This window comes from Molossus molossus, unplaced genomic scaffold, assembly GCF_014108415.1.
Source record: "Molossus molossus isolate mMolMol1 unplaced genomic scaffold, mMolMol1.p scaffold_m16_p_14, whole genome shotgun sequence".
Taxonomy (NCBI): domain Eukaryota; kingdom Metazoa; phylum Chordata; class Mammalia; order Chiroptera; family Molossidae; genus Molossus; species Molossus molossus.
Window position 1 is genome coordinate 74983133 of NW_023425349.1, and position 288358 is coordinate 75271490.

At 39.3% G+C, this 288358-nt stretch overlaps 1 protein-coding gene, 1 non-coding gene and 1 pseudogene across 24 annotated transcripts; 1 reads left to right on the plus strand and 2 right to left on the minus strand.

Moving 5' to 3' along the window:
• Positions 1-8369: 8369 nt before the first annotated feature.
• Positions 8370-167654, minus strand: ELAVL2 (ELAV like RNA binding protein 2). Of its 23 annotated transcripts, none has more exons than XM_036260464.1 (9): positions 167354-167654; positions 166984-167079; positions 83217-83307; positions 80179-80419; positions 47964-48067; positions 22859-23012; positions 19482-19707; positions 11725-11763; positions 8370-11144 (listed from the first exon to the last, which is right to left on the minus strand). In XM_036260464.1, exons 3-9 carry the CDS (start codon positions 83286-83288, stop codon positions 10817-10819), a joined length of 1164 nt encoding a protein of 387 aa, XP_036116357.1. In that variant the 5' UTR covers positions 83289-83307; positions 166984-167079; positions 167354-167654; the 3' UTR covers positions 8370-10816. The 23 variants fall into 23 exon arrangements, with proteins under 23 accessions (XP_036116357.1, XP_036116355.1, XP_036116352.1 ...); XM_036260462.1 differs by having other exon boundaries at positions 8370-11147; XM_036260459.1 differs by having other exon boundaries at positions 80179-80422.
• On the plus strand, positions 89120-89470 carry LOC118629720 (annotated as a pseudogene).
• Positions 167655-184513: 16859 nt separating the features above from the next.
• On the minus strand, positions 184514-184620 carry LOC118630406. Its single transcript, XR_004959628.1, has one exon. It is a non-coding gene; the product is annotated as a U6 spliceosomal RNA (small nuclear RNA).
• Between the last annotated feature and the right edge of the window lie 103738 nt (positions 184621-288358).

The following is a 288358-nucleotide window of genomic DNA, read 5'->3' on the forward strand; positions in this document are numbered from 1 at the left end:
CAGTGAACCACAATCTAGGGGTGAGCCTGGAGCATCTATACTAATAAGCGTCAAAAGTGAATATAACGCACACCTAAGTTTGAGAACCACTGTGGAAGACAGCACATTTGGCAAGACTGCAAGATCTGCTTGAGACATGATTCAGCTAAGATCTGATGCTTTACTTGAGGCAAATATACCTGCCTGGTCTTCAAAATCTCAGGATCACTGCTCCAAATCCCATCCAGAAGTCTTCTTAAGGTGGTTCTCCCTGATTTATCAGCATCCCTCGCTCCGGGTTGCCGTTCACTGTGACAGAAAGGAGAGCGTCCCACAGAGATGCCCGCACTCCCGTTCAGATATTCTGGCTAACCTATTTGAACTAATTTACCTAAGATTATGCTGCCACATTGCTTTCAAATGTATTTATAATCAAATTTGAGTATTAAAGAACGTTGTCTAATAGACATACTTCAGTTCTAATGTTTGTGGTACCCTAGTGTATATCGGTTAGGTTTCCAAAAGGTTTAAAAACATGAGAAGTTGTCTCACCGAGTTTGAAAAATAAGCTATCAACAATTCATATTATTATAAATATTTAATCTTCAGAAGGGAGGAGGAAACAAAGTCTTGCATTTTGATGATTTTTTTTGTGTTCAAATTATGATACATTTAGGAGACTATAGAATCACGTAAAGTAATCCAAACAGAAAATTTTCATTAAAATTACTGAATTCATTTTAAATTCACCAGTGTTCATACTCCTTCATTTATATGAAAATTTTTGTTGGAAGGGGGTGTGACTGAAGAACTAGGAAGAACTTGACTACGGAACAGATCTAAGCTGTCTGAACAAACAGACTGCCATCTGGTCAATCAATTGCCATTTGAAAGGCTGCTTTAAATATATCTTCATGTAAGTATGTAAATCTAATAAAAATGTAATGACTTCTATAAAATTCCATTGTATATTTTAGATTCCCACTTGTTTTGTTTTTGCTAATCCTCACCTGAGGATATATTTTTTCCACTGATTTTTAGAGAAGGTGAAAGGGAGGGAAGGAGGGAAAGAGGAGGGGATGAGGGAGGGGGGAGGGGGAGAGAGAAAGAGAAATATAGATGTGAGAGAGACACAGTGATTGGTTGTCTCCTGCACTCGCCTTGACCAGAGCCAGGGATTGAACCTGCAAGCCACGTATGTGCCCTTAACTGGGAATAGAACCCATGACCCTTCAGTCCACAGGCCGAGGTTCTAGCCACAGAGTCAAACTGGCAAACTGGCCAGGGCTAGAGTCCCACTTGTGAGACAGTTACCAAAATCCTCTAAGATTCCCAAATTATTTCTCTGAACATAGACAGAGTAACATATCCTTACTCCACTCTACTGGAGAACTGCTCTAAACTGGTCTTGTTCATTACAGCAAGCTCCAGCAGCCTTTAAAACAAAGCCAAGTTCATCAGCCTGCTGAAGCTCAATATACTAGCAGTAAAATCCACAAAGTGTGTATTTGATTATTTACCAAAGTAACCGGCTACAGTATGGAAAAGTAAGCAGGTGGCTGGCTACCCACCAACTCTGAGACTATCTACTTTTCTGCAAAATGGGGACAATTCCCTGCCTCACAGATTATTTGAGATCCAAAAGAGAAAATGTACAAAAAAGCACACTGTGAATTCTAAAGCATTATGATTATTTAAAGTATGTACGTGTGTACTTTCCTTTCAAAACTACTTCCAAAGGCAAAAGTGCAACACTATAAAAATAGTGAACCCATCCCTTCTTTGGAGCTGCTGTTTCTGGAGTGCTGGGCATTCCCCTGGGGCAATATTCTGTAAGGAGCCACGCTGTCCTAAACAAGTCAGTCAACAGGCAGCAGACTGTGTCTGTGAATCTCTGTCTCACACTGACACATGCAGATTGTCCCACAAAAGCCCCAACAAGTCAAGAGCAGTAACCAAGGAGTCAATACGAAAAGGACCAATTGCTGAGAAAAAAGGACAGCGTTTTGGGCCGAGCCACATCCAGGTTTGCACCGGGAAGATTCAGAGAGGACGGGAACAGGACCTTTCTGCACAAGGTGGCCACAGGCCCAGCCACCCCGGCTTCCACAAAGCAAGGTGTTTAAGTGACCCTGATCAACGCAGCATGCTGATGATCCCGCTGTACGTTGGGTTTGGCTCGGGATCACCCAACCGAATTTGCTAACACAGTAGACCCAGAAGCAGCACATTAAAAACAATCCAAAGACAGATTCTAAATGTGCAGAAGGCCTTTTGTGATCTCCGCTGGAGCGTACAGTATCTAACAGCTGCAACTGTGACTGTTCTGGCTAATTGCTCTCAGCAACGAAAATAAACAATCGCTCCAGGAAGAAGACTGTAGCCACCAAATATTAATAAAATTTTTAAGTCAGATATTGCAAATCTTTGTTAAAAAACAAAAGAAGTAAAAAACTCAATGAACAAAGAGGGTTGAGGAGGCCAGAATGAAAACCCTTATTTTATATCTAATACCCCCACCCCATTTTGCTACCACCCCCCTTCAAAAAAAAAAAAAAAAAAAAAGGAAAGTGCCTATTTCTGAAAGAATTTAAGCAATCTGAGCTATTTTAACTCATGTATAACTTTTTAACATATGGGGGGAAAGAGTCGCATTGATTGGAGCTATTTTTAAAATGCAGCTCTACAGTAAAAATAGACATTTACTCATAAGGATGCTTGAATAGAGAACAAGCCCAATCTACGTCTCATTGTTAAGAAAGGGGTGAAAAAGGCTGCCGTGCTTTCTGGAGAGCTGTTTACGCTCCGCCTGTGATGTCACGTCAGGGTCCAGGTGCACTCTAACGAGCATCTTTCAGCTTCATCAGTCGTTCTAAAAGGGCTCGTCTACCATCCACTACTTCTCTGAGCACATGCAGTAAGGAGGCCCCTGCAAGACAGATCACTGCAATCAGAGACCAAAGGAAAAGAGGACAAATTACTCACCCACAACTGGACTGGTGGTCTTCTCCTTGTCCCCCTGGCCTAGGAAGAGAGCATTTCCTTTGGCTAAAGAAAGGAGAGAGCAGCTGACTGAACAGTACTCTAAGACATCTACGTGTCCTGCACTGGCAAGGAGGAAGCAGAGCGTCATACTTCTTTCCACATCCAGACTTTTTGGCTGAAGCTTGCAAACCAAACTGCCCACCTCAGAGAGTGGCAAGTAAGCATTTAGGCACCTCCCCAAGCTGAGATTTGAAGACATCACCTCTAGGTTCTGGACTTTAATTTGTCTTCAGCCTTTAGAAAAGCCTGGAGGAATGAAGCTGTAATGGAAAACCATGCAGAATTTCTGATTTTTATGCCTCTCTGACAAAATGTCAGCAACAATCAATACAATAAAACCAGACAACAGCTTGCATGTGCCATGTCTTATACCACAATCAGAAATGCATTATTTTATGTCTGTTAAGAAATATTTTCCATACACTCATGTAAATAAATCAAAAAGAAGGAAAACATCTTTATGAAGAAAAAAAAAAAAACAGAAATTTGAATATTTAATAAAAAAAAAACATTAGCTATGTAATCACAACTTAAAACAAAATCTTATCAGAGAAAATAGGTATCCCTTTCTGGGAGGACTAAGTAAATTTTGACTTGTACATTTTGTACTTAATGACTTTTCTACAGTGACTGTATTATCATTGATTGAAATCATCCATAAGGATATAAGTTATATAGAATGTGTCAAATAAAATACTACATTCACTTACCGCTATTCAATTTCAAGGTGCCTTACAAGCAATCCGATCCCACAAAAGGGCCGTCAGTGTAAGTTGATTCCGCACTTTAATGACAACAGAGGGCAGAGTTCCAAGAGTTGGGAGAACGAGGTTCAAGGACCAGGTCTCATGTCAGCAAAGGAGCCTCAGAGAATCCGGACTTCCCTGGGCCTGACTCACGTCTGCCGGACAAGGTGCTGAGCAAGACCCCTGGGGTGTCTTCTAGCTCAAAACCAGAGTAAAAATAGAAATGAAATCTTCAGTCCAGAAAGACAGCACAGCAACTGGTTTAGAGCAGGTGCTCAGTGTACATCCAGTAAACAATCACCGAAAGGGAAGTTTGTAAAAAAATAAAGTATTTAAAACAGCTTCCCAACCTGAGAGCCCAAAGCGCTGCACCTGTCGCCGCGCAGTCCAAGGACCACGCCGCCTGGCCATCCGCACGCGTCATTCCACAGGGCGCGCCCTGAAGTGCCTGCCAGTTCCGGCCCGTCTTCGAGGTCCACAGCGGAGCTGGCTGCTTCTGAAACTGCACAGGGAGGCTTCCCAAAGGAGTGCACAATGGAAACCAGTTAGAGAGAGCACGTGGCTACGGACAATGCAGGTCAGAGGGCTCTTCAGAATAAAACCAAAGCAACGAGCCCTTTCCCCAAAGAGCTCCTTAAATGGGCTGCTTTCTTTCCTGTAGTTCTCCTAGCCTGTGTGTTGCTTCTAAAAGGAAATCAAAAAGCGATCACACCTCAACCTTATCTTAGAAATACCCCAGGCACATTTGGATTTTATAATTTTCTCCTCACCTTCTATGAAGGTGATACTGGAGTGATATGGGTAAGAAAAATATATGAAAACACAAGAGTGAGCCAGGCACTATGGCACTAGAAATACTAAGAAATGGTATCATCTCAAGTCATTGAGTTTGAAAGGTACACTCTGAGAAATACACTGGTCCAGTATCGTATTACTGGGGAGATTTTTTTTTGTTTTTTGCACACTCTGACTCACGTGCTCCAAATAAATGTCTCCTTTAAAAGACAATGTCCTTCGCCCTGGCCAGTTTGGCTCAGCGGTTAGAGCGTCGGCCTGCGGTCCGGAGAGACCCGGGTTTGGTTCCCGCTAAGGGCGCGTACTTCGGTTGCAGTTTGGCCCCGGCCCTGGTTGGTCATGTGGGTGGCAGCCACTCGATGTGTCCCTTCATGTCGATGTTTCTCTCTCTCTCTCTCCTTCCTCTCTCTCCCTCCCACTCTATCTGTACAAAAAATGGAAAAATATCCTCGGGTGAGGATAAAAAATAAAAAAAATAAAAATAAAAAATAAAAGACAATGTCCTTCCTAGCAAGTTCTATACAACTCCAAAATCACATATAAACTATCAGAGCAAATATTTTTAGTGTTACAGAGAAATGAGCAAGGGAACAAGAACCAAGTTTCAATACTCTGTATTTCATTATGGATTCAAATTCGTGACTAATCTGAGATTTAACTAGTCCAGGACAGAACGTTTAATGAGCACAGATCTATATTAAATGTTGACCTATGCTGACGTAAGGTTACCCCCTTGGGAACAAGTCTTTGACCAGTGTTCTCTTCTCTAATTCCCTCCCTCAATCTCTTACATCCCACCTACTCTTCACAGCTCAGTTCAAATATCACTCCTGTGTGGTTTCCAACACCCTCCCCACCACACACACACACACACACAACCTGCCCCCCCTCCCTTTCTCTTTTTGTGTTCAATGTACTTTGTACACAGCGCTCTTGACATTCTTTGCATGTATTGTTATTACCTGTGGACGTGGACAAGTGTGGAGCGTAAGATCAGCTGTGTGGGAACAGAGAGGTATATGCCTTCCACACATTCATGACTGCTCTCTTGAGACACTGTATACAGCGAGGGTTCGTGCTTGGTTGCTCTCACGTCTTTGAAAACTAACATCCGTGAGTATTTCTGGGGGTTAAAATCAACTACATCTTCATCTACTTCTTTATTTAAACTAAAAGGAATGTTAATATTGAATCTGAGACCCCAAGACTGTGGCATGTCTTAATTCAAAGTAGAATAAAGCCAGTCAGCATACTTTTAATATTCAGGGTATCTTACTATATGAGTGCTTTGCAAATTATCACTCCAGATATTGTATGTTCAGAGAAAGCGAGATCATCCAAATTCTTCCATCAACCCAACTATTCAGGTGGACAGTGCCTTCAGTTATGTAACTTTTCTTTTGCCTCAAAAAGGATCTGGACAACTTAACAAACATAAGAGCATTTTAAGATTGACTAAACTGAATGATACAGATGTCAGACTGAAACTTACACAAATGAGCTAACAATCAATCCAAGAAAGAAAAAGCAGAAACTGTAAGAAGGGCAGAGCAAGTTCATTTTTGCAAGTTGTAACTGGGTTTATTCATAAAAACTACAGTAAGTTAGTTTGATGCCTGCTTCTGGGAGCTCACAGCACTTATGACATTGCAGCATGGCCTGGTGGCTGGTCCGTCCTCCCTCCTAGGGACAGTTTCCAAGAAGATTAAGGGCCACGTTTTGCTCATTTACATAAACCCAGGGCACAGCACAGGAATAACCAATAAAACTGTGTTGAACCACCACAAAATATTTTTATTTATTTCTACGAACCAGAATTCTGGAAAGGTTAATACAGGTTGCCTGTATTAATGGTATAGATGTTTTAATCCTTCCAATTTGTAAGGAAATTGAGCTGACTTTGGGGGATTTTCAGAGAAAGAATATGAAGAATAGTAAAAAATAAACCATCTACTGCAATAATTGAAGCTGTAATATTCAAATTCAAACAGTAATAAAGCTACAATTTTAATAATATTTCTATTTTCTTCATTGTTTGAGGTTCCATTATGGAGACACAGGCACAAAAGATCAAAAGTACTGCCTCATTTTTGGTATCTTTTACTCAAGAAAAGATACATGCACACAATTTTAGAAGCATATTAAAATTTCAACATACTTACTGTGAAAAAACATCTATTTTCTTATTTCTAGTTAACCCTTTGAACAGGAAGTTACAAGTTTCCACTACATTTTTGATCCTCTTATAAAGTAAGGATAGGATTCTTGCAATCGGTTTATATTAAAAACAGGAATGCTAAATTGCTAACACTTTTCCTTGAATAATATTCAAGTAATATAAAATGAAGTTAAGATTTAAAAATTTATGCTGGCTACTCTAACACTGAACTGTGATACCACAGATGATTTGCAAGCATGAAGTAAAAAAAGATTCAAAGGAAAAAACATTTCTCAAGTCCGCAGTTTCACAAACCACCTTTACTTAGAAATTTCCTACTATCTGCTCAAATATGAGGGCTGCTGCCAGGCAAACGGGTCCCAATACTTATAAGCAAGAGGAGAGGTGAGGGAGGCAGTCCCAAGTTCACACAGTTAGAGTCTTAAATTCATATAAAAAAGGGGGGGTGGGGCCCTGGACAGTTTTTGCTCAGTGGTTAGACATCGGCCTGCGGTCCAGAGAGACCCAGGTTCGGTTCCCGCTAAGGGCATGTACTTTGGTTGCAGTTTGTCCCCGGCCCTGGTTGGGTCGTGCGGGTGGCAGCCACTTGATGTGTCCCTTTCACGTCGATGTTTCTCTCTCTCTCTGCCTCTCTCTCTCCTATCTAAATTTAAAAAAGGAAAAATGTCCTCGGGTGAGGATAAAAGGGGGGGGGGTGGAAGTATGAAGATTTGAGATTAATTGCATGTTGGAAGAAAAGGAATCGCCTTTGTCACTCAGCTAAGTTATGAATTCAGGACAATTACTTTTCAGAATGGCCTTTGACCTAAAAAAAAAAAAAAAGTTGACAGATACAATTAAGTGAAAAGAAGCCATTTAGTATACTTTGTAAAAAAAAAAAAAACAACACAGGAACTTCAATTTTCTATATTAAATTATCTGAGGTTCTATAGAAGTAGAATCTTTGCATAAAAGATCAGCAAGAAATAGTCTTCTCCCTCCACGGTCTGCTAGGGATATGTTACAAGAACTGAATATGTATGTGAAACCCGGGGTTGGGACAGTTCATAATTTGCACACATGTGCTACTTACATCAACCCTAAGCTAATGAAAACTGAGTTTCTGATTTCAGAGAGGAGTCTCCTGACAATCTGGCATTTGGACAACAAATATACATTTCACACACCAAGAGTCAATCCGCTGGGTGAATTAAATCTTGCCAGTGAAAGCAGAAGTTACCTTCCTTCTATTTGGTTTTTTTCTTTTGCTCAAATAAATATGTCAAGACAACTCCCACTTGTTAAAAAAAAGAAAAAGAAAAAAAGGTTGATGGTTATTAATTCAGAGCTATAGAATGATGTCAGTATCCAATAACCCAAACTTTACAACTAGCCGATGAAAGTGCGTATTCCTATAAAAATTATTCATCAAGTAATATTTGAAAGCTAACTAATCAGAGACATTCAAAAACATTTTTTTTGCACATTCTACTTCAATTAGCATGCCTTTAGGAATTCTTACTTTAGATAACACTGCTTTCAACTATAGCTCTGAGGGAATCTCTTTTAACTCAAGCGAGCAAGTTTATTAGACTGAGCACAGGAGCCCCCAAAATGTGTATAAAGACCTACTCACAACACTGTTCTTTCCCTTCAACTTTGTTTATTGATGTACTGAACATGGAAAAGTACAAAGAATCCAAACACAAAAGAAAACATGTACAGCCTCTTAAATACTCAACAGAATATATTTTCTATTCCAACAGATGTGAATTAAGTCATACTGTACAACTTCAAATAAATACCAGCCTTACATTTTACTAAGTGCTCTGATAAACACTGTAAAGTGAAGCACAATTTGCATGCCCTCTCATCAATGCCTCGGTTTGCTACAGTAGTATAGGAAAGAAGCACGTAGATGCTGTTTTCCCATCAGGGAAACCTTATTTTTTTTTTTAAGTATATACATATATTTTGTTTTTCAGTTTTTTTTTTTTAAACGCAGAAGGTTAACTCTGACAATCTAAATGCACCTAAGGATATGAGAAAGTGCTAAGCCAATTGATTTCTGAATAGCATTGAGTGGGTCAGCATGGAAACTCGCTTATTCACTTTAGCACGCGCCTCACAGTATATGTACTGTACTATACTGAAAGTTTTTATAACTACAATTTTAAATAATAAAAAATAAAACTCAACGCAACCGCAAAGATAATGTACAACTATGTTATGCATAGCACATTGCCTGTTCTAAGGGGAAGCTTGTGAGCATCTCAGTTTATACAAAAAGCAGGACGTAACTATAGAGTTCTCAGTGCATCCTGATGAAGGCGTTTTTGCCTTCAGGTTTTTTGAAAATTTATTATAAGCTAGATGCTAATCAGAAAATATTTTGTATTTTTTAAAATTTCTTTCATACATGGTAAAGACTTATTTTATTATTTCCCCAAATAGTGGTTTAAGCATCATACAAAGTTAAATTTCAATAGCATACAGATATTTATGATTTTTGTATGAAAAATGTAAGGAAATTTGTTCAAAACCTATGGTTATACTCATTTTTTTTTACCACAAACATATTTATAAACGAAAATGTAGCATCACCATAAACAGCTGAAGCTAGACTATCTACAGACAAAATTAGCAACAAATCTGATGCACTGTAAATTCAAGTCCTCAGGACAACAAAAGTGATTAAGCAAGACCTCAAGTAACAATGTTAATGCCATTTACAAAGGAAAAAACTGATACAAAAACATTCAAAACCTGAACATCACTTGGCATGTAAGGGGGGAAAAAAAATCAAATTAGCTGAAAGGGTCATAAACACAAGGTCTTATTTACATTACACAAAGCTCAGGTGTTAGCCTTGAACATAACTTTCAAAATACCTTCAAATATATCCAACTCAGATCACTTTTGCTGATTTGCTGCAGTACAAATCATGTGCAACATCTTTTTTCCTTAAGACAAAACAATTCTTCAAACAATACTGCAAGTACATCACTAAACACCATGAGCTCTATCTGAAGGGATTTCTTTAGGAAGAACAGATTTTTTCCCCCATCTCTTGGTAATTTAAATTTCTTGCCTGCTCTTATATATTCTTTTGTAAATTTTTTTTATTTGTTTCAAAATCACAAATCAATGTGAGCCACCTATCACATGATAACCAGGATGATCAGACACTCCACTGGTGATTACAAAAACGAAACCAGCAGTGTTTAATTTCCCCATTGATTCTATTCCTTTCATACAAAGATCTCAAAAGTATTTTCTACATCATAAATCTTTCTAAATTTTCCAGCCACTGCAAATTTCCTGGTAAATTTTAAAAGCTCACTAGGTGTCATATGAAGAGATTTCTCAAAGTATTCAAGTCAAAATATTTGTTCCAGGACCAGTAAAAAGTTTCTCCAAATTTTCTTTTTTATAAAAATAGATGCTTTTTTTAAACCCACATCAAAGAGGCTCTTATCTCTTTGGCAAGGTACTGCTTTACGAAAAGTTCTCCAGTATTCTTACAATAAGCGTTTATAATGTAGCCCCCCCCTTCCCCAACCCAAATCATAATTATAAAATAAATACTGTTTTTAACTTCATAAATAAAAATGTAAACTTCAAAATACTTTTCTTAGACGTAACAGCGATGCTTTAAATGTAAACAAAACACAAAGCTAATCAGAAAAAGAAGAAAAAGGGGGGAAAAAAGACACAACCAACTAAAGAATTACAACACAAAGCCTCAATATTTACTCACAGGTTCAAGGCAGTTATGTAAAAAGAAAAGAAATGTCATCCCTTAGCTGAAACACTTTAAAAGGTCCACCTTCTTCAAAGAAGGCAATAGAATGCAATGTGACAGGTAAAAACCCTGTACCTCTTGTCCATATTCAAACATAAAAGATATTTAAGAAGTTTTAATTCAAATACTAGCAATAAAAAATCTCACATATTTCTTAGGATGCTAAGTAGTCGTTTTATCCCCATCTCAACACTGACTTACAAAGACATTTACTAATGTATAAAGTTTCTCTTAACTTGCCTTTGTTGTATAGTTTTCATATATAAATGGACTGAGGACAAGAGCTCATTAGGCTTTGTGCGTTTTGTTGGTCTTAAAGGAGACCTGCAGTACTCTGTCTCCCAGACGGTATCCATTGAGGCTAGCTATTGCCATGGCGGCCTCATCATAGTTTGTCATAGTCACAAATCCAAAACCTTTGCATTTATTGGTGTTAAAGTCACGGATGACCTTCACATTGGTGACAGCTCCAAAAGGCCCAAACATTTGCCACAGGATACTCTCATCTGCATCAGGAGCCAGGTTGTACACAAAAATACACCACCCTGTTCCTGGGTGCCCAGGGATATTAATTCCAGCCAAACTGGTCATTCCATCAATGGTCATTGGAGAAAACCTACTAAACAAAATAGGAAACACAAACACACACACAAACACACACACAATAGACACAGGTTGGTTACAGCAATGGATTTACTTCTTTTCCCTTTCCCATCCCAGAGTGTTCGCAACTCCCCTCCCCCAACAGATACATACAACTATTTGATGTTTCGACCAAAGTCTGTGTGTGGCTTGCAGTGACATGCTATACTAGCAAAGTATTAATAAGTTATGAAATGGCCATTATATGCTGTATTGAATAATATTATCCATAATAGCAAAAAATATATATACGTATTTAGGACTGGCGTCATGAATTTAATTAAGCAGGGTTGGGGAGGGGCGCAACACATATGCAAACATGCTATAACGTCGCAATGCAGTATAAAATAAATAATGGGTTTTTAAAGACCAGGTGGCATCCAGTGATATAAAGATATTCCTTGAGTCAACCGTGCTTCAAAAAGCAGCTTTTCACTAGGTTGTACATGCAAAAGAAAATCCAACACAAACTTATGAAGAGAGTCACTCCCCAAATCAAAGAAACTAATCACTTAGGGGAAGGGATTATGAGCATCGTGAACCTCTATCATTACCTCTTCACTCCATAAGCCATATTGAGCAGATTGTCCAACCTGCAAAACACACATTTAGCAAATTTCAGTTTTTAATTTTCCCCCTTGATGTCCAAGAAAGCTGGGCTTGTTACTGCCATTTCAAGGGGATATTTGTATACTAATTGTATGTGACGTCAAAAACTGGGACTTTTCACAGAGAATGATAGGTACCCATTGCCGTAATGGGTACCCACTAACTCTTTCAATGGATACAGTGCATGTCTACAAGGGCCAGGGCAGTGCCGGGCACACACTGGTGGTCTCTGAAGAAACTCTTCAGAGGGCAAATGTGCAGGTCTGGAATAGCTAACATTTGGGTTCTCACCTTTTGCCAGGCAAGTTCTGTGTGTTCCACATACATATACTTTATACTACTTTCAAGTCTCGTAACTCTATTGGGTCCTGTGTATGCTAAGACACACAGTTTAAGTGACTTGCTGCAGACCACAGGACCAGTAAAGGGTGACACTGATATTAAAAGTGTACAATTTACAGAATTCCATAGATTTCCCATCAACCTCCCAACTTTGAAGGACTTTCATTTCTTAGAATCAAAGTGGTGTTATAACAGGTAGAAAGAACCTTATACACAACCTCAACTAAACTTCCCATTTCTCAACGTGCTCGGCTAAAATCCAGAGAAAAAAAGATCAGACTCCCCGCTCCAGTGAGCAATGAAGGGAGGAGGAGGTCAGACCCCTGAGCCTGATGCTTATTTTGCTACAAGGAGTACAGCCGTACTTAAAGTGTAAGAAGCCAGCTGGAAACCAACCAACCAACTCAAACTTCTCTTAAATGTTTTAAAAAGAATGTACTTGTGGTGGGTGACTCTTTCCCACATCCTTTTCCTACTTCAAAAATTAAATAGATTAAATAGCACTTATTTATCAGTTTCAAAGAGTTCCAAATACCAACAAATTACATATGTTTAGAGGAGGTGGGTACAACTTAATGCATTGCCCATATAACTACCTGTAACTGCCACAATGTTCAACACTCTCCAAGTAAGACCCTGGGTCAGGGAAACAATTTTTCTCTCTTTTAATCCTTATGTGAAAGGTAAGTTTGAAAATTCAACATTTTAGGCTTATAGTCTAATAACCTGTGGCCTCAAGTGACGCACACTTGAGAAAACACATCCTCCTAGTTTTATAAAAGCCAAAAAACATCTCTTTCTGGTCTTTCAGAACTGGAAAAAGAATCTCACACTTTCCTGTTCCCAATCACTCCTGGGAAATTTGTGTGCTTTGTAAAACCATAAAGAACTGGGCCGATGTAATGCAAAGTGTAAGGAAATGGCAAATCCCAAGGACTAAAGATCCTCATTTGTGTGTCTGTCTTGTCCCACCACCCTCTCAGGACCAGGGACAGCTCATCTTCATTGTACCACTGAGCACTGAGCGCAGGCCTGGATCTGCCAGGCTTACAGTAAGTATTATTGACTGAATAAAAATGCTGAGATTACCAACATTATCCTTAATTTCTTAATCCAGAATAAAAACTATCAGGAGAGCTGGCCAGGGAGCCTGCTTGCACATCCAAGTGAGAACGCACGTGTCTGCAGTCACTACACAGGTGGGAGGACTTTATTTTCTGCAGAGATGATAACTGTAATCAAAGAAGCCTTGTCTTGACACTCCAAAATAAAGGCCACAAATACCAGAAATAAAGATGCACATAAATTCTGTCACGAACCGTAAAGCAACAAGATACAGATAATTTCATAAAACTGCTGGCATGACCAATACAGAATGTATTTGACATGATACCTGTAGAACAGAACAGCATATTGAGATCATCTCCTTCCAAAGTGCTGAAAGGTCCAGAGGCAGAGCAAACTGCACTGATTCAATCAAAAGAGTTACATCGACTCTGCCCATTTATTGGGTCCAGGTAGGAGCTGTAACACTCAGCCACCACCAGCTTAGACACCAACCAAAAAGTACAGAGATAGAATCTCCTAAGCAAGTTTCCACTACTTTCAATACAGGATGGACCCAAAACTGCCCCAGAAGTGAATGACATGCATTAAGGGAGAGAGAATTCAGTCCTCATTGTCCATCCCAGGAATCCGCAGGCAGGAGGCCTAGGACTTTTATGCTAGGATCTCTAAGAGCCCTCTCAATGGGTCTCATATTTGTCCCACCTATACATTCCTTTGTGATACTATGATGCTCACTGATTTCTTTACTCAGTACCCATTTTAGGAGAAATTCAGTCCTTTGAAAATTAAGCCAATTTATCTCCCTCTACCTTCCCCACCCTCACGTCTTCCCCACCAACAAGGTGTGCAGGGAGGAGCACAGGACTTAAGCAGCAGGACTGAGGTGATGCTGGAAACTCCTGCCTGCATGCAGGTGGGACCAGCAGTTCTCTCTCCTCTCTCAGAACACACGCCCATGTTTCTCATGAGAACTGGAAGAAGGCAGGCATGCCCCATATGGGTATACGCACCCAAGTCTTACAGCGGCTGGAAAACTGTAAACTGAGTGGTTATGCGAGATCAGGGCGCATACTGCAGCATGTTCTCTGTAGCTGCCTTGTTTCCAGTCAGCTCAGGCACAAGGACCCTCTCACTCTCTAGAATTATACACCTTTTCTGGGTCTGTCGGGGCTTAGGGACAGCCATCTTTTATGTGTGCTCATTTAAAAATGGAAGCCAATTTTTAATGGAGACCAAGTTAATAGCTTCCAGAATGACCCATGGGGGTATGAGTGATGATGTAGTACAGTGTGGAAAGTAAATGCTAAAGTGTCTACTAAGTATGTATTTTTAAACTTTAAAAATATGGCATTCTTTACTCGAATTTCATTGGTGCACTGCACCCAGCACCCTCACGTACTGCCCATGTATCGTATTCTCTCCTGAGGGAAGACGAGCAGCCCTCAAAGGGAGAGCAACACTCTTCTCTGTCCTTCAGCTTGGATACAGCCTACTTTACAAATAACTCATTAAGTGGATATAGAGGATTTAGCTTTAATTAAAATAACCCTCAAAAAAGAGGTAGCTTAAAAAGTTTCCTGCAGAAATCATTATTATGGTCAGAATGCAGGCGACCACAGTAAGGGAAGCCCCAGTAATATTTCTTCTACTCCGAGTACACACTACATTATAAGGTTAGACACACAGTAATCCAACATGTCCCACATAAAGTGAGAAAAGAGGTTCAACATTATTAACTTTTATGACTCTTACTTTAGAGGTATATTATTTATTAAGATATTGGTAAACGGAATATAAAGCCAGTCAGCATAATTAGCAAGACATTTGATACGTTGTTTATTTCATCTTTAGCCTATCTTTATCTTCTAAGTCTGATCAGGGTTTATGAGTTAATGAATGCAATAGCACAAGCCCATGTGCTGGTAATTTATGAAAAAATATATGCTGGGGATACAAGTACAAACACTTTTCTGTTAATAAGAATACCACTCACTATAACTAGGCAATATTCCTAATGGAACCATGTATTAGGTACAGCACTCCCATTTCAAAGCTAGGTGTTTATAAGAAGAGAATAAAATGAAGGTACCTGCCTAGTTTCCAAGAAATTTAGCTGACACACTGTGGGAGTCGACACTAAAACACACAGTGACCCACATGCAAGAAAAAGAGGAAATGTAAAGTCAATTCAAGTCAAATGAAAATATAAAGAGAGCCCTGGCCAGTATAGCTCAGCGGTTAGAGTGTCAGCCTGTGGACTGAAGGGTCAAGAATTTGATTCCTGGTCAAGGGTTCAATTCCCGGTCAAGGGCCTGTACCTGGGTTGCAGGTTGGATCCCCTGCCGGTGCAGGAGGCAACCAATCGATGTGTCTCTTTCACATTGATGTTTCAGTATCTTTCTGCCCCTCCCTCACTTCTAAAAGTCAATGGAAAAATTATCCTCGGGTGAGGATTCAAAAATAAATAAGTAAAGAGAGATTACTTCAAATGGCTAAGAAAATAAAGCTCAGAACCCTGAAAATAACGGTTCTCAAAACTGCCCCAAAGCACTGGCCTAGATCTGCTCTGACGTTAAACCAGAGGATCACCAACTTACCCCCTTATCCAATTAAATGGTATCATCTGTCCTCTAAGAGAAAGAAAAAAAAAAATTATTCAGAAGAATTGATACCAGTTTCTTCCAAAAGGAAATTCTGATAGTGCAACCAGCAAATGCCTTAAATGCAACTCAAGTGCTGATTTAAAAGGCTCCTTGAAAAATGCATAAAGGCTTCTGGAAGGCGGGCACAGGCCATTAGACTAGATCACATTCAATAAAATTAAGCTGCTCCACAAGAAGAAAGATGAAAAAGTCTGGCTGAAAATCCAATTCAGATACTATGTCCCAAGAATATACTTAAGGGGCTAAATTATACTATCCATCCAAATAAATGAGAATGATTTTATTTGGAAAACTGTAGTCACTTAAATAATCATATTAGATCAGAAGAGCTCATGTTAATTATCTTTCTAATTATTCATGTGGGTTGACTGAGTCATAACCCACTTTAAACTTAACCCTTATTGCATAGATTTTAATGTTTGATTTTACAAGCTATGCATTTCATGAATATGAAAAGTACCCTAAATTAGTATAATACTTATAATTTGTATTGAACAATCTCTTTAAACTCCAAGGGTACTGTAACAAAATAAAAACCCAGTGAGAAATTTTCTAAGTGTCCACTGGAAAGTGATAAACTCATAGCTAAGAGCATTTGGACATAGGTATTAGGCTTCAAATATGTCTGTAATGTCCTAGACCTAAACCAAAGAAGTGCAACATACCAACAACTGGAGAGTCTTTATGTGGTGAAAGGAGATTCAACCGGAGGAGAGGGGGGGAATCAAGGTAATGACATCCAAGTTTTTAAAGGTATGTTTTTAAAAAGCAACCAAACACACATCCGGTAAAACCTGAACTCCAGGAACAAAGGCTCTCGATTTCTTCTAAGGTTAAATCTAGACCAATCACATTCGCTGAGCTCAGACTAGTTCATAACTTACCATCTGGGCAGAGGTTCGGGGAGGAACAGGAAGCAGTGATGGTGACAAGAGTTAGGGATCTGAAAGGACAGCAAGACTCTTCCCTACTTCTGAAGCCAAATTCCCCTCACAGCAGACAATCCTTACGCCCTGCCCCCACCCCAAATGTTTGTAAGAGTTAAGGAAAGGAAGAATTTCCAAGTTAATAACACATGGAGCTGAAAGATAAAAGCACAGAATGGGCACAAGGTATTTTAAAAGCTATTAAATTTGACCATCAAAACATCCTGTAACTTTACCCAGCTGCACATAAAAAGCACAGAGCATGCGGCGAGGGGGGCTGGATCAAGTTGAGAGCAGACACTGTAGTTATCAACAGCCTAACAGTTCCGCCAACATGCCCTGCCATTTCAGTAGTCAGAATTCTCCTAAGATCCTGTCATTTCAGTCCTTTTGCCACCCAGTCTTCCTCAGAATTCCATCTTGATTCTAAGAACACAGTGTTACTTAATAACTACCACAAAACAAAAACCAGAGCCTACCTTGGAAACACCAAAAATAACAATTTAAACGAATACAGCTTTCTACCAGCATCGACCATTTTATACTTCCACAGTATTAAAATCAGCAAGTTCTAAAGAACTCGCTCCCAGCCCCAAAGAGCTCTGACGCCGATTAGCCGGTCAGCCTGGAAACACCTCCAGAATTCCTTCAAGCTCCTCTGTGCTAAATTTGCAAAAAGCTGTTATTCACTTTAAGATGCCACAGAGGGAAACCTACAGGCGTAGCTAAAAAAGAAAGAAAAAAGGCTTTGTAGGCTCTCTCTCCTCAAGGACAAGAGCAGCCCCAGCAGCTCTCTTCAGCCACCACCCCGCCACCCCGCCACCCCGCCACCCCGCCACCCCACCACCTGCGGCCAACGGGGCGGCGTTCCCTTCCTGCCAGGTGCTCTCTACCTCACAAAGTTAACGCACACAGTGAACACGAGGCTCCGTCAGCTGGTACCCAGGCCCCCAGTTCCAAGCAGAGCCTTTTGAATGCATCGCCTCTTCTCCCAGAGCAGAGGCCATCCTACGTAGAAACTAAACATTGTGTTTATAAGCAAATGTCTTTCTCCTATCTCAGGTGACACATGGAGCGTTATTTTTAAAGGGAGATATCTGACTGACTTCTATCTCCACTTTTTTAGCACCTTAAATACCCCAATGAAAAAATGCATGTGACGTAAGCTTGAAAACACGTAACTCCGGATTAAGCTACCTTTGTGACTATATCTTTGATAATTAACTATTCTGCCCCAGCAAGGAGAAAAAGAATATTGATATGCACTTGTGATTTAAAAACAAACAAACAAAAAATTGCATGGGGTTGGATGGCATTATGCTGCAGTACACCATATGGCCAAAAAGGATATTAAAAAAAAAATGTTCTGGAAAATAAAAACTGAGCGATTGTGCTTTGTGCTCTGTTTAACATCTTAAAGTCACTGTTCTTCTCACATGCAAATCAGGGAGGTTTTTTAAATGACTCTTGATTTCCTTGTTATCTCAAGATTAGAATAGAACTTGAAAAGTCGGCATATTTATACTTATCTACAAAACAGAACACCTTCCTTGAGCTCAAGGTGCAGGAGCGTCCTGTGGACATACACAGGGGTCTGAAACTACCACCCACAGGCCAAATCCAGACTACCATCTGTTTCAGGATGCCCAGGAGCTAAGAATGGTTTTTACATTTTTAAAGAGTTGTTAAAAAGAAAGAGACATATATGCAACAGAGACCATGACCCACAAAGTCTAAAATATTTACTATCTGGCTCTTTACAGTGAAGGTTTGCCAACCCCTGTAAAAATTAAAAAATGGGCCCTGGCCAGTTTGGCTCAGCAGTTAAAAGTGTCGGCCTGCAGTCCAGAGAGACTCCGGGTTCGGTTCCCGCTAAGGGCACGTACCTCGGTTGCAGTTTGTCCCCGGCCCTGGTCGGTTGTGTGGGTGGCAGCCACTCGATGTGTCCCTTTCACGTCCATGTTTCTCTCTCTCTCTCTCTCCCTCCCACTCTATCTCAACAAAATATGGAAAAATGTCCTTGGGTGAGGATAAAAAAAAATTTTTTTAAATGGGAAAGGGACCCATTTGTGGAAACTTAATGTATTCAAATAGATTATATATCCTAGTGGCACACCTATTATAAACCAAAGTAATTGAAAGATCTTGACCTAAAAACGGAAACAGGAGAATAAAATGTTATCGACAAAAAAAAAAAAAAAAAAAAAACACCAAAGAAGGGGAACCAAAAGCACTGGAGACAGTTAAGAACCCTGTAGGTCAGAGTTTCTCAACCTTGGCACTGTGGATGTTTGTGGCTGGACAATTTGTTGTTGGGGGCTGTAAGTACATTATGAGATGTTTACCTGCATCCCTGGCCTCTACCCACTAGATGCCAGTAGCACCCTCCACCCAAGTCATGCCAACATAAATGTCTCCAAACACAGCCAAATGTCCCCTGATGGGCAAAATTACAACACCCACCCTCCTGTCCCTCTGCCCCACTGAGATTCACTGCTGTAGGTTATTGTCCTTTTGTCCTCACCTGCAATGTTAGCCAAAGACACTACTCCCCAAGCAGGTTTTCTCTGTGCCCATAAGAAAAAGACAGAAAACAGCAATAACAATAATAGCAAAGCAGAGACCCTGTTAATAAGAGTATTGGACAGTGAAGCTGAGAGTTCTGAGTTTAGAAGCTGGGCATAAGAACCAGACCAGACTTACCTAAAACGCTGTGCCTGCTGAGCTAATGGTCCTGGATACCTTCTGTTTGGAGACTGGTACAGCTGGGAAAGGATGGCCTGATTGGTTTTTTGGCTTGGATTATTAGCAAACTTTACAGTGATTGGCTCTGTGGCACCAGGAGGTTTCTGGCCGTTTAGGCCTTTGATAGCTTCTTCTGCCTCAATCCGCTTGTCAAATCGAATAAACCCTACACCCCTTGATATGCCTATGGTAGATTTGGGTAAGGATTTGGGAAAGAGAGAATAGAAAGAGAGGAGGAAAAGAAGAAAGGATAAATTAATTTTTCCTTCTCAAGAATGTGTTTTCACCCACACATTAACATCTGCCACATAAATCAGAGGAGGAGGAGAGTTTTACCTTAACTTAGTAGTAATTGAGTCTAGAATCACAATTTAGTATTGTTTAATGCATGAAGTCCCCTGTATAATCTGAACACCCATTATCACATACCTACCAATAAGCTAAGAAGAGAAAACACACCGGTATCTCCATGTTTTCTCTCCCCTGCCTTCTCTCCCTCCAACACACTCTCTGTAACAATGTCAACAGCATGCCTGGGCTTCACTTTTTAAATTACACGACTGGACAAACAGCTCAGAATTGACAGCCACAAGTAGCTCCATTTCTTGTAACAAGGAGAACAGAACCAGGCGTTTGCTAAAAATGCTTAAAAGCTATGCTATAAATACATGCACAGTGGTAGAAAGATTTATTTCGGCTACATTTTTAAATATAATTCAACTTAATAATATAATATAAAATACTGGTCCTTTAAGGAAAATGTCTGAAGAGGCTTTTCTGGTTCCCTGAAGCTTCGCCACTGCTTTAAAGCAGCTGTACTTTAGTAAAGGGGTAGAAGAGGATCCAGACTTTAAAAATAAATAAAACAGAAGTAACGCCTCAAAGCATTCTGGCTTTAGCAGCATTACTCCTGACCGTGGGATGCCATTCCCTGCCTCATGCTGTTCCCACGTTGAGAGACGAGAATGGGAAAGCAAAGGGGTGACCAAAAACCTGTCCAGCTTTTGAGAAATGGTAGAGGGAAACCCAACTCATTCCATTTAATTAGCTTAATCAGGCCAGTGGGGGTGGCTAGCGCTGGCCGTCCCGTCAGGAGATGAGCAGTGGCGGGAAACACTTCCTTGGCAAGCAAATCGGTGCCAGCAGTTCCAGCCCGGAATCGGCAGCTCGAAAAGTCTGGATGATTCAGAGTATGTCATTAAAGAAGAGAATGAGAGGCTATTGAGAAAGATGGGCTGAGAAAATGCCCTAGACCATCATGATTTACAGAAACTTTAAAAAAGGAATAAAGGCCTACTTACTTTTCAATTAATACCGTGTAAGGTCAATGGCTTAGAATTTTACTCGAAGGCAGGTAAGGAATTTTTTCTACATATCCTTACCTCGCACAGCCCCCATTACTTTACCTTCCCGATTTTAGCTATACCCGTTGCACAATGTTACCACCTGATGGGTGGGTAACAAAACTGCAGGGTTTTTCATTTCAGGTCAAGTGAGTAGCTTTGCCTTGAAAGCCCTAAGTATAAAGATGACATGTGAAATGGTGGAAAACATATTCTTTTAACTATCTACTAGCTCCTGTTAAGAATCAGTAACCCGTGAGATTTAACTATTCCCCGAGGAAAGTGTCAGAGCATCAATGAAATGGCCTCTACAAAGCCTGAGTCACCTAAACCAAGATGCATGCATCAGAATAACCTGAGGGTAGCACACATACCCTCCGAGTCTAACCCATGAGGTTCTGGTGGGTCCCAAGAATGTGTGTTTCTAGCAGTTCCGGGATCGGTGCTGCAAGTGCAGGGCCACACCTGAGAACCACTGACTGAACCAGGTGGCGACGTAGGGTCATCTGTGAGCCTAAGTACTCAGGATGGACTTGCAGGTCAGACAAGGGCTTTCTGGAACTCAGGTGACACCTACTCTCAATTCACCGCCTCCTCATTAGAAAGCATGACGGACATGAACAAAATCAAAGGGCATTTTTGTTGATTCAAACAAATGTATCGGGATTTCTAGGCCTGAACATCTCTTTTACCCCATTAGCAGTCTGTGTGACACAACACAATGACAGGATGTATAAGGAAGATTACAAAATGCAGCTGAGAAGACCACATTTTTACATACCCTCACTAAACTTTCTCCTGACAGCAAAATCTATATAGGCCATTCTCCCAAGCATGTATATGATGGTAGCTACCGCTCTACCCAGACCTCTTCAGTATGATGCTTAGCCACCTATGAGTCTAACAGGACAGGGGAGCATAACATGGGTGGCTTCTGATCAAATTCAGATCACCTAACTGACCTTCACCTGAAGAATTAAAAACTAGGCCTGATTTAATTCTGTGGTTAATCCATCTCTTTAGAAAAGAAAAAGAAAACTATGACACTCTAGTACACATGTATCTCTAGTGATACTATCATTATAAGAGAGAAAGAGAGAAGGAAAAGGAGAGATAAAAAGAATGGGGAGAATGAGGAGAGAACAAAGAGAGAAGGAAGAACCCCAAAGAAAGAAAAGAGGAAAACCTACCTATTTTCTTTTTAAAATCCCACAAAATCTTAAGTGACTACTTGAATGTATGGAACTACAGGTGATCTTTCCCCCGTCTTGCCATATTTCTCTATTTTCAATATGTTTTAAAAAGAAAAAGTATTTCATTTATAACAGAAAAATAGACCTGTACATGATTTTTAAAATCCATAATCAAATCTATATTGCTAGCTTTTCTTTGAACTAAAAGCTTTACAGAAGCAATCCCTGACGTACCAAAGTTTTAATAAACACACCAGTCTTCTCATTTCAGTTTGGTTAAAAGTTAACATTAGGCATAACATGAATGCTTAACAGTCAGAATCCCACACTCTCACGCATGCGGGACAATGCGGCCCGGACCTGGACAGCAGCTGAGCAGCAGTTACCAAGGTAGCTGCAGTGTAATCGCCCTTGGAAAGCTGGTTGTATGGTGCTGCATTCAACTACGCGTTTTACAAAAATAAAATTGTTTATTAGTACTTTATAAGGAGGATGGGGGCATTTTCCAAGCAGCAGCCTGGAAATGAAGATTATAGCATCTCTAAATTTATTACAAGCCATGAAACAGGCTTCAAACCTGCACCTTCAGGGTGGAAATGACTCAAGCTCGCTCACTCCACTCCACGATCTATTTTTATCCATGCATATTTATGAACAATTCCAGCAGAAAATTGCATTTTCTGGCCCACATATACCTTTGATGTGTTCTAGAGACAAGACTGCTGTATGGGAAGGCAGAATATTTCACAATCTGCCAGTCCAAAGCGTAAAAGATTCTCCAGAGCAGCTGCCTACTTACCAGTGACCTGGTCAACAAGAATACGAGAAGTAATAATGCGCCCATATTGTGAAAAAAGCTGTTCCAACTCCTTCTGAGTCATTGTTTTTGGGAGTCCACTGACGTACAAATTTGCATCTCTGATAGAAGCTGAACTTGGGCGAGCATAGGAAACCTAGAAAAGGGAAATAAAATTAGACATATATGCAAACTCAACTACCTCCCTTCAAAACCTCAAAGACTGCCTCAAGTTAGTGGCTTTTCCATAAAAAGCACACAATAAACACTGAAGTTAAAACAAGCCCAGTGTCGACTGTTTTACTAATTGATAGAGAAATTCAAAACAAATGGGAAATGCCACCCCCTCTGGGTGGAGAGAAGAGAGTATTTACCTCTAGATTTGTAAGTTTCAAAACAGACGAGTGATGCACACAGCACAGTGCAACTTGTGGTTAACAGACTGTCCTCAATGGGGCTGACCCCCTAAATGAGGGATGTAAACCCAATCGAATGATTACACTAAAGACTAATTTTTGTGACCTGTTTTCAAGACTCTATGAACGATTTACCTTATTATCATTAAGTATGCCTTTTTGATTACTCCAAAATAGCTTTCTATCACCTCTAAATTCCTATAGATTTAAATATGCGAATGAGCTATTACCCCCTATCATCCTGTTGTCTTCTTGTCCACATCTTTTTCATCTTGATTTCAAAAGATCTTAATTCCGTTTCCTGACTTCACCTGCCATTTTATGTACCCTTTCAAAAAGCTTCCTATCTTTGAGATATGGTATCCAAAGTCCTACAAGGATGGAAGACAAAATAAGTCCAACTGTATTTGTTTATATTCATCATTCTTTACATAAGCTCTATGCAGGAAGGAACTATAGCTGCCTCACTTCTCACTGTATCCTCAGTCTCTTGGCACATGATAGGGGCTAAAATACTTGCTGAGTGAAGCCACTCGAATACCCCATTGATCCTATGGGTCCACAGCAGCTTAGTAGACCACAGCATTTAAGGCACAGTTCATCAAGTCATCTAGATCTTGCCCAAATGGTAAGCAATTACTCCTTGCCTATAATCTATCTCTGCCAATTTTCAGATAGCTCTGAGCCTCATGTGCTATTCCTGATCACATTCTCTTTGGTTTTACTATAAGCTCTTTGGAGTACCTGCAAAGACAGAAATTTCACAATGTACCCCACCTTCCAGATCATTCATTAAAATGCAAATGGGTCTAATTCTAGGACTGACTTACTGGGTACCATGGTTTAAAAGATGCTCACAGTAACAAAAATAAATTAATTTATATAAAAAAAAAAAGATGCTCACAGCTGTTTGTGTAATGACTTTTTTTTTTTTTTTCACTGCACAGCTCTTTGTGTAATGACTTTTTTTTATTTTTATTTTTTTGCTTTTCCGGGGAAAAAAAAAGCAAGCGTGGCTCTATACTAATTCATAAAGGTCTTTCTATCTTTCACCCCTTCCCTGATAGTGTTAACATTTAATACGCATCCTTTATTCAATACATTTGTTTATTAACAAATATACCTGTTGTACCAAAGGTTATATCTGGAAGCATTAGCACTGTCCTGTCCTACAGACAAAAGGAATTTGGAATAATGGTGGAGACTGGACAGATAACTATTATTTTCTCTCTATGCCTAAACCCTTAAGAACAATGAACTTGGGGACCAATAATGTAAGTGAAAAATAAGAAATGAAGGAAAATTCCAAGTGATCAACAAAGCAACTGAAATGGACTCTAGTCTTGGGACAGCTATAAACTGACAGAAACACAAAGCCAATAAATTATTTATGCATTCAGTGAATGTGAATACATGAGTAGCCAATTTCTCTTCTAAGGAACAATTCCCAGTCGTCTGGGAATGAGTAAGCTGGAACCCACTGCCTGGACTCCCCTGGGCTCTGGTGGACTCCGGGCTTCCTGTCAGGGCAGGAGCGCTCAGCAAGTCCGCTGTTGTCTGCTCCAGACGACGTGAACGAAGTGTTGCTCCCTTACGAAGAGCCACTTCCCACGGGCCACAGAGTCAGCATCTACACACGGTCAGGGGTTGGAGGCTAACTACCAGCGACTGACGAAGCAGGCGGTTGAGGCAGGCAGCCTCTCCGTGAGCTCAAACATGGCCTGAAAATAGTGCAACCGCAGTTCACGGTGACAACTCTAACCAGCATCCTGGCCTCAAAACGAAACTCAGTTCATGAAAGGCTCTGTGAACTTGGACAGATTCCTTAAGTCTATTACCACATCACTGTACCATCTTTAGATGGCTATTAGGAATGATTAACAAAATAATCTCTAATGCACATAAAATGCTGAGCACAAAGCCTAAAAACCTAGGTGACTATATTATAAATATTATTTATCTCTACATGCATCTGAAAATGTAGGTAAGGACCCAGACTCTTAAACCTGAGAGTAACCTGAGTCCATTACTGTGTCCCAGAAAATTTACTCATGCAGTGACATTTACTGCTTTGTGCGTTTCAGAGGCGTGTGGGTGGAGTGTTTTAAAAGTTATCCTAAAATATATTTAGGAAAGCGGGTTTATATTCAGTGCTTACATAAAAGCTTTGAAAACATACTTGGGTCAGTTATGTTATCTGATTTTATTTTCCTCCAGTTTACAGTGCTTCTTTAATTCCCAGCCTGTACTGACTATATGTTCTGTATTCTTGATACATGCATCCTGAAAAGCCTGCTCCTCCCAGGGATAGCTAATTCCCAGAGATAGTAAATGACTCCCCTGTGAGAAAAACTTGGATATACAAACCAACCAATCCTGCACCCACGGGGCTCTCTCCTTTATCTAACTCACACCAAACCAGTATTTCCCCCGCCTTACATCACTCCAGAGCCAGGTATTAGACAACTAGGAGCCAGCCCTGTAGCCCAAAGCCCTGCAAAATTATTCCAACTATCTCATGCTAAATTTACTCACCATACTCTACCCTGCCTCACCCTTTCCTTCCCACTAGAACCCTAATAAAGACTCGGGGCCAGGCTCTGCCCTCTCCCCTCTGACGCCGGACTGTCCCTGCATGACATGTTGTGTCTGTTTCTAGGACCTTTGAGTATAAGTTTCTTCCTTCATAACAATCATTTCGGTGTCTGCATGTCTTTCTACACATGATAAAGACAAATCCTGGGTACAGTTTTAGCACACGACCATTATCCAAGGGCTTCAAGAACCAATAACAAATCTCAAAACAGTGTTTTTCAGTAACTTTGTCAACAAACTGGTTCCAATCACCACAGGCAGGACAGAGGTACTAAACTGTATGAAAACTCACAACAAATACCATTTCCATTTACCATGCACTCAGGGGCTTCAGAGACTTCATTTGCAACGCATTTCAAATACAACGCTTTGTACCTCACAACCACCCTGGGAGGTAGGCAGGGCACACATTAGTATTTTATTGCTGGGGAGATAGGTATAGACTAGGTAAATAACAGGCCTCAGGTCATACACAAGTGTTGAATTCTTAATTAAAATTATCTTCTGATCCCATGTTCTTGTCTACTTGTCCGGTTTCTTTGTCACAATACCCACTATAATAACCAGCTTGGTATACCTGTTCGGCGAGGTTAGAAAAATTAAGTACCTCTTGGTTGTTTCTCCTATTTATTTATTTTTTAATCCTCACCTGAGGATACTTTTTTTTTCCATTTTTATCTTCAGATAGAGTGGGGGAGAGAGAGAGAAGCACTGACGTGAAAGAGACACATCGATTGGCTGTCTGCCTCATGACCCGGCCAGGACTGGGAAGTGAATCGGAACCAAGGCATGCACTCTTGACCAGAATCGAACCCGCAACTCTTTGGTCCCAGGCTGATGCTCTACAGCTAAGACAAACCAGCCAGGGCACCTCTTGGTTGTTTCTTACACACACACACACACACACACACACACACACACAGAGTGAAACTGAGCACAGCAGAAAATGAGATGGTACTAAAAATTATAATTAAGACAAAAGTTACTTTATTTCATTTTCCATTAGCATTTTTTAAAAAGCCACTTTTTCCCAAAAAAGGATGCATGGCCACTAAATGCAATTAACTAGAGAAACTGCACATCATTATTAGAATTTTGAAATTAGTTTTATTACTTTCTAACTGTTAGAATGTAATTAAATGAGTAATGCACCACCCCACCCCACCCCTGCCCACTTCCTGAAATACTGTGAGGGTAACTGTCCCCCTCCCATACCAATATGCTAGGTCTCACCCCTGCAACTCAGTTGTTTCTGGGATCAAAGCAGCTCCCTTTCCCTTGCTCTATCAAGGAAATCACTGTCATCAACATCCTCCCTTCCAGGTAAACATGTCGTCTTCTCCTCCTTCCACCTTGAAGGATTATAAACAGCAAATACACTCAAACCGAAGTAGGAAGAAAACTTATGTAGGATAAGGACTTGCACCTTTGGACATTCAACCAAAGTTTGCGTCTGACAATTGTCAGCAACCTTCCCCATTCTGATCTCTGCTGTGGATTTGGAGTACATACTGGTGCCCTGCATTGCTACTCACCTAGCGAGAGACCCCCTTACTACTCACCTAGGGAGAGACCCCCTTACTACTCACCTAGCGAGAGACCCCCTTACTACTCGCCTAGCGAGAGACCCCCTACTACTCGCCTAGCGAGAGACCCCCTACTACTCGCCTAGCGAGAGACCCCCTACTACTCACCTAGCGAGAGACCCCCTTACTACTCACCTAGCGAGAGACCCCCTTACTACTCACCTAGCGAGAGAACCCCTTACTACTCACCTAGTGAGAGACCCCCTTACTACTCACGTAGCGAGAGACCCCCTTACTACTCACCTAGCGAGAGAACCCCTTACTACTCACCTAGCGAGAGACCCCCTTACTACTCACCTAGAGAGAGACCCCCTTACTACTCACCTAGTGAGAGAACCCCTTACTACTCACCTAGTGAGAGAACCCCTTACTACTCACCTAGAGAGAGACCCCCTTACTACTCACCTAGTGAGAGAACCCCTTACTACTCACCTAGCGAGAGAGCCCCGGACTACTCACCTAGCTTGAGACCCCCTTACTACTCACCTAGCGAGAGAACCCTGGACTACTCACCTAGTGAGAGAACCCCTACTACTCACCTAGCAAGAGAACCCCTTACTACACACCTAGAGAACTACTGGGCTTAATGCTCAAAATGTTAAGTCAATCTCTGTGGTTCTTCAAGACTAAAATCCCATTGAAGAAGACCCTAGAGACGGTTTTGTTTTATGGCAAATTCTGTATTGGAAATACTTTAGTACAGTGAATCTTCAGCATATGGCCCAGTGAGGTCAAAATAGCTACTCCTTCGCCAAGTGCAAGCTATTCTCCAATCAACATTCTCTGGATTTGGATTTTAAAATTTCACTGCCATTTAAACAGGTGAATATTTAATGCCTGAGAAGCAAGGTTATGAAATGTCAAAACTACTAAGTGAAGGATCTAATTTAAGAGGCAGCTACAGAGTCTGCAATTTAAATATTTAAAGATGATACAGGGAGTACAACACTGAGCACCAATCTACTCCAATGATAGCAATTTAAAACTCAGGTTTATACTGGAATTTCTAACAACCTTACAAGTGATATAATAAACAGAGATAAGCAACACTGAGATTACTTGAGGGAAAAAGAAGAGAGGCAGTTACAAATACCAGGCAAATAAGTACTCTAGCCAATGGCTTCTCAATTTGTTCTTCACAAATGAGATCAGACTGGACAAAATAAGATAAAATAGATTTATCAAAGTAATTAATTAGGTCTCAAAAATGGAATAGTTTGAAACACAGTATATTTCTTATAATTAAAATTTTATTTCTTCATCATCAACTAAAACTAATTACACATTAAACATTCAAGGACCAGTAACACATATGAAGAAGGCACTATCAAAACACAAGTTAATCGCCCTGTCTGGGTGGCTCAGCTGGTTGGAGTGTCATCCTGTACACCAAAAAGTTGTGGGTTCGATTCCTGGTCAGGTGTGTATGGGAGGCAACCAATTGATGTTTTTCTCTCTCTGAAAATCAGTAAAAACATATCCTTGGATAAGGATTTTTTTAAAAATTAATAAAAATATACAGAATTGAAAGGTATGGAAAGATCTTATGAATAACAGCAGGTACTTCACTAAATGTACGTAGTAAGGTTTAAAATCCCTATACATCACTTTCAATAACAAGTTCATTTAAATGCTTTTGTCCAAAAACACAACTGCTCTAATTTCTCTGATTCTTCAGTGAAAGTTATCAGTGACAGTGGACATTAATGCCAAGAGAGTAAGGTGATAAGGTCTATACATGAACAAAGCAATTCCTTCTTCATTAAACTAAGGGCATTTGAAAAGTCTCCCACTGGTGAGATCAACACTGAACAACTTCTATCACTTGTCAATTAATGACCTACGACTAGAAACATACTGAAAATTAGGTACTTGCCATTTCACACTCATTTGAAAAGCTCTGTTCAATCTCTCCAGCTGCAAGGAGTAGACAAGGTCATTGTTATGCCTATTTAAACTGAGAGTTAATTGCTATTCATATATAAAAAAAATGGAGTCTTGATGGGACTGTCTGAAAAATGACAGTTAGTTCTGACTCTGGTAGGCAGTAACAAAGGTCTGGCGACAACATCAGGGCTTTATAGACAGCTGACTCTACTGGATCCTCCAAAAAAGCTCAGACGTAAAATACACAGAAATGTGCTCTGTAACCTCAATCCAAGCCACTGACCTCGAATTTCACCCCAAAGAAGGAAGTGTACTTTGATCTTCTAACGAAAAATGTTAGCAAGAACAGGTTCAAGTTTTAGTGCAACATGTGAAATACACCACAAGGCAGCTGATTCTCATATTCACATTAAAGATGAAGCTAAGAGTAATGTCAAAGGGATCATAGATGGCATTGTTAAAAGCAACACTAAACCTACTGAATAGCCACAGAAAAATAAAGGTCTTCTGGTTGAAAGATTTGTACTAAGCAACTAATCATAAACTGGAGACTTGGCAAATTAGATTTCTTTTTTCACACATCTTAAACTCATCCTCGGAAAAGCTACACTGAGCAGAATTTATTAAATGCTACCGAAAACAGTTTCATCCATGTGTATCAATTAAATGAGGGTCCAAACAGGCCGTCTTGACAGACATCTTCATTTTTTTTTTTATTGAAGTATGGTAGTTGGCAGATCGGATCTGTCCCTTTATTGTTGCTTCTGCGTGGCTGCAGTATCGAGGCCAACAGGGAGTCCACGGTAGAGATATTCTCAAAATGCAACTTAGAGAAGCCACAAATGCCTTCCAAATTCCTAAAGACCTCTGCACGTAAAGAATTCAACAAAAGGTGAAACACAAGCAGGGCAACGGTATGAACACGGCATCTGAAGGCGTGGTGGCGGCTCAAGCCAAGCCACAGCCACACTGGTGGTGGACTCATGCCAAGGTCTAAGCAGAAATCTGTCAGTCAGAATGTTCCATATTCCACTTCCAAAGCCCAGACTCTCACTCAGCCCATGACAGTTTTAGAAAGTGATTACGCTGAAGCGGCGCGCACACAAAACAGACGCGCGCTTCGGCCACGAGCAGCTGAGTCCGTTCGTTCCCTCTCTGCCATAGGAAGTGTCAGCAGACTCCCTGACTTTTAACCTTAGACATGAGAAATGATCCTGTATTTGGGCACCTGATCTTTAAAAGTTTTTAAACAGCACGTGTAGGAGGCAATGAGACTGCACATTTACTGGTGAAGCTCTCGCTGCAACAGAGGGTACTGGGAGGCAGTGGCCAGAGAGATTCATGTTTATGCCCCAAAGTCGGGGAGTGAAGACAGGGCACAGAATCTCACGCGCACTAGGTCCAGGTCTTGGCTCTGTCGCTTACCAGTTATATAACCCTGGAATAATTCCCGTAGGTCCTTTGAGATCTTTGTTTATTTGTAATTTGACATTTGATAGTCCTTATCTCACAGGGACCTTACAAGGCTTAAATAGAGTAACAAAACTATTAACACAGAGCTGGAGAACCACAGTAATGTTTTAATCATCGTACGATGACTTCACGTATATAAAATCGTAACGACACAGATGGTGATAGCCCCTGACATTTATTAAGTGCTTCTTATGTACCAGGCACTGTTCTGGATACATTATATATACTAACTCAACTGATCCTCACAAGTGTGTGAATTGGGTATTATTACTAGTATCCCGATTTAGGAAGGAAAAAAACTCAAATATTGTTGTCTCTTAGATCTGATAAGAGGACACAGAAAGGGAGACCTTGACGCAAGGACGAGGCATCACTTAAACAGAAGAGCAGTTCAAAGATGAAATAAATAAGGCTTTATTCCACCCTGGCCGTTTTGGCTCAGCGGTTAGGGTGTCAGCCTGCAGACCAGAGAGTCCTGGGTTCAATTCCCGCTAAGGGCACATACCTTGGTTGCAGTTTGTCCCTGGCCCCTGTTGGGGTTGTATGGGTGGCAACCACTCAATGTGTCTCTCTCACATCGATGTTTCTCTCTCACTCCTGCTCTGTCTGAAGATATATGCAAAGATGTCCTCGGGTGAGGATAAAAAATAAGGCTTTTTTCCAAATCCATAGCAGTTATTGTCAAAATAAATTTATATGAATTATCACAATACAAATTTGTAATTACAATTTGCAATTATGATATTACCAAGTATTACAAGTATTTTGTAAGACAACGGCAGATGAGTGTATATGAAAGCCTGGAGCCTGGCTGAAGCATGGGGGAAAGGCTGTCTCCCCGCCAGACAGAGGTCCCCACCCAGCTTCTTTAAATGGGCTGAAACAAAAGGCCGACTTCATTTTATTTCCCCTAATTACCACATCTTAACTCCTCCCACTTCCTCATTCTCTCTCATAGAGATCTGCTAGAGCCCTACGTGCAGGATGAGAAACAGGATACGTTTTGGGGAGACTGGCAGAAACAACGAAGGGACTCCGGGAAATAGCACCTGACTTAAGGTTCAGGTTACATGTATGTTTCTGAACATGGAATGGGCTACAAGTCACCCTGTGATTGGTGCCTAATCACAACGTGATTTCACAGAGTGCAAAATAATACTAAGAAGACTACACTAGTGGGTAGTACTGTGAATTTTTCATTTGAGACGCTTTCATTAAATATACTCTGAGGACGCAAGGGAGACAGAAAGAAGACAATCTCAGTGCTCAGTCTCAACACTCGGATGGGTGTGGGGCTCCTTCTGCTCTGCCGGGGCAGCAGGCAACTCAGCGCCTCCTCCAGGGTGACAACACTGCAGTTCACTTACAAAGCTTTTCCATTATTAAGCTGTAGGCTCCTAGAGCGTTGTAACTAATTCTTATATGTTTGCTTTACACACACATCCCCCCCCCAGGTAGGTACTACTCCAATACCTGCAGTGTGAATATATTCCATGGCCTCCTGCAGGGGCTATTTCTGAAGTACCTCTCAGGCAAGATGATTAGAAGGTGTGGTGCTTGTCCAAACTACCTGGGGCTTTTTATGCTTCGCTGGAATCGATACACGTTAAATTGCTTACAGAAAAATAGATGTACTCATCCAGTTCTTCGAAAGCCATTCTCCAATAACAGCTTCTTAAGGGTTCTTTCAAGATTCTGAGGCTTGATCAGATGCAATCTCCAGCAAAAGCCACACTGTCAAGATACAGGCTTTACCTCCAAAAATAAACTTAAAATATAATTTATGTAGTACTTGAGCACCTCGCATACCTGAGGCACTGTACACAGAGTAAAATGCTGAGTTAGAAAGTTAAACTTAAGGATCCACACTAGCTGGTGAAAGTAGGCGGGGCTATTTAAGAACAAAAGCCAACTAGTACAGGTTGGTAATGTATTGGGGGGGAGGGGGGGTTCTCAATAAGCCGGTTTCAGTGGGTCACACATCCTAGGGCTTTTACACACTCCATCTAAGGTTTGACACAGAGAGAGAATATATGAAAGAGAGAGACTGATAGACAAAGAGAGGGGCAGATGTACATTATGTAGAAAATCTTCCATAAAGGGATAACAATGGTGAAGTCTTCATTTATTGTAGAAAAAAAAAAAAAGCAGGCAAGTCCTTCCCACATCCTTCATTTGAACACATCTTCAATGAACAGAAGTCCTACCAAGAAGTGACAGAGTTGCACTTTTAATTTCACTAAAATTGTGAATTTTTCCACCTTGGCGCATCTAGAGCAGGTCTCTACTATTTCTTATCAACAATACATAGAAGCTTCCTCGTTCAGAATTTATAGGTAAAAGCATCAGTGTTCCGTGGGGTGTTCTGTAGACAAAGCTGCCTGCCCTTGGAGAGCAGGCCACAGGCAGGAGACAAAGGCGATGTGCAGTGAAAAAGACATGCTCCTATGGCCAAACAGAACTTGGTAAACAATGACAATGGCATTGGCAGAGGATAACCCAAGGCAGGAGATAAGATTTAGATTCTGCATGTTCAAGGATGAAGAGAGCAGCTGAGGCAAGATAAAAGTTCTGCAGAACAATGGAAATGCTGGAATAGTGAGCTGGGCAGATTCTAGAGCGCTTAAATGTCAGGTGAAACTTTTACGAGCAAGGGAGTGACCGCCGTCTACAAAGATGTGGAAGTCATATACCAGTACAATATGGAGACAGTTTTCTCATCATAAACTAGGTGAGGAGAAGAGTCAAAATCAGGATGGCAATCAAAACGCTAATTTAAATACCATCTATGGTTAAGTTTCCTTTTATTCTGTAACTAGAAGAAAAATTGCTTGGCTACAATGTTCATTCAGATATCCAAGTCTTCTTTGACCTACTTATATATACGGTAATGAAAATATAAAGATCCTATCTCTGTGTAGACACTAAATACGCCATAGAAAAATGTCATCTTGGTGCCGTGTGTAAATATCTTAACTGAGTCTCATAGGTCACCATGGACCTTTGCAGAACAGGGCAAATATGTGTCCACAAACAAATGAATTCTTCTGCCCAAATTTCATCCCTGCAGTTCTTATAAATTAGGTCTTCACTTAAGAATGATAAATTACGAGGGGCCAGGTTTAATGACATTTTCCTACCAACCATTTTTTGTAGAAGGTTATTATTTGATAAAATAAGTACACTATAGTTTTCCGGTGGAAGTTTGTTTTCCCCCAAAAAGTACATGTCACTTAAAGGTCTGTCTGTGCCTTTGAATGAGACATTCCTTCGTGTGTTGATACCTTTCTTCTTCCTCTGCCTGATAAACCCTGTTTTGTAAAACTCTATCTCCTGTGAAAGCATTGCAGAGGCCTCGGGGCAGCCCGTGACATGTCTGTTTCTACTGCACTCTTCATTCACGAATCAGACACCCAGTGATGGTCACATCAGTCAGTGCCGTCTCCCCACTACACCACAGCATTAAGGACTGGGCTACGTTGTCATATTTTAGCACTGCTCCAACATTTAGCAAAGCTGCTTGGTACATGCCAGGCACTTAAAATACTTGATGAATTAAGTACTTAATTAATTACTTACAGTTACTCCCTATCCCAGATGGTACAACCATGATTGTAGAGACTTAAAAAGCAATTTGCAATTAAGTGTGTTTTTTTAACATTACCTTTCATTTCTTTGCCCCTTTGCAAGGGGAGAAGGGGAGAAGAAAAAAGCACATGTAAGATGGACATTAATAACTTTTAGAGCACGTGACCTTCCCTACAAACTTAAGAGGTCTTATTATGGTCCCATATAATGTAATAAGGGCCTAACTGTACGGGTGGGGAGCCTTTTTTCCTGCCAAGGGCCATTTGGATATTTATAACATAATTTGTGGGCCATACAAAATTATCAACTTAAAACTTAGCCTGCTATATTTGGTCAGGATGATTTGGCGAGGTGTGCAATGTTAGCTGGTACTGATTTCTAGAGCCCTATATGGGGCCAGACGTTCCCCACCCCTGCAACTAATGGGATGGGATTCTTGAAGATGATAATCAGTTTCACTAAACCTTTAATTGTACTTTAAAATATTATTCAAACTTTCAAAGGAAATTTCTAACAATCTCTTTTAAACAAATTATATTTTATTTCTACAATTCCCCTTTAAACACCTGTTGTAAATGTAAAACAGTATGCAACCCATATTTAATACAAGTAGACGTCATGGCTTATTGTGCTTCACAGATGTGTTTTTTTACAAATTGAAGGCTAGACCCTCCACTGGCGAAAAGATTAATTACTACTACCAATTATTTTGCAGTGGTCTGGAATCAAACCCACAACATCTCTGAAGTATGCCTGCATTACAAGTGAACCATAACAGCCAAGGTTTAGTGGGTACATGTGTATCTACACACACACACACACACACACTCACACACACACACAAGCACAGAAAATTTAAGAAACCAACTACTTTCTTTCAAGGGTAGCCTGTCTTTGGTAAGCCCGACCAGTACAAACCATACACCAAAAAAAAAAAAAAAAAATGAGGGGGGGGGGGTAACGGGAAATATTTTGGATTGTCTATGTCATGTCTCATCTCTCAAACAGACCTGTATGAAAATTTGTGTGATATATGATCTATATATGTATTGCATAGAAAAAATATATATATATATATATCATATGGTAAAGAGAAAAAGGATAATAAAAATGTTATTGTAAACCCTCCCCAGAGCCAAAGAAAGTTTTACCTACAGATATTTTGTGGCCCTGACATAAGTTATAAAACTATAAAAAATTTATTCAATAGATAATTGAAAAGAAATAACCCATGAAATATTACTAAATGTTTTATAACTTCAAACCTGCCAAGATATTTTTCTCTCAACATGATTAGACATTAGAGAATAATCACAGGAAAAGCTTTCTTAAATGAACTGACTTACAGGACTAATAGTCTTATTCAAAGACAATCCCTCATTCTCCAAATATCTATTAGACACTTGAGCTGTATATTCCCCCAAACAGCTTTAACGGAAAGTAATTTCTGTTCTCCTAAAGTCTTCTGTATGACAGTTGTAAAAATTTTACAAAAAAAGGTTTTAAGCGAAAACCTTAACAGAACACAATGAAGAGACTGTATCATTCATTCATTGCGATTCATAGAACTCCTCTAGAAATGTAAAAAGGGGCAGTAACCAGGGGATAACCACCTTTACCTTCGTTGCAAAACAAAGTGCTCCCCTGCTTCAGATGTGTGGAAGCACCTGCTTTACCTCCAGAAGCCAGCCCTTCGTTATTTAATTACACTGCCAGGAGCCCTGACTGGTCTGGCACCATGCCCTTTCCCTGGGTCTTGCTGATTGATAGCATCAATAACATTCACTGGCTGTAATTAAACTGCCAAACAGTAGCCCCTTTGCCACTTGGTAAATCAATGTTCTTTAATACTCAGAGAACAAAGTATGAAGGTGAGAGGGGTGGTTTTAGCCCTCACCTTCACAGTTCATTTGACTTTGTGCACCAGAGCAGTTTGCAGACAATGCACATTTCACAATTCCCCAAAGACACTGGTTAATGAAGAAGAACTAAAGAAAACCCTGCAAGTGGGTAAGGATTACTTATTAACCCATTTTTGCAAATCTGAGCAGAAGAGACCTTCCAAGCCATTTGGCAATGCTATACAGCTTTCATATAACTTTGGGAATACATCTAGTTTATAGGTCAAAAGATTTATAAATTAAGGCAGCATACAATAACTTTTTTTCTTTAAATTTTATAGTATGTTCTGTGGGGGAGTTCTTACAATAATAGAGCAAATTCTCATTTACTCAAACCCTGACTAGAAAGTTCAAATATCCAGATACTGGGGAGGGCTGGAAGAGGAGTGTGGTTAGGAGCCTATAAATGAATCAAATTTTAATTGCATTGTAAAAGGCAACTTCTGTAATCTAAGGATTCACAATCATCTTGGATCATATAATTTAACTCCCCATCTTCAGACTGCAAAATACCCATTTTAAATAAATAGGCCCCAGAAGAACTATACTGCAAATTCCCCATTCTCAGAATCAAATATTAAATGATGTTTATGTAGTTGTAATGCTAAAAGTATTTAATGACATTCAAATGCCCTGAAAATAAGCAAATTGTGTGTGTGTGTGTGTGTGTGTGTGTGAGAGAGAGACAGAGAGAGAGAGAGAGAGAGAGAGAATGAGAATGAGAATAAAGGTATATTTTAAAAGTAAATCCAGTACTATATTTATTAAAAGTACATCTGTCAATCATAAACATTCCAGATAGTTTATGACAGAACCCACAAACAAAAATCTTACTTACATAAAAATTTGTTTTGAAACAAGAACCACAGACTTATTCAAGCACAAATCATTAAGGTCCACTATGGTTCTGAGGTCAGACTACCACCTGTTAACATTCACCTGTGGTGGCTATTAAAACAAAATTTCCTTGGCTTTATTCCACAAATAATCAGATACAGTCATTCTTGATTGGGGTCCAGAAACCTGCATTTTGTCAACTACCCACATTCAGTGATCCAGATGAACATTCACGTTTTGGCAATCCTTTATGTAGAGGGATTTAAAACAGGTAATCCTCAAACTCTGGGATGAATTCAGGTTCCCTGGAGAGCGCATGAAAATTACAGGTGTCAAGCTCTCCTCATCATCCACCAATGTTGATTTCCTGGTTTCTAAATAAGGCAATTTCCCAGGTATATTGAAAGTAAAGTACGTGTGAATATAAATCATCAACAAATACAAAAATGTAAAAGTAAAAACAAAGCCCATAAAATAAATCCCAAGACATTTCCAAAAATCCGGCTGGTTGAGTGTGGCCCAGCTGGATTAGGGAGCCCATCATTTTGGCCAATCACTGCAAAGGGTTGCTGTGCTTGACTGATTCTAGGAGATCAGAGTTTTCTAGGGACAGGGACAGGGACTTCTGGGTAAACCAAGCAGGAACCTCTGGGTCATTTAATAAAATTTATGGAAACTGAGGCTTTTTCCGAATTGTCTGTTCCTAGGACCAGGCAGGTGTTCTGCTTTGCCTTGTCCTTCCTGCTGCTCATCTGAAGGTCACCTCAAGACTCATTTGCAACCCTGGAACCTATGTGGAAGGATTAAATTCTCATTCCTATGGGAGAAGGTAACCTTATACTAATGACCACAAAACAGATCGCATTACCATGATGTATTGATTTTTTTTTCAAAATCCACTTCTCTATAACACTAGGTAACTACTGTAATTTTTAAAATATCTAACTAAATATTGTGCCTACTTTCATCAGGGTAAAAGTAGCTTGTTAATTCCTCCCCAACTAGATTTCTAAACTACAACTTAATACAGAAAAGGAAGACTGAAAAACCACTATATATTCTTGATCTTCTCTCTCCGAAAGTAACAGGTCAGTAACTGTATAGCCTGGCACCATCTCTACCATTTTATAAATGAGAAAACGAGACCAAGAGAACCAAAGCAGAACTCAAATCTAGGACTTGTGACTCCAAATCCCGAGATGCAGTATTCAAAGGAGTTCTTCACAGGGGTGGGGGGGGGACCAGATTTCCTGTATTGTTTTAAAAAATGTAGAGCCCCCCCCCCCTCTTGCATGCCCATAAATAATATGTCAAGAAACTTCCAGAAGTAAAAACTCCACAAGTAATTCTGCTGCACTACCTGTGGCTGAGAACTGATGTTAAAGGCAACGCCAGGAAAATCTGGCAGAGGTAGGAGTGAGAGAAAAGTGGACCACATGTGCTTTTCTTTTTTTTTTATCCTCACCCGAGGACATTTTTTCATTTTCTGTTCAGATAGAGCGGGAGGGAGGGAGAGGAAGAGACATAGAGAGAAACATCGATGCGAAAGGGACATATCGAGTGGCCGCCACCCGCACGACTTAACCAGGGCCGGGGACAACCTGCAACCGAGGCACATGCCCATCGCGGAAAATGAACCCGGTCTCTCTGGACCGCAGGCCGACGCTCCAACCGCTGAGCCAAACCGGCCAGGGCCCACATGTGCTTTTCTAAAGAGTCCACACTAATTTAGAGACTAACACACGCTGCTGTATTTTTTAAACTAGCATCTATGGCCTGCAAGAACCTACCAGGGGGAAAAAATTCTTGAAGAATGGGTAGTCTCTGCCCAGCCAGTGTGGCTCAGTGGTTGAGCGTCGACCCATGCACAAAGAGGTCACCGGTTTGATTCCCAGTCAGGGCACATGACCAGGTTGTGGGCCAAATCCCTAATGAGGGACATGTAGGAGGCGGCCAATCAATGTTCTCTGTCACTGATGTTTCTCTCTCTCTCTCTCTCTCTCTCTCCCCCTCTCTAAAACCAATATAGGAAAAAAAAAGTATTTTTTAAAGAATAGGTAGTCTCCTATAAAACAGAGATTCAGAAAGTTACTCACTCTTTTACTGTCCAATTACCACTAAAATACTTTTTTCTTTAATGTATCTTTATGGTTGAAAGTATTCGATGTTAACTCACCGATCTGCTTAACATGACCTCCAGACACTTGTTTTCTTCTCATACTGGAGGTCTGGCTGTGTGAAGTGCTCAGCCTGGAAGACAGCAGAGTTTTCCACCACTAGGCACAGCTCCACACCCTCGTGCCAAACACAGATCGATTCAGAAAGTCTCACGACATGGAAAGCCCCAAACTCAGGTCCCCAAGAGCACATCTAGTTTGTTTACAGTGGTGGTATCTACAACCTGAATGGTGATAATGTGAGATGGAATCTAAAAACAGTAAAAGCTACAGGCGGGAGCCAGCGTTTTATTTCTGGTCCTGGTAGTAAGTACTATTAACTATGTCATTTTTTTTAAAAAGTCCCTTAACCGGAGCTTCATTTCACTGACCGAAGGGAGTATTTGCCTATGTACGAGAGATGATTGGTTTTGAATCCAGACAAGTAAAAGGATAAAAGCCCCACAAAAACACTACAAAAAGCAGACACAGTAAGGAATTAAGAGACCCTTCTTCAGAAGTTAGCACAACTATCTTATCCCCTCAAACTAGCTTTTGGACAGACTGAAGCCACCAACTGACCTAGTCCTGAATCATAACTAAAAGTCAAGCCCTGTTCTATCCTTAAAGAGCAGTAGGAAAACCAGGCAGACAAGCGCCAACAGTGCCTGACAGAAATGCCTCCGCTGATGCCCTTTTATGAAACAGGCAAGAAAGGTGGAGGCATGATTGGGTAAGAGAATGATCCATAAACTCACTCTTTAAAAAAAAAAGATGAGTTTAGTCAGCAGCCAAGACTCTCTCCCACCACCACACTCCATGGCTTGCAAGTGGGGATGGGCAGGAAACAAGCCAGGACAATGCCACCAGGAACTGCCCATCCTCAACCTTCCCTCTGTGCAGGCTCGGCCACTCCCACGACTGTGGGAAAACATCTACAGAAAAGCCATTCATAGAATGCCCAGTTACTGTCCTGAGAATTTTCAAGTGTCTGGTCCTCACTGTGGTGGGAGCTTCGGAGGAGCAGGAATAACACAACAAGCCAAAGTCGGAACCACCAAGGTCTGGGCCCCACTAGGCCCCTTACCCACACTCTCTAGACTGTCCCAGACGAGGAACCACCTCTGGGGCTTTGTATGTTTAAAACAAACAAACAACAACAACAAATCAAAGCTCACAATGGAGCTGTCTACAAAACACATGATGGGCCTTATCCAAATAACACATGATGCAAAACTCATCCGTTACCCCTCGTTTAAATAAGGACTGTGCAAACTGGACTCAGAATAGGTAAAGATTTTATTTAAATGCACTGAAGAGTTTTTGGTAATCAGATGTAGAAATAAATATACTGTTAAAACCTGGCACATGGCCCTAGAGAGCTCCAGACCATGGGTTAAAAATGAAGTTAGAAAAACATGCTCTCAGTCTGTATTTTTAAAAAGGAAAAGAAATTGCTTACTCAAGATGTTCATTTTTGCCTCCACTCCTGATACGTATTTTTTATACTTTTTGTCCCCCCCACAAACAGAGCTTTGACCAGCTAAACAATTTAGGCTAACATCTCAAAAGTTGTCAGCTAAGCCTGGCCAGTGTGGCTCAGTGGACTGAGTGTTGTCCCATGGACTGAGAGGTCCCAGTTTGATTCCCAATCAGGGCACATGCCGGGGTTGTGGGTTTGATCCCCAGTAGGGGGCGTGCAGGAGGCAGATGATCCATGTTTCTCATATCGCCGTTTCCATCTCTCTCCCTTCCTCTCTCTCTAAAAAAAAAAGAAAATTCAATAAAAACATTTTAAACAATTGTCAGTTAATGTGCAGCCTATCCTTCAGACTATTACTTCCAAATTTTCCAAATCTGGTCAAGGACAAAAGGTAAGACCTACGTTTTGAACTGAAGGGTACTTTACAGGAGATGCTTTGTGTGTGAAGCCCACACTTCCTCAGCAAGCGTCTACACTTTGTACCTTCATGGAAAATAACGTCAGCCTCACAAGCCAAAGGAACAGCAGGCAGCAGCTGGAGATGCTCAGAGACAGGGAGCTCGGATACAAAGCAGACCTTCCCCTCCTAATAAAGACTCAAGTCCAATCCCATCTTTGCTCTGCTCAGGACTCTTCAGCGCTTCTCTCTCACCTACAACATAAAACCACGACTCCTTGGCATGGCACGCCTACCTTCTGTGACCCCTAACTGCTCAGGCTCACAGCCGCGTGACTCCCCAGTCCGTGCTCTCTGCTCTAGCTAACTCCACGTGGTTCACATCTGCCTGCAAACTTCCCTACAAAAGCATGAACTCTCGGCATCGCTGCTACTAGAAAACCCATTTATCTCAGACACCCCAGAATGGTGCTGCACATACTCTGGCAGAGCATCTACCAGGTGGCCAGCGCAGAGCCGGTCTCACCTGCATTCCACCTCCAGGCAGCATCTACAGAATAGCTACCAATGGTCAAAACTAAATTTAATGAAAGGACAACTTACAAGGATCAATAATAACCAACCGCATCCCGATGACCCAGTACCAAAAAGAATGCTGGGCTGAAAAGTGTTCCCTAGCCCACACTTCACTGTGGCTGCTGAACTTCAACGGTGGCAGAAGGAGAGAATCGCCATGTCAAGTGAGAGTCCATTAACAATAGTCACATCTTTTCTTAACATGCAATTTGGCAGGCCTTGAAACGTTTTTTTGTTGTTTTTTTTAAGGTAAGAAATATTCTCAGTGATAAGTAAACTCATTCATTTTATAGATACAAATGGAAATTTAAAGACCAACATCTTGTCCAAGATCACAGAGCCAGTTAAATGACAGTAGCACTGTCAGGGAGGGTAGGATCTCAAAAAAAAGTAGTTCTATATTCCTCCCATATTAAGGATAAAGTCCATGCTAAAAAAAAAAAAAAAGATCTGCAAACATGACATTTACTAATTGAGAAAAGGATAAGCTAGTTAGGAAAAGGTATAAATTTAACCAAATTTAAAAGCAATCTAGTAGCCTAGAATGAAGGTTTCTGAGTTTTACTTACTCTCCAACTGAAGACTTTAAGAAACAGACCTGATTATAATGAATATCTCAAGTTTCTTATAACAGACTTTCTCCCTATGTAAAGTGGTTTAATTATTTTTATTTAAGAAATTTCACATTAATGTATATCAATTTTTAATTAAATTTACTGGTGTAACATGGGTTAACATTATATAACTTTAAGGTGTACAAGATCTGTGCACTCTCTATTGTGTGCTTACCACCTGAAGTCTAGTTTGCATCCGTTACCATATATTTGACCCCCTTTACCCACTCTGCCCTCCCACCACCCCCTTCCCCCTCTGGTAACCACCCTTCTGTTGTTTGTATCTGTGAGTTTGTTTCTGTTCACTTTATTAGCTTGTTTGTTACTTTTTGTTCTGTATTCCACATATGAGTAGAATCATTCCGTTTTGTCCTCTTCCATCTGACGTTATTTCACTTAGCATAATACTCTCAGGAGTTATCAATGGATTTTTAAGCAAAGGTAAAATTTAGCCTGGTCTGAATGATTAAGAAAAAGATGCATTTAATTAAAACCAAATTGAGGTACTTTTCCTATGCTGGGAGGATGACTTGCAGACAAGATTTTTTCTTTTGAAGGGCAGAGAGGAGATGAATTCCTAGGAGGTATCAGTAACAATGAAGAGTTCTAGTCCTTGATATAATAGCTCCTACTTTCCAGATAAAATAAGCCCATTTGGGGGAATAATGAAGCTTCCTAGGCCTGTTGCAGAAGAGGGAGGAGCCAGGAGAGATGCCTGAAAGACAAGGCATCTATTTCACTGTGGGTGACAATTACCTAGTCACAGTACTTAATGGAGAAAAAAGTCTGTAAGTAATTTTGGAAATAAACAGTTTTACTCTCCTAATCATGAATTTAAGTCTGATACCATTAACCTAGGAAAAAGTTCAAAAGTATTGGCTTTAAGCCATAAATGTTTCACAAGTATTTAGATTTTATCAATACTTAACTCTCCCTAAAACCAAAATAAGTAGAGAAATAACACGAAGACTTAACGCAGTAGTCACAATCACTGGTGCCCAACAGTCCACAAAATGAAAGAGTTCCTGCCAGGGACTAGGGGGCTCTGACCCTCGCCCCTCACTCCCACCCAGCAAACAATTTTTGCCATGGGCATGAGATTCCCCCACCTCCCAAATGTCTGAATTGTACATGTGGTACCTTTCCACTACCCTCCCTAATACTAACAGTTAAAAACATTGTAATAGTTCATTTCCATTGCCATCTCAATGTCAGGGACAACATGGGCAGGCTTTACCTGTCTTGACTGCCTCCCATCCAGTCCATAAATGGTCTGATGTCACCAGCAAGGTAAGCTGAGAAAAGAGTGGTCCTCAGGAGAAGAAAATAACCATCTTGAGGCTTTACTTACGAATTCCACTACTTAAAATACCTTTTTGAATTAGGTGAACATTTAGTATTTTCAATTTCTGAGCCGCCTTTTTAAAAAAGTGAAGACTGTATGAACTACTTTTTACTCTGAATGCTAGACTATCATTCAGCATGCTCAAGAAAAAGCATGGTTTTATTCTGGTTAAAAGAATTATCCACAAGAGGATTAAAAACATAAAAACTAAAGACAGACTAAACTTTGCATGCAAAATTGTTGAATATTTAGAAAATCTGCCTATTCAAAAAAGGGTACATTTTGGTGGTTCCTATGTGCTAGGTCTTAGACTTGCTGTCACAAATCACCTGGGAAGCATTTTAAAAGATTCCTGTGCCTCACCTCTGAACACTGACCTGATAGGTCTGAAGTGAGTCCCAGAACCTATATTACTAACTCACTCCCCTTGTGATTCTGATGCTACCAGGTTTGAAAGTGCCTGAGGGACTCTGCTTCCCTCACTGCAGAAATACTGAATATTTGTCACTTATTCAACACAGGATCCATCTGCACAAAACCCTACTGGGCTAATGCTATTAGGACGCCCCAAGAGAAACTGCTAAATAAACCACCCTTCATAGCACTTGATTCACTGTTTCAATATTCCAATAACTAGGAATTTTACCAAACACATCCTAAATGCTAGGTGGTAGCTTGGGAAACAACAGAAACCTCAACTCAAGGTGTACACAAACATCCGTATACCTGCGTATATCATGTATGTTCATTAGTCTACTGCAGCGCTCTACAGGAAAGCAACGGGTCACGACAAGAGTTTTGGTGTAGGTATCAGAAGACAACAATTTGAGTCGCATCTCTAACTGCCTGATCTTAGCTACACTATATGACCGCTCTCAACTTTTTCACTGGGGGCGGAGGGCAAGGCTTAAGTCTGAATTGTACATGGTGCTTTCAATCCCAAAACGTCTGTGGTTTCCCATGTGTAAAAAGACCAGAGTTTAAAGAAGGGGGAAACCCAACCCAAGCTGGAACCAAGCAAGGCCGCGGCTGAAGGGAGGACGAGATGAGCTCCAGGAGACGGAAGCTCAGGCGCTCGGGGCAAGATCAGCATGCCAGTGAGGGGCCGTCTGACTACCGGAGAACAGTACTAGCCCCGGGGCACTCCAGTTACACCAGTGCACCCTCCTTGGGGTATGCCCTCGGGAATCTCTTTGAGTGAATTTTCTTTCTCCTAAACAATAAGGGTCCCCATGAGACGTGCAACCAGGGGCGTCATAGGCAGCAGCCAGCTCCTCCCAGGCTAACACCCTGAACCTGCCTCCAAGGCCCTCTTGTGCTCTGACTTGCCAGTCAGTTGAAAGCAGCCCCACCCAGGTTTTCTCCTGCTGCTTCTTCTATCCGAGGCCCTTCCTTGTTCAGCCAAATGATATGGTGAAACAGGAAATACCAGAGAATGTTGAGTGAGAAGTAACATGAGGGAGGAGCTTTATAAGGTTATCCTGACACCTTCCCCCAGGGTGGACGGAAGGAAGGGAAAAGAAGGGTAATTTATTGAACAGTATCCCAGAGAACAAAAGGGCTTATCTGAAGCTTCCGAAAGGTAACTCTGAAGGCTAGCTAGAAAAGAACTGGCTCAAGATGCAGGATAAGAACACAAAATACATCTGATTGAAAAAAAATAAAAAATACACAGAAAGAACAAACAGACCAAAAAATGGTACTATGTAGTTTGGGAAAATGGTCTGCTTTGCCTCTCAGAGAAATCTGGGCCAAATCGAGGATACCAGCTGTTATCTGATATTTCTGAAGGAACTGAATGGGGGTGGGGAAAGGAGGAGCTGGCTGCTTACCCACCACCACCATCCCCATTTCAGAAAATCAACAGAGAAGTAGCAGATGCCACAGTGTAAAAGCCACAAGGCATTACTGTCCTTTCTTCCATGCATTGTGCCCCAGCAACCGGGCCCTGAAGAGAAGGCCAGTGATGGGCAGTGAGGAAGCAGCTGTCATCGAATGGCCTTCTCCTAGGCGATAGGAATTCATTCTATGGGACCCATTTCCCCCCACATTTCTGCTTTCTTGTAGACTTTATGGCAAAGAACTGACATACAGCAAAATAACCAGCTCACTAGAATAAAATAAGGATGGTTATTTCTGGAATGGAGAAAGGGTGCATGCTGAAATGAGACATCCCAACCATGTATTCCAACTTCTTAACCGCAACTCAGAAAATCAAAATTATGATCAATTAGCAGCAATCCTGGAAATGAAATTAAGTTGGGAGGCCCGTAAAAATGTGCAATGGGATGGAGAACACACAATCCGAAGGTAATCAGATATTGAATGTTTTTTTAAAATAAGAGCATTTTATTATTAATAGTACTATTAAAAAGTTAATCTCTGTGACACAAACAGTATGCAGAGAAGTATGAACAATTAGAAAAAGTAGTCCAGATTAGAAACCAACATCAAAGCAAACTTAAAAGTCTTTGTGAGCTTAGACTGTATTCGAAATCTAATTTTTTCCCTCGAATTTTGATAACATAGTAACCAATTCATTCTCTGACTCAAGGGTGAACTTTTTCATACATAGGACATTTTCTTGATCAAGAAACATGTAGAACTCTTTTTTTTTTTTTTAATCCTCACCCGAGGACATTTTTCCATTTTTTGTACAGATAGAGTGGGAGGGAGAGAGAGGAAGAGAAAGAGAGAGAGAAACACCAATGCGAAAGGGACACATCGAGTGGCTGCCACCGCACGACCAACCAGGGCCGGGGACAAACTGCAACCGAAGTACGTGCCCTTAGCGGGAACCGAACCTGGGTCTCTCCGGACCGCAGGCCGATGCTCTAACCGCTGAGCCAAACCGGCCAGGGCGAAACATGTAGAACTCTTGAATAGCTTGCATCCAGGTATATTTGGGGGCCACTTTGTGTACTTTTCTTTAGATGAGTCAGAGCTGGGGGGCATTTTTCTTATGGGCCAATAAATATAAAGAATGAGATGTCAAAACTACCCATGGTTAGTGAATTACTTTAACTGACAATTCTGAGAAAAGCAACTTTAAGTGCAAAGATGACACTGCATTTCCAGATGCCTGAAAAAATGAGCAGAAATCTCCCAGACAAGTCTCTAAGCAAGATGAATGCCACAGTCAGCCTTGACTAACTTCCCCTTGCCACTGCAGGCTACGGTCTGGGCAGACTTCTTAAATCAAGAGTGGAAAACAGGTTCCAACTTGAGTCAATTGATTGAGGTTGTCTGGAACACTATTTTGAAAAATATTTGGGAGCCACATCTAAACTCAGGGAGAAAGACTGTGGTGATTGATTGGCAATGTCTGCACTGGGCAAGAGAGGAAAAATTGATGCACGTGTACTAAGAGTTTGCCAGAGGCAACATCCCTTTTATTTTCTAAAGGGAAAGACATCTGTACCACAAATTGGATTAACATCTCATCCAGAGAGACTCTACACAGGAACTTCAAAAATTCACAAAAGCAGAAAAATATCCACAAAATTATTTACCCTGTGTCTTGAGAAGAAAACAGAACAGGAGAAATAACCTGTATGGCATGTCAGCTCTTCGGCCAGTCTCCTCAAAGCAAGCTGAATCTGCTAGGTCCGAGTTATAACCCCAGTCCAAGAACCCTAGCCAGCCTGCTACCTGTCCCCTTATGACCGGTGAACTAAGAGAGGGTTTTATATTTTTAAAGGATTGGGGTAAAATAAAAAGACTATTTTGTGACACAGGGACACTGCACAAAACTCAAGTTTTGGTGTCTATAAATAAAGCTGCACAGGACCTCAGCGATATCTGTTAGTTCCGTGGTGGCTATGGCTGCTTTCAAGCTACAAGAGCAGAGTTGAGAAGCTGGGAGAGACACGGTGTGGCCCATACACGTTAACATATTTACTACCTGGCCCTTTACAGAACAAGGTGCCTATCTTGTACGAGAAGAACTGGCCGAAGGTTTCCTCGAGCTCTATGGCGGGTGATTAACTATAAAGGAAGGAGGTGAAATCAGTAGGCTTCATGAAATACTTACTTTAAAAAGTGGCTGCTGTCCCTTTGTTAACACAGGAGTGAGTACATAAAGTGCTCCTAAATAAAGTTTCCCCCATCATGTAACAGAACAAAAAAAATCCCACTACCCCCCCCAGAACAGTGTCTACGCGGGCACAAAACAAACAAAGGAAAGAACAAAAGGAGGCCTTAATGTTTTTAAATCTCTGTTCTGCAAGGAGATATAAAAAAATGTCAACATACTTTTATTGTTTTGGTTTGAAGTCTCAATCCATTCAGGGTGTTGATAGCCTTCTCTGCGTCCTTAGGGTCAATGTAGTTCACAAAGCCGTATCCCAAGCTCTGCCCTAGTGGAAAGGAAGGGGAGAGGCACAGTTAGCGCCACACCGCGGATGCCGCGATCCACTTCATTCTGGCGTATGCTCCTGTCATGAACACCAGCACGTTTTCTCAACAGTAAAAAGAAGTCCGCATTAATTCTTCCAGAAATGTACACGTGATCTTTTTCATCTCCTGTCTACTACATTTGTAAGTTTAAACATCGCTTAGAACTCAGCATGCTGTGTCACTTGAAAAAACACGCATCCCCCAAGGGTTCCAGCCTACAGGTCCCGCAGGGCGAGCGGCAGCAAGACCTGGGCACCGTCTCCACCGAGCTGCGGGGTGGGCTCCGCGGGCGAGACTCTTTCAGCTTCAGTTTCCTTACAAAATGGGAAGGCGGTAAGCACCACACAAGAACCTGTCGGTGTTCCACACACTGCACCCTGGCAAATTTACAGCCTTTACCGAGTACAATTATTTCAGAGTCTAAAGTGGTGGAGAATTGTGTGTATGTGCGTGCGTGATGTTTGTGTGGGTATATACAGGGGTGGGCAAAAGTGGTTGTAGTTGTAACACAAAGAAATAATACAATAATTAATAAATCATACAAGAATAAACCGTTTGGTGTACGCACATCTGTAAACCTACTTTTGCCCACTGCTGTATGCAGAGACTCTTATTTGAGAGGACAGCTTCTCCAAATAAACTGAATTCAATTTTCTGAACGGGGTTTGGTGACCTAGCTGAGGAATATTGGGAAATAGGAACACAAAGATTTATATTATGGATGCCCAAACCCATGAGGACACGTGGGAAATTTAAAAAACAGTATAAACAAAAATAACAAAACAGGACATGTTTGGAGTAAGAGCCGCTTCTCCCTATCACATGAGCCCCCTCACCCCGGCTCATGAGGCCCTAACTCTAAAACAGAAACAACAAGGGGCTGGAATCAATGAAATGCACACATAAGGAAAACGAATCCTAGAGGTCTCAATTTTTCAACAAAGAGAAAGTTTCTCCATTTGAAAAAGTGAGAAACACTATAGAGCAGGTGACAAGAGCAGACATAAAAATGGTTTAGTCTACTAAAAGTCAAACCAAGCTTAATGGAGGGTTTGCTGGAAGATGCCCAGTAAGGTCCAAATGCTTCTCATTAAATAACATCTTTGTAATTTTGTTTTTTTTTAATCCTCATCAGAGGACACTTTTCCACCTTTTTGTTCAGGTAGACTGGAAGGGAGAGAGAGGGAAACATCGACGTGAAAGGGTCACATCAAGTGGTTGCCACCTGCATGACCCAACCAGGGCTGGGGACAAACTGCAACCGAGGTACGTGCCCTTAGTGGGAACCGAACCTGGGTCTCTCTGGACTGCAGGCCGACACTCTAACTGCGGAGCCAAACAATACCATCTTTGTATCAATTTTAAAACAAAGTGAGGGGATTTTTTTAAGGGGTACCTTATGTCCCCATGGTTATGAATACTGATATTGAAGATAGCCACTCTGGTCACCCTAATGTGGTTCCTTGTAACTATACCAAAAACAAAGAAAGACTAAGTGGGGGCAGAAGAGGTAGGGAGGGAGGCTAAATACAGTACCTAATAATCATGAAAACTTGTGATTGTATTTTGGAGATCACTATCATTATTTGGGATAATCATTGCTAATTTATACCCTCTTATCAAATTGTATTTTCCCTTTTTTTAAAAAAAAAAGAGGGGCGGGAGACAGCTAAAATTAACTCAGTTCATTTTTATTTTTTTTCTCACACTAATTGTAGAGATGTTGTTTTACTCACGGTTCTATTTTTTTTTTTTAAGTTTCAAGCGAAACCACTGTATTTTTAAGCATTCAGCTTTATACTAATTCAATAAGCATGTATCACATGCCTACTGCATGCAGAGTGAGTGCCTTCTTATGACATGTGCCTCAGTTCTACTTTTGCTGAAGAGGATTCGAACCAGCTGAACACAAAAATATCCGCTCAAGGAAGCAGTTTATGATGAAAACAATACGGGCTTTGGAGAGAGATACAGGAGTTCCAATTCTGGCTGTGCCATTTACCAGCTGTGTGGCTCTGAAAAAGCTACTTAACCTCCCTGAGTCATAACTTCCTTATTTCTAAAATGAGAAGAAAAAAAATCCCTATCCAATGATGTCTGTGCAATAGTGATGAGAACATCTGCTATGGATGCAAGTAGATCATTCTGTTCAAGAGATAAAGTGAGGCCCTGGCCGGTTTGGATCAGTGGTTAGAGCAGCAGCCCACAGACCAATGAGTCTCGGGTTTGATTCTGGTCAAGGGCACATACCTCAGTTGCAGTTCGTCCCCGGCCCTGGTCAGGGTCATGCGGGAGGCAGCCAGTTGATGTGTCCCTCTCACATTGATGTTTCTCTCTCTCTCCCCCTCCCTCCCACTCTATCTGAAGATAAAAAGAAAAATATCCTCAGGTGAGGATTAAAAAATAAATAAAAATGATTTTTAAAAGGAGAAAGTGAGGAAAAATTGTGTATTTGTACTCTATGTTAAGGAGTTTATAAAATTCAGTCACTTAAAATTAATCAGGAAGATGCTACAAATACAATGGGAAACAGAAAGGCAAGCCATGCCTAGCACTGTGTTGTTTTGTCACACTGCTATTCTGTGAAAAAATAAATCAAGTTACGAGTTGTACCAGCAATAAGAGTTCATTTCTCCCATCTTCTGGAACTACCCTCACACCTGCATTTCAACACCTTCTAATCACAGAGCTTTCTCACCCTCGTTTGCACAATGAAATAATCTACAAAGCTTTAAAAACAAAATAAAACAAAAAATCCTCATGTCTAAGACCCGGTCCCAAAGATGTTTATTTTATTGGCCTATTGCGAAGCACTGGTACCGGGTTTTTAAAATTCTGGTGACTAATACGAAGCCACCACCAAGAATCCAGTTCTAATGGTGAGAGAGAATCCAGGGCTACAAATGAGGCTCCTGGGAGCCTGAGAAGGGCCAGGTGCTGATGGTCTGGGCACGTGCAGGGACTCTGCAGGGAACAGTGCCTTTCACAGATATGTTTTAAAGATGGAAGTGGGCGTCTTCCTTCTTCAATCATCACATTACCCATCACTTCAGAGACACATTTTATTGGCCAGTGGACATCGTGCCTGCTGGAGGTGGGTCAATGGGTCAAGTGAAAGGCCTGTCCTGTCCATCCCCGCTTAGCTGTCTCCCATGCTGGCCTCTGAGTTCTTATTCCCAGCACACTGTGGGCACTCAAAATCTTGCTAATGGAATAAATGAGAAGCATTATGGTGTCGCATACTGAACTAAAGGTATTATCAACATCACCATCACATGGCCCATCCATTTAATGGATCTTTGACCTGACCCCCTCGAGCAATCATGGCTAGATATAATAACAATGAGTCAGCCAAACTGCTATTAGGATTAGCGTAAGCAAAATAATATGAAAGGGTATATCTTGCTGCTAAAAGGCTGCATTCCTAAATATACCTTCATGGATGCATTAAAATGTTGGCACTGAAACACAAAGGAGTTAGGAACCTCACAAACTTCCATTGTAAAGTGAGTTAGTCAAGTGAGCAAATACTTAGTAAATGTTTACAATAAATTAAAAATATCACAGATAATACCAAGATAGGCAAGACTCTCCCATTCTCACCTTCCAGCTGCATAATGCTTTACTGTTTAAATTTAGTCTCATATTAATCACGTGAGATACTCTTATTCTTATCCTGCAAGGTAGAAATGATATCTGAAGGTAGGCAAGGTCAATCAGCTTCTTCAAACTAAAACAGCAGGTAGGAAGCAGCGGTTAAGACTTGAATCTGTGACTCTCAAATGCTATACTCTTCTCCACTCAGTTCAAATTAGTTTATATCTGAACCCAGAATATCTTCAATATGCCTGAAGCATCTTGTAATCAGCAGACATTTTCTAGCAAGGTTCTATTATCAAAGAAAAAATTGTTTTGAGACAGTTGCCCAATGTTTCAAATCCCTATGTTTCTTATGCAAATAAGAGTTTCACTATATATTAATTTCTATGCTGGTATTAATTCCCATGATAAAGTAATTTACGTTCAGCACAGTGCCTATTTCTGTTTATTATAAGTATGTGCAGATGTTTTAAAAATAAAACTGTGTCATGTCAAACATCAATAAAAAACATGTAGCCTGGATATCCTTCCCCCTCTTCTGTTCATCAGCTAGTAGCAGTCATAAACCACCAGGAAGGCTGGAAACCAAGCTTCGTTCGTCCACATCATCCAAATCTACTATTCAAATCATTCTGAATTTAGAATGTGCATACTGACGATCCGAACACCAAGAATCACTTCTTTAAAAAAATTTATAAAGCTCTACATTTAAATTCCAAATATAACCATTATGGAAATCAACACGATTAAAAGAAAATTCTGAACAAAATGACAAAGCTAAGGCTCTCCAAAAAAAAAAAAAAAAAAAAAGCCTTCAAGACAAATCCTGTCATTAGAAACAAAAAAAATGCCTTCTGGTAATTGAATATCAATAATAAAATCAACACTACTTGTCCCCACAAACTACCTATAGTCGAAGGCAATTAGGGATTTTGGAACCATAAACCAAGCCTTGGTCCTCAGAGCCTGGCCAGGGATCCATCCCTTTTCCATGGAGCAGCCACACGCACACGGCCTAAGACCTTCGCCAGGTACTGAGAACTCCAGGTGGACACCACACTTCAGCACATGAGTTTTGTGTACCATGTGTGTGAGTGCCCTTTGTCTTGAATCTTTCTTTTTTAATCTAACACAGTGCCCCAGAAAAGGATCCCTTCTTTCCAAGAGACAGAAAAATCACTTGTACACTGCTCTTGGCATAAAGAAAACAGTTACAGACAGGTGGCTGAGAACCATGGTCAAGTGATCTACAGCCCGGCGCTGAGACTCTCCACGGGCCTCTGAATGGGACCAGTGAGAGCCACATGGGGCCAGAGCAGGAAGGACAAAGCAGGACGAGAATCCACGTAGTAACAAAGTGGCAAACACAGTAAACTCCAATTTATCCCAAACTGTGCATAATTCAAGCCAGCAGCATTCCCTTGCCACCTACATTGCTTTTAATAGCACACTTTAATTAAATTTTTAATTGCCTATTTTAATTAAAAATACACAATCTTCTGGACCCATTTAATCCAAAGGTCACTTTATTTAGTCTTTTCTATTTCAAATTACCACCAATGTACAGAATATCAAATTGTCCCCTCAGGTTTAAAGGTAAAGGCAGTAGACTGCCATAATTCTTGATTATAAACCTGGCACATTAATTTTATCCAACCAGTATTAAATGAGAACCCTTTCAATGTGGAATTGTAAAAAATAAAATTCTGTGTTTAAGAAAAGGTCATACTACATATTTCTCACCAACATTTAGCATTCATTTGCTCAACAATTATAGAAAGCCTACTTTTTGGTAGTCCCTGAGTTTACAGCAAAGAGACATAAAACTGCCTTTCATAAAACTTAGATCCTGGTAGAAGGGACAAAGAACTGGCTCTACAGTAAGAGCTAAGAGGGGAAAAAAGCAGCAGAGATGAGAATGGAGAGTGAGGGTTCAGGGCTGCTATTTAAATACGGTGGTGGGAGCGGGCCTCGTCCTGGTCACATTTGATCCAAGACTTGGAGGAAGCAGCTGCCCGTCTAGTAGGGAAGCTGTGCGAGTAGATGTATTTCAGTGCAAGTTCTACCACACAGGTATCCCCTCCTACCAGGGCTCCAGCTAACCCCACCCCTCCTCCCTCCCCTCTGCCTCAGCACAGGTCCTCAGGTGTTATTCTAAGTTGGGTTACTGCTACAATATCCCTCCTTCCCTAGCCTCCTGTCAGCTCTAAAACCAGTCATCCTCCGCCATAATGTTGTCAAGTGATCTTTCTAAAAGACAAACCTGAGCCCTGGCCGGTTTGGCTCAGCGGTTGGAGCGTCGGCCTGCGGTACAGAGAGACCCGGGTTCGGTTCCCGCTAAGGGCACATACCTCGGTTGCAGTTTGTCCCCGGCCCTGGTTGGCCGTGTGGGTGGCAGCCACTCGATGTGTCCCTTCACATCGATGTTTCTCTCTCTCTTCCTCCCGCTCTACCTGAACAAAAAATGGAAAAATGTCCTCGGGTGAGGATTAAAAAAAAAAAGAAAGAAAAGACAAACCTGATTGTGTTCTGGTTTCCAAGGTCATCAGCAGCAGCTTGCTTATGTCCACTACTCTTACGCATATACCCAAAACGCACCTTCGGTTTTCCTGTGCCTGTAACACATCTCAAACTGACCAACTCCCACATACCCTTTGAGACTTTCTCTGCGACCATTTCCTGCCCCAATTTCTCCCACTCCTAATGCACACTGTCCACTGTTCCTTCTAGTCCTTCCACAGCCCTTCTATTATACTTTTATCTATGGGTATTGAGTCAGTCTGGATGCCTACCCTTTAGACTGTTGAGCAATGGCAAACTGAGCATAACTCCTGATGCAATCTCTTCTCACAGATTATTAACCACATGGTCATTGAATGAATGAACGAAGGGACAAGAAAGCTAATGAACAATGAACAAATGAAGAAACTGCCATCTGCCTTCCAGGAGCTTATGGTTTAGAAAAGAGATGCCCTTATAAACATGCTCCCTGTGTCCCTACATTGCACCAGATGGATTGCAGAACAAAGGAAGACAAGATGCTCAAATGTTACAGTATTCTGTCTTTATAAGGGAGTGATGTGAGATATGAGATATATTTTTAAAATAGTTCCTGTAAAATTTTTCATATGAAAATTTTCTACAAATACCATGTAAATCAAATTCCAATTTAAAAAAAAAAAATGTCATCTAGAGTAATTTGATAGATTTACATAAATCTGTTTCACAAATCTGTAAGTATGAATTATGGGATGTCAGCATATAATTTTGTTGAAAGTACTTTCCCGCTAATATAATTAAGTCTGCCGAGACTATTCAAGTACAAGTCAAATAAAATGCAGAGCGAATTCTGTAAAAACCTGGTAGTTGAATCAACATTTAAAGGTGACTATGCTGATTGATGTGTATCTATTATTTCATTTAGAGCAGTAGTAATGTTTTATGAAATTGAAAAAGGACAAGAGCAGCATGAATCTTTTTTTAAATCCCACAGCTGGCAGGAATAGGTCGCTGTGGAATCGTCCTCTCTGACAAGTAGGAGCATTTGCAACCTAAGGTCTAATAATGTAACTACTGAGGTGGGGGTAGTAAACTGAAAACCTTCCCTGTCTCCAAACACAGCCCCCACATAAAACTGCATCCCTTAACAAAAAACAAACAGACAAAAGCAAGTAATTTGATTTAGAAAAGCAAATTTTCACTCCAAGGTTGGGGGTGAGGGGGACAGGATTTGTTTTTAATGACAGACCCAATGCTTTCCCTCATGTTACTGCCCTTCCTACCTCCTCCCCGAAACATACACACAGCTGCAAATGTACTGTAGTTTGCAGGTGGACTTCCCGTTCCTGGACACTCATTATGTGTGTCTGTCCAGACAGGCTATGCCCTGCAACTCTGGCACCAAAGCAACGCACACCAGACTAGGTTTGAGAGAATCTTAGAACAGAGGGATGTAATCTTCTCTAGTCATGTTTCTCTCCAAATTTTAAGTCCTGACTTACCCTGAGTCTCTTCAGATGCAGCAGGTCCTTCCATTTAAACATCCAACTAACTCAGGCCAAATTCAACGGGTCCTCCTCGCCACCCTCTAATGAGTGAGATCAGATTGTGAGGTGGAAGACGAATGAGATGCTATTATGACAGACCAAGCCAGCCTCCTGAAAGCTTGGAGCATTTGCATCAGCTTCCCAAAGGACATTACCAGGGATTATCACAAGGATGGGGAATTCAACCTAGACACTCACACAGTACAGAACACAGATGGCTCACTCAGACTCGCCTTCCACCCAAATGCAGATAAAGCTGGTCCGAGACTAAAATGCCCCAATATTTTAAAGTGGCAGTCAGGGCTTCACAGACACATTGAGATACAATGTAGACGAGTTCACACTGGAACTTTGTTGGAGTCAAAGCTGTAAACAGTGATCATTTGGTGAATAGTACCTAAGTAGCCTCATTCTAGAAGAAGCAGTTAATGACCTGGGCACCAGAGTATTATCTTCTCAAGTTCGTTTTAATGGCCATATCGTTCCTGGGATTATGTAACTGGTAGAGGTCTATTTTCCTACAGTTCCAGTCCCAGTAATTATGAATCTGCTGGCAATGCAGCGTGACCTTGCTTCAGTTGGTGAAACCGGGTTCTTAATACATCACAATTTCAGAAAACATTAAGAACTCCCACACAATTCAGTCTCAGGCTATGGAGAACAGCAACAGCATATTAAATCCTCTAAATTCTCCAGCACTGCACATGGGTACTAAGATGTCCTGCATCCAAGACCAGGAAGATTAGGGAAAATGCTTTTTATCTAAAGCGGGGAAACAAACCAATTCATCTAGAATGCACATCTTAGTTATCGATAAGGCTTTCACTTAGCGGGTTCTCTAGCTTGACAGAAAGTGAGTGACTTCCTGTAGCATCTTAACACCTCTGTTAAGACAAAAGCCAGTTCTCATTCCTTAGTGACTTAGGTAGTTGATCTGAAAGGAAAATCAGCAGTTCTACCTTCAAACACGGGTGCTGCCCCCGTGATAAGAGCAAATGCCAAGAAACTGTCAGTTTGGCCAGAAAGTAATACTCTATAGTTTAAAAAAAAAAAAGTTACAACATGAACAATTCTCAGCTAAGGCAAAATCTAGTTTCACTTAAGGACATGGGTCTACTACAATCTTCTCATTTCTTTGTTAATTATAATTAACTGTAGACAGATTCCGCCCCCTCCCCAAAGGAGTGTGTGTGATTGCTTTATCTTGTGCTTACTTAAAAGGCAACGGAGTTGTTCAAGTACATATCATTTGACAGGAGGGCACAGGAACTATATTCCACAGGATTATTGTGGTAAAGAAGGAAACTGGTTAACAACTGTGGTAGTAAAAAGGGCATCTGCTGTTGCCTGCCCTGCCAGCTGGTGTCAACACGCATACGCACACGCACCCAGACGCGTGTGCACAGGCGGAAACCAGGAAGCAGTCCATCAAAAAGCAGTATGGCTTCTTCATGTGTTCTTCTCTCTGTGTAAGAGACCTGGTTTTTTTTTGTTTTGTTTTGTTTTTAACTCAGATATTGCAAGAAAAGAATTTAAAGACTCCACGTTCTATAATTAGCTTGGTGCCCTTTCAGAAACAGTGTCAGAGTCTTACAAACTACTATGGAGACTCCCTGTTTCGGCCAGACAATGGGAAACATTAGTCAGATGACAAAAATTCCACCAGGTCCACACAATTAAAAAAGTTCTTGTTAGAGCTGATAAATTTTCTTGAACACAGAATGCTGTGTGTGTGTTTTTATTTCTCTCACTCAAAAGTTAAAGGTTCAGCACCAGCCAAAACCTTCCGGTATGAAAAGCTCAGTATATGTGGGAAAAGAAGGTTCCCATAAATGCTGTATCTAGCTTTCTGGAAGCACCCGGTACCACTGCCTAATTATAAACTGCTACCAAGCAACTTAGGAGCTTTGTATGACATATAGTTATCACATTTAATTCTCACAACAAAACTCTGTGTAGTTACATCTGTACACATTTTACAAACATAAATATGGAGGTCAAGAGAGGCTGATTAACTTGCTCAAAGGCACAGAGCTAGCTGGTAGTATGCGGTAGGTAAGTTTTGAAACCAGAATTGACCTTTCCCAACTCTGTCTTTCCAGCATACACTTCACTGCCTTTGGCCAAGTTTGGGAATTACTTTGAGGCAGAACTCAATGCACCCAAAATACACAATTTTCCAACCAGGATATTCATAATCTCTAACTACACCTGCGTTTTTTTCTGGTTATCTGTCATGTAATCTATTGAATGGAAATTCAACATTCTTTCTCAGTCCATCAAGACACTATGTCTAAAAGAAAAGGAACAGCATCCTGCAGGTGCACAAATCACTCAAATCCTGGAAACATCTCTATCGTTACAAGACAGACAGATTAGAGACACCCACATTATAAAAAGATTCATTTAAAATAGGATTTGATTTACATACTCCTTTTCTGGAAACTCAGAAAGCAATTCTTATGGCTAAAGCCAAACATGTTTGCCACTACCAAAATCGTCTCCCACGAAAGCCACTTCTCTCATCAGCAGATTGCGTTAAAATGCTATCATAGGCAGAGTATGGTTTCCTAGCTGTAGAGAAGCAGGTGGGACCGATATCACATGGTTTCTGCCCTCTCAGATCCTAAGCTCTGAACTGTACAGCATGACAGTAAACAAGGGAGATGCATGCATCGAATAAACATGGAACACCTATGATTAATCACTGGGTGTCACACTCAACCAGGACAAACTTGAAAAAAAAAGAAGTCTTTAGTTGATTGAAACAAAGGAGAAGAAATATAGGGGTTTCTTGACAGATCAGTTAAGGAAAATAGGTTTATGGAAAAGAGCTAATCTGTAGAGAAGTCCAGAAATGGTCACACCAAAGGCACACTGAACCAGTGGCGTGAGCAGAGGTGAGGAAGCAGATGCTCACCCAGAAAACAGGGTGCCCCACGGGAAGGGTAGGAGTGGTCATACTACAGGATGCACCAGGCAGGGAGGGGCAATGAGGAAAGACCTAGGGAAGCTAACTGGGGTGGCCTGGACCACTGAGGAGATGCAGATCTCGGATCAAGGAGACCATTCAAGAAGAAGCTGTGCCAGCCCAAGGAGACCTGACCCCAATTCTTCCAATCAAGTCCCCAGAGAGCTCTAGAAACAAAAATTAAGGATGAAACCCCACAGTCTCTTTCACAAGTCCCTACAAAATGTCCCAATCTTAAATGCCTAGCCTCTCACCTGACAAACCCCAGCCCAAGTCTTCTATTCAAGGAGAACAAAAGCTTTTTGCTCATGCTGTTCTCTGAGCCTCTGCCAGATTCACTCTTAGCTTAAACTAAGCATGATTAACTCAATCCAAGTCCCCTTTTCCCCCAAAATGAACTTCCAGACCAAGTACTTATTTCCTTCCAGAATAAGGGCTAGCACTGGAATCAAAGGCAACCCTCAATACACAGGGAGATCCGTACTTCTTTGGCATGGTAACGTCTCACCTTTGCAAGAGAAATGAGAGAGCAAGGAACCTTTTGAACCTTAGGTTAATACTCAGAGTAATACAGAGTACCAACCCAGCAGCCTCTCAAATATTTATTCACTACGTATCTAACAGGTATGAATAACCCCAGCCACCAAAAAAGCAAAACCCGGGAAAAACTTATCCTTTTCTGAGATCTCTTTTACATCACTGCAAAAACATGTATATCGGAATCCTTCCATTCCCTTGGTGAAGCTGCTACCGTTAGTGGACAGAAAATTTTAAGTGGACACAGATTATTAATAAACCTTATTTTGACATTTTGTTCAGCAATCACAAGGTTATATATGACTTGTGAATGCACACACATACCTAAGTCCTTCACATATAACGTGGTGATACTAAGTCAAAAAAAGAGTGAGAGAGGAAGATGGGGTCATTCACAAAGGGGCAAGTGGAGAGCATCATATCATCAGGGGAAAAAAATTTCAAATAAACTAAAAGCAGATGGATACTTTCACCTTCTTGTCTGTATCACTGATAAAGCATCCTCCATACACGTTATTAAGGCTTCCACCTGGCACAACTCTCCACTGTACTTCATTGTATTTCAAAAAGAAAGACCAAAATTAAATTAGTGATATTTTTAGCAAAGACAAAGAAGGTAAAATTCCAAAGGACATCCATTGTCCCCAGTCAACACAAAGATGTAGGCATAAATAACACGTGATTGTCCTTTTCTTTGTACAGAACACTGTGCTTAGTTCATACTTAATAAAGAAAGGCAGTTATATTTTCAAGAGGGTATGAGGAACATGTTTTTTCCCCTCTCCTCTGAATTTAAAATAGGCACACAAAAGCACTGATTTTTATTCTTAGGAGAAAACCCCAAACAGACCAACTGTTCAGGCAGGTTAGGGTATAAATGCTGACTACAAAAGAAACCTATTTAAATATTGCAGACACCGCTACCAGGGCCTCCAGAAAGCCTTCTCTGAAGCAGTAAAAGGGAAAGAATCCCAGCGGAACACCATCTATAGAGGAAGCTGAGCTGTACATGGAGAAAGTTGAGAGCTGCGGGTCAGATGGGAACCATGGCTACAAATTAAGTCAAACAGGTACCCTGACAGAAAAAGATATCCATTTCCTTTTCATAAAGGGACAGCGATGTGACAGCAAACCACTCTGAGACCACAGGGCAATTTGCCCGCCAATTAACAGATGGCTTCTAAGAGAAATGCAAAACGGTCTAGCTCCTATGATTGCCACATTCATCACACAAGAGCCTTGCTTTCCAAATCACCTAGTTTAAAAGTTGGAAAGATTAGCTATTGTAATCCTCCCAATTTGAAATTCACATAAACACTTTGATTAAGAAGCAAATGCTTAGAAGATTTTGCCTAGACAATGACTCATTAGCATACAAAAGTGATGAGACACTGTCCACATCAGCATCACAGTAAATGCACCATCACACCCAACTAGAGAAGTGTGTGCGGGAGGGGTTGGGGGGGGGGCTGTCTTTTACGGACTGAAGAGTAAAATGTTCAGCACTGGCCAGTTTGGCTCAGCGAGTGTCAGTCAGCCCACGGACCAGAGGGTCTTGGGGTTCAGTTCCTGCTAAGGGCACGTACCTCGGTTGCAGTTTGTCCCTGGCCCCTGTTAGAGTCATGTGGGTGGCAACCAGTTGATGTGTCTCTCTCACATCAATGTTTCTCTCTTTCCCCCTCCCTTCCACTCTCTAAAAATATCCTTGGGTGAGAATAAACAAACAAACAAGGAAATGTTCAAATCACACTCAACAACCCAGTACTGCTGACCGCTGATGCTACCTTTTAGATACATTTTCCCCCTGTTATGAAACAGGATTAAACTAAACCCAAAAATAATCTTTTAAATGTATTACCATTTTATCACCTCAAGCACCCATGAACCTATAACAACAGAGTGGAGTAAAAGGAACCTTGTTCAAGGAAGAGCTCCTCAACGTTACTTCATCTGAAGAACTTTTAACGTGATGCCTTCTTCCATTCTTGAAGGTACTTGATTACTTGCTTATTCACATATCTGAGGCTCACTCTTCGGGAAAGGGCTGTGTTTTTACAGCATCAAATTGAATAATACTAAGGACCAGCTGATGTCGGAAGTAATTTCTATAGACGGAGCTTCTTAGCTTTTGGGATCATATTACATGGCAACTCTGTACACATTTCAAGATTTGGGCAAAGTGAGGTGGCAGAAGGAATTACACTAAGAAGAATCTACCTTTTTGCCACTAAGTGTCTCCTAAAGAAAAGGGGACCAGGTGTTTGAGGCTCCCTGCTAACTAGCCGTATGTACTTTCTACTAAATGACACCTCACTTGTGAAAAGAGATGGGCTAAAGGTGCTCTCTAGTCTAGCTCCCCACATCTCTCGACCATTTCCCCCTTGTTTCACAAGTAAATTCAGACCTGTGCATGAGAATTAGTCACGGTAAAGCACTCGCTATGCTGTAAAAAGCTACACAAAACACTAGGGCACTCAATTACAAGTACACCACTCACATGACTGGTCTTTAGCTCACTCCAGTGTGCAACAGCCTTCAGTGGCAAGAAGTTTTCCTATCTTGTTGCTGACAATTTCTTCCTTGCTGTTTATAAAGTAGCAAGGAACTAAATAGTTATATATTACAAACTAATCTGCTTTATTTGGGGAAAACTTAAAAAATCTTATGCTTCTAGGTCACTCACTAGTTAAGTCCTATTCCCAAATATAACACAACTTATGAAGTCAGTGCTTATTGTACTTCTCCTAATAATACACACCAACATTAAGGTATTCCACTTATACCCAGATTACCAATCTAGTTTTCCTCAAGCAAGAGTATTTCCTAGCAAGAAAACACACATGTACTCTGTGACCAGGAGCTAAATTAGATCTTTACAATTCCCAACGGAATGCTGTTTTCTGAATGCAGAATCTACAGCCTAATTAAGGTGATGTTCAAAGATTTTCTGTTTCATTTCCTAAAACCTGGTGATATCCTCAGCCAAGCCTTCCCTCTCCCCACCTCATCATCCACATTTTACTTAAAGCCACTTGACCAGGTAGCCCATTCTAATCTCTTAAACTTACATAAATATCTTCACAGGTTGCAAGGTAAGTACATGAAATTGACTGGATATTCTTACAATTACAGTTATGATTCTGCACCAGTGACTAGCTGGAAACAAAAAGTACTATAGATAAAGATAAAATCAGAATTCGCTCTTTACAAAGAGAACCGAAGACTGTCCAAAAACAAAAACAACAACAACAACAACAAAAAACTGACACTGATGGTGTATACCACTGACTCCATAAAACACAGAAATGCAATGCCTCTAAGCATACTCGTGACCCTATGAGACCAGACACCAAAGGGTTTTAATTAAGATGACTAAGTGTTTAAGGAGACAGAGGGAATAAATGTAGGTCACTCATAGGCAAGGCTGTTTTCGCACAAGGCACATGGCTGTCACAAGCTGCTATACAAGACAGGAGTCACCAAATATTACTGACCTCTGAGGATTAAAAGCTAGAGATGAATCATCCAGAAAGACCTACTGAGTGATCATAGAAAATGCCACTGCTGCTGGTCGTCTCAGCCATTCCTCAGGTCGTTCTTGGTCACATTCAAGGGAAGTTGCGACCATAAAACATAATAAAACGGGGAGAAGTCACAAGATGTTACTTGGGAGGGAAAATCAATTATCTTCATTGTATCTATTTTTGCATAATTATATCAGAAGTTTGGTTTCCTCCAACATCAGCAAAGTGAATCAAATATGAGTCAACTATTTGGGAGACAAGTGACTTTATGTTCAAAACACACACACATACGTACGTACGTACACACACACACACCTCTCAAAGCAGACAAATTCCCTCACTGACAGCTTTTGTTTTCCTCAAAGCTGAACGTCTGGGGGCACAAGAGGAAAAGGGGATAAGGAGGGATAGAAGAATATAAAGGGGAGATAAATGGTGATGAAAGGAGACTTGACTTTGGGTGGTGAGCACACAATGCAATACACAGATGATGTATTATATAGAACTGTACACCTGAAACCTGTACAGTTTTATTAACCAACATCACCCCAATAAATTCAATAAAAAAAAACAACACTAAAATTCAACTCAATAAACTAACAAAACATATTCCTACCGAAAAACATATCTGGGGGCATGTAAGCAGTCTGTTTCTGTAGTTCATCCATCACAGCTATAACAAATGGGTTCCAAGGAGAGAAAACTATGACCTACAGACATTAGGGAAAAGGTCAGGATGCCAATTTGGAGGGCCACTGGCAATGAAGAGTACACTACAAAAGGTGCAGTTGTTTTGTTAGATGTGAAAAGTCCTTCATCAGCTCACAAACTCCATCAGCAGAGGTAAAAGCCATTCCAAGCAAATGAAGAAAAATGACACCTTGGGTCTCCATTCAGCAGTACTATATCTGAATATCTGACTCTAGAGTGCAATTCAACTTCTTCCACATAACGGATGCTTTGGAGAATCTAATTGAGCATACAAGGTACCATTTTTTTTTTTAATCTTCACCCAATCACCCAAGGATATTTTTCTTCCATTTATCTTCAGACAGAGTGGAAAGAGAGAGCGAGAGAGGGAGAAACATCGATGTGAGAAACACACATCGACTGGTTGCCTCCCACATGACCTGACCGGGGACAAACCACAACCGAGGTACGTGCCCTTGGCCAGAAGTGAATCCACGACTCTTTGGTCCACGGGCCGACACTCAAACCTCTGAGCCAAACCAGCCAGGGCCACACAAGGTACTTTAATGGACTAAAAGTTCAGGTTAGGATGATTTAGGTGTGAAAGGTGTCCAACTAACCGTAAATGTCTTGTGACCGGAACTAGAAATGGGCTCAATCTCCCATTTGGATTCAAATAACGTCCTAATGGGAAACTCTCTGTTCTAAACAAAATTTGGCAACTCCAGGGCTGACTCCCAAAGTTACCCAGAAGACGATGCCTGAAACCTCTACTTTCTTGACAGTCCTGTGCAGAAAGATGGCAGTTCAAAGCAGGGACTTGTAAGCAATTACAAAAGTTTCCCTCTTATGGCTCAAAAAAAAATAACAGCAGCAGCAGCAAAAAATCAATAAGCTTACTAATGGATGTGTTGAAAAGTAAACTCTGGCATAAAGAGAGAGAGAAATGTGAGTAACAAAATTTTTTTCTGTGCACTTCTAAATTAGAATACAAATTGACTCTAGCTAACTAACTGGAAGAAATTATTAGAGACGCATGAAGGTTTTCAGTCTCAACAGGGGCTGGGAACCACTGGGCTCCAGAGAGCTAAGAGGCACAAAGAACCACCACCACCTCAGAGCCAGAACAGACAGACTCTGATGAGATAGAACACCATCACTATTTCACCCCTCCATCACTTCTTTGAGTCCAGGTCCTAGGAGAAAATACCTAATTGATTTTACTTGGGTCCCATATTGACCCCTTGCCTATACTAAGGCAGGGACAGAGAGGACCTATCTACTTGGAAAAAGAATTACCCATTATGGAACAGTCCTAATAAAAGAGTGAGACATTTTTCTCTTAGATCCATAAAGGGCCTTACAAATTTCTCTATACAAACTAAAAAAAAAAAAAAAAAAAATGCCTCTCTCATTTTTGTTCAAGTAAAAGACTGCATTAAAGATTAACCATAAAATAGAATAATCAACAAATCGTTAGTAGACAAGACCATCCATGCGTATAGGAAACACTGCTTCTAAATCTTAGCTAAAAAACAAAATAAACTCGCCGGTTCAGAACATTCTGCATCTCCCTCCAAGTATGACCAGGTCCCTCCACCTCTATTCCACTTTAACTATAAAGTGCCACCATAAGAAGTTACATTATCAGTATTTCATGACTCAGGATCTCTTCAACAGATAGTCCCTGCCATGAAATCAAGTACCCAACACTGGCTGACATTCTCTAGCATGCCCAAGACTCTTAGACAAGTCTGCCAAACAACTGGTTACGCTTGAGTTACCTTTACCACCATTCCCAGACAAGACCTTACAGCCCCAGAGACAGATCTTCCTTATCCCAACAAGAAGCCTTGGGAGTCTCCCTACAAATTAGGCAGTGGAAAGAAGAAATGTCCATGTTGAATTAAGACCTTAAACCATAAGAAGTCTTATCTTTATTATTCTAAACTCACACAACCTGGGGGAGGCTTTCTGCTAAGTCTCAATTCATAGACTTGCTCTTCGGTTGTCAACAGCCAACCTTTGAAAATAAATCCAGTCACTAAGTGTGAAATGATGTTCCTGCAGCCAGCAGGCATTTGGCTGATGCCAACAGGGAAGGCAGGAGGCCAAGATATGAGACCTAAACTTTTAAAGGAAGACTGCTCTACTCAAAGAATCTAAAATAATGTAAAGGCAGAAATAGGCCACAGGCCACTGCCTCTAAGTTCAACCCACACCAGCATCTGTCTCCCGACTGCTTCAGGAAAACGCGTAAGGGCTCCCTCGACCAGCCCTGTTCCCGTGGTCGAAAAAAGGAAAGGCTCTGCTCCCTGGGGTTTTGTTTGGTTGGTTGGTTGGTTGGCTGTTTAGCTGCTTTTTTAGTGTGTGTGTGTGGTTGTTTTTTTTTGGAGGGGGGTTGCTGGGGAGGGGAAAATTTTGAAGGAAAAACTAAAACTATTGAAAAGAATTTCTACGTTTCCCTCTTCGGCCCCTTCTGCTGAGGAAGGGCTTTCTGCCAAGATCTCCATCAGGTTCTCAGCAGAAGACAATGATATGAGGTAAAGAGAAGGAAACCTGGAGCTGTTGCTCTTTGGGTCCCTGGCTGCTGTGACTCTAGGACAGCGTTCTCAACCTGTGGGTCGCTACCCCTCTGGGTCGCCTAGGACCATCGGAAAACACATTATTTCCGATGGTCTTAGGAACTGAGACACGGCTCCTCTGTCTGGCTCCACGCGGGTCCGCCCACATGCAGATACGCCACATACAACATGAGGAACTGTATTCAAGGGTCGCGGCATTAGGAAGGTTGAGAATCACTGCCGTAGGGAAGTGTGAAGGCAGAGACTACTGGGGAGTAAACCTGCTCGGTTCTCCTTTCTGAATCTCTCACATGTGTCCCTTCTCTTCCTCCCGGCTGTTCTACTGAGTGATGGAGATTAGAGGCAACTTCCAAAAGAAGAAAACAAGCCTGAACCAGGCTGAGCAATGCAAAGGGTCAAGAATCCCTGCAAGCAGTCATCAGTATCATGAATGCTACACAAATGCACGATTTCAAGTAGATATTCCTTTTTATGGGGAAAGTGGCAAGAACTAAGTTTGAAGACAAACAAGCTCTTTATTTCAGGGGAGAGGGTTTGGCCTACAGACCAAGAAAGAAACCTAGTATTCTCCTGAAACGATCTCTATAATTTACTGTTTAAATGCTTTGGTATGACATGTAGTGTTTGCTTTCACTTTTTATTTATATGAGGTACCTAGAACAGGCAAGCTCAGAGAGAGAAAACAGAATGGTGGTTTCCAGGGGCTAAGGGTGGGGAGTTACTATTTCATGGATCCAGAGTTTCTATTTGGGACGATGAATCTGCAGTACTGATGGTTGCACAACACTGTGAATGTACTTGATGCCACTTAACTGTACACTTAAAATGGTCACATTTAGCTCTGACAAGTGTGGCTCAGTTGGGTGGGCATCGTCTGATGCACTGATTACTTAAAGGTTGCCAGTTCAATTCCTGGTCAGGGCACATGCCTGGGTTGTGGGATCCACCTCTGTAGGGGGTGTGCAGGAGGCAATGGAATGATGTTGCCCTCTCATATTAATGTTTCCCTCTCTCTCATTCTCCTTTCTTCTCTAAAAGTCAATTAAAAGTCCTATTTTAAAATAAAAGGTCAATTTTATGTTATGTGTATTTTATCACAATAATTTTATTTTTTAATTTGGTATGAATCAGTGTGAAGTTACCTGTACACCAGTAGTTTAAGCTTTAATTCTAGGGCCAGTTCATCCAACATAATATCATGAATGCAGTCCAGGAGCAGGTAACTAGCATTATGTAAGGGCCAATCTCCAAAAGCGACTGCTACAAGCCAATCTACTATCTATACCTAAATCAACAACCAATTCTCTGCTAATTAGCATAATGAATGTCAAAATGGGTTTTTTGTTCCTTAAGCTAGTTATTTGTTAATTAGTGTAATGAGTGTTAGGAATGGGGTCTCATTGGTAAAATTAAAGGTATTCAAAGTTGTGTACATGGGCTGAATTAGTGCAGAGACACTACCCACTGTTGTATAACAGGACACTTGTACCCTTATGGGTAGAACCCCTAAATGTGAAATGGCCCTGGGTCCAAACCCTGTATAGACGGGTTTCTTTTGCATGATGCAGAGGGCACAGGTCCCTGCCTCTGATATGCTGTCAGCCTCAAGTGAACATTTCATGTAAGGTGTGATCAGAGAACCTTAAAAAGAACAAAGAACTGGGACTTCCTCAAGCAAAGCAGTTCTATCAATCCCTTTGGGCCTGCCTGCTACATGTCTGTCCATGTGGCAGAATTTGGTCTTGAAAAGAGGCCAAGCTTCACACTCTCCCTCTTTGGTGCCTACTTTTACCTTCCCAAAATGACTTAAGAGCTGTATACACTAAACTAGCATAGTTCCATCTGCAATAATTTCACCCCTCAAAAAAGGGAGGGACTCTCTAACAAGTCCACAGTCCTGCTCTAGAAACCAGCAAAGAATATTAGATGACCTTCACTGATGGCTATTCCCATAGGTGTTTTTCCATAAACACTCAAGAGAACTAAAATTTAAGTAAGAGCAAGAAAGCAAAGCCCCCAAAATTCTAATGTGTGCTTTTAAATAGGACACTAGGTCCCATTTTTAATGTTCTAGAATATGGAATTTTAGGATATAATACATCAAATGGTATAATGCCTTCTTGCAAAGGTTTCTGACTTTCAGCACTTACAAAAAGAAATGTATTGATATAAATCATAGTCATAAATCATTATTGCCAATTCTGTATTTTAGTCCTGTTGTAACAGGAATGTAGGTATTCACCCCTGAAATAAAGGCCCAGAAATACTAAGAATATAAGTGTCTAAAAGCAACACTGGCCCTGGCTGGTTTGGCTCAGTGGTTGGAGCATTGGCCTGTGGACCAGAGGGTCCTGGGTTCGGTTCCCGTCAGCGGCACATACCAAAAATAAAATAAATAAAAGCAAAACTGGTTTAATTAATATCTTAAGGTTAAAATGTTGGATCCCAAATTATTCTGCTTGAGAAGGTAATATGCTTGCTGTTTTGTACCTTACATCGAATCCTTAAGAAGAGCTAAGCAGTTTTGTTCACAAGAGAGAAAAGTCACAGAATTCTAGAGCTGGATAATGATTCAGAAATTACATAGGAGAACTCTTTATTTTATGAGGAGAGGTATCCATCTGACAAATCATAAACAGCCTATTTAGATACATTTTAACATGGACTACAAGCAAAGGAATTTGTTTCAAAGTTCTCAGGGATTAGTTCAGAGGGGAAGGATACAGCAAACACTGTCCTGCTGTTACTGATTCGGTAACTCCTTGAGACTGAATTTAAAGCAAAATATGGGGAAACAAAGTTGTTCCCTCAGGCCCCAGTGACCCTGAATCCAATGGAATGATTCTTGGTCCACCTGCTAACACGCATCTATGCCTCCTTTAAATCTTAGCTTAAAAGGAGAACTGGACTTTCTCAGGATAAAGCCTGAAAGTCAAAACAGTTGTGAAGAGTCCCCACATCTACACATCTACTCCACAAGGTAATAATAAGTAACCAGATCCATCACCTCAAACGCAAAAACGCAAATTTCAGTTGAGCTGGAGGGTGGGTTTACAGGTGTTAGAAGCCATATCATTCCCCCTTCAAAATCAAAGCATTATGTAGAAAACCGAGTTTCAACAAAAAGTACAATGATGAGAAAGAACTCATTAACAGCTAAAAATAAACTCTAATTCACAATATGCATAAGGATTTAACAAAAAAAGGAAAACAAGATGTAAAATTACATCTGCTGAGTTAACCATGGCCGCATGGAAATCATCAGCCCCCCTTACACAAACTGAAATCTGTAGTCTGTGATGACTGAATAAAGCAAGGCTTTAAATGTTTTCAATGAATATTTCAACAGAAAGAAAACAAAAGGACAGCAACCTTTTTCTAAGTGATCTGATCTGCTAACACAACAGGACTATTGGGCTTCTCAACAACCAAACCTCTACATTCCCTAGCTGAACATCTTATTTTTTGAAATCAGAATATTTAGTAATAGGATTTCCAATTTATATTAAAGGGAAAAGGTGTCAATATAAGTGAAAACATGTTTCCCGTTTGTTTTCATCTAGCCAATACCTCCTGGCTCAATTTGACAACTTGCTGACCTTCCTGGCCAGTAATAGTCCGTTGGGGATGCTCGGCTGAGAGTACCTTCATATTTTCAGTCAAGCTCATCCACTCTGAATAACAATCACATAGTGCCACACAGAGCAGTAACTCTCCACTCCAGAGCTCTAGTGCACAGGGGCAGGTGTAATACCATGAATCATCCTTCTGGGCTCCCAAATCCTATACTCACTTCCTCTTCCTACTTTGTCCCACCCCTAGAAAATCAGTTGTGTTAGTCAAATCACCTAGAAAGCAAAGAATAGAAAATTAACTTTGTTTTCTCCCCACATCATAAGAAACTTTAAGAATTCTAAGACAACAGATCAATTTGGAGATTTTATCAAAAATCAGTTTACCTACCCTGGCCAGGTGGCTCAGATGGTTGGAGCATCATCCCTTACACCAAAAAGTTGCAGGTTCAATTCCTGGTCAGGGTACATTACCTAGGTTGTGGGTTCGAGCCCCAGTCAGGGCATATATGGGAGGCAACCAATTGAAGTTTCTCTCTCTCTCTCATCAATAAACATATTGGGTGAGGATGGGGGAAAAAAATCAGTTTATCCGAAGAAAATTGTCTGCAACTGTCAAGTAACTCATTTGTTATTAAGTGGTTAAAAAAAAAAAGAGAGAGAGATGGGGGGTAGAAAGAGAGAGTACTCCTGTGTGTGAGGCACTTCAGGGAAGAAACTCAAGCTTAGCATCAAATAACTCATACAAGGCTACATTACAAGTAAGTGGCTAGGTTGGGATTTGATCCCAAGTGTAATAATGTGTTCTTTCTATGTGTTCTTTCTATGCTAAAACCTCTAAAACTAGTTAGATTAGGCCACCTCCCTAACAAGGGAGAAGGTAGCAAGCATTTTGTTTCAATGTTAATCCCGACTACTTGATTCCAAGCTAAGCAAATAACCCTAGAGTTCACAGAGTCCTATGACCACTACATTAAAGTCCATTTCACGTGGGAAGATGTGAAGGAATGCCTATAAACAGTTTAAAAACTGAACACTGCCATCTTGCCGTTTTTTTCCTTGAAGGAGGCATACAGAGTGAGAATTTTTATTCTAATTGAGAACAATGTAGAATGGTCACCTCTCAGTTAGCTAAGGTGAGAGATTACAGAATCTTACAGAAAAAGGCAGTTTAAACTGAGGATGTTTCTGCATAATACTCAGAAGGGCCACCAATGCAGCTCTACAGCTTGGAGCGCCTCAAAAAGTATATGACAGATACCATTATCAATAAAAGGGACATCCAATGGTGTCAAAGCATTAACTTTAGGAAGCTAAACCAAATACATTAGGGAGTATAACATGCTAACTGAACCACTGCCTGGGCCTGACAAATCAAATGATACAAGTTAAATGCCAAAAAAAAAAAATTTTTTTTAAGATGACCTTTTTAGTTGGAAAGGTACACTTTCCACAGCTCTCGAAAGTCAGTGACAGCAGTGTACTCCGCTGAAAGTCAATTAACTTAGAACAAGCACAAAAGAAGTTGGTAAATTCTGAAACACAGCTTTAGCTTCAATGATCAACTAGTACTCTGTTCAGGAAATATTTTTTTAAAAAATATTCCAATAGGTGCAAAATAAAAATGCTTTGCTCCAGTCATAATTTAGAAAGTTAAAAAACAGCCCTGGCCGGTTTGGCTCAGCGGTTAGAGCATCGGCCTGCGTTCCGGAGAGACCCGGGTTTGGTTCCCGCTAAGGGCATGTACCTCGGTTGGTCGTGTGGGTGGCAGCCACTCGATGTGTCTCTTTCACGTCGATGTTTCTTTCTCTCTCTCTCTTCCTCTCTCTCCCTCCCACTCTATCTGTGCAAAAAAAAAAAAAAAGGACAAATGTCCTCGGGTGAGGATAAAAAAAAAAAAAAAAAAGGCTGGTGCTCAGGTAGTGTGATAGATAAGGGAAAAACAAAGAATAAAAACCATCTGAAGAAAAGCAGGTTAATCTTATACTATATGATGAAATTAGGATGGAGTTGTGGGTGGGGGTGATAAATCAATTTCATACCTGAGGAGAAACAAAATTTTAACATTCTACAGATTACCAAAGAAAGAAATAAGAAATCCTGTACCAGAATTTAGTTGTTCTTTTTCTTCTCCCATTTAGTTCACCATCTCCTTTCTCACCCACATTTATTCCATCTTTACTATGACAGCCACTAATACACTGAAAATAGTTTCTATCTGTACCACCAATCTCCCAATGTAAACAAAAACTAGAAAAATAGTGTGAAAGGTTTGGAATAGCAACTAGCACACATGCACCCCACCACCTTGCTAAATTTTAAGAAGGAGATCCTTACAAAAGAGTGTCAACTGTTATTTTATTTTCTATGCATTATACATTACCAAAGTTTGTGTTTTGTATCAAACTAATGAAGGAACGTCAAAGGTGCTCGACAGGGTGCTCCTGAGCACCAAGACAAACGTGGTCCTTCAAAAAGTCCTAGTGACTGGAGCTAAGAAGCACAGAATCCAAATGCCTAAACCTCATTTACCCAATAGGTTCAAACTCATTTTCCCAAAAATAGTCTTAAAAAGCTGTTGGAAAATGTGTAACTAGCTCTTGAGAGTTGCAATATGTTTTTTCACTTCCTTCTAATGGAATAAAATATAAAGTAACAAATATCAACACCAAGAAATCAGAGAAACAAAAATCCAAATGATTTACAAATTAACCAGGAATGGTTGCTTCAAACATGTCTATATCCTCGAAATAGATTTTTTCTTCCCAGCAACTAGCCATTTAAGATTTCATTACCATAGGCTATTCAAGAAGAAACTTTTCTGTTTAGGTTTATGAATAGAGTTAACTAATTTCATGGTGAAAGGCTCTAGAATATACTATCCCAAATATGCCACTGTGGCATAAGGATTCTTCTGAGCTGATGGCAATGAAGAAATAATAGATGCAGGAGGGTGCTCTGCCCTCTCCTTTTCTGCCTAAAAACAGGTCATAAATTCCCCTGCAGATGAAGGGGTCTCCCCTTCTCCTATACCAGGGGAGAGAGCAACTCTCACCACCAAAGATGAGGAACAGACAGAGGTCCATAAACAATCCTTGGTAAAACAGCTTGATATCTTCCATTACTTTCTACTACATATGTCCTGGTCACTTCCCTACAATTTACCATGCCTCAGAGCGCAAACCCTGTCTTCTTGGTAATAATGGAATATGAGCCCTTAAGTCTAACCACTTCTTTGAGTATCAATTATTTCCTTCCTATGAACTTCAATACACTTAAAATATTAATGAAAATGACGTGCCTCTTCTTTTAATCTTTTCCCCCTAGTTTCACTGTGATAAAATTGACATATAACATTGTTAGTGACTGGGGGCCTGTGAATTAACTAAGGGGGTACAGAAATTTTTTTTAGCCTTGACAATGGTAGAAACACTATATTGATTTCTTCAATTTTATAAATTCCTAATTTCACTGTCCTGAAATTTTGCACCTAAATTAATCAACACTGACATGGAAAAATATTCTATGAAATACCAGTTCAAGGTTTGAATGGAAATAATGAACCTAGAAGAAACAATTTTTAAAGTTACTCCCAAAATGTTATAAAACATTTCACCCTGGCCTGTTTAGCTCAGCAACTAGGGTCAAGGGTTTGATTCCCAGTCAAGGGCACATACCTGGGTTGTAGGTTTGATCCTTGGGGTCATGTGGGAGGCAACCAATTAATGGTGTCTCTCTCACATAGATGTTTTCTCTCTTTCTCTCTCTCTCTCCCTGCCCCCCTCCCACCCTCTCTCTCTAAAAATCAATGAAAAAATATCCTCAGGTGAGTGAGGATTAACAACAACAAAAAAACTTTATAAAACCATTCCTAGAGTGATAATATCAAATTTTTTAAATGGCTAAGTAGCCATTTCCTTTGGAAAAGACAAAGGTACAATGAAAAAATAATCGGGTTTAATAAAATACAGATTTCATCATATACAAATGTAGGCATACTCAAATGTACTCTATTCCACGATTAATAAACAAGGGACCACCAAAGCATTTATCCCACGGAGCCAAGTCATCTTGCTTCCTGAAGACCTGAAAACACATCAACCTTTCTGACAAGTTTCTAACTAAACAGCACCCAGAGTCTACAAAGTGAGGTGTTCATTAGGCTACCACCACCCACCTACCCACCCTACTTTTGTCAACTAGTTTTCTGCAAACATCGGGATTCCTGATGTCCTGATACCATCTGTGGACATCTAGCAGCTGACCTGAAGACTGTAACTGATACATAAACCACCTTTTCAAATTATCTTCATCAAAACAGCCCCATGCTCAGTGTGACTGATTTCATCACAGTAAATAAATGCCATTTTCTGAAGGTAAGTATTAGACTAGTAAAATACCACCTATCTGTTTCAGTCCTGAAGAGCCAAGACTGCATGCTGTTACAAGGAGAAAGGGCGGTACATGCCATTAAAATGAAGTTCAAAATCACATTGTTCTGATAAAATACAGCAAGATCAAAACCAACTTTAAAGTTGTCAAGAGGCAATAGAGACATAACTTAAACCTAGCTGAGAACCTGCATATAAAAAAAGATTTTACCACTCCAGACCTAAGTGGGGAAAACAGGAGGCTGAGTTACCATCCTCAGCACTGCCAGGTCAAAGGTAACCCACCACAGCCAACACCCTCCTCAGGCTTCCTGTACTTTGTATTTTGTTGGTTTTTTTGGTCTTTATTTTTTCCTTTGGTCTGAAAGCTTCTAGTTGGCACCTGACGGGGTCAGCACAAGACCCACCTCAAACAACTCCTAGAGTAAGAGTGAAGCCATCACACTGAGATAAAAAAATATATAAATAAATAAGAGCAATGCTTATTACCTGAGGCCTTCAACTATCCATAACTCTCCTTCTCTTCTTTTAGAAGAAAGGAAAAGTAACAACAGAATAGCTATCCTGGAGTTGTGAGAACTAATTACACACTTACACACACATGCACATACAAACACTTTCAGGGATAGGTACGGGGTTCAATAAAGACACAGTCTCATGACTTTTAAACTCAACATCTCTAGTCCTGAATCACAGGAATTAACTCATCGGAGACCAATGCTGTGGAGGGGGCAGCACCTGAAACGTAGTTTGCCATAGAATAAGGCACCACAGTTGTAACACCTCTCACCCACCTCCAGGCAGAATTCAGGTCAACCTGGAAGTCCCTGGTTGTATCTCTCTGCTAAATGTTTAGAGGAAAATGTGGATAACGCCCAGGTAACTGGAACATTCCAGGCCCTACCTACAGATATTGTGATTCAGTCGTTTGGGGCGAGGTCCAGGAACCCCCATTCTGGCAGTCATCCCAGTGATCAGAATGCAGTTACACTCCACTGACCAAACTTTAAGACTAATTCCCCAAAGGGCTTGCTTGCCCATCACAATCACCTGGGGAGCTTGCTGACAAGATCCCCAAGGCCCCCAGAATCTGTATTTTTAAAGGTGAGAATGTGCAGCTGGATTTGGAACCACTGGGCTGAATATCCAAATTTACAAACACAGATGACAAAGTTTCTAGAGAAGGATGTTCTTGATTTTATGGATCCCTCAGTCCTTGACTCTCAAAAATTTCCCATATCCCTTTCAAACAAGCCACACTCACCAGAAGATGCTCCTCCTCTGCAGAAGTTATACATCTCACTATAAATTCATCAGCTGATCCTGTGGTTATTCAAGAGTTCTGGCCTCGAAAGAGGCAAGGAGAAAACATCCCAGGAAAGAATAAGAAAACCAGAATTCTGGTCCCCACTCTACCACTGAATAGCCACGTGGTCTTGGACTAGTCATTTCAACAAACCTGGGCCTTTCATCACCTGTTAAGTGAGAGAGTTGGCTAAGGTCATCCCTCAAGGGCTTTTCTGACTCTGACGCTCTATTATTCATTCCCTGCATCATAAAATCCATTTCACTCCTCTGGAATGCAGCATCAGCAGGTGTCAAGGACTCTGAAGTGCATTTAAGAACTCAAAGGGATGAACCCACATCAGCTAAGCTGTACCAGCTTCTCGTGATGAATGCCTATAGACGGGAAACAGAATGAAGCATAAAACTGGGGATGAGCCCAAAGAGAGGGCCTCAAAAACATCATGAATAGAATTCAGACTAGAGAGAAGACTGTTGTATTGCTACTGTAGCCATGTCTTAATGTATTTCCCTAATCCTTATTCTATCAAAATAGTGCAATTTGCTAACACCAACATCATCTAAAAATTGCATACTCTCTTTTAGGACTTAGGAAAGAGGCATACGCTTCCTAACGGGATATTTTTATACCTGACACACAGTTTCCTAATTCAGCATTAAGGAATAAGTTAAGAAAAGTGAAAAAGAGGGATTTCAATTTTCTTTCCAAAGAGTGATCCCAGAGTTTTCTTACAATCCAGTCAATTAATGCTCACCTCCTACAAAATCAGAATACAAAGAGCTGGCCCAATAGCTCCCCAAGAGGGAGGATAAACTGGATAATTAGAGAGGCACCAAGGAATTCGGACTGGACCCTAAAAAACTGAACTGAGAAACTGCCTAAGCTAATGCTAAACACCACAGGACAGGGTCCAAATCCTCACAAATGCTCTCACACATGTCTAGAGATATGTTAATAATAGCTTCTTAGGAAGACATGCCCCCTGCAAAGTGCAATTATTCAAAACCCAGTCTTAGAAATCCATCATTTATATTTTATTCAATATAAATATTTACAGAAACTCAGAATACTTAAAAAAAAATAAGGTAATTTATGCTTGAAGCTAAGGAAGTGAGACCCTTCTGAACACTATTTTAACCCACACAAAGAATAAGACATCAGCCCTAGCTGGTTTGGCCCAGCGGTTAGAGCATCGGCCGCAGACCAATGAGTCGCAGGTTCAATTCTGGTCAAGGACACGTACCTCAGTTTGGTTCGTCCTGGCCTTGGTCAGGTTCATGAGGGAGTCAACCAATCCATGTGTCTCTCTCACATGGATGTTTCTCTCTTTCTCCCTATCCTACTCTATCTGATGATAAACATAAAAATATCCTCAGGTGAGGATTACCAAAAAAAAGAACAAGACATCAATGGGCCAAATCAAAACAGGATTACTAGAAGAGTCCTTTGTATTGGATTTGCCAACTTTTTTTTTTTTTTTGCTGCTGCTAAATAGACAGTTTTAATGATACATTGCTCTTCACAGATGGCTGCAGAGACTTTAAACGATAATCCAGGAAAATACAACTATGCAACACAGACCAATCAGCCAGATCTAAAATAAACTGGCTTCGTGTAACTACCCTGTAAACATCACAGCTCCTCTTCCATCCAAAATGACCCTAATCACACATGAAAAGTTAATGAAGGGAAACCAGAAACCTAGCTCTGTGGCCAAAAGTAAAAACCAAAGGAAAAATAGCAATTCGGTGGTTAGTTGGTAAAACAGGGACTCTGGTCCCCTTCACTGTGCTGCTTTGCTCTTCCTCCTCTTGCTCTCTGTGTCCCTCTTCTTCAGCCCGTGCATGTTCGCTCTCAATAGGCTGGAATAAGCCATCTGGAACTCACTTCTCTGGAGCTCACCCCTGTGCTAATCTTCGTTTCCCATCAGTAGCTCTTAACAGACACCTGATGTCTGAGGGCTCGAAGCCCTCCACTGAACCTTTCCTTGGAATGGGTTTGGTTCGACCACCATACTTCTTCAGGGTGATGAGCACACTGCCCGACAACCGGCACTTCTGGACGAGCCTGCTCAGCCCCGTCAGGACTGCTCCCTGTCCAGCAGAACCATCCCGCTCGGCCGGCGCCACTCCATCAGCCTGAGACCATCACGGATTTTCATTTATGAAACATACTCAGATTTTATTGATATGAAAATGTTACGGAAGAGGTTTAGATTGTCTGACAACCAGTTAACAAATTACCTCAAAAGCTTTTAGAACATGTCCAGTGAAAACCTAGTGTGAGGAAGGATATCCCCAAAATGAGTTCCATGGTCAAATAAGGCTGGGGAACTGTAAGTCAAAATGGTTTCTCTTTACAACAGGCTTTCAACTAAGTTTTAACATGCTAACAATCTGCAGTGTAGATCTTCAATGGGGAACTGTGGAGGGCAGAACTTCTCAAACTTATCTGTCAATGTAACTCTTATTTTGAGAAGCATTTTATTACTATATCTCATTGGATGAAACTTATAAAAACACTGTTTGACCTTCATGCTCACTGTAGGTTTTCTTGGGTACTCTACTTGCTTACCAGATATTTTAAACAGAAATTTTACCACAGTGGAAAATGCTGTTAGCCCCCTTTCACTGAAAAGAAAAGAGTGGGGTTTGGGGGGTAAAAGAAATGGACTACGAATATTAATGCAGTTTGCCAGTATTCATTCAAGCATCCTTTTCTATTTGTTTTTTTGTGTTTTTTTTTTAAATAATTTTTTTCCCTTTATTAATTTTAGAGAGAGAAGAAGGAAGAGGAGAGATAGAAACATCGATTGGCTACCTCCTATATGTCCCCCACTGGGCATGGGACCCACAGCCTGACTGGGAATCGAACCAGTGACCTCTTGGTACATGGGTCGAAGCTCAACCACTGAGCCACACCAGCAGGACCAAGCATCCTTTTTTGTTAATGGTAGGGTTAGCTACTAAGCAGTCAAACCAGGAAACACATCATTCATGTCACAGCCATCATATCATTTCCCACACAGTCATTTATATCAAAGAGGTTGCAATATTCATATATAGAGGATGTTTTGCTAAAAATAATAAAATAAAACTTAGTATCATAACAGACATGTAATAAGAGCCCTTTGTCCTCTATGTTTTCCAACTTTTCAAAAACTGTTTTCTGGGTTTTTTGTGATTTTTTTTTTTTTAATCCTCACCCAAGGACATTTTTCCATTTTTTGTTCAGGTAGAGTGGGAGGGAGACAGAGGAAGAGAGAGAGAGAGAAACATCACGTGAAAAGGACACATCGAGTGGCTGCCACCCACATGACCAAACAGGGCCGGGGACAAACCGCGACCGAGGTACGTGCCCTTAGCGGGAACCAAACCCGGGTCTCTCTGGACCGCAGGCCGACGCTCTAACCGCTGAGCAAAACCAGCCAGGGCGTGTGTGATTTTTTTTAAAAAAATAAATTAATTTCACATATGCTCCTTTCACAGATTTTGGGTGGAAAAAAAGGAAAAAATTCTCATCTATTCTATTATCAGTATTCAAAAACAAAAGACAATTTTTCCTGATGATATCTAAGAAACATAATTAGCTAAAAATATAGTTACTCGGTTTAGATTAATGACAACTGGGTGTTCCTGAGATTTTACTTGATTTCAATAAGTAAATTCTCCTTGTGAAGCTCAATCTGTTGCTCAAGAAAATAGGATTCTGAGGCCAAGCCCAGGTAATAGCTCTGAGAACTCACTTATCTTGGTGAGAACAAGCCCTGCTGTCTTGATAAAAGAACAGCTAAAGCCATTTCAGAACAAGTCCCAAGTGACCTTAGAAATGACCTAGTGTGACCTTGCCCTCTGCCCTCTACCTCATTTTACCAAGGGAAACCTGAAGCCAAGAGTTGACATGTCCAAGGTCATATGACTAATGTTCAGACTCCACATCTGACTAGTCACACTGTCTTTTAACTATCTTTGACTCACTTCATATATTTAATTTTACATTTTTGGTTATAAGCCAGATAAACCAATTTGATACACATCATCACTCAAATTTAACACCATGAAAAAGCTAGAGTCTGTCTACACTTAACTTCATATATTCTCAGTGTCTGAAAAGAACTGTTGCAGGGAGCATTAACCCTTCTATGCCAAGAACATGCTCTGAATTGGGTTCTGCCTTATTCTAAAAATCTAGCCAAATCTTATAAAATTCTAAGGAGATTTTCCACTACCTAATATTCAAAATGTACCAGCTATCATCAAAGGACAAATTACCCATCCTTTCATTCCTACCTCGATAAGAGGAGCACTCATGACTTCTTTCTTCTTTCTTTGTCAAGGAACAGAACATAAGGTCTTGATATGATCAAACTGTATCAGTACAAATATGTATACACTGACAGCATGAATACGAGCATTTACTCTGTTCATATATATTATACACAGAAGGACTATACCGACTTAAGGGAAAGGACATTTACAGAGTTTTTCCCCCCTCTCCCAATCTCAACAGTATTCCCCTTATCTCACTGCTCAAATGCTAAATCATGTAAGCTTGGGGAACTAAAATCCAAAGGTTAACATGACTCTTGCTGCCCCAGACACAGGCACTTCTAAAACACTTTTCAAAAATGTTATTATACAGTTCAGCGTACAGAAAAGTCTAGTTACAATATATACTGCCCATAAAACAATTTTATCGTTTAAAACAAAATTCTTAAAACCAAGTTTCACCTGGAAAATAACCAGATGTGTAAAACTGCAGCACACTGATTTACAAGCAGTAAACTTATTTTCTCACACCTTGGAAACACAGTCCTTTAAATAGGAGTAAACTAGTGAAAACATCATACCTGTTATTTTGTCTCTTACAAGCTTACAAGACTCTATCTCACCGATGCTCCCAAAAAGACTCTTTAGTTCCTCCTGTGTCATGTTCTGAGGAAGGTAGTTGACTATTAGGTTGGTCTTGCTGTCCTCTGTGTTCCCAGAGTCCACTGGTGACGAGCAGTTGTTGTTTATGGTGGTTGGACCATTGGCTGTGTTATTGCAAGTTGGCCCATTAGACAGTTGTGTTTCCATGGCAGCAATTACCTGCTAAAAACAGAGAAAATAAGAAATGTCAGAATTCATATTTCACAAGCTCTCAGAGATTCCATCCAGAAATTGAAACACTTGTCACTAGAACACAAGTCGTTCTGCTGAAAGTACAGCAAAGCTTCAACCAAAGTGCAACACCTACAGTAATTTTTACTTCATATTAAGCTATTCACTTAGATCACAGTTATACTTACACATACATATTCCATACATGCACATAGCACAACTTAAATCTTAAACATTCTCAGGAGCCACCTTCTGGGTCTACTCACATATCCTTACTCACCTGCTATTCCACAGACATCAGAAAAGTCAGTACCAAAGGGCTCAGAATTGAACCCTGACTAAAAATCATACTAGAAAATAAAAGTGCTTAACATGCTACCAAAAACAAACCAAAAAATGTTCTACCTAACTTTGCAGAGATTTTCAGTTAGCCTAAGAATTTCAATATTCTAAAACTGACAGACATCCATTAACTTAAAATCAAGAAACAAACGTATTTTAAAAATATATAAATTTGTCAACATGTACTGTTTTGGTTACATATTGAAAATGTTTTTGATTGACAATATCTCATACCTCTACTGTTGGTAAGAAATAAGAAAATATCAGAGGTTATATGTTAGGGCGTGAAAAGGATTTGTAGGATGACTTGGGAAAGAAGCTGAGTACTGAATGTGCCTTCTAGAATCTAACAAGCCATTTTGTCAACCTTAGCAGCTAAAGATCACCAAAGCAAGGCAACTGATCTAAAGCATCAAAATGAAATCCCCAAACAATTCTATTTGGTTATTGTGCCTTAAGTCTGACATTAAGAAAACAAATTATAAACTATCCAGTCCACTAAAACAACAGTGTAAATATATCAACTTTTGCAAACAGACCAGCCCAAGAAATTTTCAATTGAGCACACAAGAGCCTGTTGAAAATGATCCACAAACTCCAAATACAGGAACAGCAGCAGAGCTGGGGAAATGGCCTTGGACTGCTCAGGCTACTCTAAAAATCACTTAAGAAAATTTGGACCTAATTTTCTAAAAATCAATCCTTTGCTCTTTGAGCAAAAGAGTCACAATCACAGCCCAAATTTTCTAAAACCATCTTTCAATAGCTATCTACTTTGGATAGCCAAGATTGTGCGGGAATCCAAAACCAAAGAGTCACCGAAAGGATTATCCTTCCTAATTCATCCAATACACCTCTCATCTTACCAAAAAGCTACTTCTCAAAATGGACAATTCTGAATCAATGGGATACTAGTTCTAGGGAAGTTTTAACATATAAAAAGCAAAGAATCTGAGACAAAACTTAAAAAGCAAAGTAGAGGGAAAGAGTATTATAGGAAAAGAAGAAAAAAAAGTATTTTAAAAAACATATTGTCTAGGAAAAATAAAAGGGCACAACAGTGCATAAGCATATAGGAAGAAATCTCTGCTGCAAGAGATGTTTGGAAAAGAAGGCAGCAGAGGACAGAGTGAGACTGTCCAGACTGAGACTGGTCAGATAGGACAAGAATCAGTGTTATCATGATAAAAAATAGGAGACAAATCAGAGTACCTATGAAATATCAAACAACCCATAGCCCCTCTATGACTTCATTTCCTTTTCAAAGAAATGGGTATTTATTCTACAAACTGCAAGCTAGATCCCAGACAAGTATTCTCAGGGAATGCTTAAAAGAATTAATAAAAATAAAGAAACCTTTGGAAACCTGTATGAAAAAAAAAAATCAGACACAATTCAAGATATGCATTTTATTATCACTAACAAATGTATCGGAAACTGAGAAGGGAGGTTTCAGATTTCCTAATAAAGCATAACTGTTCCAGTTTGTAGAATATTAGCTGTGGGTCACTTTCCACAGCAAAATTTTTGTGGGATTAACCTTTGCCCAGCAGTTACGAAAACAATGAGCTAGCTGCAAGATGAGAGGCCAGGGCCAATTAAAACAACTAGCTATTCCAAAGTTAGAGTTATGTATGTGTAGAAACTAGAGGAGCCCCAAATACAAGATTTGGACTAAAGCTCATGAGATGGCATTTGAAATATAAAGTGTTCACTGACTGAAATTAGCAGGATTTAGCAAGGACAACAAACACTCCTTACTTAATTGCACATTTATTTCCATGTTCAGGTGGCAAGAATAAGCTCCTAAGCCAACATTCAAGTGAACAGCTGCAGTAGGCTGTGTGCACAGAAAATTACAGCATCTCTCCGCTATAGGACCATCTGCTCAGAATAAAATGATACTAATGTGCTATATTTTACAAATAATGCATATTCCATTGATAGGCTCAACACAACTGTTCACAGAATGCAAACTCTTTCAACAGTTACTGGGCAAATAATTTCCAGCCAGATTTACAATTTCAACAATTTTTTTTAGAGCATCAGGAATTGTGAATAACTTCAAAAATTTAGTAACCAAAAAAATACATAGTAAACAGAATGTAAAGAATTACGGTAACTTAGTATTCAGACCATACCAAAACTTTTTTTGTTTTTGTTTTAAAAAAAAACTTGTCACTCTTTTCTTTGAGTCTGCACTAAATCCTAATTTAGATTATAAAAAGTTAGAGATGAAAGCATGGTTCTAATGCTACAAATACCACTCTGGTTAAAATTGCGATGTGCTTTAGTCCTAATGATGGCCATACCGTAATAGGTTGAATGTAAGAATAATTAGTATGCCAAATGAAAAGTTCAAGTGTTTGGTATGGCCTCAGCACTCCTGCAACATGCTAAAAAAAAAAAGTAGCCTACAGAATTTAAGAAAAATCCCACAGACCCCAGTCCAAGGCTCTGCTGCCCACGAACCACTTCTAAGCAGAGAAGCCACATCACACAGTCTGACTGCCATGTTAGTTTGGAGTTGCCGTCTGCAATATGGACACAAAAAGTACCGTATGTTAGATGAGCAAGATAATGCAACAAATCAGTTTGTACAAAATTTACAGTGATCGTATTAATATTCCCAGCACGTCCATGCAGTGTGGCTTAATTGAATTTGAGGCAATTCCAATCTAATCTTTCCAAATTCATTTTAACATGTCATTTTCTTGCACAAATTAGGCATTTTAAATTAAGAGCCTGATTTCAAAACAGTATTTACTAGTTACCTCAGCGTCTATCCTAAAGAACTACCTTAAACCACATCTTAAAATTTTTTTTAAATAATAAAATAATGAAGAAAAACACTGCATGCTGTCCTATCTCTTATGGATGTGGGAGAAGGGAGGAAATGTGAATAAAATTTTATAGTGAGAAAAGCAGTCATGCAATTCATAAGTGAATGCTTTGCATAAAAGCACTGTTTCCCCAAAATATCAGAAGGGCATTAAGAGTAACTATATTTGCCCACACTGTTACATTATACTATAAACGATTCTTAATCCTGGGACTGAAAATTAAAAGTAAATCGGAACCCCGTGAGGTTATTCTGCCACAGTTTTACTGAGAATTGTTCACATATACTAAGAGGCAGTAAACCAGCATCCTTCAATTGAAATAATTGGACCAATAAATAGGATTGTTTGGAGTAATGCTTATATAGGATGTCAGCTTTGTCCCTGAACAAAATCAAGTGAACATTTTTTTAATATGTAAATTGTAAACCCAGCACGATTTGAAATTAGTGCTGCTATGAGGCCTCCAATATAGTTAATGGGCCATTCACCACTTATTACAACTCGCCTGAATACTAAACAAAGCCACCGGTATTGGCGCGAAAGCCAAAGTTTACAATTTGGCCGTATATGCAGATGATTTAAATGGTCAACATAATACTCTGAAAAACTCAGTCTCTGATGTAAACAATGAGTAATAAAGAAGAGCCTAAAGCAGCCTTTACTTGCATATTTACTTCAACCTTGAAGTTAAACCTGGCTGTGATTTATTCTTCATGCAAGTGATGATATTAACAACATGTAACAATGGATTCCATTTTCTGGCATCTACCAAAAGGGTTTAAACATACTCTTTACAGGATGCCATGAAAATGTTTTATTCTTCTTCCCTTCTCCCACTGTTACCAGAGTATTCAGTCTGATTCTATGTTCTTTATTTAAAAAAAAACAAAAAACTTAGAGTTGAACTGAACCTGTGAAAAAATAAAGTGCTTTTAAAACCCATGAAATATTTTGACCATAATCTAACTGTGCTTAGATTACACAGGTAGAATAGGTGGAGGACCACACCCCTCAGGAGTTAATATCTAAACATTCTTCACTACAGAAAACCATAGATTCGAATTTAATGGCCTCAGTCCCTTCTATTCCATAGGAGGAGACTCTAATGAGCTAATCTATTGACACCTCTCTTTCTGAAAACCCCAGGGATGGGAACGACCACTTTATTTCACCAACCAGCTAGGGGAAGCTGTGTATGGAAAATGATTCTTCTGCACTTTTACATTTCAAGCATCCCAGACAGTTTCTCCGCTTGAGGCAGACACATACCTTTATGGGAAGTTATAAATAAGTTGCTCACATGGCCCTTACCTTTATGCTGGCCAACAATTCAGTTACTAAAAATGTAAAGCTACTTCCCCTTCACTTAAGGACAGGCGATTCTGTTCTACTCAATCTACCACAGACAACGGGCTGTGCACTATTTATAGATTCTATGGGCTCTGAAATGCTTTGGAAGGGGGAAAAAAGGCCGTATTCCAACGACACAAAACCATTAATTTTAAGGGTGAACAAAAAAGGTTTCAATATTTGTTCCCGTCTCAATTTTGACATCAGTTGTGCCAATTGAGACTGCTTTTTCTCCTGTTATTTTCCATGCAATAATTTACGAAAGAGCACTTCAGCATACATCAATCTAAAATATTTGAAACTTTCCTTGATCCGAGAGAAAATAAGGAGGTGTTAGTGTGATGCGGCATGATCTTACTGGGAGGAAGGGGGGTGGCCTCCATGTTTTCACACTCACAGTTTACTCCCGTGTATCGATAGAAACGTTTTTAATAGAAATTGTCTCCCTTTTACTTAAATGGCCCTCTACTGTAATTTTAAAAGTTTCTTACAGTAGATTTTAAGAAACCAATGCTATTACTTGATTTCTCATTTCTGGGAATCAAGTTTTCTGGTCACATGAGAGAAAAGGAAAAGTCTTTATTTTCCAATCTTCCCAATAAAAAAGCCCCAAAATCTCTTGGCTATTTTCAAACCTCTGGGAGACAGCCACCAAACAAAACAGACGGCTATTCAAAAAAAATCCTAAATTAAATATATTCTGAGAATTCTCACTGAGTACCTTACCTGCAATGGATGTTTCTAAGACCTAGAACCCACCTGATTCGGGGACCAGACCTCTGAGGGTTAAAGTCAGAGCTGAAAAGGCCACTGCACATCCCTAGGGAGGCCCGTCTGTCTGCATGGGTCTCTTGATTGCTATGGTTACCATTCTGATCTGGGCCCTCATCTCTCATCTGGCCCACTGAATTCCAGCCTCCCAAAACGCCCACCTCCTTGTCATTCACACCCACACTAACACTATTCCCAGATAGATTTCCCAAACCCTCAATAGCCACCCCCACTCCTGCCTATCAATTAAATTAAGTGCAAACTACCCAGTATAAACAGTATAAATATCTGAGATCCTCTAAAGCAATGCATTCCAAAACACGATTCTCTGGCTTTGCTCCTGAGGTTCCATCTCCCTGAAATGCCTCCAGCCCTCATCCGTTTCAGGGCTTTTGTAGAGACTAAGCATTCAAAAACATAGGCAAGGACAAGAACAGTTCCTGTAAAGAATTTGGAGCGTGAAGGGGCAATCATCTCCCTAAATGCATGCAAACTTGGTAACCTGTTTTTCTATCCCATCTCAAGTACTTCAAACCAGAGAGAATCATGAAAGCCTACTTTCAATCTCTGGCACACTCCGTCAGCCATCCTCACCCACTGAAATCCACCTCCTGTTAAACGGCTAACAAAGGAAACTACTTGGAGTGACAACTTGTGCACCTTTTTGTACATTTATTGATTTGAGAGAGAGAAAGGGAGGGAGGGAGGGAGGTTGAGGAAGGGGAGAGGGAGGAAGGAAGAAGGGAGGGAGGGTGGGAGAGGGAGAGAAACATCAATGTGAGGGAGATACACAGATCTATTTGCCTCCCACATAGGCCCGGAACGGGGACTGAACCTGAAACCTAGGTATGTGCCCTGACCAGGAATCAAACCTGAAACCTTCCAATGCTCGGAGGACATTTCAACCAGCTGAGCCACACCAGCCAGGACCCACTTCCTTCTTTATCTCAAGAGTTTAACATGCCAACTTGCCAAATACAAAATAGCTGGAAACCCAGGCAAGTCCAAAAACATGGTACGAACGTGCCCCAGGCCTCTAGCCAGCAGAGTTACGGAGATAAGGCATCTGGACTCCGGCTCTAACTTGAGAAAAATGGCAGAAGCAAAGGTACATGTGAAAAAAGTTAAACAGATTTTAACACAAAGGTGTTTAAAATTACATCATAATTAAGTTATGAATTTCAAATGGTTTTAATTTAATACGAACTAGGAAGTTGAAGCAAACACAAAAGATAACAGCTCTAAAGAGAATCAGGGCTAAGGTGAAGAGCAAGCCTCTCTCACACTAAAAAGATCCAGGTGGGGCCCTGGCAGGTTTGACTCAGCCATTAGAGTGTCGGCCCGCAGACCAAGCATCAGGTTCGATCCTGGTCAAGGGCGCGAACCTCGGTTGCAGTTTGGTCCCCAGCCTGGTCCGAGCTGTGTGGGAGGCAAACAATCAATGTGTCTCTCTCTCACATCGATGTTTCTGTGTCTCTCGCTCTCTCCCTCCCACTCTACTATCTGAGGATAAATGGAAAAATATCTTCTGGTGAGGATTTTTTAAAAAAAGGTCCAGGTTGGGTGAAGTGACCTTGGTCTGGACACTTACTTGCAGCAAGATGGTTCTCAATCCCTCGAGGAGCACGGCACCAGGGCAGAATCAGTACCAGGGCAAAGCCTTTCCTCTGACCACATAGAAGCCCTCTGTCTCTAAAGTTTAAGAGCAAAACCTACCTAAATAAAAGGACAGCAATGTAAAGCATATTCCTTTGGGGGATCTCGAGGCAGGGAGAGAGACAGCACTCAAAATAATCAGTGAAGTCAGTAATGAGAGCTTATAGGGAGAGCTGGATGAGCAGCAGATGGGGTCATCTATCTAACAGAATAATGTTTTATCTTTCCCACCCAAAACGTCATCATCGGGATATATTTCAAGCTTTACGGAACTTAGCAACAGAAGTCAACTAACCCCTAAAATCATGAGAGCGGCGTGTCAGCTATAGGAATGAGCCATTTGTTTGTTTTCTTTACAGCGCTTCACTTTGCTTTGTGGTTCCTAAAACGATCAAGGTTTGTAGCTCGACACTTCATGGGATTTCCCCAATCCTAGATTCCCTGTCACCTCCCTGCCCCACACCCACACCACTGTATCTCCCTCCCCTGCTCTATGATTCCTCAGCCTTGTCAAACTCAGCTTTTGGGCCTTGGCGGCTGACAAGGGCCCAACAGCTGCAGGGGACAAAGGGGAATGTTCTCGGTGACTGCTGACACTGCACTGCCTCCCGGCCTTTGTGGCTCCTCCAGACAAGCGACAACCTTTGCAAGGCCAGTCCTTCTGTGGCCTGATCACATGCAGTCCTGGAGGCACTGGGGGGGGGGGGGGCGCAGGCAGTTTTCTTCAAAAATACTAGAGTCCCTGGCTGGGTCTGAACACTAAACTTACAAAGACAGATTAACAGGAAAAAGCACACACACCGTATTGAATTTTTACACATACATGGGAGCCTTCACAAGAGAATTAAGACTGAAAGAGGTGATCCAAGCAGGAACCTTTACATGACAAACAGTACATTTCTGAAGATGTTACAAAATAAAAGGGTCTGGGCTAGGGAGAGTAAGTGATGAAGAACCAGTAAGGTAAGTTTAATAAGGTTTTGCTTGTACAGAATTCTTGGCCCTGAACTCCCTTCTCTGGTGGTATGAAGGTCTTCCTTCCTCCTGGTACGAAGGAGGGTAGTCTTCCCCTGGGAGTTTTACCATCTGTTTCAGGGAAGAAGGGGAGGGGGGTCACAGTGGACTTTCTGCTTCTGCTGTTGTCTCATTCTCCTTCAGCTAAAGACAGTCAATATGCCAAGGTGCCATACTTTGGGGTAGTGTGTCCTACACCCTATCAGGGGCCACTGTAAGAAAGGAAACATCAGAAGAGTTGCCATCGTGGAAGTAAATCACTGTGTGGTGTGCGGGAGGATTTGGCAACTTGGGAAGCAGGAAGGCCAGAGACGAAACAGCTTCAGTACTTGAGGTGTGGGATGAGGGTGACTCCACCCAGGAAGTATCGGAGGGGAAGAGGACAGACCAGGAAGGAAACCTGTTACTAATGTGCTACGTTAATTACCTCAGTAAGCTGTTTAAATCCATTACCAAGAAATCGGTTTAGATTCCAACTGCTTACATTCAAACAAACCACCAATGCATATATTAATTTCTGGGCACTAAGAATACAAGATAATTAAGCAAAGAAATAGCTTCTATAGAAAACTGTGTCAAAGAAAAAAAAAAAAGATCTTTTTAAAGAAACCCAATATAAACCAATTCAGTAAGTGATTCATGTAATAGCAAATGTAATTTTTTTTTTAAAAAAAAAAAACAGAGTAACTTAGCTCGGGTCCTCGCTTCCAAGATGACCAAGAAAAGAAGGAACAACGGTTGTGCCAAAAAAGGCCGTGGCCAGGTGCAGCCTATTCGTGGCACCAACTGCGCCCGATGGGAGCCCAAGGACAAGGCCATTAAGAAGTTCATCATTCGAAACATAGTAGAGGCCGCAGCCGTCAGGGACATTTCCGAAGCAAGTGTCTTCGACGCCTACCTATGTGCTTCCCAAGCTATATGTGAAACTACATTGCTGTGTGAGCTGTGCCAGTCACAGCAAGGTAGTCAGGAATTGTTCTGGTGAAGCCTGGAGGACCCAACACCCCCACCTCGGTTTAGACCTGCGGGTGCTGTCCCACGACCTCCACCAAAGCCCATGTAAGAAGCTAAGTTCTTAACGACTGAAGAAAAGTTCTCTGGAAAAAAATAAATGGAAATTGTACCTTGAAAAAAGAAACCCAGAGTAACTTAAACGATGCAACTCCTAAACAGAGTACAGTATTCCAAAACTGATTTGTCCTAAGAAGCACCATTAAAGTTGTCAGAATGCAAAATAAAAATTATCTCAAAGTTCCCCAACGTTTAAAAACACAGCAGATGAAAATAAGTTACATTTTGTGAAATGGAAGTAAGCTTTAAAATCTATATTCTTCAACTGGGCCATTTATACACTTCCACAACAGTAATGGTTAAGCCAGGAGTTCATCTTGGTTACAGGTTGGGATATACTACCTTCTAGTGATGAATCCATTCCAACATCATTCATTCATTCCAACCTCAGTGGGCCTAATTAACTTCCACGTCATTATTTGGCTATAGAACCTAAAGAGAGATATGCATATAACAGGAATAAAATCAACTACTCCCACAGTTTTATAGCAGAGTTCTTGTTTGGTATGGGCAGATAAATGTGAATTGCTAAATGAAGACAGTTAAAGTAGTAATCAACACAGAAACTGGATTGACTTCACATTCTTCTACAAAAATCAAGGCTAAAGTGAACCCCCTCAGGGTAGGTAGTACAAATTGTGAAAGACTGATTGGAAATCCTCAAATTAATCCCAGGAGTGGGGTGTTTTCTTTTGGTAGGTTAAAAATTTAGCTCCTTTGTAGAATACAGACACAAAAGTACTGTCATACTCAAGCTCCCAGTCTTACAGAGCATATAAAAGACAAGGAAGTTTCATGGTGGCCAACAGCATTTTTAACTAACAAGTGTAATAAAGGACCAAAATACTCCATTTGGCCACTGGTAAGTTTACTCTTCACTGTCATTTAGCGGGATTTCAGACGGAAAACCAAAAATTAGAGTTGCTTAACTTGCTACATTATACAAAAATAAAGCCAATAAAATAAAATGTAAGAAAAACAAGATATATTTCCTTAATAATGTTGAGAGGCTACAAACATTTCTGTTGAACTTCAGAGAAACTAAAAATAATGAGGCTGTTCAGGGACAGATAAAATCTTGTAATTAATTGATACATTGTAGAGAGTAGAAAGGCTCTCCCCCTCCACTGCAGGAGGGGGAACAGCAATCAATAGATGCCAATGCGGCTCCTTCCTCTCTGCAATGCAATCCTCTCAAATAGATCCTTCCACGAGGGAATGTATTTTTCTTCTCAGTTGATATTTAAAGTCCTGAGATTCCCAAGAGATACATACTTTTGATTTAGAAACATGACTAGGAATTATTTAGAACGGAAAGCTGGAACATCTTAAAAAACAAGGTTCACACTAAGAAAGACACTATTTCCTTTGGTCTATCTCTTCCCCGTCCTACCCAAAAGACAAATTTCTTTCAACTTCATCCCAGCAAGAAAAAACCACCTAAGTACAACTGAGTCTTTTTATGGTAATTAAGCTCCTAGTTATTTACTACATTTCAAGAGGGAAGGGGGAGGTGGGGAGAACTGGAATTCAATTAAAGTGTTATTTTTAGTTCTAGTGATTCCAACTAGGGGAGGGGACATGCGGGAGAGGATCAAGAGTAAATTTCTGGTTAATCTGCTCCCTGAGAATGTGTTCAAGAGTTAATGCTGGAAAGGAGGAAGGGAGTTAATTCTTTGCTTATTATATCCATAGCAGGCATATACACCCGATTTCAGATCCTGAATGCCTCTCTCATAGGGAAAGGAGTCAAGACTGTCACTTCAACTTCTTAGAAAATTTTCTTAATATCACTAACGTAAAGCACATTTAAAATAAATGCTTAAGGATCTCTAAAAGCACACTGGGGCAAGGTCGCCATTGTATAAGTGAACAATGAAGCAAGGGTTTGAATGAATATATATCTGCTAGTTATGTGTGTACACACATTATTTCCAGGAGTGGATGAGATGCAATATCCACCTCCCATTGGCTGAGGTGGGGAAAGGGAGCACACAGTTAATAACAGGTGAATCTTAACATAGGAAAATGTTTCTTATGACTCAAACCACAAAAGCATCTAGCCTTGGAATTATTTCCTCGTTGGTAAGAAGGAGAGGGGATAAAGGGGCCCGTGCTCTTTAAAAAGCTTTCATTATCTACATTTAATGTAGTCAGATAATGTGTGAAAGCATGTTATACACTGTGCAGTGCCAAGTGCGTATTAAAGGCTATTATCATTATTGTTGGACAAAGGAAGATGTCTCCTTTAGAATGTTACCATAGAGAATCTGCTTATCTGGCTTTTAGGTGATAGCCTAGGCTCCCCCCCGCCCCCCCCACGTCTAAACAGACAAGGTTGCAGAGTTGTGTTGGGGGCTTCTTGACATGAGAAGAGAACACTGTAGACGGAAAGTGCAGCACGTAGACTATGCTCCATCATGACTGTCGACTCCAAGCTGGGCTCTGAAGCAGATGCTATGTGACTACATTTAGCACACAGTCACAAATGGTGACTAAGGAGGATAAGAATGTTTACTTGTAAGTGCTGCGACTTTTAATCCCAGACCTCCAAAGACCATTCAAATATACAGGATACCAACAGACTAAGTGTTTCACATCAGAATTTCAGCCTTGTCTATTTTCATTTACCTTACTTTAAAAAGTAAACACCTCCACCCCCCCCACCCCCCAACGCACAGAAGTGCACATCTTCCATCCTCTCCAAGTCGGTCTGCTCATGCTCAGCTGCTCAGCCACTTGGGATTTTCATTTGTAAGATTAGAAACTGCTACCTCACTATTCCTTTTGCTAAGAACTCCAAGGATGATACAAGCACCTTCTACTTATAATCAGATTTATTTACAACACAGGGAGAAAGAGAGTGGAGCAGTCTCTCCTCCAAGATGGTACTCTAAAACCTAGATTGATAACGTGCACCTCGAGAAGTATCACGTGGTGTCAGAGCTTCCATGATTCGCACACAGGGCACTGCCCACAGAGGTGGACAGTCTCCTCCCATATTTCTCCTATTATAATTTTCAAAATGACCTGAATTTAAACCTTCTTTTTCTAAGCCTCCACTTTAGTTTTAAAATCACGTTTAATTAAAAGAATAAAAATAATAAGGCATTCTCCTGAACTCCGAACCAAGCCGCAGGATGAGCATATCTTTTGCTGCAGGAAAGAGGTTCAGATTACTTGCCTGCCTCTTATAGAAGGCAGTGAATCCTACTACTAAAAGAGGGTAGGGAAAAGCGTTTATTGATTCCTTGTTCCAGACAAGTCCTCAAGCTAGATATTTTACAAACAAAATCCCACTTAATCCTCTCAGGTATTATGAGCTATGTACAATATCTTCAATTTACAAATGAGTATTTCACCACTTCAAGAGTCCACACAGCTATTAAGTAGAGAAACTGGGATTTTTAAATCAGTGCAGAGACTCCACCGGAAGCCGCCGAACTCTGCTCTCTGCTTCCGCTCAGCTCTTCCGTCTTCTCCATGCTGTTGCTCCAGGGATCTGCCTAAAAAGGGGTCAGCACCCCACACAACCGTTTCTCCTTTTAAGACCGTCACTGACTCCATACTGCCTACAAAGCAACAATACCGCAGTGAGACGCCCAACGTGACTTCGTTCCCACCTACCTCCCCAGGGGCAGACCCCCACTCCACCTGGCACACTCGAAGTGTGAACCAATTCCCAGCGGTTCCTCCCACGTCCCGGCTGCTTCCCACTGTTACTCATGCTCTTTTCTGCGCCTGCAACAACCTCACTACCATTCTTCTCCTGGTAATGGAAACCTCCTAAGCCCTCAAAAGGAGACACACTGCCTCCAGGAAGCCTTCTGCAAACCACTTAGGCCAGAGATGGCCTGTGTGCTCCTGTGAGCCCACACACCCACCTTTGTCACCACAGCAAGAAGTGTGCACAGAGATACAGAGAGAGAGAGCATCATTGCCATGCAGAGTAAATAGCAAGTAAAATCCACTGATTTGTAGGATTTTTCAGGTGGTTTATATTCCCTGCCAAGTAGGAAACCTTCCATTGCAACTCTGTATACCTGGAGAAGTCAAAGGCACCACAGGTTATTAATAAAGGGGAGCCGTTTAGACTGTCATTCTCCACCACGAACACACACATCCCTTTCCAGATCCACCTACTAATTCTTATATTATCTACTCAAGCTTCAAGTTGACAAGTTATTACAAAAAAATCCCTAACTACAAGCCTTTATTAAAACAACATAAGCCTCAGGAAGACGGGAGAGAGGGAGATTCAGGAGTGGTCCGCTGTCATCCAATCAGTTTAAGATAAGCAAACCTCACCACCAAAGTGAGGAACCAAGACCACACCAGATGTTAACCCTCTCTGCCAGCACAGCCAAGGTCTCCAGAAACTGGGAAGAACCCACCCAAGGGCCAGCAAAGCAACATCTCTGATTCACTGGGCAAGACAGAAACACTGTGCTAGACGCTAGGAAAACAAGGCTGCCCCACACAGACTCATATTCCACCCCTCACAGAGCGTCTCCGAAACACACTGCACCCAGAGAGGTCAAAGGCTCACAAGGCAGTCTTGAAGAACCTACAGTCAGGAATAATAGTCTTTCTGAATGACCTATGAAAAATATTGTACTATCTAAGAAAAAGATAAAAGGGCAAAGTCATTGCTGCTATGGCAACTACCCCAACTAACTTAAACATCTGAGACCTGGGCATCTAGTTGAGAAGACATGAAGCAATTTACTTCCCAATGTTTAAAATGTCAGGGAATAATAGGAGATTGTGCATAGCCTTTGCATTTAAATATTAAACTGAATTTCTGCCTCATTATAAAAATTTGTAATTACAAAGAAGCAAAGGCTGAAGTTTTTCTGATTTTGGATAGCTAAGAGTTTCTTGGTATCCATTTGCTGCTAGGCCACATAAAGAACAAGTTTTTTTAAAAGAACGCCTCAACACAGTAGATTTAATACTTAAATTGCTTGGCAGTAAATACACAGTATTTTACCACTGTCAGGACTTTCAGAAAGTACCTACTATGTAACAGGCATTATGTCTACAGCAGTTATGACTGCAATCTTTTTCAGATCAGCCTAAAGGAAACTTTCACCATCATCTACTACTTTTATCTCAAATGCATTTGGGGGGAAATAAGATCCTCCAGACATTCTTGAGGCTCTAGTGCCAAACCTAAATCCCAAAGTGGTCGCTCTTTTTCTGTAAAGAGAGCAGAGATCTACACAAGTATATTTTCTTCAACATATTTTGAAGAGTTCTTCGACTTGATTTTGATTCTCTGGTTGAGAATCATCATATAACGAAAGCAGAATGGCTTAGAAGTGCCCATTTTCTCTACCCTGAACACCCACATCAAGCATGCTTTTGTTAAATTTATCTTTTGTCAGGCTAACACCCAGTTTTCACAACAAAGACCTAGGGAGTGCAGGACTTAGAACTGAGTTGAGGAAACAGGATACTAGTTTTCTTTCCCTATTTGGGGGAAAGCAAGAGCAAAGACGGGGGAAGGAAATCATCAAGATAGAAGCAGCAGTAGTGAACCCAGATCAGAGAAAAGTCTACTGCAGTGAAATACTCATTAGAGTGAATTTCACTGCTATCAGATCAAGAAGGAACAATTATTATGTATCACTGGCCAAGACACAGCAGTCTGCCAAAGTAACTTCTTTCCTAACTGAAAATGACCTATATTCTTGACTTGCTGAGACTATAGACAGTTGGCCTCCTATATTGAGAACTGACCAAAATGCAAACCAGTGAGTCCTCTTGTTTATCTGTCAAGGTTGGCTACACATTAACAAATACCTATTCAACATGGCCAACAGAAACAAGGACATCCAGGTGGCCTCTTGCAACATTCTTCCCATATAAAGTTCATCAAATACCTACAGGCATGGTGAACAAGACCCAACAGCAGCTGAAGGTTGGGAAGAGAGTCAAGTGTCTTCTTAAGTATTATGCATTCAAATAAATGGCAGAGTCTGATGACCACAGTTAATCCAACCAAAAACAAAATTAAAAGATGACAATGGACTCTGCTTAAATAATCCATGCACAAAATCAAAAAGAGGTTACAGGATCACATTTGAAAGGATAAATAAGGAAAGGTGCCAAAAAATAGTCATCAGTAACCATCTATGATCATGCACATGCCTTTTAGAAGAAAACCAAGAAGAGACAGAAGGAAACAAGCAGCCAAGAAATAACTCCCAAGATCTCCAGGCCAGAGTCACAACTGGAAGCCAAGGATGGATTCAGTCTGCACTGTTATTTGGTCTAGCCAAGGGCTTTTTTTTTAATCAGTAGTGTTCAACATTTAAAACTTTACCAATTGCACATGTATGAAAGAACATTACTAGCTTCTCTTGCTTTTTTTTTTTTTATTAATCCTCATCCGAGGATATTTTTATTTTTTCCTTTTTTTTGAGAGTAGAAGAAAGGGGAAGAGAGAGAGAGACATAAATTGGTTGTCTCTCGCATATACCTCGACTGGGGCTGTAGACTGAACCTGCAATCCAAGTATGCACCCTTTACCACAAATCGAACCTGTGACACTTCGGTGTGTAAGCCAACATTCTAACCACTGAACCACACCAGCCAGGGCTGGCCTCTCTTTTTAAAAAATAAAATAAAACATAAGCAAAAAGCAGAGAGACTGGCAACAGAGGCCACATTCCCACAGAGCTATTAGCCAGCAGGCTGTCCTTCCAATGGAGCATATTCTCTGCAGTTTTCCTAACACCAGCTGACTCCTTTGCCTGAATGCCCTGGTTCCTACAAGGGCTGGACCTCAGGTGAAACATCACAGCCTAAAGGTCAAACATGCTGAAGAGGGTGTATGACTTTTAGACCATAGTGGTAGAGAGATTCAGAAGACCTGAATACTGACATGTGAGTGGAGGGATAAAAACAATTCTCAGTGCAAAAATGCTTGAACATGTCACTGCAGATAAAGCACAGAGGTACAAGGAAGGGTGGGCTGGAGAGGGGTGAATTAATCTTAACTACTTTTGACATATCATATTCATCTAAACTCAGGATCTTTCATTTCAGACCTAATCATCTATGAAATATTCCAAGGAATAACCATAACAAAGAACAAAGCAAACGAGCACCAATGTTGTGTTACCATACATCTTTTTTTTTAAAATCCTTACCCATTTCCATTTATCATCAGATAGAGAGGGAGGGAGGAAGGGAGAGAGAGAGAAACATTGATGTGAGAGAGACACATCGATTGGTTGCCTCCCACATGACCCAACCAGGGCCGGGGACCAAACAGCAACCAAGGTACAAGCCCTTGACCGGAATGGAACCTGCAACTCATCAGTCTGAGGGCCGACACTCTAACCGCTCAGCCAAACCTGCCAGGGCTATACATCTTAATATAACTGCCACGTGTGTTCAGTACACTCTAAAGTGAGGTCCACTCTGGTGTGCTGTGCTACCAGGGCTGAGACTAGAAAGTTACCATATTCACAGAGAACTAGGGATATCCTGTCCCTTCTGGAGGCTGAGGGGAAAGTTATTCAGACCTAAGTAAATATTCTGATACCAGAAGGAAGGGGAGGGATCTACTAAGTGCTTTATCTCCAGGACTGGGGGAACAGGGAAACAGGGCACCGGCACACACGCAAAAGGAAAGATCATCTTGCATTATACCAGAAGCCCTGCATTAACATAAACTTCAGGATCAAATGCTGCAAAAAGTGTCTCTCATGACCAACCGAAATTATGTTTGAGGTAGAACAGAGTGTAAGTAGGAACAAAAGTGTAAAAAATAGGTCTTACTTCACACTCTTCCTGCTGCTTCAGCTTCACCAAATAGATCCCCATGAAACCTGCTTGGAACCCACAGAGCAGGCAGGCGGCAGGACAAGGGCGATCAAACCCCGGCGGCAGGCAGCCCGGCCGGAGGACTGGCTGCTTCCCCAGCAGAGCGGGTGCTCCCGTTGGGAGGTGGCTGATGAAATGAACTGCACTAGAAGGTAGGCTAAATGCATTCTTCCATAGCCCCAAAGCTGCTATTTTGTTTCAGGTACTGCAAAACTGTCCCTAGGTCCATTTGGCAATATCAGAGTAATTACAATTTGGTTAAAACCCTGAGGTAATTAACTCATCACTCTTTGCAATTCTTTAGAAATAGAGATCTGAACCAAGAGCAAGTAAAACCACCACCCAACGCCTAATAGTGCTCTCCTAAGAATCTTCTGAATAAACTGAGAAGTCTTTCAGCATTGAAAAGTTTCAGTAACTTCAGTCAGACACTAGGAGAAAATGATACTTTCCACCTCTTCTCATTAACTAAAAAGCCACAGCTAAAAATAAAAAGCCAGAGGAAGTCCAAAATTGAGGGTTTTATAGGACACATTAAGTTATTCTTTATCAACTGCAAATCTTTAAGGTTGCAGCGTATAACTTTAATACTATTGATTTTTTAGAACCCATGGTAATTTTCCTTAAAAAAAAAAAAATGTCTCATGAACCCCCAAGCTGTATTTATGAGGGAAGGAGGTATGGGGTCCTAAACATGCAGCACATACTGCTCATTCTGCAGAACTTCAGAGGTAATTTAAGAAGATTCTTCTCCCAGGGTTATATTGTAATACGTGGACTGGGAACAGACCAACATTTGCCATTAAATAGAAGTACATTATAATAATCATTTCATATTTGTTTACTAATCTATGGAATCTACTAAGAGGTTACAAAACAAAGTACTCAAAACAATAAAGAATTTACTAAAAAGAACCCGACATTCTCACAATTTACACACAAACCCATACAGTAAATTTTCAGCCTAACAAATTTAGAGAAGAAAAAAAAGCTTTCTACATATTAAATACAATTTGACAAAAGTCAGTAAAGATTGCCCTGGCCGGTTTGGCTCAGCGGTTGGAGCGTCGGCCTGCGGTACAGAGACCCGGGTTCGGTTCCCACTAAGGGCACGTACCTCGGTTGCAGTTTGTCCACGGCCCTGGTTGGTCGTGCGGGTGGCAGCCACTCGATGTGTCCCTTCACATAGATGTTTCTCTCTCTCTCTCTTCCTCTCTCTCCCTCCCACTCTATCTGAACAAAAAATGGAAAAATGTCCTTGGGTGAGGATAAAAAAAAAAAAGTCAGTAAAGATTAAGTCCTTATGCATCTTTGTATTATCACTTTCTCAATTTTTGGCCCATCTACTATGCCCTTACAAGAGTCAAACGCTAGAATATGTGAATATCAGATAAGAGGTACAGCTCTTAGTTCACATCATTAATTATACTGGCCCACACCAAGATTCTTATTCTTCATTAAGGGTCAAGGTAACAGAAGTAAGTGCTCAAAAATCAGAATCATCATGTGTGACACACAAGCAGCTACCAGGTATAGGTACTACGTCCCACATCTAGAATTTCAGAATGAAATGCATCCATTTATAGTAAAATGAAGCTTCAGTTCAATTCTTCAGAAGAGTTAAGAGATGGCAGGTGAACCAAGGTCAAGAACAAAACAAGTCTCAGTATTCCAAGCATGCACGGGGAGTCTGGAGTTTGCTTTCACATCAACCAAACTAAGGGCTGGGAACTGACCTTAGAGGGTAAATATCTCATCCCCAAGTCCTACTTAGAGACAACTAATGAGGATATGGAAACAGAGTAAAAGTAAAAGCCCATATGGAGTAAAGAAGCTGGCCGCTAATTGCATTTCTTAGTAGTTTCATGATCTTTGACAAAATTCTAACCTCAGTAACAACTTCCTTCATCTATAAAGTATAGATTTTCCCACTCTGACTAGCAAACGGGGTTTTTACAAGTGTTGTTAAATAATAGATAAAGAATGGCTTATAAAAATTGTTAAGAGCCCTGGCCGGTTTGGCTCAGCGGTTAGAGTGTCATCCTGCTGTCCAGAGAGACCTGGGTTCAGTTCCTGCTAAGGGCACGTACCTCGGTTGAAGTTTGTCCCCAGCCCTGGTTAGGTCGTGCGGGTGGCAACCACTTGATGTGTCCCTTTCACGTCGATGTTTCTTTCTCTCTCTCTCCCTCCCACTCTATCTGAACAAAAAATGGAAAAATGTCCTCGGGTGAGGATAGGAAAAAAAAAAAGTTAATACACCCCTGCCGGGCCAGTGTGGCGCAGTGATTGAGCATCCTCCCATAGACTGAGAGGTCCTGGTTCAATTCCCTGTCAGGGCACATGCCCTGGGTTTCAGGCTCAATCCCCAGTAGGGGGCATGCCAGGGGCAACCTATCAATGTTTCTCTTTCACATCAATGTTTCTCTCTCTCCTTTCCTCTCTCTCTAAAATAAAATCTATAAAGTACTGTTTCTCAGACACCAACCTTGGGAAATTCAAGTTAAGAAAGATGCACACACACACTCCTGCATACAGGCTAGGCTGCACCTTCTTCACTCAGCCAACAAGAGGGCCATTTTCTACCTTGAACTTAACTGCAAGCAGACCAAATTCTCCTGTACAGTAAGTTCCAAGTACCAAATATTTAAACTGCCACAGCAGACAGAATAGTCTATTTGAGTAAAGTGTGTTTAACATAAAAATGTTTAAGCAGACACCCATTCAAAAAAAAACTTTGTTGTCTAAATAGCTGATGGTGGTGTTCAGATGCCAATTTAAGAATCACACACTGTGATATCCTGTGATAATTCATAATTAAAGTGTATGGTAGGCATCTGCTCAGAGTCTACAGATAGTGCTTAACACAGGGTCATAGCATGGTCAACAAGTTGACTAACCTGCAATTAATATTAAATGCTTGGTTGGCATTCTTGAAAACGTCTAAATTAGGCCTTTTTAAAGAGCTAAAACTATGCTGACCGGTGTGGCTCAGTTGCTGAGTGTCAACCCATGGACCAAGAGGTCACTGGGTCTATTTACAGTCAGGGCACATGCCCATGTTGTAGGCCTAATCCCCACTGGGGGGCATGCAGGAGGCAGTTGATCACACCTATGTTTCTATCTCTCTCTCTCTCACCCTCCCTCCCTTCCTCACTCTCAAAAAAAAAAATCAATACAACATTTTTTTTAAAGAGCTAGAACTATGAACTAGAACTACGCCAGAGGATGATCAGTATGAGCCATATCACACCAAGATCACGGTCTGTCGATGAGGCCATCCTGCCTGAATTTACTGAGAAACTACTTACAAAATAGACATGGGCACTAGAGGAAAGCATAATGGACGGAGGGAAGTCCAGAGCCCTGAAGGTGAAGGTGGCACTGGAGGGGTGGGGAGGATGACTAGGAAGAAAAGCTGGAGGAGGCCAAAATTCTTCCCCAGTGCTGTCTATATTTTCTCAGCCCTTTTCTTCCCTTCAGGTTTCTCACCTCAGCTACCCACAGGGCCCTCATCTCTTCTCCCGTTTGAGAATTCAGCTGGGTTCCCAAATATCCCAAGATACTAACTGGTAAGTATTTGGCCAGAGAGAGACAACCCATCTCGTTTTCTATGCATCCAACAAACTCCTACCCCAAAAGAGAAGAAACTATCTGGAAATTTATTCCAGTACTTGTGAAAGGCAGCCAACCTCTATACTCTGGAAGATGGAGTCATCCTATTCCCTGATGATCCAGTGGGCAGAACTATCCTCACCTCATCTGTTAACCTTTACTGCTCAAATAAAAATAGACAAAGTAAACACAAAAAATGCTCAGAGTGCCAAGGATGGAAGTAAGCAAGATCTCAGCTTACAACCCAAGAGCCACTTAAATGGAGTGACTACAAGCAAAACCATGGAAGTTAAATCGAAGAAACACACATAACTTCAGACGGGAAGACAAACCTGCACAATTATGGAGAACTACAACGTGGCCATACACCAACCTGAAAAGAATGTTCGTTACTAAAAAGGCATCAGGAATCCTTGGAGATGAAGCTTTCAAATGAGGCATAAGTCACAACTAAAAGGACATGGAAAAATAGATGTGCCTCAAATATCAACACACCTAAAGGACAAAGGCATTCATGTGTGTTCCAGTGTGCATATTGTATAACATGCACTGTTACTCACGGTGACTCAGGTAAGGAGTTCCCACCTGGTATCTAGCAAAAGAACTGAACACATGCAGAACCACAACACAGGACACATTCTGGCAAATGTGAGAAGGGGGGATTATATCTAGACAAAAAAGCAAAACTCAGAGGTTCAAAGGACAGAAAAAGGACATATGCTCTAGGGCCTACAGTCTAGGCTTATCCATTGTCGGATGTTGGAGATGAGCCACACATGGATTCAACCATTTAATAAATGCCTACTATGACAGTTCATAAGACAGGCACTCAGGAAAGACAGATACTAAACAAGCAAAAGGGACTAACTAAACATTAAAAAAATTTTTTTAATAAAAATCAATGGGAATTAAAAAAATTTGTAATTGATTTTAGAGAGAGGAAGGGAGGAGAGAGAGAAATATCGATGAGAGAGAGCATCAAATGGCCGCCTCCTGCATGCCCCACACTGGGGATCTGGCCCACAACCTGGGCATGTGCCCTGACCAGGAATCGAACTGGCGACCTCCTGGTGTACTGGTAGATGCTCAATCACTGAGCCATATCGGCCTGGCAAAATGGATGGGAATTAAATAGGTAGGACAATCACAAAAGGCCTTTCTAGAAAAGTGGCATTTAAACTGAGACCTAAAGATAAGAAACACATTTAGATATATGTAATACTTGGGTCTGGAGCCAGGGGATGGAGCCATGCAACATGCTAGGTGTTGTGGGGGTGGAGGGGAATGGTCAGCAGTGAGGCACAACCTGTGCCCTGAGAAATCTCTTCCCTAGGATGTGTCACTCGCAGAATGTAGAAGCCCAGTAAGCAGAATTTTACTACTGTGGAACCTTAAGAATCTAGAGAAATCTTGAAACCTATCCAGATTAACCATTCCTTTTTTCAAATGAAGGAAATGAAGCCCAGAGACTGGCTCTGGGTCACTCTACTAGGTAGGGGCAAAGGTGATGTCTCAGCCTATTAGCTCCCATTAATTACTCTACACTGCTCAATCAGAAAATTCATTTGGAAAATCAGAGCTCAGTAAATTAGCAATGTAACAAGGAACACAATATCTGTAGGGAAAATAAGCAGACGCAGGCTTAAAGTGCCAAGTACTTCACTAGACATTGCGGAATAATCTTCCCTGGTTCAGGAAAAAATTTAAAAAAATTTTTCAAATAATGGGCCCATGTATAGTTTTTTATAAAGTGAAACATATATGTGTGTGTATATATATATATATATATATATATATATATATATTCGATTTCGTTTCTGAAATTATGACCATCCTACTTTTTGTCTGTCTAAGCATCCAGGACATGACAATGATAATAGAGACTCTGTCAGATGTTTTTAAGTACCTTTCCTTGGTAATACCAGAGTTGGCAAACCTTAGCACCCTCCCCCATACACACTTTTACTTATTTCTTTATTTTGTTTATTTATATTAATCCTCACCCAAGGATATTTTTCCATTGATTTTTAGAGAGAGTGGAAGGGAAGGGGAGGGGGGGCAGAGAGAGAAACATCAATGTGAGAGAGACACACTGACTGGTTGCCTCCTGCATGAACCCCCCACTGATGCCTGGGATTGAATCTGCAACCAACGTACATGCCCTTGATCGAGAATCAAATCTTGACCCTTTGGTCTGAGGGCCAATGCTCTAACCACTGAACCAAACAAGCGAGGGCTGCACTTTATTTGTTATTGTACTTGCCTGAGAAATACAAACATCGAAGAAAACTGTTCCAGAGAGAACATGGGGAACCACTAAGCGGAAGTCAGCACTGTTCATTAAAGCAAAAAAAGAAAAAACTCCAATCTTTATCAAGGATGATAAACAGGAAGAAATAGATATGAAAACAAAGTCATATATTCACAAAACTGAGTATTTATTCAGTAGCAAAATAAGAGAGCCCATGTATATAAACCTAAGTATGTTATAAGCTGAGAAATTTAATGAATTCAATTCTGTGTCCTGCAAGACAAAAAGGGACTTACAATCTTTTAAGTTATTACAGCCGCACTTAGAAGATGAATTATAGTTAAAAAAAAAATTATTTCTAATTCTTATATTATACATATTTTCAAGTAGCATGGAGACAAATATAACAAGGGGAAATGCCTTCCAATTGGAGCTCTATAGCTCATCCTCTCTGCCTCCCACTCCCAGTGCAGGCGCTCATCCTGTAACACAGAAACCTGGACCTATTCTGCCAATTAGCAGCTGCTCAAGGTCCAGGTCAAACTGCAAACAGACATTTCTATAGCATATGACTAGGTTCAGTCCAAGCAGAATAATAGGTTAAAACTGGAGCAGGAATATAGTGGGGAAAAAAAGTTAACCAGTTTACAGAATTCTGCATAGAACCGGCACACAACACTGGGTCCCACTTGAAGGAGGTTTGCTAGCTCAACCTTTTTTCACTTAGTTTACAGTCCCAAAAAAGAAACAGTAACTAAGAATTCTAGACCCTTTATGCCCTGAAAGTCACCAGAAGGGGTCACCCTGAACAAGAATTCTCCCAGTGCTGACCTGTCTCCTGGAAGAACAGCCTAGCTGGTCTTTACTGATGCTATGCTCTATTTTGGACACTAACTGTCTCAAGCTCGCTGAACTTGAGAGACTTCTAAATCTTTTCAAGGACATCAGAAATATCTGTTTCTGTACCACAGCATTAACCTCTGTTACTAAAGAAAAGTCACCTTCCAAAAGAATTGCTGTAAAAAACCACATCGTGTGCACTAAAAGTAACATAGAAAAAGAATAGTAGTTTAAAACACATATACTGGGAAAGTCAAGGTGAATTTCAAGAAAATTAAAACCTTATTACCTATTTTATCAAAATGATGTAAGCAATAAAGATCTAATTTGTATTGAGATGAACTATATATAGCACAGACTATTCCAGGCAAGGAACTCAAATAGAGGCTTATTTCATACCAAGATTTATAAAACATGAATGATTTAGAAATATACATGAACCCTGAACTACAAAAATGATGACAATCCAAAGGTCATTACTGACCTACCAGAAGAATAACAATGGGAGTTTTCCGGAAGAGAGAGTCTATTTTACCTTCCCCTCACCCCAGAAAAATGCAGTTCAATAAAAACCCATCTTTTAAAAATAGATATTCCTTTCAGCTGGTGTTGATTTGCTCTTTATCACAGGAGATAGACTCCATCACTCAGAAAGTTACCCTTAAGTTATAAGCAGCTTGGGAGAAAAAATTAAGCTTCAGGTAAGTGTTCCTAAAGTATATTAGCAGGAATCTTGCAGTGGTCTCAGTAACACAGTCTTTGGTGACAAGGGAAAAAAGAAAGCCTTTTAAAATCTAAGCCACTGAAATTTTCAAATGACACCCACATGACCCAGTTTACTTTTCTATTCAAAGAATTTTGAAGCTATATTTCTATTTTTCTCTTGAAGCTTTCTTTTCATGTCTAATATATTTTAAGTTGTATTCTTTTACTTAAGCACACAATGGAATAAAACATCATTGAGGACCTTGGCCCTATAAACAAATTCTAATGAGAAAGACAAAATCAAGCATGAGGAGAAGGCAATACAGAAATGGCCAATGTGAGAAAGAACATGGAAGACATTGTTGGATGGGGTGAGAAAGAACAGATATTTAAGTTTAAATTTAGGGTATTCCAGGCAATACCATCCCCATGTGATCCTAACAACCTAAGGAAATGGGTCATTTTATCCCTATTTTTCAGATGAAGAAATGGGGATAAAAATATTAACTTGCCCAGAACCAGAAAGCTTGTAAATCCAGGGCTATGAGACTGCTTTGCTGACGTTATACGTAAGTAAAGCAATCAGCACACCCCATGTCTGGCTTTGCCCCAGACCTATTAAGTAAGAAGCTCTCTTAAGGCCCAGGCTCTATTTTTTAAAGCAGCCCATTTGATTCTAATGTGTAGCCAGGGTTGAGAGCCATCGCAAAGACCTTCATAAAACAAGTGGAATATCAGCAGGGGGTTGCAGAACAAGCAAGAGTCAAATAATCAGAGATAGGGAGGGCATCCAGCCTTTAGCAGGGGAAGAGTTGTGACCATCTGTGAGGGGTGAAGGCAGAGCCAGCCGGGCAAGAACATATCCAGGGACAGTCTCACCAGAGGAGGGACTAAAATGGCAGAGAAAAATTGATGAGAACACAAAGTATAGGCCAGAAAATGTACTTTTCATATGTTTTTATTTTATTTTATTGATTTTGAGAGAGAGCGGAAGGGAGAGGGAGAGAGAAACATCGATGAGAGAGAGTATCAATTGGCTGCTTCCTGCAAGCCCTCCACTGGGGATCGGGCCCACATCCTGGGCATGTGCCGCGACCGAGAATCAAACTAGCAACCTCTCTGTGCATGGTCTATGCTCAACCCCTGTGCCACACAGGCCGGGCTCAGGTGAAGATTTAAAAAAAAAAAAAAAAAGTACATGTTCTCTCCCTTCCTCTCTCTCTAAAAATCAATGAAGACAAAAAATTTCAAATCTTCATCCGGGGATATATTTATTGATTTTGGAGATGGAGGGAGGGAGAGGAGTAGGGGGAAAGAGAGAGAGAGGGAGAAAGAGAGAGAAAGAGAAGGAGATAGGGAAAGGGAGAGGTGGGGAGGGAAAGAGACAGACAGACATCAATGTGAAAGAGAAATATCAATCAGTTGCCCCCTGTATATGCCCCAATCCAGCATCAAACCTGTAACCTAGGTATGTGCCCTAAGTGGAAATCAAACTCACAAACTTATTAGTATATAGGACAATGCTCCAACCAACTAAGCTACCTGGTTGGGGCAGAAAACTTGTACTTTTAAGATTGTGGGTAAGAAGGGGCAAGAAATAATTTTTATAACTAAGGTGACAAAAGGGATATAAATTTTAGGAAGACAAGGAAGAAATAACCATTGCCTAACTTGAAGCCAATGAGTAGAGGTAAAAATATGGGAAGACAGACAATGAGCAGGACTTGCTGAACAATCAGATATAGGTAATTGTACCTGTCTATTCTACACCAATCCAGGCTCATACTCAGAAGCTCGATGTAGCCATGAAAAAAATTAAAATTTTTTTCTAAATGGTAAGGTGGAATATACACCTAGAAAGTGACTGTCATTTCACAAATGGCTGGTAAATTCACATAAGTGATATATTATATAATCTGTAAATAAACTTATATACAGAATTATATACTAAATGATATTTTGTATGTCCTCAAATTAATTCTTGGGGACAAATAATATTTAGGAAACAAATCTAGTAACAGGATTGGTTCAACTTTCAATTATTAGTCTAAATAACCCACACGACTTAAAATCTGACACCTGCCAAATGATAAAGTTTGGTAGTCTGCAAAATGTCCTATTTAACTTTCATTTTCACATACCTCATTTTGTCTTAAGATGACTTCCCCCACACTTAGTAGGTAATCCTTTAGATAAGTGATCTTGAACCTCATTCTAAATGGCAAGAATTGTCTTCCTGAATAATTTGTTGTATTATGCAAACTATCACGTCCAGTCATTATGATGGAAACATGAGTTGCTGCCTAGGGTGGCTCTCCTTCCCCAAGAAAATAAGCATTCTTAAAAAGAGGGGAATGGAGGCAAACAGAAAAAAACAGAGTACAAGTTGTAAAAAGAATTAGCTTCTCATATCTTTCAAGCCTTTCCTAAGTATAGCTTACAAAAGGGAGAAGGGTATTTGAAGTTGTTTATTTGTTTGTTTGTTTATTTATTCCCCTAGCGGGAACCGAACTCTGGCCTCTCTGGTCCCCAGGCCGACACTCTAACCGCTGAGCCAACGGTAACCGAACCCCGGACTCTCTGGTCCGCAGGCTGACACTCTAACCGCTGAGCCAAACCAGCCAGGGCTGAAGTTGTTTTTAAAAGAGCTGTGTTCATTTAACCCTCTCTGAGACATAAGGGGCAAATTTCTACTTCCTGAAACCCGTTTTCAAAGGGAAACAGCTACAATGCTTGGATAGCCCATGAAGACACATCACAGTTGCTGCTAAGAAGGAAAAAAAAGCAGCCTTCAGTAAATGAGAAATTTACTCTGAAATCATTCTTTGTCTCGAGAAACACTCTAAAAGTGAAGGGTCCTATTGCTGTTCTCTTGGTGTTGGAAACAATGTAGATCTAACAGTTACAATGAAGGAGCGATCCGAGAGGGAATCCTAAAATCCAGTAACTTTTCTGGTGAAAAGGGTCAGGAGAAGGAGGGCACAAAAATACACTGAACTGCCTGCTTGATGAACAGATGGAATAATTTCACCAAACCATTTGAATCCACATTCTGAGAGACCCACACATCTCCTTTTCCCATTCTGTGCTGCACACGTAAAGCAAAAATATAGTTTGGGCTTTGGAGTGGATTTTGTTCTAGTTGGGATTACTTACAAGCATATCAGCTGCCCTTCAAACAAAATGAGTCTCGTCTACAAACCTGACTGAAAGAAACAGAATACTATCCATCGCAGGCCCCACGCCATTCTCACGGCTCAATCCACAAACACCTATAAACCTTGGCCTACAGCAAGCTAGGACGTCTCACTGCATTCCCCCAAGAGAAGGCCAAAGGCTGAATCTCTAATAATTACCCTGAAGAGACAGGAAAGCAATAGTTATGTTAGGGCACGGCCAATAACTATAAATGACTAGCTCACACAGTAATTGTTAGCCATTTATGCCAGAGCTTTGGTTTTATTAATTTTTTAAATATGTTTTTATTGATTTGAGAGAGAGAAAAAGGGAGAGGGAAAGAGAGATGGAAACATTGATGAATGAGAAACATCAATTGGCTGCCTCCTGCACGTTCCCCTACTGGGCCTGGGATCAAGCCCTCAACCCAGGCATATGCCCTGACCAGGAATCGAACTGGCAACCTCTTGGTGCATGGGTATGTTTTGTTTCTTTCTTTCTTTAATCCTCATCCAAGGACATTTTTTTTTTTTCAGATAGAGTGGCGGGGGGGGGAGAGAGAAACATCAATGTGAAAGGGACACATCGAGTGGTTGCCACCCACATGACCCAACCAGGGCCGGGGACAAACCACAACCGAGGTACATGCCCTTAGCGGGAACCGAACCCGGGTCTCTCTGGACCACAGGCCAACACTCCAACCGCTGAACCACACCAGCTGGGCTGGTTTTATGTTTTATATATTATGGTTGCACTGCTAATTTTCTAAGTCGGAAAACCAAGTCTTCGTGACCTGCAGAGTTGTGCTCTGGGCAACAACACAAAGCAAAAGAAAAAAATGCCCCACACCTCACATCTCTTAGTAGTTCCAACACAAATATCACAGGTTCCAAGGTGCACCAAACACTTGACCATAGGAGGCCCAGAAGGTCTCAGAGCTGCACAGATATCTTAGCAGATGTTCAGATATCATTGCAAGACACTTTGACACCTGTGAAAAAATCATCGTGTCTTCAACTACGTTCTGTTAAGAGGCTTTTAAAGCATTGGAAAAGTGGCCTTTGTTTTATTCATTTTTTTATAATCCTCACCTGAAGATATTTTTCCACTGATCTTTAGATAGATTAGAAGGGAGAGGGGGACAGAGAGAGAGGGAGAGAGAAACACTGATTCGAGAGAGATACATCGACTGCTTGCCTCCCGCACCACCCTGACCAGGGCCAGGGATCAAACCTGCAACCCGGGTATGTGCCCTTGACTAGAAATCGAACCCTCGACCCCTCTAACTGCTGAGCCAAACCGGCCAGGGCCACATGGTGCCTTTAAAAGCAGTTTGTAACAAGAGGTCAGACTATAAAATTGAAAGAGATGAGAGAAGAAATCAATTGTGTATCAACTGTCAAAACCCAACTTTAAAAGGTAGATAGAGTTGGGCAGAAACTGTTGTATGGGTGACGGGAAAAAAGTCTCCACAGTGGAAGTGCCCAATCCCTGGGTGGGAGCAAGGAGCCTTTGACTACTTGTAAAAATCAGAAAATATTTCTTATCTGCACTGAAAAACAAAACAAAACTGTAGATGAAAAATCCAGGCAAAAGACACAAGTTTCTCTTCATCCTTAGAGGAAACAAATACCTTCACTCCTGTTTTGGATTGTGTGTGTCCAAAAACTCACTTGTTGACGTCCTAATGCCCAATGTCACTGCATTTGGGGATATGGTCTTTAAGGAGGTAATTAACATTAATAATGTCATAAGGGTGGGTCCCTAATCCATTAGTGTACCATATAAAAGCGAAGAAGGGACACCAGGAGAAAGGCCATCTGGGGTCACAGTGAGAAGGCAGCTGTCTACAAGGCAGGAAGAGAGGCCTCACCAGAAACCAACCCTGCCAGCCCCTTGATCTGGGACTTCCAGCCTCTAGAACTGAGAGAGAATACATTTCTCGTTTAAACAACCCAGTCTGTGGTATTCGACTTTGGCAACCTGAGCTGACTAATACAACCCGCAAACCAATTCCTTCTCTCGGTTATCTTTTTCTTCCTAATGCTGTCACCCAACCTTCACAGACTCCTGAGATTTGAACCTTGGACCTATATCCTCTGAACCCCATCTCCTTATGTTTGAATCCACAACTGTTCATTTTTCATTGACTACCACCAACATCCACCCTTCTGTCTCCCAATTTCCATGACACCATGGTAAGCCCTTATCACTATACTACTTCCTATCCATCTTCCCCCACCACCTACACTTAATTCCAATCTGGCTAGCTTCAACTTCCCAAGAACATCTCATGCTATCACCTGCTCAAATACCACTAAATACCTATGTACCGACCTGCATCCAAGGGCCTTTTCAACTTTCTAACAATTTATGAGCCCTAATAGAAACCCTGCACAAGGTCAAAATAACCTATAGCTATACTGTGAATATCGCTTGCATTTTCCTATTTCCTTACTTTTATTCTCATTGTTGCAACAACTTAGAATGTCCTCTCTGCTCTATTTCCTATTTCTAAAGGGTGCCTGGAAGCAAGAAGTTGCTGAAGAACATTGTCCAATCACAAGGGCTGTGGCAAAACCTACTACTCCAAAATGCTGCTCTACCACAAAACTTGCTTTATTCAAACAGGCTTTTAGCCCCACCAAGGCATCACGCACAGATCTGACAGAGCATCTAGTAAAAGAAAAATAGGAGCTAAAAATCACAAATTTTTTTTTTTAAATCACCAATTTCATAACATGTCCAGATTATTTCTGGTTTGAGAGTAGGGAGCCAAAAAACAAAAAAAACACGAGGCTTCAACCAGCCCTTGAAAACAAACTACATGTTCTTCTTAGAGTCAATAATGTTCAACTTTCACACCACAGGAAAATTTCAGCTCCACATAAATAAGGCATGGGTGCTATTGTACATGAAGGAAATTCAGAAAGTTTTTACATTTTCATCTTCCCCTAAATGTCACCATTTGGCTCAGTGGTTAGAGAGTCAGTCCATGGACCAAAGGGTTGAGGGTTGGATTCTGGGTCAAGGGTATATACCTGGGTTGCAGGCTCGATCCCCAGACCCAATCAGGGTTATTTTGGAAGCAACCAATTAATGTGTCTCTCTCACATCACTGTTTCTCTCTCTCTCTCTCTCTCTCTCCCCCCTCCCTTCCATGCTATCTAAAAATTAATAGAAAAATATACTCAGGTGAGGATTAACAAAAAAAAAACACACAAAAAAACCTTCTAATGGAATTGCTCAGTTTTTCCCAATTTTCAGTGATCCCCTCCCTATCAAATCTCCAGAGAACTTTGCAAGCCTCTTGCACCCTCTTTTTGTGAGGATGTTACTGAGCTTCAACACCTACACCAGATCCTTATTGATTTCCATCATGTAGGTGACACATTTTTTAAAAAGTAACATATCAAGATTTCCACAAATGGAATGCCTGGCTCTTAATTTTATATGGTCCCAAAACAAACCCTGTCCCACTCACTGGATTTTCCACCTCCATACTTTTATAACTGCTATTTTCTCTGCTTGGTCTCCTCCCTCCCCTATCCCAAGTCACACATGTGCTCATCACTATAAACACTTCACTTATCTTCAAATCCCTCCTTTCCTTTAAAAATAGTCCTCCAAGAGCTTTATCCTGGTAACTTGGCATGCACTGTTACCATATGCTTTTAAGACCCCACCAATAATGACTTCACCTGTAAGTGGTAGTTTCCATGTAGAGACCTAACTAGCATGGAGACTTAAATTAGAAGAGTTTTAGCTCTATGGCTCCAACTCAAATTAGAGTACCCTGTAGTTAGCTGCAACCAGCGATACTCCAAGTCAGAGTAGGCCCACCAAGAGCACTCAAACTGCTGGATAGGCTGCTCTCCCATTCTAACTTAGCAGCGAATGCACTGAGAAATGATACCAAGCAGATCCACAATCAGGGTCCGGAATCAGAAGCAAACTGATAGTGTAACATCCAGACACTTCAGTGGTGGTTTCAATTTTATCTTTTCCTGGAACACCAAGTGCCCAAGAGGGCTGGGCAATCAGCCTCCCATCAGAAAGGGGAAAGAACCACCCACTTTCTAAGACAGATTGCCTGTTAAACACATGTACAGCAGGCCTCTTGCAGGAGAAAAGGCAAGCTGTCCTGCCAGAGTTCTTAAAAGCTTCTAAGGACAATAATTTTTTAAGAGGTGAAAAGATATGTTCTACTTCATATTGGATAGGTAGCCTCCTCCCCCCCCCCCCCACCTTCTCAAATTCAAGGCTTAATAAGAAAACTCTCTATTTTAAAAATTCCTAGAATTTGAGAATTCCAAAAGTACTAACACTTTTCAGATCAAATAATTGCATTAGTCAAACCAGACTAATTAGTAAAATTACACAAAGTGTGTACAATCAAGCCCCAGTGTTTAGAGAAATCATTCTAAAATTTATGTGGCTAAATGCAATTTAATCTTTTCAGAACCAGTACACCAAACCACTTGGCATTTCTCTTTAAAATCTAGTGAGACTTCCTGAACAACAGAATAAAGGTAAAATATGGCTAAGCATTAATACTTCCACCCTTTATCATTAGAGCAATAAGCAATGACTCAGGACCATACATGGTAGGTTACATGTAGAGCTCCCAGAAAAAATAAAATGTAACAATAGCTAAAAAGACTACCTTTCTCTTTATTTAAATTTAACCTCTTATTCATTCTCTCTCTCTCTCTCTCTCTCTCTCTCTCTCTCTCTCTCACACACACACACACACACACACACACACACTCAGAAGATATTTGTATACACACCCCAGTAAATCAACAACTAGCAAAATAAACCCCAGGAGTAAAATAACATGATTGCTCTTCAGACATTAAAACACATTTCTAAGCAGTATATTCTGAGCCAACAACCCTAAAAACAAATTAAGCCCCTACCTTCACATTACATAAGAGTAACAGGCTCATAGTTAAGTAAGTAATTTATTTGGTTTATATTTTATAAAAAGATTCTCTAAGCGTTCAAGATCCTACCAGTGACTAGTTAAGACACTAACAAGACAGTATTTTAACTACTGAACAATAATAGATTCATAGTCGCTAATAGCATATAAAATGACCCTAAAGAGAGTAGGACTTATAAAATAGAGAACATCTTATGATGGAATTTAAAATCTCATGATTCCACGTAGTTAAGAAAGAACAACATTCCTTTGTTCATTACAAAGCTGACATAAAAACTAGACATTTAATGGCAATGTCTCTCTGAAAGCCAATTTATTGCTATTTATCATTTCCAGGGAAGTATTTCCAAGAGCTAAGCAATAGTTTTTAATACTTATTCCTCTTCACAACCTGCTCTGTGGCACCACCACTCACTTACAGATTGGGGGAAATGCTTAAATTACTTACTATTTTTTCCCACCAGGTTGTGGAATATCATACAAAGGAAGTGTACTCATTTTGTCCTTAAATTTTCTATTGAGTCTTAATTTGACAGGAAACTGAACTATAAAGAGGAATATACTTCAACAATCAAGAGAAGAATGATAAACTTTCTATGTCTTACTACAGGGAGTGCCTACTATAAAACACTCGTGTTAGAAGGGTAATAAAAGTAAAAGCATAATTCTGGTTCAAGCCAGGTCTCCGGGCTTTCACTGGGTTATTAAGGTTCCAGGTATTTACAAACGTGGAAGCTTATTACATATAAAAGCTCTTAGTTCCAATAAGCTCTGGGTAACTTGCTATCTCCATTTTAAAAGCCTCTTCTTCACAATTACCATCCATTTGAAGAGTGATTTGACCCATACTCTGTCCTTTGAGACATTGCATAAAAAGACTCACCTACTAGAAAATCAATCTTTTCAATTAGATGAAAACCTAATGAAAGCTGAGATCATCTTGATGAAAGCAAAATACTGCCAAAAGACAAAAACAGCTTCCACTCTAACAGTAAACCCACAAAGTTGCCAGAACATGATTCTGCTATATAATCATTATGGTCCAAAGACCTAGGAGTTACCTTACTAGGTATGATTTTCAATAGGTAAGGTATTCAGGGTTTACCATCCTCAGGGTACCTTGACACTGTCATTGTCAAAATCTAGCTACAGATTTGGTTCCCTGAATGAGAAGCTATTTAATCACAGTTCTAGAATTAAGTCTCTTCAAAACAAAGAGTAGTATCACAAGTATGTGAAAGGTACTAGAGAAGGAATGTAGGTTTGCTTATCCACTCACTCTAACCCCATTCTGTTTATGGCCAATAGGAAGGATGTATCTGACAGAGAGCAAATCATAAAGAATGAGGAATGGGATAATGGAAAGCAAAGTTGGTTGATGTTGAGTCCAACCCACAAGCATGACGTGGTAGTCAATTAAGCTAAGTGGACACAGTCTGAATTAACCTGACCTTTATGCTTCAATGTCCTAATTTATATAATGGATACAATCTGTCCAGCTCTGCCCCAAGCTGCTAACAATAGGATTTGAACAGTTTACGTTTTGAGAAAAAAAATGAGCCAAAATCCAGCATAAATCTTACTTTTTGTTTGAAACCAAAAGTGAACATCCATCTCCTCTGTTAAATAAACCACGAGCATGTTTTTTAAAAATGCAAGTAACAAAAGCACTTCAAGAGAGACCTCTTTTCTAAAAATAATTAAGTTAAATCTTAAAACAGAGCCCAAAGTAAATGCATGATCCCTAGGTCTGTAACACACCACAGGAGAAGCATAAACCCAAATACATACGAAGTGAAAGAATGTGTGAGTCATCTTCATGTTGTAAGATTAATCTCATGCAAAACACACTTAAATGAGCCCAGAATGCAAGGCATTGGGAACTGAAAACGGAAAGTTGGGGTGCTGGGGGGGGAGGCAGAACTAATAAAAGATGGGATGCAAAGAGATAAAAAAGGATACTGTGTAGGATTTACGATTGCCATAATGAGATATGTGATTAAATAAAAAGTATGGGCTAGGAATTCACTGACCACATTCAAGGAAAAAAGTATTATTCCGCTAGCTCATGAAGGGAACACTGACCTCCAAGTTGCTGAAATCTGTCCCGTAGGGAGCCACAGAAGGTTTCAGAGCTGTCCTTTATCCGTCTCCTACATACACGGTTCTAACTCAAATGTGTCTAAATCCTACAAGGTTACTTTTATCCAAGGAGATGGTTCATAAAAATGAACACTTAAAAAAGTTACATAAACCAAACAGTACTCCAAATGATGCACAATTTGGGTGTGATACCTGGACACATGATTCCAGTACCGTTACAACCGTGCGCTCTGGAGCCAGGCTGCGTGAAATTCCAGCTCCGCCACTGATGGTGCCTGGGCTGTTCCCGTCAACCTCTCTGTGCAGCAGCTTCTTCCCTTAAAACGGGGGAAGTTTTACTACCTATACCTCAGAGTTCTGAGAACTTGAGATCAGTGCCCAGCACAAAGAAAAAGCTTCCAAGGGATGCTAACAGAATCACTCCTATGCCATGTCCTTTTGACATCTGATAGATGTTATTGTAACATTTCACATAAAATGAAGAGATACTGATACAGTAGCCTGGGGGGGGGGGGGGGAGGAAGACAGAAGAGTCCAATTTTGCTGTTCCTATCCTTCCAAAACCACAAGCTGTGAGCTATATATCTAGGTGGACACTGTTCCTTTTCAATATGTCTTGTCCATTTTCCCCTCCAATGGCTTAAAATGGTTTCCAGGCACACATATGTAATTAAAATTCTTTATCTTAAAAAACTGCTTTAGGAAATGTGGCAATCAAATCTTCTATCATCCTTTTTTATGGATAGATATAATTACAACCTAATAGGTATCATTTAATTAAGACTTAACAATTAGGTTCTTAAAACCAAAACTTGATCATTTTCTCCCTTGATAGGTGCACAAAATGTCCTCACAGGTGATGATGTCATGTAAAGTGAAGGGCGGAAGAACTATTAAAAACTATCATAATGGCCTTCTAAAGTGCTAATTATTACCCAATTATGACAGACATCTGAGAGTACAGAGCCTAACACATCGCATAGCGGCTTTTTAAAGTTTTTCACCTCTGTCTCCAAACAACTGCCCACAAAAAGTCCACCTATTACTTCTAAACAAGAAAATAAAGTCATTGGTAACAGCATCCACCCCTTCTCCTGGTTTTAACATCAGCGAAGCAGATCTTCAAAGGTGAAAAGCAACCCTGTGCTTGTGTCCCATTCACCAAGATAGAACACAGAGACCCTGGAATGATGTGCTCTCCTAAGACACTCAGGGTCACAGCATGGCTGCAACCCAGGTCTCCTCCAATACACAACAAAATGTTGTAACTCTACCCTCCACTCCACCCTCTGGGTCGGAAAAACTGAAAATAATCTAGAAGGCCTACATTTTCAAGTCTGATCACTGTGTCTCTCACATTTAATTACAATATCTACCCCCACTTCCAGCTAAATAAGATTAATTCTTAGTCACTGGTGCTTAATAGTAACTCCTGTTCCTCCAGGCAGCCAACACCCCAGTTTGAAAGGGATGTGGATCACTAATTAGTGCATCATCTATTGAGAGCCTCTAATTACCTCACCACACCCAAGTCCCTTCTGGCTAGACTAAGCTTTACAGACCTAATACACCAAACAAGAGACACACAGTTGGGTAAGAAATCCATTAAGTATTAGAAAACCCTGAAAGGGCTCTATTTATCACCAGAAAGAGAAATCTAAGCTCTTTAGTTTTCCATTCTCTTTGCTTTCCCAAAAGCTGAGAGAGGTCTCCCAAACAAATCTAAGCCAAGCCTTTGCCTTTCAACCTAGAGTTGTCCAAGGGGTCTGTAGTACACAGAACAAATCTATCTTTATGCAAAATTCAAAGATTTCTAAATATGGTAGAAATAAAGCCTTAAAGTCAAATAATTCCTCATAAAAAAAATCTTATTAACATTAGCAAGTATCTTCAGTTTTCCAAGGAATTCTGATGCAAGAATGAGAAAAGCACATAGCTACTGTTAATGAGAGCTTTACAATAGCATCCTAATTAGCTTTTCATCATAGGTATCATTATGCCCATTTTGAGGTCAGTCAGAAGCTTTGAAGCTTGGAGAGTCTGGGTGACTTGAATAAGGACCCTGAGTTCTTAACCTTAGGTGTAACAATGAAGTTCTAAAACACAAGAGTTACTTTATTCCTTCCTCCCAGCTTATCTACCGCTGGCACTTTTCTACCACTAAACTGTCAGGTCATGTAAGGGCCACTTCAAGACCCCAGATGGTACAGCCCAAGAGCAGCTCAGCTACACTGAATGAGCAAGTATCAACTTGCTTCATTGTGAACCTGCAACCTTGAGTACACATTCTCCCCCCACCCTTATTTCCCAATGGACTACAGCCCCATCTGCTTTCCTGAAATACCAGTGGAATTTCAGGAAGGCTTTCAAAGCCTCTAAGTCATCAACCTCGTCTTTACTCAAGTTAACTTGTTGCCATGCAGGTAGTGTGAGAATGAAAAAGTACTTCCAATTACAGTGATACCTCGGTTCTCGAACGCCTCGGTTTTCGACCAAATCGGTATTCGACCAGGAGATTCGAGAAACTTTTGTCTCAGAATCCGAACAAATATTTGGAACTCGAACTTCCGAGATGAGCCGAGTTGAGCCGAATGGCGTTCATTCGGCCCAGCGCGCCTTGCTTGCGTCATCAGTGTGAGTGCAGAGAGAGAGTCACGCTTTGTGGAGTCACGCTTTCCTATTGGTTTCATTGCTTCGGTTCTCGAACAATTCGGTTCTCGACCGTCCTCCTGGAATGAATTATGTTCGAGAACCGAGGTATCACTGTACTTGGAATCCCTCTTAGCAAATGAACTTACACATTGGAAAAACTCAACTTATTCAAAATAAGTTACACTAAAAGCTTAAAACTAAATTTTAAATTTAGTTCGGGGAAGCATATAATGTTTGAAATTCTTATTCAAACACTAACTTCGATCTCTCTTCATCTGATATGGGTACCCCCGAGTGCAGTGAATATGTTTTTTAAATCTCCTCAGAGGATCTCATTTTCATTTATCAAACAGAAGCCACAGGAAAACTGACATTAACTCCCTCTCTGTGCTCTTCTGAAGCATGTACACCTTATTTAGGCTTTTCAGATCGGGGGTCCATTATATACCAATAAATCTTACAGGTGGACCCAATTTAAGCCTTGGTACTGTGAATTGCATAGTAACCCTTCCTCCCTTACATTTTTGTTTTTTATTTCAATGTGGAATTATATAAACAGATACGGCTGCCCTCCAGACTTTACTTCTCAAAACAGCCCTTTGCTTTTAGAGATAACCTTACCCAGAGATACTTGAAAGTTATGAAATATAACCCAGCTGGTGTGGCTCAGTGGTTGAGCGTCGACCCATGCACCAAGAGGTCACTGGTTAGATTCCCGGACAGGACACGTGCCCAAGTTGTGGGACAAATCCCCAGTGGGGGGCATGCAGGAGGTGGCCAATCGACGTTCTCTCTCACTGATGTTTCTCTCTCTCCCCCTCTCCCTTCCTCTCTGTAAAATCAATGAAGAAAAAAAAAGAAAGTATGAAATATAAAAACAAACAAAGTAACACTACTGGATATCATCTCAATTTTATATATACACATATATATACATATACATATATAGATACATACATATACACACACACACATATATATTGCTTCCTTCTTTTAAACAAGGCAGAGGTGTTCTCGGTTTGATTTCATTTTTACAGCTATAGGGATTTCCGAAATTTAAAAAATGATGATTTCTTATCCTGAATTTTTTTATTTGAAAGGAATAAAAGTTTTACTGTCATTCACTCAATAAATATTAATGAATGGTGTAGAAGGAACTATCGCAACATAAAAGTGTCCCTTTGCCCTCAAGGATTTCAGAGTTTTCAGAAAAGTAAGTTTCTTGCAACCTGAAATTCCACAATATCAATAATCCTCTCCCACCCACCATAGGTAACTTAGCAAAGGGAATTTAATTTTAAATAGAAATAAATTATCTTTAAGAATGCTAGATGCCATTGATAAGGTATGTCTCATTCAGGTCAGGTCTCAATATTTAAAAAGATAATATTCAGGAATTTGTTACTCCCATATTAAATGCACAAAACGTCTAAACAAGCATATTTGAAACTTGAAAGATATCCATTCTATCAGAATATTAAATGTGGAATCATATACAGAGAAATAAATGGGCACCCACTCACCACCACCAACCCCAATTTGCATTTTAAAGGAAGAAGGCACTACCATGGCATTTTCCCAACAAACACAGCAACCTGGAACCGACAAGTGGAGTCCCTACCTGACAATGGTGGTTTGGATGATATCTCACCTTCCTCCTCCTTACCCACCTAACCCCATGACTAATTAGGAGAGGAAATAAATGCAGTGGAAATTTGTTGTTTTTTTAAGTGCAGGTGTGTTCAACAGCTGACAAAAGAGGTTAAGATTCTATATACACCCACAGTACCATTTAGTCAATTTCTATTTAAGAAACAAACTAGGACAATGAAACCCATGTAGGAAAAAGAAAATGCTTAGGTGAACTACTCCAAGGTGCATTTTTAGCTCATGTGACCTTCCAAAGTGCTCCAAATGTGCGTACGTAGATGTGTGGGCATGTGTGTATTTATAGAAAGTGAAGTGTTGAGAGCACTATAAAAAATACATGAATAAATCATAGAATGCTAGTGCCCCAAGAAACTACTGAGAGCTAGTGCACAGCCTCAATGTTCAGGAAAGCAAAGTAAGACCTAGGACTCGGACCACAGTGAAACTTGCTAGTGACAGCACCTGGTCACAGCACTCAAGTCTTCAACATCCAGCACAATCTCACCTTCAAATACTGGAATTACATGTGGTTATTCTTAAATTTATACTTCCCCTGGAATGATGACTATCCACTCCTCCCTATAATACTGATTGTAAATGTTCTTTTATGGCTCAAATGAGCCTCGTCCTATTTGTCCCTGAAAGCTATCAGTCCACCAGTTCTCAAATGAGATTTGGGAACCCCTGAGGGTGTCTGAGACCTTCTCATAGATCCAGGAAGTCAAAACAATACCTCTTTCTCTCTCATTCTCTCATAATGTACCTTAGAGCTTCCCAAAAGTTATATGATCTCCTGCAGCCTGGTGCAATATAAGAAAACAGCTGACTTCTATTAAAGAATTATTAAAAGAGATATAAAAATGTAAAACCATGCCACCCTTATCACTTTTTTTTTTTTAGAAAACTATACGTAGCCTTCATTCTTAAAATGTTATTTTTGTTAATATGTTATCGATCTATTATTTTTTAACTAAACAAATTGTTTTTAATTTCTAATACATTAAATATTGGTAAACATACTTTGGTTTAGAAAATGCCTTAAGAATCTTATCAGTCTCTCCTATAAAGAGTACCCAGGATGTCAAGTAGTAGTTTTTCATTTGGTGGGTTCTACCAGTCAGGCACCAAATCACTTGTTTTCCTCCTGAACCCCAGGGCTCCTTCATTTCCAGGGCTGCTTTTGCCCTATCAACCTATGTTCTCTATCTCAGCTTTCCTCACATCAAGCCATCCTAACAAAATAGTCCTCAGCCTGGCCGGTGTGGCTCATTGGTTGAGCATTGGTTGCTGGTTCGATTCCTGGTCAGGGCACATGCCCAGGTTGTGGGCCAAATCCCCAGTGGGGGACACGCAGGAGGCAGCCAATCGATGTTCTCTCTCACTGGTGTTTCTATCTCTCTCCCTCTCCTTTCCTCTCTCTCTAAAATCGATAAAGAAAAACATTTTTTAAACCAAAGAGTCCTCAATCTGGCTTCTCTTAAGTTTTTCTTTCAATATTCCAATACTCCAAAGGCTTTACAACACCCTTAACCATACAGAAATGGAAACATTCCTTCCTGGGCTTCAGGTTCTCGAGAAAACTAACCATCCTCTAACAGTCAAACTGTTTCCTCAAGATGCTAGGGAGGACATCATGCTTAATCCCCTTTTTCTCCTGCGGAAAAAAAAAGTCTCCCTCCAATTACAAAAAACCTCCCCAACGGTGCCGTCATCTGTTGGCATGACCATCTATCTACCTGGTTTCATGAACCTTTTCCTATGCAGCAGCCCTTACCAAACGAACCCCATTATCAACTCTTTCCATTTCCTGCCTATGGGCTGCCAACTAGACTTAAGGATAGATAGCATCCATATCCTACTACTGCTTCTAAACCCCCAAAGACATGACATAAAGCTCAGCTCAACACAGACACTGAACACAAATAAGCAGTTTAGATGTAAAGAATACTGAGGATCTATTTTTGTGTGTTGTGTGTGGGTACGTGCCCCTAGCAGGAACCAAACCTGGGACTCTCTGGTCCGCAGGCTGACACTCCAACAGCTCAGCCAAACTGGCTAGGACCTGAGGATTAAAATGCTCTGGAAAATACAAGAGGGGGTATCTTTTGAAGTAATTAGTAATTATGTGTTAATATTTATGATAATTAAAATATATATGTGATGCCAAAAGATTCTAACTGCTGAACCTTATCAAATGAAAGAAAGAAATCTAATACTTCCAACACACAGCTCTGAAGTTATCAGATTCATTAACAATTTGAACATTTTCAAAGGGAATACAAAAGTGTACACAAGCACAGATGAGAAAAGCAAATACACAGAGATAGATCTTTCTATATAATGCTCTTTGCACCTTGCTTTTCACATTCAAATATCAGCACAGAGAAACCTCTCTTTATAGATAACTATCCTAACGATATGCCCAAATTAATTTAACAAAACCGCTACTGATAAACATCCATGGTTTTACTATTTTAAAAAAAATGCTTGCAATAAATACCTTATACAAGAGAGCAAAAATATAAATTTAAAGATAGAAATTGCTCGTTCGTCATCTATTTGCATTTTTAATTATGCGAGCTGCTGCCAAAAAGCCCTCTAAAAACTTAGCAATTTACAGTCCCACCAAAGCATCGCCTGCATTTTACAAAATGACACAGAAATAGTGCAGCAGTATAGAGGAGAGGGGCTTGGGAAAGGAAAAGGCATGTCAGGAACCAGCCATAGGTGTGGAGTAACCCACTGCTGTCACTACTCATGACATAAGGCAACACACCTTTAACAGCAGTTCTGCAGGTATAACACGAGCATGTTGTCTCCAGCTCGAACATTCTCTGATGTCCTTAAATTTGCTACATGTAAGAAATGTATGTGGAACATAAACACAAAATATTTATTCTTTGGGCCGTCCAGAAATAACAGTGTTGAAAAGTCAAAGTGCTGCACAGGGAAGAGGTAAAATGTTCTGATAAAACCCCTGCTGGGAAGGTTAAAATGGAAGTGAAATGGAGACTGGAGGAAATGGCCCCCTAAGAGGATAACTAAAAAAAATATATATATATTTCAAAAATAAATGAACAAAGGATTATTTTAATCATTTGGGAGTTTTCCTAGTTTAAGACAAGCTGCATCTGAGTAAAAGAAATATAGCTAAGCGGCTATCACAAGCGAGGACCAAAGCACCCTGATGGCCACTAATTAATAGGAAGTCACAAACACCCCTTTCAAGTTTACCATGTGAAAGAGTGGATGTTAACAGGAGATATGATTTGCTAAGCTAAATAAAAAGGCTTCATTAACGAGAAGTGACAGGATCACAACCCTGCCGTTGATAAACTGCCAACACACCCAAGGCCTTCAATGAAGGGCTGCCCATTTAACATATTGCAGCTTTAAAATGAGTTGCTGTAGAACAAACAGTCCTATGTCACGGCAGGCCTACGACATACCAGATGGAGCTGCTGCTGTACCCGGGATTTTGTGTGTGTGTAGGGACCAGGCGTACACCATAGGGGCAGCCAGCCCAACAACCCTTCTTAAGGTTTGCCTTCTGAGATTAGAACATCCACCTTAGCGCTCAGCTTCTCTAACTGCTTCAAAAAAGACTTAGCCTTGAGCAGAAAGGAGCCATTCTTCCGACAGCCAGAAATGGTTTCACGCTGCTATTAAATGACGGGCCTGGCGGTCATCCCTGGAGCCTGCCTCCTTAATCCTGCAAACACAGCCCTTCAGTCCAGTCTTGAAGTAACGACTTTTTTTTAAATATAGCATGCTTTGAAGCTGTATATAACAGGTCATAAATGCATGTAATAGCATAGTCTCTGTCTAAGCAAAGTGTTCACAGAAGCCTCACTCCAGATCTTCTCCTGTGTGGTCCAAGTAAATCGTTAAACTCACCAAGTAGGAGATTACAGACAGATATGGTCAAGTCTTAATTATTCACATGGATGGATGGAGAGAAACAATACTGTTAATACAAAAGTCATCTTATAATATTAAGTTAATTACTATCAGTACTTAATTACTATTGTATAGTAATAATTAAAGTCCATAAAAAAACATCAAAATGCTCAGTATATATATTAACCTGTTAACCAAGCAGGACACATAAATACGTCAAACGTTGCATACAGTAAAAAGGGAATTCCCCGGTTATTCCCCGGATAACAGGTTAAGAATTATGATTGGCTCCAATTGGTCAAATATGTATATCATACATGGCAATTTCACAGCGGCCAGAGTACCAAGACTGAGTATACTGTTGGGGAAAAAAAATTATACACAGTATTTACCTTTGGCATATATAATTGTATAGCTTTAATCTTTATTTTAAAGAAACAGGCCCTAAGTTCAAGTAATCAAGCTATAACGCAGGATCACTGATATCAAAGAGCTTCAAATGTGGTTGAAAACATTTAAGAGTGTCCCTAAAAATGCAAACTAACTTAAAAAACCATTAAGAAAAGACCAGCTACACAAGTCAACAGGAAGTTATTACCCCAGCCCCAGTTCCCATACCAGCCCTCAACTCTCATCCCTGTTGTCTAAGCAATGCAGGAAGCAACGATAGAATTCCCTCCTGAACCAAAACTTGTTTTTGGGGGGGTGGGGGGAAGGGTTGTTTGTTAAAGAATTTTTATTGATTTTTAGAGAGGAAGGGAATGGGAGAGATAAACATCGATGTGAGAGTAGAACAGATCGGCCACCGTCTACATTCCCCCAACCAGGGTGGAGCTTGAAACCCTGGCATGTGTCCTGTCTGGGTATCAAACCAGTGACCTCCTGGTGCACAGGACAATGCCCAACCAACTGAGCCACACTGACTAGGGCAAAAAACATGCTTTACATCTCTCAGAGTTCCCCTTTTCAAGACTGTAAGTTATTGTGCATATTTTCAATGGCTTCGTTTGGCACCTAAGGAAAAGGGGAGAACTAAAAGCTGTGATGAAATAAGAGCCAATTAGAAAGATGCTATATCCAAAGGAAACCATTCTAGATGATTAAACTAAAGGGGAGACAAAGTTTGATTACCAAGCAATATTTAAAGCGAGAAAACTGTTTAACCACGAGAGTCCACTTCTCTGAAGAAACTCATGAATCAAGAATTCAGGGTGGAGCAAAAGTAGGTTTACAGTTGTGAGTATGTGAAACAGAGTTTCTTCTTGTATTATTATTTATTAAATATTGTATTATTTTCCATATGAACAACTGTACATCTACTTTTGCCACACCCTATATATTCTAGGAAGTAGAATGATCAAATATTAAGCAGCAAAAATAGTATTTTAAAATCCCATGTCATAAATTCACTGTACTGTTCAGTTCCGATGATCTGTGTGGATGAGAAAACAAGCCACATGGAGAATTTACTTCCTCCTCTTTTTAACCTTTTGTTCTTCCTTGTTTTTATCTGATTACTTACAGCAATATCCCAGACTCAATCAATCTCTTACAAACATACAATGCCTTTTAGGATTAAGGGACTGCCCAAAAGCCATTCAGGTGATTATATATATATATATATTTTATCCTCACTTGAGGATACTTTTTGCATTCATCTTCAGATAAAGTGGGAGGAAAAGAGGGAGGGAGAGAGAGAGAGAAACATCGATATGAGAGAGACACATCTACTGGCTGCCACCCACATGACCCCAACTAGGGCCAGGGACAAACTGCAACTGAGGTACGTGCCCTTAGCGGAAACCGAACCCGGGTCTCTCTGGACCGCCAATGCTCTAACCGTTGAACCAAACTGGCCAGGGCAAAGAAATATTTTTTAATAAATAAATGCCGTCTAAGGTTTCTACAAAGAAAACTGCCTAAGCCTCTTGCATCCCAAAAAAATGTTTTAAAGACAGTCTCAAAATGATATGATATTCATGTTTAGTTTAAATTTAAATGAATACTGCGCAAAACACAGCACTGTAAAGAAATGGGATAGGGTGCCAGGTTCTGTCTGAGAGGTCTATAAAAGTTTATTCATAAACTAACCAAATAACATAATCAATGACAAACTACAATTCTGAGTGAGTTGGTAAAGTCCTTTAAACCAAGCAAAAAGCTTAACAGACATTCCTCTTTAGTGTTTACCACCTCAATCAATACACAGGAAAAATGCTATGGGAAAAAATGCTGATAAATTATACTTCAAAATCAGAAAAAGACAGCGCGTTGCAACGCCCCAGGTGAAGAGAATAAAAGATCTAGACTCTGCAGAGCTCACTGCTGGAGCACCTTATCCACATGACTAACCTAAGATGCAAATAAAACTTTCTCGATCCATAGGGAGTTTCAAGTACTTATCTCACTTTTCCTCTGCATTATTTGAATTCCAAACTTTGAATTCAAGTGAATTAAACAAATATTTCCTGAACTAGTACACTAGATGCAAGAGAAAGTAATAAACAAGACAGATGTCTCCTTTCTAGGGAAGAACAAAAAGATTATCTAGAATCTGTATTCTTCCCCATGTACCCTCCACCCAATCTGTATAAGTTAAGCTGGAGAAACAAGATGAATCAATAACAATCTTTACTGGGTGGATATTTTATTGATTCAAGTTTAGACATCATGCATCCTATTAAGCACCTGACCTGAAAAGTTTTTTTTCTCAGAACAAAAACAGTGGTATTTCTAAAAGCCCATCAGATTTGGAACGTATTAGTTTCAGAAACTTGACAAGTTTTAGGAGTAGCCCTTACAGGTTCTCTGCAACAATGAGCTAGGGTTATCTAAACGCCACCTTCACTGGGAAGAGAGCATACAGTATTTTGATCTTTTTTTTTTACTTTAACCACATCCTAAAATAAGTCTGAAGACAGTGTCTTCTTTCTCTCACTTATAGAAAATAACCAATCCATACTTCATACGGTTCCAAAACGTCATCCTCCAAGTCAAGACTGCCAGCTGGCATCAGGAAGACACCTGCCTGTGATGGGATCCTTCCAGAAGTCACCTAGTCACAGACCAAAATTAAGGCAAAGTCAGAATCCTGGCCCTAGGAAAGGTGGTGGGCATGCTGCCGCAGTGCTTCAGGGACTTAGGTGAAGCCTCCAACACAAAAGCCTGTTTACAACAGCTCCACCGAGGAGCCCAACTCTGAGCCCTAGAGCCGAGATACAGTTGCGGAGCTACCTCCTGGATCTGTCTCTGGCTTCAGCCACTTTCAACCACAACCAGAACTACCAGAGGTGGAAAGGACATCATTCTTTTTTTTACTTTTTTTTTGTATGTGCCCCTAGCAGGAACCGAACCCAGGACTCTCTGGTCCGCAGGCCAATGCTCCAACCACTGAGCCAAACCGGCCAGGGCAGGACATCATTCTTGAGTCAAAGACCTAGGTCCTGCTTCCCCACTCAGGAGGCTGAATCTTTGGGCAAATCCTAGGCCCCCTTTTCCTCATCTATAAACTATTATCCCAAGGAGCTGTGGTAAGGTCCTGGAAGAACAGAAACACTAGGTGCCCCACCGTTTCTAGAGTAAATGCTGCTTCTCGCCTTGTTCCATCATTGCAGGTGGTACACCACCTTCAGTGATTGACTCCACCTGTTCTCTGTCCTTAGAGCCAGGTTTGTCAGCAGCTAGAAGCAGGCAGCTCCTTGCAGCCCCCTCTCAATACACTGCCAACTTGACTGACCCATACAAAAACTCTTAATTCTAACTGCAGTTCTAAAAGGCAATCATTTAGAAGTTACTTTAGAAGTTGCACAAAAGAAAAAAAAAAAAGATCTCTTTACTTTTCTTCTCTAGATCACACATCTAGGTTGTTCACCATGAAATCAAACTTTGCCCCCTACTGTCCATAAAATAACACTGGTAGATTAGCCAAATTTAAAAAATCCAAGGATACATTATTCTCAGTCAGCTCCAGCAACCCAAGGAGATACAGCAGGCATATAGAACCGTCAATCACCTTTCATAAGGAAGAGGAAAAAAAGTAATGTAAATGTTATTCATGCAGAAAAGCAACAGCCAGACCCGAGGAGACCAAGAACCGGCATGAGAAAGCTCCCATCAGCAGCAGCCTTGGAGCCCGTGCTCCCAGTGGACGTGGCCTTGGGCATGAGGAAGACTCAAGGGGAAGGTACAGATCAGTGCTCTTAAAGGCATCCCAGCTTCTGACCTGTCCCTGCCTTCCTGCCACGGGAACTATAAGGGAAGGAGCCAAAGAAACATTATAATCTTTATGACTTTTTTCTAGGTGTTTTGAAAAATGTGATACCCAGAGGAGATTCCTGGCACATCATGCTATCAAAAGAATAAAATTATAGGGAAAGGGTTGGGGGAAAGGGTAGTTCCACATACCTGCCTGAGATCCATTCTTGCAGGACAACAGCAAAATTAAGACAATCACCGCGGTGTTTCTCCCCAGCCACAACTTAAAACTTGGCAGGTTCCACATTGCATAAATACTCTTCACCTGTGACTGGGCTCCGGGCAAACCCGGAAATAGTTATTCATACCCCGAGAGAGAATCAAAAGGAACAGAATGGTTTCTTTCCTTCCAGGAGACACCGGATAGTGGATGAGGCCAGTGCTGCAGGAAGGCCCGGAGGCAGGGACCTGGAATGGGAGGCTGAGGAGGCTTCAGTAGAGGATTTGGCAACACACCCAGGGCCCAGGTTATGACCAAAGTTGCGGTTGCAGTTGGGGTTAGGTCAGGGTCCAGGGCCCGGGGTCAGGGTGGGGCGAGGCAGCAGAGCTCAGGGAGGCAGGGCGGAGGACAAATAGATTCCTAAGGAGTGAGTCGCCATCACCAACCTGGGCCGCCTGGGCAAGGACATGAAAATCAAGTCCCTGGAAGAGATTTACTATTTTCCTTGCCCATCGAGGAATCTGAGATCACTGACCTTTTCCTGAGGGCATCCCTCAAGGACGAGGATTTGAAGATTATGCCCATGCAAAAGCAGACCCATGCTGGCTGGAAGACCGGGTTCGAGGCATCTGTCGCCATTGGGACTACAATGGACAGGCTGGTTTGGGTGTTAGGCGCTCAAAGGAAGTAGCCACTGCCATCCATGAGGCCATCATCCTGGCCAAGCGCTCTACTGTCTTTGTGCAGTGAGGCTACTGGGGGCACAAGGTCACCCACACTGTCCCTTGCAAGGTGACCAGCCGCTGTGTCTCTGTGCTGGTGCACCTCCTCCCCACCCCCAGGGGCACTGGCATCGTCTCAGTCCCTGTGCCCAAGAAGCAGCTGCTGATTGATAGCTGCTATCGCCAACTGCTACACCTCGGCCTGGGGCTGCACTGCCACTGGGCAACTTCACCAAGGCCACCTTCGATGCCATCTCCAAGACCTATAGCTGTCTCGCTCCCGGTCTCTGGAAAGAGACTGTGTTCACCAACTTCCCCTATCAGGAATTCACTGACCGTCTTATAAAGACTCACACCAGAGTTTCTGTGGAGAGGACCCAGGCTCCAGCTGTGACTACCACATAATTGTGTACAAGAAAAATAAAGTGAATTAAGCCTGTTTTAAAAAAAAAAAGGAAAAAGAAAAAAGGAACAAAATGATGTGAGAGGAAAGGTAAGACTAAAGAGACACAAAAACTAAGCAAATAAATATATACACAAAACTGACCAAGAGAAGACACATACTTCTATCCCTGGAGCAACATGCAGTGACCTGGCCATATCCCGAATGGCCAGATGACAGACAGAGATTATGTCCCTTTCTCAATTCCTTAAATACTATTAAGCTCCCAGGGGGTGGGGTGGGGGTGTTGACATATTTTAAATGACCAGTTCCAGCCTCAGCCTCAGCTCCCTAAGCAGACAGGCCAAGAAATATGAAGATAAGAGTACGTTAGAAACTGCTCTAACCTCTCTCTGCTTCTAGCTCTTAGTAACAATGTGTGATGAAACGGTATACACCATCATCCTGGCTCCTAAGCATAGTCCCAATACAAAAAAACTTGAAGGCACTTTTTTTAAGATCCTCTAACAAAACTAAAAGAAAAAACTTGTGATGAGTTTGGGAAAGGGCTGACGTTAACCACCAGCCCACAGACACCAAAGCCTTTCTTATCACACAAGGGAAACGCCATGACGACGACTCTCAACAGTTAGGGAGAAAACTTGGTTTTTATTACCAATTCTTAATTCTCCACCCCCACCCCCCCAAACAATGAAGATATCCTGGAAGCCCCTCAACTAGGTGCTCCAGGGTTCATCAAAATAAGTAACATGTTCTTCTAAAAGAATCATATAATCATGGAAGATGCTTGGTACCAAGAGTTCTTTTCAACTGCCTCTTAAAAATAAGTTCAGCCCTGGCCAGTGTGCCTTAGTGGGTTGGAGTGTCATCCCATGCACCAAACAGTTACAGGTTCGATTCCTGGTCAGGTCACGTACCTAGGTTTCGGATTTGATCACCAGCTGGGGTGCATACAGGAGGCAACCAATGGATGTTTCTCTCTCAAATTGGTGTTTCTCTCTCCCCCCACTCCAAAATCAATGAAAAACATGTTCTCGGTGAGGATTAGAAAAATTCAAAATATACCTACAATAATATATATATATATATATATATATATATATTTTTTTTTTTATCCTCACCCGAGGACATTTTTTGTTCAGGTAGAGTGGGAGGGAGAGAGAGGAAGAGAGAGAGAGAGAGAAACATCGATGTGAAAGGGACACATCGAGTGGCTGCCACCCACACGACCGACCAGGGCCGGGGACAAACTGCAACCAAGGTACATGCCCTTAGCGGGAACCGAACCCAGGTCTCTCGGGACCACAGGCTGATGCTCTAACCGCTGAGCCAAACCGGCCAGGGCAATAATATATATTTTTAAATACACAGTAATTCAAAATAAGTTTTTAAAAATAACCATACACTTTTACTCACACTCCAAATATATATTTTAAAAAATTTAGCTGGGCTGGAGACTGCGCCAGTTATTAAAACTGCCAGCATTAAGCTTCTATTGTGCCGAAGGGTTTTGCTAAGATGTTCAACACAGGGACACATTCTAATTCCTCGTTATGATTGGCCTAGCACAAGTGGCTGCCAGGAAAAAAGGGCTTTAAAGGCATTGTTCCATCCTCAAAAGCTACATTAGTGCTGGGTTGATAAAACAGATCTTCATATCTGTTTGCCAGGCTGAACAAAAAGTTAACTAGAAATGTAAGTGCTGTAAGTTACCAAAAGGGAAGGCTCTACACTGACATTTTCTACCTACTTAGCATTCATCTGCATTCATCTCACTAGACATTAACACACACCAAAGTTGCTCTCTGCTATTCAAAGTGTGCTATTATGCTCAGGAGTAGATTAATAATATCCACTTTCCTTACTGTACAATAAAACTACAGCACTGGCCCGAACATGACATGTGGAGCTTCTTTCTACTTCGGGCGATCAGCTCTCTACTGCAGAGGTGGGGGAGAGCTTTGCTGAAGGTGCCCTGCTGTTTCTAGACAGGAGAAAGGCCGAAGACTGGAAGAAAAGAAGGGGGAAGAGGAAGGACAACACATATAAACCTCTCACCTGGTAACCTGTCGTATCAGCTCTTTTTACAGCAACCTGAGGGGGACTGTCTTTTCTAAGCTGACACCACCAGCAATGAGGGTAGCAGGAGGTCCACAAACGGGCCTCTTTCAAACAGTTCATAACATCCTATTAGTGTTCACAGCACCAAGCAAGCTCTGCTGACCCTAAAGCATCTGAACAAGTACAAGCAAGCCACAGGCAGGAAGAAATCCCTGCTCCCAGTGGGGCCAGGTCTAACATCCCAGGGGAGGGGTAAGGGAAGATAAAACTGAAGGCAGCACATCTCCTGCAAAAAGGGGAAACCGTCTTGCAACCAGGGGTTAAGGAAGGAGAAGTCCAAGACAAGACTTCTCTAACTGAAGTAAAGGAGACTACAAGATCTGAATTTGTAAGGCGCAATCTAACAACATCACTCAAACATTATTTGCAAACACTGAGAAAATCAAAAGAATATGATGACTTTAAAACCACTGCCTCTGTCTTTACATTTGAGTAAACTGTTTAATGCTCATGGTTTTCAGAAAGATGGCATGAGAGTCACAAACTCCAATACCCACAAAGATCAGGTAGTAATTTATTCTTAAGCAGCGGTTCTCAACCTGTGGGTCATGACCACTTTGGGGGTTGAACAACCCTTTCATAGGGGTGGCCTAAGATATAACAGTAGCAAAATTACAGTTATGAAGTAGCAACAAAAATTTTATGGTTGGGGGTCACCACAACATGAGGAACTGTATTAAAGGGTCGCGGCATCAGGAAGGTTGAGAACCACTGTAATCTTCAGTGAAACTCACCACGCTCCATGTAAAGGGTGCAGTTGATGAATATGGGCCTAGTGTTGCTCTTTCCTGCCAACTTTTCAAGAGACATAAAATATGGCCCTGGTCTTTTCATGATATTTCCCTACACCTAAATCAATAACTGACAACTTTTTAAAAATACAACATAGGCCAAAGAAAACAATTACAGACAATATGCAGCCCTTGGGCCACCATTTAGAATCTACGGAGGAAACTACTTATCCATTTCTACCAGTTTCTCTGCTTCATCTGCTAGTAGCTGCAATTCACTTAGTCACAGAAAATATGTACCCCCTTTATATAGTGGGGATATGTCCTAAGACATCCCCACCCAGTGGATGCCTAAAGCCATGGACATTATGGGACCCTATAAATACTATTTTCCTATACATACATACATACCCATGATAAAAATTAAATTATAAATTAAGCACAGTAAGGTGTTAACAATAACAAAATAGAACAATATACTGTAATAATATATATGTGAATGTGATCGCTCTCCCTCTCTCTCAAAATACCTTTTAATACTGTACTGATCCTGATGATGATATGAGATAATATAATGCCTTATTAAGAACTTTCACCTTTTCACTTAAAAGAAGCACTTTAGCTCAGCGGGTGTGGCTCAGTGGACTGAGCATCATCCCATGGACTGAAAGGTCCTGGTTCAATTCCCGGCAGGGCACATGCCTTGGTCATGGGCTCAATCCCCAGTAGTGGGTGTGCAGGAGGCAGTCAATCGATGTTTTTCTCTCACATTGGTGTTCTTATCTCTCTCTCCCTTCCTCTCACTCTACAAAAAAAAAAAAAAAAAATCAATAAAAACATGTATTTTTTTAAAAAGAAGCACTTTATAACTTTTCGAATTGCTAGCATCACCAAGTTTGTGTTTGGGGGCCATCAGTATGTAAAATAAAGGTTATCTGAACACAAGCACACAATACCAAGAGAGTAGATCTGATAACCGGATTGCTACTTACTAACCAGCAGGGAGTGTGGATACAGCCTGGAGACGCTGGGCAAAGAGATGATTCATATTCAAAGAGGGATGGCGTGAGATTTCATCACGCTACTCAGAACAATGTGCAATTTAAAACTTATGAACTTTTTATTTCTGGAATTCTCCCATTTAATATTTTCAGACCATGGGTATCAAAAACCTCAGAAAGCAAACCCATGGATGAGGGTACTGTATTCTTCAGTGAGAAAAATGAAACACATGCTTAAGAGCCAATGCCAAAATACAAGCCGAGCAAGAAAATAAAGGGACAAGTGAGCAGGCTGCACATGACCCAGAATTGCCAGGCTAGAAGTGGAATAAGCACAGGGCTCAGCAGCATAGACAGGTGACTACAGGACAGAGGGCTAGCACAAAGAAGACATGAAGGCCGTGGGAAGGTCAAGTTCCTTGCAGAGACAACGGCAGGGAAAGGACGAAAGTCAGAAGCACCTAAGGTATTTGGGAAAAGTCCATGAGTCATTCACAGCCATAGGTCAGAAAGGATCCCAAGGGTTTAAACAAAGTAAACCTGCAATCAGTAAGTAACACCTAGGGGAGAGAAAATGGTGTTGAGTAAACTCATACAGAAATAGGCCTTACCTGGCAATAGGTTATAAAAACTTGCTCACTCTATAATAAACTTTGTATATGTAAATGTTCTGGTTGGCTCTGCAATAAAGGTGGGTGGTCCTCAGGTCACCAGAGGTACCTCCAACAGAGAAGCCGCATCAGTGAAACAGAAAACTCTCACTTTTGCGAAGTAGCTCAGAGGAAACTCAAGATCAAGTACAGTCAGTACCAGGAATATTTTCCCCACCTTACCCAACTCACTAAATTTATTTTCAAATACACTGTGATTTATTTGCTTTGAGAAATTCCTCTTGTACTTCTGATACACACAAATGATGCCTTAAGAATAAAAAAATGTTAAATACCCTTTAAAAACTAAACAAGTGAGCAATTTCCAATAACTTACTTGACAAGGCATCCATCAATGACTTTCACCTGGGGTGGTGGGCGGGCACTGAATCAAGCAGGAAAAATCACGTATTTCTGTGTAAACTCCCTATTGTGATGTATAGGAATAAATCCTTGGTAAGAGAGTAAACAACATTCAAATCAGGAAAATATAGACCAATTACTTTAATGTAAATGCTTAAAAACTTGATTTGTCATTGAAAAAAGATGGAAAATTTAAATTAAGACATTTATATTCCTGAAATGTTAGCTGGATAAATTCACATAATTTATGCATAATTAATTTTAGCATTATTTGTGTTTTCAAGGAAAAAAATGCATTTTAAACTCCCATTCCAAATTCCATCATCTTAGATATATTTATATCCATTTCCATACTGAAATGTTCAAAGTCACAATTCTCCCAACCCTTGCTACAGTTTGGGAAATTTCTCTTTCCTCCTGGCAGAAATATACATTATATGATGATATGTTATAAAGAATCACTAAAAACAACAGTTAACAAAACACACTGAAGGGTCAAATACATAAAATCTCATCTATTTGAATCACCTATTACCACCCACAATTCAGTAAACATTGTCATTCCACTGCCAAAAATTTGACATACGCTCATCTTCATCCGTCCTTGATATGTGAGGGTGCATGTTTTAACTCAAAGAAAGGTTAAGGAACCAAGGACACAGGTAACTGAGCCAAAACCAGATGATAGAAACTTCAGACTCCCAGCCTAGTAGTCTCCACCTAGCTCGGCTAAATTAAAATTTCAACGTAAGTGACAAAACCTACTGAGGCAAGACAACTCAGTAGCTGAACTGGCAGCAGTGTACTCACAAGAAGACCTTACATGTGTAATATTTGTTTACAAAATCAGAATGGATTTTCAAACAAACCGCAGGGAGACAAGGAAGCTCCGAGTCCGTCTTGGATGAATGCGGAGACCCACACCACTAACAACTCAGCAGACAGCGCTAACCTGAACAACTCAGCCCTGCTGCCACCAACGCAGGAAGACAACTCCAATTTTCAAAGTCCTATTTCCCAAATAAAACCACATTTTAACACTCTACTCCAGAGGGCAGGATGGTAAAAACTGTATAAAAATGTCTGTGTCCATTTCCCTAGAGAGAAAGGGCGCTCAGCTTTCTTCAAATGCTCAGAGATCCTCAATATTAACAAGAAATTTCAATTGTACAGTAACTCAATAAGGAAAAACAGGAAAGCTAATAATTCTAAAACAACTCTTGCCCCTATTCTCATAAGGAGATAAAATTAGTCAAGAAAATGTCTAATGAAGCTTGAAATGAGTTTGAACACGGCTAACTATAAAAGCAAAATGAAATAACATCCCACCCTGAAAGAAGTTGATTGGTTTGATATTTATAAAAAGACAAATTTTTCTGATATTATGTTAATATACTGTTTAAATTTGCTGAAATAATCTCCCATGGTGGACACTTCACAACAACAAAATTCTGCAGGAAAAGAAAAGCTAGTCACATCACGTATAAATTTCCTTATTGTGAGACACGCTCCTTTTTTAAGTCAAGGGGAAAGTCTCAAGCATTTATCACTATTACATTAGACAAGAGACAAACAAACATATCTCAGCCTAAGAGTTCAAAATGTATCTGATCTATAGCAAAATCTACATGTTTAAAAAAAAAACAAACTATCATTTTACTATAACTGAATAAGCCTAGTACGAAAAACGGTCAAATTTTTTCAAATAAGAAATTTCTAAAAGTGGGGAAGGGAGTCTTGCCTGTCAAACCTTATTTGCTATTCATTTTTAGTCTGAAAATGACATAATAGAAATCAGTAACAACAAAAACACAGACAAGTACATGGAAAGTGCAAATTTTAAAAAACAAAAACACGGTTACTTACAATTACTAAGATAACCTTCAAACTGATTTGGTTTTAACCCCAGGCCACCAAGTCCTATGACCTTCTTGGTTATTTTACCTATTCCACTCCTTCCTGAATCACCTATTCTCTGCCTGAAGATTTCTTACAAGAAAAAAACCTTTACCTGTCGTCACACAAAACTATTCAGCAACTTAAAAAAAAAAAAAAGAAACATCCAGTTAGGAATATCAATGAAACTGATGCAAAGTCTAACAACCCAAAAGCTCTGTAAAAACAAATACTAACACCTTTACCAAAAACAGATAGTTTTATGTAGACCAATCTCTGAAAACTGAGCATTGGTATTAAATCGGAAGATGCCTATAGGAAGGCACCTAGCACAGGGTTTCTCAGAATGTAGTTATGAGGCTAGTGATATAAAAAGTCATCTTCCCTTTAAAAAATTATCCTGTGACCTTACTAAAACTACAGTTATGACATACATCACGCATGCTAAAAGCCAAATCTGTTTATTTCTTATTATTGAAATTTCTAAATACTCCATAAAACCTCTATAAAATTTTACTATACTAGTTCCTATTTTTAGTTCAGATTCCAAAAGTTACCAATCCTATTTATAGTAAAACATTCATCTTTTAATACACAAAAGCCTTAAAACAAAATAAATGCTTTTCAAGCTTAAGTGTCTTTCTATGTACCAAATTTGTATTACTTGAAATCAAGACAGACAAAAGCAACTAGTGTTACAAACACTAGTATCCTGAATCAAATAAGTAGATAATAAATGTTCTTCCCAATGAGCAACATATAAAACAAAGAGTTTGACATTAAAGGACACAAGGTGTGGGTTCTGTGAGTAACCAGAACAGGTAAAGACCTCCACATTTGTAAATCGAAACTAGACAAAGCAAGTGAACATCCTGTGTTATCTAATGTCCTCCACAGTATTAATTCAGGAGTTGGGTGTGGCATCACCAGTGCATAAACCTTCAATTTCACACTGGTTTATAATGTATTAGCACAGAGGAGCAAATACTGGCAGCTGAATATTAACAACCGAGAAAAGCCTCTGATCAGAATAAGTAAAATCAAAGTACAGGGTCCTCTTGTCCAAAAATTTAGGAATTTCAAAGGGGAGGGATTATGACTGTACAGGTCACATGTCCTAAAGCAACCCTGCTTCCAACCCAGTACCCAAGCTCCAACACAAACAAACAAAAACACCACCTAATACATGGTTTAGTGTAGTCATTGGCCTGTCCAGCTGAGTAGCCAAAGAATCAGAAGAGCTGCGGTGGAGTGCTATGGGCAGGTTTTCCACAGGGTAGTACACCATCCAGCCCCCCATGCTATATAAAAGAAATAACCTGACCAAGCTAAGTCCCGCGGATCTCTGGCCTCCCTTACTTACAAATCAAGATTATTGGTGGCAAAGGTGGCAATAAGAATGTGATGATACAGATTTAAAATTACTTCAAATGAGATCAAAACGGCAAATGATCAAGTCAGCCTTGATAAGATGTTATTTTGGACCATCCAGTACTTTGGGGAAAAAGAACATGAAAAACGGTCATTTGTGATGCTCTTGTACCATGCTAACAGTAGAAAAGTGGCACAGGTTTTATTTTAATTTTCTTGTTCCATCAGAAAGAGGAAAGGTTGACCCCAGCTGAGAAGTCAGGATATTCTTCTGGATGGCTTTGTTGTGTATCCTTAAAGAGAACTTGGGACTTGCTTCTAGAAGAGAAGAGAAAGAGGTTGGGGATTGGGAGGAGCCTTATTTTTTAAAATCATAATCATGTTAACAAGATAGGCACTGAAGGCTGGAAGTGGCAACAAGGATCCAGCCAGGAACATCTGCCTGTGTACCAAGAACCAAAAGGCTGGATTAAGGAATGGGGTAGTATAAATGCCACTTAGAGTCTTGTTCTTCAAAGCCCACTGAGAGCTGGGTCTTAATTAAAAGCAATTACCCAAAATCCAGTCAGAGAAGGAATTTGAGTCTCTGGTGAAGAAGCATTACCCAGACCAAACCAACAACAAAGACAAAATTAGAAAAGAAATTTGAATAACACTGAGCCTAGAGAAAAATAATAAAATAAAGTGTGGCAGTAAATAACAGATGTGCCTGGCTGTCACTGACCAGTATTGGGTACCTGCACTATTCTAGGAGCATTTCCTAAAACTAAAATTCTCTTGAACCATGAAGAGTGTATGCAGCTTAAAACAGCTGACCTGACATGATTCCTAAGAGCAAACACTACACAGTGGAGGAAACACCTAAAGACAAGGAGTGGAGGGTGGAATGGGGGGCTTAAATGACTAAGGCTCTGTCTTTGAAGGGGAAACAAAAAAACCTCATTCCCTGAAAGGTTGCAGAACTAAGTTACCCAAATAGGGTATAAGGCACCAGGTACTGATCGCACAAACACAAAAATATTCTCTCAAAGAGGAAAAGAAAAAAATAAAAGAGCAGAGGAATCCTATAAAATTGGATGCAATGTGTTTCTTCATAACCTAATTTTCCCTACCCCACCCAAGACATTTTCTTCCAAATGTTTGTCTTCTTGCCTCCCCTCTTTCCCTCCCCTCCCCCTTTTCCAAGGGCACTTTCTCTTAGTATGCACCTCCCTATCTGAGCAGTGTTAAATCAACATTTCTACAAACCTCTTACATATACATGTATATGTATATAATCTCCAAAACAAATGCAGTGACGTTCCAGTCCATCCAACAAAAGTCACCATTTCTAGTCCCAAAGGTCCAGATGAGGAAGTAGATTCAGTAAAGCTTTCCCACCCACTCACCAAAATGCAGACTCCAGGTCAGTTTCCGCAAGAAAGAGCTACCTTAAAATTCAGACGACTCAAGGAAAACGATTCTTGAGAAAACTGTCTTCAAGGGCAACTAAACAGTATTTCAAACAAACCGATTTCTCTTAATGTCACGGGGAAATTACACCCCAACTGGTATTCGGGTGGTTTTAAATGGACTTATTTGCTCCACGTTTGGGGGCTGAGCTACGTTTTTAAAAAGACAGAATTATTATGGGTAGGTCCACCAAAAACTTAAGTTTTTTAAAAGGTCTTTGTCCTTGCCTGAGGTATTTCATTTGGTATTGTTAAGCACCATTCTATGGGGAGGGAACGAGGGAGAATACACAGCGGATAACCAGTCCTCCTTTCCTCAGAAAATATGAAAATCTTATCATAAAGATGATCTTTTAAAATGCTATTTTAAATGACCATCTGGCCAGTTACAACTCGTAGCTCACATCTAGGTTTCCAGCTCCAGCTCTCTAGGATAACAAGTAGGCTTTTAAAGAAACGCCTTGTAAAGGCTGTTTGCTGGTCACTATCACGACCACTGGAGGAGCACCTGCTGGTGAACCGATGCTGGTCCTCGAAAGACTCCACCAATGTCACCAGTGCACGCACACGTGGGTGCATGTGGTCGCGGCTGGCCAGTGCTCCCCAGCAGAGCTGGAGGCGCTGCTGCTGCAACCTCCAAGAGCAAACCAAAGCCCCGGAGCCTGCCTCGCCCACGGCCCAGCCCGATCCGCTCCACGATTCCCGCCCAGCGCGCTACTGGAGCGAAAACCGGGAAGCGACCTGGGCAATAGACCTGGGGCTGCAACCTTGCAAGGCTGCGCCGGGCCTCACCTAACTAACACCGTGCAACTGAGAGAGAAGCCGGGGGAATCCTCTGTTCTGCCAAGGGCGAGAAGCCCTGGGGATCCTCTTTGCTCGGCCATGGGCGGCCACCTCCTCACACTGCGTGGCCGCTGGAAGTCCCGAAACGCCCTGGGAGCTCCTAGGACCACGCGCGAGGAGGCGCTGTACCAAGTGGGCACGCCACCAGACACCACCTGGCTGGAGTGCACACAGACTCCCACAAGGCGGGGTTGCCTGTCCACCCTAGGAATCCTGCCCTTTTTCTGGAAAGGACCCCTCCCCCTCTCCCCCTCCAATACACTCACCTGCGTCTGGGCGCAGTTCTTCTCGCGCTACACGCGTATCCGGCACGTCCACGCCACTGCACGATACCCGGCGCAATCAGCCCCGCTGGGCTCTCACCGCCCCCAGCCAGCTTGTGCCTACAGGAGGGGCGGTGCCACCTCCCGAGGCGCCCAATTCCCAGTACTCCCGCCGCAAGGGGCCGAGCTCTAGGAACTTCCCCTGCACAACCTCCCTGGACCCCACCGGCGTTCCTGCCCTGAGCCCGACTCCGCACAGCGCAGTGGTGGCCCGCACACCCTAAGCCTCGGCTTCCTAAACAGACCTGGGGCAAGGTGCGCCTACCCGCCCTCCCAGCCCCCACCCCCACGCCGCCCCAAACTTGCCTGCTACGACTGGGAGCTGCAGCTGCTAAGGCTTGTGCCGAAGACCCTCACACAGCCGCGGAGGAGTCACTCCGGGAGGGCTCCGTGGAGAGGCGGTGGTGGTGGCGGCAAAGGCGGTGTCCCTGTCCCCAAGTCCTGCGGTGGCGGGAAGGCAGACTGGAACCTGGTGAACGCCTGCCCCACCCGCACCGCACCGGCAACCGGCCTCCTAACCCGGCCGGCAGCTGCCTCAGTGACGCCCCGTGGCCGCGTTCCCGCTGTTTGTAGCGGGGCGGGAAGGAGGGGCTTGCTTGGAAGACGGCCAGGAGGCGGGGCCGGCGGCGAGTTCGCAGCGCCGAGGCCGCCAACGGCGGCGCGTGCCCTGCCCAGCTAGTCGGTCCCTGGGAGAAAACGCCCAGCGGGCCGCTTCTTTCCCTCCCGGCTTCCGATTTCCAGCAAGCTCCCTGACCAGGCTTCCGTGGCAATGCAAAGAGCGCCTGACGCCCGGAGGCGGCAGATTCCGGGTTCAAGTTTGTAAACCCCTCGGCTACTGGTGCTAACGGAGAGCCAGAGCGATTCTCGTGGGGGTTACTTTGATATACATGTATTAAAAAAATGTGTGTGTGTGTATATATATGTGTGTGCGCGCACACACATACACACACACATACACACACACACACACAGATTTATTCCAAACAGAGTTGAAAGCTCTTTTTTCCCACTACTTTACAGCCGAAGGGTTTTGTCCCTTGGCTAAATCCTGGCTGCCCATCTCTGCGTCTTTAGATGTAATCTGACGTTCAAATAAGCTCCGAATCCCTGTGTGGGGTGCTATACTGCTTCGAACGCAAAACAGAAAATCCAGCACTCAACTATAAGCCTGCCATTCGCTGCATCCTTTCAACACCCCCACAGAAGCCCCGAAATGGTCAACTCTTCGCTGAGGAGGCGGCCCATCACCGCCTTGCCTTGGCCCGCCCCCAAGCCCAGGTCAATCGCTTTTCCCCAGAAAAACCTGTTCAGGTCCTCAGACCCAGCCCAATGACTGGGAGTTAAAACGGATCCGAGCCACGCGGCGGGAGCACGTTTTTACACCTGCTCTGCCGCTTAATTACTAGAGCACCTGTCATGTTGGGTGGTTTGGGTTCTTTGTTTTTATTGCAAAGGCTTCCGTTCTAACCCGCCCCCTAAAAAAAAAACTACATTTAAAAATATCACCTGTCATACCTACCTGAAAACGCAGGAGGTAAGAGAGGAACTGAGCAGTGGGCGACTGAGTCGCCGCAAGAACGTGACCGAGGTTACAGCTTCAAGGGCATGATGCGGGTTTGATGCAGCAAGGTCTGCTAAGGGCGCCCAGCGCTCCCCGCCCCCACGCGACGGGCGGAGCTGGGGATGAAGCGGGGGGGCACTCCTTTAAACCAGGGCGGGGGCTGGGAAAGCTAACTTGACCCTTTCTCAAATCAAAAGCATGGTTAAATAGGGGGTTCAACCACCAACCAGATTGAAACAGACCATTCTTCAGTTTAGGAGACCCGGACTGGGGACATCGGAAATAGTTAATTGATTGTATATCAGCATTTTTATTGTCACCACAAATCCGATTTGCAATTAAATGACCTTAATTGACTTTGTAGGGGTTCCTGGGAAAAGTACTCAAAGGGCCTGCGCCTCTTTGACCTCCCTCTAAAAAGTTAATTATAATATTACCATACCAGGCAAGCAGAATTGCTAAAAATGCATGTTTCCAAATGTTAGCCAAAAATGGGCCTACCAAATTCCCCAGTCCAATCCTAAACCTCTTAGAATACCCTACACCCTACTTCCGAAAACTGACTTCCTGAAGTTATGGGAAGCGTCTCTGTGTTTTAAAAGTCTTCCAAAACACTTCTACCTGCAAATGTTGTGTTCTCCTGGAGAACTCCAGAACAGGTTAGCTTTATAAAGTGGGTGCCCACACACTTGGTTAAAAGAGAGAAGGGGAGTCCAGGAGTGCCAGGTGTAAGACAGACTCAGGGAATGACAGCAATAACTAAAAGAGAAGGTTAAATTGTTTAAAATCCCCCAAAAGGCAACTTTTAAATACTCAACATTTTCGGGTTTTGCAGACTTATTTGTTCAGATGCTGAGAAATATTTTGGATGTCCCATTTAAGAAGCCATTTTACCAAGGAAGTCTTATGAGACCAAACAGATTGCCAATCATTCCATTCCCCAAACAGGTACACCATTTTCCTGACTTTTAAAAACAGATCTCCAATTAGGAAAATAATTCCTTTGGTTACTATTGTCTGCTCTGTACCCTCCCCCATCCTAAACCCACTTTTTAGATTGCAGTGTAGGCCTAAAAAATTAACCACCTCCATCTCCTTCCTACTCCAACATGTAAAAGATAAGTATAATAAATAGGAGTGTGGGAAAGGGTGAGATTTAGAATCTTAACCAACAGAAGTGTTTGTTTGTACATGAGTAGGGGATGGGAGAGAACCTGTGCATTTGGGGGGAGACGGTACAGAGACATCCATCCTAGCACAGCAATGTTAAGAGTAAATACTAAGTGATTGACTGTTTTTCTCACTCTCCCACAATACAGCCAGCTGGTAATTACCAGAGAAAATACCCAGTCTCTACATCAGTTTCGCTAATCCGTACTTGAAAATGGAAAACGGGGAACATATCCAACCTCCAATTTGCCACAGTTGTGTAGCACTCATGTCAATTCTTTACAGACGTGAAATAGGTGGGTACGTAGCAACGTGCTGGGCATAAATTAAGCAACAATGGCCACGCGAGGTCCCGTTCACCGCGGAGCTCCCGAGGTGGGCACTGCCACCTTGACATCCCCAGCCCCCACCGCCCCGGAGATGGCAGACTAGAGTCTGGAGTAGGCTGGCCATGCATTGGCTTTTCGACCCCGGAGGTTGGGTGGGGTGGAGGGCAGCAAAAATAGATAGATAAATAAATAAATAACCCCAGCCGGCTTTGTACCTTTTCCCTTTTCCCCATCCTCTTCCTCTCAAGCACCACCGGGCTCTCTCACGCACACATTTACCCACACTCGCTCCTGCCAATAATTTAAACTTCTCTCAGGTAAAGGCAGCACCTCATTCACTGCCACCACCACCCCATCCGCCCTCCCCGCCCTGCAAACATCCTCCCCCTTTCCCACATCTACCCCGGATTCTCTTTCCTAGTAGAGAGCCAGCTGGTTTCTCTTAAACCCTGGGAAATCACAAAAGTTAAAATGAAGCATGTGTCTTCCCAACGTCTCATCCCCAACCATCTTTCTCCCGGCGTCAGTTTAACAATAGCTATTCGAGAAAGGGCGGAGGGCGAGGGGTAAGGAAGGGGATGAGAGCTACCTAGTGAGCTGGCTCCTGGGTGGCTGTTAAGCATCGCGGCTGCAAAGGGGTTTCCCCTCGCCCCAAAGGCAAAGTCAGCCGCGTAGGACCAAGGACAGGGCTTGGAATACACTTCCCAGCGCCCACCACTGCGAGGCTCCCAGGCAGCCGTCACTCCACAGACACAGCTCCAAGGATCTTATTTACTCTTTTCTGAACAAAGGGAATCTCATATCCGGCACAGGCTTAAGAATTCGGCCCTAAATTAGCTATCTTCTTTTAAAACTGAATCACGGTAATTGGCGCCCATGAATTAGAACCCGCACACCTAGCAATGAGGAGTTTTGACAGCTTCTACCCACCGGAGCCCCAGCCCAGTCCCAGCCCTAAGGCGGCATGTACTTTATCAGTCAACTACAACTCGCTGCCTAGTACAGCATCTATATTCCATTTGGTAATCCCATCTCTCCAGCACATGCTATCTGGTTAATGCAATTAAGTTTGGGACTTTCGCTGGTCTAATCTGCAAGTCCAGGCTTCTAATGATCCTTAAAGGCACTTAAGCCTCTCCAGTCTCTTCGGTTGCTTTGTGAAAGTAGAGGCATGCATTCCCCAAAACCCAAGTTATACCTCACTTCCCAAGAAGTGAACTTCCAAACTCAATCCCGAAGCTCACTCAACATTTAAATTTCCATTGTACCCCTGCTCTACCCTGGCCACATTTACCACTTAAGTTTCTGCCATTGACATTTGCAAATATTCAGTACGTCAAGCATGCGTCCACCTTCTTTTGAATCTAGCTAGCTCTCTAGAATTAAAAAGCAGAGCAGTAGCTTTAAAATGAGACAAACATGTGCAATTAACTTCATATTCTGTATTCCGCTCACTTACAGGTTTTCTGGGTTTGCCAGCGCATCGCTGAAACTAATGATTAAAGAAACCAAACCGAAACTTACCTTTCTCCCTTAAGGTTTTTGTGTATGTGTGTTTTTAAAGTAACGGTGCCGTTCTCCCAATAAGGATGAGCAAGAAGCTGCTGGATAGTTCTCTTAAGACAGCACGAAACCTAAAACTGTGCTCGGCTTAAAAGAAGAAAATCAAAAGAAATGCTTTCGACCCCAAAGTCCAACGCTAAAAGAAATGGCGTAAAAAAAAAAAAAAAAATATGAAAGGGGAGGGGAAACTTAAAAAAGAGAGTTTAAAAAGACGGAGAGACTACCCTCCTATTACCGTTCAACTAAACAAAAAGGGGCAAGAAAAACAAACGAAGGAACAAAGAAAAGAGACGAAAGAACGTTTTTTTCAAAAAGACGATGTCTTTCTCCTTGTTGCTTTTTAGTAGGTCGCTACAGGAGTAAGCTGCTGCATCTCTAACTGAGAACAGAAATAACGGGGGAGGACGTCTTAAAAGGGAGGTGGACTGGACCACAGATTTATAGCACCGTATCACCAACCCCTTCTCTGCCTCCGCACTGCCGTGTGTGCAGCTGCTCTGCCAGGCTCCTATCCCGGGCAGCACGCGCGGAAGTATACGCCGAGTCGCGCCACAACGCAACTTGCTCATCTCTCCAGGATTCTGATTGGTCTAGCCGCTTCCATTGAGGCTGCCCAGGCGAGGCCCTGTAATGTGATTGGTTTTGAGCTTTTGTCACTCTCCAGAGCTCAATGGAGTCCCGTTTCAAGGTAAGTTGTGCGGGGCGGTACACACTTAACACTGGCGGCGAAGAGAAATACAAGAAGCAAAAAGAGATGGGGAGAGAGCAACGTGGAAGGGTTGAAACTGTACTATCAGAGTTTGTGATATGGCACGATCTCCTTTCCTCCTAAATCTTTCTGCTTCCGAAAGACTCGTTTCCTTTGCCATCACTGCCTCTTCTATGGCACGTTTCTTTAGAGCATTAAACTCTGTCCGGTATGTATGAGTCATTGAGAGCTACCTCTCTTTGATCTGAGTGAAAGGGATGAGGGTACATCCATTACTTGCCCGCATGCTTTTTTCGATTTGTGTTCCAATATTCTGTATTAGATATTAGTTAATTTTATGTCTTTCTCTCTTTTAAGATATGCATATTACAGCTCTCGTTTATTATTTTTTAAAGCATCCTTTTAGAATAAGGATGAAGTCAGAAGTGCTTTTAAATAAAGCTACACGATTTGAATTAGCTTTCACTTCATATTAGAATAGGAAAGTGTACGATAAACATCCTGTCCAGGAAAACAGGTACTGAGCTAAGGTCCTTCACTTTGGGGTGTATGATTACTCTCAAAAAAGAGCAGCAGCATATAAAATTAGAACAAGGCACTCCTCTTCGTTTGCTGGCGGTACACTTCTTGGACCATACATGTACTGCTGACAGTAAAGATACTCAAGCCTTTATCTGGGTTATTCCTCTGTGGATTTGGAAAGTTTAACCAGGAGACCAAGTGCTTTCATCACTTCTGCTTTATAGATGAAGACTACTTTATTAAACCCCATATTTTAATAACATTCAGGAGGCTGAAAGACAGTTTTATTCATGATTTTTATTTCTTCTTCCAAGTGAAAATGTGGTCCTCAGATAGATCGGATGTACAAGTAAAGACAATATTCACTTGAGCTAGGTTCTTCTCCAGCTTGGATTTCTCCTTTCAATCTTGTAAGATAGCTCCAACTTCCTACACAGTACTTACAGTCCATATCATCTCTGGAAGCTCAAGCCTTTCTAACAGGAATTCCTTTACCTGTTTATTTACTACTAGTCACTATCTTTGAGAACGTTGAAAAGAGGAGTCACAGGTAAGAGTTAAGAGATTGCAGGAGGGAGGAATGGGATGGAGGGACAGACAGATAGTCACAAAGCAAAATGACTAGAAAGTGAGGTGTGAAGTAAATCACAGTTTCTTGAGTGTCCTTGAGTTTTAATAAATGATTAATGGCAAAGAACAGAAGAGCTGTTTATCTCCCACAGAGGCTCTATGGTATGTCTGAGTTGTATTACTCATGATAATAACTGGAGGTTGGAAAAGAAGGCCTGAATCTACGTTGTCTTATAATTAGCACTTATTATCATGCTTTAATCCCTGCCCCCACTTTTTATATAGCATCAGGCTTGTGTTCCTAATTTTAACTTAAACTATCCTCTATACCTGGGTGAAACTCATGAGAAGAAAAGCAGTTTGAAGAAATGGAGTCAGTGGACTGAGGGAAGGACACATGAAGGGAAAAGAAAGACTGCACCTTGCCTAAAATAATCACTGCATGAATAAACCGTTGGAAGATTGGGTTTGTTGTCATCCTCTAACAACCCGTTCTCTCACCCCCAGCTCAGTACAGATAAATATAATTTGTTTAAAAGTATAATACTGTTTTTTCAGACTTATCTAAGAAGTGACTTGTCTTTTCTCTTTGTTTACATGCTTTTAATTTAATATTGAATTAGTTGCAATTTTTGTGCAATATTCTAAGCATTTTGAAGAAAATCTTTACCATTAACTTACAGTTACATAAGTGTGTTCTAACCAGTGGAAACTAATACTTAGTTTTATTATTTTGTGCCTATTTCTATCTATAAGAAATATTTTGTAGATCACAGTGATATATTTTCCTAAAGGATTGGGAGAGGGTGGGTATGGAAAGCTGGGTGTGGTGTGGTGTGGAGTGATGAAAATCTAGCATGTGTGTTATGTAGTTAAAGAAATTACATGAAAAATGGTAAACTTGTCCTTTCAAATGCATAAAACAAAACTTTTAAAATGCTAAATTCTGTAGATTCAGTGTCTATACTTTTATCACTTTGGGCAGAAGAGCAAATATTTTTCAAAATGTCATTTTCAATATGTTGTGTTTGTTTGGGGGGGGTTAGTTTTTTGCTTGTTTATTTGTAGAAAAAATAGAGTTAAATTGTTTAAGAAATTGAAAATATCTTAAATTTCTGGTTTGCTTACTCAATAAAACATAGTTTTTTAAATTTAAAAACTTTTAAATGGATAGATTTGCCATAAGTAACATGTGTTTCTTTAAGCTTTTAAAAATAAAAACCGAATACAGCCACTTTAAAACAAATGCTATCTGGATGTAGATTTCACTTTGAAATTCATGTTGGCATAGCCTGAACTATTAATATTCTATTTTGCAATTAATAAAGACTATGTATAAACATCATACTCCACATTAAGCCATTGTAATCAACCCCTCCTCATTCATAGTTATGTAAAGAATTATGCACAGCATCATAACTTGCATTAGAAAAGCATTTAAAAGACATCTAGTTATGACTGTCATGTTAGTTCTGATATATCTTTAAAGCCTTTGGCATACTTTTAAACTGCAGCAGAGAAGGGAGATATCTAGAGAGTCACTGAGAGCTTGGAGTAAAAGTTTGATGTGGAGAAAGTTGCCAAAAGAATGCCAAAAATGTATAAATTCAATTATTTTACAAAGTTTCTTTATAAAAGAAAAGTCATTCACAGAAGTACTCATAAGGTATTGTGGGTAATGTCTTTTAAAATAAATAACCCCCTTACAATAATGTGGATGTGTGCTGGGGGGGGGGGTGATTTTAGCATTTTATGATAAAGGGCACTGTAAACCACCATTGTAACTTTTTAAATAAAGCAAATAAACAGAAGCTATTTAAATGAATTTACAATGCTTGACTGAGGGTAACAGTTTCAAACATGATATTCTCTTAGATAAATAGAAATATTCTGTTAGTCTGTTGGGCTGTTGGGGGGGGGGGGGTCTGTGGCTTATATAACGTTGGAAATGTGACAGTTTAATGCCTGTGTGAGAGATATAGATGTTACATAGCTTGATAATTACATTTTTACTTATTATTCTTAAAGAAGTATGTCAACTTTCCTTCTACAGTTTAGAAAACAGAAAAAGTTATCGAGAAAATTGACAGCAATATGAGTTTAGAACGTGGCAACCCGGCAAGAGAATAAGCCAGGAGTTAGTACCATGGACAGAGACTAGCCGCCCCTGAACAAAGGTTTGCAAAGTCTTACAGTGTTTTCTGTCCCTCCCTGGAGATGCGGAAACTGCAATTCTTGGAACATTTCATTCCACAGACTTTAAGGAGGAGGCTGTTCTACTCCACAGAAACATGTTTATTTTGAATTAAGTTGGCTTTTGCTAGGACCCATCGTGACAAACCTCCAGGAAGGTAAGAGCCCTGAACCCGCTGCGCCAGTGTCCTATTTTCATACCCTCCCATGCCCTGGTGTGTCTGCTTGTCATCAAAGTGGTCAGGCAAAATAAATGCAATTCCATATAATCATCCAAAAGTCTGCTGAAGTCCTGGAAATTCCCAGCGAGAATCTCAACAAAACGCCAACCCGCTCACCCTTGCTCCCCTCCCCCAATTCTTCTCCCGGCTCCCACCACCTCCTGGCAAAGGGCAAAGCCTTTTATCCTAAGGTGAGTGACCTCTGACACAATTTTGTAAAAGACCCTTTATATTGGAAACACTTTCCATTCGGGACAGTGCCAGGGGCGGCAATGGGCAGGAACACACACATACTTTACTTTCTCTTTACATTTTGTCTTTAAACTCCTGTCTGAGAGAAAAGACTAAAAAGAGCAGACTCAGAGAGAATTCCCCCTAAATCCTGAGATTACCGTTTACACTTCAAGACACGTGAATTGTTTATTTAAATGTTAAAAAAAATAAATGTAATCTAGTGACGCGGTAAATCCTGAGACCAGACTAGACTGCCCCTCAATACCCCCCGCCCCCCCCACACACCTTTTTTTTTCCGGGCAAAATGTGTATGAGGTTCATTCTCCTTTAGGTGATTTGCCTGCTGATATTCAGACTAAGATCTGTTGCACGTGCCCCAGAGTGTCTCAGAAAATATATTTACAGCGTCGGATCGACGATTGTTTATGTAAAAGATCCTAAACACGCCTTCAGATATTTTTTCCTCCCCGCTTTTACTCCGTAGTAACTTTTAGCCGGAAAAAATCAGGTCTTTCCTGAGCATACAAAAGGAGGTGTAGGCGACCAGGTGAGGTAAGAAAAGCTGGAGGTGAGAAAGGACAAATCAGAGCTTTGTGTCCGTTTCTTTCAGGGATGCTAACAGCTTCCTCCTGAAGCCCATACATCTCATGTAAAATTAATACAAGTAATTAAAAATAGCAGTTTCCAAACTTAAAGGAAACCATCTGTCTCAGCTTGTGGCAATCAGTCATTTTGCTGGCCCCTTTACCCGGACCTGGGAAGAAACGGTTTTTCTGCTTCCGATGCTCGGAGGCTCTTTCTTATATTGAAGATTTATGTTTCCACTTGTGTGCGATGCACGTCTAATTTGAAATAATAAAACCGGGTTGCGAAACCAGTCAATCAGAGCTATCAACTGCGCTCGGCAAGCAGCCCTGCCCCCACATCCCTCAGGTCTCTAACCTTTCCCTCCTCCCCTCCTTTTTCCTTCCTCCTCTGCTCTCACACACTCACACTTACCCCCTCCCCCCACGTGTGTTTAGATCAAACCCTTGCCCCATAGACCAAGTGACCGCACCGGGGCACGGTGACAAAGGCGGAGTTTGTATCAGAAGAAGACTGAGGCCCGCGGAGACACAGCGGCTAGAGAAACAGCTGTCTTATCAGCCCGCTGCAGAGATGGAGATGGCTCGAGAGGTCCTCAACAGATAATCACTTGAATAGGTTTGCAGTGCGCCAAACTTCACGCTTGATAAGGCCAACCCAATGTAGAGAGCAGTCCAGATCCTGCTCCATTCTGTTTTATCTGGGCTGTAAATTAAGAAATTGAAATTCAGGTGGCAGAGGCAGCAGTCTGCTGATAGACCGCTAAAGTAAACTGTCATTAAAATGCTTTCGGCAGGCAGAGAGGGGGCGCCTGGAATGGGATATTTTTTTTAATGGGGGAGTAGAGAAATGAGAGAAAAAGCCCGCTGGTTTTAAAAATTACTTGGGGAGGGGAAGCTGTGAGGAGCAGCAGCAAAGGGACACAGCATTTTGGTGATGATTCCTAGTCACAGCTGTGATGTATAAAAAAATTTAAAAGTATAAAGTGTGTAAAGTTTGGTGTAATAGAGATTAAGGAACAATTTAAACCAATTGGATAGAAAATAGAATTCTGTCTTTATCAGAGCATGGGCCAGAGGAAGCTCTCTGACTACAGTATTAGAAACAGATTCCAAATGGACTCTAAAGTTTTCCTTTTGTTGTAAGAAAATCAGATCAACCAGATACCAAGGAGTTACCATCAACTTGAGGTTAACTTGACTTTTTTGTTGTTGTTGAAGTGATAGAGCCACCAAAGAGATTTCAGAGAGATTTTAGAATAGCCTAAGAAGTTGAAGTTGTTAACCACAGAAAAGGATCTACTTAATTACTTACAGGAATGAATATATATATATATATATATATATATATCATTCTCCCCCTTTACCCAGGTAATTACTATGGGCTAATTCAGGAAATAAAAAATTCCAGGACACCACCTGAGTGTTATAGCACACTTTATATTACACTCTTCTGACTGCTTTTATTAGCATGAGGCATGAAATTCAATGCATCATTTAAATAAATGTTTCACAAAATGTTTTAAGTGTACAATGATCAGAATATAGCCGTGACCTTCTTGTCTTGATTCACTAATGAACTTTGCACTGTACCTTGTTCTTTGTGTAGTTGAGTAGATTGTGAATTCATAAGAGTGCATTTATAAAAGTGCATATGTCTGAGAGGATGCATTTCATTTTCCACAACAGCATTTATATTTTAAGTTTTAGCAACATTTCTAAAAAGATACCTTCAGATGATAACACATAGTTAATGCAGCTTTAGAAAATCAATCAGTTTTTACTTTAACCCCAAAACTTTGATCGAAGTCAGAGTGCACTTAATTGACAATATAAAGGCTGCTCAAATCACAGTGGAATGAGGAAGAATTAAAAATGAACTTGTCAGGAAAAGTCGTGAGAAAAAATTTAAGATGGTAGTCTATGTTTCAGTAGTTATTAAACTATAGCAATTTACTAAAAAACAATTTGTTTAAACTTTGAAGTTGTCATCTGATTACTCATAGGGAGGTAAACAAATATAAGTCATGACATCTCAAACACATTTATGTTGAATACTTTATGCAAAAATCCCTCATTATTGTAACACAAAGAACAGTATTGTTTGTTTTTAATTCAAGTGTATGGATGAATGAATGCTGTATATATTCTTTAACAAGAAATTTATTTTTATGTAAGTTAACTTTTCCCTTTGATACCATCACTTTCCATAATTTTTCATATTGGTTTAAATAATGGCTACTATATAAGCATTTGAAGAAGTATTCTTTTAGTGAATTATAGCCTTTTAAGCTTCATTATACCATTATCTTCAGATAATCAGATATTTTTCTGTTTGTTACAAATATTCAAACACATTTGAATTGTCAGATGTAATGAGTCTCTTAAGCTATGATTTTTGTTTTCCTTAATTAAATTGAAAATCTGCATGCAATGCACAGCTTAAACTGTTCTTTATCAAAATAGGTAGAACATTTTAAAAAAGAGAATTTGCATAAGGGTTAAAAGATGCACTTTTACTAGGTGTGATTGTGAAAAGAATTTTATAAATTTAAATTATAACATCTCAAAACTAAAAGATAATTTTAAAAATATAAATTTCATTATTGAAAAGAAAAATATTTTAGCATGAATTTATTCTAAAATATCACTCCTGAATAATTTTTATCACAAATGACATATTTGATTTCTAAAGGCATAGCAATTCATTATGAATGATGAAAATTAAAAATCCAAAAATGCAAATTTTATTTTTAAAACGATTCCACATTATTAATTCCTTTTTGGAAATGGGATAGTAGATTGTTAAGGCAAACAGTTTCTCTACGATGTATAAGGGCAAAAATATTGGAAGCTTTGAAATATCTAATAGTTGTAATATTTTTGTTTAAAATTGATTATAATTCTATTACAAAAAAAAAAAAAAAATCAGACTACCCATTGTGTCCTTGCAGATATAACATTTATCTTCAAGTGAAGGTCAAATTAAGGATATATAATCAGCTCCTATTACTAAATACTCATTCTTGATCTTTGACAGAAGATCCATTTCAGTTTGATTCAAGCATCTTTTGAGTGCCTATCATGTGCCAGAATAACACAATTAGGCTAGAGACTAACTCCCTAAAGGAAATCAGATTACTTTTTTAGGCAATCCTAGTAAAAGGAAAATGTGGGAGATTCAACTTAAATTAATGTGTTGTATAAAACATTTTCACAATGTGTCTGGATTTTATTTATCTTTCTAAAGTGTTATACAATATCTCTTTACAAGTTTTTTAAATAGTATAGCTTGTCAAAAATTAGTCCTTTAAATAGAAACTGCAGTACGACTCTACTAGGAGCTACAGTTTTGCAAATTGTTAGAAGCTTGGGTTTTTACATCAGACATATCACTGTGTCTCCATCACTGTGGGACCTTCGACAAATTACTTTAACTCTTATAAGGCTTGATTTCCTGATCTAGAAAATGCTGATAATGCTTAATTTAGAATTACTATAAGGTTAAATGTAATTGTGAGTATAAAATAATCAAACTTCCTGGTATAGAGGAAGCAGTACTTACATGGTAACTATGATTATGAGAACCAAAATGATGACTTAGCACATTTATTTGATGAAGCCAGAATTAGAATTTGTGCTTTCATATGCTCTCTTAAATATTTTCATTTGCTCTCGTTAACATCCTACCTGATAAATCTTATGATAAGTATCTTCTCACATTTCTGATTGTAACCAAGTTTGAAAAGCCCCCAATGGCATAAAATTTTCTGTCTGCCCTGTTATGCAGCTTCAGTATATTTCCCAATACAATTTCATGATTCACCCATAAAAAGTTGTGGGTCTTCAAAAAGCAACTTGGTCTAAGATCCCGTTTGATTGATATAATAATAAAAACACTTTAGATTTTTATAGTACCTTTTATCAGAGAAAGCTCAATGCACTTTTACATATTTATCATTGTAACCCAGGAGATAAGGAAAGACATAAATGATATCTCATTTTCATGGATATAACAGAGGCATTAGGAATTTAGGTAACATTTGTAAGATGAATAGGATTAGAAAACAGGTTTCCAGAATATCAGTCTTTCTACAATATGCTTTTCTCTTTGGCATTCATTATGACCATTACTTTAGTTAGGCTCACAATTTTAGCATTTGATGTTAAGTACAGGTTATAATTCAGTTAGATAGATACTTGCTGAAATCAAGTTGAGTCAAATATATACCATCAGTGTCTAATCAAATTAAAAGATTTGACTTTATGCAAGAAGACACTTTTATTATTGAAATATGTGTGTGTACACACACACACACACACTTCTTATTTACAATTGTGTGTTAACTCAAGGCAAGATTTTTTAAGTTACTATTCCTTTATGGCCTTGAATGATATCAGTTTCAATCTCCTTATCACTCACCTTGAATGAAATCAGTTTCAATTTCCTTATCACTCACCTCTCCCCAGGCTCATTCCCTAACTCCACATATATTTTTATAGGCTATTACATTGAGTTCATTTACATAGGCTAACAGTATTTTCTGCTCTAGTTTTCTATTTCCTTGGTTGTCTTTGCTTGAAAAATATATCAAAATAAATATCCAGAGGAATATAGAAGTGGACCGTATAAAGGACACAAGAGAATATACTTTTTATAATAGTTTTTTTTTGTTTGTTTTGAATGAAACCAAATAGACATAATGTTCACTTGACTTTGCAAAACATATAATTTCAAAAGAATACTAGAACTTGCTTATGGCTTATAGTTTTGCAGTGCCCTCCTGGGTTTACTTTGTTATGGATTAATATAGCTGCAGCTACAGATACGGACTTTTGATGAGTGAGTGGAACGGAAGAAAAGAAAACTGATAAAAGAGTGAACTTTAACTTTTGGATGTTTAAATTCATAGGTTACAATGGAAAAACAGACAATGTTTTTATTTTAAAATTCTGTAGGCATCCCTCTGTATCCAAAATGTATCTTATATTTGATAAGATTGACCTGCCCAAAGTCAAGGCCAGTCATGTGACTGCCAGACTTGTATGAGGAAGTATAAGTAGCATCAAGAAAAAAACAGATGTCAAAAAAAAAAAATTCTGGCCTGTTTGGCTCAGCGGTTAGAGCATCGGCTGTGGACCAATGAGTCACCGGTTCGATTCAGGTCAAGGGCAGCATATACCTCAGTTGCAGTTGGTCCCTGACCCTAGTCAGGGTCATGTGGGAGGCAACCAGTCAGTGTGTCGATGTTTCTTTCTCTCCCTCTCTCCTATTCTATCTGAAGATAAATAGAAAAATATCCTCAAGTGAGGGTAGAATAGCCAGAGCTGTTTTTTTAAAAAATTGTTTTTCTTTATTGATTTTAGAGAGAGAGGGAGATAGATATAGAAATATGGATAAGAACATTGCCTGGCCACCTCCTCCATGCCCCTCACTGGGGATTAGGCCCACAACCTGGGCATGTGCCCTGACTGGAAATCAAACCAGTGACCTCTTGGCGCATGGGTCGACGCTCAACCACTGAGCCACAGCAACTGGGCACCAGAGCTGTTCTTTATTGCCATTTTACCCCCACCCCTTTAACCCTTCTTGTTGATGTGACTAAATGAAAAATCTATTTCTCTGAATTAGTATATTGATGTACATTTTAAGGCTGAGAGTAATGTTTAATACAAATAATGTTCTGTTCCTTTGGTCACTGTCATTCTGGTATAAAATATTAGAGGATATGGTAGTTTAAAATGTCAGGTTTTGTAAACATGACTTGGAAGATGTAATATAAATGAATGGTGTTACAGACTGTTTAAGCTGTTTGAGTAACAAATAGACATTTCCTTGAATTATTTTGACACAATTTACTGTGAAGTTTCTTTTTTCTCTGGCTGATATTTCTAGATTCTTTGTGCAGACAATAAAAAGAAAAGCCTTACTTTTCTGTCAGTGCTCATTATTTAACTCGTGGCGCACTGATGTTTTCTAGAATACTAATATTTCCTAGATGCAGAATGAATACTAAAAGAGAGGCATGTCTCCATCTGAGTCATATCTAAAGGATACATGATAATTTGATTCTCTTTACAAGGTTTTTATAAAAGAGGAAAATATTAATATATATTATGGTGTTTTAATCCCTAGTTTGGAAAGACATTTATATGTCTATTCTATTGGGGTGTGTGTGTGCATGTGTGGTGTGTGTGTGTGTGTGTGTGTGTGTGTGTGTGTGTTCAGAACAAATGAAATGAGGTTCAGGCGTGAAAAGGGCAAAACTTGCCCTGGCCAGTTTGGCTCAGTGGTTGAGCGTTGGCCGGCGGACCAGAGAGCCCCGGGTTCAGAGCTAGGAACACGTACCACCAAAAAAAAAGAAAAGTACAAAACTTTGGTGGAGACCAGGTCCACTTTAGTGGAGAAAAGGACTGGAAAGCCACAGGCTGTCAGGTTTCGTGGGTACAGTGGAGTCACTTCATGATTTGAAAGCCAGCGGAGAAAAGTCTTGACACAAAAGTACTGGATGAGGATATTGACAAGTGTGAATTTTGGATATGCCGAGCAGGGAGAGACTCCAAGATATAGGAATCCGGATCAGAATGGAAGGAGGGTTAAGGAGCTTTTTGTCTAAAACGCCAAGACTCCTTAGAATGAGGTGGCAAGGTCAGGGGATAAATAGAGAAGGAGGCAGACTGACAGGTACAGAAGAGGGCTTCACACTGACACTAATGAGTGTTTTATGGCCAAAAAGTGGTATGGTTCTGAGCAAATGATACTTTTGAGCCACAAAGCCCCAAAAGCTCTGAGGAAGCAAAACCAGGAACCCAAGCCTATCAGGCTGAATTTGGCACAGCTGTGGATGTCTCTAAGCCATCTTTGTGCCTGTGATGGTCAGGGGCTTTCAAACACGACCAGGAAAGGACACACTGTGGCACTGAGCTAAGCTTTCTAGGCTTGGAGAAAGGAGACATGAGTTTTAGTATTATTTCTTCCACAAACTAGCCGATTCCCTTTAACAAGTCACTCTGACTAAACCAGCCCTATAGTCCCTAGGTAGGAGCAGGTAAGAAATACTAAGGGGTCAAGACCAGTGACCTCTTTTTTGTTGTTGTTATGTGCCCCTAGCAGGACCCGAACCTGGACTCTTTGGTCTGCAGGCCGAAGCTCCAACTGCTGAGCCAAACTGCCCAGGGCAAGACTAGTGACCTCTTAAAAGACAACTTAGCTTGCCCTGGACGTCTGCTCAGTGGTTAGAGCATTGGCCCATGGACTAGAGTCCCTGATTTGATTCTGGTCAAGGGCACATACCTTGATTGCAGTTTGATCCCAGCCCTAGTTGGGGTGGTGAGGGAGGCAACTGGTCAATGTGTCTCTCTCACATCTATGTCTCTCTCTCTCTGTCCCTCTCCCTCCCTCCCTCCCACTCTAACTAAAAATCAATGGAAAAATATCCTCAGGTGAAAATTAAAAGAAAAAAATGACAATTTAGATTTAGAGAGAGGGCAGATTAGTAGCCCTGGAGGTTATAGTTTATAAGGAGAACAGCATTCACTTACAAAAACAAATCTTGAGATTTAATACATAGGGAAAATTAGGTAATAGAGCAAAATAACAAAAATCTCAGAAATTGTTTTACCAGTTTCTTAGAATTAAATATCAGATGTAAATCTCCTATCCAATTAGAATTGCCTAATATTACTTTTATATAAGAGCATCAACAATTTCCTTTACTTACTGCCTGTCTGTATTATAGCCATGGGATGTTCTTTTTTTCATTTAATTAATCATTTCTTTTCCCCTATTACACTTTTTCCCACAGTTGCTAGAGAATCTCGTAAAATGAACCTTTATTCCCAACTAGCAAAGCCCTTTAAAGTAATTTGCTTATATTTCTCCATTATATAAATTAATGAAAACCATAATACAATAAATAATTATAATGAGATTAAACAGAACCTGGCTTCCTGACAGGGACCATTTAGTGAATTTCTATTTCAATGCCCTAAACAGTCACCTGAGCTAATTCAATTATCATATTGTTTAATTTTTGTCTTTAAAATTACTCTGCAGAGAATGGGACACTGGCTCACTGTTTCAACTTCATAGGATTATACAGTTTGAACATCCCCACTTATTTAATTTTGTCATTTAAAAATATTCTAATAGTATGACCAAGAATCCAACAAGAGCTACATGTAGGTATTATTTTTATATTATTGTAAAATAAATGTATTGTAAAGTAAATATGTTAATGAATAATATCTAATAATATAACAAGTGTATGTTAGAATATAGAAATATTATGATTAAACATGTAGTACTGGTAGAACTGGAAAAAAGGTACTAAGAATATCAAAATAAAGAAAATTTGTTTTGAATCGTGTTTTAAGATGACTCTGTTACTATCTTTTAAGCTTTATAAATTGTGAACATATATTAATTTTAGATATGAGCTATGATTATTTTCAAAAAAAGTTATTTGTCATAAACAAAGGACATAAAGTGCTGCTGCCCTCGCTCATGCACTCGTTTGACTCATGGCGCAGTCTTGAATAATTTTAAACCAAACATGACTGCGGCAATCAATTTTCGTCCAATTTATTGGGCATGAGTTAAAGCCAATTAAAAAACCATTTTTGGTGCAATTCAAGGGGAAAAATGTATAAACCCATGAAAAACAGATTTCAGTCCTAGACATGAGTCATCACTATTCTAAATAATGGTGTCAGCCCTAAATCAGAAAGAACAAATCCTCAAATCGAACATTCCACACTGGAAACTGCATTTATGAGCAATGTTTTATATAATTATAAATATTTCTTAATAAGAAATTGGCCCGGAAAGAAAAGCATGCTCTTCTAACATTGTCTCATTGCTGAATATTTTTTAGCCGTGAAATTAAAAGGTAGTTTATGGCAGCTCCTGAGGTTTTGAATTAGGAATTAAGGTAGAAAGTTATCTGTGACCTTTCTGCAAAGAAAGCAATATATTTAACCTATAATTTTAAAGTATCTTTTACCTATTAGGCCATCTGTCCTTTCACAGGAATATAGTGGCTTTTTTTAAGGCCATAAAATGAAACAATCCTTGTACACACCAGCTAATCCTAGGGCAATCAAAGCAGCAAAATGGAAGCTTCTGGGTTAGAAATTACAGCTATAAAATAAAACCATACATTTTCCCTTTGTATTTTAAAAAGGCCTTTTCAAGTTCAGGGTTGTAGTGGGCCAAGTATTCAAGCAGACCTAAATCCTGGTTCTGTCTCTCCCACATCCTCGGTATATTTGACGTTAGGCATGTTTCCTGGCCTCTCCAAGCCTCCCCTTTCTCATTGGTAAATGAGTATAAAACTAACAGCCACTTTTTAGAGACATTGTGAGCACAAAGTGAAAAAATATTTGTCAAGTGCTTAGGAGAATGCCTGGCACAGAGTGAATCTTCAGTGAATGGAAGAACTGGTGAGATGAAAGCCCAGCAGTTTTCACACACATCTGTGCATCAGTGCTACAACTTATCTGTGGGGGTGTTTTCTCTTAAAGTACAGATGCCCGGTCTCTACCCCGGGAGATTACTTAGCAATTCTGAGGTGAGGTTTAAGCATACGTGTTTAGATGTCCATGGTTGATTCTGATGAACCACTGACTTAAAGCAAAAGAAAAACAAAAACAAAAACAAAAACAGCAGATTTCCCAATCGCTCAGCTAACAAGGAATTAAAGTAAACTCTGGCTTGAACTATTTTGGTTTGGCTCTCTGTTGAGCAGATTAATTGGAATAATTGCAAAATTTGTACTTTTTGTTTTAAGCTGAAAGAGCTTTAACTGGGAGACTTTTAAAAGATTTTATTTACATTAATTTGTCTATGAGGTCACAGAGTGAGCATGCTTTTCCACAATTTCCTGTTATTATAATAAAAGAAGATACATGTGAGATGACCCTGGGAACTTACAGAGTCACCCAGTGGCATGGATGTATTTCAGTGTTTGCTGTATCTTATAGCTTTTACTTCTATTTCATAAACATAGGCAGATAAACCAATACTACCAAATCAATTTTTTTTATTATATTTTCCTATTGAGTTGGTTCATTTCTAATTGCCTATTTCAAGATAAGTAAATAGTCTCTTCAGTAATAGGGATCAAGGAATATCACAAAGTTAAATGAAGCACTATCAGAAAAACACATACATATATAGTTTGGCCTGACGTGACGACCCTACAAGTTACTCACCATAATTGTTTAATAAAAATGATGGCATTTTCCCTGGGAGCGACTTTTAAATATTAAATGAAACCACTATACTCCTTCATATCATCCCCCGTTGTAGAAGTCTGGCAGTCACATGACTGGGCTTGACTTTGAGTGGGTCAGTCTTACCAAATTCTAAAACACATTTAGGGTATGCCACACAACCAGACTTTAATTTAGAGAGTTTTTAGAGAGCAGGACATTAATAATACTCTTTCCCTGAATCTAAGAATGCAAATTACACTGATTACCTGAGAGCCCACTGGGGAAGTACTTATTTTCTGGGAATATTCTACCCTTTGGGGTGTAGAAACGACTGTGTAGCCTAGATATAATTTCACATCATGTACTGGCAAGCTATTGATAGATCAAGATGTTGATCAAGGAGTTGGTAGGCCCAGATTCTAGTTTTAAAACTGTTTGTGAACCTTTATGTTTTTATATAGAAGATGAAATGGTAGTATTTAATTTTCTTACTTCAGGGGATTAATGTGAAGCCAAAATAAAATTACACATATGAGAACTGGAAAAGAAGTTACTGTGGCGTAGGAATCGAGAGGAAAGTAATTATTTTTTAATGTACACAACTTTCTAGTAAATTATCCAAAAGCTTTTCAGGAACCTATTTCCTTTTCATATTAAGTAAACTATTTTTTTTTTCTTTTTCAATATGATTCCCCAAAAGTTTCAACCTCAAGTTGTAAGATAACAACTCTGCATTAAAACTTCAAAAAAATGAAATTACCTAAAACTTGCTGAACTATCATGGATCATGAAAATCTGTAGATTTGCTTTGTTTGTTTATAAATGTAATGTGTGTATAAGTCTAGTCTTAGACAATCGGTTTCTAATGCATGGCTCTTTGAAATTCTAGAAAAGAGAGCCCTTGCAGAATTTTCCGTTTAACCAGCAGAGAATTGCTTTCTCACAGCTGGAAGTGGAGCAGCTGTTGGCTCAGGTACTCTTCTATTCCTTGGTGAAGTTCAGCGTCCCTCGTTGTGCCATCAGGAGGAAACCTGGCAATGTATGCGGTCAGAACCATGTTCCAGTGCAACCCAATCCCAAGGCCACCCTTCCACCCCTACCATAGGACTCAGGAACAGATAACTCAGCGCTCCTGTGTCACCTGAATGGAGCTAGTCTTTCAGTCAACAAAAACCAACCCCCCTAAGAATGTGCTCCTGACCCATGGCCCCATCACAAGGCTCACATGATCATCAGGATTCCTCGAAGGACTTTTGATGTTAGTCAGTTTCAGGATTTCATACTTTTTTAGAATTGATCAATATCCTGCCACACCCCCCAACCAACCTTTTTTTTTTTTTTTACATTATATAGAAAATTTTCCTTTTAATTTCTGAGTCTCTTAGTGGATACTAAATAGCTAATTCCTTTTTGAATTTACAGGACGAAGAACAAGTGAAAAATATATATTACAGAATAGCTGCCATGGTAGTACTGCTTATTGTATCCACTAGAGGACTCTGCTCTGAATGCTCCAAAATATCACTCCTCCCATTCCCTGTGGCCTCTGGCATTTGATGCTCAACTAACTCTTGAGTTGGGCCACTGGCTACATATCAGTGTTAGAATGAAAACATTCCCTCTACTTTAACACCTCCTGCTAGTTCAATAAAGCGATGTTTAAATAACTGAACTGGCTTCAATGAACTGTACTTGCCATTTTTTCCTGCTTCTTAGCTAGATAAAATGGAGATAATTATGAAGTGGATGAGCAGGTTTAATGAAAGCCAGTTTCTTTTGGTATACTCCTGAAGCAGCAATCATCATCTGTTTGGCTTTTGAAGAGCAACAATTATAATCACTTAAACCCCCATGGGGAACAAAAATAGAATTTACATTAGCATATAAAATATACAGCTGGATTGGGCCAGCCTATAAAATCCTGGGGAAATCATTCTAATCTGAATGCTATTCAAACTCACAAGTAAAATGAGTTCAAGAGTATTTTACATGCTTCCTTCCGATAAAATAATACATATAACAATGCTGAGAGGATTTTCCTAAAAATGAACACAAGGAAAGAAAAAAACTGTTGCCAGGAGAGAATCCCAGCGGGAATGGGCTAAACTGTATTGTTAAGATATCAGAGAACAAAATGCATAATGATATTCACATGAAGTACTAATCACTCTGAAGTAGAGATTTTTCATGCATTTGGGAGTTTAAGAAAGAAAATAGGGTGGTTTCAATCTGATCAATGATGAAACTTAATCATAAATAAGTAAAATTTCAGATGAATAGTACTTTCCTCCTCCACTGTAAATTTGAAACAATACAAAGGAAAGTGAAATTACTTAAGTTGATATCCTATTGTTATGAAACAGAACTCTTGCCCCTATTTTAAAATACTTTCCTGTCATTTTCTCTCAAATAAACTCTTCCTTATATCTCCCATTCTAATTCAAGCCCAGATCATAGGCAATCTATCTCATCATTTATGTTATTTAATTACTTTTGCTTTTCTGTGCCTTTCACGGTTTGCATGATACTTTTTTTTTTTTTTTTTTGGTAGAGCATAGAATAAAAATGGAGCCTTTGCTTTATCCATTATGCTACTAGCAACAAAACACTAACATAATCAATACTATTAAAGGCTTTCCTGGCTGTGCACATTTGTCAAAGACAGTGTATCTGAGAAATTGCACTAATGAATCTTGAAAAATTCAGCATCCTATACAGAAAACTCACTCTCCATCATAAGTACATATCAATATGTAAAAACTAGAAAAAATATATACTTCACCTTTCTTTATAGTATTTGAAGGTTCACTATTACACTTCTTGAAAATGAAAAAAAAAAAAAAAGTCAGTATGCTAAACTTCACCTCCACAGAGAAGCACTTTCTGAATGCTCACACTAAAGCCGGCTGCAGGCACATGGGTGATAGCTTCCTCTGTGTTCCTAAAAGCACTTTGTACATACATGCCTCTGATAGCAATTATCTCACTGCGTTAGAACCATTTGTTGACATGTCTGCCTCCTACAGCCTGTGCATTGCTTGACAGCAAAGCCAACTTTCCGGGGCTGGGGGTGGGTATTTTCAGGCTCTTAGCACCATGCCTAGCCTGGAGCCTACATCATTAATTTGTATTCCAAGATACATCAAAATGTTATGATGTCTATGATAAGAATCAAAATATATTAAATACCATCTCTGCCATAATATAAAATTCCATGGTGGTAAATAAAGAAATTAGAAATTCAAAAGTCTAGGTTTCTATAGCATTCTTCATTTTCATTATCCTTCATAAAGGATAGTGGTAATTTTTAAAGATTTATTAAATATTTATCATGTGTCTCGTGCTTAATTATTTTTATTGGAAACATTTAAAAAAAACTGAGCTCTCAGTTCTTAATGGTAATGGCCTCAGGTTCCATTAGCCATATACATTTTAATTAAAACCATTAACACCACCTTCTCGGATTTGTCAATGTCTGTCAGGTGTGGTGGTGTCTAGCTTGTTATTCTGCCCTTTCCTGTGTGAAACCCTTCATGCTCTGACAGGCTTTGAAAGTCCATAACATGGAACTCATATTAAATTGAGGCAAGTAAGTAGAATTAGGTTCTGGGGGTAAAAATCCAAGGGTCTTTCAAGGCATGAGCTCCAAGGTCAAAGTGGAGTTATGTGACTGACTGCTAGAATATTGTGGGGTTGAAATGCTCAAGGCTTACAATTCTTTTCTTTATAACATGGTTCTTAAAGGTCCAAAATCCCCAGACTTAAAAAAAAAAAAAAAAGGCTATTGACACTTTCATAGTAATGGGGTTTAAACACAATAGATCTGGATGATTTCATTTATAAAAATCTGAAACTTACAAAATGGATGAATCAATTTTTTAAAAGTTCTTCACTTAACAGGAGCATTAATTCAAATGTTCTTTTAGTATGTGAGCTCTCTGCATTTTTTTTAAAAAAGTAACCCAATTAAAAAAAAAGGCTTACACAAAACAACTCAGGAACCCATTTATTGCATGAAGTGCAGATAGCAGATAGATGTATTCTGAGTGCTTTCGCTTCTTAGCTGAAAGAGAAAAATTGAGCAGTTTTCTGTTGAATGGAAATGGTCTTTAAGCATTTTCTTATTGGTACTTAGGGGGATGTGAATGGATTATCTTGATAAAATCTTTACATCTCCATTTTTGCAGATCCGAGTTAATAAACAAACCTGAGCAGATGCAATATCTATGTCCCAATCTCTCAGGTTTAAAAATTGTATAAATAAAAAAGAGCAAAATTAGGGCTTTTTAAAGGAAGATAGTCTCCCCCCCTCCCATGTTTGAGAGTCTATCCATTTTATTATTTAAAAAGGAAGCAGTTTTATTATTTAAAAGGGCCCCATCTGAAACTTTTTTATTTTCTATGTTACTCTCTATCTTTATGTCTCTTTAGTTCACTAAATGAAGGCAATTTAAAAATGGAGGGCCCCTAATCACTGAATAATTTAGGGTAGAAGTTAATTGATTATAAGTATATCAAGATAAACCCTAACTTAGAAAATAAATATATAGCAAAAAAAAAAAAAAAGTATTGAATGAATTGCTACCTATAAAATCATATAACACTTCATTACTTTAGCAAATGTTATTATAATTGAATTTTTAAAGTCTTTAAAATAAAAACTAAATTCCATGTAAGTTGATAAAATGAAAGAAAAAAAAAAAACACACTGCTTGTTTGATTTTAAATCTCTTTTTAAGGCAAATAGGGTTTCCAGTTAGGTTTTCCTGTTATTAAGTATCATTTTTGGTACTTATTTGAAAATACTATTGTCATTATTACTGACTGACTCTTCCTCTGATTTTGTTATTTTGGAGGAGGGGATAGGATGGGGAAGGCAATACATTCTTCATAATGATTGCACCAAAAGAGAAACAACCAGTCAAACCCACCTAAAGTATCCAAACCCAATTTGGGGATACAGTTAGGAATATTTTGGTAAAATTTTTCTTCAAAAATGTTTTATTGAGGAAAGCACTTGTATATATGGTTGGGTTCATGGCAGGCAGACAACAAATGTTAACTATTAAAGGTAACTTCTTAGCTGCTTTAGATTGTGTATCTGATATAAGATACCTAGTAATTTTAATACTGATTAGAAATAACAAATGAAGGTTATTTTTGATTTTTCAAAGCATAGTATCACTTCAACCATTACTGTTTTACTTTTTTGCTTCAGGCATATTTCATGTTCTAGATATGGTATAAGGGGTAAAACCTGCAATGTAAGTGGTAAAATCCACATTAGAAGATCCTGACTACCACCCACCCCACTCCCTAGATCTCATCCATTTTTCTCCTTTACGTAGATATCTATTCACTTAAAGTGAATCAGTGTTATGGGAAGCAATGAATATTTCTATGAGAGTATTGCTTAGTTGAAAACACTCAGAATTTCATTCATGTAAACATTATAAACTTTCTGTTATTTGTAAAATGTATTCTAATGGACTGAGGTTTAGGGAAAATATCAGAACATGACCACTCTATTTCTAATGTGCCAACAGCATATAATTAGAACACTGAAGAAAGAAATGGATTATTACATTCTGATATAACAAAATTTCCATATTGAGAATATTTAGCAAACCTAAAATTGCCACAGGATCATGGTATTAGTGAGGGAAAGTATCAGAAATATACAACATCAGTCTAAGTACTTTTAGAATATTAAACATATGAAGTATTATTCATTGTCATTTAGAAGACAACTTTCAATTATCCAACTTATTTTAAATAATTTTTATAAATGTCTTGAACTGAAACAGCATTTTTAACCTGCAGGTGAGCTACAGTAAAGTTGAGGGCTTGTTTGAGAAGATGAGTGTGATAAAATAACACCAAAGGGTTCTTTTCTCAATTAAAGTATCAAAGTAATCTAATTTTTATATATACAGGTTATAGATTTAAATTAGTTATGACAGTTGAGTAGGATGATTCAAAATAAATTATATAGTTAAAAACATTGTTAGTTGACTACTTTAATATCCATACGTAAGAAAAGCAAACTTTCCAACTGAAATTCTTACTACTAAAATATATATAAAATACTATATTCTAATTTAAATAATTCTGAGATTCTTTTTAAAAGTTTTGCTGAATTGATTCCTCTTGTACCAACAGATTAGTAGTTTAATTAGTCATTTTGTTTAAGTTCTCAAACTAAAAACTGTTTTAAGGATGGTGAATGTAAATAGTAAGACTAAAAGCAATAGTGATGACTTTGAAAGCCAACTGCACAAAGTGTCATTTTCCTGTGTTGGATGCTGGTAAATTACAGTAACTTCATGTGGAATAGAAAAAAAATAAGTTAGTTATTAAAATGTTATTTAAGTAGATGCCCAATAAAGTACTTTAATATTTATTACTATTAATCAGTTTGAAGGGTTATTTTCTGTGATTCTTATGATCAGAGGAAGTTCAAATAATTCACAAAATCTTTATTTCAGAATAGATTTTGAGAAATGTAAGCACCTGCCATTATATTTGCACACATACAAATGAAAGTCAAGAATGGTTTCAACAAAACATGAAACCAATTCCTTTCAGGAGGGTCTTTTTTGTTTCCACCTCATTCTTCAAATGAGAAAACTTAGATGGCCTTGCCTATCAGAGAATGGGCAGATCCCTCCCAATATAGGGCATCCCAATCATCTCCATGGCAACAGCCCTTAAAAAGTTAAAAGGCAATTAGATTCACAAACAGAAAAAATTAAGACTACTGAGCACTGTTTTTTTGTTTTGTTTTGTTTTGTTTTGTTTTGTTTAAGTGCAGAGCTGGCCAAACAATTTAGAATTTTCCATTGGAAAGGTTGAGCCCTTTACTGAACTTGGAATTGTAAACTTTACCACAAATATGAAGTTAGATATCTATTCTCAGAAAGTAAATGAGATAAAGGGGCAAAACTCAGAAACTGTTCCCTGGAATGTACCTCCCATTTAAAAACAAATGAAAGGGAGGAGAGGCAGTTGAGAAAAGACCTTAAAATGAATTTGTACACTTTAATGTAAAAAGCAGACATGAAAGAGGAGAGGAGAGAAATGGGAAGGAGGGATGTAACCAGGTATTTTCTCCAGCATCAAACCTTTAAAGACCACAACTTTGCAAATATATTAAATGCTCATGATTTAGCATGTAAAATTTGTCTAAGAATGATGGCTTCTAACGTTGCTACCTGAGGAAGTGTGAGGAAGACAGGGGTCTAAAAGTGCAGGTGAGGGCATAGAGATAGTTGTAGTGACTTAGGGTGATCCCATTCTTCCCTTTCTCCTTAAGGGTTTATCAGGAATGACCCTGCTACTGTGCTGAGTTCAGGAAGTCAGAGCACGGTCCTTTGAAACCACACAATAACCTCGCTCCCTTGCACCTCGACCCTGAAGAGAGCCAACTCTCACCCACTTTAAATGCATCAAGCTGATTACCATTACAAGAGTACCAAACAGATAAATACAGAACTTGACTTCTGTCTACAGTAACGACACGAACAAAATCAGAACTACTGTTTTTGTTTATTTGCTTCTCCGCCCCCTCCTCCCAGCTCTTTGTGTGTGCTGGTTCCCCTTCAAACCACCCACAGGCAGGCATATGAGAAGAAATGGTAATTTTTGGTTTAAAAGTTCACTTACCACGGCAACCTCATACTGCTTTGTCATGCTTTTTACACTTAATTTTTCAAACTGCTTGTGCAGGGCCAGAACTGGGAAGGCAGGACTAAGGTATCTCTAATAATCACAACAAAAAGGAAAGAACATTCACCAATCAGAATTACATTAAAATGCACTAACCGCGGAGCCAGACGCAACGGTTCAGACTGTACCAGGGAGGGGGTGGGGTGGAAATAGCCAAGCTAACAAAACAAAAGGTAAAGGGGAGAGTTGAGTGGTTGGAGGGGAAATTGATCCAAGCCGCCTTTTGACTGAGGACAGGCTTAAAACCACCACCACCATCATCCCCCGCCCCCAGCGCCCCCACGATTACCCGAGTGACTGCACTTGCCTCCAGCCAGCTCAACTGCAGGAGTGGACTGCCCCGTGTAAGTTCACTAGCCCTGCCACAGTCTTCCTCTGCCTGATGGGTTCGTTCAGGAAAACACTTCCAGAGGCATCCGTCCACTTGAGGTCTGGGCTCGGCTGCGGCTGCAGGGCTGCTGCGAGCAGCTGCTAAGATCGTTGCGTTCTCGCTCCTGCCTCATTCGCGCTGCACAATAGCCCCGGCTGGGTGCACCTCATTAAGCCAGCCCGAGAGCCCCAGGAGCAGGGCAAGCTGTGTGACAGCGCTGCCCCTTTGTAATGACTGTGTGATGGATGCAACCGAAGGGTGGGGTCTGGGTGGGTCAAAACTGTTAATGACAGTATGTATCATTCTGTCTGTCCTCCAAGAGAGAGAAGCCCCTGCCCTCCCCCTTAGCCAGTCTCTCTCTCTCTCTCTCTCTCTCTCTCTCTCTCTCTCTCTCTCTCTCTCTCACACACACACACACACACACACACACACACACACACACTTTCCTCCCCCCTTCTCCAACTCCTTACGGCATTTTATGCAGTCAGCAATAAAAAACAAAAGTATGAAAACTATCGGGTCATTTTCATCTGAATAGATGATGGATAGCGAATTTATCTAAAGACTCAAAAAAAAAAAAAAAAAAAACCCTAAAATAAAAAATACCGGCGTAAATGGGGAGGAGGAGCGCCTGGTGAGGGTGTGGGAGCGAGCGGGCCGTTCACTGGCCAATAGTTTACAACTGTCCAGGCAACTCGCTGCACCAACTCGGCGCCGCCGGGAGAAGCGCGGGACCGCGCTTCCCCGCCACCGCCTTGCTCCCGGGACCGGGGACCACCTGGGGGCGGGCAGCGAGGGAGGAGGGGAGAATAAAAGCAACCCGAGAAGCCCCGGCCCTGAAGGAGAATGCAGGAGGGGTCCCTGCACTTGACCACGCGCGGTCAGCGGGAGAGGAACCCAGCACGCGGACCGAAAGCCAGAGCCCCCGGGGAGGGGCTGCCAGGGTTCCGGGGTGAATGCCAGGGTCCGAGACGGCCGGGCCTGGTCGGCGAGGGGTTCTGTCCCCGGCTGTTGGGCACCCCTCGGACCCACGCTCCCGTCCCGCTTCGTAGTTCTGGGCCGCACCCTCACCGAGAAGCCAGGGCCCCGCAGGTGCGCTGCGAAGTCACCGCTTTCCGGACTCGACCTCCGCCTCTTCCTCTCTCCTCCCCACGGACTTGACACCCGCTTCCAGTCTCTACTCTCCGTCTCGCCCAAACCCCGATTGCCCGCAGGCAGAAAGCGCAGAAAAATGCCTCTCCTTTTGTCCCCTTTGTGGAAAGTGTTGGATCTTTGCTTTGCTGCCTTCCCACTGACCCGTTGAAAACATCCGCGAATAATTTTATTTTCCCTTCAATTTTGTTAATGGTCGGAAGAACTCAGTTCACAGGCAGTTGATTTTTCAAGTATAGGAACGCCTTCCAGGATACTTTATTTCCCTACTGTTATTTTACACTCAACTTTCCATTTCCAACTTACTGTGATGCTGTGCACTCTTGATGTGGCTACAAAGCACCTGTTCAAAACATCCTGCGCGATTTCTCCAGAGCCGCGTGGGAGATATTTGTTTGTGTTATTAGAGTTTATGGAGCACCATTTACCCGACACTGTGTAATCGACTTCTGTATTGTCATTATTGATGCCTTACAGCAACTAAGAGAAAGCAAGAAGCAGAAACAGAACATTTATGTCTAATGAAGCATCTCTCTCTTTTTAGGTCAACTATTTATTTATAACACAAAACGTGTGTATAGGTTGTGCAGCCTCTTTAGGCGGTGGGAGAGCTCTAAAGATTTTTATACCACTCCCTCAAAGAGCTTCTGAGCCACCGGAAGGTGAAAGAACTGGGAGCTCTTCATTAGTTCCATTAAGAGCCCACTTTTACTAGATGAGAAGGTCTTGTCAGAAGGTGGGTGTGGTGATGACTTCATGAAGTTCTTTACAAACCTTCATGCCACAGGAGCCTTCCTCTTCTTTTTAAACTAATTACTTATTATAACTTTTCACAATTCTATGATTTGAAGGTAGTTCCAGACTTATGTTCATATATCTCCTACAATTAAATAAAGGGGGGGGGGGGGGGTTGGAGAGGAGGGAAGACCAGGTGGAATCAGTGAGAAATCTAAATTAATTAACTAATTAATTTATTGACTAACAGTAACACCAACTTAACAAAGTGTGCTTAGAAGAAAGCCTTAGCAATATATACCTTAATGAATAAGAAGTCTAAGAATTAACAAAATAATTGTTTCTATGTAAATAACTCTTATAAGAACATGAAAAACTGTTTTCTTTAAAAAATTTCCTCTTACATTGTTTTACTGATAATTTGCATAATGTAAAAAGGGCTACTTTATATAACAATTGTGAGTGGAGACAGAGCCAAATGTTTTTGTAATATGTTAATTTAAGTGTACTAATGAACAATAAAAGTTTGTATTGTTATTAAAGCTCTCCATTGCCTCAAGACCTACATAGGTAAGACACTAGTCTTCTCTGAACAGATTCTCCTGGTTGAAAAATACTAGGAAATATTTTAAAGACTAGCTCTTTAGCTGGCTGAATAAGTCACTCCCCAACCCAACCCCATGAACTTTTCAGCAGTTTTGAAAGCATTTGGAAAAGATATGCTTTACCAAGTTCACCCTTTCTGCTCCTCCAACCTAGAACTATAGCTATTAAGAGAGGAAATATGGAAGGAATGGGAATGCTACCTAGTGGAATAAAGGTGTTTATCTTGACACTTTGAAAAACAGACTAAAAAAATGAACAGTAAATTTGGGAATTGAGTCTTTTAACAAATGAAAAATTTTAGATGTGATCAAAACAGCTCCAGTAAGTGTATGCATTAAATGTATTAGACTTGTGAAACACAAGATTGCACCTGGGAGAAGTTAACACAGTTAGAGATTATTAAGACACATCATCTCACTCAGCATTAATGAGGAGAACTTGAGACTAGTGTGGAACACAGTTGCACTGAATTAGCAAAAATTATATACCTATATGTAAAGTTGAAATTTTTCTAGGAGGAAAGGATACATCAAGCCAAAAGAAATACTGCAGATAGGTTTTTAAAAGCAATACCATCCTGCAAAAGTATTAATCTTATCAAAATTTTCTAGCCCATTCCACAATACACTCTGAAAAGGGGGGTTTAATACCTGAAGAAGGTAATATGTTCTATTTTCCATTTTTATTAATATAATTATAGCCCTAATTTATTTCAGGCCCTGCTGTATGTAGCAGGGAAGAATAGTCAATAAAAGCAGCCCTGGACAGTTTGGCACAGCGGTTAGAGCATCAGCCTGCAGATCGGTTTGGTTCCCGCTAAGGGCAGGTACCTTGGTTGTAGTTTGTCCCAGGCCCTGGTTGGGGTCGTTTGGGTAGCAGCCACTCCATGTGTCTCTCTCACATTGATGTGTCTCTCTGTCTCTTCTTCCCTCTCTCCCTCCTGCTCTATCTGAAGATACATGCAAAAATGTCCTTGGGGTGAGGATATTAAAAAAAAAAAAAAAAAAAAAAAGCAACCCAAGATGTACAACTGGTGGCACAGTGGTTGGACATCAACCCATGCACCACCAAGAGGTCGCTGGTTGTATTCCAGGTCAGGACACATGCTCAGGTTGTGGGCCTAATCCCCAGTGGGGGGCATGCAGGAGTCCACCAATCGATGTTCTCTGTCATCGGTGTTTCTATCTCTCCTTTTCACTTCTTCTCTCTCTAAAAAATCAATAAAAAGGAAAAAAAATTAAAAATAAGAATAAAAAAGCAAACCAAGTTGGCAAAAAAATATAAGCTAGGTAGTAAATAAACCATTTGCCCATCTGTAAATCTCCCACTAGTAAGTAAATGTTGAGAATCATGCTAAGACTTCAGTGATCAATGGAACACAGTGGTTAAGTCCAAGTGACCATGGCTCTCTCCTTTTAAGAACAAGTCTTGTTAAAAGTAAGAACAAGACCATTGTGTAAGAATACAATGGATTCTTTTTTGACTGCCTTTTAAGAGCAAGATCAATATTTGGTCTTTGGAAAAGCATTGTTTTCTTGCTGTAATGATTTCTTTGCCCATGTTAGATAGCAAGGTTTCTGCAGTCATATAAAAATTAGTTCCAATGCTTATCAGCTTGATGACTTGGACAATTTTCTTTACTGTTCTAGATTACACTTCCCTCTTTTGCTTGCTTTCTTTTCTTTTCTTTCTTTCTTTCTTTCTTTCTTTCTTTCTTTCTTTCTTTCTTTCTTTCTTTCTTTCTTTCTTCTTTTTTCTTTTTTGTTGTTGTTGTTAATTTTCACCCGAGGATATCTTTCCCATTGCTTTTTAGAGAGAATTGAATGGAGGGAGGGAGGGAGGGAGGGAGAGACAGAGAGAGAGAGAAAGAGAGAGAGAGAGAGATGTGAGAGAGACACAGTAATTGGTTGCCTCCCACATGTGTCCCGACTGGTCTGGGGATTAAGTCTGCAACCCAGGTACATGCTCTTGACAGGGAATTGAACCAGAATTGAACCCATGACCTTTCAATCTTCAGGGCCCATGGTCTAACCACTGAGAGAACTGGCCAAGGCTGCACTTCCCTCTTTTATAAAATTAAAAGAATACTGACCAGCTCTGTCTGGGTAACTCAGTTGGTTAGAATGTCATTCCTATAAACCAAGGTTTCAGGTTCAATCCCCAGTTAGGGCACATATAAGAATCAACCAATGAATGCATAAATAAGTAGGAAGCAAATCTCTCTCTCTCTCTCTCTCTCTCTCTCTCTCTCTCTCTCTCAAATAAATAAAAGTAAAACACAAACAAGGACCAACTTCTACTGTTGTGATGAGTTAATGATACAAAGTATGAAATCACACTGCTTGGCCAAATGTTAGCCCTATTGAGACAGACATTGTAACTGGCGTCATTCAAAATGAGTTCTCAACCACCTCCCTCCTTGTCTTACTCTAATTCAATGTTTAGAAGTTTAATATCTGATTTCCCAGATTTCATTGCAGCTGGTAGTGGCTGTTTAACATATTTCTGGCCAATTAAATGTAAATACGTGTTAGCTAGAGGAGTCTTCTGGAAAAAAATTTTGCTTTCTTGATGAAAGAAGAACAGACACAGTTGCAACCAGCGTTTGCCCTTTGCCCTACTCCCTTCTTCCTACCTGGATATTGTGAGATGTCTGTAAGCGGAGCAACCATCTTTCAATTATGCAGCAATGAAGTCAAAGACCAATCTCTGAAAGATGAAGGAGAAGAAGGAGAGGAAGAACCTGATGCCATTTTTGAGCTGCTCAATTAGTCCTGGACTGCCTACCTTTGAACTCCATGTCTATTATGCAAAAACCAACGTTTCTCTATTTAAGCTATATTTAGCTGAATATTCTGTAACTTGAAGCTTTCCTCATTGACTTGTCTGCTATTGTTGTAGTTTCCTGCTCATAATGACATCAGCCTTGATTATTCATATGACCCTGGATGTCAGCCATTTTTATGAATTCCAGGTAAAAGATTTCTCTGAAACTCCATCCATAACTAGGTCACTAGTACTGGTGTGTGGTGTGTGTGTGTGTGTGTGTGTGTGTGTGGCGGGGCGGGGGGGGGGGTGTTATTTGCTCAAATCATTGAACCAGGAATGGGTTTGTAAGGACTATTTATTTGAGGAAGTCCCACAATTGACAATTCTTTCTGAGGAATGTCAATAACTGTCTTAAATAGGTTGAACCTAAAGTTTATCTAGTCCAAATATCTCTCCTTTTTCTTTTATAATAAAATTGCTCTTCGCTTTTGTTTCCACAAACATGTAGGCATAGTCACCTTGGAATGGATTCATATTGAAATATTCAGAATATTCACCTTGGAAGGCTATAAACACTCATTTAACCGATGACCCTAGTTTTCTGCCACAGGCAAAACATTTTTAGATGCCCTTTGTAGGAATTATGTTCAAAATCTGAATCACAATTTTAGGGAATGCCACAATGTAATGAAGATGTTCTCTGAAGACTGGGTTTGATTTTGGAAAATATCCAAAAAAATGTTCAGAGTCAAATCTAGTAAATGAAATAAGCAATCATTTACAAACTGGGTAATGCATATTTTTGTTATTGTTATTGTTTAAAAAAAAACAATTAGATGAATACACAAAATAATCAGACCCAAACAGGTCTAAAAATGTCTTGTAGATATGATAGCATTGTTCAAATAAACCAGGGGTAAGGAACCTTTTTTCTGCCAAGGGCCATTTGGATATTTATAACATCATTCCAGGGCCATATAAAATTATCAACTTAAAAATTAGGCAGCTATATTTGGTCAGGCTAATTTGGTGAGGTATGTGATATAAGCTGGTATTGATTTTGAGGGCCTTATATGGCCCTCTGGCTGGACATTCCCCACCCCTGACAGATGTCTTTCCTGGGTGACTGTGTATACACACTTGGTCATATGTATTAATTAAACTCATCAGACTTGTAGCTATGTTCAGTTGCAATTTTTTTTTTTAATAAAGCAGATGTTTTCTTTTCACCTTTCACCTTCTATTCTGCCATAAATTTCTTATTCTGAAACAGGCTCAGTGTTCAATTGATCAAAGCAATTTTTATCGTACTATAATTTTCCTTGATTTTTAAAAAATGTACAAGTAGCATGGCAAAATAATGTCACTGATAAGACTAAGATTTTGAATCAATTTCATTTGAGATCCATCCTTACTACCTACTAGTTGTGTGATTTGAGTAATTATTTAATCATCTAAGCCTACTTTTAATCTGTAAACTGCCGATAAAAATAGTACCTATCTTAGAGAGTTGTTGTAAATATTAAATAAGATAGTAAATATGTGCTTTTTAAAAAATGTAATGCTTGGCATATAGTAAGTGAGCAACAAGCACCACTTAGGATAATATCATGTTAGGCAAATAGTAAAGTATCTGAAATACTTAAAATGTAAACAATCTCTGGGCCTCTATAGGATTTGCTACCAAGAACTACAACTCTACAAGTCTACTTTTTAACAGTTTTGAAGGCATCCTGGAAAATACACATTTTACTGAGTTTACTTTTCTCTGACCTCCCTTTCTGCTTCTCCAACTTAGAATCACATCTACTAGGAAAGTAAAATGGAAGGAATGAGGGTGGTAATGGAATGAAGGTGTTTTTCTTGACACTTAAAAAGTAGACAAAAGAAATGAACAATAAGTTTATTATGAGTTAATTATGAATTCATCATGGATAATTAACATAAATTATTCTGTAGATTTATTATTTTGTTTGATGCAATGGAAATAAATTTAATACAGTGGAAATAAACCAGTCCTGGTTCCAATGTATGATTATAGATGTATCTTTGATCCTACTTAAGTCTCATATTACTTAGTAATGTAGCTAATGCCTGTGTTCTCAGGAAAATGTTCTAAAAAAAATAGGTAAGAATTTGGTAATCACTTCTTTCCCTCTTGTTAATAATAGAAAAGTGGGTGTATTTTCTAAGAACAAAGAAGTCACAATTAACTTGGAGTTTATAAAAGATTTCCAGAGATATTTCATTATTTGAAGAATTAAGATGAAAGTAGAAAGTAGATGACTGTTGATTTAGATCAGGTGTGTTTATGACATATTAGGTAGGGCTGATTAAATCAAAATTGGTGTTTGAGTGCAAGTTAATCAACTCCTCTGAACCGGTTCCTTCAACTAATAAATGAGAAAGTGAAATGTGAATGTACTTTATTCATATTTATTTAATAATTGGTTATCCAATTATTTGTTTCTTGTTAATTTTAACAAAATTTAAAATAAAATGTTCTCATTTGACTCAATAAGACCTTCTCCTCACTGCCCTACTTGTATTTGGCATGAAGGAGGATGGAATGTAGAAGGGGTAGAAAGAGACAAGGGGAGAGATGAAATAAAATCTATCAATAGTTTTTGATTGACTACAGTTTATGATGTGTTTAGGGTACCATCGCAAAACAGAAATTGTATTTTTTTTTAAAAGAGAAAATCAAAATCCTCTAAAAAGTACTTAAATTTTCAACATTTCTTACTTTACTAGAAGAGAAATATATCATGAATAATAGGTATTATACAATGCAGGAAATAGCTTATTTTGAAATAAAATTGCAATGTTTTTGTTTTGTTTTTACATAGAGAAGCTTCCACTGCTCCACTGTAGATGACTGGATCTCCAAATGTGATCTGTAGACAGCAGCAGCAGCACCCGGGAAATTGTTAGAAATGTAAATTACTAGGCCTTATCCCAGACCTACTGAATCAGAACCTCAAGTGGACCTAGTTATTTATGTTTTAACAAGCTTTGCAGGAGATTCTGATGCATGCTAACATTTGAAAACCACTGGTGTCAGCTTGAGCAAAGGAATATGTCCTTTATCATGTAACTTTGCAGTTTCTGCTATCGAGAGAAGGGGTCTCTATGTACACCCTTGGAATCTGGGCTGGATTTGTGAAGTGCTTTGACCAACAGAATGTGGCAACAGTGACTGTGTACAAATTCTGGACCTTGGTCTCAAGAATTCTTATCCTTTTTCTCACCTTTTGTATTCTGGCGCTGACACATGAATAGTCCCAGAGTAGCCTATTAAAACACAAGAGGTACATAAAGGATAGTCCAGGTGTCCCAGCTGAGCACATCCAAACCAGCCCATAGCCAGGCATCTCCTGCACCCAAGAGAGAACTCAGCCATGGTCAGGAGAGCTGCTTATGGGACCCATAGCTGACACATGAGTAAGGCCAGCCACGAGTAGGACCACTCAGCCAACCCATGAACCCATGAGCAATAATAATGCTTATTGTTTTAAGCCACTGAGTTTTGGGGTGGTTTATTATGCAGCAGTAAGTGAATTGATACACCTTCCTCAATGTGTAGAATACATACTACACCAGGTGATAACATTTACTTTATAAAGATATCTTTAAGGACTGCCAAACAATTTAAATACACTACTGCTAATTCTTACAAGCACCCTGCAAAATAGGGGTTATTAATCTCATTTTACAGATGAAGAGAAAAAAAGAAAATGAACGTAAATTAGGTTGGCTAATTCACTCAATGTCACACAGTAAGTGGTAGAATTGGTATTGGAACCCATGTCTTTTAGCTCCAAGGACTCTATCTTTCTACTCTGTCACACTGCAGGAACTTTAAGAGATATAAATACTTTCCAGCCCAAATCTCTTGTTTTTCAGGTAAAGAAACCAAAGAAGTGCAATAACTTGGCAAAAGTGATTCACAACATAAAATTTCATTCTTTACAATGTCATATACTCACCTCTGATTGCAAACCATGAGACCCTGAGCAACAACCTCAGAGTTGCTGAGGAATCTTCTGTTTTAAATGATCATGGCAAGACATTTTGCTGCAGGTGGGCCATGAATTTCCCAAGAAAGGTTGAGTCAAACTGGTCATGGGGCCAGGATTCAAATCCTGATCTATGGTCTGATTCCCAGTGCGGTCAGCTTTAAACTACACCAGTGATTTTCAAGAGTAGAAAGATTCCCTCTGGTGGTGCAGTGTGGCGAGGGGGTAGTAGGTCACAGAATCACCCTAAGGGTTTTTTCAGATTTATTCAAGGTCTGACAAACCCTCTCCCCAAATGCGAACCCTTGCTATAATAAACTACGGTTATTGATGAATTTATGTTCTCTTTGGCCCCCAGGTGTATAGGGGTTAACAACAACAACTTGAGATGTACTATTGAACTTTATCATGCTGTTTCAATTACTTTATCTGGTTAAATGTGCTCTCATACAATAAAATCTAATGAATAAAGGTTTCAGGGAGAATGAGATTTAGAAGTATTATGCTTTGAACACAGTAAGTATGTAATGATGAGCTTGAGTCCTGCTCATTTAGCTTTATACCATTCCCTAATGGGGCATTTAAATCCAACCTCACATTTAGACGACACCTATCTCATGATAGGAACAATATATGGATCTCTATGCTTGAAATATTTGGCTTAGCATTGATTCAGTGTAAAGGTTTTTCTACTTTGGCCATGATTTTTTTTAGTAAGGCATCGCCTGCTTTGTTCTCCATTTACTTTGCTGATGGGCATTAGCAGATCCTCATACAATTAACTGACTGGTATGCCCATGCTCAGAGCTTACTTCATCATCTACCCCAGGGCTTTCAACTTCCTTGATATTAAACAACCACCTACCTGCCTGGGTATCTACTTCTTGTTTGTTGGTCTTTTGCTATAGGATTGACTTGCCGACTGTGCTGTGTGCTGTCTGCTCCACTCCCCAACGAGAAAATGATGGGGCACTTCCCTCGGAATGCCTACCTTTTGGATAAAAGCTTCTTGCCTTGTTTCTATGTTCCCACACCCTGTCTTTTTTGTGCACTACAGGATCCCTCGTTGCAGCTGTCTCACCTGCCACCCAGGTGTTAGAATGAACATCGTGGGCATGAAAGTGACTGAAACATGAGTCACTTGCCTGGTCCTGGAAAGGCAGTGCAGTGTAGGTATCCAGAGAACAGTGCCTTCTCCTTTCAAAAGATTCTAGTTTCCATGAGGCAAAGTTACTCAGAAGGAGCAGCGAGATGCCGAAGGGAGCAAGTTGCCCAAGAAGGGCGGCGAAGTGTGGTCCGGGGAGGAACGTTATGTCATATTTTCACCTTTTATGTACTGTATTTGTTGTCTGTTGCTGGTGTAACAAGTTACCACCAATTTACTGGCTTAAAACAACACAATAGACCAACGCAAACCTTTGTAGGTCACAAATTTGAAGTGGTTCTCACTGGGCTAAAATCAGTGTCCTCAGGGCTGCATTTCTTCTGGAGACACTGGGGAAGAATCTCATTCTGTCTTTTGCAGCTTCTAGAGGCTGCCCATATTCCTTGGCTGGTGACCCCTTTCCATCCACAAAGCCATGAATGGTGGGGAGCTTTTTCAGTTGCAACACTCTGACACTGACTCTTCTGTCTTCCTCTTTCACTTCTAAGGACTGTTGTGATTACACTGAGCCCGCCTGGATAATCCAGGCTACTCTCCCCACCTCAGTGGTCATCAGATGAGCAACCTTAATTCCCTGTTGCCATATAATACACTTGTAAATTATGGGGTTTAGAACATGGACACCTTGGGGTGGGGCATTATGCTGCCTACCACATTTATATAGTGAGAAAACAAGTTTCTCATAGTTAACAAGTATCTGTAACAACATCTATTCCCTAGTACTCACAAAGATAAAAAAAAAAAAATAATGTCAGGCTCTTTGACTTTGGGAAATTATATAATGTACTGAAAATTCTAAGGAGATGGAGAAGGAAATTGCTCTGCCGTGTCTGGTATAAATGTATCTTTTAAAAAGCATACATGGTTCTGAAGTTCATGTTCTGTATTGCTTTTAATCGGAAAGCATCACACCTATGTATATTGGAAAAGCATTTGTAAAAACCAGCTTCCCGCCCTGGCTGGTTTGGCTCAGCGGTTAGAGCGTTGGCCTGCGGTCCCGAGAGACCCGGGTTCGGTTCCCGCTAAAGGCATGTACCTCGGTTGCAGTTTGTCCCCAGCCCTGGTTGGTCGTGCGGGTGGCAGCCACTCGATGTGTCCCTTTCACATCGATGTTTCTCTCTCTCTTCCTCTCTCCCCCTTCCACTCTACCTGAACAAAAAATAGAAAAATGTCCTCCGGTGAGGATAAAAAAAAACCAAAAACAAACCAGCTTCCCACCAAAAGAAATGGGGATCAATTCAACTAAAATGGATACAGGTATAAGCAGAAGGAACAGAACAGACAGTTTTATAAAAGTAGAAGTTTTGCCCTGACCTGTTTGGCTCAGCAGTTAAAGCATTGGCCCACAGACCAAAGAGTCACGGGTTCGATTCCGCTCAAGGGCATGGACCTCGGTGGCAATTCTGGCCCTGATCAGGGTTGTCTGGGAGGCAACCAATGTCTCTCTCTCTCTCTCCCTCACACGCTATCTGAAAAAATATCCTCGAGCCCAGCCAGTGTGGCTCAGTGATTGAGCGTCGATCGATCTTTGTCGCAGGTTTGATTCCCGGTCCGGGCACAGGCCCAGGTTGTGAGCCAAATCCCTAGTGGGAGGCATGCAGGAGGCGGCCAGTTGATGTTCTCTCTCATTGATGTGTCTATCTTTCCCTTTCCCTTCCTCTCTCTCAAGGCAATAAAGGAAAAAAAAATTCTCGAGTGAGGATTAAAAAAAAGTAGAAGCAGTTTTTTGTTTTGTTATTATAATGTAATAATTCCAGTTTTAAATCATCATTTTCTCTGGCCCCAACCCTGGGTCCCATCTATGCTGTTGATTTAAGAGCCAAGTCAGTAATTTAGGTACTAGGACTTATTCTGCATGTTAAATTCTGTTTATGGAATCAAAGGATTTTTTAAATAGAAGTACTTATGTGGAATTTGGAGATGAGATTTATCCAAGTGCAGAAAAAGTCTTAAGTCTGAGAAATAATTAAAATATTTTTTAACTTATCTTTATTGTTGAATGTATTACAGATGTCCCTCTTCCCCCCCCCCCGACCCCTTCTTCCCCAACCCCACCCCCCTTCTGCTTTCCCTACACTATTGTCTATGTCTATTGCTTATGCATATATGCATATAAGTTCTTTGGTTTCTCTCTTCCCGCCCCACCTCCCTCCTTCTCTTTGAGGTTCATCAGTCTAACAACCAATTTGTACTTCCTACTCTATACTTCATCTTTTTCACCCAACTCCCTCCCATCTGGCAACCAACGAACAATTCTCTGTAATCTATAAGTGTGTTTCTGTTTTGCTTGCTCGTTTTGTTTGTAGATTCAATTGTTGATAGATATGTACTTATTGTTCATGTTTTTTTTATCTTCTTCTTCAAGAAGACCCGCCAACATTTCATATAATACTGGTTTGGTGGTGATGAACTCTTTTAGTTTTTTCTTGTCTGGGAAAATCTTGATATGTCCATCGATTCTAAATGATAGCTTTGCAGGATAGAGTAATCTTGGTTGTAGGTTGTTGCTTTTCATCATCTTGAATATCTCTTGCCACTTCTTTCTGGCCTGCAAAGTTTCTTTTGAGAAATCAGCTGACAGTATTATTGGAGCTCCTTTGTAGGTAACAAACTGCTTTTCTCTTGCTGCTTTTAAGATTCTCTCTTTGTATTTAACCTTTGGCATTTTGATTACGCTGTGTCTTGGTGTGGACCTCTTTGAGTTCATCTTGTTTGGGACTTTCTGTGCTTCCTGGACTTGTATGTCTGTTTCCTTCACCAAGTTAGGGAAGTTTTCTGTCGTTGTTTCAAATAGGTTTTCAATTTCTTGCTCTCTCTCTTCTCCTTCTGGCACTCCCATGATGTGAATATTGGCATGCTTGAAGTTGTCCTAGAGGCTGCTTACACTATCCTCATTTTTTTGTTTTCTTTTTTCTTTTTTGCTATTCTAATTGGGTGTTTTTTTGCTTCCCTATATTCCAAATTGATGGTTTGCTTCTTGACTTTACCTACTCTACTATTGATTCCCTGTAAATTATTTATTATTTCAGTGAGTGCCTCCTTCATTTCTGACTGGTCCTTTTTTATGTTGTTGATGTTCTAAGTTCCTTGGAGGTCTCCTTAAGTTCATTGAAGATCTCATCAAGTTCCTTGAGTAACCTTATCACCAGTGTTTTGAACTCTGCATCTGATTGATTGCTTATCTCCATTTTGTTAAATTCTGTTCCTGGAGTTTTGTTCTATTCTTTCATTTGAGACATGTTTCTTTGTCTCCTCATTTTGGCTGTCTCCCTGTGATTGTTTCTATGTATTAGGTAAAGTTGTTAGGTCTCCTAGGCTTTGTAAGGTGGCCTATAGGATACAGTGGCACAGCCTCTCTGATCACCCCATCTGGGCCCTCGAGGTGCACCCCTAGTGTGGACTGTACACCCTTCTATTGTAATTGAATCTTGATTGATATTGGCATATCAATGGGAGGGATTTACTCAGGCTGATCAGCTGCAAGGACTGGCTGCGCCCACTGACTACTGGCCTCTGACTACCTTGGAGGATCAGCTGTGTGAGGGTCCACCACACAGAGCAAGGCTTACTTCATCAGGGATTTGGTAACCACTGAGTTTGCTCATTGAGTGTGTCACTTGTGGAGGTGATTGGGTGGTGGTGTTTCAATGTGGACTGAAGTTGTCCACTGGGTGTGCTGGCTCTGGGGCAAGGTCAGCCACTGCCCGTGTTCTATCTGGGGGCCACTGGCATAAGCTACAATGTGATCTGCTGATCACATTGCTTCTTGTGCTGGTCTTGGAGGTGTCCAGGAAATGCCAAGTTGTGAACCAAGGCTGGCTGCTTCTAGTGCCAGGCTTGGGGCCACTTAACAAAAGGTATGGTGCTCGCTGAGACGAGATGCTGTTTGTTTGAGAGATTTTAGGAAACTCTGAAGCAGGATCCAAGACTGGCCAATCCTATGGTAAAGCCTTTGGAAACAGCTTGGGTGGGACCAAAAGTTGGGTGGGGCGGGGCCTCAGGGGATCATCAGGGCGGGGCCAACAGTGTGAGCCAGGTTGCTGGAGTCCCAGATATGGTGGCTGTCTGCCGCCCCAGGGAAGGGTTCAACAAAGGAACAATGGCCTCTGCCAGCACATCTGCCCAGGAGAAATCTGCCCCTTCAACCCTCGTCCCGAGGCCAACAGCTCATTTTTTCCCTGTATGTCTCTGGCACCCCTCAAGCTGCCTCCCCTCTGAGCTTAGAGGGAGCACGTCCAAGTGAGTCCATGCGTGGGCCCTTTAAGAGGAGCTGCTTCAGGCCCCAGAAGCCTCCGCCTCTCTCAGACTCAGTTCCTGCTGGTTTTTCCAGCCAGAAGCTATGGGGACTTCTCTTCCTGGCACTGGAACCCTGAGTTGGGTGCCTGGTGGGGGACAGGAACCCCTCACTCCTCAGGGAGGACCTTCCCAGCCCAGGTGTCCTTCTGATTTTTATCTGCCACCTGTGGGTGTGGGACCTGATTGTCTGCGCCTCTGGCCTCTCCTACCAGTCTTGATGTGGCTGCTTCTTAATTTTGTTGCTGTAGGATTTCAGGTGGTTCTGAATGACTGTATTGTAGTTTAGTTGTAATTTTGATGTGGTTGTGGGAGGAGGTGAATCCATGTTTATCTATGCTGTCATCCTGACCAAAAGCTATTTAAAATTTTTTTTTTTGCCATTTTTATTTTGTACACTGTCTTGTTATTAAAGAAAGATGATCTTATGAATGACATCACAGTGAGACCCTTATCTGAAATTGTGCTCTAAATTGTTTTGATTATAATGTTTCTTAAAAATATATTCTTAAGTCATATCATACAGTATTTGTCATTTTGTGACTGGTTTCACTTGGCATAATTTCTTCAAGGATCACGACCTTGCATATAATAAGAATTCCTTCATTTTTAAAGTTCACAGTATTTCATTGTATGTACAAACTGCATTTTACTTATCCATTCATTGGTTGACAGACATTTGGGTTGCTTCCACCTCTTGCTGTTGCGAATAATGTTACAATGCACTTGTGTGTGCAAATATCCCTTTGAGACCCTGCTTTCAAATCTTTTGAATATATACCCAAAAGCGGGATTGCTGGATCACATAGTAGTTCTAGTTTTAATATCCTGAAGAACTGCCATACTGTTTTACTTAGTGGTTGCACCATTTTATAATCCCACTAACAGTGTGCAGGGATTCCAACTTCTACACATCCCCACCAACACCTGTAGTTTTCTGTTTTCCCTAATTAATAGGTGTGAGATGATATTGTGGTTTTGATTTGTACTTCTCTGAAGATTATTGATGTTGAGCATCTTTTCATATGGTTGTTGGGCATTTGTATATGATCTTTGGAGAAATGTATACTCAAATAATTGGGTTATTTGATTTCTGGTACTGAGTTGTAGAAGTTCTTCATATTGTGGATATAACCTTTTTTTCCACATATAGTTTGCAAATATTTTCTTCCATTGTGTTCGTTGCCTTTTCACCCTATTGATTGTGTTATTTGATGAAAAAATTAAGTTTGATGCAGTGATTGTTTTTAAATGTGTTTTGTAAATTCTTTATGTAATAACTTGTCTTTGGAACTTTATATGTATCTTGGTGGAAACTTTAATTTTAACATCCTGTAATATTTATTTGGCTTGTTCCTTATTGATCGACATTTATGTTTTTCCAATATTTTGCTATTACTAACAATTCTGTATTTCTTTTTACATGTCATTTTTCATTTGTGCAAACACATCTGTAGCAAAAATGCCTAGAAGTAGAATTGCTGAATAAATGATCTATATTTTTAAAATTTTGATATACTGTATCAATCTGTACTTCTATCAGAATTTACGAAAGTACTTTTTTTCTGACCCACAGGACAATATAATACAACATATAATCAAACTTCTTCATTTGTCAAACTGATAAATAGAATAATTGTATTTTACCGTCATTTTAATTTGCATTTCTTTTACAGTAAGACAAAGTAAAATCATTCAATAATTTAAGGGACTTTTATTTTTCTGTGAAGTATCTCTGTCTTTTGCTCACTTCTTTGATGATCTGTTGATGACGGCCATTCTGATAGGTGTGAGGTGATACCTTATTGTTGGTTTAATTTGCATCTCTCTGATGATTCGTGATGTTGAACATTTCTTCATATGTCTCTTAACCATTTGTATGTCCTGTTTTGAGAGGTGTCTATTCAGTTCCTCTGCCCATTTTTTAATTGTGTTCTTTGTCTTCCTTTTGTTGAGTTGTATGAGCACTCTATATGTATTGGAAATTAACCCCTTATCTGATACATCATTGGCAATTATGCTCTCCCATACAGTGGGTTGCCTTTCCATTTTGATGATTGTTTCTTTTACTGTGAATAAGCTTTTGAGTTCGATGTAGTCCCATGTGTTCATTTTCTCCTTTGTTTCTGTTGCCTTAGGTGATGTATCAGTGAAAGTTCTGCTGCATATGATGTCTAAAATTTTGTTGCCTACATTTTCTTCTATGATTTTTATGGATTCATGACTCACATTTAAATCTTTTATCCATTTTGAGTTTATTGTTATGTATGGTGTAAATTGATGGTCTAGTTTCATTTTTTTTTTTTGCATGTAGCTGTCCAATTTTCCCATCACCATTTATTAAAGAGGCTGTCTTTAAAAAATATGGAAAGCTTCACAAATTTGCGTGTCTTCCTTGCGCAGGGGCTATGCTAATCTTCTCTGTTTCATTCCAATTTTAGTATATGTGCTGCCGAAGTGAGCACCATTTTGAGAAATTTTAAAAGAAAATTAAATGATAGGACTTAAAAATTCAGTAAATAAATATGTTAAAAAAATCAAATGATTGTTTGTTATGTGAATGCTAAATATTTTTTCTGAATTTACTTAGTTTATTTCACTTTTTGTTTTTCAGAAAAATTTGAGTTTATATAGTTAATTAAAATTTTCATATGTATGTCTTTTTTTTTACCCTTCACCCGAGGATATTTTTCCATTTATCTTCATACAGAGTGGGAGTGAGTGAGAGAGGGAGAGAGATAGGGAGAGAAAGAGAAACATTGATGTGACAGGGATACAATAACGGGTCACCTCCTGCACAACCCTGACCTGGGCCGGAGACGACGCAAATCAAATCCACAACTTGTTGGTCCACCAGCTGATGTTCTAACTGCTGAGCCAGACCAGCCAGGGCATGTATATATGTCTGTTGAAACGTCATACTATGTTGTATAACACTGCAATGAACATAGGGGTACATATATTCTTTTGAATTAGTGTTTCAGGTTTCTTCTAATATATTCCCAGAAGTGGAAATGCTGAGTAATAAGGCAGTTCCATTTTTAATTTTTTGAGATAACTTCATACTACTTTCCACAGTGGCTGTGCCAATCTGCATTCCCACCAACAGTGCACAAGGGTTCCCTTTTCTCCACGTTCTTACAACACTTGTTTGTTGACTTATTGATAATAACCATTCTGACAGGTGTGAGGTGATAGCTCACTGTGGTTTTAATTTGCATTTCTCTAATGATTAATGACATCGAGATCTTTTCATATATCTACTGGCAATCTATACGTCCTCATTAGAGAAGTGTCTATTCAAATCCTTTGCCTATTTTATAATTGGATTGTTGTTTTAGTGTTAAGTTGTATATGTTCTTTATAAATTTTGGATATTATCAAAAGTATCAGAAGTATCACGGGCAAATATGTTCTCCCAATTAGTGGGTTGTCCTTTCATTTTTTAAATGGTTTCCTTTGCTGTACAAAAACTTTTTAGTTTGATGTAGTCCATTTGTTATTTTTTTCCTTTATTTCCTTTGCCTGAGGAGGTATATCAGAAAAAATATGCTACGAGAAATGTCTGAGATTTTACTGCCTATTTTCTTCTGGGATTTTTAGAGTTTCAAGTCTAACATTTTAAGTTTTTAATCCATTTTGAGTTTATTCTTGTGTATGGTGTAAAAAAGGTAGTCTAGTTTATTTATTTTTTGCCTGTATCTGTCCAATTTCCCAACACCATTTTTTAAATAGACCATCCCATGTTATGTTGTGTTGAACCTATAGATTGCTTTGGATAGTATGGACATTCTAACAATGTTAGTTCTTCCTATCCATGGGCACTGTATGTGCTTCCTTTTATTTGTGTCTTCTTCAATTTCTTTCTTCAGTGTCTTATAATTTTTCGAGTACAGATTTTTTACCTCCTTGGTTAAATGTATTTCTAGGTATATTTTTTGCATCTGTTGTAAATGAGATTATTTTCTTAGTTTCCATTTCTGATAGTTCATTATTGGTGTATAAAAATGTAACTGATTTCTGGATATTTATTTTGTATTCTGCTACTTTACTGAATATATTTATTAGTTCCAGTAGCTTTGGGGTGGAATCTTTAGGGTTCTCTACATACAGTATGATGTCATCTGCAAGTAATGACACTTTTATTTCTCTGTTTCCAATTTGGACGCCTTTTATTTCTTCTTCTTATCTGATTGCTGTGGCAAAACTTCCAGTACTGTGTTGAATAAGAGTGGTAAAAGTGAACATTCTTTTCTTGTTCTTGATCTTAAGGGAAATGCTTGTAGTTTTTCAACACTGAATATGACATTCCCTGTGGGTTTGACATATATGGCCTTTATTATGTTTAGATATGTTCTCACTATTCTAACTCTGCTGAGAGTTTTTATTATAAATGGGTACTGAATTTTGTTGAAACCTTTCTGTAAAATATTGATACGATCATATAATTTTTATCCTTCATTTTGTTTGTGTGGTGTATCATGTTAATTGATTTGCAAATATTTTACCAACCTTGTATCCCTGGACAAAATTCCACTTGATCATGGTGTATGATCTTTTTAATGTATTGCTGAATCTGGTTTGCTAATATATTGTTAAGGATTTTTGCATCTATATTCATCAGGGATACTGGTCTAAAATTTTTTTTCCTTGTAGTGTCTTTATCTGATTCTGGAATTAGGATACTTCTGGCCACATAAAATGACCCTGGTGGTGGTCTTCCCTCCTATTAGATGTTTTGGAAATAATTTGATAAGGATAGATGTTACTATCCTTCAAATGTTTGGTAAAATTTACCTGTGGATTTTAAATTTTGGTAAAGTCCACCTATAAAAATTTGTTCCATCCAGTACTTTTATTTGTTGGGAATATTTTGATTTCATTAGTTGTAGTTGGTTTGTTCAGATATACTGTTTTTTTTTCTGATTCAGTTTTGGAAGATTGTATCTTTCTAGGAATTTATTCATTTCTTCCAGATTGTCCAATTTGTTGACATATAGTAATTTGTAATGTTTCCTTATAATCTTTTATACTTCTCTGGTGTTAGTTTTTACTTCTCTTCTTTCATTTTTGAATTTATTTGGGTCTTGTCTTTTTTTTTTTTCTTGTCGAGTTTGGTTAAAGGTTTATCAATTTTGTTTATATTTTTAAAGAAACTGCCCTTAGTTTTATTGAACTTTTGTATGTATTTTTAAGATTCTATTTTATTTATCTTAGCTCTGATTTATATTATTTCCTTCCTCCTGCTCCCTTAGGGCTTTGTTTGTTGTTCTTTGGGTGCAAGGTTAGATTGTTTATCTAAGATTTGTCTTTTGTTTCTTGAGGTAGGTCTGTATTACCATGAATTTCCCTCTTAGAAATGCTTTTCCTGTGTCCCATACATCTGGGATTTTTTGTGTTTTCATTTTCATTTGTTTCAAGGTATCTTTTCATTTATTCCCTGATCTCATTGTTAACCCATTCATTATTTAGTACCATGTTAGTTAGCTTCCATTTGTTTGTGTGTTTTCCGTTTTTTTTTCTGGTAATTGATTTCTAATTTCATACCATTCAGGTCAGAGAGGATGCTTGATATGATTTCAATCTTCTTAAATTTACTGAGATATGTTTTGTGTCCTAACATGTGGTCTGTCTTGGAAATGTTTCATGTGCACTTGAAAAGAAGGTATATTCTACTGCTTCAGTGTGAAACATTCTGAAAATATCAATTCAATCCATCTGGTCTAGTGTGTCATTTAAGGCTGTTGTTTTCTGGTTGATTTTCTATCTGGAAGATCTATTCATTGATGTCAATGGGATGTTAAAATCCCCTACTATGGCTGTATTTCTCTTCATCTCTCAATTTACGTCCATCAAGATTTGCTTTACACATATATATATTTTTTGGTATGTGCCCCTAGCGGGAACTGAAGCTGGGACTCTCTGGTCCGCAGGCCGACGCTCCAACCACTGAGCCAAACCAGCCAGGGCTGCTTTACATATTTAAGAGCTCTTGTGTTTGGGTCATGAATCTACCCCTTTATCATTTTGTAATGTCCTTCTTTATCTCTTATTATAGCTTTTGTTTTAAAGTCTTTTTGTCTCATATAAGTATTGTTACCCCAGCCTTTTTTCATTTCCATTTGCACAGAATATCTTTTTTTTATCATTTTACCTTCAGTCTGCGTGTGTTGTTTGTCTTAAGGTGGGTCTCTTATACACAGCATATATATTGGTCTTCTTTTCTTATTCATTTAGCTACCCTATGACTTTGGATTGGAGAGTTTAATCCATTTACATTTAAAATGATTATTGATAGGTATATATATATTGCCATTTTATCTCTTATAATTATGTCCCCCCACTTTTTTCTTTTTTAAAAAAACTTTTCTTTATTGTTGAATGTATTACAGATGTCCCTCTTTTATCCCCCCTTGACCCCCTCCCCCACCCCCCTCCTGCTTTCCCTACACTATTGTCTATGTCTATTGCTTATGCATATATGCATATAAGTTCTTTGGTTTCTCTCTTCCTGCCCCACCTCCCCCCTTCCCTTTGAGGTTCATCAGTCAAACAACCAATTTGTATTTCCTAATCTCTTCATCTTTTTCACCCAACCCTCCTCCCATCTGGCAACCAACAAACAATTCTCTGTAATCTATGAGTCTGTTTCTGTTCTGCTTGCTCATTGTGTTTATAGATTCAATTGTTGATAGATATGTACTTATTGTTCATGTTTTTTTATCTTCTTCTTCAAGAAGACCCATCAACATTTCATATGATATTGGTTTGGTGGTGATAAACTCTTTTAGCTTTTTCTTGTCTGGGAAACTCTTGATATGTCCATCGATTCTAAATGATAGCTTTGCAGGATAGAGTAATCTTGGATGTAGGTCCTTGCTTTCCATCACTTTAAATATCTCTTGCCACTCCCTCCTGGCCTGCAAAGAAATCAGCTGACATCTTTATGGGAGCTTCATTGTAGGAAACAAACTGCTTTTCTCTTGCTGCTTTTAAGATTCTCTCTTTGTCTTTAACCTTTTACATTTTGATGATGATGTGTCTTGGTGTGGACCTCTTTGAGTCATCTTGTTTGGGACTCTCTGTGCTTCCTGGACTTGTATGTCTGTTTCCTTCACCAAGTTAGGGACGTTTTCTGTCATTGTTGTTTCAAAGAGTTTTTCAATTTCTTGCCCCTTCTCTTCTTCTGGCACTCCCATGATGCAAATGTTGGCGTGCTTGAAGTTGTCCCACTGGCTCTTTATACTATGCTTATTTTTTTTGGATTCTTTTTTTCTTTTTGCTATTCTAATTGGGTGTTTTTTGCTTCCTTATATTCCAAATTGATGGTTTGCTTCTTGGTTTCACCTACTCTACTATTGATTCCCTGTAAATTATTCTTTATTTTAGTGAGTGCATCTTTCATTTCTGACTGGTCATTTTTTATGCTCTGGAGGCCCTCACTAAGTTCATTGGGTGTCCTTATAAGAAGTGTTTTGAACTCTGCATCTGTTAGATTGCTTATCTCCATTTAATTTAGTTCTTTTCCTGGAGTTTTGTTATGTTTTTCATTTGGGACATGTTTCTTTGTCTCCTCAATTTGTCTGCCTCCCTGTGTTTGTTTCTATGTATTCAGTAGAGTTGCTATGTCTCCTAGGCTTTCTAGGGTAGCCTGTTGTAGTAGGTGTCTTGTAGGGTCCAGTGCACAGCCTCCCTGATTACCCAGCTGGGCCCTCGAGGTGAACTTATTGTGTGGACTTTGCACCCTGCTGTTGTACTTGAATCTTGATTGCTGTTGGCACATCAATGGGAGGGTTTTACTCAGGCTAATCAGCTTCAAGAACTGGCTGTGCCAAATAACCACCATCCTCTGACTTCCTTGAATAATTAGCTGTGCAGGGGCCCACCACACAGAGCAAGACTTACTTCAGCAGTGCTCTGGTACCCCCTGAGTCCATTCCTTGAGTGTGTCACTTGTGGAGGTGGTTGGGTGGTGGTGCTTCGACATGATCTGAAGCTGTCCACTGGGTGTGCTGGCTCTGGGGCAAGGTCACCCAGGGCCACCAGGCATAAGCTACAAAGCGATCTGCTAATGGCTGCTTATAATGTATTTTGGTGTGGGCCTCCTTGGGTTCATCTTGTTTGGGACTATCCATGCTTCTTGGACTTGTGTGTCTACTTCCTTTGCCAAATTAGGGAAGTGTTCAGTCATTCTTTTTTTCTTTTTAATTGAGGATGTTGTTACACTTCATGTTGTACCAGAGGTCCCTTAAACTATTCTCACCTTTTAAAATTCTTTTTTTTCTGCTCTGATTGGGGGTTTTCTGCAACCTTCCCTTCCAAGTTGCTGATTTGATCCTCTGCTTCATCTAATCTGCTATTGATTTCTTTTAGTATAGTCTTTGTTTCTTCATTGTATTCTACATTTCTGACTTTTTAATGTCAGATTCTATGTCCTTTTTCACGCTTACTATCTCTGTTTAAGTTCTCACTGAGTTTATCCATTCTTCCCTAATTTCCTTGAGAACCCTTATACACAATGTTTTGAGCTCTGTATCTGATAGATTGCTTGCTTCCATTTCATTTTTTCCCCATGGGGATTTCTCCTATTTTTTCATTTGGGACATGTTTCTTTTGCCTCCCCATTTTGGCTCCCTCTCTGTGTTTGTTTCTGTTTATTAGATAGATATGCTATGTGCTTCAGTCTTAATATGGTGAAACTTATATAGTAGGTGTCTTGCAGGGCTCAGTGATGCAGTCTCCCTGGTCACCTGAGCTCAGTATTCCAGGAATGTCCCTTGTGTTGGTTATGTGAGCCCTCCTATCGTAGTTGAGTCTTCATTGCTGTCGGTCCATCCATGGGTAGGATTGACCCTTAGGCAGGCTGACTATAACAATAGTTCCTGACCACAGTGTACAAGCTGTGGAGAGGGGACTTACCCCACAAGGTAGCACATTCAGGTGACTCAGCACATTCAGGTGATTGCCAAGATTCTTCTTTGGGTGTACTACTGTAGAGCTGATTGGGTCATGCTATAATGTAGTCTGAAGCTTGCCACCTGGTAAGTTGATTCTGGGGTCTTTTAGGAGGGACTCAGGTGCAGGTGAATGTCAAATGCTGCCTGTGCTGTCCCTGGGCTACCAGTTAGGAGGTATAAAGTTACCCACAGTTTGTGGCTTCCTCTGCTGAGCCTGGGTGTGTAAGGGAGGGACCAAGCTGTGTACCAAGGGCAGCTTCCACCAGCACAGAGCCTGGGAACAGATCAGCAAAAATCTGAGGTCATCCCAAGACCTGTGTCTGCTTGCCAGATACCTTTTGGGCTCAATCACTGAAATAGCCTTTGGCAGAACACTAGTTGCATAAATAGGGTCTCAGTAAGTCAAGAGGTAATGGTGAGTGGTGTTCACCAGTGGTGTTCACAGATTCAAACTGGGTGCATGTGCTGGGCCAGAGGCCCATCAACAGTAGTCTTAGAGTACACCAAGGCCAGCTGCTACCCTCATGGGACCTGCTGACATTATAGGTGGAGTGGGGTTTTAGGGTGTTGTCAGGTTGAGGTCAGAAGGGTTCATCAGGGTAAAACAGATTAAGATTTTTTTTTTTTTTTTATCCTCACTCAAGGACACTTTTCCATTTTTTGTTCAGGTAGAGTGAGAGGGAGAGAGAGGAACAGAGAGAGAGAGAGAAACATCGATGCGAAAGGAACACATCAAGTGGCTGCCACCCGCACAACCGACCAGGGCCGGGGACAAACTGCAACCGAGGTACGCGCCCTTAGTGGGAACCGAACCTGGGTCTCTCAGGACCGCAGGTCAACGCTCTAACCGCTGAGCCAAACCGGCCAGGGCAGATTAAGATTTTTTCATGTGGAGGGAGGGTCTGCACAGGAATGGTAGTGTCTGTCGGATATGCAAGGGGAAAATGGTCCTCAACCTAGAGCCCCATAACTCAGTCTCACTCTGTGCATCTCTGCCACCCCCCTGAATCTGCCTGAATCTCCTTGAGGATTTTCCAGGAAAGTCTACACCAGGGGCCCAGGCTGGCTGCAGCCAGCTGACTCTTCCACCAGACTTGAGCTTGGCAGGATGGTGCCATAGGGAGTCAGGAGAATGAGGCCATTGGATCTCATGTAGTGTGGCAGTGCTGATCTTTTATGTAGGTTAAAAATAAGCCTTGCCCATGAGTCACACAACTCAATCTCTCCCTGTGTGTCTCTGAAACCCCCTGAGTCTTTCCATACCTCCTCAAGAGTCCTCCAAGAAAGACTATACCCTAGCCTAGGCTAGCTGTACCAGCAGACTCCTCTGCAGGGATCGAGATTGGCAGGGCAGGGCCAAAGGGAGGCTGAAGAATGAGATTAGTGCATTCCCCCTATATGGGGGGGGTGTGCTCATCCCAGGAAAATGGTGGCTGTGAGTGATATGGAGATGGATTCAGCTTAGGCACTTTGACAGCTGTCTTTCTAGTCCTCTCTCTGTATGACTCGAGTCTCCTCTGAGCCACCGTCCCTTCACCAGAATACAGAATGAGATCCTTCATATGAGATTTTAGGTGCTGGTCCTTTAAGAGGGCATCTGGTATTCTACCAGACCCCTGCCTCTTCCTGGTCAACAGAATCCCCACTGATTTTCAGAGCCAGATGGCATGTAGGTGCCTCTTTCTAGCTCTGGTGTTCCAGGCTGGGGAGCCTGGTGAAAGATTGATACCCACCCCCCACCCCCCCCCCCCGCCCCACATACACACAACTTTTCAGAGGAAACCTTTGTAGCTGAGATATCCCTGTGGATTTTTACTGTTGCATATAGAAGCAGGGCTAGTCCTGTTAGCGGCTCCATCCTTCCTACCAGTCTGGATGTGGCTTCTTCTACAATCCTTGGTTAGGAGACTTTTGTGCAGCTAGTCTTCAGTTGGCTATTCAGGTTGATTTTTCTATAATTTAGTTGCAATTCCACTTTGGTCCTGGGAGGAGGTTAGTGTAACTTCTACATACTCCACTGTGATCTTGGATCCCCCTCCATCTGGGTACCTTCTGTGGTGAGGTGTCTGTCCAGACTTTATGCCAGTTTCTTAATTGGGTTGTTTTTTTTTATTGCTGAGAATTAAGTTGTTTAAAAAATATATAATTGGATACCAGTCTTTTATGAGATATGTGTTTTAAAACATCATCTCCAAGTTTGTGGCTTATCTTGAAATCATTCAGAAGACTAACATCCACAGTGATGTCCTCCTCTCCCCTATCTTGTGCTCCCTCTACAATCAAGAGCTTCTCTCTCTCTTCTGCCACAAGAGCCTGGTGAGTCCCATGAGGGGTGGGGCATTTCAAGGCAGACAAGAGACATGTCAATGACCGTAAACTCACCTGGTAGCCTAAGATCTAGAGGACTCCCCCTGAACTGACTTTGAAGAAGGTGAGGGTTCTCTGCTGAGTAGAACCTCCTCACAGAAGCTGAATGTGCTGGGTATGTGGGCTGGGGCCTGGTATGCAGCCAGGGCAGAGGTCACTGATGGAGAACCATGAGGTGTGTTTTATGTGCTGTGCCTGTCCCAAAGCCCCAGCCAGAAGCTCTGACTTTCTGGCACCTTCTGTGGGGCCCCTTGTAAGGTCCCTTCAGCTCACACAAGCTCAAGTGAGTCCTTCTGTTGCAGCTGAGAACTTCACCTGTATAGAGCATGTTCATGGTGGTTTCTGTGACTGGCTGAGCCTTTTAGACCCGCTTTCTGTTAGAAAGAAAGGGTGTTAGCACTTGGAGGAAGAGGAAGCAGATCAGAATGTCCAGAATCTCTCTCTCCTGTGCTCCGTATAACAGGGCCAGGATGCTCAGCCCAGTTGAGTTATGGGGCTGGTGTGGGCTAGGTAGGGGTGGGGTGTGGCGCCATGGGGCATTGCAGAGGTAGGACAGATGGGATCGTCCAGCTGGGCATGTTACCCCCAGGTACCTTCATCTCCTCCACATTCAGGCCATTCCCCTCCCTTTCTCCCTTTCACCCCGAGCTCTCAGCCCCAGGTCTTGGCACCCTGCTTTCCCAAACATGGCTCAAAGTGGACGAGGTTGTAGGGAGCTGTGCCCGATACCTTACAGTTGTGTTTGTATTAGATCAAGAATCTCCTTTTTTAGAGCCCTGTCCTGAATAAATAAAGATTTATGGATTCAGATGTTCCCTTCAGCATGTTGATGGGAGTGAAAAGGCGGAAATGGCCCGGGTTCCACAGCAGGGCTTTTGGAATTCTGAAGGAGGGACACAGAAAATGCCAAGTAGAAAGAGGACTGACTGGTAGTGTCCCCAGCTAAGGAAATGAGGTTACAGAAATACTCCCCACCCGATACTCACAAATGCACATGTACACAAGTGAACATTACAGGCACTCACACATGCCTGCATGGGCATGAAAACAGTTGAACACACAAGAACATGCTGATACAACATGCACACAGAGGGAAAGGACTAAAAAAGGGAGCACCCCAGTCAGGGCTCTCCTCCCGGGAGGGACTTTGTTCTTTACTTGATTCTGAATTCCTTTAGAAATTGTTGCTGTACTATACTAAACCTTTATTTTACTGGTGATACTCATTTAAAATAAAAACTAAATAATGCACTTTACTCCATAGATGAGGTATAAAACGATAACATTGAACATAAGAATTCAATTTTTTAGTTCTATCAAGGTCACACCTGCATTATAAAAATTTAGACATCACCCCAAGGAGAAGACAAGAGTTTTTCAAGCCCCACCCCAGGGGTGACCATCAGGAGTGGCCTGGCGGGTATCTCTTAGGCTCTGCCTCTCTCATTCTGTTTGTCTGTCTGTCACAGGCAGACTCATTTTCACATATGTGTGTCTGCCTGTTGAAATCACATGTATGTGGTCTAACAGGTGGGATCCTGGATGCAGATGATTGGCTCACGCGATTGATGTGGGAGGGCCCCTGAGGTCTTTATCTGTTGTCACATAGAGACACCTGCACCCACTTTATTTTTAATTTTTTTTATCCTCATCCAAGGACATTTTTGCATCCATCTTCAGATAGAGTGGGAGGGACGGAGGGAGAGAGACAGAGAGAGAGAGAGAGAGAGAGAGAAACATTTACATGAGAGAGACACATCAACTGGTTGCCACCCACACGACCTCAACAGGGGCCGGGGACGAACTCCAACTGGGGTACGTGCCTTTAGCGGGAACCAAACCCTGGACTCTCTGGTTCACAGGCTGACATTCTAACCATTGAACCAAACCGGCCAGGGCCCTGCACCTACTTTAGCAGCTGCTCAGCTTCCCTCCTCTATGTGGACCAGGATGGGTGGATCCCATGCCCTCTCCATGGACATTAGTGTTTTCCCCACTTCCTGGCTATCTCATCAGTGTTTTGATGGGTAGTCTAGAAAACATATCTTTGAAAACTTGTGTAACAATTCCTGTGGGGTAACCTCCTAGGGCAAGCTGCCAGGTGAAGGGGTGCACCTGAGCATCTCATCTAACAAGAGCAGTGACTTTACTTCCTGACGAGAGCAGTGACCTTACTCCCTGACAATGGAGCCCACAGAACTTGGAGCCCTGGTCAGCAGGCAGCCACATGCTATAACAGCCCCTGCCCAGCTTACTTGGGTAGAGACATTGGAGAAGACATGATGTTCTCCTGCTGTCTGCCTGTGTCCCAAAGTCATGACCACTAAAGGAGCAACTGTGCTAACATTCGCTGTCGCTGCCTCAAATGTGTGCAGACTCAGCCCAGACGCCTGGGGCCCTTTTCACACAGGGATCGGGAGGTAACACAGGGAGGCCTAATGTGATTTTGTTCAGGCAGGACCACCACTCTGATCCCGCCAGAGCAGCCCCATGTCCCCTCCCTGTGTGTATGTAAGGGGTCATGTGGGGAGGGTCTGCCCCGAGCAGAAAGAGGCTAACGGGTGAGGGGGGTCAGGAGCCTGGTGGGCCTGTCATGTTCACACCCTAGGTCAAGGCTGTCTGGTGGACAGCGCCCTCTGCCCAAGGTTTATCCTGAGCCCTGGAGGTGAATCTCATTCTGGGTGGGGGTCTGTGCAGACACAGGGCTGGGCCTGATCTGGGAGCGAAGGTCCAGTGGGCAAAAGCAGCAGAGACTGGGGCCTGGCAGGGCTTGAGGTCTCCAGACCAGCTCCAGGTCACTGTCATTGCAGGGCTCAACCCAGGACAGTAGGGAGCAGCTGGCTGACAGAGATCCCCACACAATCTCCACCATTGAGGGCAGGTGGGCCACACCATCGAGGGCCAGAGAAGGCCTGACATGAGTGTGGCCACCTGGGGATCTGGGGAACCAGGACCTTGGATGTCTGGAGAAGAACGCCTCTGCCAAAGCTGTGCAGTCTCCACAGGCAGGTCACCATTTCCAACTCCAATGCCATTCAAGTAACCAGGCCAGATGACCTGGAGCCCAAGGAGGCAGAACTGAAGGGTGAGAAAGTGGAGGAGGTGGTGGTGGGAGGTGGAGATGCACAAGAAATTATTGAGAGAGGTCAGGTCAAACATACAGGGGGGATCCCAGAGGCTGGGCAGGAGCGAAGCCCGGCCTCAGACCACCCGTCTGCTGGACTGCCGGCCAGGTGGACATCCTGTGGTGGGTCCTGGGCTGTGGCTGTGTTCTGTCTTTGGGGGCGGGGCACAGGGAAATGCAGGCACCTGGGTAAACTTTTCTCTTTTTGCAACTCCAGCACCAGCCCAGGAGGAGAAGCCCCCAGCTCCTGCTTCCCCCCCTGTTGCCCATCCTGAGGAGCCCCACGCAGGGGAAGGCCTGGCCTCTGCTCCAGACCTGGAGGGGTGTCCACCCCCAGGAGTCGTGCCTCCTCCAGCAGCCACCCCAGCCGCAGCTTTAGAGGACGTTTCCTTTAAATGGGATCTTACCATAGGAGCCCTTTTGTGTCTGGTCACATATTTTTGTTTGTTTTTATCTTAAATAGCATTTTTTTGTTATTTGAAAGGGAAATCTCAGACAGATTAGAGATAAGATATAAAGAAAAAGAAGCCCTTTTAGTAAGTGTGCATCATCTCGGGGTAGAGACCCCTGTGCTAAGTGTGACCCCGGGGCCAGAAGCCAGGCAGGCAATGGCTGGCTTTTCCTGGGACAAAAACAAAAAAGAAAAAATGTAGAAAGATGGAAAGACAAACCACAAGCTGAAAATAATTCCTCACAACCCAAGGCCAGAGAGAGGTGTAACCTCCCTGTGGTGCAGAAAACTCTTGAAAGTCGGTGTTTTCTAAGGGGACAGGGGGCAAACAGGCATTTCCAAGGAGAGGCAGTGCACACGCCAGGACATGTCAGGGATGCCCACCTCCCCAATGGGGACACACGCACTGTGAACACTGGGGACAGAGCATGTCGCCCTCAGACTGGCAGCTTCTGGTCTGGGGGCGACCAGCCCTGGGGACCAAGTGAGGCAGCAGAGGCCCAGCAGGTCCCCTGGGGAGAAGGGAAAGGCCCTCCTCTGGGAGAACAGTGTGAGGCCCGTCCAGTGCCCAGGTGCGCCCTCACCTGGCTGTGCTCACCCTAGGAGGTTACCCACAGGCATTCTTGCACAAGTTTTCAAAGATATGTTTTCTAGACTGCCCATCAGAGCACTGATGAAATAGCTGGGAACTGGGAAAAACTCTAATGTCCATGGGGAGGAGATGGGATCCACCCATCCTGGTCCACATGCAGGAGGGAAGCTGAGCAGCTGTGAAAGTGGGTGCAGGGGTCCCTACATGCCGGCATATAAAGACTTCAGGGGTCCTCTCACATGGACCAGCTGTGGTTAGACCATACACATGTGATTTCAACAGGCAGAAATGCACATGTGGTGTTGGGGCGGCCTGTGATGAAGACAGACAAACAGAATGAGAGCAGCGGAGCCGGAGAGATGCCCATCCGGCCACTCGTGATGGCCACTCTGGGGTGGAGCGTGCCAACTGCCTACCTTCTCACTGAGGTGGTGTCTGAATTTTTTATAATGGATGTATGACCTTGATAGATCTAAAAATGTTGAAGTCATATGTTCAGTTATCTTTTCATGACTCATCTATGGAGTAAAGTGCATTATTTAGGTTTTATTTTAAATGATTTCTCACCAGGAAAATAAAGGTTTATTATAGTACAGTAATGAATTCTAAAGCAATTCAGAATCAAGTAAAGAACAAAGTTCTGCCTAGCAGAGTGGCTCGCTTGGTTCAGCATTGTTCAGGGCCCTGAAAGGTTGCTGGTTCGATTCCCAGTCAGGCCATGTGCCCCGGCTGAGGGTTTGATTCCTGTTGGGGAGTGTACAGAGAGCAACCAGTGTATGTTTCTCTGTCACATTGATGTTTCTCTCTCTCCTTTCCTCTCTTTAAGCATATCCTTGGTTGAGGATTAAAAATAAATAAATATTTAAATAAAACTTAAAAAAAAAAAAAGAACAAAGTCCTTCTAGGTTGGAGAGAGCTACCATTCCAGTCCTTTCTATGTATGCATGTAGTGTCCTGTGTGTGTACCTGTGCCCATATGCGCATATGTGGGTGCATGTGTGTGTTCACATATGTGTGTGTGTACTTGTGGGTGTCAGGTGGGGAAGAGGACCAGGTGTGTGCCCTTCAGGCACCTCATTACCTTGGGGAGTGGGACACTCCCAGGCAGCCCTCTTTCTCCTTGGTATTTTCTATGTACCCCCATCAGAATTTCAAATGCTGCTTCAGTGGAACTTGGGTCATTTTCGATTTTTCACTCCCATTATTATGCTGAAGGGAACACCTGAATCCATAAATCTTTATTTATCTAGGACATATCTGTAGCAGTGGAGTTTCTTGGTCCAGTGTAAACAGGATTTTAAGGTGTTGGGCATAGTTCCATAGCTGAGGTCACCTTTTGCACTTTGCACCTTGTTTGGGGAAGCAGGGCTGCTGAGGTTTAGAGCTGGGAGCTCAGGGAGGGAGGGAGGAGGGGGACTTGGAATGGAGGTGATAAAGGTACCTGAGAGTGGCACGCCCCGCTGGAAGATCCCTTATGTCCTGCCTGTACCCCATACCGTGACTACCTCGCTCCCCCAGCTCACACCAGCCTTGCCGAGCTCTATAGCTCAACTGAGACGGACACCCTGTCCCTGTGATCCAGGACACAGGAGAGAGAGATCTGGACCTTCTGACCTGCTTCCTCTCCTTCCAAGTGCTAAGACCCTTCCTCTCAGTCAGGAGAGCAGCTGTAGGGAGGCTCAGCCAGGCACAGGGACCACTGGGAACATGCTCTATCAAGGGGACCTTCTCAGTGCAACAGCAGGATGCACCTGAGCTTGTGTGAGCAGAAGGGACCTTACAAGGGGCCTAATGGAAGGTACCGTAAGATCAGAGCATCAGGCTTCAGGTTTTCAGCAGGCCTCAGACACCAAACCGCACGTCAGTGTTCTCCAGCAGTGACCCCTACCCTGGCCCTGTGCCCGCCCCCTGCCCACATACCCAGCACATTTAGCTTCTGTGAGAGGTGATGCTCTACTCAATGAGGACAAGGGAGAGAGCCTTCATTTCACTCAAAGTAGGTCAGGTGGAGTCCATTTGGTCTGAGGCTGCCAGGTGAGGCATAGTCAGGGACATGTCTCTTGTCTGCCCAGAAATGGTGTCCCCGCTCCCCAGCAGAGAACATAAGTCCTTGAGGTGGGGACTCACCGGGTTCTCACTGGAGGAAGAGAGAGAAGTCCCTGTTTGTAGGGGGAGCAAGAGAGAGGGTGAGGAGAACATTTTTGTGGATGTCACTCTTCTAACCAATTTTAAGAGGAGCTATAGACTTGGAGAAGGTGTTTTCAGATCACAGATCTGATAAACAACTGGCATTCAGTTATATATTAAAAACTCTTAACCCTCAACAATGAGATAACAAACAACCCAACTAAAAAATGGGCATAAGGTCTGGACAGACTCTTCACCATATAAGATACACAGATGATGGGGATCCAAGGTGGGGGTGGGATAGGTACATTCATCTCCTTTCAGGACCAAACCCAAATTGCAACTAAATTATAGAACAATCAGCCTGAATAACCAACTGAAGACTAGCTGCACAGAAATCTCCTAACCAAGGATTACAGGAGAAGCCACAGTAAGACTGATACGAAGGACTGAGTGTGAAAAGCCCTGGCCCCACACCTTCGCGTGACAGGTAGAGAATCCGCAGGGATATCTCAGCTGCAGAAGTTCCCCCCGAGGAGTGAGTGGTTTCAACCCCATGCTAGGCTTCCCATCCCAGAGTACCAGAGCCAGGATGAGGTGCCCACATAACATCTGGCTGTGAAAATCCATGGGGATTTTGCCCATCAGGGAGAGACAGGGGTGTAGTTGAAAACAGGTACCCTCTTAAAGAACCAGCACATAAAATCTCATTCACGGGCACTCATGTCAGACTCTGGTGAAGGGGTGGTAGCTCAGAGCAGAGCAGAGTCGCACAGGGAGAGGGCTGGAGGGACAGCTGCCAAGCTCCCTGTGCTGAGTCCATGTCCCACACACAAACACAATCTTTCCTGGGCTGCCTGGGCTTTTGGTGCAGACTTTCTTGGAGGGCTCTTGAGGTGGTCTGGGAAGACTCAGGGTGTCAGAGATGCACAGGGAGAGGCTGAGTTGTGTGGCTCTAGGGTCAGAGCCATGTTTTCTGCTCAGTCTGACCGACACCACCAGTCCTGTGCAGAGCTCTCCCTCCACATGGTCAAATCTTAATCTGTTTTAGCCTGATGAGCTCCTCTAACCTCATCCTGAAGACTCCCTGAGACCCTGCTCTACTGCCCCACCACAGTGATCCAAAGGCTCCTGCCCGGTGGCGGCTGGCCTTAGTGTACCCCGAGACTTTTGCTGAGTGGCCTCAGGCCCAGCACTTGTGATGAGCTTGAATCTGTGAACACTACTGGTGACTCGCTGAGAACCTACTCACGCACCTTGCCTATGCCAGAGGCTCTTTGGTGACATTTGCTACCAGGCAGGTGGCAAATGGAGGTGGGCCTTGGGGTAACTTCAATATTTTACTGATATTGTAATAGGTTTTTAGCTGAATCTCGGGTTTTTTAGGTGAACAATTTTACTATCTACTGATAGTGATAATTTATTTCCTGCACTCCAATTTTTATACCTCTTCCTCTGATATCCACTTGTATTGACTGATGTCTCAACAACAATTTCCCTCCACATATCCTCATGATTTGCTCTCTCATTTCTCTCAAGTCTCTGCTCAAGTGTCATCTTAACAGAGAATGAGGGAATGAGTATTCAGTAATAATGGTGATAAAGAATATCTTTTACTTACCTCTGATTTATCGGGAATACTTTTATTGTTTCCTATTAAGCCCAATGTGGTGTAGTTGGTATTTAAAGTTCATTTAAAATCTGTTTTAAGTCAATAAAAAATTTTTTTTAAATTGACCTTTTAAAAACTTTTTTTAGCTTACTGTTTTAATTTTTTTTAATTAAATACTTTTTTTTTTTTTTTCTGGGCAGTTAGGCCCATGCAGATGGAATAGTATCAGTATTTGATTCTTTTTTTTTTTCTTTTTAAAAATTATTTTTATTAATTTGTTTTTGTTATAGATGTTTCTCCTTTTTCCCCCATTGACACCCCCCATCCCCAGTTTTGTTGTCTATGTCCATTGGTTATGCATACATGCATATAAATGCTGTCATTTATCTCTGCCCCTCCAGCCACCCTCTTCTGGGGTTTGTCAGTCTGTACCCCACCTCTATGCCTCTGGGTCAAATTTGTTCATCAGTTTGTTTAGTTCATTATATTCCACAAATAAATGAGGTCATGTGATATTTGTCTTTCTCTGCTTGGCTTGTTTCACTTAGCATAATACTCTCCAGGTCCCTCCATGTCATCTCAAATTATAAGAGATCTTCCTTTCTTACAGCTGCATAGTATTCCATTGTGTACATGTACCACAGCTTTTTTTATCTACTCATCTACTGATGGACACTTGGATTGTTTCCAGATCTTAGCTATTGTAAACAGTGTTGCTATGAACATAGGGGTATGTATATTCTTTCTAATCTGGTGTTTCTGGCTTCTTAGGGTATATTCCTAGAAGTGGGATCACTGGGTCAAATGGCAGTTCAATTTTTAACTTTTTGAGGTAACACCATAGTGTTTTCCATGGTGGCTTCACCAGTCTGCATTCCCACCAGCAGTGTACTAGAGTCCCCTTTTCTCCACACCCTCACCGACACTTGTTTGATGATTTGTTGATGGCGGCCATTCTGACAGGTGTGAAGTGATACCTCATAGATGTTTTAATTTGCATCTCTCTGATGATTAGTGATGTTGAGCATTTCTTCATATGTCTCTTAGCCATTTGTATGTCCTGTTTGGAGAGGTGTCTATTTAGTTCCTCTGCCCATTTTTTAGTTGGGTTCTTTGTCTTCCTTTTGTTGAGTTGTATGAGTACTCTATATATTTTGGAAATCAATCCCTTATCTTATTCATCATTGACAATTATGGTCTCCCCTATGGTGGGTTCCCTTTCCATTTTGATGATTGTTTCTTTTGCTGTGCAGAAGCTTTTTATTTTGATATAGTCCCATGTGTTCATTTTTTTCTTTGTTTTTCTTGTGTTAGGTGTGGTATCAGTGGAAATTCTGCTGCGTATGATGTCTGAAATTTTGTTGCCTACATTTTCTTCTAGAATTTTTATGGATTTACGAGTTACATTTCAGTATTTGATTTTTTTTTTTTTATCCTCACCCGAGGACATTTTCCCATTTTTTTGTTCAGGTAGAGTGGGAGGGAGAGAGAGGAACAGAGAGAGAGAGAGAAACATCGATGTGAAGGGGACACATCGAGTGGCTGCCACCCGCATGACCAACCAGGGCCGGGGACAAACTGCAACCGAGGTACCGAACCCGGGTCTCTCGGGACCGCAGGTGGACGCTCTAACCGCTGAGCCAAACCGGCCAGGGCAGTATTTGATTTTTAATAATTATATGAGTGAAGTTTAGTGTTTGGCTTTGTGTTTTATCACTATCTCGTTGCTTTTTTCTTTTCTCAAAACTTTTTTGTTTTGCTTCACTTTGAATATAATACCTATGCAGAGAAGTCTACAAAATATAGACATATAGAGCAACAATTTAAACAAAGAATAACTCATGGAAGCTCTACACAGGTCAAAGAAGAGAACATCAACCAAACTTCGAAAGTATGGATTATGTCTCTTCCCAAAAGCTATTGCTTCGGTCCACTACCCAACTTCTAACACTGCAATTTAGTCGTATTTAACTTTATGTAAATGAAATAATACAATATGTATTCTTTTACCTGTCTTCTTGTGTTCAACATTATAACCTTCATCTGCATTGTTACTTATAGATGCAGTTTGTCCATTTTAATTGTTGTTTTATAATATTTCTGTGTAAGAATATACTACCTCTTCCACAATTCCCCACCCTCTTTCCCTATACCCCAAATAAGGATAATTGTAATGTGCTGTTTGTTCCTTTTGTACTTCCCCATAGAGTTTTCTGGCTTATTTTCCATAATTATTGCCTCTAACATTTTTTTTTTTTAATTCTTGACTTTTGAGGCCTCTATTTTTCTTTAGCCACTCTGCTTTTATTCACCCTGCCCTGTGCCATGCTTTTCTTTCCTCCATGAATCCACTCCCCCTCCTCCACCCAGCAGCTAATACAGAATATTAGGACAGATAACATATAGCTATCACAAGATAAAAAAGTACTATACATTGAACTATAAATTTTTATTTTTTAAAATTTTGTTGAAAATATTCTGTTCACAGAAATATCTTAGATTTGAAATGAGTTATTTTTTCTTCTGACTTTATGTTTAAAAGACATGGGTTAGGTTATTTTTTAGCTTAATTCTTCAAAATTGTAAGTGTGCCCATTAAAGTATTTAATAAAATATTATTATTAAAAAATGTTTTTAATTGATTTTAGAGAGAGAGAAGGGAGAGGAAGAGAGATAGAAACATCAATGAGAGAGAACATCGATTAGCTGCCTCCTGCAAGCCCCCCACTGGGGGCAGGGCCCACAACCTGGGCCTGTGCCCTGACTGGGAATCGAACCAGCGACCTCTTGGTGCATGGGTCGATGCTCATCCACTGAGCCACACCAGCCATGCAATAAAACTTATTCTTGATGATGTAGGAGAATTACAGCAATTTAGAAAATAAATGTATCTTATTTACGTAAATATAATTAGATATTTATGTTTTGTTTTGTTTTGTTTTTTTATCCTTACCTGAGGACATTTTTTTTTTTTTTTTTTTTTTGCATTTATCTTCAGATAGAGCAGGAGGGAGAGAGGGGGGAAGAGAGAGTGAGAAACATTGGTGTGAGAGAGACACATTGACTGGTTGCCACCCACATGACCCCAACCGGGGCCAGGGATGAACCGCAACAAAGGTAGCGCCCTTAGCAGAACTGAATCTGTGACTCCCTGGTCCGTAGGCCAATGCTCTAACTGCTGAGCCAAACTGGCCAGGGCTATAATTAGATATTTAAAGACACGATTCACATAAATTGAGTTATTCCTCTAGGAAATATCTTACATTATCTTTTCATTGAAACTTAAACTGAAAATAAATAGCTCAAAATACTTTTGTTTCTACTTGACTGGCATTAACTTCAAAGAGTCTCGAAATTTTGTGATAAATTTTGATATTGCTATCTTTTAAAAGCAGGAATAATTTGAAGTGTTAATCTAAATTCAAATATTAAGAAATTACATCTTAATTAACTTTCTGATTCTACTAAACGTAGAATCACTTTCGCTCTATACTTGACAACTTTGCTGCTGGAGGAGAATTTTTTGGAACCATTTTCTGTAGTAAATGGGTGGGAAACAACTAGTCCTGTTTGATTTGCTCCAGGTTTGAAATAAGTAATTGGACTCACTCTCCAGTTTAACCTGCAAACAGTCTGGAGTCATGATGGTCTAATATCTCAAATGAACAAAGATATAAAATTCAGTTATTTCTTGAATATCTGATGGACTCAGCAACTGCATTAACATTCATCTACAACTTAAGAGTTGTCAATTATGTTTCAAAAACAAATACAAACAAATTCACTCACCATCCTCACACCTGCAGAATACTCAGAAGTTAATTACAAAGTAATAATTTATCACTGTAATACTAGATTTTGAAACTCAAAAACAACCAACTCCTTTCCAGGACGAAAGGTTAATCTTTCAGATGTCACTGCTATTGGTTGATTTACCTGAGATTACAAAACAAGTAAAATGACTTTTTCTAACTTCTTTCTTTTTGAGCCATGATATGAACTTGTAAATAAAATTAATTCATGTTAAATATATATGATTTATAGTCATTTAAATTATAAATGGAGAGTTATTTTCCTTCTAAGTAGTCATTCTCATAAAACAAAAATATTCACTTTACAGTAAACTGAAGTGTTATAATTGTGTGTGTAAACTATGCTTGTGTGCAAATATATTTGATGTAAACTGGAGAATTTTATAAAGAAACTAGTTGTGCAATATTTGATGTGCAAAGCTTACATACTATATACATTCTAGTTAGAAATTCTAAGAGTGGATAAATCACAAGGACCTTTCTTGAGACAACTATGATGTGAAAACTTTTGAAGAGCTTCCACTTACATAAACCCAATGAAATCCTGGATTTGTCTGTGATCCCTCCTGAAACTTCATTAAAACCGCATCCAAGGAATTGGAAAAAGAAGTTCATTAATGTTGCAATTGTTATTCTGAACATTCATTTTGAATTTTAGTTACCCAGTTTAGACTGGGGAGCAAGCATTTGTTTTGGAAAAATGAAATAAGCTTCTTTGTAAGATGGTTTCTCATTATTGCTGGACTATTTAGCAGAGATGGAATCTCCGGTAATGCTACTGGCGTTGGAGGACTGAGGCATCGGATGGGTGTGTGTGTTTGTGTACATATGTAATGAAGAGTGGGTTGGAGCTTGGGGTTGTGTGGCAGAAGGGGGCCAGATGATTCCTGCAGACTTTCACCCAAATAGAGTGTGATTCAAATATAGTAAAACTCATTCCTTATTTATAAACTTATTGTATTTCTATATTATTATTTTAAAATCTGCACTATCATCATTATGACAGCAACTAAGAAATTAAATTTAACATTTTGAGCATCTACTAATTGCTATTTATTATTTTACCTCTTAGAGAAACAAGTTGATGAATATTCACAATAAAATAACTCATTTGTTTGCAAATAACTTGTACAGGTGCTTGAACTATGTTGGAGTTGGTTAGTGCCAAAGCTTTTAGTTAGCAGCAAATGCTGGGGCTGAAGTTTTACAGAAAAGTAGAAGACATAGAATAGGAAAAAAAAAAAAAAAAAAGAAAGTCACTATTTTAAAAAGCTAGAAAGTTGGCTAAGATGATTTTCTGTTTGGAGTCAGATAGACTGGTTTGAATCATGAGTTTGCCGTTTTCTAGCTTTATAATGGTCAGAACTCAGTTTTTCTGTCCCTTGAGTCTGCGTTTTCCTTTTTTACCTGTGAAATGGAAGAAAGAGAATGTAGTATGGAGCCTGTGGGTAGTAAATGAGATTACACACGTGAAGGATTTAGTACATTGCTTTGTAAATGTTTAGTAATTGTTGGCTATTAATGATAGGATAATGTTAACATTGTAGATTGTTACCCCATCCATAACAGAGGTAACTGATAATAGCTACTATGACGTCCTGTAATAAACTCTTGAGCTAAGAAAAATCTGGAAAATCTCACTTGATAGACTTTCTATGAAACTCTATAACAGTATGTGAATAACCAACAATTTCTCACTTTTTTTCAGAAAAATACCAAATGGAGATCAACATATCCAGATAATGATCACTCTTCTGACATTGTCCTAGAGGGACTGACAAGAGGTAGCATCTGTGCTGGAAAAGCTGGTCTCCGATGTTCATTTGGTTATATAAGTAGCTTTTGTTAGGTTACATCACTGTGTAGGGGTTCAGCTGGCATAACAAGAAGCTGAATTGTTTTAAATGTATGCGCCCGGGATTCCTGTGTAACTAAATGCATTGCTTACTAATGACATTAAGTGTAGGGTAGCTCATTTAAAAAAAATGGTCTATTGTTTAAAATGAGCATGCTTTAGAATAAGACCATGCATTTTATTTAATTCGAAAATTAATGTTCCTGAAGAAAATGCAAACCTATTTTAATGGTTACCATGCTACTCTAATAAAAAATATCAAGCAAAATGATCAGCAATTACAGTTAAGCCTACTTTGCTTGCACTGAATGGAGAGAGATTTTTAATGTTTTTTTTTTTTTTTTTAATTTAAGGACATATAGCAGAATCATAATGTTCACAGAAAGTAATGGTTTATTAACTACAATTCACATTCCCTGTGACTAGGTGTGAATTCCTTTTGAGCTTTAACATAACGAAGCAACAAACAGTGAGTTTGCTTAAAAAGAAACTGACTTCTGTAACTGGCTGCTGTAAAACCTTTTTTCAAGTTAGGTTTTAAAACGTAGGAATAAGCTAGCAAATGGTTACAAAATGAAAAACGAGTCAATCAATACATAGAGTTGTCCATCTCCAGCCTCACCTCAGACACCGCGTTTTCTGATTACACTATATAATGTAAAAAGTATATTCATAGAAGTAAAGCAAAGAAGAAGGATAAATCAGAGATTTCTTCATATACCATGAGAATACCTTTTCAGTCTTGCAAAGCTTAACTAATAACACGCTCAGGAAGAGCACTCTTCATAGCGGGTATAAAAATGGCCTAATTTGAAACACAAAGTGCTGGCTGAGTGTACGCAGTAGGTTCTATTCAGCAAACTCTTGGGGCTTCATGCTAACATAATGAAATATTGTACTGTTCCTTGTAGGCTAAATTTTTCCTTACCTCCTTAAATCAATGGCCTAATGATATTTTGTCCAACTCTGACTGCATTTAAATTTGACGTTGCTTTGCTGAAAATTATAGGCAGACTGCTCTCAAGGTACTCACTATCTCTTTTTACTTCCCCTCTCACCCCATCCACACCTTTTACAACTAGTCTTTAGAATACGCATAATAAACATGAACAAGAATCACTTAGGCGTTGGTATTTTCTTCAGATGTCAGGGAAGATGTTCATATTTCTTATAGTGCTGGCAACTGGTTTATTTCTTCAGGCTCTTTCGTAAGGAAATGTGGGAGTCCAATGTGATTATTCTTGCAGTACCCAGGTCACTTCTCCTGGGTGGGTGACTCAATTAAATTTTATAATAAACTGTTATATGTAAAGGGGAAGAGCATTTGGGGCAGGGTCTTAATTATTACCCACTATATATTTATAAACCAACATCTTAATTCTTTTTCAATCTGTATCTCTGAAGGGTTCATACATTTTATTTATTTATTTTAATCCTCACCCGAGAATATGTTTTTATTGATTTGAGAGAGAGGAAGGGAGAGAGAGAGAGAGGGAGGGAGGTGAGAAACATTGATCCGCTGACTGGGGATGTAACCTGAAATCTTTTGACAACACTCCAACCAATTGAGCACCCATCCAGGGCTGAGGGGTTCATAAATTTTAAATTTAGATCCATGCCCAATGATATAGAATTTTAAAGGGTACATTAAATTTTTTTTTATCCTCACCTGAGGACATTTTTCCATTTTTTTGGTTCAGATGGAGTGAGAGGGAGAGAGGGGGAGAGAGAGAGAGAGAGAGAGAGAGAGAGAGAGAGAGAGAGAGAGAGAGAGAGAAACATTGACGTGAAAGGGACACATCGAGTGGGTTCTACCTGCATGACCCAACCAGGGCCAGGGACAAACTGCAACCGAGGTTTGTGCACTTAGCAGGAACCGAACCCACGTCTCTCTGGACTGCAGGCCGACATTCTAACCACTGAGCCAAACTGGCCAGGGCTCAATTTTTTTTAATACGAAAAATTTCAAATGTAAAAGTAGAAATAAAAGTAAAATGAGTTCCTGTATACCCATCACCCAAATTTAAGTTATCAAGACTTTACAATGACAGCTTCATAATTTTTATTTTGCAGGTGTATTTTATATAAACTTTAAAAAAAAGCTAATAGCAAACTGCAGAGAGGTGCACAAACCCTAAGAACATAACCCTATAAGCTTCTATATTAAGAAGTAAAATATCAGCAGAACTTCAAAAGTTTCTCCATGCTCCTTCCAGTCACTACCCCCAACTTCAAGGGTAACCTGTATTATGACCTCTATCACTATGGTTTAGTTTGACCTGTTTTTGGAATGTTATATAAATTAAATAATACAGTATGGACATTTCTGTGTCTGTCTTCATTAGCTCTACACTATGTTAATGATATCCACCCATGTTATAGCACCTCCTTGGGGCTTGTTCACTCTTGTTGCTATATGGCATGTGATTGTATGATAGGCCATTATTTACCCATTTTTCTGATAAACATTAGGGTTGTTTTCAGTTTTTGGTGCTACCATTAGTTAAATGATTGTGCATATCTTTTGGTGAACATGTTACCTTTTTGTTGTGTAAACATTTGTTGAAATATTTTAAAGCCAATTCCAAACATTGTCAATTCAGCTTTACATGCTTCAACATACTTAATATGCATCTCTAAAATGTATGGACATTTTACACATAATGATAATTGCTTATTGTCATAACAGGCTGTGTTGTTAATTAATTAAAATACATTTTTGACCCTGGCCAGTTTTGCTCAGTGGTTACAGCGTCAGCCTGGGGTCCCAAGAGATCTGGGTTCGGTTCCCACTAAGGGCATGTACCTTGGTTGCAGTTTGTCCCTGGCCCTGGTTGGAGTGGCAGCCACTCGATGTGTCCCTTTCATGTTGATGTATCTCTCTCTCTCTCTCTATCTCTCTCTCTTCCTTCCTCTCCCTCCCACTCCATCTGACCAACAACAACAACAACAAAAAAAACAATGGAAAAATGTCCTCAGGTGAGGATAAGAAATGCATTTTTGGTTCATTTAAAAAAAATATTTTTCTTTATTCATTTTAGAGAGAGGAAGGGGGGGAGAGAGAGAGAGAGAGAGAGAGAGAGAGAGAGACATCAATGAGAGAGAACATCGATTGGCCACCTTCTGCTTGCCCTCCACTGGGGATCAGGCCCACAACCTGGGCACGTACCTTGACCAGAAATCAAACCTGTGACCTCTTGGTGCATGTGTCAACGCTCAACCACTGAGCCACACTGGTTGGACCATTTTTTGGCTCATTTTTACTTTTTTTTTTTTTTTTTTTATCCTCACCCGAGGACATTTTTTTTGTTCAGGTAGAGTGGGAGGGAAAGGGAGGAACAGAGAGAGAGAGAGAAACATCGACGTGAAAGGATCACATCGAGTGGCTGCCACCCGCACGACCGACCAGGGCCGGGGAAAAACTGCAACCGAGGTACATGCCCTTAGCGGGAACCGAATCCGGGTCTCTCCGGACTGCAGGTGGACGCTCTAACCGCTGAGCCAAACCGGCCAGGGCTTGGCTCATTTTTAAATAGGAATATCCCTGTTCTTCAGGCTAGCTTTCAAAGATAACCAGACAATACTGAAGTTGAACTATACTTAAATTGATAGTAGTTTTTAAAACATTTGATGAGGGATAAATCAGTCAATAATCAACAAACATTTATTAAGTTTCGTTTTGCTGGATCACCTAACTGATCTGTTTCTCAGTCTTCTCAATCACAGACTTACTATCTAGAATTTACCCTTTGGTTAAATTTCTAGTGATGGAATTGTTTATATTGGGTATCCTAAAGAAATACTTCAATGCACAAACAAAATGAACTATAGCGCATACTTTTTTAAAAATAGATTTTTATTGATTTTTTTCTTTTTTTAGAGAGAGAAGAAGGGGGAGAGAGATAGAAACATTGATGTGAGAGAGATACATCTATTGGCTGTCTCCTACGCACCCCTACTGGAGATCAAGCCCACAACCTGGGCATGTGCCCTGACTGGGAATTGAGCTGGGACCTCTCAGTGCATGGGTTGACACTCAATCCAGAGCCACACTGGCCCGGTGTATAGAGCATACTTTAATGAATATGACTTAAGTGAATTTTTCTAAGTGTAGTGAATATTTCTATATGATTCCCAACAAATGCTTAGAATAATTAATAATAGTAATAAAAATAATTCTATATACTATAATTATATAAAATATATAATAGTGTATATATTATACAAATATATTTATAGATGAGAAATACATAATTAATATGTAATAATTCTATATTAATTAAAATTAATTATGTTAATATGTTAATACAAGTATATATAATTATAGTTAAAATAATAATGATAAAAACATTTAAGTGGATATCTTAAAGAACATTAAGATATTTGAGTTCATTTTTTTATTATATGAACATAATATCAATTGAAAGAAATGATATTTTTCACTTGAGATATATGATAATGATCAAATAATTTGGAACACTTTGCTTATATAGTCTTGGTTCATGTTCTCAGATGGCATCGCCTCTATTTTATTGAAAAAAATTTTTTTGCTTTGATTTTTAAAATTGTTTTATTACTCTAAACACCAAACCTTGTTTCAGGAGATCTTGCCTCAAGTTCTGATTTTCTAGTGCATGAACTGTGTGATCCTGATTAAGCAATGACTTCTCTGAAGCCCAGTTATTTTATTTAAGTCATATGGTGTTAAGTCATATCTTTTTCATATTTTTTGTTAATCCTCGTCTGATAATACTTTTTGCATTGATTTTTTTAGAGAGAGTAAAAGGGGGGAAAGAGGGGGAGAGAGAGAGAGAAACATTGATGTGAAAGAGACACATTGATTGGTTGCCTCCTAAAGTCACCCCAACCAGGGCCAGGATGGAACCTGCAACCCAGGTACATGCCCTTGACCTGGAATCAAATCGGAGACCCTGTGGTGGGAAGGCTGATGCTCTAACCACTGAGATCACCAGCCAGGGACCTTTCCATATTTAGTTAAAAGTTATTGTAATATTTATCATGTAAGGTTTTTCTAAAAACAGTAAATATAAACATTTTTATGTTAATATAATATTTTAATAATTATAAGTTCTAAAATCAAGTGCTTGGCATAAATACAATAAAACATATTTAAGCATTTTGTTTTTGTTTTGAATCATTTTTTTATTTCCTTTGAATTTTGGACTCAGGACTACAAAAACAATAATGATAACAGCTGTAATTTACTGAGTCTCACTAAGCACCAAGTACTGTGTTTATTATTTCACATAAAATGTTTGTGATCTTGACAATGATGCTATATTTTAATTACAATAATAATATTCCTATCTTACAAATGAGGAAACAAAAGCTCAAAGAAGTGAAATGATTTTTTCGTTGTCACATAGCTGGTGAGTAGTAGAGGCAGAATTCCAGTTCACTTTTCTTCAGTTGGGTCAGGATGTGCTTTTTGCAATGTAAACTCAATTTATATTTCTATGGTATCTGAACAACAAGAATTGTGAGCTCTATGATGTAGTTATGTTAACTTTCAATAAAAATTTAAAGAAATATCAGTAAATAATGCTATTTTACCAACCTCAAGGGGTATCAGGTTTTAAAAAATTAATATTCTTTGTATTAATGTTTGTGAGCCGAGCCTTAAACTATTTAGGACATTCCCATATTCTATAGAAAATAGTATATTACAGAAACCAAATTTTACAAGTTGATAACTTTTAAGTATAGTAACATTTTTTTTTTTTAAATCCTCACCCAAGGATACTTTTCCATGTATCTTCAGATACAGTGGGGGTTAAGGGGGGACAGAGAGAGAGAAACATTGATGTGAGAGAGACACATCGATTGGTTGTCTCCCACACGGCCTATGAGCGAATCTCAGCCAAGTTATGTGCCCTTGACTGGAATTGAACCTGCAACTCTTCGGTCTGTAGGCTGACTCTCCATCCACTGAGCCAAACCAGCCAGGCACATTTTAAAAAAATAATCAGTTAAATCTTATCTAATATTTACTCATCTATCATGATGTGTTGGGACACTATGCACAGAAGGCACAAAGAACCTTGACTAACTGTGATGCCATATGTGTGTGTGTGTGTATGTATGTATGTAACAATGTACAGGATCTGAGCATTCATTTTAAAGAAAAGTATCATTAAAGGTTCTGTTGTAAAATATTTCCTTTTGTAATGAGGAGCCATGTAATTTGGCTACTCGGAAATCACATTCTAGTTCTTTATCTACCTCTTCGTCAGTCTAATATCAAATTATATTTCCTTGTTTCCAGCATCTTGGGGGCCTTCAATATAAAGAATGAAGGGACAGGGTGGGGACTTGGGGGGGGAGGGTGTCAATGGGGAAAAAAAGGAGAAACATCTGTAACAAAAATAAATTAATAAAAAAATAAAAAATAAAAACAAAACAAAACAAAAAAGAATGAAGCAAAATTTTGGATGAAACAATTCATAATTCCTGAAAACATTTGCCTTATATAATTATACCTCTAGTCTCTTTTCTGATTAAAGATTGAAATTACCAGTAAGCTGAAGGTCAGTTATTTCCTGTGTATTAAATAAAATATTACTACTCAAATAAATGGTTAACATATTATTATTCCTTAGGGAAATCAGAAATATTTTCCAGACTTGCTTGTCCGCTTCTTTGTCATCGTCAATGTTTTCAAAGGTCCCAGATTGGAGAGTGTATGGGATGTGGTGCGTGCGTGCATGCGTGTGTGTGCGTGCGTGCGTGAGAGAGAGACTCTGTTTGTGGGGCGGTAGGGGTAGGATGGAGTGAGGGTGAGAGTGCTGTGTGTAAAGTATAGAGACAACAGAATACATTAAAGGGAGGAACTTTAAAATTAAGATCGTTAAATATACAAGGGTATTACTTCTGGGGTAATACTTTCTCATCATCAGAGTTTTTAAAGAGAGGTTAGAAGACCTTTGACCAATATATTGTGTAGAGGATTTAGGTATTTGGATTAAATATCAAGCCCACTCATTAATATAAGATTCTAGAACTCTGTGATTCTAAATAATTAAAAACTGGTTAGAGTCCTTGGATGGCAGTTATAAATTAGATCAAGTTAAAAGAGGGAGATGTTTTTATTTATCTACTTGCATGGCTATAAGAACAGCTGCAAACACATGATAATAATAAAGCTTTGTTGTATAAGATGAAAGTTTGATTCTACTTTTCATCCTCTGTTACCAACAGTAATTCAATTAAAATTTTATTTCTATCAGAAACTTTGTCTTTGGTATGCTCTCATTCTGATATACCCAATGTAAGATATTCAAACTGGAGAGCATCTCATTTGGCAAAAAGAATGCAGTTGTTTTTTCATAAACAGCAGTTTGGAAACTGGGTACAGAGAACAAACTGTTCACTTAGCACTGCAGTTACTTTGTTCTTTTTCTCTGTGATATGCTCTAATTTTATTACCACAAACAAATGAAAGGCATAGGGATAGAAGTAGGGTACAGGCCATATCCTGAATTGGCTTTCAATTGTGACTTGTTCTGAATTCATTTGTACATTCAAAAGTGGCTATTCTGAAATTAAATTTACTTGGCATATGTAGGCTATCATTTCCTTTTGTTTTGTGGCGCTTATCTTCATTCTGTGGGATGATAGGATTCAATTCTAGCTGGTCATTCTGTCCTTTAAGTGGGTGAGGCTTGTCCTAACTGAGATTGTATTATGTTCAGGAATTCTCTTTAGTTGTGGGATAAATGTCACTATTAACTTCCATTTTTCCTCAATGTCACCTTTGTGTGACCGCATCAACATCCCTGGGAATGAGTGTTGAAATGTAGGTCCAGCACAGATTTAACAGAATCAAAATCACTGGGAGCTGCACCGGTAGCAAATTTCCCAGGTGATCTTATTGAAGCTAACATTTAATAATAACCATGATCTTCCAAGTTATTCTGTATTGCCTCTCATTTTACTAGCTTCTCAAGGAAAGACCCATGATTCTTAGACCAGTCTGGCTCTCTCTTTCCAGTCTCAGAACTCCCTTGACTGAGGCAAATCCTTCTTTGTGCTCCATGCATTTCCCACCTAGTAATCAGATGTAGAATCTAATTGTCTCAAAAGAATACTGTGATGACTAGATTTTATGTGCAAACGTGGCTAGGCTATGGTGCCCAGTAGTTTGGTTAAACATTAAACATTACCCTAGATAATGTGAGTGGACTCCATCCAATTAGTGGCCTTAAAACCCACAACTGACATTTCCCAGGGAAGAAGTAATTGTCTCAAGACTGGGACATAGATATCCTGCCGGAGTTTCCCCCTGCTGGTCTGCCTTACAGGTTTCAAAGACTTGCCAGCCCCAACAATTGTGTAAGGCAATTCCTCAAAAATACTTCCAGATGCCCATGTAACTCTCATGTTCAGGAGCTAATGTTCTCGGGACCCCCTTTTTAGCGCCCTCACTCTGTGTTTGTATGGTCAGTAAAGTTAATATCTACCTTGGCTCTTATATGACTGGTTGTCTCCCCTCTGCTGGCCTCTTGGATAAAGCCTTATACTGAATAATGAATTTCTACCTTTCTACCATCTAGTTCATCTAATTCCTACTTATTGTTTGCTTCCTATATTTCTTGAATTTGATATTCACTTCATGGACTGAGAATACCAAAGCCGTACACGTAGGATAAGACATCATTTACATGGCTCTACTTCTGCAACCAGAGCCGTTTCCCTGGGACCTAACTTCTTTTAGGATACAGGTTTCATTTCAGCTCCTCTCTGTCCCACCTACCCCTTTCCTCTTGTCTTGTTTTCCCAAGCAGGTCATCATGCCTTGAGTCTAAGTACTGATTTGTCAATATAAATATTCTTAGTGTGAAGAAATAATCATCTTTTTGTTATGTTGTTTGATACCAAAGTTTTGTCTCCAGCTTTAAAAGCATAAGTGTAATGCCATGAGAGAATACGCATCTTAGCACTTGGCCTCAGTTCCTCTCACGTGAGAAGTTTTGGGGGAAAAGCCCACATAGGAGAAACTGTATTTTGTTGCAAGGCTGTGCCAGTTGCTATGGTCAGATATTATAGTTGGAGGCAGAATGGTATAGTGGTTTACAGAACAGGTTCTAGATCAGATTGTGTTGGTTCAGATCCCAGTTCTACTACTAGTTAGCTGGGTGCACTTGAAAAATTACTAGACCTTTTGGTTTCCTCATCCGTGAAAAGAATAATCATATTAATTGTGACCTCCTAGGATTGTTATGAAGAATACGTGAGGTAATACATACACAGTGTCTGAAATATATGAAATATGCTGAGTCATATTAGGAAAAAAATCTGACTCCTCAGCAGGAGATACCACTTGGTGAGGCTCTGAGGCTGCAGGAGATTCAGGTTCCTGCTGAGCCCAGCCGGTTAGCCTGTCCCACCAAGTTGCTATGGAAATGAGTGTAGCCATCTAAATCTTATTGACCAGACCAGAAGCTCACTGAATACCCTAAGTAACTCTTGTTGATGTCACATGGGGGAAAGAGGTGGCCAGCCACATCCTTCCTGAATTTCTGACCCACAAAATTGAGATATGATAAAATAGTTCCTTTTCTAGGCACTAAGCTTTGGGGTAGTTTGTTTCACAGCAATAGATAGGCAAACAACAAAAAGACCTTTTGCTTTACGTGTTGTAATTCTGCTCTCATTTTTATTCTGCATGCTCTCTGATATGTGTTATACTTATGGAAGCAATTTTATGACTGTCCCAGATCTTTAGTGAGATTATTATGGCTTGAATAAACAGTAAAATGTGTAGACCTTCATGGTAAAGTAAATGGGAAATATAAACTTAGTAGTTAGGGAGGAAATATGTTGATAAATATAGTTGCCCTAAATAAAATCATGGCGGTAGAAACAAATGAGATATGTTTATGGGATAATACACCAGTTTTCTAGAACAGAAGAAATTTAAAATGAAGTTCTAGGAGAGAAACTTAAAATTGTAGAAAAGGGCTATACTTTTACTGCAGGATTTAAAAAATGTGTTACGAAGAACACTAGGCCCTGGCCAGTTTGGCTCAGTGTTTAGAGTATCAGCTCCTGGACTGAAGAGTTGCGGGTTCAAGGGCACATACCTGGGTTGTGGGTTCAATCCCTGGCCCTGGTTGGGTTCATGTAGGAGGCAATCAATCAGTATGTCTCTCTCATGTTGATGTTTCTTTCCCTCTCTCCCTGCCTCCCTTCCACTCTATCTAAAATCAATGGAAAAGTATCCTTGAGTGAAGATTAACAACAACAAAAAAAGAACACGAAGTTGTGGAATATAAAAAGGCTGAAAAAGAATAAAAGAGAGCTCCATAATGAAATATGAAAAAAGCACTAAAGTATTTTTTCTAGTGTCACAATAAGTATTTATTAAATCAATAAAAGCACTGTTAAAGTTTAATAGTTTTATTTACTTAAGGACTTGGGATAGTCTTCAATAAATATGCTTCTGCAATTGTAAATATTGAAGAAGCATAGTGCATGAAGACTAGGCGGGGTTCCCAACTATTTGACCACATACCAACCCCCTCAATTGCTCATTTTAAGGAACAGCTTGCCTTGCATATTATACACTTTGGGAAATTTTGCTTCAAATCTGTGAGATTTTGATGTAGACATCAAAATCATTAAATTCTGGTTCTAATAATAGTCAAGGACCTTGTTTTGGGATAATCATCCTGCATGTAACAGTTGTAAACTGTGGATTAAGTTAAAAAAATAATTAAAGGCATGGAGTTCAACCAAAACAGAAAAAAAAAAAAAAAAAATACTGAAAGAAACTTGATCCTTGAAAAAAGAGAACTGCACTGAGTTTCACATTTATGTAGACTTTTCCTTGAGAACTCTTCCTAGTCTTTGTAGTTCGGGACAGCTAAAACTTTAAAGAAACACAGAATTATTGGCTTGCAGTGTCAAAGTACGGAGATTGGCCTCTAAGAGTAGCTTAAAATTGAATGGGGTAAATTTCATAAAAGAGGTCTCCACAGTGCAGGGTACCCCTAAATCCATAAATAATCCCTCTTCGAATCCTTGGTTAACCATTGGGCAAGCATGAAGAAGTCTCACAGCAGTCTGGTGGGTATCAAGTTGGAAAGCTAGAAAAAATGAGCAGAGATTTCAGCTGCTGCCCAGTGTAAGGGAGGCAGTTTGGAGTGTGGAATCCTACCAAGTTCACTTTTTTTTTTTTTAAGTTTTATTGTTGAGAGTATTACAGATAGCCCTCATTTCCACCCATTGCCCCTATCCACCCAGTTCCCGCCCACCCCCAGGCCTTCACCACACTATTGTGTGTCCAGGGGCTATGCATATATGCATATAAGTTCTTTGGTTAATCTCTTCCCACTGCCCCCCAGATCCATCAGTCTGTGCCATGCTTCCCTGCCTCTGGAACTATTTTGTTTGTCAGTTTATTTTGTTCATTAGATTCCATATATAAGTGAGATCATATGATACTTGTCTTTCTCTGACTGGCTTATTTTGCTTAGCATTTTGCTCTCTAGGTCGTGCCATGCTGTCTCAAAGGGTAAGAGATCCTACTGTGTAAATGTACCACAGCTTTTTTATCCACTCATCTACTGATGGGCACTTGGGCTATTTCCAGATCTTAGCTATTGTAAATAGAGCTGCTATGAACATAGCGGTGCATATATGCTTTCTAATTGATGTTTCTGGATTCTTAGGATGTATTCCTAGAAGTGGGATCACTGGGTCAAATGGCAGTTCCATTTGTAATTTTTTGAGGAAACTCCACATTGTTTTCCATAGTGGCTGCACCAGTCTGCCTTCCAACCAGCAGTGTACTGGGGTTCCCTTTCTCCACATCCTCACCAGCACTTGTTTGATGATTTATTGATGACCACCATTCTGGCAGGTATGAGGTGATACCTCATTGTTTTAATTTGCATCTTTCTAGTGATTAGTGACCTTTAGCATTTTTCTTCATGTCTATTGATCATGTATAGAGAAGTGCCTATTCAGGTCCTGTGCCCATTTTTTAATTGGGTTGTCTTCCTTTTGTTGAACTGTATGAGTTCTTTATATATTTTGGAAATTAACTCCTTATTGGATGTATCACTGGCAAATACGTTTTCCCATACAGTGGGTTCCCTTTTTATTTAGTTGATGGTTTCTTTTCCTGTGCAGTAGCTTTTTAGTTTGATGTAGTCCCATTGGTTTATTTTTTTCTTTGTTTCTCTTGCCCTACATGGTGTATCTGTGAAAAGTCTGCTATGTGGGATGTCTAAGATTTTGCTGCCCATGTTTTCTTCTTAGGTTTTTATGGTTTCATAACTTACAATTAAATCTTTTATCCATTTTGAGTTTATTCTTGTATATGGTGTAAATTGGTAGTCTAGTTTCATATTTTTGCATGTACCTGTCCAATTTCCCAACACAGTTTATTGAAGAGACTATCTACTCTATTGTATGCTCTTGCTTTCTTTGTCAAATATGAATTGAGCATAATGGCTTGGGTGATTTCTTGGTTCTCTGTTCTGTTCCATTGATCTATATGCCTATTCTTGTGCCAGTACCAGGCTGTTTTGATTACAATCATTTTGTAGTATAACCTGATATCTGGTATTTGATCCTTCTAACTTTGTTCTTCTTTCTCAAGATTGCTGCAGCTATTCTGGGTCTTTATTGGCCGAATTCACTTCTATGTGAGAACAAAATCTCAACATTCTTCAAAGAAGAATAACAAAATTCAGTCTCCACAATGTGTCATTCACAATGTTTAGTACACAATACAATTTTTTTCTAGGCATGCAAAAAACAGAAATAAGTGAGAAATAATCCAGAAAAAAAAGTATAAAATAGATAGCACAAATGCTTTCATTAACTCTAATCTGTTGATTAGATGATATTATGTCAATGCTAATTTGCTAATATGGATAATTGTATTGTGCTCTTATACATTTCAGAAAAAAATTATCTCTATCTACAAAGAGAGAGAGAGAAAAGAGCAAATGTAATAAAAAGCTAACATTGAGGGAATCTGGAAAAGAGTATTGGAGAATTCTTTGTCTTTTATGTTGTTTTTAAGTAAGTTCATTCCTCCAAAAAAGGTAATATGGTATTAAAAACAGATATAGCTAAGAACATGATTAAAGTAGATAAATGTGTAAGAAAAAATAGAGAATACTGAATGTCAGTGAGGGTGCCACAAAGGGGCCAACCTTATATGCAGTCAGTGGGAGTAGAAGTCGGAACAACCGTCTGCAAAACATTTGGTGATGCACTTTATGTGAACATCTCATTTTATTCAGTAATTCCATTCTGGAAATCTCTCCTAAGAAAATAATACAAAATATAGAAACAACTTTATGTGCAAATTATGTCAAATCTGGCATTATTTATAAACCTAAAATCATTAGAAAGGTAAATAGCTTTTAATAATTAGATGGTTATATATATTATGGTAAAGGCTTTATATAATGATAAATATAATAATGAAAATGGTAGCTGACATATGCTGACATATAGTTACTGTGTATCACCAACCACATTAAGTCATTTCTATGCATTATCTCATATAATTCTCACATCCATCAAATTGATATTTGTGAATAGTTTATATTATTATCAGAAACTTTGTATGATGTTAAATGTAAATTTTAGTACACACAGTTTTACACAGTGTAATTTGAATCTATTTAAAAAAACAAACAAACAAACCTGTAGCACCCTGGCCGGTTTGGCTTAGTGGTTGGAGCCTCGGCCTGCGGACCAGAGAGTCCTGGGTTCGTTCCCGCTAGGGGCACGTACCTTGGTTGCAGTTTGTCCCCGGCTCTGGTTGGGGTTGTGTGTGTCAACAACTCGATGTTTCTCTCTCGCATTGATGTTTCCCTCTGTATCTTCCTCCCTCTCTCCCTCCTACTCTATCTGAAGATAAATGCAAAAATGTCCTCTGATGAGAAAAAAAAAACCAAAAAAACAAAAACAAAAACCTATGGAATAAAGACTAGAAGTAACATTGCCAAAGGGTAAAAAGGACAGTCTTTAGCCCTGGCCGGTTTGGCTCAGCGGTTGGAGCATCGGCCTGCAGTCCTGAGAGACCCGGGTTCGGATCCCGCTAAGGGCATGTACCTCGGTTGCAGTTTGTCCCCGGTCCTGGTTGGTCGTGCGGGTGGCAGCCACTCGATGTGTCCCTTCACATCGATGTTTCCCTCTCTCTCTCTTCCTCTCTCTCCCTCCCTCTCTATCTGAACAACAACAACAAAAATGTCCTCGGGTGAGGATAAAAAAAAAAATGACAGTCTTTAGATGTTTGGGTAGTGAATGTATTTCATTTCTTTTACTTTCCTCTATTTTACAAATTTTCGGTAATAATTATGTGTTTGTTAATTTTATAAGAAAATAAAAAATTTGAAACAAAAAATTATAGAAAAAATGATTTTAGTAGAAGTCCATATATACCTTTCATTTAAAATACCATACAGTTTAAAGTGTTGTTGAAAGTATCACTAGGTTAATTAAGAAGTATGTACATGGTATTCTTATTTAATTCAAATTGGTTTCTCAAGACAAGAATTGTCACCTTTTTTACATCAAACCAATATACATTATAAGATCTGTCAGAGAAAATTTAATGCCTATGATAAGCTTAAAGTTAAATGAATTTTCTCTGTATCTCCACTGTGTTGTGGCCAATATAAGCATATAATTCAAAACACCTGCTTCTGATAAAACAAAAGCAATGTAAGTGTGAATTATGACATAATATAAAAATTATATTCCAGGAATTTGCAAAACAGAATACATAAATTTTTTGGATTTATAAGTAATTTATATTTTAAAGAGATGTTAAAAAACATCTGCATTTGGTATGAATACACTAAATATATTAGATGAGAATTAGAGTTTTTCATTGAGATACTGTGATATTGGCTGTGACAATAATGAAAATGTTCAGTAGAATATCTTCCAATGAAGACTGAGAACATTATAATATCATATGATATAGATAAAAGTATAATTTCTTAGAAATATTTACATTAAAATGATACCCACAAACATATGTTCCAATTCTTGGTAGCCAGGAATTATGGCTAGATTCGGAATGATTTCTAAAACATTCTAAATATTGCATTAAGATATTAGGCATTTTGTATCTTCTGCACAATTTCTATGAACATTCAGGTTAACCTTTATATTATGAAAAGTAAAATTTTAAAAAAAGATGAAAAACATATAACCAAGTGATGTTAATAAGTAGAAAATTTAAAATAGATGTTCATAAGATTGTGCTAGATGTATTTTAATAATTTAATTCAGAAAGCATCCATATCTGCTTCAAGTACTTGTCTTCAAATAAAACATTAATATAACTGTTCATGCTTATAAGAAGCCTAGAAAACTTAAGAAAAATGTCTGTCTGGTGGAAACAAATGAGTATTATTTATGTATGCATGTATGTATGTATTTATTTTTATTTTATTCATTTTTTGTTGACTTTTCTGGGGTGACATTGATTAATAAAATTATATAGGTTTCAGGGGTCCAATTATATAATATATCATTTGTATATTGTATTGTGTGCTCACCACCCCATCAAGTCTCTTTCCATCACCATTTATCCCTTCTTTATCTTTTTTTATTTTATTTATTTATTTTTTTATCATCCTCACCCGAGGACATTTTTCCATTTTTTGTACAGATAGAGTGGGAGGGAGAGAGAGGAAGAGAGAGAGAGAGAGAAACATCGATGTGAAGGGACACATCGAGTGGCTGCCACCCGCACAACCAACCAGGGCCGGGGACAAACTGCAACCGAGGTACGTGCCCTTAGCGGGAACCGAACCCGGGTCTCTCTGGACCGCAGGCCGACGCTCTAACCACTGAGCCAAACCGGCCAGGGCCCTTCTTTATCTTTTTCTACCCCACACCCCTTTTCCGTTTGGTAATCCCTTCACTTTTCTTCACCCAGCTACCCCCTCTTTCCTCCCCTGGCCACTGTCACAAATGAATATTCAATATCTCAAAGATAAAGCAATTTCTTTCAGAAACAAACAATGTTAAATTAATTTTCACTGAAGGTATAGGAGGCTACGAGGAGATAAACTCAGAAGACGAAGGTGTTGGCACAATTTGAAGAGGTCGAGATAAAAATCATTATCTGCAATATTTATTTGACAAGTATTGGTCTTATAAAAACATTATAGATTTATGACCATATTTGCATCACATAGTTTTTTTTCTTGATCTTTCTTTATACTTAGAATTTAGTAAAATATTTTTTCCTTGAAGATGTCAGAATCCAAGTTTATGTACAATCTCTAAAAACAGGCCCTCAAGGATTAAACATTTAAGAGAAAAAAATGTAAAGTTTTTTTATGTTTAATGTATGACAAACCTTTTAAAAATGAAGAGCAAAACATTTTCTGTGTTTTCTTCTTAAAACTCAGAATTTCAGATTTATGTGGAAAATCCCAGAATATTATGATGGAAAAGAGATCTTAGGAAGTATCCTTTCCACCATCTTCATTGTACAGATTGGAAACTGAGGTCCTCAAAGGTTAAAACTTTACAATTTCGTGACGTTTGATTATAAAAGGATATCTCCAGAAACAGTCTTCATCCAAAATATGTCATTAACATCACGCCTATTACCCACTATCTCTACTTTAACAGGGAAGAGTGTGGCTGTCTCCTGCCCTGAAAATGGGGAGATTGGGAGGAAGGATACAGTACTCACATGTCCTAGTTTCCAGGAGACACCTCCATTTACACCTGTCATCTTGGTATAATACTAATAGCTCCCTCTTTTACACTCGAAATTGTCTATCTAAGTTTGGATACCTAGGATATTGAGTGTGTAATTTAGTTAAACCATGCTGACAGGGTAGAGTGGAGAGGAAGTGAGATAAGGTGGAGTGGACATTACTTTTTGCTTACATTCTTCCAAGAGGTTCTGGGAAGAGAATGAATGAATGGCTGTGCCAGAATTGCATCACGTTAGAAGTCCAATGTTTCATCACATTAATTTTGCTTCGTCTAGACTATTGTACATTATAAACTTGACAAACTAGGGTTAATCTTATTACAAGGCAGCATTTACCTCATTCTTCCTCACGAACACTAATAGTTTAAATTGTTGCTATGTAGATGTGAAGTAGGCACGTACAAATTGTGTGCAAATATATTTGGCCTTCTTAATTCACATACCTATAATTTGAATATGAGTGTTCTTTTAAAGGAAGTTATGTAGTCCTAATTTCTATACAGCTAACAAAAATCTAGATGTTGAAGGAGAAGCTTAATACTATAAACAAGCTTCCATTCTTGGACTTTTGCTAATACTCTCAGTGAATAAATCCCATTTTATGTAATTGATACATCAAATGTTTGTGTTTTGAAGATGAGCTCAAATGTAATTTTTAGTGTTGAATTGTTGTTTCATGGTGATTATAGTGATGAGTCATAGTTTCTGAGTAAACTTAACTTTATACTTTCATTTTGGCAAATGAGTGATTATAAACTCACAATTATGTGAATAAATTACTCCTGTGTTATTGATGTGCATAGAGAATATTGAAGAAAAACTCTGTCTAATTTACATGTTATATTTTATACATATCAAATACATACCAAAAACCCATCAAGACTGGATGAATAACAAACAATACTTCTAACTTAAATATTGCTGAAATATACATGAATTTATCAACAACCTTGCCCCCTTTCCCTATCCCAATCCACTTTTAATCAAGGGGTTGTGTTAAAGTAGCTACTGCATCCTAAGTGATATAGTTATATTACAGAAAAATAAAATTGACTGTTGTTCATTTCTCTATTAAGTATAGGGAATTGAGGCCCCAACCAAAGTGAATTAATTTTGTCATCAGTGTGAAGCTTATATTAGGTTTTATTATATCTGAGTGAAGGAAGTGAGGGGAATGGGAAGCAATACCTTTCACAAAATCATAAAAGTAAATTATTACAGTATATAAAAAAGGAATAGCCTGGAAGGATGGGGGAAAGAAAGAAAAAGAAAAAGAAGATTCACACACTTATGCTATTTACTAAAAATAACAATTTGTGATGGGTATTGGCATCAGTATGTGCAATTACTTCTTCACTTTCACTGAACAGTGAAGCTGTTCTCCCCCTAGCAAGGCTCAGAGCAAGGTGTTTCAGGGGAGGAGAGAGGACAAAAGACAAAGGAGCTGATCCTGAATCTATTAGCTATAATGAACAGGTAGTAAGAAGCAGACATTGCCACATAACATAAATTACAATCTAAATGAGACATTCGTATTTACATAAGCAGTTCCTGAGGCATTATAAGCTAAGTTCATGGGAAGCAAGTCTTCCAAATGCCATTCATACCACCAGGGATAATTGCAGGACTAGAAGCATCCATGCCATTGCTGGGGAACCATGGAACGGTGTTTTAATTTTCAGTTTGACTTACATGCTGTTGTCATATCATAGAGACTACAGTTGCAGTTTTACAGCATGGTTTTTCTTGGCTTATTTTAGAACCACAGAAAGAGTAAGCTTGCAAATCTTTTAATAAGGCAATTACATTCAGACAAAGATTAGATCTCAGTGGCACAATAGATTTTTGCTATATTATTCAGTATCTTTTTGATATTCCACTGTCACTAGACAAAGCTGTGAATGGTAATGTGACAAGTCTATTCAGAAGACAACAATGAGGGTTTCCTTAATTGTGTTCACTTGTATGCCACACAAACCCTCACTGGATTTTTTTTTCCTGCTTTGAAAAAGCAGAAAGAAAATACCATTTAGAGCTACACAAAAAACACTGTTGAATCTGTCTTTGAAATCTGCATTTTGTATTTGTGAAATGAAAATGTTGAGATAGTCAATCACTTATTTTTTTATTTGATAAAAATATCTCATAATTCAAAATGTCAGTCTTAATATAGGAATGAATTACTTGGTATGACAAAAACAAAAATCCATAAGCATGAAAGAACTGCTTAAAAATATGTAATTTGAATGGCACTGTATAGATCTGGAAAATTCACATATGGTTTTCTAGTGGTTGCTAATTGAGAGAAACTTAAGGCAAATATTTGTCTTATGTATTTTCTTCAAGTCATAACCTTCCCCCCACAACTTAAAATTATTTTAAAAAATTACAATGGAAATGTAAGATATAGGGCCATTTTCAGAGAATCCAATTTACATTAATATATTAGTTTATGTGAAAGAAGAACATGTTTGTCATATGATCTATCATTTTGTTAATTTTTTTTATCCTCACCCAAGGACATTTTTGCATTTCTCTTCAGATAGAATGGGAGGGAGAGAAGGATGAAAAGAGAGAACGAAACAGCGATGTGAGAGAGACACATGATTGGTTGCCTCCTGCATAACCACGACCAGGGCCGGGAACCAAATGGCAACCAAGTACGTGCCCTTGACCAGAATTGAATGCACGACTCTTTGGTCCATAGGCCGAGACTCTAACTGCTGAGCCAAACTGGCCAAGGGTCATAAGTTAATTTTTAAGGTTGAGTATAATGTTACTTATCTTTATTGTCCCAGATTGAAATTGTGTAGCTAAAGCTTCACTGAATTTATGGACCATTGTTTGAAACTAAGGAGTTTATAGGAGGAATTATCCTTAAAGGGTAACTCAAGCAGGACCAGTGGAGACTGATCTAGAAGAGAAAGCGATGGGTTCTAATGTAAATTCTGCAAGTAACATTTTTACATTTTGGTTTTACTTCATCTTCCTGTATCCACTTTCTTATGAGTGAAACAGAGAAATGCCTAATGTGAAGATAGAATGGAAAGCTGATGAGAAAATTTCTGTAAATGCAAAGGCAATGTGCAAAGGCTACAGCTAGTAGGAAAGCTATAGAAGATCCAGAAATGTTCCGTAATCATGAATTTGAGAACTTCACACACTGAATCACAGAAAGAAGTAAGAATGTGGTCAAGACTGAACACCAACAGTTACCCTCAAAGAGGTTTCCAGGTAGATATCAGCAAATGACTAAAAAAAAAATGTTATAACATCTTAGAAAATAATTGCTGAGACAATGAAATGGAAACTTATTAATTTACCAAAATATTCTGAGCAACATTTACCATCTTTGAAAAATTTTTTTATCCTCACCTGAGGATATTTATTTTTTTCTCTTTATCTTCAGATACAGTGGAAGGGAGAGAGAGGGCAAGAAAGGGACAGAGAGAGAGACACATCAACTGGTTGCCTCCCGCATGACCCTGACAAGTGCTGGGGATGAACCATAACCGAGGTATATGCCCTTGGCCGGAATCCAACCCGAGACTCATTAGTTTTTGGGCTGACGCTCTAACCACTGGGAAAAACTGGTCAGGGCAACATTTATCATCTGTTTATACTTTTAAAAAAACCCACAATTTGATACTATTATTGGAAGTAATTGATAGAGCTAGGTGTGCCGCAAGAATTTATAAAATATGCAATACTTGACTATTCAGTCAAGGGCACTGACCACTTTTCCCTTAGAATGACGAAAAAAAAAAATGACAACTTGCCAATACAGCAAAAATAACCCTCTGGCGTGAATACCCTGCTTTAACCATAAACATATAGGACATATATTAGAGTTACATCTTATTGATCATGTCTCATAATACGCTTTCATGTGATTGGCTAATTCTTGGTACCAGAAATTCGTATATACAAGTATAGGCACCTGGGTTTTTAAAAAGTCACTTTGGAGCAAAAAAGGTAGATAATTGCTATTATTATTTCTTTGTAAATCAATCAAAATTATACCTTTTTGTGTTAGATCAGCAAAAATATGTATTTTTTAGTGTGCTGCGGAATTTTAATAATTTGTTTATGGGTGTCATGAGATAAAAAAAGGTTGAAAATCATTGGGCTAGAGATTTCTGCTTATGTAAAGCACTGCAAAACATTTTGTATTTTTGAGTAAAAATTAAAAAGAATACTTAGAGCAAATGTAATAAGTAAGAAATGATAAAACTTTTTCTAGTTAATCAAGATGTTTTCACAAGCACTACTTGTAATGATAAGACAAACAGGGAACTATTATACTTTAATATTGCTATAGAAATTTTACTTCTGTGTTTACCAACATCTTATCATTGAAATGAACTTGGTTAATAGAGGTCAGACTATAATAATCTATCTGTATCTGGTGCTTCCAAGAATTATAATGAAAAATAACAATATTTCATAATTGTTAGTATATGAGCAAGTTAATATTCACAATTCTGCTACAAGATCACCTGAGGACATTTTCCCATTTTTTGTTCATATAGAGTGGGAGGGAAAGAGAGGAAGAGAGAGAGAGAAGCATCAACATGAAAGGGACACATAAAGTGGCTGCTTCCCACACGACCGCAAGGAGGGCCAGGGATGAATCGCAACCGAGGTATGTGACCTTGACCAGAATCAAACCCGTGACTCATTGGTCCGTGGGCCGATGCTCCAACCACTTAGCCAAACCGGCCAGGGTGATCCAAAATTATTATTGTTGAATTCTTTTTAAGTTACTTTTATCCTATAATAATACAATTCAAGTAATCAAAACTAGTCCCTTGCAAGGCATAAGTTTATCTTGCTTGTTTCCTTAAAATAGATTTGTTACGGACATTAAAATCCCACATAAAATATTTGATATTTACTACAGAAAAATCTTAAATGTAATTTTTCAGCACTACACTCTATTTCTACAGATTCTAATGAATGAATAAATTCTTTATTGACTTTGGCTCAAATGGCAAGGCTATGTGACCTAGGGAATAACCAAATGTTGGCAGAACAAAAGTGAAAAATCAATAGCAATTGATTATTTAAACTCAGAATTTCAGGACACTCAGGCAGGATTTATTCTAAGCCAAGCCCCAGTAGGAGCTCACTCTTTGAATCTATCTGATTTGTAAACTGTCTAGAACACTTTATCATACCCAGCTACTTTGCAATCAGAATTGCTATTTTAAACAAAGGTATCTGATTTGTTGATGAATCTTATGTAGTTCCTGCAATTTGTTTATTTTTGTTCATGACTTTACTAGTGTGCACCTACCTCACACTATTTTTATTCTTCTGTATTTTGAACCTTCCCTTCAGATGTTTCTTCTTTATGTGATTTTATTTCAGGAACTGCTAGACAGCCCTTCAGGCCGCCAGTACCCTGTGGTGTTGTCATATTAAATGGTGGGGGAGGGGAGTTACCCATCTGATCTCAGCCAAACCAGGCTGGGACATCATTCAATTGAAAGCCAAGAGGGACTCAATTGGAAAGCACCACACCATGCTTTTTCTATATTGCACCTGCCTCTTGGGGGTCATGCTAAAAGAGGCAGCACTTTCACAGAGAGAAAAGCTGGCAGATGTTGGAGGTGATTAAAGGGATGATTAAAAACTGGCACAGTCTCTCCATGAAAGTGTGTCTGTGTTTATTCTACTACACTTAAAATTTGGCAGGTCTTGGAGATATGGCTAGACTGGGAAAACTCTGGCAGGACTACTGTTACTTATAAAGAATTTCTTCACCAAGATATTGGGATCAAATGCTAAGCTATTCAATTTGTCAGCAAAATACATAATGCCATGAATTTAATGTTTCTATGAACTGAGTAGAATACACTAAAATTATTTTCACAAAATGATTGGTGAATATTACAAATACTAATTCTTAAAAGTAGAGCTATCGACTTCTGTATAGCATTAAGTAATGTTTTTATGAATATTTGGGTTTTGCAGGGACACATAATTTTGTGTATAGAATTATTTGAAATTGAAAATATCCAAAAAAGTATTTGGCTTACTGTAATCATGATTACATTGCACTTTTGTTTTTCTAGAGGAATTTGCTACTAATATTATATTGAGTCACTTATTTGACTCTAACAACAAAAGCAATTATTTTAATCTATTTAGTTTGGCTATTATACAATTTTTTAACCCATTTACCTAGGAGACACTTGCTATGGTAAATGATAACCAAGCTGTGTGGTACTTCCGGAACATCTTATAAACCAAAATAGTTTTTAACAGTTTACAAGAATGATTCATCAATAGATAGTATTAAGTTCTCAATTATTATTGTGAATATAGAGGCACCTAAAATGTTAGACAAGTCTTTATGTGAACTTGTGAGTTGCTAACAAGTAAATTAGAAACTGATTACTTACTTACAAGTAGCCCACTGAGGTGAAAAGAATATATTATGCCACATAGGTGATTGACAATAAATTAATATAGACTGATATTATTATAGAATGGAAAGGGATCTTAGAATTCAACCTTCCTCCCACATTTTGAATCCTTTATTGAACATCCTTGATGAATGGTCATTCAATCTCCTTGTTACCAGTCACATTTCCTGCCCCCTACCTCCCCCCACAACCAAAACCCATTGGATTTCTTTTTGTTTTTACACATTTCTGTGCCTCTGACCATGCTGTTTCTTTTATCTGGATTTCTTTTCTCCCCAGCAACAAATATAATTTTCCTGGTAATATGAATGTTACCTTCTCTGTGAAAGACTTTCCGTAGTTCTGCCAAGGCGGCTAACAACATCTGTTTCCTACTGTTACTGTGGCATTTACCACCACATTGTACCACTATCGTTACACACACACACACACACACACACACACACACACTTAACTGTCAATGCACCATTCTTGTGGCCAGGAACAGTAAAATTCACCTATATATTTTTAGAACCTAGAGTAGATAGTACCTTTACAATAAATGTTTTCTGAATTAATGTATGAATTGCATGAGAAAACACAGCCATAAAATTACATAAGCGAGAATTGAAAATTAAGTACCTGAGCTCATAAGACAACAAAATCAGTACTGACATGGATGAGCTATTACTCATCCATGAGTAATAAACCAGAATATTCTAATTTTTTGTTTATTTGATTTTATTTTTTTTAAAGAATGATAAAGTCGACCTAGAGACAGGTGCAATGAAGGTAGAGTTTTCATTTTGTTTGTTTTGGAGCTGTCATTTTAAAACAAATACTTAAGAGTATACACAAGCAGACAGATGACTTGGGATGATGCACATATTCAAGGAGTGGATATTAGAAAAACAAAAAATCAATCTGAACTATATTTACACTTATGTTGCTCTTTATTTTCATGATTGGGGAGGCTTTTTCTTAAAATTATTACAGCCATTATAGCTTTTCATGCATTTTTAAGTTCAAGCATTATGTTTTGAAGTAATGTTCTAACTTGGTTAATGTTGTCACAGAATGGAGTTTTTGGTTATTTTCATAGAGTGCAACATCTCAATTAATGTTGCAAAACATAGCATTATCCATTCAAGAATTTAAAATAGGACAGTGATAAATTTGCTGCTATTTAGTTTATCTTTTAGACAGCATCAGTCTACAGATCAAATTCTATTATCAGATATCTAAGGATAAATTCATCTATTTATAATGTATATTTATGTACATTCACATAATAAATTCTTCCAGGTATATTAAAATAGAGAGAAATTATAACATAATGAATCTTTGCATTACAATTGAAAGAAAAAAGTAAGTAAAAAAAGCACCTTTAGAATTTCTTTTACATCTTTATCTCAAGAAGATGTGAATAAGATTGTTTTCACTAAAATTTCAAAAATTTATGGATTTAATAACTAAATGTTGTAAATTGGAATTCTAAGTAATAAAAGAATAACTAACAAAAGAATAAAAACAAGTTTCAATAAATGTAAGTCAATAAATAGGAGGTGAGAGAAGAAGATATCAGATGGAAAGGAGTTTTAGGGAACATCTAGAAAATCTCACACACACACACACACACACACACACACACACACAAATATAGGGAGTTGCATAGGAGACATTGAGTGGTGGTGCTAGTTGAATAAAAAATTCAAAACCCTGAAAAACTGGGCATGTCTAAGAATTATGCCAAAGTAGCATGACTTGAAGAGATTAGGAGGAGAATGTTAAAACAAGAAGGTAGCTGTTACTAATAACTGACAACATGTCAAGATGTGGGGTAATTAACCTCTAGAGACATCTTCCTACTCAACCAATAGTTTTTGTTTAAGACTATAAAATTCCTTCCTCACTTACTGAATGTCGGCATTATTATGAACTCATCTGACACAGTTCAATGGAATTCAAGAGTTCTTTAACTCGTAAGAGTAAAGTCAACAAGTTTCTCCTTAAAAATAAAATAAATTGTAGGTGTATTCGTTTTCAGAAGCAGGAGAGGTCTTGTGCTTATAATACTTATTTTCACAGCTGCTGTAGTGCTGTGTCGACTCTCTTTTAAAAGAATGTGTGTAATAAGATGGTTTTCTACTAAAAGTGTTAGCTAAAATGAAAAATAGAAAAATATTATATCAAAGTTATACCTTCTGTGTATATGTTCATTTATTTAACAATTATTTTTTAAGTGCTTCTGGCAGACATTGTTCAAGGTGTTGGGGATATAACAGTTGCTCTTCTCATGATGTCCTCCTGTGGCAAGACAGACGGTAACCAAGTCAAGTTGTAATGTGTCAGAGTGTGAAGAGTGTTATGTGGAAAGAATGTCCTATCTTAGATAGATGGTCAGGAAAAACCCATTTGAAGTAGAGAAATTTAAACAAAGACCCGAATGGAATGAAGGAGAAAAGCACATGGCTACTTTAGGAGATGAGTCGAGAGAAAACATCACATTTTATAAAATGCATTACAAAGAGTATTATTTTTATGAGTTCCACAACAGCCATAGAAAGATTGATATATATTATTATCATTTATAATCCTTTGGAAACTAAAGTTATGAGAGGCCACGTAAGGTGAGATTTCCTGCCTGGTGAGGAGAGGTGTTACACTGAAGCCAGATCAAGAAATGTGTTAGTTCAGGAACAAATGTTACAGCTACTTGTCAGGCAAGTGACCTCACAAAGGTTACTTTCTCTGAGACTGGGTTACCTAATTATTAAAGTGGATATGATAATAGTTGCAACCTCTTAAAATTATAAGAATTATAGCCCTGGCCAGTTTGGCTCAGCGGTTAGAGCGTCGGCCTGTGGTCCAGAGAGACCCGGGTTTGGTTCCGGCTAAGGGCGCGTACCTCGGTTCCAGTTTGTCCCCGGCCCTGGTTGGGTTGTATGGGTGGCAGCCACTCAATGTATCCCTTTCACATCGATGTCTCTCTCTCTCTCTTTCCCTCCCACTCTATCTGAACAAAAATGGAAAAAAAAATTTTCTTGGGTGAGGATAAAAAAAAAAAGAATTATAAAGTAATATCTACTAAGTGGTAGCATGATGTTTGGCACATGTTTGACTAGCTCAGGGGACAGCAAACTACTGTCCTGGGGCCAAATCCTGTCTGCCGTCTATTTTTTTAAAGCATGTGAGCTAAGAATGGTTTTTACATTTTAACTGGTAGGAAAAACTTCATTGCTCATATACAAAGTTTCATTGAAGAACACTCTCATTCTTTTATATTTTGTCTGTGGCTGTTTTCATAGAGCAACAGCCCAGTCGAGAGTTATAACAGAGGCCGTATGTACTGCAAAGCTAAAAATTTACTATCTGGCCTTTTACAGAAAAATTTGCTAATCCCTGCTCTGAACACAAGTGCTCAGCTTTGTGGCCCAAGCTACGTTTCACTTCTTTTACCTGAGGAGTAACTACCTATCATATCCAATTGTTAGGACTCCAGCCTACTAGTCATTCCAGATCCTTCTTTTTCAACCTAATCCTCCTACATTCAATCTATCATTCAATGATAGTCCATGGTGAGGTAATGTTGTGAATGCAGTTATTTCCCTCTTCAACCATTGAGAGTGAATATAAAAACAGACACTGGCCAGCCTATGTATAAAATAGAACTCATACCCACAACCTGAAGACACTTGTCCAGGTAATTAACCCCCTTACTTGTACTAAACAACCCAGGAAGCCAGCCTCCCACAGGTCAGATTTGCAGAAAACCAGATTGTTATGTGCAGAACCAATCCAAGAAGATTAACAATAACTTCTGTAGCAATCAATCCCAATGGCTAAAACTTCAACAGCTGAGAAATTCTCTAATTTTTGTTCTTGTTTTCAATTTAGCAGAGAAAGCTAAATCTGCCACAATCACATAGACACCCTGCTTTAGCTTAGCTTGGGTACAGCTTCACCGCGCCATCAACGCGGTTTCCCCTCCCCTAAGTCTCCCCTAAGTCTCCCACCTCCATCCTCTCCTCTGCCTGCCTCTGAGCCTCTGCCAGAATGGAAGTGATGGTGGCTGACTCCTTTGCTAGAGCAAGCTTGAATACTTGGTTTTTGCTTTTCTCACATAGTTTTCATTTATTTCCACACACTCTAGAGCAAGCCACCCTCAGCTCTTGCCTCCACACCATAGAAGCCACTAAACGGGGCTTTTCTATCCCTAGTCCTTCAGCTTTGCTTTTTGCCCCCACTCTTTGCACTGAGGAGCTGAGTGGTGCTTTGAAAGGTTAAATCTGGTCTTATCAAGCCTAATTTAAGACCCTGCTATTGTACTTAGAATAAAATCCAAATACTTACCTTAGTCTAAATGCCCTATTTTCCATTGACTTTTTTTTTTTTTTTTTAAATCCTCACCGGAGGATATTTTTCCATTTATCTTTAGATAGAGTGGAAAGAGAGAAAGAGAGAGAGAGAGAGACATTGATGTGAGAGACACACATTGCCTCCCGCATGACTCCGGCCTGGGCTGGAGACCAAACCACAACCGAGGTGCATGCCATTGACCGGAATTAAACCTGAAACTCTGGTCTGCTGGCCAATGAGCCACACTGGCCAGGGCTGCATGATTATTTCTTGATTTTTAGTCTTTCTCTTTGATATAGAATTAACAATGGGATATATACTAACTGAAGAATAGGATATTCAAAAACTGCACAAATTGTAAGTAAAGAGCTTAATGGTTTTTACAAAGTGAACATAGCATAAAACCATCAGCTAGGTCAAGAAATAAAATTATCACTATTTCTGAAACCTCTATTTTCTAGGTAGTCAGACTTATCTTCAAATATTGACAACCATGTCTCTTAGAAATATCTTTCTTTTACTCCTATTGTATTAGGAAGCTCTCCAGAAATGTTAAAAGCAAGGATCTCCTTGTCTTGTTATTTCTTTATATGGGAAATGCCTTTGCTCTTTTATTATTAAATATGAGGCTTGCAGCCCATTCTTGGTAGAAAGTACAGAACTTTCTTCTTTTCTATTTCAAGTTTATGAAGATTGGAAAAGACATGCATAGGAATTTAATTTTTGTGAAGCAAGAAGCAGAATTATCCAAAGGTGACGTTCAGGCTGGCTTTTTTGGACGTTAGGCTAGCTGGGCCGAGTCCCTGTCACCTGCTCAGGAGAGAACTCACTGAAACTGCATCCTACCGCCCCACGGTCTTCAGTAGAGACCACTGACCTTCCAGGTAATTCTTGTAAACTGCTTTCACTCCAAACCCAGAAAGCCTGGGGCTAAGGAGCCTGAATGTTCTCCTCACTCTCAAGTTTGACTCTCATGATTGGATTATGAGAAAGAGAGATGGCGCTAGGAAGGTAATGGTAGGGGTGGGGGTTGAGGTGCCTCTACTACTATACTCTGGGCCAGCAGTGTTGTGGCTTGGTCAGCCTCCCTGCGACATGTCAGGAGGATAAGGGGTGTTCCTCTGTGCCATCTCTTCCCTCGCTAACTAGTGGCATTCCTGTTTCTGCTTTCTACCCAAAGGGTATTTCTTAGCCTATACTGCATGATGTTGTGAAGTTTACTCCGAACTTTCTGTGTACAGACGGTGCTTCAGATTGAATTCACCAGGTGAGAACATTATATAAAATATTTTAACACGAATAAAGATTGTCATAGTTTTAAGCCAATCTGTTAATGATTTGAATTATATTAAGAGAAATTTTAATGTAAAACTTTTCTTTCTTGTGGTAAACCCCACCATGATGCACTCATTATAAAAATGTCTATTCATGCCCTGGCCGGTTTTCTCAGTGGTTAGAGCATAGGCCCGCAGACGAGAGGGTCCCCAGTTCAGTTCCTGCTAAGGGCACGTACCTCTATCGCAGTTTGTCCCCTGCCCGGGTTGGGGTCATGTGGGTGGCAGCCACTCGAGGTGTCTCTCTCACATCGATGTTTCTCTCTCTCTCTTTCTCCCTCTCTCCCCACTGCTCTATCTGAAGATAATTGCAAAAATGTCCTCAGGTGAGGATAAAAAAATAAAATAAAATAAACAAAAATGTCTATTCATGAATAAGAGGGATATATAGTTTTTGTAAAGAATAATAATTCTGATGCAGTGTTTGATAAGCTTTTTATCTTTAGTCCTATGCTTGGAATACATTTAAAAAACAGGACTTAAGTGTTCTTTCTAAATTTGGTAGAACTTATTGGTAAAACTGGGCCTTTTGCATTTTGGGGGAAGGGTAATTATTGACTATGCTTTCAATACATTTTCTTCATTATTGTTTGATTTAAGTTTCCTATCTGCTTATTTTACTTTTAAAATAATTTTTAAATTTTGCAATTATAGTTGACATGCAATATTATATTAGTTTTGGGTGTACAACATAGTGATTAGACACTTATATAATTTATGTAGTGATCACCGTGAAAAGTCTAGTAACCACCTGACACCATACATAGTTATTATAATATTATTGACTATATATCCTATGCTGTACTTTACACCCCTTTGATTATGTTTATAACTGCCAATTTCTACTTTTTTTAAACCCAAAGTTTGTAATGTAAGCCTTTCTGGAAATTTTTTATAATTTTCCATTTTATCAAATTTCTCCCACCCCAACCTATTGGAATTAATCTCTATGCTATTGTCTTTAAAAATTATCTCCCAAAGTTCCTTTATTTGTTTCTAATTTTATTTGTTGATACCTTTGATCTAAAAGATTTTATAAAGATTTTGTTTCTAAAGAACTAGTTTTAAAATCATTTCTGCTTCTTTTAAAAATTTAACTCAAAAGACAGCCTCTTTAATAAATAGTGTTGGGAAAATTGGACAGCTACATACAAAAAAATGAAACTAAACCGTCAACTTACACTATACACAAGAATAAATTCAAAATGGATAAAAGGCTTAAATGTGACCTGTGAATCCATAAAAATCCTAGAAGAAAATATAAGCAACAAAATTTCAGACACCATATGCAGCAGAATTTTCACTGATACATCACCTAAGGCAACAGAAACAAAGGAAAAAATGAACACATGGGACTACATCAAACTCAAAAGCTTTTGCACAGCAAAAGATATAATCATCAAAATGGAAAGGCAACCCATTGTATGGGAGAGCATAATTGCCAGTGATACATCAGATAAAGGGTTAATTTCAAAAATATATAGAGTGCTCATACAACTCAACAAAAGGAAGACAAAGAACCCAACTAAAAAATTGGCAGAGGAACTAAATAGACACCTCTCCAAACATGACATACAAATGATTAAGAGACATATGAAGAAATGCTCAACATCACGAATCATCAAAGAGATGTAAATTAAAACAACAATGAGGTATCACCTCACACCTGTCAGAATGGCCGCCATCAACAAAGCATCAAACAACAAGTGTTGGCGAGGGTGTGGAGAAAAGGGGACTCTAATACACTGCTGGTGGGAATGCAGACTGGTGCAGCCACTATGGAAAACAATATGGTGTTACCTCAAAAAATTAAAAATTGAACTTCCATTTGACCCAGTGATCCCACTTCTAGGAATATACCCTAAGAAGCCTGAAACACCAATCAGAAAGACTGTATGTACCCCCATGTTCATAGCAGCACTATTTACAATGGCTAAGATCTGGAAACAGCCCAAGTGTCCATCAGTAGACGAATGAATAAAAAAACGGTGGTGCATATACACAACGGAGTACTATGCAGCTGTAAAAAAGAAACATCTCTTATCCTTTGAGACAACATAGAGGGACCTGGAGAATATTATCCTAAGCAAAAGCAAGCCAAGCAGAGAAAGACAAATATCACATGATCTCACTTATTTGTGGAATATAATGAACATAACAGTCTGAGGAACAGGGTAGACCCAGATACGTGGAAGTAGGGTACAGACTGACAACCCTCAGAAGAGGGGCTGGGGAGGGAGGGAAGAAATAAACCACAGAACTTATATGCATGTATGCATGAACAGTGGACATGGACAAAAAAGCTGGGGACGGGGAGGGGGAATGGGGAGGAGAGTGTCAATGGGGACAAAAGGAGAAACATCTGTAACAAAAATAAATTAATAAAAATAATAAATAAATAAAATTTAACTCATAGTTTTTATTATCTTTACAAGTACCAACTACTTATAATAGGTTGATTTTGTTAATATAATTTGGCTTTTTGTATTAAATGCTTAGTTCATTTATTTTCAATTCTTTCTTTCCAGTATGTGCATGTAAGTCTGTTTTTTTGCTAAGTGCTTTTTTACTCACCACATAGATTTTGTCAGTATTTACTTAATAGTCTTTAATTTCATGTTTTATTTCCTTTTTAGTGTAAGTAATTTATAAGGGTATTTTCAAATTTCAAAGAGAGAGATTTTATTTTAGCTGTTTTTCATCAAACATATTGAGCAACTTGTTTTTCAGTTCATAAGCTGTCTTCTTTTCTCCTAAGTTAGTACATTCAGTAAGTTCTTCATTCTCCTAAAAGTCGCATTTCATTAAGTTTTATGGATGAATCACCATTTATTCAACCGTTACCATATAGGAAGAAATTTATATTCTTTAGAATTTGTGCTCTTGCAAAGAATGCTACCAAAACACCCTGTATCTCTTTGCATATGTGCAAATATTGCTTTAGGAGAGCTTCCTAGAATTAGAATAATTTTAAACAGATCGATATCTAATTGAGCTCTTAAAGGCTTTCTTAATAGATATACACTACTATGCTGTTTTGCTTCATCTTCACCATCAGTAGTTGCTGTCAATTTTTAAAAATGCGAATCTGATTATGATAGGCAGAAAAATGCCCCCCAAAGATGCCTATGTCCTACTTCTGAGAATCTGGCAAATTATACCTTGCAGATGTGATTAAGGTTATAGACCTTGAGATAGGGAAATTATTCTTATTATCCCATCCAGGTGGGCCCAATATAATCACACATGCTCTTAGAATCGGAAGAAGGAGACAGAAGAGGGCATAAGAGAAATGCAACATGAGGACCTGACCCACTACTGCTGGCTATAAAGATGGAAGTGGGAAATCATGAGCCAGGGAATATGGTAATGTCTAACAGCGGGGAACAGTTCTCATTTACAGCCAGCAGGAAACCAGGACCCAAAGCCTATAACCATGAGGAACCGAATTCTGCAAACAACTTGAAATATCAGGAAATGGGCTTCCCTAGAGCCTCCACAAAGGAAGGCAGGCAGTCATCACCTTGATTTTAGCCATTTGAAATCTATGTTAGACTTCTGACCTATAGGATTGCAAGGTAATATATTTGAGTTGTTCTAAGCTACTAAGTTGTGAAAATTAGTTACAGCAGAAACAGAAAACTCATACACTAATGTTAGGATTTTCCTTTCCTGAGAAGTAGTAAAATGGAGCATTTTTATTTTATTATTAATTTTTTTGTTAATCCTCACTCCAGGATATTTTCACATTGATTTCCATAGAGAGTGGAAGGAAGGGAGAGAGAGAGAGAGAGAGAGAGAGAGAGAGAGAGACATTGATGTGAGAGAGAGACACATCGATTGGTTGCCTCCTGAACAACTCTGACTGAGGTTGGGGATTGAACCCACAACCCAGGTATATGCCCTTGACTGAAATTGAACCAGCAACCCTTTGTCTGTGGGCCGACCCTCTAACAGCTGAGCCAAACTGGCCAGGGCAAAATGGAGAATTTGTAATTTGTAGTGTTACTGAATTGTGATTTGGGAAATGGTCTAAGTTAGTTTCTAAATTTGTCAATATTTCCTTTGAGGCCCTAGTGTGACAATGTGGGATCTGTCTCCTGATTAGATCCTGATTGACACCCTAGTACATGTAAATATTTCATTTTTATCTGAAAATAATGCACATTCACTATTGGGTACAAAATTCTATATTGCTATTAAAGATCTGTTAAATCATACTTAAAGTATGTGTGGCACTTTTGCTGGATGAATTTTTCTTTTTTATGAAGAGGCTCTTTTTCTCTTGTGATGGCTGTAAGTCACTTGGGCCAAGGTCTTTTTTCACTTGTTTTAGGATTAGTCTGTTATCTCCTGGGAGGAGAACGAAGTAGTGAAGAATCAGCTTCCTTTCTAGAACCCACTGTTTCTCCCAGCTCTCACTGCTCATGGTTATGAAGTGTTTTATGTTTGTAAGGAAAAAACTCACTTTTTCAGGGGTACTGCCTTTTGTGAGTTTTGTTTCCTTTTGAGGTTTTTGGTTTTGAGGTTTTTGGTTTATCAACACACACACACACACACACACACACACACACACACACACACACACACACGCACCCACGCACCCACGCACCCACGGTGGAAGGCTCTAACCCTATGGAGGGAGTGAACTGCGCATGCGTGAGCCACACATCTGTAGGCATTGGAGCCTGCAGGGCCCTGAGCAGCCAGCCACGTGGGCTTATAGCGTGGAACCCAGTGTCTGCCGAGGTTCAAGTCTGTAGCAACCTGAATGTGTGAAAATCATAATGAAATCATAAACCAGTGTGTGTTAGGCCAGCAAAAGACCTAAATGGGAGCCCGCCTGATAATAGCCGGTGCTGTCAGCGTCAGCCGCCTCCTTCTCTTCTTCCTGCAGAGGTGAGTACACTGTCCTACCAAGACCACTTGCTTCTATGTCCATGCAAACTACAGCCCGTGTCTAGAGCTGGCCTCCAGTCACAAACAGAGCAGGGCACATACACAATCACTCTCACACAAGCAAAACAAACCTTTACATGTACATGTACTATCTACAAGAGACTCACTTCCAATAGAAAGACACACAAAGATATTTTGTGAAAATGGGGGAAAAAAGCTGGGTTAGCAATATTTATACCAGACAAAATAGACTTTAAAAAAAGCTATATTGTATAACAAGAGTCAGGATGGACCCAGCAACTCCACTTCTGGTTATTTATCTGAAGAAAGCCAAAACACTAAATCAAAAAGACATACACATCCATATGTTCACTGCAGCATTATTTGCAATAGCCAAGATATGGAAGCAACCTAAGTGTCCATCAACAAGTGAATAGATAAAGAAATGGTACATATATACAATGAAATATGGCTTAGCCATAAAAAAATAAAATGAAATTTTGCCAACATGGATGAACCTACAGGGTATTGTGCTGAGTGAAATAAGTCACACAAAGATATGCCATGTGATTTCACTTATATGTGGAATCTAAAAAACGAAATAAATGAACAAGCAGAACAGAAAAAGACTCATAGATAAAGAAAACATTTTGATGGTTGCCAGATACAGGGTGAGTTGGGTGGGGGGATGGTTGAAAAAAATGAAGGGATTAAGAAGTACAGATTGGTAGATACAGAATAGTCATGGGGATGTAAAGTAGAGCCTATGGGCTGTAGTGAGTAATATTGTAATAACCATGTTTGGTGTTAGATGGGTACTAGATTTTATCACAGGGATCACTTCATAAGGTATATAAATATCTAATCACTGGACTATACATCTGAAACTAATGTAATGTTGTCCATCAACTAATTGAAAAATAAAAATTATTTAAAAGTCTTAAAAAATATGTAGTCTCTTTCTCCTACATCTGGTTTCTTATGTTTAGTATAAGGTGTTCTAAGCTCATCCATGTTGTACCATATATCAGTACTTCATTCCTTTTTATGGTTAAATAATATTCCATTACATGGATATCACCACATTTGTTTATCCATTCATCAATTGATGGACATTTGAGTTGTTTTGACTTTTTGACTATTATGAATAATGCTGCTATAAATATTCATATACATTTTTGTGTGCAGACATATGTTTCAATTCTCTTGGGAATATACCTAAGAGAGGAATTGTTGGTTCATATCACTCTATGTTTAACTATTTGAGCAACTGACAAATTGTTTTACAAAGTACCCACAGCATTTTGCATTCCTACCAGGTATGTATGAGGCTGCCAATTTCTTCACGTTTATCAATACTTGTTATTTTACTTCTTTTTAAAATTATAGCCATTCTAGTAGGTGTGAAGTGGCACCTAATTGTGGTTTTAATTGGCATTTATCTGATAACTAATTTTACAGAGTATCTTTTTATGTGCCTATTGGTCAGTTATGTATCTTCTTTAAATAAATGTCTATTTAGATCCTTGCCTATTTTTAAATTGAGTATTTGTCTTTTTATTATTGAGTTGTAGGTGTTCTTTATATATTCCAGATACAAATCCCTTGTTACATATATGCTTTGCAAATGTTTTCTTTCATTCTGTGGGTTGTCTTCTTCTTCTTCTTTTTTTTTGAGATTCTTTTGAGTATAAACACTTTTAACATTCATGAAGTTCACATCTATTTTTCTTTGGTTGCTTTTACTTTTTCTTTTCTCTCTCTTTTTTTTTTTTTTTTGGCAGGCGTAGCTATAATTACTCTATTCAAGTTCGAGCAACTTCTCCCTCTCCATTTTTTCTTCAGATCTGGGAGTAATAGGTTTGTTTTTAATAATCATCAAGACACATCACAACACCCTGGTGAGTCAAAAAGTAAAGTTAGCAGTGCAAAGTTGAGTTTCAATTATGAGGCACCAAATAAAGCCAGTCAAGCATTTATAAGCTGGGGGAAAATGATCTTGAGTCAATCTAATTTGTGGGGAAAGATATTATATCTAATAAACCATTGCCTGATCCAAGGTCACAAAGATTTACTCGTATTTTTTTTTTCTAAGTTTTATAGTTTTAGCTCATAAATTTACGTCTACAATCTTATTTAATTAGTTTTTGTATACAGTTGGGGTAAGGACATTTTTCTAATTATTAAAAAATTCTTTGGATATGGTTTAAAAATTATTTTAATATAATTATAAAAGCTGATTTAAAGTCTTTGTCTAGTAATCTGAATTTCCCAGGAACAGTTTTTTTTTTTTTTTTTGTCCTCACCCGAGGATATTTTTCCATTTTTTGTACAGATAGAGTGGGAGGGAGAGAGAGGAAGGGAGAGAGAGAGAGAAACATCGACGTGAAGGGACACATCGAGTGGCTGCCACCCGCACGACCAACCAGGGCCGGGGACAAACTGCAACCGAGGTACATGCCCTTAGCGGGAACCGAACCCGGGTCTCTCTGGACCGCAGGCCGACGCTCTAACCGCTGAGCCAAACTGGCCAGGGCCCAGGAACAGTTTTTATCATTTGCTTTTTTCTTCTATTTATTGGCCATGTAGTAAGTCCTCACTTAACATCAAAGGTAGGTCTCATAACTGTAAGCAAAACAACATATAATGAACCAGTTTTACCATAGGCTAATTGATATAAGTGAGAGTCAAGTTCCTATGGCATTCTCATCAACATTGTAACGTTGAAGGAAAAGAAGTTATTCATGGACCTAGATCTGCCAAATACCTAATTCCATGCCATAGAATATTCTCAAGATACTTTCCTGAGAGTAGTGTAAATGCTCAGATTAAGGAGGTAAATTAACATTTTTATGGAATATAAAATATCAAAGAGAACAGTTATGTAACTTTTAGGATAGCAGTAGTAGTTCAAGAATGGCAGAGTAATAGCTTTCCCAGATGTTGCTAAGTAAAGAAATAAAATCAGACAGTGTTACTTTCCCTCATTCTTCTTTTCCCCAATCCCACTCTCTTTTCAAGAATTTAATTTAATATTGTAGTTGGCTATAAAACAAAACAAACAAAAAAACTAAATATGTGTCCCATTTCTGCCATATTGAGTGGCTATGTGTCCAAACATAAAAAGCCTGATGAATATCTGACTTAATAGGAGTCATTTATTTCTTCATAGGGACATTAATAATTCTCATTATATTATATTTCCTCTATAGTACCAAAGTTTTACTTGGAGTAACTACTCAGTGATTAGAACATATTTGTAATCTTCTTATCTTTAATAATTTCTATGGGCCATCCAGATTCATTCTCCACTCCTCTCTCTTGTTTTGTGTTCCGGGAAGCTGACCTTTATGAAATATATCAATGTGATCTCCTGCTCTCTGGCTTCCTGTTGGGGTTCCCAGTGGCAGCCACCATCAGGAGACTGGCAGTCTGTAGGAGAGTAAGACTGGGGTATTTCTTTTTCCCGATTTTTTTTCCTGCCGTATCCCCATAAGGTTGCTTGAATCTAGCAACAATAGACCACTGCTGATGTAACTATAGTTACTCTATTCAAGTTCGAGCAGCTTCTCCCTCTCCATTTTTTCTTCAGACCTCTGAGTAATAGCAACTATGGCTTGCTGATTTCCCTTATGCCTGTCTACAGTTCTGTAAATAGTCCCTTTGTTACACCCTGAGTGTGAAATCTGTGTCTTCCTGGGAGCCTGACTGACACATAGCTAAATACTGAGCAACACACCAGCCTGTGTACTTTACACAGAACAGAGGTGATTCTTAACTTACAGGGAAGACACAACAGATATGCAAAAACAGACTCCAGAACATATGCAATAAAATATACAAATGCAAATTAATATAGTGACCCAATAATGCGTGTGGATATGGAAAAGAAAACTGGAGTTAGTGTGGTTTCTTGAAACTTCAAAAGTATAAGTTTAGTAGATGAAAGCTAAATATTTTAAAATATTGCCCTAAGAATAAATTCTAAGCACTCTTGTTCTCAAGGTTTAATACATGACCTGAATTGGATCATCTTTGATATAAACACACAGATCTGACTTTTAGAATATGGTAAATGAGAGCCATTTTCTCCCTAAGACATCGAATGGTATAGTACTCATGAACTTGTCATTTGAGTGCCTTTATGGAATTTGACTTTTGAGTGGTTTAGTCCTTTGGAAATTGACCACAGTGTGATACAGTGTTCATGCAAATTCTCCTTTTGGTGGTGCAATTCTTAGGGAATTTGATCTCCACTGGTACAGTTCTTATCTATTTTGAACAGTGAAGTTATTGGATGTGTGTTCAAGGGGATATGTACTACAATATTCAGCAAAGTCACAGCCCATAGTAGATAAAAGATTGGAACCCAGAGTTTATAAAGAAACATAAGAAGACAAAGAATTGAATTTAAGAAATGGACAAAAGTTTTACGTAGACATTTCACCAAATAGGCATGGGAAAATGTGCTCAACATCATCAACCTAGGGAAAGGCAAGTTAAAATGATAATGAGATACCACTCTAGACCCACTCTGTGGCTAAAATGAAAAATATTGACAATAATGAGTGATGATGGGCTTGTGGTATAATTGAAAATTTCATACTTTGATGATAGAAATACAAAATGACATAGCCACTTTAGAAAAAAGATTTTATTTTTTAAAATATAAACATACATCATATAATTTAGCCATCCTACTTCTTCTAGGTATTTAATCAAAAGAAATACAAACTGGTTCACACAAAGGTCTCTGCTCAAATGTTCATGGAGTATTACTCATAATAACCAAAAACAAAAAGCAAGACTAATGTCCATCAAATTATGATTGGATAAATAAATTGTGTTATATTCATACAATTGAATGCTATTTAGCAATAAAAAGGATTAAGCTACAAATACTCGAGGTAACATGGGTGAATCTCAAAAGCATTATGCTAAGTTAATGAAGTCAGAGACAAATACATACTGTAGGATTTCATTTATATTTCATTCTAGAAAAGACAAACCTATAGGGACAAAAACAAATTAGTGATTGCCTGGAGGTTAGGAGGATGATTGACCACAAAGGGGAGGGAATAAAGAAACTTTTCTAGTTGATGGAAATATTCTGATTCTTGATTGTAGTGGTGTTTATATGATTGTACATTTGTCAAACTCAAAACTACATTTAATAGAGTGAGTTTTATTGTGTATAATTAAACCTCAATAAAGCTGACTTTAAGAATTAAGCAAAGTTTAGTTCTTGGTCACAGATGGATATTCAGTTACTCTCTGAAGTTGTTGATAATATATCTTAATATTGGGCATATATCAGTATAATTAACCTTATTTGGAATTTTCAGCTCTAAAGGATATAAGATTATTTATACTTCTGAATAGTATGTTATTGGAAAAGTAGAGTAAGATAATAGAATTTATTGTTTCTGTTAAAAAAACCTTAGTTATTTTATCTTATGTGACAGAGATACTTGTGCATATTATGAATGGTGGATAAGGATGAAGCAGACGAGAAATTCTAGGAAAGGAGGAAAGACTAGAGTCAATAGTCCTTGAAAATGATAATTTCCAATTAAGGAAAATAAGCAATTCACAGCACTACCTCCAGTAAAAACAAGTTTTGCATACATCTAAGCCAATCAGACTATTCTTTTTGGAATTACTTGGAAGAGCTCTGAAAGTAACTTCAAAAGGAACTCCTTAGTTATATCACAGTAACGCTGAGAATAAGAAGAAGGCTATTGAAATCACACACATTCTTGTGCATTTGATTTTGTATTATGTTATACCCACTTCAATGGATAGAAGAAACGAGATTTTACAAAATAAGTTCTATAGATTTCTCAGTATTTGATTAGTTTCCAAAGCTTAAGCTAAATTAAAATAAGATTTTTCAGTTGGCAGTCTATGTTCAAAAGATGCTGTGGGGTGTTATTTTCATTTTTATTTTATGTTGTATTCTCAGATGCTTCCAACCCTTTTGAGACAACAACAAACATGTTTTTTTTTTTATGTTTGTTTATGATGGGGATAATTACAAATATATATCTTGCTATATTCATGCTCTTACTTAAATAATTTCCAAGTGCATTTTTCAGTCTATGATAGTTTAAAGAGGGGCTTGCAACTATTAACTAATGTGTCTGGTTCTGCACTTACACCAAGCATCTCTGTAAAAAATAATTCATCCAACTTTTGTTTTGGTTATTTCCACCAAACCAGAAAGAACTATTAATCAGTAAGTTTTTGACATTACCTGGAACTATCAATTAAATTACCTTAAGAAAAGCTGAGTTTCATATCTTTGAGAAGTGGGTGTATTAAATGTCATAGATTTTTTTGGGTGATTCATTCAAATTAAAATGGTTGAAAGCCTGCTGATGGAATCCAAAAGGAACTTGGCACTGAGTCCTAGTACAGATTTGAACACATAAGATCTTTGCAGATTTTATTAAAGGTTGTTTTCCTTCCTTTCTGCTTTATCATCCAGTCATTAAAACAATTGTTATAGGAAATAATGGAAATTGATCCATTACCTAAGTGATACCTTTGTGTGTTTCTGCTTACCTACAGGCAAGTTAAATTAATGAGGTTTCTGGAGATTTAGAAGGATTTGGTTATATTTATTTATTCCTTACTTACCTATTAAGCATTTGCACACATATTTTACCTTCCCTCAAAGAGTTTACAATGTAATGGGGAAAGTAAGATATATATGTAAATACAGTATAAGGCAGAAGATACATTCAATGAATGAAGCATATATACATTTCTTGTTCAGTTCAGAAAAAGCATAACTTCTCAGGGTCGAAGGTTATGGAAGGCATTTGGACTATGCCTCATAGATGATAATGGCAGGGCAGAGGAAGGCATTCAAGTTCGAGGGACCAGACTAGCTGAAGACACAGGAAAATTTTTGGTTTGCATGGAGCACTGGGAGTAGAGCAATTTTACTTGAAACACAATAAATAAAATGGGGACACAAAGTGTGACACAGGATGTTGGGAATCTGGATGCATAACAAGCAAAGGAATTTGGATTTTATTACATGGGCGGTGGAGAAGTTAATTGACGCTAATGCAGACATTGGAGATTTCACTTGCCACAGAAAATTCCAGTTGTCTTGTGAGAGGTTTGAAGTCATTTAACTGAATTTCTTTTTCTTCAATTCTTTCCCCCTTTCTTTCCTCTATATATCTAATGTGTCAAAAGTAAATTTTTCAAAATTTCCAAGTTACATGTAATGGCAACTCAACTGTAATCAACCTAATTATGTACTGGATTATGTGCAAGACACATTGTGCTGATTGTGAGGCATTCTAAAACCTTTCTACCCCGAATCTCAAACGCACAGTGCAAAAGCTCTCACCTTCAGGGTTATGGAGAAAACACCCCAAACAAGCCACAAACATCTTTCCTTATGTTTTCTTTTCAATTTTATGTAAGATTTTTGCATTGGACTTTAAACAATGTAAAAACTTTTAAAGATCCTTACTAGTATTAAAGGTAAGGAATGCTTAACTGGTCCCCCCAAAAAGTCTTTTAGTAAAACTCATAAGAAACATCAACACTATTGACGCATGGCTTTACTACAGGCAGCCTCTTTTCTGGGTTCATTTTACCCAGTTTGGGGTACAAAGGGTAAGAAATGCCCATGCTTTTAAGAACTTTGCAAATCTATTTAGGTGATGAAACGAAAGGATTTGGGAGAAAGAAATCTTGTTTTATGCTTTAAATCCAATGTGGTTATTTACCTTTTATTAAAATTTCAGTTCAACCATGAAGATATATCATCAGGCAGTGAAAACTAGCCAGCTAGAAAATAAGCATGTCGGCATCCAGAGGAGAGAAAGAATCACTTTAGCTTTTGTGTTTGATCTCACAGGGGTTACAACATTATACTTTCCATTTTATTAATTTCCTTGAATACAAATATATTGAAAATTAAAATGTTATCTTAAAAGGGTTTAAATTTGTCATTAGATTAAAAATACAGTAATCAGATTAGTGATAAAAATTTAAAAATTTAGTTTGTTAATATAAACATAAAAGGCATTTTTGCTACACTATTTTTCTAATGGATCTTTGATTTTTGCCCTTCCTGTAATCAGTTCTTCCTTTATGTTTTCTTAAGATTAATGGTATTTTTCAACATTTATGACAAATGTGACTTATATCTGATTTTATTTTAGTTCAGACAATTTACTCTAGTGATTCTCAAACGTATACTTAATGAAGGGAGGCTTTTTTTGCCAGTCATTATAAAATATGATATAAATCTATAATTATTGCCATATACATTTACTATATTATTTCAAATATTCTGGAAGCATATGTAATATAATACTGAGTGGTTATTTATATATATCTAATATGTTTTTATGTAATTTCTGATTTTTTTCAATGAAAAATAATTTTAATAACAGAAACGATAAAGGTATTTAAAATAGTACTTAAAATAATATTCTGTTAGACTTTGTTTTAGTGTGTTTATTTATGGAGATTTTGACTTTGTTTACTCTTGTCTTTGAAGTGATAATTCTAGGTTATACTTCTTATCATTGTATTTCTTGCTTTCAACGCCCTTCTTACGGGCAAAGATGTAGACTGTGTGGCAGTTTTGGTTTTGAGGGTGGGAGGAGAACTATCAACCATGATAGTGTAAACAACAGAACTCTGTTTGGAAGAGATTTCCTGTTAGTTTCTTCCTTTAGTTTTTTTTTTTAATTACTGAATTTATTGGGGTCACATTGGTAATTACATAGGTTCCAAGTGTGCAATACTTTAATACATCATCTGTGTATTGTATGGTGTGTTCACCACCCTCTTCCTTTAGTTTTGTTTGTATTTATAGGAATGTGGTTCTCCAGAACATATAGTTAGAAGAAATGTAAGCCATAACACCAGGGCTGATGTATGCCACCACATCCCAGTGGAGAAAGTTCTGGTGTTCATAGCAAATCTCTTTTTTCCAAACATTCAAAACTTTGCTTTTGGACCATCACTAAGAGTTGACAGGTGAGCTTAGGTGACTTAAGACTTACAGATGCACTTGGTTTCGCTGAATACTTTTTTCTTTCTTCTGTCTATTAAGACTAAATTCTGTGTATCTGGAATCCTAGTGTAATTTCTTCTTTACTTGTTAATGTCCATTTTCTTTTGGGGTAATGTATCCACTCACATTGATGAATCTCATGCTGGGTGGAAGAAGGACAATCATAAGCAATCATAAACATAAAATCATACATCCTCCATCCTTGCCAGAAGGGATTCTGCAAGTCCCATAGAGGTGTTGTGATTTTTTGGGCATCTGAATTATCCAGGGATGTGCAGTCTACCTTTGAAGGTAAAATAAAATGAGAGAAGTCAGAAAGTAGTGAGAAGAGATGAGACAGACAGATCTGTATTTGAGGTCCCTCTATGCTCCTTCACTGTGTGACTGTGAATCATATGACCTGTCTGTACTAGCTACAGTTAGGACTGAGATCGTATGTGAAATATCTTATATACTATATGGTAGCTCTCATTGGGATTTATGGATATGAAAATATTTTAAAATTTACAAAACATTTTATTTATTTATTTATTTATTTATTTATTTATTTATTTATTTATTCATTTATTTTTATCCTCACCTGAGGGCATTTTTCCATTTTTTGTTCAGACAGAGTGGGAGGGAGAGAGAGGAAGAGAAAGAGAGAAACATCGACGTGAAAGGGACACATAGAGCGGCTGCCACCCACACAACCCAACCAGGGCCAGGGACAAACTGCAACCGAGGTACATGCCCTTAGCGGGAACCGAACCCGGGTCTCTCTGGACCGCAGGCCGACACTCTAACTGCTGAGCCAAACTGGCCAAGGCTACAAAACACTTTATAAATGAGGAATTGGGATTTTTACTATTCTGAAACTTTTCATGTTGATCATCCTCCTCAGATTCATATGGCCGAAGCTTTGAATATGCCCAGCGTTCACCAAGGTCCATAATGTCCTTTCCCTTTGTTTTATTTTGGGACTGAATTACTGGCGTCTCCTCTTTCTTTCTCCCCACCTCTGCACTGTGGTGAAGCTCCTTGTCTGAATGACTGATCGAGCATTTAGCATATGCTTCCATGTACTGGTGTATATATTTTAAATTTGTATTTGTCTCCTTAACCAGCACTTAGCACAGGGCTTTGCTCTCTATGTCTTGCTCCTTAGTACATGTTGACATGGGGATTTAATGTAAAATATGTGAGTTATCAGCTTGGGTTCGGATGTACTGAAGGGACCTGCAATGAATTGTAGAGTTAGACAGATCTGCTTTGAGTTCTGGCTTGGCCACTGACCTTCTCTAAGGACTTGCTTAATATCTCAGATTTTTTTTTAAGCCCTAAAGGACACCAAATAGATTGTGGTTGGGAGAATTATTAAAGATTTGCCATTGGACAGAACTTTTCTTTAGATATGGCAATTTTGATTCCTCTCTCTAGCCTCCCCTATCCAAATAAGATTTTTCTTTTTATAGTATATTTTTAATTATCATCCATGGTAGCACAACCCTTGTCACTTGTCTCACTTTTTTCTACCCACTCAGATGTCAGAGCCTCATATAATTTAAAAATAGAGATGTTTCTGCTGTGTATTTTTATGCTTGGTGTCTTGGGCCAAGTGGGTGGGAATACTGACATGAAATTGTCACATTTCAAAGGAAGTCTTCATAAATGTATAAAAATTGAAAAATAAAACAAACATTATAATCTGCCTATAATAGCCACTATTGTTTGCCTACCCAGAATTATCACCCTTCCTTTCTCATAAGTGTACCCTCAAATTTTCAAGTGGCTGCCCCTCTGCCATGTTGTCCGAATGTTTCAGAGGAAGGTGATCAACCATACCCTGCTGCCAAGGAGTAGGTCCTGGTGGGTCTAAGTCTCATCAATCTTACCCGTTATTCACAGATATTGTTCAGGAGTATAGGCCTAAGCCAGGCAGCCAAAATCAGTGTCTTATTCAAGAAGGTACATGGAACCCAGTTTGGGTTGATGAAATGCAAGTGGACAGAGTTGTTTAGAATTTTTTTTTTTAATCTTCACCCAAGGACACTTTTGCATTTATCTTCAGATAGAGTGGAAGGGAGAGAGGGAGGAAGAGAGAGAGAGAAATATCAACGTGAGAGAGACATATCAACTGGTTGCCACCCACATGACCAACTGGGGCCGAGGACAAACTGCAACTGAGGTATGTGCGCTTAGCGGGAACCGAACCTGGGACTCTCCAGTCCGCAGGCCAACGCTTTAACCTCTGAGCCAAACCAGCCAGGGCCAGAGTTGTTTAGAACTTTAAGGAATGAAATTTTCTGACTCAGAAGAGATCAGAAAATATCTCTATATAGATTTTAGGATGTGTGGATATGAAACGAGGAATTGCTACAGCCATTTTCTGACTGTAAGAAAACAAGAAGGCATCTATGTTGAACATGAAACCAGTTCAGAGGAAGGAAAAGTAAAGGTGATCCCAGAGATATAGAAGTGAAATACTAGATTAAGCCTACCCTGAGGCCTAGCCTACCTCTTGACTTGCACTTAGGAGAGTCCAGACTTAGGTTTTGTGTTATATGCATCTGAAAGCATAATAAAATTACATACCATTTAAAAATTAATGTTTTCCGTAGGACTACAAATGTGATCTAGACCAGGACCATCCAGTTGCATATTCAATTTAATTTCTGCACTGATGGACATGTTCTGTATGAGTTCTGCTCAGTAAGGTAGACACTATTCACATGTGGCTACTGAGCAACTAAATGTGGCTAGATCAACTCAGGAACTGAATTTCTAATTGCATTTAGTTTTAATTAATTTGCATTTAAATCACCTCATGTGGCCAGTAGCTATCTTATTAGATAGCATAGATCTAGACTAATCAACCTTCAGATTGTTGAGACCACACTGTAACATTCCTCCAAAGCTTCTGTCTCCACGTGATCACCAATAACTATTCTGAATTATCTTGAATTTTGTTATATAATTCTAAGGCAAAACAAAGCTCAGGTTTGACTACACTGAAAGGTCAGTGGCCTCTCTTTCTCTCTCTGTCTCTCTGTGTGTATCGAAAATTTTCTACTTGCTCAGATTTTTATTCCATGTAATTACATTATTCCATGTAATGGGGAATAAGCATGTGCCTATTCCTTTCTTCAGACAAGCACACACAAACACAGCCCTGGATAATACAGAGCTATGTGTGGTCATGTATCTATGTCTGTAAGTGCTGAAAGACTTAGAATGGAAAGGTTGGGAAGGCTTCATCCACTATCCCCAGTCGATATGGCTTCCTGAAAGGACAATAGTGACATGTATATTGAGATGTTTCTACTAAGGGAACACTATTTCAAGGCATTTGTCATCTTTTTGACTCCCTAATCAAGAGGCCTCAAGTAACATTATTAATATTTTATTACCTTCTTAGCAGGAGAGAAACATATAAACAGAGATGTGCCTTTTCTGAATTAAATCCCTTTGTTATATAAGAATCAAATAAAGCTTTTGATGATGAATCTGGTTGCATTTTGACTTACTCTGTTCTGGATGGCTCTTTCTTTCCCCTTCAGTTCCCCCCCCCCCCCCTTTCTCTCCCAGCTGTACTTTCATAGACATACCCGCAAAGCATTGTGTCTTTTTCCACTAAAGAAATTCCGAACTTGGATATGGTAGTCATAGCATGGAGGGAACATAATTCTTGGTTGAATTTTTCATTCCCTTGGTCCCTGCCAATTACTGTCAAAAGCAGTGGTGACTTTTTGTGAGGGGAATGCTTGTTCATTAGAAAGTGGCCTGAAACAATGAATTCCCTTCACACAAACCATTGAACTATCATGAGATGGTAACGACTTTCTGTCACTCCCACCATAGGTCTAATCCGAATTCCTGACCCAGAGGTGTAAAGGCTTTGTAGCTCATTAGTAATTCCCCTGGAGCCATCAAGTGCCAAGTTTCTAGTCACATGGAGCCTAACGTGAACAAGTATTGTGCACCTTTTAGCATTATTAGTATTCAAATGGCAAATGCTTAAAATTAAAACATTAAACATTCTCAATATTTTCTCTAGGAGGCTGGGGGTGGCCATGTTAATACGATTAAAAATATTTTATTGTAAGTGCATTATGTTACTGAAACTGTTTCATGGACTCCTAGTGAGGACAATAGTCCAGTTCAGTATGGCAGAGATGGATTTCCTCATTTATTCTGGAATATAAAATGTCATTTTGTAAACTCCCAACTAGTTTGAGGGGAAGGGGATAGTGCTAAATGTTGGACTGAAGATAGTTTTGCTTATATAATCAGGACATCTGAGTTTCCTTTACCTTTTCTGAGTTACTTTTAAGGAAATCATATTTTGAATTTAAATGACAATGAAGAATAGCATCTTTAAGCCCAATTTTCCTGTTACTGAATTAGCAGACGTTGGTGCTCTAAGAACGCTCTTCCAGCTAAGGAAGCCTGATCAAGTTTTCAGGTCTCCGTAAACTTTGTATTTCAGGTTATGGTGCACTGTTTTGCTACTTCAGTGAAAATAATTTAATTATTATTTTTTCTTTCTCTTAATATTTAAGCTTGAAGCAAAACTATATAAAACAATGGGCAGGTTATCCAGACAGGCTATAATTTTGTTTCAGTTTTGGGGTCTATCAAACCAAGACATTATCAATTTCATGCTTCCAAATATATCCATTATTTATGGTACTGTGTACTTCTGAAATACATATTTCTTTGTGAAACACTTTGCTTTAATTTAAGAGAAAGCAGACCAATTGAACTATTTACTAAATACAATGATATATTTATTCCAAACAATATATAATATACATAATGGAAGCATTAATCATTTTATATAAAGTTAAGGATCTTTAATTATTCTATTATAGCATTCCATTTTAAGTTTTATTTGTTGAAAATATTTCATCAGAAAATAAGCTTGATGGAGACATGGAAGTGAATATGAATAATTTCTTATCTTCTTAGCTTATCTTTAATTGAAAATTAGTTATTTTAGGCTCTAGTGATTTATATGTTTATAAGTATTCTAATTTAATTGAGTTAAATGACAAAGAATTTGCTCAAACAAATCAATATGGTATAAATTTATGTTTAATAGTCAAGAAATAGCTCATGGTGACATGCAATTGTTGTAGCAATTTAAAATTCTTATTAACTTCTGAAGACAAATCTTTTTGAAAGTGGCAGACCTCTTAACGGTGCTCCTCAGTGATCACATCTCTATCATAGCTGGCACTTTGTAAGTTGATACTCTCTTTGCTAAACTGACCAAGGTCAATATATACTCCAATTATAGCTGGATGGACCTGACAGCTCGTGTCTTCTTTCTGAAGGTTGTCTGCCTCACTGTGGAGCTTGTGCAGACAAGCTGCCAGGTCTTCATTAATACCTGGGTTGCTTTTTTGTTGTTGTTTACATGTCCGATAGATCATCTGAAGTAGTCTGTACTTTCCTGTGTAAATTAACATTTTATTTGGAGTTATATTCCTTTTCCTCTATAATTCTGAAAATTTAGCTAGTAGTCAAATATTCTTACTTTGTAGTTTGTTGTACCATTTTCTTACTGGGTCTTAATCCTTGAAATAGTGCACTTTACTTATATTAATTACATATTTAATTTCAAAAGCATTTTCAGATTTTGTACCCTTGTAATAACACTTGAAGTTCAATAAAAAAGATGTATAGTTATCATTATTTAACCAATAAAATATTTGAAATACTGTACCCAGAAGTTAGGATTTGCCATTAATTAACCACTGGTTATTGGTGAAATTTTTCTTGAAAATATATTGCTTTTTAAATAGCCATACAATTATATTTTTAATGTAAACCAGGCCCCCTTGAGAGAAAAGATGACTAAATTTGCACCTAGTACTACCTAAGTGTCTTATTATTCTCTTTAGGAGGCCATATTGGTCTAATAAGTGAAAAATGTCTTCTCCGTCTTTCTCCCAGATCTTTTAACACTCACAGACGAAGATACACAATAACAGGTTGCTCTGGATTGTTCAGGGGTAATTTTGCGTGTGTCTGTCTTAAACTATTTGGCAAAGTATATGCATGTGCTTATTCTTCTTTTAGCCCCCATTATATGAAATACAAATCTGAACAAATAGAAAACTTTCAATATCCACACAGCCAATTGACATTTTAGAGTAGTCAAAGCTGAGCTTCGTTTGATTTACAATTATGTAATAAAATTCAAAATGGAATTCAGAATAGTTATTAACAATCACTTGGAGAGAGAAGCTTTGGAGTAGTGTTGCGGAGTGGTACCAACTATCTGAAGGTTGACTGCCCTAGATCTGTGCCTTCTAGTAAGATAGCCCCTAGTCACATGAGGCCATTTAAATGCAAATTAATTAAAACTAAGTAAAATGAGAAATTTAGCTCCTGAGTTGTTCAAGCCACATTTCAGTTGCTCAAAGCCACAAGAGCACAGCGGCCGCCTTATTGGGCAACACTTACCTAGAACATGTCTATCATCACAGAAAGTTTTATTGGACAGTACTAGTCTAGACCACATTTTCATGCCTATGTTGATTCTTTACATTAAAATATAACGTTACATTTTTCTATAATAATAAAAATAAAAAATCATTGGAAAGTAATGCTGAATGCTAAGAAAAATGAAAACCCAAGAAACAACCACATTAGCTTTGGAAGCTTATATATGGCGTGAGAGAGAGGAAGGAAGAAGGAGAAAGAGATAGAAAAATCGATGTGAGAGAGATACATCAATTGACCATCTCCTGCACGCGACGTATTGGGGATTGAGCCCACAACCTGGGCCGGTGCTCTGACCAGCAGTTGAATTAGCAACCTCTTGGTGCTTGGGTCGATGCTCAACCATTGAGCCGCCCTGGCCAGGCAGTTACTGTATTTGATATATCTATTTTATATTTCTATAATTTAAGATACTTGTAAAGTTAGATTATCAAGAGTTAAAAGAAATTGATGGCTATTTTTCTTTGCAAAGAAGATGATATTAATGATTTGGTGTTCTTATACCTTGAATTCTATTTTATAGGAAGAAGCATGAATATTAACTATGGGGTTCTGAGATCCCTCAGCCTTTTAAAAAAATGGTACACGCCAGTACAAGCACAAAACCCAAACCCTATTTAGTAGATGAGGACTTAGAACTTCTCTAATATCTCAGGGGGAGATCCCCTAGCACATCAGAATACTAGAACAGAGAGAGGTGCTCCTATCTGCTAATTTATCAATTTGAAATATTATCATCTACATTTTCTATTAATGATAGCCTAACAAAAAGTTTTGGGGTTTTGGTGGACGGGAATGGGGCCACTCTATGCTACAACTGTTGACAGGTTTAATTTCATTTTGAGCCATTATCATAGGGAATATGTAGATAGTATCTCAGTAATCTGCCATTTTCTCAGCTTATTCATAACAGTCAAAGGAAAGATGGTATCTCTATGCTTATTGTGAAAATCTTTGGAAGGCAGAAAGCAAGTCTTTTATTAAATTTTTGTCCAGGAGTTCATCTGTCAGGCCTAGAAATGACTAGTTATTGTTAACATATAACCAAGATTCTCTGTGACTGATATGGAAAAAGAAAACATTTTAAAAGAATTCAACAAGCAGTGTGTCCATGTTGTTCTTGCTTGTCATTTTATGATGAAACAACAGTACCTTGTATTGTTTCCTAGACAATTCTTCCAATGAAAGAGCTATTTAAAGTAGAAAGCTTGGAGGGAAGAATGGTGTTCAAGAAGTGGGCAAGATTTTGCCCTGGCTGGGTGCTCAGTTGGTTGGAACCTTGTTCCATACACCAAAAGGTAGCAGGTTCACTTCCTGGTCAGGATACATACCCAGGTTGCAGATTTAATACCTGGTTGGGGCATGCACAGGAGACAACTGATTGCTGTTTCTCTCTCATCCATGTTTCCCTCTCTCTCCCCCTTTTCCTTCCTTTCTCTAAAATCAATAAAAAATATATATCCTCAGGTGAGGATTTAAAAATGTCATACACACACACACACACACACACACACACACACACACACACACACACATATATATATGTACACACACATAAAATCTCCATATATATTTTTAAAAAGCAGGCAAGATTTTGCGAACTGTTAAAGGATGATATTGCTGTCATATTAGAAACCACATTTATAGGAGTATGAACAGGGAATTCTTCAATATATTGGTCAAAGATGAATTGGTAAAATTTCCCTTTTAAATGTGCAGTTGGAGTGCTGAAGTACAGTGGGTATTAGAAATTTTTATAAAGTGGATCCTTCAAAGTCTTAACAAGTTAGTCTAATGATCACTTAAAAAAATGGCTAGGGCCCTGGCTGGTTTGGCTCAGCGGTTAGAACGTCGACCTGCTGTCCTGAGAGACCTGGGTTCAGTTCCTGCTAGGGGCGCGTACCTTGGTTGCAGTTTGTCCCCGGCCCTGGTTGGTCATGCGCGTGGCAGCCACTTGACGTGTCCCTTTCATGTCGATGTTTCTCTCTCTCTGTTCCTCTCCCTCCCTCCCACTCTACCTGAACAAAAAATGGAAAAATGTCCTCGGGTGAGGATTAAAAAAAAAAAAAAAAAAAAAAATGGCTAGGACTACAGCAGTTTGGATTCAAAGTCTTAACAAGTTAGTCTGATGATGACTTTTAAAAATGATTAGGACTGCAGCGGTTTGGTGTCCTGTTTTACCCTTACTGGCATTATTAATTATGAATTGTTCATAAATAATTTTTGCTTCTACTTTCTCCTAGAGATTCTGTCCTATGCTATGCATCTCACAAGGAGAGAACATAGGAATTTATTTACAGTAACACAAGTTTGCTTGAGAAATATAGTTTTTCATAAAAAAATAAAGTGAGCTAGGAGAAACAGAATATATTATTTCTCTTGTTCTAGGTGCCTGATATTTTAGCTACCCCCCACATCAAAGAATAAATATCTTCTTACATGAATAGAAGATAATGACATTCCAAACTGCCTTGGAAATGGAGTCCCTTTTAAGTGCCAATGCAAATGTTCAACTTCCCATGAAGGGTGAGGATACATGAATAAAGATTAAGAGCAGAATGACCCTAGTGGGAAACTATAAAGGAACAAGGAGAGTAGAGAATATATCAAAAGTACAGAAGTAGGTGATGTGGCTTTTTGTCTTTTCCTCAACACTCCCTTCTGCAGAGGTAAATATCTTCTTGCCTCAGCTTTATTTTTCAAATTATAATCAAGACTGAAACAAGTCAGACTGCTGAGACTCACTTTTTTTCTTTGTGAGCTAAGACCAATGGATCTAATTTCATTTTGAGACCAGGCAGGTGGGCTTAATAGTGTGCGGGTGGGGGAGGAGGAGGAAGGGAAGACATCAGTTGTCATTTCTCTTGACTTCCTAAGATGTTTCCTTGTTGAATGCTATCTACAAATGAAGAGTTAAGTAATTGCTCAGATTATTAGAGTGTTGTGCTTACAAAGGATTTCTAAAGGGCATTACCTTGGGTTCACATCACCAGTCCTCATCTTCCAGGGGGGATCCAAGAACCAATCTATTTAACATCATCATCAGTGACCAAGATAATGGAAGAGAAATAGCAGGTTCATTAATTAACTTTAAGAAAGATGTTAAGTGAGAAGGGGTGGCTTGCACATTGTAGGGCAGGGTACAAAATTTAAATGACCTTTTCCATGATAAAGCACTTGTCTTTTTCATTCATAATCTCAAAAGTTATTTGTGTTTTGTGCATCTCTGCAGGCACGTCTAAGGAAACCAATAGGTGAACTCTTGCCACGGTGAATCTATATATTCTCATTGCTAAAGCACAGGGCATCAGGACTGGAACAGTTTTATTTTATTATTATTATTATTTTATATCCTTACCCGAGGACATTTTTGCATTTATCTTCAGAGAGAGTGGGAGGAAGAGAGAGACAGAAACATCAGTGTGAGAGAGACACATTGAATGGTTGCCACCCACATGACCCCAACCAGGGCCGGGGACAAACTACAACCGAGGTATGTGCCTTTAGTGGGAACCGAACCCAGGACTCTCTGATCCATGGGCCAACGCTCTAACCGCTGAGCCAAACCGGCCAGGGCTGGAACCGTTTTATTTTAAATAGAAACTTTCATTTCTTATAGGTATACCCCCAAATGGTTTTCTTCTTTCCATACATGTGGCTCTTTCCTGGAATTTCAAAGCAATGTTGTATTAATATAAGGGACGACCAACGATATCCTTTGTGAGGCTACAAAAGAAAATTAGAGTCCCTTATTCATAAAGCAGGAAAATGCCATTAATCGTACTAAGATATAAACCTGTTTCCATTCTTCCATAGTCTCTCTTTTGAGTTGTCAGGGTGTTCTTTATTTGCTGTTTAATGTCATTCTAAAAAAAGGAAAATTAAAAATTTAAATTATTAGCATACACTTTATTGTTCATCTTTATATTGTATAATGCCAGTTTTAAATGCAATTTGAAAATATTTAGTTCATATGTGGAATCACCAAAATTTGTGTTCTGTATTTCACACTTGGATATGAATTTCTTTCTTACCAGGAGTGTAAACCCTGCACAAAATTAACTCAATTTTTATTTTGCTTCTTGATATGTACACATTCTACTCATACTCCTAATCTTTGGTTTACTGATGAGTAAGGGAGGTCTGAAAGGAAAAGAAATTATGGATGGCCCTGTCTCTCCTTTTCTTTCTCTGTCATCACTTCCAGTATAAGATGTAGGGTAATACATGGAAGTAACACCGGTAAGAAAGGATAGGTAGAATTCCTTGGTCATTTGTGTTTTTTAGAACACCATTGTCTTCTCTCTGCGTTTGAACCAAGTTCTGGTTTGGATGGAAGGCGTGGCCTCTGGAGCTGGTCAGTGCCTCTGCTTCCTCAGTCATGGGTGTCACACTCAGGCTGAGCACTCGCTCTGAGTTGTGATGGATGATGAGCTCTCATGTGCTGTAGAGGCACCAGATTTTGGTGCTCATGGTGTTTCTGAACACCATGTGTGAAGGGGGTGGCAAGGAAAGACACCCAAATGGCACCTGTCTCCTCTGTTCAGGCACATTTGTCCCAGTGGACTTCACTTACAATACTCAAGTTTAAAGAGAAAATTGTTAAGAATTTCAAGGTGATGACAGAAGAGCATTGCATCAAATGCAGGGGCCACTGGTAGTGCACAGGCTGCACACTGTGAAGCTGGGCCTGGTGCAGGACTTTCAAACACTTTCTCTGCCTGCCACGCCCACACATGTAGTCCCTGTCTGGTCTTGGCCACAGAAGATAGCTGATCACGTCTTTCTGCAAGATTCTGGGTTTGTTTTACCTTGATTGGAAAGAAGCAAGAACTTCCTTGAGTAGGTTGGCAAAGGAATCGCCCAGATAAAAGACTAAGCAGCTATGTAGTAGAATTCTCAGTTTCAGTCATACAGTACATGCTGAATTTCTTTCTTTCTTTCTTTTGAAGTTTTAGGATATCCTCTACATATTTTTTATGTTCATTTTTTAAAAATCCTCACCTAAGGATATTTTTCCATTTATCTTCAGATAGAGTGGAAAGGAGAGAGAGAGTGAGAGGGGGGGAGAGAGAGAGAGAGAGACATCGATGTGAGAGTGACACATCGATTGGTTGCCTCCCGCACAACCCCAACCAGGGCCAGGGACTAAACTGCAACCGAAGTACATGCCCTTGACCGGAATCAAACCTGAGACTCTTTGGTCCATGGGCCTATACTCTAACTGCTGAGCCAAATCGGCCAGGGCCTGCTACATATTTTTTGAGTTCCTACATTTTTAACATGCAAGGTTTAAGAAAAATTTCAGCTTTTGTCTAATTTGTTGCTTATGGGGTTGTCATGGTCTATCATCCTGTTTTCAACTGTTTGCACCTCACCACTGGAGATGGCATTGAAGCCCAACAACTCGACCCTCACCTCTCTGGCTCTGATGTCAGGACAATTGACAGGGTTCTCTGACCCATAAATTCATTGTGACTTTGAGCAAATTTTTAAATCTGCCTGACTTTTAGTTTTTTCACCTTTAAAAGGGGATAATGCCTATCTTGCAGAAATAATTTAAGGAGTTAATGAGATAATAAAAGTGTCCAAGAGATAGTAGTCCCATTGCATGTGCTCTAGTAAATCAGATTTTCTGAGACTTAACAAGTTACTATAGGAAGTAAATCCCTATTTAGCGTTCAATTGGCATTCAATTTTTATATGAGTTTAGAAAGTTTAATTATTATTCCCACAATCAGTTATTTAATCTTATTTCCGTTCCTTTTCCTAAAGATTTTCATCTCAGGTGTGCTAGCAGATTTTGTGTAAAAAGGTGGGACCTGCCTGCTTGCTTTATAGTAAAATGCAACATAAAACACAGCTTTACTTTTTCTCAGCCATCAAAAATGTATGTATCAGCTGTACAAATTAATTTGAAAAATCAGGCAGAAAAATATGATTGGTGTGGCCTATTCTCCATCTTAATTAAGCTTTACTCTTACATTGCTTCTCAGCTCAGTGTTTTTTATTATACAATTTATATTTATTAGAGAAGATTAAAAATTCAGAGGAAAAGAGAATGAAGAAAGAATTATACACATTGAAGATAATTGATGAAATGATTTATTTATTTATTTTTCATCTTCTGGTCTTAATGTACGACTGTAAAAATACTGTGGGGATACTAACATATACAATATTTATGTCCTGTTTTCTTTTCTTTTCTTTTTTTTAAATTTTAAATCTTTATTGTTGAATGTAAAATGTATTACAGATGTTCCTCATTTTCCCCCCATTGACCCCCTCCTCCCCACTCCCGCCCCCCTCCCGCCTTTTCCCACACTATTGTCTGTGTCCATTGGTTATGCATATAAGTTCTTTGGTTTATTTCTTCCCACCCCCCAACCCCTTTCCCTTTGAGGTTTGTCAGTCTAGCAATGAATTTGTACTTCTTAATCTCTTCACCTTTTTCACCCAAACCCCCTTTCATCTACCAACCAACAAAATATTCTCTGTATCTATGAGAATGTTTCTGTTCTGCCTGTTCATTTTGTTTGTAGATTCCATTGTTGATAGATATGTATTCATTGCCATTTTGTTTGTTCATATATTTTATCTTTTTCTTTAAAAAGACCCTTTATCATTTCATATAATAACGGTTTGGTGGTGATGAACTCCTTTAACTTTTTCTTGTCTGGGAAAGTCTTTATATGGCCATCGATTCTAAATGACAGCTTTGCAGGATAGAGTAATCTTGGTTGTAGGTTCTTGGTTTTCATCACTCTAAATATTTCTTGCCACTCCCTTCTGGCCTGCAAAGTTTCTTTTGAGAAATCAGCTGACAGCCTAATGGGAACTTCCTTGTAGGTAACTAGCTGCCTTTCTCTTGCTGCTTTTAAGATTATCTCTTTGTCTTGAACCTTTTGCATTTTGATGATGATGTGTCTTGGTGTGGGCCTCTTGGGGTTCATCTTGTTTGGGACTCTCTGTGCTTCCTGGACTTGTATGTCTATTTTCTTCACCAAGTTAGGGTAGTTTTCTGCCATTATTGTTTCAAACAGGTTTTCGATTTCTTGTTCTTGCTCTTCTCCTTCTGGCACCCCCAAGATGCGAATGTTGGCATGCTTGAAGTTGTCCCAGAGGCTCCTTACACTATCCTCATTTTTTTGGATTCTTTTTCTTTTTGCTGTTCTGATTGGGCGTTTTTTGCTTCCTTATATTCCAAATCGATGGTTTGCTTCTTGGATTTAAGTACTGTACTATTGAATCTGTGCAAATTATTCTTTATTTCAGTTAATGCCTCCTTCATTTTTGACTGTGCATCCATCATTTCTGACTGGTCCTTTTTTATGCTCTTGAGGCCCTCACTAAGTTCACTGAGGTTCTCACTAAGTTCATTGAGCATCCTTATAAGCAGTATTTTGAACTCAGCATCTGTTAGGTTGCTTATCTCCATTTCGCTTAGTTCTTTTCTTGGGGTTTTTTCCTGTTCTTTCATTTGGGACCTGTTTCTTTGTCTCCTCATTTTGGCTGAGTCCCTGTGTTTGTTTCTGTGTATTACTTAACGAGCGGTATGGGGCTAGCTGAGACCAGATGCTGCTCGTTTGAAAGAATTTAGGGAAAACCTGAAACAGGATCCAAGATAGGCCAATCCTATGGTTAAGCAAGTGGCAACAGCTTGGGTGGGCCTGAAAGTTGGGTGGGGTGGGGCAGGGCCTCTGGGAGTCACCAGGGCGGGGCTACCAGTGTGAGCCAGGTTGCTGGAGTCCCAGATATGGCGACTGTCTGCCGCCCTAGGGAAGGGCTCACCAAAGGAACAAAGGCCACTGACAACACGTTTGTCCTGGAGAAAGCCCCCTCTCCAGCCCTCGCTCCAGTGCCAAACAGCTCAGTTCTTCCCTGTGTGTCTCTGGTGCCCCTCGAGCTGCCTCCCCTCCGAGATTAGAGGGAGAGAGTCCGGTAAGTCCGTATGCGGGCCCTTTAAGGAGCTGCCTGGGGCTCCAGCTGCATCAGCTTCCCTGAGCCTCAGTTCCTGCTGGTTTTTCCAGCCAGAAGTGATGGGGATTCTCTTCCTGGCACTGGAACCCTGAGCGGGGCGCCTGGTGTGGGACAGGGACCCCTCAGTCCTCAGGAAGGACCTTCCCAGCCGAGGTGTCCTCCTGATTTTTATCTGCCACATGTGTGTGTGGGACCTGCCGCGCGCGCGCCTCCGCCCCGCGCGCCTCCGCCCCGCGCGCCTCCGCCCCGCGCGCCTCCGCCCCGCGCGCCTCCGCCCCGCGCGCCTCCGCCCCCGCCCTCCTACCAGTCTCGGTGTGTCTGCTGCTTTAATTCCGTAGTTGTAGGACTTCCAATTTTGCTTGATTTCAGGTGGTTTTGAATGATGGTTGTTCTGTAGTTTAGTTGTAACTTTGATGTGGTTGTGGGAGGACACAATACCGCGTTTACCTACGCCACCATCTTGACCGGAATTATTTATGTCCTTTTTCTAACAGAACATTGTATTGTAAAGTGTTTATATTAAAGCATGCATGAACATTTTCATGAGTGCAGAATATATTACAACATCATTTATTTAACAGTTCCTCTAATTTCTGACATAATTTCATTAATTGTGAATACTGTGCTGAACATCCTTTTGAATAAAGCTTTTTCCATTTTTCAAGGTTATATCTTTAGCTGGAGTCCCAGAAGAATATTCCCAGGTTAAAGCATCCCAAACATTTTAAGTCTCTTGATACTTCCTGACAAATTGCTTTCCCAAGGAGTCATACTAATTTTTACTCCTGACAGAAATTTATCACAATTCTAGTCTCTTTCTTTGTATTAATATTTCTGATTTTGATAAATGAGAAGTGATGGCACTTTGTTAAATATAGATTATTTTGACCAGTAATGAGGGATATATAGTTGATATATATTATAATAAATACTATATATAATCACACATAACTCATATTTATTAAAATATATATTTGTTTGTTTTCTAACTCGAATTCTTCCATCCTGAAACAGAGTATTTCCTTCAGCTTCTTTGGTACATCAGCCATTCTTATAGTCATGGTCTCCCAGGAGGAAGGTAGGAGAAGGAAACACTCAAACATTTCTATAAAGTTTATATTACTTACAGAGTTCTCATTTCTTTAGCTACCCCGCTCTTCATAAAAATTAGGCAGAAGTAAATTTGATTTCTTGCCATAGTGGTATGGGCAGGACTGCCTCTAGCCTTTGCTTATCCCCCACCCCCCCAGGACACCCCTGATGTCTCTTCCCTTCCTACTCTGCTTGTTGACCTCAGCTGGTGTTTTCTACATTTGCATGTTGCCAGTAATGTTTTCCATTTCTCTAGCAGCCTGATTCTGAAACCCTTTCCAGGGTTTAAACAAAGTTATTTAATTTAACTTAAAGGTTCAGTTTGTTTTGCTTTACTACGAAGGAATGCTGGGGAGAAAATGTTAGAGAAACATTGTATTAGGATGCCAAAATCTCTTTCTCTCCCTGAAGCTAAAACACATCCAGTTTCACCCTGAGGAACCAATTCTATAGAAAACAAAGCTGAAGGGGGAATGAAATGAAAGGCAGCCTGCATTAAATTTCATTTAGGCCTATTGTTTAATTTACGTTCTGCACCCCTGAGTCCTTTCAGGCCTTGGGCATGCAGGGTAATGTTTCTCTGTGTCTGGTCACTTCTTCATATTTCATCCTATCTTTGGGCTTTATGGATGTTTCTGCTCCGGAGGCTTCGTAAGTCAGCCAGCTCTCACTTTCTGGGAGGGTTGGTAAGTCGAGTAGGATATTTTTAGCAGGTATGTTGGCTTAGGTTTTTTTTCCCTTAAGCCTTATTTGACTTTATCCTTTCTGACTTTGATAATATGGTTTATTTCTTTTGAGCCCTTTTTAAAGTTTTGATGATTCATCTGTACTTGGAGTAGTTTTGCCATGTTTTCGAGTATTTTATTTGTTTATTCATTCACTTTTAGCACAGCCCTGGAACAGACACGGGGTTTCCTGAGGAAGATGGTGACTATGCACTCTAACCTGCATTGTGGGCCTTGGCAGAGCAGGGGTGGGTCCATTCTGTGAGCCCCATGGCCAGCAGGTTACGGTTGTACCACCTCTCACCCCGCAGTCAGAGGCTGCCCTTTGCTGGAAGGAAGTGTTCACACAACTGCCTGAGTTGTGAAATTTTTTTGGATGATTAACAGAGACCTAATTTTTAGGGTTTACCATATGGTGGCTTTCCCAGTTGCACTAACATTCACTTCAACAACAACAACAACAACAACAATAAACATCTCTTCACTTTAGGAAGAAGAAGTCCAGTCACTCAGTATCCCTTCCACTCGGGAGGACTGACTGGAAAGGCTCACATTTCCTGCTGTGATTGTATCCTCCTTGGAGGAAACGAGGCAGCAGCGTGAACTTAGTTTCCTTTCTCTGCACAGTGATTCTAAGTCCCAGTTTCTGCAGTCTTCCCTCTCTGACTATTTAATACACTTATCGTTTCTCTGCCTGGCATTCCCTTATAGGAGAGATTGAATTTAACAAATGTACACTAAGAATGATAGCTGACACTAATTCAATGAGCAGAAGGTTAAATCCAATCACAATTCCTGAGGTAATGCGGACGGGTAGGGTATGCAGATCTCCGAAGAGTCAAAGAGATTAAATGAAACTACACAGTTCCTTTGACTGGGTAGCCACTAGGAAACTATAATAGTATTTTAAGGTAGGGTGATATCAGAGCCTAAAGATTTATTATTTTTAAATGAACAAAGCATCACAGTCAAGCTGATGCAATAATTTTTCAGTCCCTCGAGCTGTTAGACTCAAGTAAAGAAAGATGTTAGCTAAATACAATCTGGAATGAGTACATTAATTTGCACAGTCCCTTGCCCCCATCGTGCATAAAGTCTTGAATGATTTTAACTCAGATCGATTTTAGTCCATGATAAAAACTGGAAAGACTGCCTATAAAGCTTTTAAAAATATAAATAAGTCACATTAGGGATACGAGGGCAGGAAGGGAGGGAGGAAAGATTTGCAAAGACTTAGAAAGAAAACACACTGCTTGATTTACTGTCTGTGTATGAAAGCTGTGGACAAGCACTTCCCAGGAGACTCCGAGCTGGAGTGTTGCTGATGGCTGCTAACTGAGAACTGAAGGAAACCTTGCAGCTGGGGTGCTTGCTGGATCCTCCTCTAACAGCCCTTCTCAGTGGGATGGCAGGATTAGGGCAAAGACTGAGAAGATAATGGAATCTGTGCCTGATTGCTCCCCTGATCTGATCACTAGTATCAAGGTGACAGCTGCTTTTCCAACCCTCGGAGCAGCAAGTGGCAGACAAATATGTCAGTTGCATGTATATCCTGAGCAGCCATATATTGATAATTACAGAGAAAGTGATTCACATATATATTACCCTTCCTAAAGAGCATATGAAATATTTAGCCGGAGTCTTGGGGGTTTAAATTTTGCATGACTGAGCAGGGTTCTACTTTTAAAATATACACTGATCGGTGAATTATAATTCTTGGGTTGGTGTGGCTGTGTAAAGATATGAACATTATATATGCGATTCATATACATACCTCTGAGGAAGACTGTCAAGTTTTAGGGATGCTGTAGTAGTACATGGCATTGAGATTGGGCTGGATTTGTTAAAATTCAAAATGGAAGTGATGGAAGAGAAAAGAGAATGCCTTGTGTTCAGGGATTAAAGCTTTCTGAATTAGTGGGTTAGAATAAAGTATCATGTCATTAAAAATAAAATACATACATGCATTACTTTTTTTTTTTTAAAGTAAACTAGCTAGGTAAACAAATCTCCTAATATATATCCTAAACATTTAAAATGTTGCATACCCTTTGACCTAACATTTTCACATCAAGGAATTGGTGATGTCCGCCTGCTTTTTCCACTTAAATAGTACATCTTTATTTTTTAGTTTCTCAACGGAAAGGTACTTTCTTTTGTTCTCTATTAAAATTATACATTGTTTGACAAATATAAAAGAATATATGTATTTCAGATATGTCATTCATGATGTATATTAATGACTTATCATTAGTGCCGCTACCATCCACTAGGAGCTAGACCATTATTGGACATGTTTGTATTCCTTTCCTATCTTGCCTCATTTTCTCTTTATATACCCCGTCACCTGAATTTTATCTTTTGTTTTTTCTAAAATAGTTTTGTCAGACAAGTGTACATTTTTAAATTTCATTTATCAAAAAACTTTTTTTAAAAATTGAGTTTAGAGAGAGAAGAAGGGAGAGGGAGAGAGAGAGACATCCATGAGAGAGAACATCAATTGGGCACCTCCTGCATGCCCCCCACTGGGGATTGGGCCTATGACCTGGGCCTGTGCTCTGACCAGGAATCAAACCAGTGACCTCTTGGTGCATGCATCGACACTCAACCACTGAGCCACACTGGCCAGGCTCATTTCATTTTTCAAAATTAAGGCATAATTTACATGCAGTAAATTTCACCTATTGTCGTGTACAATTCTGTGGGTTTTGACAAACGTGTATGCCATCACAAAGAAGATAACAGAATGGTTCTATCACCTCTTAAAATCCTCCATGCCTCGTAGTAGTCAAGCCCTCCTTCTTGCCCCAGCCCTTGGCAACCACTGCTCTCTTTTCTGTTGCAGTAGTTTTGCCTTTTCAGAATGTCGTGTAAATGGAACAAGCATCGTGTGGTCTTCTGAGCCTGTCTTCTACTCTGCGTAATGCATTTGAGATTCATCCATGTTTTTGTATGTATCAGTAGTTCATTTCTTTTTTCTTTTCTTTTTTTCAGATAGAGTGGGGGAGAGGAAGAGAGAGAGAGTGAGGGAGGGAGAGAGAGAGAGAGAAACATTGATGTGAGAGAGACACATTGACTGGTTGCCTCCCACGCAACCCAACCAGGGCCAGGGACCAAATGGCAATTGAAGTTCGTGCCCTTGACCGGAATTGAACCTGAGACGGTTTGGTCCAAAGGTCGAGGCTCCAATCACGAAGCCAAACCAGTCAGGCAGTAGTTCATTTCTTTTTATGATTAAGTAGTATTCCATAATAGGGATGTGCTTCCTATATTTTACTGATGCATCAGCTAAAGAACATTTCAGCTTGTTTCCAGCTTTTGGCAGTTACAAATACATCAGCTATAAACATTTGTATACACATTTTTGTGTGAACATAAATTTTCATTTCACCTGAATAAATACCTCAACGTGAGATTTCTAGGTCATATGGTGCGTGTATGTTTAACTTTATAAGAAATTTTATAAGATACAGCAAATACGCCCAAAGGGACTCTACGTATTATGTTGCATTTTCACAAGCAGTTTGTCACGGTTTCAGTTGCTCTGTGCCCTCCTCAGCACTTAATCTTGTCAGTTATTTTATTTTTATTGTCAAATTAAGCCATTTTTTAATTAGAGGAGTCTCATTGGGTTTTAATTTATACTTTGTGAATGACTAATGATATTGACTGGGCATCTTTCATGTGCTTATTTGCCATCTATATATCTTCTTTGGTGAGTGTCCACATTTTCTGTCCCTTTTAAAAATGTTTTATTCTTACTGAGTTTCGAGATTTTTTATGCACAGATACAAACATGTTCTTTAACAAATATATGATTTGAAAATATTTCCTTTCAGCCTATGATTTACCTTTTATTCTCTTAATATTGTTTTCCGAAAAGCAGATTCTGCCCTGGCTGGTGTTGGTCATGGTTAGAGTGTCAGCCCTCACACCCAAGAGTCTTTGGTTTGATTCCTGGTCAAGGGAAGGTACCTGGGATGCAGGTTCGATTCCTGGTTGGTCTGGGAGTGTGTGGGAGGCAGCTAGTTTGATGTGTCTTTCTCTCTCTTGCCTACCTCCTCCCTTTCACTCTCCTTAAAAATCAAGAGAAAAAATATCCTCAGGTGAGGATTAACAAGAAAAAATACAAAAAAACAGATTCTTGATTTTGTTAGTGTCCAGTATATCAGTTTTTTTCATTTATGAATCATGCTTTTGGTATTGTATCTAAGAATTTTTTGTCTAACCCATAGTCACAAAAATTTGTTGCTATGTTTTCTTCTAGGAGTTTTATAGTTGAAAGTTTTAAATTTAAATCAGTAATCCATTATCAGTTAATTTTAGTATATTGTGTAAGCAATATATTAACATTTTTTGCATATGAATAACTAATTGTTTCAGCATCATTTATTAAAAATAACATTTTTTTCCCTCAATTTAATTACCTTTGCATCTTGCTTTTGTTGAAAATCAAGTGAACACTGGATTCAAGTGTACTTCTGGATTCTCATTTTTTACAAAAAATTGATTTGTGTGTCTATCCTTTTTTACTAATACTGTATAGTCTTGATGCTGTAGGTTTAAATAAGCCTTGAAATCAGTAGGGTGAAATTGGGTAGTTTATTTAAAAAATGATCTTGGCTATGTAATTCTTTTTCTTTCCATATACATCTTAGCATCAGCTTGTCTGTTTCTACAAAAAAACTTGTTGGAATGTTGGAGTTAAACTGAATCTTTAGATCAGTATGGGAGAAATAACACCTTAACCATAATGAGTCTTCCAGTCCATTAAAAGTGGTGTATCTCTTTATGTGTTTACATCTTTTTGATTTCTTTAATCAGTGTTATGTAGTTTATAGCAGACAGATCTTGTGCACATATTTTTTTTAGATTTGTGACTAAGTATGTAATGGTTTTGCTGCTATTCTAAATGGTACTTTTGAAATTTCAGTTTCAAATTGTTCATTGCTAATATATAGAAATACTATTGATTTTGGTGCTTAATTTTTTTTTCCCTTTTATTGATTTTAGAGAGAGAGGAAGTGAGAGGGAGAGATAGAAACATGGATGAGAGAGAACATTGATTGGCCGCCTCCTGCATGCCCCCCACTAGGGATTGGGTCCACAACCTGGGCATGTGATCTAACTGGGAATCGAACCGGCAACCTCTTGGTGTGTGGGTCAACGCTTAATCACTGAGCCACACTGGCCGGACAATTTTTAAATATAGACTTTGTATCTGAAATCTTGATTAAAATCTCCTAATAGGCCCTGGCTGGTTTGGCTCAGCAGTTGGAGCGTCGGCCTGCGGTACACAGAGACCCGGGTTCGGTTCCCACTAAGGGCATGTACCTCGGTTGCAGTTTGTCCCCGGCCCTGGTTGGTCATGTGGGTGCAGCCACTTGATGTGTCCCTTCACATTGATGTTTCTCTCTCTCTTCCTCTCTCTCCCTCCTGCTCTATCTGATCAAAAAATGGAAAAATGTCCTTGGGTGAGGATAAAAAAAAAAATCTCTTAATAGTTTTAGTAGCTTTTTAAACATAGATTTTTTGGTTTTAAAAATATCTCTATAATCTTGTTTTTCATGGATAGAAGCTGTTGTATTTCTTCTTTCTCATCTCTATTTATTTTATTTATTATAATTGTTATTGCACTGTCGTGGATGTCTGGGATATTAGTGAATAGGAAAGCAGATGTTCCTGCCTTGTTATGATCCTAGGGGGAATGCATTCAATTTTTATTTATAAATATAATGCTAGTTATAGATTTTTTTAGATGCCCTTCTATTCCTAGTTTTCTGAGAGTTTCAAAAAATTATAAATCATTGTTGAATTCTGACAAATTTTTCCTAATTTATTGAGATGTTGGCGTATTTTTTCTTTTTTATTCCATTGATATGGTGAATACATTGATTGCTTTTCAAATGTTAAATAAGCATTTTTTCAAATAATCCCCAGTTGGTTATGATGCATTATTCTTTTTACATATTACTTGATTGAACTTGCTGGTATTTTGTTGAGTTTTGTGTTAAATTTGTATTTTTTTCTTTCTTAAATGTTTGGAAGAAATTGCCCATGTTACCATCTAGGCCTGGACTGTTCTTTGATGCAAACTTTTTTTTTTTATCCTCACCTGAGGACACTTTTCCATTTTTTTTTTGTTCAGATAGAGTGGGAGGGAGAGAGAGGAAGAGAGAGAGAAACATCGACGTGAAAGGGACACATCGAGTGGCTGCCACCCACATGACCCAACCAGGGCTGGGGACAAACTGCAACCGAGGTATGTGCCCTTAGTGGGAACCAAACCTAGGTCCCTCTGGACCGCAGGCCAATGCTCCAACTGCTGATGCAAACTTTTAAACTAAGAATATTCTTTAATTAAGAGGATTATTCAGGTTATCTATTACTGAGTTTTCATAGCTTATCTTTTAATGTCTATAGTCTCTCTTTTGAATTATTAATATTTGTAATTTGTGTCTCCTCTTTCATTGTTTGCTCAATTTGCTTAGCCAAATTGATTACTATTTTCCCCCCCAAGAAAATAGCTCTGGTTTCAGTTTAAATGATACCTGCTCTTATCTTTATTTTTATTATTTTATCTTTTCTCTGGCTTTGGGTATAATTTGGCCTTCTTTTTCTAGTTTGTTAAGGTTCATTTTTACATCACTTATTTGAGATTTTGTTTTCCAATGTAAGCATTTTAATGCCATAAATATTTCTTTAAGTGTTGCTTTAGCTGTATCTTACTAGTTTTCCCAAGGCCTTTGTATATTTTTATTTTTTATTTCTTTTTTTATGAATTAATTTATTTTTGTTAACAGATGTTCCTCCTTTTCCCCCCATTGACACACTTCCCCCTATCCCAATCCCGCCCCACCCCAGTATTGTTGTCTGTGTCCATTGGTTACACATACATGCATATTAGTTCTTTGGTTTATCTCATCCCTCTCCCATTCACCCCTGCTGTGAAGTTTGTCATTCTGAACCATACTCCTTTCTATATCTCTGGGTCTATTTTGTTCATCAGAATATTTTTGTTCATTATAATATACAAATAAGTGAGATCATGTGGTATTTGTCTTTCTCTGATTGGCTTATTAGCATAATACTTTCCAGGTCCCTCCATGTCATCTCAAAGGATAAGAGATCTTTCTTTCTCACAGCTGCATAGTGTTCCACTGTGTATATGTACCACAGCTTTTTTATCCACTCATTTATTGATGGATACTTGGGCTATTTCCAGATATTAGCAATTGTAAATAGTGTTGCTACGAACATGGGGGTACATATATTATTTCTGATTGATGTTTCAGGCTTCTTAGGATATATTTCTAGAAATGGGATCACTGGGTCAAATGGCAAATCAACTTTTAATTTTTTGAGGAAACACCATATTGTTTTCCACAGTGGCTGCACCAGTCTGCATTCCCACCAGCAGTGCACTAGAGTCCCCTTTTCTCCACAACCGCATCAGCATTTGTTTGATGATTTGTTGATGGCGACCATTCTGGCAGTTGTGAGGCGATACCTCATTGTTGTTTTAATTTGCATCTCTCTCATGATTAGTGACTTTGAGCTTTTTTTCATATGTCTTTTGGCCATTTGTATGTCCTCTTTGGAGAGGTGTCTATTTAGGTCCTTTGCCCATTTTTTAATTGGGTTCTTTGTTTTCCTTTTGTTGAGTTGTATGAGAACTCTATATATTTTGGAAATTAACTCTTATCTGATGTATCATTGGCAATTATGCTATTCCATATATCCCCTTTTCATTTTGATGTTTTTTTTTTGTTTTTGTTTTTGTTTTTTTTTTTGCCGTGCAGAAACTTTTTAGTTTGATGTAGTCCCATGTATTACCGTTTTCCTTTGTTTCTCTTGCCTTAGGTGTTGTATCAGTAAAAATTCTGCTATGTGTGATGTCTGAAATTTTGTTGCCTAAATTTTGTTTTATTATTTTAATGGATTCACGAATCACATTTAAGTCTTTTATCCATTTTGAGTTTATTCTTATGTATAGTGTAAGTTGGTTGTCTAGTTTTATTCTTTTGCCTATAGCTGTCCAATTTTCCCAACACCATTTATTGAAGAGGCTGTCTTTACTCCATTGTATGCTCTTGCCACCTTTGTCAAATATTAATTAAGCATAATGTCTTGGGTCAATTTCTGGGTTCTCTGTTCTGTTCCATTGATCTATATGCCTTTTCTTGTGCCAGTACCAAGCTGTTTTGATTATAGTGGCTTTGTAGTATAACCTGATATCTGGTATTGTGATCCTTCCTACTTTGTTCTTCTTTTTCAAGATTGTTGTGGCTATTGGGGGTCTTTGTTGGTTCCATATAAACTCCTGAAGTTTTTGCTCTAGTTCTGTAAAATATGTCATTGGTATTTTAATGTGGATTGCATTGAATCTATAGATTGCTTTGGGTAGTATGGACATTTTGATGTTAATTCTTCCAATCCATAAACTAGGTATATGCTTCCATTCTTTTATATCTTCCTTGATTTCTTTTTTTAATGTCCTGTAGTTATCTGGAAATAGGTACTTCTTTGGTTCAGTTTATTCCTAAGTATGGTAATTTTTTTGCCGCAATGGTAATGGGATTGTTTTTTTAGTTTCTCTTTCTGTGAGTTCATTATTGGTGTATAATAATGCTGTCAATTTCTTGGTGTTAATTTTGTATTCTGCTATTTTGCCAAATTCATTTGTTAGTTTAGTAGATTTTTGATGGATTCTTTAGGGTTTTCTATGTACAATATCATGTAATCTGCAAATAATGACAGTTTCACTTCCTCCTTTCCAATTTGCATCCCTTTTATTTTTTCTTCTGTTACTATGTGCCAGTGAAACAATCAGAGATGCACAGCCTAATTGTAAATGAAAAAAAGTGCTTTACTCACTGGTGGGCTGCAGGGGCATAGTCTTCCCAAATCTGTAGCCATGAGCATTGTTGCAGCCTGCTTATAAAAGCTACAACTACATTTTCTTGGTGTCACTTTTATTGCCATTTAAGGAGGAACTGATACAAGAGAAGCTATTACAGAGGTCAGGGTAAGGGCAATCATTAATCTCTTTCTTTTTTATGGTCCCTCCAAGTTTCCCAAGGTGACAATTAATCCCGTTATCTTTATGGTTACTCTGGGTGTCAGTCCCAGGGTTTTTAGAAATTTCTCAGGTGTGTACATGCCAGATCAACTGATCAGAACGGAATTTACTTAGGTCAAGTAGCCCAGTTCATTTCATGTCTAATTGCTATGGCTAAGACTTCCAGTACTGTGTTAAATAAGAGTGGTGAAGGTGGGCACCCCTGTCTTTTTCCTGTTCTAAAGAGAAATGCTATTGGCTTTTGCCTACTGAGTATGATGTTGGCTGTAAGTTTTTCATATATGGCCTTTATTATATCGAGATATGAGCCCTCTATTTCCAAATTGCTGAGCGTTTTTATCAGAAATGGGTGCTGGATTTTGTCAAATGCTTTTTCAGTTTCTATTGATATGATCATATGGTTTTTATCTTTCATTTTGTTTATGTGGTGTATTACATTGATAGATTTGTGAATATTGTACCAGCCTTGCATCTCTGGAATGAATCCCACTTGTTCATGATGAATAACTCTTTTAATGTATTGCTTGCTCCAGTTTGCTAATATTTTGTTAGGATTTTGGCATCTATGTTCCCCGTGGATATTGGCCTGCAGTTTTCTTTCTTTGTAGTGTCTTAATATGGTTTTAGAATTAAAATTATGGTGGCCTCATAAAACAAGTTTGGAAGTGTTCCTTCTTCTTGAATTTTTTGCAATAGTTTGAGAAAAATGGGTGTTATTTCTTCTTTGAATGTTCAGTAAAACTTCCCCATGAAGCTCTCTGGGCCTGGGCTTTTGTTTGCTGGGAGATTCTTGATTATATTTTCAATTCCTTAGTTGTTACTGGTCTGTTCAAGTTTTCTATCTCTTCCCAGTTCAGTTTTGGCACACTGTGTGTTTCTAGAAATTTGTCCATTTTGCCTAGATTCATTGGCATATAATTGTTCATAGTATTTATTAATGATCCTTTGCATTTCTGTGGTGTCAGTTGTTACTTCTCCTTTTTTGTTTTTGATTTTGTTTATTTGGGTTCTCTCTTTTTGTTTCTTGGTAAGTCTATCTAAGGTTTCATTAATCTTGTTTATCTTTTCAAAGAACCAGCTCTTTGTTACATTGATCTTTTGAATTGTTTTTTTAGTCTCTATGTTGTTTATTTATGCTTTGATCTTTACTATTTCTTTCCTTGTACTTGCTCTGTGGTTTTCTTTTTATTTGCTTTCTCGTTCTTTAAGGTTAGATAGTCAATTAGAAATTTTTCTTGTATCCTGAAGTAGGCCTGTAGTACTATGAACTTCCTTCTCAGGACTGCTTTTGCTACATCCCATAAATTTTGTAGTGTTGTATGTTCATTTTCATTAGTTTTCAGGAAGTTTTTAATTTCTTCTTTGATCTCGTTGGTAACCCCTTGATTGTTTAATAACATGCTATTCAGCCTCCATGTTTTCAAATGTATTTTGTCTTTTTGTTGTAATTGATTTCTAGTTTCATGCCATTGTGATCTGAGAAAATGCATGATATGATTTCAGTCTTCTTGAACTTGTAGACTTAGTTTGTGTCCTAATACGTGGTCTGTCTTTGAGAATGTCCCATGTGCACTTGAGAAGAAGGTGAATTCTGCAGTTTTGGGGTGTAATTCTCTGTACATATCTATTAAATCTATTTGGTCTAGTGCTTCATTTAGAGTCTCTGTTTCCTTGTTAATTTTTTGTCTGGAGGTTCTATACAGTGATGTCAGTGGGGTGTTGAAGTCCCCTGCTATGATTGTATTGCTGTCGATTTCTCCTTTGAAGTCCTCCAGAAGACTTTTAATATATTTTGATGCTCCTAAATTGGGTGCATATATGTTTACCAAGGTTATATCTTCCTGTTGGATAGATCCTTTCAGTATTATGTAGTGGCCTTCTTTGTCTCTGGTTATGGGCTTCATTTTGAAGTCTATTTTTACCAGATATGAGTATTGCTACCCCAGCTCTTTTTTCCTTTCTGTTTGCTTTGAAGATTTTTTTTCCATCCCTTCACTTTCAACCTATGTGAGTCTTTTGTTGTGAGGTGTGTCTCTTGTAAATAACATATATATTAGTCATGCTTTCTTATACAGTTTGCTACTCTTGGTCTTTTAATTTGAGCACTTAATCTATTTACATTTAAAGTGATTATTGATATGTACTTATTTTTTGCCGTTTTGGTTTATTGTGGTTGTATTTCTCTTCCTATTTCTTCTAGTAATTACAGCAGTACTTTTAACAATTCTTGCAGTGCTGGTTTGGTGCTAATATAGTTCCTTAGTCTTTTTTTTGTCTGGGAAGCTCTTTGTTTCACCTTCTATTTTGAATGATAGCCTTGATGGATAGAGTAGTCTTGGATTCAGATCTGTATTTTTTTTTTTTTTTTTTTTTTTTAATCCTCACCCGAGGACATTTTTCCATTTTTTGTTCAGATAGAGCGGGAGGGTGAGAGAGGAAGAGAGAGAGAGAGAAACATCGATGTGAAGGGACACATCGAGTGGCTGCCACCCGCACGACCAACCAGGGCCGGGGACAAACTGCAACCGAGGCACGTGCCCTTAGCGGGAACCGAACCCGGGTCTCTCTGTACCGCAGGCCGGCGCTCCAACCGCTGAGCCAAACCGGCCAGGGCCAGATCTGTATTTTTCATGACCTTGATTACTTCATGCCATTCTCTTCTGGCCTGTACTGTTTCTGTTGAGAAGTCAGCTGATAGCCTTATGGTTTTTTTTTATTTTATTATTCTAGGTAACCTGGTCCTTATGTCTTGCTGCCTTTAGGATTCTCTCTTCATCTTTAATTTTTGACATTTTAATTATCATGTGTCTTGGTATGGGACTGTTTTGGTTCTTCTTACTTGGGGTTCTCTGTGCTTCTTGTACTTGTATGCCTTTTTCTTTCACCAAGTTAGGGAAATTTTCTGTCACTATTTCTTCAAATATATTCTTTAACTCTTGCTCATTTTTTTCTTCTTCTGGAACTCCTATAATGTGGATATTGTTATGTTCATATTGTCCCACAGTTTTCTTAGGTGGTCTTTCTGTTTTTTAATTATTTCTTCTTTTTGGTTCTCTGATTGGGTGATGTTTTTCTACCCTGTCTTTTAATTCACTGATCTGATCTTCAGCTTCCTCTACTCTACTGGTTATTTCTTCCAATGTGTTCTTTATTTCTGTTATTTCATTCTTTATTGCCAATTGGTTGGTTTTCAATGCTTCTATATCTTTACTCATGTTGAGTTCCTCATGATAATTACTCTGAACTCTTCCTGTGATATCTTGCTTAAATCAATGGTATCTTTCATTGATTTCATCTTCTGTCAAGTTATCTTGTTCTTTTATTTGGGTTTTGTTTCTTTATTTCACCACTTTGGCTATCTCAGTGGGTTTTGGAGCCTGTCAAATTTTCTCTGTGGATGATGATGTTTGGCTGGTTGTGGCTCCCTCTACTGGGTTTGGATGAGTGTGGGAAGACCCATGTTAAACACAATTGTCAAGTCTTACTTTCCTGGGTAGATTTGCAATCCCAGGAAAGGTTCAGTTATCCTCAGCCTTTTTGCCTAGAGGCTAATAGTCTTAGTTACTTGATAAGTCTTGGGTTGTAGCCCTCAACTGAATAAAAAAAATCCTTCATGTGTTCAGGGTAAGAGGATTTCCAGAGGGTGAGCAAATGCTTCCTGGCTTGTTAATGAGCCTCAATTTGCATTTCTCTGGCCTGGCTGAGTGGTGGTAAATTCTCGAGAGAATGGCTGTTGCTTCTCCCCAGGGCTCTGGGGCTCTTTGAGTAAGATGGTTACTATCATATGAGAGTGATTCAGCACAAAATTCTCAGCGCCCTCCAAATCCTGAGTCTCTCTACACAGCTGCAGTCCAGTTTGCCCTCCTTCTGCTGGTGCCCAAGGTGAGTGGCTGTAGCTAATTTAGTGCTCTGCCCTGGCCCTCTGTCCTGTGGACCTGGTTTGGGATTTTAACTCTGTGGGAGCTGCTCACAGCTAAAACAGCTGCTGTCCTCTAGCACCTCTGCAGTTCCTATCAGGCTTGACTTAGTGTCCTTTTTCTGTCCCTGTTTAAATGTGTCCTCTCTAGCTGCTTTTCTGTTGGTTTTTCCCAACAATTTGCCTTTATTTTAGTTGTAATTCCAGTCTGGTCCTGGGAGATGGTCCATTCACTCCACTGCCATTTTGGAATCTCCCTCACATGGTCTTTTTAAAATTTTCATTAAATTAAAAGTATTTTCTAATTTTGTGACTTATCTTACCTTTGGGTTATTTACCAGTATATTGTTTGTTAATGTAAATATTTCAGAATTTTTCAGATACCTTTCTGTTATTGATTTCTAGTTTAATTCCATTATGTCTAGAGAATATATTTTGTATGATTTCAGTTGCTTTAAATTTGTGAATGTTTTGTTTTATGATCTGAATACAGTCTATTTAGTGTATGTTCCATATGCACTTGAAAAGAATGTGTAGTCTCATCTGGCTGATGTGTCTCAGTGGACTGAATGTTGTCTCATGGACTGAGAAGTCCCAGTTTAATTCCTTGTCTGAGTACATGCTCAAGTTGCGGGCTTGATTGCCAGTAGGGGGCATTCAGGAGGCAGCCAATTGATGTTTCTCACATCAATGTTTTTATCTCTCTCTTTAAAAAAATCAGTAAAAAAAAGGAATGTGTAGTCTGTCATTATTGAGTGGAGTGTTTTATAAATGTCAGGCTAAGTTGATTATTTATATTGTTACAGTCTTCTGTATTTCTTTTGAGTTTCTGTGTACTTGTTTCATTAATTACTGAGAATAGCATATTAAAATCTTCAGCAATAATTGTGTTTGTCTCTTTGTCCCTTATTCTGTAAGGTTTTTACCATATTTTGATGCTTTATTATTAAATGCATGTACATTTAGGATTAAGTTCTCCTAGTGAGTTGTTACTCTTATTGTGTTATTTATTTTTATGACATCTACTTTTTTTGCTATGCATATAGTCACTACAGCTTTTTTTTGGTCAGTGTTTGCATGGTACATTTACTCCCATCCTTTGTTTTTAACTTACCTGTGTACTTATGTTTAATGTGAGTTTCTTGTAGAGAATATAGTTGGATGTTGCTCTTCTAATGAATCTGACAACCTTATTCCTTAAATTGGTGTGTGGTTTTGGATTAATCTATTTTCTTCCTAGTTATTTTTTACTTTTTTTTTTTTAATCTTTTCCCCACTGACCAGCCCTGACACCTTTATTGGAAATAAACTGACCATATATGTTTAGATGTATTTCTGGAGTCTCTGTGTGTCTGTCATTTGGCCAGTGCCACACTCTGTTGATTACCATAGCTTTATAGTAAGTTGTAATATTAGGTATTGCAAGTCCTCAAACGTTTTTTCCTTTTCAAATTTGGCCATTTTAGTACTCACTTTAGCATATGTATGTTAGAAGCAGTTGGACTATTTCTATAAAACAGAATTTTGATTAGGATTGTATTAAATCAGTAGATGAATTTGAGGAGACTTGACATCTAAACAGTATTAGTCTTTTGATTAACAGCTATGACTTATCTCTCCATTTATTAAGGTTCTTAGATTTTTCTCAGGGAAGTTTTGTAATTTTTATTGTACTGGGCTTACAGATATATATTTTTTCCCTCTAATTTTTATTAATTAATTTTTGTTACAGATGTTTCTCCTTTTTTTCCAAGTAGAACCCCTCCACTTATTCCCCCTCCCGCCCCCTCTCGGCCTACAACCATACGCTGGTTGCAGTGAGAGGAATATTTACAAGAGAGCAAATGCTCCAGTTCTCTGGACACAGTTTCATTTATTTGCAGATTGGTACCCCCAGGTTACAAGTGTTTTTAAGTAAATTGTATTCTTGAGATGGCATTACTGCATACACCCTAGCTTTGTCTCTTGCTTTTTACTGGAAGAGATCTTGAAGCCAAAAGATAAGAAACACTTATTCACATGCAAATGAAATGAAGTACCCAGTACACCTGGGCCAGCCACCCCCCCCCCCCCAGGATTTCGAGTATGCATTAACACAAGGTTGAGAGTGCTTAACACAAGGTCAATAGCATCCATCTTCCAACCCCCGAACCCCATACCCCCATACCCCCATACCCCCAGAATAGTTGTCTATGTCCTTGGTTATGCATACATGCATATAAGTTCTTTAGTTTATCTCATCCCATTCCCTAACTGCCGCCCCCCCCCCCCCCCCGCCCTACTCTGAGTTTTGTCAGTCTGAACCATACTCCTTTCTATGTTTCTGGGTCTATTTTGTTCATCAGCCTACCTTGTTCATTATATTCCACAAATAAGTGAGATCATGTGGTATTTGTCTTTCTCTGATTGGCTTATTTCACTTAGTGTAATACTCTTGAGGCCCCTCCACGTTGTCTCAAAGGATAAGAGATTTTTCTTTCTTACAGCTGCATAGTATTCTATTGTATACATGTACCACAGTTTTTTTTAATTCACTCATCTACTGATGGACACCTGGGCTGTTTCCAGATCTTACTATTGTAAATAGTGCTGCTACAAACATGGGGGTACATATATTCTTTCTGATTGGTGTTTCAGGCTTCTTAAGATATATCCCTAGAAGTGGGATGACTGGGTCAAATGGCAATTCAATTTTTAATTTTTTGAGGAAACACCATAGTGTTTTCCATAGTGGCTGCACTAGTCTGCATTCCCACCGGCAATGTAATAGAGTTCCCTTTTCTCCACACCCTCACCAGCACTTATTGAATAATGAATTGTTGACGGCAGCCATTCTGGCTGGTGTGAGGTATAACCTCATTGTTGTTTTAATTTGCATGTCTCTTATGATTAGTAATGTTGAGCATTTCTTTAAATGTTTCTTGTCCATTTATGTGTCCTGTGTGGAGAGGTGTTTATTTAGCTCCTCTGCCCATTTTTTAATTGGGTTCTTTTTCTTCCTTTTGTTGAGTTGTATGAGCACTCTATATATTTTGTCTGATGTATAATTGGCAATTATGCTCTCCCATACAGTGGGTTTCCTTTCCATTTTGATGGTTGTTTCTTTTGCTGTGCAGAAGCTTTTTAGTGTGATGTAGTCCCATGTGTGCAATTTTTGCTTTGTTTCTGTTGCCTTAGGTGATATATGAGTGAAAATTATGCTGTGTATGATGTCTGAAATTTTGTTGCCTACATTTTCTTCTATGATTTTTATGGATATACAAGTCACATTTAAGTCTTTTATCCATTTTGAGTTTATTCTTGTGTATGGTGTAAGTTGGTGGTCTTGCATAATTTTTTTGCTTGTAGCTGTCCAGTTTTCCCAACACCATTTATTATAAAGGCTGTCTTTACTCCATTGTATGCTCTTGCCACGTTTGTCAAATATTAATTGAGCATAATGTTTTGGGTCAATTTCTGGGTTCTCTGTACTGTTCCATTGATCTATATGCCTATTCTTGTGCCAGTACCAGGCTGTTTTGATTACAGTGGCTTTGTAGTATAACCTGATCTCTGGTATTGTAATCCCACCTATTTTGTCCTTCTTTGTCAAGATTGCTGTGGCTATTAGGAGACTATATTGGTTCCATATGAACTTTTGAAGTATTTGTTCTAGTTCTGTGAAATATGTCATTGGTATTTTGATGGGGATTGCATTGAATCTATAGATTGCTGTGGGTAGTACGGACATTTTAATGATGTTAATTCTTCCAATCCATGAACAAGGTATGTGCTTCCACTTTTTTATATCTTCCTCTATTTCTTCTTTCAATGTCCTGTAATTTTCTGCAAGTAGGTCCTTTACTTCTTTGGTTAGGTTTATTCCTAGGCATTTTAATTTTTTTGCCACAATAGTAAATGGGATTGTTTTCTTAGTTTCTCTTTCTGTGAGTTCATCATTGGTATATAAAAATGCTATTGATTTCTTGACATTAATATTGTATCCTGCTAATATGCCAAATTCATTTATTACGTCTAGTAGATATTTGATGGAGTCGTTAGGGTTTTTTATGTATGATATCATGTCATCTGCGAATAATTGCAATTTTACTTCCTCCTTTCCAATTTGGATTTATTTTGCTTTTTCTTCATGTCTGATTGCTCTGGCTAAAACTTCCAGTATTATGTTAAATAACAGTGGTGAAAGTGGGCATCCTTGCCTTGTTCCTATTCTTAAGGGAAATGCTTTTAGTTTTTGCCCATTGAGTATGATGTTGGCTGTAGGTTTTTCATATATGGACTTTATTATGTCAAGATATAATCCCTTTGTTTCCACATTGCTGAGGATTTTGATCAGACATGGGTACTGGATTTTGTCGAATGCTTTTTTTTTTTGCATATATTGATATGATCATATCATTTTTATCTTTCATTTTGTTTATGTGGTGTATCACATTTATTGATTTGTGAATACTGTAACAGCCTTGCATCTCTAGGATGAATCCCACTTGGTCATGGAGAACAATTTTATTAATGCATTGCTGGATCCGATTTGCTAGTATTTTGTTGAGGATTTTGGCATCTATGTTCATCAGGGATATTGGCCTGTAGTTTTCTTTCTTTGTCGTATCTTTTCTGGTTTTGGAATTAGAATTATACTGGCCTCATAAAACGTGTTTGGAAGTCTTCCTTCTTCTTGAATTTTTCAGAATAGTTTGAGGGGAATGGGTGTTAGTTTTATTTTCAATGTTCAGTAAAACTCCCCGTTGAAGCTGTCTGGGCCCGGGCTTTTGTTTGCTGGGAGCATCTTGATTACATCTTCAATTTCCTTAGTTGTTATTGGTCTGTTCAAGTGTTCTATCTCTTCCTGGTTCAGTTTTGAGAGACCATGTGTTTTTAGAATATTTTCCATGTCACTTAGATTGTCTAATGTGTTACTGTATAATTGTGCATATTATTTGTTAATGATCCTTTGTATTTCTGTGGTGTCAGTTGTTACTTCTCCTCTTTTATTTCTGATTTTGTGTTTTTGGGTCCTCTCTTTTTGTTTCTTGGTGAGTTTATCTAAGGGTCCATCAATCTTGTTTATCTTTTTAAAAAATCGGCTTTTTGTTTCATTGATCCTTTGAATTGTTTTTTTTTTTGGTCTCTATGTCATTTATTTCTTCTCTGATCTTTACTATTTCCTTCTGTCTACTTGCTCTGGGGTTTTCTTTTTGTTTGTTTTCTAGTTCTTTATTTTGTGATGTTAGATAGTCAATTAGGAATTTTTCTTGTTTCTTGAGGTAGGCCAGTAGTGCTATGAACTTCTTTCTCAGAACTGCTTTCGCTGCATCCCATAGATTTTGTGCTGTTGTGTGTTCATTTTCACTGGTTTCCAGGAATTTTTTAGTTTCTTTCTTAATCTTGTTGGTAACCCATTGATTGTTCAATAACATGCTATTTAGCCTCTATGTTTTCAAATATCTTTGCATGTTCTTGTTGCAATTGATTTCTAGTTTCATGCCATTGTGATTTGAGAAGATGCTTGATATGATTTCAATCTTCTTGAACTTGTACAGATTTAGTGTGTGCCCTAACATGTGGTCTGTCTTTGAGAATGTCCCATGTGCACTTGAGAAGAATGTGAATTCTGTAGTTTTGGGGTGTAATTCTCTGTAAACATCTATTAAATCCATTTGATCTAGCGCTTCATTTAGAGTCTCTGTTTCCTTGCTAATTTTTTCCTAGAGGATCTATCCAGTGATGTCAGCGGAGTGTTGAAGTCCCCCGCTATGATTGTATTGCTGTCAATTCTCCTCTGAAGTCCTCCAGAAAATTTTAAATATATGTTGGTGTTCCTATATTGGGTGCCTATATGTTTACCAAGGTTATATCTTCCTGCTGGATAGATCCTTTTAATATTATGTAGTGGCCTTCTTTGTCTCTAGTTATGACCTTCATTTTCAAATCCATTTTATTAGATGTGAGTATTGCTACCTCAGCTTTTTTCCTTTCCATTTACTTTGAAGATTTTTTTCCATCCCTTCATTTTCAATCTATGTGAGTCTTTTGTTGTGAGGTGTGTCTCTTGTAAACAACATATATATGAATCATGCTTTCTTATTCAATCGGCTACTCTGTGTCTTTTTATTGGAGTATTTCAAACTATTTTCATTTAAGGTAATTATTGATTTGTACTTATTTATTCCCATTTTTGTTTTGAGTGTGGTTATATTTTTCTTTCTATTTCTTCTAGTAACTACAGCAGTTCTTTTAACATTTCTTACAGTGCTTGTTTGGTGCTAATCTATTCCCTTATCCTTTTTTTTTTGTCTGGGAAGCTCCTTATTTGACCTTCCATTTTGAATGATAGCCTTGCTGGATGGCGTAGTCTTGGATTTAAATCCTTGTTTATCATGACCTTGATTACCTCATACCATTCCCTTCTGGCCTGTAGTGTTTCTGTTGAGAAGTCTGTTGATAGGCTAATGGGGGTCCCTTTGGAGTCAATCTGTTGCTTATCTCTTGCTACCTTTAGAATTCTCTCTTTGCCTTTAATTTTTGGCATTTTAATTACCATGTGTCTTGTTGTGGGCTTGTTTCAATTCTTCTTACTTGGGGCTCTCTGTGCTTGAATCCCTTCTTCATTCACCAACTAGGAAAATTTTCTGTCACTATTTTTTCAAATATATTCTCTAACCCTTGCCCAATTTTTTTTTTTTTTTGGAGACTCCTATGATGCGAATCTTGTTACTTTTCCTATTGTCCCACAGTTCTCTTAAGCTGTCATCCTGTTTTTTTAATTTTTTTTTTTTAAATTTGGTTTTTTGATTCATTGACTTTTTCTACCCTGTCTCTTACTTCACTGATCCAGGCCTCAGTTTCATCTACTGTGCTGTTTATTTCTTCAAATGTTTTCTTTATTTCTGCTACATCATTCTTCATTTCCACTTCCTTGGTTTTCAATGTTTCTATATCTTTACTCCTGATGTTGAGGTCCTTATTCATGCTGTTGAGCTTCCTCAATGTCATGGCTCTGAACTCTACCTCTGATAACTTGCTTAACTGCATTTCATTGATCTCATCTTCAGTAGAGTTCTTTTGTTTTTCTCATTTGGGATTTGTTTTTTTTGTTTCACCATTTTTGTTATTTTCATGTGTTTTGGAGCCTTTCAAATTTTTCCTTTGGGTGTTGGTGTTCTGCTGTTTGTGACTTTCTCTACTGGGTTTGGATGAGCATGGGAGGACCCACATTAAACACTACTGTCAAGTCTTACTTTCCTGGGTAGATTTGCAAGCCCAGGAATGGTTCAATTATCCTTTAGCTTTTTGACTAGAGGCTCTTATTCTCAGTTACTTGATGAGCCTTGGGTTGTAGCCCTCAGTTGGATCTTGCTAGTTATTTTTTACTGTTTCATCTGTTTTTGGTATTTGCTTTCTTTTGTATTGAGTATTTAGTTTACCTAACCTATTGGCTTAGCATTTTTTACCTCTTAAAATTTTTTAAATAGTTGTATTTGGTTTTCCATCTTTACTCAATTGTATTGTATGTTCATTTAATATTATATGGCTTCACATGTAATATAAGGACTTTATGATGTTATACTACCAATTCTTCCCTCTCATCATTTGGGATGTTGTTATAATTTTACTTTTACACATGCTATAAACAGACACAATTGCTACAATTTTTGCTTTGACAGTCCACTGTCTTTTAAATCAATTTAAAATTATATTTGCTTTCATAAATATTATTTTTAGAGCTATTCCTTTTGTGTGTATGTGTGTATAGATTCTAAGTACCTTTATGGTGTCATATTTTTTTTTTTATCTAGGAAATTTCTTTCAATATCTTTTCTTATAGTGCAAGTGTGCTGGTAATGAATTATGTCAGCTTTTGTTTGTCTGAAAAGATCTATATTTGCCTTAATTTTTAAAAGATCTTTTCAGCAGATAAATTATTGGTTTACCTTTTTTTTTCTTTAGTAATCAAAAATATCATCTTATTGTTTTATGGCTTGTATAATTTCTGACAACAGTATGCTATATCATTTAAATCTTTGTTTCTTTGTGTGTAATTTGTATTTTTTTCTCCTGGTTTTCTTCAAAATGTTCTCTTTCTCTTAGTTTTAAAGATTGAATATGATATGATATGGGTGTGATTTATTTAGTATTTATTCTCTTTGGCATTCTCTGAGCTTCTTACACCTGGGGTTTGCTGTCTTTAATTAATTTTAGAATTTTCTTGGTCATAATCTCTTTAATTTTCTACTGCCCATTTATTTTCTCATTTTTTTTCTTCTTGTATTCCAATTATACACCTGTTAGACCATTTCTTATTTTCCCAGAGGTCTTTAAATAAATATCTGTCTTTCTTCATCCATTCTTCTTTCTTTCTTCCTTTATAAATTTAACTCGGGTGATTTCTGTTGACTTTTATTCAAGTTCATCAATCCATTCTTTAGCTTGTTCAAATCCATTTATGAACCTGTCAAAAACAGTCTTCACCTACCATTTTTTTTTTTATTTCTATCATTTCAGTTTGATTTTTTTCTTATATTTTCATCTCTCTGCTGAAATTCTCCATCTGTTCGTGCAAGTTGTCTACTTTCCCACAGAGCCTTTAAAATATTAATCACAGTTATATCAAATTCCCTGACTGATTGTTCCAACATCTGTCATCTCTGAATCTGGTGCTGTTAAGAGCTTTTACTTGTGACATTGTATTTCCTTTTCCTTTTCTGCTTTGTGTGTCTTGTAATTTTGGTGGAAAATGGGACCCATTGTGTAGGATGCTATATGCAGGTCAATACTATTGAAGTTTGTTAATAGGCATGCGTCTTCTTTTTGCTAGACCTTGAGTCTACCTGTTCTTGCTATAACTTCTGTAGTGCTCTAAAGTTTTAAAATTTCCCTAATTTTGTTTTGTGCTTAGGATGGGGATTAGTTGATGAATGGTTTTTGTCAGTCTACTCATTCCACTGTAAGCTTTTGACATTGACTGTCAAAATTTTACTTCAGGAGGCTCTCAATATATGAGATTGCCTCTCTTCCAGCGGTACAGTACTGTTACTTTTTTTTTTTTTTTACTTTGCTCTTTCCTAGTTGTGTGTGTGTGTTTGCGTGTGTGTGAAGTGAAGTATTTTCTGGGGTTCTGATATAGCTTCTGTGTAAGCATGTGTTGTGTTCCTGGGGCTTGACTGTGAAGTCTTAGTGATCCACCTCCAGAAGTTGGGGGAGGGGTTTACTTTCCTATGTGCTAC

Coding starts and splice junctions, on each gene's coding strand:
- ELAVL2 (XM_036260458.1), bottom strand. CDS start 83,288: ATGGCAGTCAGACTGTGTGATGTGGCTTCTCTGCTTAGAAGTGGTTCG. Junction 23,013..47,963: donor TTCAAACCAAAACAATAAAA/GTATGTTGACAT, acceptor TCCCTTTTCTAG/GTTTCCTATGCTCGCCCAAG. Junction 11,148..11,724: donor ATGGCTTATGGAGTGAAGAG/GTAATGATAGAG, acceptor TATTTTGTTTAG/TAGGTTTTCTCCAATGACCA.